Raw genomic sequence first — 288,358 nt, forward strand, 5'->3', positions numbered from 1 at the left:
AAATTTGAGTGGGATGATTAGATCGCAGGCTAAATCATTCACCAGCAGCTTGTAACAGACGGCTGATCGCAATGAATGTTGCGCTCCATGGGACACTTAATGGTCAAATGTGGCCCTTTCTTCTGTACCCTCTGAGGGTGAATGATTTAGCCTGCGATCTAATCATCCCACTCAAATTTCCCCTGCATTTGGAACACTGCTACACCTTGCCCGGCCGGGCGTTGCTCAGTAAGCTGGGGGATCTGCACGGTGGTTTGACATACTCACTTGGTGCCGCACCGAAGGGAACGGTTGTCACCTGAATACACCGCTGACGGATGTCTCACACATGCACAGGGTGATAACAAGCGGCTTCTCAACTACCTATCCCGTGCAGTAAGAGATCACTACGTCTCAGTGAGTAACAGCAATCGGTTGGTTTATTATTCACATTTTGCTCCAAGGAAACAGTATTTAAATCTGGACACCTCTATGGTCATAGACGCTCATTACATCATTTTGCAGGATTTCATTTCCACTTGAACTGTTTGATATGGAATTAATGTGAGAGATGAACCCTATCCTACAGAGACGGGCTCTCCCGTATTTCAGCGTCCCTTTCACATATTAATACACCTTATGTGTGTATTAGAAGCTTATAATACCTCAGTTATATGCTCTGTGTATTGTTGTGGTCTTTTAATGAGTCTGTTATTGTTTTTATGTCAATAAATTGTTTTTATCAACATCATTGGTACTGTGCGCCTACTTGGTGGTTTGCTCTAAGTTGTTTTATTCTTAGGAGGCCGGCTACCTCCTTACCAAGTGGCTGCCATTATCAGTGTTATATTTGCACGACCCTGCTCAGCGCCTACAAACCTTTTTTCTGTTAATATAAATAGATATGCTATTATCAATAAAAAAAAACCCACAAAAAAACATGTTTTTAAATTTTTTTATTAGATTCCGCCAGCAAAGTGAGGCAGAATGAAATTGACGAAATTACTGTCAAAAAGCACTGTTGTCGAATCGACATTCTTCAATTGAATATACTTTTGTCGAAAAGCCGCATTTTTTACCATTGCAGACATGTCGAATTTGACAACTGTCGAAATTTAAAAAGTCGAATCTGAAACGTCCGTTTTTTTGTCGAAAAGTACTGTATTGCATTGTCGAATATTTTTTTTCCGACATTTGCGGCAATTCAACCGCAATTGCATATACCCCTACACGCACACACCTTACATACATGCATGCATGTGTGTATGGCTCAAATGTAGGATGAATCTACATTAGGATGAAACAGTGGTTAGCATTGCTGCCTCACCGCTCCATGGTTTAAATTCCTACCAGGACAAGCCTTATGTTATATTTGTACGTTTGTCCTGTGTTTCAGTGTTTTTCCTCTACTGTACTGTATGTGACACTCAAATAAGGTGTAAAAGAATTATTCAACATATGTACAATTTCCACTTGAAATTTTATTTCTGAATAAAAGTCTGTCAAGTGCAATTATAAATTAGTATAGTATAGCTTCATGTTTCTATACTCAAGCAACAAGTAATGTTCATGCAATCCCTGATTTTACACTAGCAAACATCCCCCCAGTTTGAAACCATCCTTCTACCTAAGACAATACCCATATAATTTGCAACTATGCTGTGACATAGACAAAGTTTTCATATATTTTAGGTCACTCTTGTGGTTGGCCCCACATAACCCCGTGGTCTACCGCAGACAGCAAAGTTCCCACCATTGGATATAATGGAGCACCTATGCGCTACATTGTATCTCCAGTGCGCCAACAGACTGACCGTTCAGGCGCACACAGCCAATCAGGAGAGTGCCATATCGTGGCTGAAGGGACCCTCTTTGACAGCAGGGACGGAGGGTCCCGCCAGTCGGGGAAAGGGGTGTAAACATGGGACCCCTTTCAAAACGTGGTTCGGGTTCTTCGTTTTTTTTTTTTTTTACCAAGTCCCTGGATTACAAACAATAGAACCGATCTACACAGGATTGTTTGAGAGTATAATTTTTATTAACAGGTACCCCATGATTCTACTGGAGAAGAGGACAGACTGCTTCGTGTCAACATAGGTAAGTATGTGTGTATGTAGGTGTGCATGTATGTAATAAAGTTGTACTGTCACGGTGTGTGCGTTGGTTTCTTTTGGGTATTTTTATTGTATTAGAACTACAGGTACCAGCGGGTCCATTTCCCCCCTGCATGCTGGTACTTGTGGTTCTCCAAGTACCAGCTTGCGGGGGAGGCTTGCTGGGACTTGTGGATCTGCTACAAAAAACAATAATTCTTTTTTGTCACAAAAGGCTATCAGCCCCCCATCCGCCGCCCTTGGATTGGGGGGGGGTTGGGGGGAGACAGCCTCGGGCTTCACCCCTGGGTGGCTGGAGGGCGAGGGCCCACTCCTCCAGGGTACCCCGGCCGCAGGGACCTATATTAAAGTGTCCCCCGGCTGTGGCATTATCTCTGACTAGTGGAGCCCGGTGCTGGTGGAAAAAAATAAGAATTTACTCACCGGTAATTCTATTTCTCGTACTCCGTAGTGGATGCTGGGTACTCCGTAAGGACCATGGGGAATAGACGGGCTCCGCAGGAGACTGGGCACTTTTTAAAGAAAGATTAGGTACTACATCTGGTGTGCACTGGCTCCTCCCTCTATGCCCCTCCTCCAGACCTCAGTTAGGGAAACTGTGCCCAGAAGAGCTGACATTACTAGGAAAGGATTTGGAATCCAGGGTAAGACTCATACCAGCCACACCAATCACACCGTACAACTTGTGATAACTATACCCAGTTAACAGTATGAACAATAGCTGAGCCTCATTCAACAGATGGCTCAGAACAATAACCCTATAGTTAAGCAATAACTATATACAAGTATTGCAGAAGTCCGCACTTGGGACGGGCTCCCAGCATCCACTACGGACTACGAGAAATAGAATTACCGGTGAGTAAATTCTTATTTTCTCTGACGTCCTAGTGGATGCTGGGTACTCCGTAAGGACCATGGGGATTATACCAAAGCTCCCAAACGGGCGGGAGAGTGCGGATGACTCTGCAGCACCGAATGAGCAAACTCAAGGTCCTCCTCAGCCAGGGTATCAAACTTGTAGAATTTTGCAAACGTGTTTGACCCCGACCAGGTAGCAGCTCGGCAAAGTTGTAAAGCTGAGACCCCTCGGGCAGCCGCCCAAGAAGAGACCACCTTCCTCGTGGAATGGGCTTTTACTGATTTAGGATGCGGCAGTCCAGCCGCAGAATGTGCAAGTTGAATCGTGCTACAGATCCAGCGAGCAATAGTCTGCTTAGAAGCAGGAGCACCCAGCTTGTTGGGTGCATGCAGGATAAACAGCGAGTCAGTTTTTCTGACTCTAGCCGTCCTGGAAACATAGATTTTCAGGGCCCGGACTACGTCCAGCAACTTGGAATCCTCCAAGTCCCGAGTAGCCGCAGGCACCACAATAGGTTGGTTCAAATGAAACGCTGATACCACCTTAGGGAGAAATTGGGGACGAGTCCTCAACTCTGCCCTGTCCATATGGAAGATCAGATAGGGGCTTTTACATGACAAAGCCGCCAATTCTGACACACGCCTAGCCGAAGCCAAGGCCAAAAGCATGACCACTTTCCACGTGAGATACTTCAACTCCACGGTCTGAAGTGGCTCAAACCAATGTGATTTTAGGAAATCCAACACTACGTTGAGATCCCAAGGTGCCACTGGAGACACAAAAGGGGGCTGAATATGCAGCACTCCCTTAACAAACGTCTGAACTTCAGGCAGTGAAGCCAATTCTTTTTGAAAGAAAATAGACGGGGCCGAAATCTGGACTTTTATGGATCCCAATTTAAGGCCTATAGTCACTCCTGACTGTAGGAAGTGCAGAAATCGACCCAGCTGAAATTCCTCTGTTGGGGCCTTCATAGCCTCACACCAAGCAACATATTTTCGCCATATGCGGTGATAATGTTTTGCTGTCACATCCTTCCTAGCTTTTATCAGCGTAGGAATGACTTCCACCGGAATGCCCTTTTCCATCAGGATCCGGCGTTCAACCGCCCTGCCGTCAAACGCAGCCGCGGTAAGTCTTGGAACAGACAGGGCCCCTGCTGTAGCAGGTCCTGTCGGAGCGGCAGAGGCCAAGGGTCCTCTGAGATCATTTCTTGTAGTTCCGGGTACCAAGTTCTTCTAGGCCAATCCGGAACGATGAGTATAGTTCTTACTCCTCTCTTTCTGATTATCCTCAGTACCTTTGGTATGAGAGGAAGAGGAGGGAACACATAAACCGACTGGTACACCCACGGTGTCACTAGAGCGTCCACAGCTATCGCCTGAGAGTCCCTTGACCTGGCGCAATATCTTTTTAGCTTTTTGTTGAGGCGGGACGCCATCATGTCCACCTGTGGCCTTTCCCAACGATTTACAATCAGCTGGAAGACTTCTGGATGAAGTCCCCGCTCTCCCGGGTGGAGGTCGTGCCTGCTGAGGAAGTCTGCTTCCCAGTTGTCCACTCCCGGAATGAACACTGCTGACAGTGCTATCACGTGATTCTCCGCCCATCGGAGAATCTTTGTGGCTTCTGCCATTGCCATCCTGCTTCTTGTGCTGCCCTGTCTGTTTACATGGGCGACCGCCGTGATGTTGTCTGACTGAATCAGCACCGGCTGGTTTTGAAGCAGGGGTTTTGCCTGACTTAGGGCATTGTGAATGGCCCTTAGATCCAGAATATTTATGTGTAGGGAAGTCTCCTGACTCAACCATTGTCCTTGGAAGTTTCTTCCCTGAGTGACTGCCCCCCAACCTCGGAGGCTTGCATCCGTGGTCACCAGGACCCAGTCCTGAATGCCGAATCTGCGGCCCTCGAGAAGATGAGCATTCTGCAGCCACCACAGCAGAGACACCCTGGCCCTCGGGGACCAGGTGATCAACCGATGCATCTGAAGATGCGATCCGGACCACTTGTCTAACAGATCCCACTGAAAGATCCTTGCATGGAACCTGCCGAAGGGAATCGCTTCGTAAGAAGCTACCACCTTTCCCAGGACTCGCGTGCAGTGATGCACCGACACCTGTTTTGGTTTCAGGAGGTCGCTGACCAGAGATGACAACTCCTTGGCCTTCTCCTCCGGGAGAAACACCTTCTGTTCTGTGTCCAGAATCATACCCAAGAACAGCAGACGCGTCGTAGGAACCAGCTGCGACTTTGGGATATTCAGAATCCAGCCGTGCTGTTGTAGCACTTCCTGAGATAGTGCTACTCCGACCAACAACTGCTCCATTGGCCTCGCCTTTATAAGGAGATCGTCCAAGTACGGGATAATTATAACTCCCTTCTTTCGAAGGAGTATCATCATTTCGGCCATTACCTTGGTAAATACCCTCGGTGCCGTGGACAGACCAAACAGCAACGTCTGGAATTGGTAATGGCAGTCCTGTACCACAAATCGGAGGTACTCCTGGTGAGGTGGGTAAATGGGGACATGTAGGTAAGCATCCTTGATGTCCAGTGATACCATAAAATCCCCCTCTTCCAGGCTTGCAATAACCGCCCTTAGCGATTCCATTTTGAACTTGAACTTACTTATATAAGTGTTCAAGGATTTCAAATTTAGAATGGGTCTCACCGAACCGTCTGGTTTCGGTACCACAAACATTGTGGAATAGTAACCCCGTCCCTGTTGAAGGAGGGGAACTTTGATTATCACCTGCTGGAGGTACAGCTTGTTAATTGCCGCCAGTACTACCTCCCTTTCCTTGGGAGTAGCTGGCAAGGCTGATTTGAGGTAACGGCGAGGGGGAGACGTCTCGAACTCCAGCTTGTATCCCTGAGATACCACTTGTAGAACCCAGAGATCCACCTGTGAGCGAACCCACTGGTCGCTAAAGTTCCGGAGACGGGCCCCCACCGCACCTGGCTCCACCTGTGGAGCCCCAGCGTCATGCGGTGGACTTAGTGGAAGCCGAGGAGGATTTTTGTTCCTGGGAACTGGCTGTCTGGTGCAGCTTTTTCCCTCTACCCCTGCCTCTGGGCAGAAAGGACGCGCCTCTGACTCGCTTGCCTTTCTGGGGCCGAAAGGACTGTAACTTGATAATACGGTGCTTTCTTAGGCTGTGAGGGAACCTGAAGTGAAAAGGTCGACTTCCCAGCTGTTGCTGTGGACACGAGGTCCGAGAGCCCGTTCCCAAACAATTCCTCACCCTTATAAGGCAAAACTTCCATGTGCCTTTTAGAATCAGCATCACCTGTCCACTGCCGAGTCCATAATACTCTCCTGGCAGAAATGGACATTGCATTAATTCTAGATGCCAGCCGGCAAATGTCCCTCTGTGCATCCCTCATATATAAGACTACATCTTTAATATGCTCTATGGTTAGCAAAATAGTATCCCTGTCAAGGGAATCAATGTTATCTGACAGGGAATCAGACCATGCTGCTGCAGCACTACACATCCATGCTGAAGCAATAGCAGGTCGCAGTATAGTACCTGAGTGTGTATACACAGACTTCAGGATAGCCTCCTGCTTTCTATCTGCAGGCTCCTTTAAGGCGGCCGTATCCTGAGACGGCAGTGCCACCTTTTTTGATAAGCGTGAGCGCCTTGTCCACCCTAGGGGATGTCTCCCAGCGTAACCTATCCGTTGGCGGGAAAGGGTACGCCATTAGTAACCGCTAGAAATCACCAGTTTCTTATCTGGGGAACACCACGCTTCTTCACACAATTCATTTAACTCATCAGATGGGGGAAAAGTCACTGGCTGCTTTTTCTCCCCAAACATAATACCCTTTTTTGTGGTAACCGGGTTAATGTCAGAAATGTGCAACACATTTTTCATTGCCGTAATCATGCATCGGATGGCCCTTGTGGATTGTACATTTGTCTCATCCTCGTCGACACTGGAGTCAGACTCCGTGTCGACATCTGTGTCTGCCATCTGAGGTAGCGGGCGTTTTTGAGCCCCTGATGGCCTCTGAGACGCTTGGGCAGGTGCGGGCTGAGATACCGGCTGTCCCAAAGCTGTTACGTCATCGAACCTTTTATGCACGGAGTTGACACTGTCGGTTAATACCTTCCACATATCCATCCACTCTGGTGTCGGCCCCGCAGGGGGCGACATCACACTTATCGGCTCCTGCTCCGCCTCCACGTAAGCGTCCTCATCAAACATGTCGACACAGCCGTACCGACACACCGCACACACACACAGGGAATGCTCTGACTGAGGACAGGACCCCACAAAGTCCTTTGGGGAGACAGAGAGAGAGTATGCCAGCACACACCAGAGCGCTATATAACAGAGGGATTTACACTATATACAAAGTGAATTTTCCCCCAATAGCTGCTTATATCACAATTTGCGCCTAAATTTATGTGCCCCCCCTCTCTTTTTTACCCTTTCCGTAGTGTATACTGCAGGGGAAATCCTGGGGAGCGTCCTTCCAGCGGAGCTGTGAAGAGAAAATGGCGCTGGCTGTGCTGAGGAAGATAGCCCCGCCCCATTCAGCCACGGGCTTCTCCCGCTTTTTTAATAATATTTATGGCAGGGGATTAGGCACGTATACAGTTTAGAACTGTATTATGTGCATTTTGCCACTTAAGGTATACTAATTGCAGCCCAGGGCGCCCCCCCCCCCACCAGTGACCGGAGCGTGTGGTGTGCTGTGGGAGCAATGGCGCACAGCTGCAGTGCTGTGCGCTACCTTATTGAAGACCGGAGTCTTCAGCCGCCGATTTTCTCCAGAATCTTCCGTCTTCTGGCTCTGCAAGGGGGACGGCGGCGCGGCTCCGGGAACGGACGATCGAGGTCGGGCCCTGTGTTCGATCCCTCTGGAGCTAATGGTGTCCAGTAGCCTTAGAAGCACAAGCTAGCTGCAAGCAGGTAGGTTTGCTTCTCTCCCCTAAGTCCCACGTAGCAGTGAGTCTGTTGCCAGCAGATCTCACTGAAAATAAAAAACCTAACAAATACTTTCTTTTTAGTGAACTCAGGAGAGCCCACTAAGTGCATCCAGCTCTGGCCGGGCACAGATTCTAACTGAGGTCTGGAGGAGGGGCATAGAGGGAGGAGCCAGTGCACACCAGATGTAGTACCTAATCTTTCTTTAAAGAGTGCCCAGTCTCCTGCGGAGCCCGTCTATTCCCCATGGTCCTTACGGAGTACCCAGCATCCACTAGGACGTCAGAGAAATACGGGGACCCCTACGTCTTTTGTCTCCCGTATTTTTTGAACCAGGCGCAGAGCCCGGTGCTGGTTGTTTAAATATGGGGGAACCACAGTAAATTTTCCCCCCGTATTTTTACAACCAGGACCGGCTCAAAGAGCCCGAGGCTGGTTATGCTTAGGAGGGGGGACCCCACGCAATTTTTTTCAGGATTTAATGAACACTTTTGTGATGTCCATTAAGTCGAATCCAGGCCGCCCACTCTTCGTCAATTGGTCCGTTGGTCAAATTCGGGTCCCGGCTGGAGGGTTTCGCCTGTCGAATACACGCCGGAATTCGACCGCAATCGAATATACCTAATAGTGCTGCAAATTGCATTGCGCTTTATGAACACATTCCTTATTATACTAGTAAAAGGACCCAGCATGCATCAGGTCACTTTAGTGCCAGCTTGCTGCTGTGCCCCAGCCACTATATCTTATTCCCCGTATCCTTGCCATCTCTATCTGCTGCTTTGTAACACCCGCCTCCCTATCTGTCTCTGCCGTGTTCTCTGTTACTGTCTGCCTCCACACTTAATCATGTTCTCGCAGGCGAGTTGCTTCTACTCTCCTGGCTCCTGTTAGGCTAGGGTTTGTCCCATTTCCCGTTGGAGTATGCACCTAGTCTCCCACTGCACATGCATGTTGGAAACCAGAAGAATTATTGCTTGCACAATAGGCCTCAGCTCCCTCCCCAGGCAGCACCACCGCCTCTCTGCATCCCTCCCCAAAAGGTCCCACACTTACCCAGGCAGCAGACACTCCACACAGAAGTCTGTTCCATCTCCCTTACAGTGGGAGCTGTTGGTACATTCTACAATTACGACATAGATATTTAGATCACTAAAATCTAAAAGAATATTTCCCTCAAATCTACAACTAGTGTACTTCCAGAAATATAGCATTAGACTTTCTTTGATATGCCAGACACATGTATAAATATAATTTATAGGTTGTTTTTTTTTCTCCCTCAAACTATACCCACAAACACATAAAAGTAGGCATAAGAAAGCACAAACACCGACTGAAGTAGGTTGTACTAAATAAAAAGTCACAAGACTTCAATATAAGAGTCACTAAACTAGCTTTACTCTAACTTATATGTACATTTGCATATGTCCTATCATAATAAATAGTTTAACAAATAAGAGTAAAATGTTACTTTTTTAGTGCCCAAGAGGGTGAAGAATGACATTTAAGTAAATCTGACATTTTATCAATTGCTTATTTTTCATCAGAAAAATATAATGTACAATTATTCTGTGAAAAAAATAAAAAAAATCAAGTAACTTACTGAACATGGAAACAGATAAAAATTAAAAATAATACCACAAATAGCAAGCTCTCATTTCCATACTTTTATTTCCAAAAAATTAGACGAGTCATATAAAGGTTTTTTTTATACTTGTATAAAGTAATTTCCATGTAACAATTTTTAATAAAGTCTTTTGCAAGCATTGAAGTATATTAATGTGTAGACATTACACATTAAAGATACAAAGTACAGAGTAGCAGGTGTCCGCATAGTAAATGTAATAGGACGATAACGCAGCAGAAAAACTTGAGTGAGATTCAAAGTTAGTGCCAGTTAGCTGCCAAACTATTGCTAGACAGATACGAATTAAACAATACAAGTATATGAACGGAGAAGTGTATTTTAGATTTCTCAACTTAATAAAAAAAAAAAAAATATAGCAATCCCACAAGTAGCTTAACTGCCAAGGTGAAAAGCTTTTGTGGCAAGAACATAAAAAGGCAACTACAGTGAGCAACAGTTACAATCAAACCAGTGATTAATGAGAAGTAATTTTGGTCCTCAAAACAAACACCATTTCATTGTCCTCAACTGTAAAAAGGCAAAAATTAAATTACCAGCCACTTGAAAAATGACAAAATAGCTCTCAATAAGCAACAGGAAACACAAGGAGATGGGGGGACAAGACAAGACATTATTCTACCCATAAACAGAGTACAGGAGAAATGACAGGCAAACAACACTGCAGAATGTCTGACGTAAGCGGACTCAGAGAGGCTAATGACATAAAAGCTCCAAAGTTCTTCTTATTACCAAACGGTGAGAAATGGTGAAGCCCATAGTTAGGCTCTCTCTGGAAGACCTGAACACAACTGAATACAACTCAGTTAACACTGCTGTCTTTCTATGGACCAAGAATTGCCTTCCATATGCATGTGGAAATATGCAAACTTTTGTGAATGCATGGCTGATCACAGTTCAAATTTGAGATATTCAAGGACATCTTAATAGTGAGATCGACTGGTGTGAAATTTGGTTCAGAGTACATAAAAGGTACAGTGCGAGAACATTACAGTTTAAATCACACTTTTTAGAGCCCTTGCCACAAAGCACCTTGCGATTAAGTGTATTTAATTATTTACTTTCGCAGCAAGTGAACTGGATCCCAGAGTGGAAAGAAAAAGCAACGATTTAAAGTAATAAAGTTGTTAGTATGTTACTTATTACAGCAAAAGGTAACATGCCGACGATATTCATAAAATAATATTTAGAGTCATAAAATTTCACTTATTTTCCAGTGGTTAAGCATGTCTTATTTTGGACGGTGTGTAGCTCTTGTCTATGATTTCATCCTGTAAAAACATGTGAAGGCACCGTTCATTCTGTGCCAAAGGGTGGCCGGCAACCCTGAAAGTGAAAAGAGAGAAAAATTAGAAGCAGCTGGCAGCCAGGCACACAGCCATGATAACTGCTTCGGAGCATTTCAGCAGGATTTCCTTTCTAGTCGGAATTGCCTATTACTGCTAAAAGAAGGTAGCTTTTAATAAGAATTTACTTACCGGTAAATCTATTTCTCGTAGTCCGTAGAGGATGCTGGGACTCCGTAAGGACCATGGGGAATAGACGGGCTCCGCAGGAGATAGGGCACTTTAAGAAAGCTTTGGACTCTGGGTGTGCATTGGCTCCTCCCTCTATGCCCCTCCTCCAGACCTCAGTTAGGGAAATTGTGCCCAGAGGAGATGGACAGTACGAGGAAGGATTTTTGTAAATTTAAGGGCGAGATCCATACCAGCCACACCAATCACACCGTATAACTTGTGATAAACTTACCCAGTTAACAGTATGAACAACAACATAGCCACGGTTCAACCGAAAAACTATAACATAACCGTTATGTAAGCAATAACTATATACAAGTCTTGCAGAAGAAGTCCGCACTTTGGACGGGCGCCCAGCATCCTCTACGGACTACGAGAAATAGATTTACCGGTAAGTAAAATCTTATTTTCTCTAACGTCCTTGAGGATGCTGGGACTCCGTAAGGACCATGGGGATTATACCAAAGCTCCTAAATGGGCGGGAGAGTGCGGATGACTCTGCAGCACCGACTGAGCAAACAGGAGGTCCTCCTCAGCCAGGGTATCAAACTTATAGAACTTTGCAAAGGTGTTTGTCCCCGACCAAGTAGCTGCTCGGCACAAATGTAATGCCGAGACCCCTCGGGCAGCCGCCCAAGAGCAGCCCACTTTCCTAGTGGAGTGGGCCTTAACCGATTTCGGTAAGGGCAATCCTGCCGTAGAATGCGCCTGCTGAATCGTGTTACAGATCCAGCGAGCAATAGTCTGCTTTGAAGCAGGAGCGCCAACCTTGTTGGCCGCATACAGAACGAACAAAGCTTCAGTCTTCCCGATTCTAGCCGTTCTGGTCACATAAATCTTCAAAGCCCTGACTACATCCAGGGACTCTGAATCCTCCAAGTCCCGTGTAGCCACAGGCACGACAATAGGTTGGTTCACATGAAAAGATGAGACCACTTTTGGCAGAAAGTGAGGGCGAGTCCTCAACTCTGCCCTATCCACGTGAAAAGCCAAGTATGGGCTTTTATGTGATAAAGCCGCCAATTCGGAAACACGTCTTGCCGAAGCCAACGCCAACAACATGACCACTTTCCACGTGAGGTATTTCAACTCCACAGTTTTGAGTGGTCCAAACCAAGGTGACTTGAGGAAACGTAACACCACGTTAAGATCCCAAGGCGCCACCGGAGGCACAAAGGGAGGCTGAATATGCAGCACCCCCTTCACAAAGGTCTGTACTTCAGGAATAGAGGCCAATTCTCTTTGAAAGAAAATGGATAAGGCCGAAATCTGGACCTTTATGGACCCTAATTTTAGGCCCAAAGTCACTCCTGTTTGAAGGAAGTGAAGTAGACGGCCCAAATGGAACTCTTCCGTAGGAGCAGCTCTGGCCTCACACCAAGATATTTCCGCCATATACGGTGATAATGTTTTAACGTCACGTCTTTCCTAGCCTTGATCAGGGTAGGAATTACTTCCTCCGGAATCCCTTTTTCCGCTAGGATCCGGCGTTCAACCGCCATGCCGTCAAACGCAGCCGCGGTAAGTCTTGGAATAGACAGGGCCCCTGCCGCAGCAAGTCCTGCCTTAGAGGAAGAGGCCACGGATCCCCTGCGAGCAACTCTTGCAGCTCCGGATACCCAGTCCTCCGTGGCCAATCCGGAACAATGAGTATTGTTCTGACCCTGCTTCTTCGTATTATTCTCAACACCTTGGGTATGAGAGGAAGAGGAGGAAACACAGACCGATCTGAACACCCAAGGTGTCACCAGAGCGTCTACCGCTACCGCCTGAGGGTCCCTTGACCTGGCGCAATACCGCTTTAGATTTTTGTTGAGACGGGATGTCATCATGTCGATTTGAGGCAGTCCCCAACGATCCGTGATCTGTGCGAAGACTTCTTGATGAAGTCCCCACTCTCCCGGATGCAGGTCGTGCCTGCTGAGGAAGTCCGCCTCCCAGTTGTCCCCCCCCCCCCGGATGAAGACCGCTGATAGCGCGCTTACATGGCCTTCCGCCCAGCGTAGAATCCTGGTCGCTTCTGCCATGGCCATTCTGCTCCTTGTTCCGCCTTGGCGGTTTATATGAGCCACTGCCGTGACATTGTCTGACTGAATCAGAACCGGTTTTCTCCGAAGCAATTCCTCCGCTTGACGCAGGGCGTTGTATATGGCCCTCAACTCCAGGACGTTGATGTGGAGACAAGACTCTAGGCTTGACCAGAGACCTTGGAAATTTCTTCCCAGTGTCACTGCTCCCCAGCCTCGGAGGCTTGCGTCCGTGGTCACCAAGACCCAGTCCTGAATGCCGAACCTGCGACCTTCTAGTAGGTGAGCACTGTTCAGCCACCACAGGAGAGATACCCTGGTCCTGGGAGACAGGGTGATCCTTTGATGCATTTGTAAATGGGACCCGGACCAGTTGTCCAAGAGGTCCCATTGAAAAGTCCTCGCATGGAACCTGCCGAAAGGGATGGCCTCGTAGGAAGCCACCATCTTCCCCCGGACCCGCGTGCAATGATGCACTGAAACCTTGTTTGGTTTTAATAGGTTCCTAACCATGGCTATGAGTTCCTGAACCTTTTCGATCGGAAGAAAACCCTTTTTCTGGTCTGTGTCTAGAATCAGCCCCAAAAAGGTCAGACGCGTTGTAGGGACTAGCTGGGACTTCGGTATATTGAGAATCCAGCCGTGTATCTGCAACGTCTTCATGGACAGAGACACGCTGTCCAGCAACCTCTCCCGAGATCTCGCCTTTATGAGGAGATCGTCCAAGTATGGGATAATTGTGACCCCCTGCCTGTGCAGGAGCACCCTCATTTCCGCCATTACCTTGGTGAAATTCTCGGGGCCGTAGAAAGCCCAAACGGCAACGTCTGAAATTGGTAGTGACAGTCCTGCACTGCAAATCTCAGGAACGCCTGATGCGGGGGGAATATCGGAACGTGAAGGTAAGCATCCTTTATGTCCAGGGACACCATCCAATCCCCCCCCCCCTCCAGGCTGGCGATGACCGCCCTGAGTGATTCCATTTTGAACTTGAACCTCTTCAAGTATAGGTTCAGAGATTTCAGGTTTAAAATGGGTCTGACCGAACCGTCCGGTTTCGGGACCACAAACAGGGTTGAGTAATATCCCTCTCCTTGCTGGAGATGAGGAACTGTGACAATCACCTGTTGAATATACAATTTTTGGATTGCTGCCAACACTAGCTCCATCTCTGACGGGGAAGCCGGCAGAACAGATTTGAAAAATCGTCGAGGAGGCAAGTCTTCGAATTCCAGCCTGTATCCCTGAGAAACAATCTCTAATGCCCAGGGATCCACCTGCGAGTGAACTCAGACGTGGCTGAAAAACCGAAGACGAGCCCCCACCAGATCTGCCTCCCCTCGGAAAGCCCCAGCGTCATGCGGTGGACTTTGCAGACGCAGGGGAGGACTTCTGCTCTTGGGAACTAGCTGTGTGCAGCTTTTTTCCCCTGCCTTTCCCTCTGGCAACAAAGGATGATCCACGTACCTTCTTGTTTTTATTGGAACGAAAGGACTGCATTTGATAATGAGGTGCCTTTTTTGTATGCTGCGGGGGGACATAAGGTAAGAAATTTGACTTACCAGCCGTAGCCGTAGAGACAAGATCCGAGAGGCCGTCTCCAAACAACTCCACCCCTTTGTAAGGCAAGGACTCCATATGCCGCTTTGAATCGGCATCTCCCGTCCACTGTCGGGTCCACAAGAGCCGCCTAGCAGAAATAGACATAGCATTTATTCTGGAGCTTAATAAACAAATGTCTCTCTGAGCATCCCACATATACAAGGCAGCATCTCTGATATGCTCTATGGTCATTTGAATGGCGTCCCTATCTAAGGTGTCAATTTCCGTAGATAAGGAATCTGCCCATGCCACAACCGCACTACTAACCCAGGCCGACGCCTTAGCCGGTCGAGCAATAGTACCGGAATGATTGTAAATGTGCTTTAAGGTAATTTCCTGCCTGCGATCAGCAGGTTCCTTGAGGGAAGCCGTATCCTGAGAAGGCAGTGCCACCTTTTTGGACAAACGTGTCAGCGCCTTGTCAACTTTTGGCGAAGATTCCCAGCGTATCCTATCAGTTTGTGGAAAAGGATATGCCATGAGAATCCTTTTGGGAACTTGTGGTCTCCTATCCGGAGATTCCCAAGCCTTTTCGCACAAGTCACTTAATTCAAATGAGGATGGAAAAGTGACTTCAGGCTATTTCCCTTTATACATGTGTACCCTTGTGTCAGGGACAGGGGGTTCCTCAGTAATATGCAAAACCTCTTTAATGGCAATAATCATGTACGGTATACCCTTAGCCACCTTCGGCTGTAATTTTGCATCTTCATAGTCGACACTAGAGTCAGTATCAGTGTCGGTATCTGTGTCATCGATCTGGGATATGGTGCGCTTCTGAGACCCCGAAGTACCTGGCGCCCCAGGGACAGGCATTGACTGGCTACCTGACTGATCCCTAGCTTCTGCCTTGTCTAATCTTTTATGCAATAGATTGACATTTGCATTCAAGACATTCAGCATATCCACCCATTCCGGTGTCGCCGACGGCGACCTGACATTCAAGCACTCCCCCTCCACATTAAGAGAGCCTTCCTCGTCAAACATGTCGACGCTGGTGAGTGCTGAGGGAGAAGCCCCGCCCCCTCGGCGGCGGGCTTCTGTCCCGCTCAAACTTAGTAAAATATGGCGGGGGCTCTTTTATATACATGTACAGAGCCCACCTGTACATGTATATAGTCTTTTTGCCATGCAGAGGTTTATATTGCTGCCCAGGGCGCCCCCCCCCCTGCGCCCTGCACCCTTACAGTGACCGGAGTATGTGAGGTGTATGGGAGAAATGACGCACAGCTGCAGTGCTGTGCGTTACCTCAGTGAAGCTGAAGGCTTCTGCCGCCTGACGACTTCTGTCTTCTGTACTTCTAGCTCTGTGAGAACGGTGGCGCTGCTCCGGGGGTGGACGCCCAGTAAGAACCTGCGTTCACCCCCTCTGGAGCTAATGGTGTCCAGTAGCCGAGGAAGCAGAGCCTATCTTTGACAAGAAGGTCTGCTCCTCTCTCCTCAGTCCCTCGATGCAGGGAGCCTGTTGCCAGCAGTGCTCCCTGTGAAAAAGTAGTAAAAGGTAGAAAAAAAATCCAAACAAAAATGCTTCTAGGCAGAGAACTCTGGAGAGCTCTCTGCAGTGCACCCATCTTGCTCTGGGCACAGTGTAAAACTGAGGTCTGGAGGAGGGGTATAGAGGGAGGAGCCAGTGCACACCCAGAGTCCAAAGCTTTCTTAAAGTGCCCTATCTCCTGCGGAGCCCGTCTATTCCCTTATGGTCCTTACGGAGTCCCAGCATCCTCAAGGACGTTAGAGAAAAACGCGATATTCGAAGGACACTTACATGTTTTGATGTGTAATGTTCCATATACTAGAAAACATTATACAAAAATATTAAGCTCTTTCACATGAAAGCAGCACCTATTCACAGTGAAGTAAAGAATCAAGCGGACTGTTACATAAACTGGGTACACTCGCACCACTTAAGATAATACAATCTGCAATCAAAGCAAATAATCATCCAAGCCTTGTGAGCTGCATTGTTCCAGCAATAGGGCACATATTGCACCGCTAGAACTATGGTATAACATGTAGCTATTTGTTTCAGCACCTTCAATTTCAGAGGCAATCTGCATACATTAACAGTGTAAGGTCAACAATATGGTGCAAGTAGTAAGATGAGCACCTCCACAACACAATCTTTTTATACATTACAGTAGAATATTCTGGTACTACAGCAGACGCAGGGGATCACACTTACTTGTTTATAAATTGTTCAAGCCCTTGCTTTCTTTCCTCTATGAAAGAGTCATCAAAGATTCCTTCATCTCCTCTGAATGGAAGCTGACGAAAGAGAGCCTTCCCAGGTAAAGCTGGCACAACCACCTAGACCAAGCAGACAAAATCCTCAGCAGCATTTTAGACAAAGTTTTCTCAACAGATTGATGTGGTCTAAACATTAAATTGTAGATCGCAAGCAACATTCTATTAGTGTTTGTAATCTACTTCTAGTCTTCTCCATAACAGTGTTGACAATGCCTGTGCTTTTCACAAAGTACAATAATATTGAGTAGCAACACGGACATATCTGTACTGAACGGAGTTTATTCACACTGCCACACAAGTCTAAAAGGTGGCCATACATTAGAACTACTCGCAAATGAGCGATGTCCCAAAGATTCACCTTGAACTTCCTTGCAGCTCCCCGGCACTCCTGAACTCACGATATAGTGCATACACATAAGATAGATCTTAAGAGTGGCCACATCCAGGAGTATGCGGTCATTGACGATAGCTTCAGATCTTGCCTGCAGCAGGGAAGATCTGAAGATACGACAAACAACCCAAAGGAACACAGATTGGATCGTTAGTGTAAACTGCACGATTTGAATGATTACATGCGATTTATCGCTCCAATGTGTCGAAATCGTGTAATCGTCCCTAGAATCATTCTAATGTATGGCCAGCAAGTGGCAATAAACAAATCACAGAATTTTTTTTTTTGTTAAATGAAAAAAATCAAAGTACTTAAATAGTGGTTTCAAACTTTTTTGAATCATGGCGCGCCCTTGAGTATATAATTTCTTTCACGGCACCCCTAGGCCAAAAGTTTCTTATTGAGAAATTTAGAAAGAAATATGAAATTGAGTAAATTATGTTTAAATGTCATCCTTAGGTACAATTGTGCAGTGAAGGACAAGACAAGTTTGTCCACATATTTTTTGATTGACAGCCATAAGCACTAGTTTTGCCTATTACATTGACAAGAAATAGTTTGAATTGGTCCTGGACCACCAAACCAGGGCACCCCTGCAAATGTCCTGCGGTACCCCAGGGTGCCACGGCACACAGTTTGAGAACCACTGGTCTAGAAAGTATCTTATTACACCAACAAAGTGAAAGACGCGGTTAAACATTGTCTGGAATATAGTAATGCTATAACAGGCGATTAGTTTATTTTTACTCAAAGTTTGTTAAATCTGAGAATCTCAACTGAGCAGGGGAAAATACTAGGAGAAATGTGGGATCAATATACTAGGTGGCTCTTTACAGTGCAAAGAATAGTGTGGCCTCAATTTCTGGGTGGGTGACACACAACTTAAATATCTACTGATAATAATACCAGTACAGTGAATATCTCCCTCCTTTATTTGGGTGGACAAGATGTAAGCAAAACAAATTCTGTCAATGTCAAGCACCATATCCCATTCTATTACCCACCTTGGAAAGACGAGAAGCAACTACTCCTTACGAGATCTGTTACAGTGTACAACAACCCACAGTCATAACTCTGCCCAAATAATCTAACAAAGCAGAATGACTGACAAAAAAAAAAATTCACCTCAGTTTATGAAATGGATGCTTCCTCCCACCACCCCCACTCACAAGTAAAATCAATTTCCTGCATCTCAATGTCTTGCAGGATAGCTGTGGCTCTCCTGCAAGACAAGACTAGAACATAAACCATTAGTGTTATGTACAATTTTTACATAACACATGTAACTGTGTGCAAGCATGCTTATGTATAGTTACAAAATCTAAAAGAAAAACTATCACTTCAATAACCGCACCAAATGAAAAATAAGATTTTACTTACCGATAAATCTATTTCTCGTAGTCCGTAGTGGATGCTGGGACTCCGTCAGGACCATGGGGATTAGCGGCTCCGCAGGAGACAGGGCACAAAAATAAAAGCTTTAGGACTAGGTGGTGTGCACTGGCTCCTCCCCCTATGACCCTCCTCCAAGCCTCAGTTAGGATACTGTGCCCGGACGAGCGTACACAATAAGGAAGGATTTTGAATCCCGGGTAAGACTCATACCAGCCACACCAATCACACCGTACAACTTGTGATCTGAACCCAGTTAACAGTATGACAAACGTAGGAGCCTCTGAACAGACGGCTCACAACAATAACAACCCGATTTTTTTGTAACAATAACTATGTACAAGTATTGCAGACAATCCGCACTTGGGATGGGCGCCCAGCATCCACTACGGACTACGAGAAATAGATTTATCGGTAAGTAAAATCTTATTTTCTCTGACGTCCTAGTGGATGCTGGGACTCCGTCAGGACCATGGGGATTATACCCAAGCTCCCAAACGGGCGGGAGAGTGCGGATGACTCTGCAGCACCGAATGAGAGAACTCCAGGTCCTCTTTAGCCAGGGTATCAAATTTGTAGAATTTTACAAACGTGTTCTCCCCCGACCACGTAGCTGCTCGGCAGAGTTGTAATGCCGAGACCCCTCGGGCAGCCGCCCAAGATGAGCCCACCTTCCTTGTGGAATGGGCCTTGATAGATTTAGGCTGTGGCAGGCCTGCCACAGAATGTGCAAGTTGAATTGTGCTACAAATCCAACGAGCAATCGTCTGCTTAGAAGCAGGAGCACCCAGCTTGTTGGGTGCATACAGTATAAACAGCGAGTCAGATTTTCTGACTCCAGCCGTCCTTGAAATATATATTTTCAATGCCCTGACAACGTCCAGCAACTTGGAATCCTCCAAATCGCTAGTAGCCGCAGGCACCACAATAGGCTGGTTCAGGTGAAACGCTGAAACCACCTTAGGCAGAAACTGAGGACGCGTCCGCAGTTCTGCCCTGTCCGAATGGAAAATCAGATATGGGCTTTTATACGATAAAGCCGCCAATTCTGACACTCTCCTGGCTGAAGCCAGGGCCAGTAGCATGGTTACTTTCCATGTAAGATATTTCAAATCCACCGATTTGAGTGGCTCAAACCAATGGGATTTGAGAAAATCCAAAACTACATTAAGATCCCACGGAGCCACTGGGGGCACAACCGGGGGCTGTATATGTAGTACTCCTTTTACAAAAGTCTGGACTTCAGGAACTGAAGCCAATTCTTTCTGGAAGAAAATCGACAGGGCCGAAATTTGAACCTTAATGGACCCTAATTTGAGGCCCATAGACAATCCTGTTTGCAGGAAATGTAGGAATCGACCCAGTTGAAATTCCTCCGTCGGGGCCTTCCTGGCCTCACACCACGCAACATATTTTCTCCAAATGCGGTGATAATGTTGTGCAGTCACCTCCTTCCTGGCTTTTACCAGGGTAGGGATGACCTCTTCCGGAATGCCTTTTTCCCTTAGAATTCGGCGTTCAACCGCCATGCCGTCAAACGCAGCCGCGGTAAGTCTTGGAATAGACACGGTCCCTGCTGAAGCAGGTCCCGTCTTAGAGGTAGAGGCCACGGATCTTCCGTGAGCATCTCCTGAAGTTCCGGGTACCAAGTTCTTCTTGGCCAATCCGGAGCCACGAGTATCGTTCTTACTCCCCTTTGCCGTATAATTCTCAGTACTTTTGGTATGAGAGGCAGAGGAGGAAACACATACACTGACTGGAACACCCACGGTGTTACCAGAGCGTCCACAGCTATTGCCTGAGGGTCTCTTGACCTGGCGCAATACCTGTCCTGTTTTTTGTTGAGGCGGGACGCCATCATATCCACCTTTGGTTTTTCCCAACGGTTCACAATCATGTGGAAGACTTCTGGATGAAGTCCCCACTCTCCCGGGTGTAGATCGTGTCTGCTGAGGAAGTCCGCTTCCCAGTTGTCCACTCCCGGAATGAACACTGCTGACAGTGCTATCACATGATCTTCCGCCCAGCGAAGAATCCTTGCAGCTTCTGCCATTGCCCTCCTGCTTCTTGTGCCGCCCTGTCTGTTTACGTGGGCGACTGCCGTGATGTTGTCCGACTGGATCAACACCGGCTGACCCTGAAGCAGGGGTTTTGCCAGGCTTAGAGCATTGTAAATCGCTCTTGGCTCCAGTATATTTATGTGAAGAGACATCTCCAGGCTTGACCACACTCCCTGGAAGTTTCTTCCCTGTGTGACCGCTCCCCAGCCTCTCAGACTGGCATCCGTGGTCACCAGGACCCAGTCCTGTATGCCGAATCTGCGGCCCTCTAACAGATGAGCACTCTGCAACCACCACAGAAGAGACACCCTTGTCCGTGGAGACAAAGTTATCCGCTGATGCATCTGCAGATGCGATCCGGACCATTTGTCCAGCAGATCCCACTGAAAAGTTCGTGCGTGGAATCTGCCGAATGGAATCGCTTCGTAAGAAGCCACCATTTTTCCCAGGACTCTTGTGCATTGATGCACAGACACTTTTCCTGGTTTTAGGAGGTTCCTGACAAGTTCGGATAACTCCCTGGCTTTCTCCTCCGGAAGAAACACCTTTTTCTGAACCGTGTCCAGAATCATTCCCAGGAACAGCAGACGTGTCGTCGGGGTCAATTGAGATTTTGGAAAATTCAGAATCCACCCGTGCTGTTGCAGCACTACTTGGGTTAGTGCTACTACGTCCCCCAGCTGTTCTCTGGACCTTGCCCTTATCAGGAGATCGTCCAAGTAAGGGATAATTAATACGCCTTTTCTTCGCAGAAGAAACATCATTTCGGCCATTACCTTGGTAAAGACCCGAGGTGCCGTGGACAATCCAAACGGCAGCGTCTGAAACTGATAATGACAGTTTTGCACCACGAACCTGAGGTACCCTTGATGTGAAGGGCAAATTGGGACATGCAGGTAAGCATCCTTGATGTCCAGGGACACCATAAAGTCCCCTTCTTCCAGATTCGCTATCACTGCTCTGAGTGACTCCATCTTGAACTTGAATTTTTGTATGTACAGGTTCAAAGATTTCAGATTTAGAATAGGTCTTACCGAGCCGTCCGGCTTCGGTACCACAAATAGTGTGGAATAATACCCCTTTCCCTGTTGTAGGAGGGGTACCTTGACTATCACCTGCTGAGAATACAGCTTGTGAATGGCTTCCAATACCGTCGCCCTGTCTGAGGGAGACGTTGGCAGAGCAGACTTTAGGAACCGGCGAGGGGGAGACTTCTCGAATTCCAACCTGTAACCCTGAGATACTACCTGCAGGATCCAGGGGTCCACCTGTGAGTGAGCCCACTGTGCGCTGAAATTCTTGAGTCGACCCCCCACCGCCCCTGAGTCCGCTTGTAAAGCCCCAACGTCATGCTGAGGGCTTTGCAGAAGCCGGGGAGGGCTTCTGCTCCTGGGAGGGAGCTGCTTGGTGCACTCTCTTACCCTTTCCTTTGCCTCGGGGCAGATATGACTGTCCTTTTGCCCGCTTGTTCTTATAGGAACGAAAGGACTGCGGCTGAAAAGACGGTGTCTTTTTTTGTTGGGAGGGGACCTGAGGTAAAAAAGGTGGATTTCCCGGCTGTTGCCGTGGCCACCAAATCCGATAGACCGACCCCAAATAATTCCTCCCCTTTATACGGCAATACTTCCATATGCCGTTTGGAATCCGCATCACCTGACCACTGTCGCGTCCATAAACTTCTTCTGGCAGATATGGACATCGCACTTACTCTCGATGCCAGAGTGCAAATATCCCTCTGAGCATCTCGCATATAAAGAAAAGCATCCTTTAATTGCTCTATAGTCAATAAAATACTGTCCCTATCCAGGGTATCAATATTTTCAGTCAGGGAATCCGACCAAACCACCCCAGCACTGCACATCCATGCAGAGGCGATGGCTGGTCGCAGTATAACACCAGTATGAGTGTATATACTTTTCAGGGTAGTTTCCAGCCTCCTATCAGCTGGATCCTTGAGGGCGGCCGTTTCAGGAGACGGTAACGCCACTTGTTTTGATAAGCGTGTGAGTGCCTTATCCACCCTAGGGGGTGTTTCCCAGCGCGCCCTAACCTCTGGCGGGAAAGGATATAATGCCAATAACTTCTTTGAAATTAGCAGTTTTCTATCGGGGTTAACCCACGCTTCATCACACACTTCATTCAATTCCTCTGATTCAGGAAAAACTACAGGTAGTTTTTTCAGACCCCACATAATACCCCTTTTTGTGGTACTTGCAGTATCAGAGATATGCAAAGCCTCCTTCATTGCCGTGATCATATAACGTGTGGCCCTACTGGAAAATACGTTTGTTTCTTCACCGTCGACACTAGATTCGGTGTCTGGGTCTGTGTCGACCGACTGAGGTAAAGGGCGTTTTACAGCCCCTGACGGTGTCTGAGACGCCTGGACAGGTACTAACTGGTTTGCCGGCCGTCTCATGTCGTCAACTGATTTTTGTAACGTGCTGACATTATCACGTAATTCCATAAACAAAGCCATCCATTCCGGTGTCGACTCCCTAGGGGGTGACATCACCATTACCGGCAATTGCTCCGCCTCCACACCAACATCGTCCTCATACATGTCGACACACACGTACCGACACACAGCAGACACACAGGGAATGCTCTTATCGAAGACAGGACCCCACTAGCCCTTTGGGGAGACAGAGGGAGAGTTTGCCAGCACACACCCAAGCGCTATAAATATATAGGAACAACCCTACAGAAGTGTTGTTTCCTTTATAGCAGCTTAATATATCAATATCGCCAAAAAAGTGCCCCCCCTCTCTGTTTTTTTTACCCTGTTTCTGTAGTGCAGTGCAGGGGAGAGTCCTGGGAGCCTTCCTCGCAGCGGAGCTGTGCAGGAAAATGGCGCTGTGTGCTGAGGAGATAGGCCCCGCCCCCTATTTCGGCGGGCTCTTCTCCCGGTGTTTGTGAGACCTGGCAGGGGTTAAATACATCCATATAGCCCCAGGGGCTATATGTGATGTATTTTTAGCCAGAACAAGGTATTATCATTGCTGCCCAGGGCGCCCCCCCCCCCCCAGCGCCCTGCACCCTCAGTGACCGCTGGTGTGAAGTGTGCTGACAACAATGGCGCACAGCTGCAGTGCTGTGCGCTACCTCATGAAGACTGAAAAGTCTTCTGCCGCCGGTTTCTGGACCTCTTCACTTTTCGGCATCTGCAAGGGGGTCGGCGGCGCGGCTCCGGGACCGGACTCCATGGCTGGGCCTGTGTTCGATCCCTCTGGAGCTAATGGTGTCCAGTAGCCTAAGAAGCCAATCCATCCTGCACGCAGGTGAGTTCACTTCTTCTCCCCTAAGTCCCTCGTTGCAGTGAGCCTGTTGCCAGCAGGACTCACTGAAAATAAAAAACCTAATAACTTTTTCTAAGCAGCTCTTTAGGAGAGCCACCTAGATTGCACCCTGCTCGGACGGGCACAAAAACCTAACTGAGGCTTGGAGGAGGGTCATAGGGGGAGGAGCCAGTGCACACCACCTAGTCCTAAAGCTTTTATTTTTGTGCCCTGTCTCCTGCGGAGCCGCTAATCCCCATGGTCCTGACGGAGTCCCAGCATCCACTAGGACGTCAGAGAAATATATATATATATATATATATATATATATATATATATATATATATATATATATATATATATATATATATATATAATAAGAATTTACTTACCGATAATTCTATTTCTCGGAGTCCGTAGTGGATGCTGGGGTTCCTGAAAGGACCATGGGGAATAGCGGCTCCGCAGGAGACAGGGCACAAAAAGTAAAGCTTTCCGATCAGGTGGTGTGCACTGGCTCCTCCCCCTATGACCCTCCTCCAAGCCTCAGTTAGGTACTGTGCCCGGACGAGCGTACACAATAAGGGAGGAATTTTGAATCCCGGGTAAGACTCATACCAGCCACACCAATCACACCGTACAACTTGTGATCTAAACCCAGTTAACAGTATGATAACAGAGGAGCCTCTGAAAGATGGCTCCCTACAACAATAACCCGAATTAGTTAACAATAACTATGTACAATTATTGCAGATAATCCGCACTTGGGATGGGCGCCCAGCATCCACTACGGACTCCGAGAAATAGAATTATCGGTAAGTAAATTCTTATTTTCTCTATCGTCCTAGTGGATGCTGGGGTTCCTGAAAGGACCATGGGGATTATACCAAAGCTCCCAAACGGGCGGGAGAGTGCGGATGACTCTGCAGCACCGAATGAGAGAACTCCAGGTCCTCCTTAGCCAGAGTATCAAATTTGTAAAATTTTACAAACGTGTTCTCCCCTGACCACGTAGCTGCTCGGCAAAGTTGTAATGCCGAGACCCCTCGGGCAGCCGCCCAAGATGAGCCCACCTTCCTTGTGGAGTGGGCCTTTACAGATTTAGGCTGTGGCAGGCCTGCCACAGAATGTGCAAGTTGGATTGTGCTACAGATCCAACGAGCAATCGTCTGCTTAGACGCAGGAGCACCCATCTTGTTGGGTGCATACAATGTAAACAACGAGTCAGATTTTCTGACTCCAGCTGTCCTTGCAATATATATTTTCAATGCTCTGACAACGTCCAGTAACTTGGAGTCCTCCAAGTCACTTGTAGCCGCAGGCACTACAATAGGCTGGTTCAGATGAAATGCTGACACCACCTTAGGGAGAAAATGCGGACGAGTCCGCAGTTCCGCCCTGTCCGAATGGAAAATCAGATATGGGCTTTTGTAAGATAAAGCTGCCAGTTCTGACACTCTCCTGGCCGAAGCCAGGGCTAGTAGCATGGTCACTTTCCATGTGAGATATTTCAAATCCACATTTTTTAGTGGTTCAAACCAATGAGATTTTAGAAAGTCCAAAACCACATTGAGATCCCACGGTGCCACTGGAGGCACCACAGGAGGCTGTATATGCAGCACTCCCTTAACAAAAGTCTGGACTTCAGGGACTGAAGCCAATTCTTTCTGGAAGAAAATCGACAGGGCCGAAATTTGAACCTTAATAGATCCCAATTTGAGACCCATAGACAATCCTGATTGCAGGAAATGTAGGAATCGACCCAGTTGAAATTCCTCCGTCGGAGCACTCCGATCCTCGCACCACGCAACATATTTTCGCCAAATGCGGTGATAATGTTGCACGGTTACTTCCTTCCTTGCTTTAATCAAAGTAGGAATGACTTCTTCCGGCATGCCTTTTTCCTTTAGGATCCGGCGTTCAACCGCCATGCCGTCAAACGCAGCCGCGGTAAGTCTTGAAACAGACAGGGACCCTGCTGAAGCAAGTCCCTCCTTAGAGGTAGAGGCCACGGATCTTCCGTGATCATCTCTTGAGGTTCCGGGTACCAAGACCTTCTTGGCCAATCCGGAACCACTAGTATCGTTCTTACGCCTCTTTGCCGTATAATTCTCAATACTTTTGGTATGAGAGGCAGAGGAGGAAACACATACACCGACTGGTACACCCAAGGCGTTACCAGCGCGTCCACAGCTATTGCCTGCGGATCTCTTGACCTGGCGCAATACCTGTCCAGTTTTTTGTTGAGGCGAGACGCCATCATGTCCACCATTGGTCTTTCCCAACGGGTTACCAGCATGTGGAAGACTTCTGGATGAAGTCCCCACTCTCCCGGGTGAAGGTCGTGTCTGCTGAGGAAGTCTGCTTCCCAGTTGTCCACTCCCGGGATGAACACTGCTGACAGTGCTATCACATGATTCTCTGCCCAGCGAAGAATCCTTGCAGCTTCTGCCATTGCACTCCTGCTTCTTGTGCCGCCCTGTCTGTTCACATGGGCGACTGCCGTGATGTTGTCCGACTGGATCAACACCGGTTTTCCCTGAAGCAGAGGTTCTGCCTGGCTTAGAGCATTGTAGATTGCTCTTAGTTCCAGAATGTTTATGTGAAGAGACGTTTCCAGGCTCGTCCACACTCCCTGGAAGTTTCTTCCTTGTGTGACTGCTCCCCAGCCTCTCAGGCTGGCGTCCGTGGTCACCAGGATCCAATCCTGTATGCCGAATCTGCGGCCCTCCAATAGATGAGCACTCTGCAACCACCACAGAAGAGATACCCTTGTCCTTGGAGACAGGGTTATCCGCTGGTGCATCTGAAGATGCGACCCTGACCATTTGTCCAACAGATCCCTCTGGAAAATTCTTGCGTGGAATCTGCCGAATGGAATTGCTTCGTAAGAAGCCACCATTTTTCCCAGGACTCTTGTGCATTGATGTACAGACACCTTTCCTGGTTTTAGGAGGTTCCTGACAAGCTCGGATAACTCCTTGGCTTTTTCCTCCGGGAGAAAAACCTTTTTCTGAACCGTGTCCAGAATCATCCCTAGGAACAGCAGACGAGTTGTTGGCATTAACTGGGATTTTGGAATATTCAGAATCCACCCGTGCTGTTTTAGCACTTCTTGAGACAGTGCTAATCCCATCTCTAGCTGTTCTCTGGACCTTGCCCTTATCAGGAGATCGTCCAAGTATGGGATAATTAATACGCCTTTTCTTCGAAGAAGAATCATCATCTCGGCCATTACCTTTGTAAAGACCCGAGGTGCCGTGGACAATCCGAACGGCAGCGTCTGAAACTGATAGTGACAGTTTTGTACGACGAACCTGAGGTACCCCTGGTGTGAGGGGTAAATTGGAACGTGGAGGTACGCATCCTTGATGTCCAAGGATACCATAAAGTCCCCTTCTTCCAGGTTCGCTATCACTGCTCTGAGTGACTCCATCTTGAACTTGAACTTCTTTATGTACAGGTTCAAGGACTTCAGATTTAGAATAGGTCTTACCGAGCCATCCGGCTTCGGTACCACAAATAGAGTGGAATAATACCCCTTTCCTTGTTGTAGAAGAGGTACCTTGACTATCACCTGCTGAGAGTACAGCTTGTGAATGGCTTCCAAGACCGTCTCCCTTTCGGAGGGGGACGTTGGTAAAGCAGACTTCAGGAAACGGCGAGGAGGATCTGTCTCTAGTTCCAACCTGTATCCCTGAGATATTATCTGCAGGATCCAGGGATCTACCTGCGAGTGAGCCCACTGCGCGCTGAAATTCTTGAGACGACCGCCCACCGCCCCCGAGTCCGCTTGAGAAGCCCCAGCGTCATGCTGAGGCTTTTGTAGAAGCGGGGGAGGGCTTCTGTTCCTGGGAAGGAGCTGCCTGTTGCTGTCTCTTCCCCCTTCCTCTGCCTCGTGGCAGATATGAATATCCCTTTGCTCTCTTGTTTTTAAAGGAACGAAAGGGCTGCGGTTGAAAAGTCGGTGTCTTTTTCTGTTGGGGAGTAACTTGAGGTAAAAAGGTGGATTTCCCGGCTGTAGCCGTGGCCACCAAATCTGATAGACCGACTCCAAATAACTCCTCCCCTTTATACGGCAAAACTTCCATATGCCGTTTTGAGTCCGCATCGCCTGACCACTGTCGCGTCCATAAACTTCTTCTGGCCGAAATGGACATAGCACTTACCCGTGATGCCAGTGTGCAGATATCCCTCTGTGCATCACGCATATAAAGAAATGCATCCTTTATTTGCTCTAAAGACAGTAAAACATTGTCCCTATCCAGGGTATCAATATTTTCAATCAGGGACTCTGACCAAGCTACTCCAGCACTGCACATCCAGGCTGTCGCTATAGCTGGTCGTAGTATAACACCTGTATGTGTGTATATACTTTTTTGGATATTTTCCATCCTCCTATCTGCTGGATCTTTAAGTGCGGCCGTCTCAGGAGAGGGTAACGCCACTTGTTTAGATAAGCGTGTGAGCGCCTTGTCCACCCTAGGAGGTGTTTCCCAGCGCGCCCTAACCTCTGGCGGGAAAGGGTATAAAGCCAATAACTTCTTTGAAATTAGCATCTTTTTATCGGGGGCAACCCACGCTTCATCACACACCTCATTTAGTTCTTCTGATTCAGGAAAAACTATAGGTAGTTTTTTTTTACACACCCCACATAATACCCTGTTTAGTGGTACCTGTAGTATCAGCTAAATGTAACGCCTCCTTCATTGCCAAAATCATATAACGTGTGGCCCTACTGGAAAATACGGTTGATTCGTCACCGTCGCCACTGGAATCAGTGCCTGTGTCTGGGTCTGTGTCGACCGACTGAGGCAAAGGGCGTTTTACAGCCCCTGACGGTGTTTGAGGCGCCTGGACAGGCACTAATTGATTGTCCGGCCGTCTCATGTCGTCAAACGACTGCTTTAGCGTGTTGACACTATCCCGTAATTCCATAAATAAAGGCATCCATTCTGGTGTCGACCCCCTAGGAGGTGACATCCCCATATTTGGCAATTGCTCCGCCTCCACACCAATATCGTCATCATACATGTCGACACACACGTACCGACACACAGCAGACACACAGGGAATGCTCTTAACGAAGACAGGACCCCACTAGCCCTTTGGGGAGACAGAGGGAGAGTTTGCCAGCACACACCAAAGCGCTATATATGACAGGGATAGCCTTATAATAAGTGCTCCCTGTATAGCTGCTTTTATAATATAATTTTTGCCACTATTTTGCCCCCCCCTCTCTTGTTTTACCCTGTTTCTGTAGTGCAGTGCAGGGGAGAGACCTGGGAGCCGTCCTGACCAGCGGAGCTGTGTAAGGAAAATGGCGCTGTGTGCTGAGGAGATAGGCCCCGCCCCTTTTTCGGCGGGCTCGTCTCCCGCTCTTTAGTGGATTCTGGCAGGGGTTAAATATCTCCATATAGCCCCCGGAGGCTATATGTGAGGTATTTTTTAGCCAAATAGGTTTTCATTTGCCTCCCAGGGCGCTCCCCTCCCAGCGCCCTGCACCCTCAGTGACTGCCGTGTGAAGTGTGCTGAGAGGAAAATGGCGCACAGCTGCAGTGCTGTGCGCTACCTTTAGAAGACTGAGGAGTCTTCTGCCGCCGATTCTGGACCTCTTCTTGTTTCAGCATCTGCAAGGGGGCCGGCGGCGAGGCTCCGGTGACCATCCAGGCTGTACCTGTGATCGTCCCTCTGGAGCTGATGTCCAGTAGCCAAGAAGCCAATCCATCCTGCACGCAGGTGAGTTCACTTCTTCTCCCCTAAGTCCCTCGTTGCAGTGATCCTGTTGCCAGCAGGACTCACTGTAAAATAAAAAACCTAAGCTAAACTTTTCTAAGCAGCTCTTTAGGAGAGCCACCTAGATTGCACCCTTCTCGGCCGGGCACAAAAATCTAACTGAGGCTTGGAGGAGGGTCATAGGGGGAGGAGCCAGTGCACACCACCTGATCGGAAAGCTTTACTTTTTGTGCCCTGTCTCCTGCGGAGCCGCTATTCCCCATGGTCCTTTCAGGAACCCCAGCATCCACTAGGACGATAGAGAAATATATATATATATATATAAAAAAGTGCAGTGCAGGGGGGCGTGGGGGGGGGGGAGGGATATCACATGTGCAGAGAGAGTTAGATTTGGGTGGGGTGTGTTCAAACTGAAATCTAAATTGCAGTGTAAAAATAAGGCAGGCAGTATTTACCCTGCACAGAAACAAAATAACCCACCCAAATCTAACTCTCTCTGCAAATGTTATATCTGCCCCCCTGCAGTGCACATGGTTTTGCCCAACTGCTAACAAATTTGCTGCTGCGATCAACTGTGAATTACCCCCTATATTGGAGTCAGTATAAACAGGAGCACTCAGTCTTCATCACACAGTTTATTGATCAGACCATCAGTAGTGCAACAGTAGTATAAACTTTTCGGTCCAAAACGGAACCTTTGTCAAGATCACAGAACAGTGCACAGAACCCACATATATAAGCAAATAGCACACCCACCTGATTAACAAAAGAACCCTGATCAATAAACTGCGTGATGAAGACTGGTGAGTGCTCCTGTTTATACTCTCCACACATACATACAAATACATACAGTCAGCAGCAAAAGGGTTAAGGGTATTTACATGTGCTGGATTCAGAGCACACTCCGACAGCTGTAGTATGCCAGCCAGGCCAATTGTCTATTATAATTAAGTCATTTTAAAATAACAGGCATAAAAATTAAGTAAATTTATCTTACCTTACTCTCCCTTTCAAGCTCACTTCTTAGCCACTCAAAGTCACTGTATCTTCTGCGGACACAAGACTCTTTCAATTTAAAAATGGGAAGGTTTGTCTACGAAAACAAAAAGTGAGATAACTTGATTGCATAAAATGTATACCATTGAAAGTAAAATACATATAGAAAAACATATTGACAATGTGCTTTACGTTTGATAAGCCATCTAACTAGACAATATAATTTAGCACAGCTACAATCAACACAGAATGACCCCCATTATCTCCACATAGAACTAATTTGTCAACCCTTTTATAAGACCGATATACCACTCTTGGTCTGTCTCACTCAGATATTTGTACAACTTTGGTGGCGAAACGCACACCAAGGCGTGCGTATATCACAGCGCGACTGCACATCCAAGAGTGGTAAAACCATTACATATATGTGTGAGTGAGTGTGTGCAGAGCTTTGTGTGTCTGTTTAACATGTGTAGTTATTCCTAGGTTTATAGGTTTTGCTTGAAACCTCTCACATGCTGATGATGTAATTTTCTGTGCTAAACTTTGGACTTTGTTTCATTTAGGAACATCTCAGGTGACAGTTATGGTGAAATGAACTGTATTAGGATGGATATACATTATCCTTAAGAAAACACCACCTACAGGCTGACCAATAGCTTTCTTAAATAATTTATATCTGGGTGGTGTAATGCCTAAATAACACTGGTCCACAGAAATAAACTCACAAGAAAAAAATAAGCTGAAACTAAACGTATTTTTCGTGTTTAATTCAAATATGCATTCCGATTTTTTCCGTCGGGCAGTGTTTTTTCTAGTGACATACATTTAAGGTTTTATTAAATTAGTACTTAAGTAAGTCTAAGGAGTGTATTCAATAAGTGTCAGAAGCTACCGTCTTGTTGGAAAGACGGCAGCTTCCGGCAGGTTTAGGTCGGAAGGAGTTCTGACCTATTCAATGCCGGCAAACCAAGTGGATTGTCGGAATCCACGTTGGCTGTCGTAAGCGCGGTTTTAGCCCTGTTTCCGACAATGTCAATCTGATTTTTAAATAAAGTCGGATTGCTGTTGTCGGGAACGGACCAAACCTGTCGGGTTTGCCCCGCCATTGAATACTGACCTGTCGGATCCACACGTATTGAATATACCCCTAAGTGGTAAATATACATCTCATTCTGGCTGACATAAAAAGTTATAGATGATTCTGGGCATATTTTGCCTTTGGGATGTCTAACTTCATTGTAAAGCAATAGTCAGCCAGCATACTGGAACTCCTTTTGCCATAGTACATTTTTTTCCACCATCGTAGGCATCTGCTTATGGAAATGCTCACCATACTCATCACTTACGGCCCCAAGGCTTTCTGGGAAGAAGTGTAAGTGGGAGTCCAAGAAGTGAAGATTTAAAGACATGTTGCATTCCATAGATTTGTAAGAATGCACTAGATCACTCACTAGATCACAATAGTTATCTGCTTTATGATTTCCAAGAAAACAAGAACAGAATTTTAAATGATAAACCAGGCTGCTTTTTCCAGTGGATTTAACAGTTCCTGAAAATTTTCATCATCCATTACTGATCTTATTTGTGGCCCTATTTCTTCTTTCAGTTCTACATCACTTACGTTTGGCAGCAGAGTTTTTATCAATTGCTTTTACAAATTGTTTCATCAGTCCTAGTTTGGTAGTGGAGGTAAATATGCACAGGCCATAAAGAACACCAAAATATGGAAAAAAAGGAAAAGGAAAAAAAAGTAACTGTCCCAAACACACTATGCTTGATAGAATCATTCCAACTGCATATTTAAATTCAGAATTTAAAAAGCTGCACTACAGTCACTATTTGGCTTTCTAGTGAAAAAAATAAAAATAAATAAAAAAATAAAAATAAATAAAAAAAAAAAAAAAATCACGTTGACCAGTGTAATCAGCACATACCTACATGGCACTGACCACACCCGTAGCACTAGTCCGTTTCTCTGCTTCTCACAATAGGCCCTTGATCATTTTCAGCCCCAGGCCCATATGATCCCTAACCCCGCCCTGGCTACTGTGGTGTTGGTGGCAAAAGGAGGAGGGTACGTCTATTTCGCCTCCAGGCATCTGGTATGAACTAAAACCACTTACAAGGGGCCTTCCTGAACAGATGCTTCATCTTCAGGAACAGCCTGATCTACACAAATTCAAACCATTTTTTCTCCATTAATTTGTAATGGAATTCACAGTGCAAAGAGGAATATTAAAGTCTTTATCATTTTTTCATTTCTTAAGTATAGCTGATGCCACAAAGAAAAAAACCCAGCCTCTCCCACAAACCCCCCCCCCCCCCCAAAAAAAAACAAAAAAAAACCCAACAACCCCAACAACTTTGCTTTGAATGTTCTCAGAGTTCCATGAGATCTACAAACTAAGTGTGATACTTCAAAATAACCGATTTGTGTCTGCATATAATTGTACCAGTTGAATCAATTATCTGGGGGGAAAAAATGACTAAAAGGCTTAGGGGGGTATTCAAGTCGGAACAATGGCAGTTTCCGGCTTTTTTTTTTTAGGTTGATTAGCCGCGGATCCACGTTTTGTCGGATTCGCGGCCAAATCCGACAGGTTTTAGCCCTGTTTCCGACAATGTCAATCAGACTTTAAAAAGTAGTAATAGAAAGAGGCGATCTCCCAGCGATGCTATATACAAATTCCAGATGTATATATTCCTGTTCCTCAAACAGAGAACACAATATACAGCATGTCCATTAGTTGGTATAAATGTTTCCACAAACTTCCAAGGTCACTGCTCTTTGTGACTGACCTGTGCTAAATGAGATGCACTCCCATAAAGGTTTCTTTCACACTTCATATATAGAAACAGCCTTCTAACCCACAGCTTATCTACACCAGGCTTACCTTTAGGATAAGACCTATATGCGCTGAAAGGTATCTTTTCCAGTCCTTGTTCGTATCCGGACCTTTGTTACCTCCACTCAAATAGATTTGTGGAAACATTTATACCAACTAAGGGACATTCTGTATATTGTGTTCTCTGTTTGAGGAACAGGAATATATACATCTGGAATTTGTATATAGCATCGCTGGGAGATCGCCTCTTTCTATTACTATTGTGTCTGTAAAGGAGTGGTGCTCTTTTTTTTGGGATCTGCCGAGCTGAAGCTAGGGCGCAAGTTACTTTTCATCTATTTTTTATTCTGTAGACTTTAAAAAGAGTCGGACTGACATTGGTTGAGAACGGCTAACTCCTGTCCAATTTGGCCGCTAATTGAATACTTAAATGTCGGATCCTTTCCATCGGAAAGGATCCAACATCAATTGAATACCCCCCTGGTGGTAGAATACCTAATTAAAATCCATTTGAAGTCAATTTAAAAAAAATTACAATTAAAATGAACATTTACTATTTGTACATATTTAATTGTTCTGGGCTAGTATTTAATGAATCCTATGCATAAAAGCGAGCTGACACTGTACTCCATATGTTTAATTTTATAGCAGAAGCAAAGTAAATGGCCTTTAAAATGTTACCCATTATGAATGAGTTATCACATTTCCCAGTTTTTAAGATATGACTGGGGACCAGCACACCTCTTATTAGGGGAGAAGTCAAACTTGCACTTAAGTGAGAGAAATGCTTCATACAGAACTGCTTTAGAGGTCACTCATTCCGCAGAATAATAAATCAGGTATTAAGAATGGTATCAGGTCTATCCTATTACATCTTTACTGGCTTTTTACCCGACTTCAACTCCATACATTCAGTGTTAGGGAAGGGTGGTTTCTGCAGGTGATATTTTGCATTTCAAATTCACTCCTCTCAAATTACTTTACAAGAGGGGATTAGCTGCTCTCTTCTAGTGACCCTGGAAAGATCAAGCTTGTGAAAACTGTTTAGAAGAATTTTCATACACAGGGTACGGAAGTCTATAAAGTTAATCTTTGAAATAACAGATCAAGTTTACATGTACAATACACAGGGAAAAAAGTGCCAATTCATCTCAGTTTACCATGCATTTTCCTCATTCTGAACTTTTGACATAATCATGATGTAAAAAAAAAAATTTTTTTTTTTTTTTTTTTAAATTATGAATTCAAATAAAACCAAAAAGGACCTCAGTGAAATGCTTTGGGTGGTGGGTTTGGGTATAATTGTGCTTTTTAAAGCATGGAAATTCTAAGCTATATGGCCTGACATGTGTGGGGGGGGAGAGATAACAAAGAATACATCTGTATTTAAACGTTACAAAGATTACTTAAATGAGGTCTGCATACTAGGATAATTAGCTGTGCTGTGTTATATCATAATTACACACACCTCCTTATCAGTCTTCCCATGTCATGACCACTGAATGTTTCAGTTAATGACCAAAATATTTTGTACCTCAATAAACAATCTTTCATTAAACTATAACAAGGTAAATAGTTGTGTTCTTAAGGAAATATCAGATAAGTAAATAAAAAATAATAATAAATTATATACTGGTAAACGCAATTTAGCATACTTCCCAACATTGGGAAAATTCAAAGGGGACAGTGGGGCATGAACAATTCCATAGGGGAAAAAAAAAAATTAGGATTTTAAATTACCTAACAGTAAATCCTTTTCTCGTAGTCCGTAGAGGATACTTGGGTCCACATTAGTACCATGGGGTATAGACGGGTCCACTAGGAGCCACTGGCACTTTAAGAGTTTGAGTGTGTGGGCTTACTCCTCCCTCTATGCTCCTCCTACCAGGCTCAGTCTAGAAACTGTGCCCGAGGAGAAGGACAACTTTGAGAGAAGGATTTTACACAGACAGTGGCGAGATTCACACCAGCTCTCACACACAAGGCAAACCAAGTTAACCAGCTTGAAACACCAGCAACCGCTGAACAATATTACTTAACCAAGTAACAAAACAGTACTAAACCAAGAACTAAGCAGTACTGAACTAAGTAACTACTGCAGGAACACGAACTGCTGGGCGGGACTACAGACTACGAGAAAAGGATTTACTAGTAGGTAATTAAAATCCTATTTTCTCTTACGTCCTATAGGATGCTGGGGTCCACATTAGTACCATGGGGATGTACCAAAGCTCCCAGAACGGGAGGTAGAGCATGGAGGCTCCTGCAGAACTGATTGGCCTCTGAGGACCTGAAGTTTGGTCAAAGTATCAAACTTGTAGAACTTTGCAAACGTGTTCAACCCAGACCAAGTAGCCGCTCGGCAAATCTGTAAAGCCGAGACATCCCGGGCAGCCACCCAGGAAGAACCCACCTTACGAGTAGAGTGGGCCTTAACAGCCGTAGAATAAACATGCTGGATAGTGAACCTGATCCAGCGAGAGATTGTCTGCTTAGTAGCAGGACACCCAAGTTTCTTGGGATCATACAGGACAAACAGAGTCCGATTTTCTGTGACGAGCAGACCTCTTCACATAGATTTTCAGAGCCCATACAACATCCAAGGACTTTGATGAAACTGAGGAGTCAGTAGCAACTGGCACCACAATAGGTTGGTTGATATGAAATGCCGACACAACCTTCGGAAGGAACTGCGGACGTGTCCGGAGCTCAGCTCTATCTTCATGGAAGATCAAGTAGGGGCTCTTACAAGACAAAGCCCCTAACTCCGACACACGTCTAGCTGAAGCTAAGGCCAACAAAGTGACAGACTTCCACATGAGAAACTTGACCTCAACCTCCGGTAGAGGTTCGAACCAATCCGATTGGAGGAACTGTAACACCACGTTAAGATCCCAGGGCGCCGTAGGTTGCACAAAGGGAAGCTGGATGTGCAGAACCCCTTTCAAGAAAGTCTGAACCTCAGGGAGGGAAGCCAATAGTTTCTGGAAGAAAATGGATAGGGCCGAAATCTGGACCTTTAAGGATCCCAAATTCAGGCCCATATCCACACCTGCTTGCAGTTAGAGGAGAAACCGTCCCAGTTGAAACTCCACCGTATGAAACTTCTTGGACTCACACCAAGATACATATTTTTTCCAAATACGATGGTAATGTTTAGACGTTACTCCTTTCCTAGCCTGCATCAGGGTAGGAATAACCTTGTTCGGCATGCCCTTCCGAGCCAATATCTGGCGTTCAACCTCTATGCCAGTAATTTTCAACCTTTTTTAACTCACAGCACATTGAACAATATTTTAAAATTGCCAAGGCACACCATCAGTTCCCCACAGAAAAAAAACGACACACACACATTGGCCCTCACAGTAAAAAAAAGAAACCACACATACATTGGCCTATACCAGTGGTTCCCAAACTGTGTGCCGTGGCTCCCTGGGGTGCCTCGGGACACTTGCAGGGGTGCCTTGGATTGGTGGTCCAGGACCAATTCAAATTATTTATGGTCAATATAATAGGCAAAACCAGTGGTGGTGGCTGCCAGTCATAAAATATGGGGACAAACAGAAGCAAATCTTGTCCCTCACCACACAATTGAGCCTAAGGATGACATATAAACACAATCTACTTAATTTAATATTTCTTTCTAAATTTCTCAATAAGAAATTTTTGGCCTAGGGGTGCCGTGAAAAAAATTCTGATACTCTAGGGCGCCGTGATTCAAAAAAGTTTGGAAACCACTGGCCTACACAGAAAATACAATCACATTGCTCCCCACATAAATCATGTTGCTCCCCACATAAATCAATCACATTTCTCCCCACATGAATTATTCACATTGTTCCCCCCATAAATCCATAAATTCTTATTCTCCCCACATAAATACTACTGAAATTATTTGGTTCCCCACAGGAGAAACAAAATAAATATTATTATCAGCTGTCCTCCTCCCTGTCCCTCAGTGGCGGGGGTTGTTCATAGTGGAGTGCTGCGAATACTGAGCAGCGGGCGATCGGGCAGGTGTGGATGTGGGTGGGCAAGGAAAGCTGTGTATGCAGGCAGGAACTGGAAGATGTGTATGCAGGAGGGTGGGCTGGCTGGGTGGTGAGACGCGGCGGCCGTGACCTATGATATCACACCATTTTCAAGGCATAGGTCACAGCCGGAGCATGACTGATCCTCTAAGAAGAGCCCAGGCCAAAAGTTCACTCTGAAGGAGCAGGAAGCTGCTCTGGCTCCGCGGCACACCTTGCAACTGGTCGCGGCACACTAGTGTGCCATGGCACACTGGTTGAAAAAGCCTGCTCTATGCCATCAAAACGTAGCCACGGTAAGTCTTGATAAGCAAACTGCCCCTGTTGCAGTAGGTCCTCACGAAGAGGAAGAGGCCTTGGATCTTCCAGCAGAAGTCCCAGAAGATCTGCGTACCAAGCCCTCCTTGGCCAGTCCGGAGCAATGAGGATTGCCTGAACTCTTGTTCTCCTTATGAGTTTTAGAACTCTTGGAATGAGTAGAAGTGGAGGAAACCCGTACACACTGACTGGTACACCCACGGAGACACCAGGGCGTTCACTGCCACGGCTTGCGGGTCCCTTGACCTGGAACAATACATCCGAAGCTTCTTGTTGAGACGGGAGGCCATCATGTCTATTTGAGGTACCCCCCAAAGATATGTCACCTCCTTAAACACCTCCGGATGGAGGCCCCACTCTCCTGGATGGAGATCGTGTCTGCTGAGGAAGTCCGCTTCCCAGTTGTCTACTCCTGGAATGAAGATTGCGGACAGCGCCAACGCGTGTTTTTCTGCTCAGAGGATGATTCTTGTTACCTCTGACACTGCAGCTCTGCTCTTCGTTCCGCCCTAACACTTTATGTAAGCCACCATTGTTACATTGTCCGACTGCACTTGAATGGCTCGATCTCGCAGAAGATGGGCTGCTTGGAGAAGACCGTTGTAGACGGCTCTTAGTTCCAGAATGTTAATTGGAAGGCTGGATCCCAGGCTTAACCACCTTCCTTGGAAGGTTTCCCCCTGAGTGACTGCGCCCCAGCCCCGTTCCAGAGTGTTAATTGGAAGGCTGGATCCCAGGCTTGACCACCTTCCTTGGAAGGTTTCCCCCTGAGTGACTGCGCCCCAGCCCCGGAGACTTGCATCCGTGTTAGTAGGATCCAGTCCTGAATACCGAACCTGCGGCCCTCCAGAAGGTGAGGCAGTTGCAGCCACCAGAGGAGTGAAATTATTGCTTTCGGCGACAGACGTATTCTCTGGTGCATGTGTAGATGAGATCCCGACCACTTGGAGAGACCCAGTTGGAAGGACCGAGCATGAAACCTTCCATACTGTAGAGCCTCGTAAGAGGCCACCATCTTCCCCAGAAGGCGAATGCACTGATGAACCGATACCCGGGTAGGCTTCAGGACTTCCCCGACTATTGTTTGAAACACCAACGCTTTCTCCTCCAGCAGAAACACCCTCTGCGCTTTCGTGTCGAGGACCATTCCCAGAAAAGACAACCTCCTGGTCGGCTCCAAATGTGATTTTGGAATGTTCAGGATCAAACCGTGTTCCCTGAGCAGATGAGTGGTGAGAACAATGGACAGCAACGTCGTCTCCCTGGACGATGCCTTTATCAGCAGATCGTCCAGATATGGGATTATGTTCATCCCCTGTCTGCGGAGGAGAACCATCATCTCGGCCATCACCTTGGTGAACACCCTCGGTGCTGTGTAGAGGCCGAATGGCAGTGCCTGAAATTGATAGTGACTGTCCAACAGTGCAAATCTGAGATAAGCCTGGTGCGGCAGCCAAATCGGAATGTGGAGGTATGCATCCTTGATATCCAGGGATACCAGAAACTCTCCTTCCTCCAAACCTGAAATCACTGCTCTGAGAGACTCCATTTTGAATTTGAACACCCGCAGGTAAGCGTTCAACGATTTCAAGTTCAAAATTGGTCTGACAAAACCATCCGGTTTCAGTACCACAAAAGGGTTTGAATAATAACCCTTGTTTTGTATATGAGGAGAAACTGGGACAATGACCTGTGTCTTTTCCAATTTTAGGATGGCTTCCTGCAGGATAGCCCTGTCTGTCAGCAAAGCTAGCAAGCCTGATTTGAAGAATCGGTGAGGCAGGAGTTCTTGAAACTCCAGCCTGTACCCCTGGGACACAATATCCTGTACCCAGGGATCCAGGCCGGACGACACCCAGATGTGTCTGAAACGTCTGAGTCTCGCACCCACCAGCCCGTCCTCCAGGCTTTGCGGTGCACCGTCATGCTGAGGATTTTGAGGAACCAAAAGCAGGTTTCTGGTCCTGGGAGCCTGCGGGTGCAGGCTTTTTGGATTTTGCACGACCACCTCTAAAGAAAGTGGTAGGAGGCTTGGACTTTTTTGCCTTAGCGGTCCGAAAGGACTGTGACACAGCTGAAGAAAATGGTTTCTTCGTAGAAAGTGTAGCAGAGGGAAGGAAAGGGGACTTTCCCGCGGTTGCCGTGGAAATCCACGCATCCAACGCTTCCCCAAAAAGAGCCTGACCATTGCAGACCATTGGCGTAGCCAGAGTCCCCTGCGAGCTGAGACCGACCTGGAAGATATCCGTGCAGTCAGCGTACCCAGGTCCTTCATGGATTCCACCATGAACCCCGCAGAATACTGTATGTTACGTAAAAACAATTAATGTCACTTCTATCGGGTGGTCTTCTGTATGCCGAATGTCGGGATCCCGGCGCACAGTATACCGGTGCCGGAATCCCGACACCCGGCATACCGACAACTATTCTCCCTCGTGGGGGTCCACGACCCCCCTGGAGGGAGAATAAAATAGTGTGGCGCGGTCGGGCTCCGGCGCCGGTATGCTGGGTGCCGGGAGCCCGAGCGCCGGCATACCGTACGACACCCCTTCTATCCATTGTATCCAAATCCTCTAGTAATGTGCCTGACTACTGTACTATGGCTTTAGAAATCCATGCACAGGCAATAGTGGGTCTTAACGTCACTCCTGAAGCAGGGTAAATGGATTTGAACGTAGTGTCAATCTTACGATCAGCCGGTTCTTTTAACGCGGTAGATCCAGGGACAGGTAAAAATCCCCTTTTTTGACAGTCTGGAGACAGATGCGTCAACAATGGGTGGGTTTTCCCATTTTTTCCTATCCTCCTCAGGGAAGGGAAAAGCAACCATAACCCTTTTTGGGATCTGGAATGTTTTCTCCGGGTTTTCCCAGGATTTTTCAAATATAGCATTTAATTTTTTAGACGCAGGGAAGGTTAGAGAGGCTCTTATTGTCAGTGAAGTAAGCCTCCTCAACCTGCTCAGGTGGCGTGTCTTTAATGTTTAACACATCTCTAATGGCCTCAATCATGAGTTGCACGCCCTTAGCAAGGGATGATGCCCCCCTCAGCACATCCCCATCACCGTTTGCAGTATCAGAATCGGTATCAGTGTCATCTTGCATAATTTGGGCAAGTGCACGTTTCGGTGGGAACATGCTAGGGGATTTTGCAGGAATAGGAACAGAGCCTGACCAAACTACCATAGACTTGCTCAACACTTGGGTTTCAGTCTCAGTATTAGCTACCCTAGTAGAGATCTGAGAGATCATTCCTTTGATGGAACTTAACCACTCAGGCTCAACAATAAGGATCTGAGACAACGCATTACAATCCTGTGTACATGGAATGGATCCCTCCTGAGAGGAAACATCTTGTGCAGCATAAGACACAGAGTCCCTAGACATGCCTATGTGAGATATTATCCACCGACACACAGGGAAATGTCAGACACAGTGCCGCCCCCCGCCCCCCCCCCCAAGTATGCCACAGAGAGAGACAGAGATTGGAGCCAACCCCCACACACAGCGCTTTCTGAGGTAGAACTAACAAAACTACCAGCGCTATCTGTGACTACACAGATAGACTATAGACTACACAGACTTTACACAGCCTCCTCCCCGTTTCTACAACCCCCTGGTACCGCACAGGATAGCTGTAGTTGCTGGGAGGGACAGCTCTCCCTGTCAGTGTCTGGAAAATGTCGCTGAACGCTGCTGGGTCCGCTCTGAGAAGCTCCCCCCCCCAAACATGGCGCTGCTTCCTGCTCTTCATTTTATTATACTGGCCTGAGGATTTCCGCCGGCAGCGATCCGGGGATCCTGACAGGCTTGCTGGCCAGTGTAGGGTATAGGCGCTGGCTCAGGGCGCCCCTCACAGCGCCGCACTATGTTCCGCTGGGCCCCGGAGCACAGTTAGTACTGCGCTCCCTACCCTGTTGCCGCCATCTTCACACCGGCTCCCCGCTTGCCAGGGGGGCCGGTGACTCACTCACCACCGAAGTCTTCTGGCTCTGTAAGGGGGTGGCGGCATGCTGCGGGAGTGAGCGGTCGCCTGGAGCGGCTAACGATCAGCAACTTCAGGAGTTCAGTGTCCTGTCAGTGGAGATAGTGACTCAGACCCCGTAGGGCAGACAATACTCACCCCCTTAGTCCCACGAAGCAGGGAGGCTGTTGCCAGCAGCCTCCCTGTGCCTAACTAACTCTTAGAAAAAACTAAAACTAAAGAAGCTCTAGGAGCTCCCCCAGCTGTGACCGGCTCCTCCGAGCACATTTTCTAAACTGAGTCTGGTAGGAGGGCCATAGAGGGAGGAGCCAGCCCACACTCTCAAACTCTTAAAGTGCCAGTGGCTCCTAGTGGACCCGTCTATACCCCATGGTAATAATGTGGACCCCATCATCCTCTAGGAAGCCGAACGCAATGGAGACACTGCATGCAACAGTGTAAAACATTCTAAAATGCCTAAAAATGCAAAGGCGATAACAACTAGCAAAACTAGAGTAGCACAGTAATTAGCAATATTGCCAGACAGTACTGAAGTCATGGGTTTGATTCCACCCAGAGTTCTACCTGTGTTTGCGTGATACGCAGATTTCCTCTCACAATTAAAAAACATGTTCGTAGATTTATTGGTTTCTGACATAACACATGTATTCTGTTATATGTTCATCTGTTAGGAAACATGGAAGAGTAGATTGGCCATAGGGCTTTCCAGAAATGTTCATGGTGGCCCGCCTGATGTATTCTGAATTCCACCCGGCCTAAAGGGGCTGCTCCAGCAGTGACGTTTTAACAGAGTGGGTCACGGAGCTCCACTGCTTCCCAACAGGCAGCAGTGATTCTGTTCATGGTGCTGTGTCACAAGGAGGCAATAAGCATGAATGTACTCTGCATATCCTGCTATTAGAATATGGAGGCGGGATAATTGTAAACCACCTGCTTCTCCATCTGCTTGTGCTCAACATCTGGATTTCCTATCTTCTCTGCTTCCTGTTTTGGGGATGTATGCCATAGCTGTCCTCTAATACTATTTGTACCAGCTATTGGAATGTTGGTGATCCAATCTTCTGACAAATCAAATGTATTTGGTGTAGTGTCATTCCCTGTAGCATATCTAGTAAAGAGATCCCTCTCTCTGTGCTCTGCCTCTCAGCTGCTGCCCAGTTCCAATTCTTACCCCATCCTGTCGGCCAGTTCTCCCATCTCCCCAGCAGTTGTTTAGATTGTATGTATTACTACAGTTAGTGAACCATTCTAATAATCTTATTTAATGCTTTAAATCAAATTTCTATGGCCTGAAAGTGTATTCCGATTCAGAATATCTAAATATATCTTTATATGAATCGACGTAAATCTAACAATTTCACTTTAATTTTAAATAATCCTATTTACATTACAAGGAACATCTGCAGATTGTATAATTAGAAAACTAAAAACTCATGAAAATAATAGGATTTTAATACCTACCGGTAAATCCTTTTCTCTTAGTCCGTAGAGGATGCTGGGGTCACATCAAGAACCATGGGGTATAGACGGGATCTGCAGGAGACATGGGCACTTTAAGACTTTGAATGGGTGTGAACTGGCTCCTCCCTCTATGCCCCTCCTCCAGACTCCAGTTATAGGAACGGTGCCCAGGGAGACTGACATATCGAGGAAAGGATTTATTGTTAAACCATGGTGTGCATTGTCAAAGTCAGAAAAATATCACGCTGCACATTGCCATATATGCACCTCATGCGTATGCCCTCTGCACGTGCATGAGCCCTCCCGTGCGTGCGTATACTCGCGGTCGCGTGCACTCGCGGACGCGCGGTATGCGCATTTACGGTAGAGTTTGTGTTCGTCTAGCGGGCGACTCAATCGTAACATATTTTAGTCATATAATGTATTTTGTAGATTATGGTCCCTTTGATAGAATCTGAAAGTTTAGTTAATATAGCATGTTCGAGGACAGAGATTCCTCTTTGTTTGATACGAAGGGTCAGACAGGGGTTATACAGTGGTGTTTAGTATCCATCGGAAGAGAATATAATTAGCAATATTCCGGTGTTGGTTTGAAGCGGATTACTCGCTCGTGCGTATAGTTATGGACATAAGAAGTTTATGGACATTTACTATATTTGCACTTTATTATCCATGCGGCGGGAAACCCAGTTTCCCTCCCACCTGAGCAGTTTGAAATAGTCACAGCCTACCTGTATGAACCAACCTATGACCTTTTGTTATAATGCAGAGACGAATTCCTGTGTCCAATGAACAATAAGAATGTAGGGACCATTGTATTGTACTATGTGTAAGTGTATATAAAGACAAGCCGACCTGGGCCAGCTCTCTACTCTCTTCTCAACGGTTCTCATCACTGATAATCGGGAGCTGGATATCCAGGAAGGCGCATGCGATTGTTCCCCTTGTGCGTAAGTTCTCTGCAACCATATTTATCTCCTATTTTTTTGTAAGCCATTCTCTCTCTCCTTCCCCCTTTTAAATGTAATTGTGTCATTGTTGTATTTTAACGTGTAGTAACTCGGTTAGGTATTTTATGTTAGTTTGGTAGGGTATAACTTGTATTGTGTATTCTTATGCGATTGAACGTTCATTCATTTCCTTAAAAGGTGTTAGACCCTTAGACCGGTATTTGAGTATTTATTATATTGCTAAAGGGTTCTCAGAGCGTAAGAATCGCTCATACAGCTTTTAAACTAACAAGGTTACACTGTGTTGCATTTACACCTTATCACTGCACAAAGGTTTAACTCTGAGCGTCAGCGCCGATCGTGATCTCCTCGTGGTCTCGAGTGTCCGCTACGCTGCTAGCGTATCATTACGTTAGTCGGCAGCCTATAGCGTGCTTGCCTTTACGCTTTAAGCCGTGAGCGAACGTGCTGCTCGTGCGTCTCGTCCACGGCTACGCGTTTGTACGCTACGTGCGTACTCTTACGGTATTCCATACGCCAATTGCGTACTGTGTTCATTAACCTTTTAGCGTGTTTAATATAGGATATATAATAGGCATTTACAGCAGCTTACCAGCTCACACCTCAAGCATGCCGCAGAACGTTGCATTCCACAGAATACAAGCCAACGGCATGAACAATTGCAGAACCTGGCTGACAAGAAACGTAACACAACATGTGTGTAACCACAAATAATCACTGCAGATATAGTACGCACTGGGACGGGCGCCCAGCATCCTCTACGGACTAAGAGAAAAGGATTTACCGGTAGGTATTAAAACCCTATTTTCTCATACGTCCTAGAGGATGCTGGGGTCACATCAAGAACCACGGGGTTATACCAAAGCTCTAGAATGGGCGGGAGAGTGCGGACGACTCTGCAGTACCGAATGACCAAACATGAGGTCAACCTCTGACAAGGTATTAAACTGTATTACTTAGCCAAATTGTTTGCTAAAAGGCTGCTCGGCAAAGTAGCAATGCCGAGACTCCCCGGACAACCGCCCCGGACGAGTCCACCTTTCTAATAGAATGGGCCTTCACCTATTTCGGTAACGGCAATCCTGCCGTGAGATGAGCATGCTGAATCGTACCATAGATCCAGCACGCAACGGTCTGCTTGGAAGCAGGACACCCAATCTTGTTTGAAGCAAACAGGACAAACAGCCTGTGTTCCTACCGTGCTTTGGTCGTCATGGTAACACATTTTGTTTGGGCTGTGACATGGCCAAAAATGGGGGCGGAGTCATGGAGCCTGCATTGCCAGCTCAGTGGAGTGTTGGGGGAGTGGTAGTGTTAAGGTCACATGATTGGCTCTTTGGCCGCGTCACACTGCTGCTGGACCCGGCCGGATGTTGACAAGCGTCACTTCCGGTTACGGACGCGGCGGTGTTGCTGGCTTCTCAGCGTGTCACACTGCTGCTGGATCCGGCCGGATGTTGACATACGTCACTTCCGGTGACGGACGCGGCGGTGATGCCGGACAGACACATGTGTGTTCTATTTTTAATCAGGTTAGCATGTTTTATTCATTTCTGGCAGGTATAAGAGACACACTTTTACATCAGGTTGACTGTCCATGAGGAAGGTGCCTCTGTGAGAACCGAAACAGCTGTTGACCTACCACCTGTCTGTCGCTGGAGGCTTGCACTATTTACAACTTTGGATATGGTGATATGATATAATGCAGTTTTTGACACCCCATGTGCTTTATTCAATGTTTCTTGCCTCTGGTGTTTTAAGATTTCTATATCTTGATAAAGATTTCGTTATGCAATAATTTGGAGGTGCTGGTTTCTATTTCTTTGGGTGTATATTATATATATATATATATATATATATATATATATATATATACATATATACATACATACACACTCTGATATACAAATTTTTTACCCAGTCAGATATTGGTGGTGCCGACATGGCCACCCACACACGTCTGTGTTCCTAATATAATTTTCTCTTGGGAAAAACATTCAACTACCGACGTTGCGACACACATGTACCAAGTACCATCAGGAGCCGGCGGTGCCGACAGGGTCACTCCCACAGTCGTTCCTGGGCTCACACATGCCGACACGTGTACCAAAAACCACCGACACACCGGGCATATAGGGGACAGACCCACAGTAAAGTCTGTCAGAGAGACACAGAGGAAGATTGCCAGACCACAATCCAGCACCTAATCACCAGTTCTGAAACACTAAGGAATGCCCCAGACCTGCAGCGCTTTTATATTATATATGTATACATTGCACCAATATTTCTGCCCCCCCCCCCCCCGTTTTGCACCCTCTTTATTCAGAAGTGTGAGGAAGGACCAGCGTGTTGCATAGAAAATGGCGCTGAGCTGTGTGAGCGGAGAGGACTAAGCCCTGCCCCCTTAATGGCGTGCTTCAGTCCAGCTATTCTCAACTAAATCTTTATACTGGCGGGGGTTAGGACAGTGCCTAGGCACCTATGTCCCCTGTAGCCAGTCTTATTTTTGAGATTTATATGCTGGGGCATCAGTAGATCTGGACGTTGAGGGAGCAGGAGTAGAGCATCTACAGACATTCTCTGCAGATCTGTGTACCAATGCCTTCTGGGCCAAGCCGGAGCTATTAGTATCACGGCACTCTTTCCTTGATTTATCTTTCTCACCACCCTGAGTAATAGGGTGATTGGAGGAAACACATAAGCCAGATGAAAGTCCCATCTCACCAACAGGGCATCCACAAAGATAGCTCTGGGATCCTTTGTTCTTGAGCCGTAAGCGAGAACTTTGTTGTTCTGACAGGACGCCATGAGATCTATCTCTGGCAACCCCCACTTGTCTACTAGGGTCTAGAAGACCTCCGTATGTAGACCCCGTTCGCTTGCCTGAATGGCGTGTCGACTGAGAAAAAATGCTTCCCACTTTAGGACTCCCGGAAAGAACACTGCGGACAAGGCTGGATGATGAAATTCTGCCCACTTTAGTGTGACAATCACTTTTCGGCTGTGATTTCCTCCCTGATGGTTGAGGTACACTACTGCCGTCGCACTGTCGGAGCAGATCTGAACTAGTTTTCCCCGAAGAATCGGCCTAACAAATTTGTTAGCAGTTGGGCAAAACCATGTGCACTGAAGGGGGGGGGGGGGGGGGGGCAAGTATAACATGTGCTGAGAGAGTTCGATTTGGGTGAGGTGTGTTCAAACTGAAATCTAAATTGCAGTGTAAAAATAAGGCAGCCAGTATTTACCCTGCACAGAAACAAAATAACCCACCCTAATCTAACTCACTCTGCACATGTTATATCTGCCACACCTGCAGTGCACATGGTTTTGCGAAACTGCTAACAAATTTGCTGCTGCAATCAACTCTGAATTATACCCAATGTCCTTTGCCTGAATCAGTGCCATGTATATGGCCCGAAGTTCCAATATATTTATTGGCAGGCAACCTTCTTCCTTGGTCCATTGCCCCTGGAAACACAACCTTCCCGACACTGCTCCCCAGCCCTGGAGACTGGCATCAGTCGTCAGAATTTCCCAATCTGCTATCCAAAAGGTTCTCCCCTTGTCCAGATGGGATGTCTGTAGCCACCAGGCTAATGACCTACTTACTTTTATCGTAAGAACCAGTCTGCGTTTTGATCGTCTGATGCAACCCATTCCATTTGGCAAGAATCAGATGCTGCAGAGGCCTAGAGTGGAACTGTGCATACTCCACCATATTGAATGTTGACACCATCAATCCAATCACACGCATTGCTGCGTGAATGGATACCTTTTGACAGTGTAGCAAGTCCTGAATCCTTGACTGAACCTTGGATATCTTGTTCAGAGGTAACATTACTCTGAAGACTTGAATCCAGTAGATCCCCAAAGTGAGTCATCCGCTGTAACGGAACCAGATATGATTTTGCCCAATTTATGAGCCACCCGTGCCTTTGCAGACACGCTACTGTCTGTTGCAGATGACATAAGAGCAATTCCTGCAACTGTACCAGGATTAAAAGATCATCGAGGTATGGAAAAATGAATCCCCTGCTGGCGGAGATAAGATGCCATTACCACCATAATCTTGGTAAATACTCTGGGGGGCTGTGGCTAACCCATAAGGTAGGGCCTGGAACTGAAAATGCTGTTGGAGAATAGCGAACCTGAGATTGCACTGATGGGACAGTGCTATAGGAACATATAGGTAAGCATCCTGTATATCCAAGGATACCATATAATCCCCTGGCTCCATGGCCAAAATGGTGGAACATAAAGTCTCCATATGAAACCGAGGTACCCAAATGTATTTGTTCAGTACTTTGAGATTTGGAATGGGCCTGAATGACCATTTGGTTTGTCAAAGTCGGAAAAATATCATGCTACACGTTGCCATATATTCACCTCATGCGCTTGCCCGCTGCACGTGCACATTCTCTCCCGTGCGTGCAGATACTCGCAGCTGCGTGATGGCGCCTCCTCGGCCATGCGCTCGAGCGCGTGGTATGTGCATTTACGGTAGAGTTTGTATGCGTCTAGCGGGCGACTCAATCGTTAAATAATAAAACCAAATAGTATGTTTTATAGATAATGTTCCCCTTAATAATGACTGTAAGTTTGTTTAATGTAACTGGTCGCTGGACAGAGAAATTCCTCTTTGCATGATACGAAGGGTCAGACAGGGTTTGAGCAGTGGTGTTTGGTACCTAACTAAAGAACATTTTATTAGAAACAATCCGGTGCTGGTTAGGTAAAGATTAATCGCTCCTACGTATAGTTATGTCTATTAGTAGTTTCTGGACATTTACTATATTTGCGGTTCATTATCCATGCGGCAGATTCCGCATGGAATTCTGAGATTCCCTCCCACCTGAGCAGTTTGATATAGTCACAGCCCACCTGTTCAAACTAACCTATGACCTTTTGTTATGATGCGAGGAGACATTCCTGTGTCCAATGAACAATGAGATTGTAGGTCCCTTTGTAGTATACTGTACGCAGTGTATATAAGGACAGCCAGCCTGGCCAGCTCAGTCTTCTCTCCACAAACGGTTTTCATCTTGACTAACTCAAAGCTGGTACCAGGACTGCACAGCGATCATTCCCCAGTGTGTGTAAGTTATTCTCTGTGACCATTCTAAATCTCTGACTGTATTCTGCCACGATCTCGCTCTCTCTCATTGTATGTTATTGTTTGCGATTGTGCCGCTATTGTATATTTGTGTGTAGTTATTCTGCTTAGATATTGATGTTAGCCTGTAGTGTATGAACTGTTAACTGTTTTTCCTTTTTTACATAGCTAGGTATTGTTAGTAAAGGTGTTGGAACCTTAGCAAGGTATTGTGTGTTTATTACATTGCAGAGGGTAATCGGAGCGTCTCAATCGCTCAAGCAGCTTCAGTATTAACAAGGTTAAGCAGCGTTATATCACTACAGTATTTCAGTACTAAGGTTTACAGTACAAACTCAATCTTTCACTGTGTTGCATACAAGGTTTACCGAGTGTCATCCCGTGAGCGTCTGCGCCGCTCGTGTTCCCCCCGTGGTCACGAGCGTACGCTACGCTAGTAGCGTAGCATTACCGTAGTCGGCCGCCTATAGCGTGCTCGTCACCAAGCGTTAAGCTGTGAGCGAGCGTGTCGCATGTGCGTCTCGACCACAGATAAGCGTCTGCTACGCTAAGTACGTACCTTTACGGTGCCCCATACGCCAATTGCGTACTGAGTCTCTTACCCATTTATAGTGAATGTTATAAGATAAATATTTAGCTTTATCAGGTTTCTGAACTAGAAACAGGTTGGAGTAAAAACCCTGTCCTCGTTGTGCAGGAGGAACTGGAATGACTAATCCTGACTGAAGCAATTTCTGAACTGCCTCTTGCAAAGCCCTGGCCTTCGTCTCTACCCGAGATGGGCTGGTAAAAAAAACAAAAAAACTTAAAAGAGGGTGCTTCTTGAAGGCAAAAGCATAACCTAGAGATACCGCTTCTTGCACCCAGGCATCTGTTGTAGACTGCTGCCAGATCTGTGCAAACTGAAGAAGTCGGCCCCCTGATGGTGGAGGCCTGCACCATCAGGCTGAGGGCTTATCGGATTTACCAACCGATCCTCTGGTAGCTCAATGCTCTTTAGTTTTACCAGACTTGTTGTATTGGGACTGCCTGCCATCACTTTTTCCTTTAGGCTTTTCTTGAGACTGAAAGAGCCGAAAAGCTGGAACTTTAGGTTTGAAATTGTATGTGGAAGGAAATTTTACCTTCTTGGAGTCTGCTTCTGACTCCAAATTATCTGTCAATTCTTTACCAAAAAGAATATCTCCAGAAAAAGGCAAAGATTCCAAAACCTTCTTAGATTCTGAATCAGCTTTCCACGTACGTAGCCAAACTGCTCTGCGAGCAGCTATTGATGAAGCGGATGCCCTGGAGGCAATAGTACCCATATCCAATGCTGCTTCTTCCAAGAACATTGCAGCCTGTTTTATATGTGCTATATGGGATTTTTGCTGTCTAGATGCTACTGAAAAATCCCCCTCCAATGCATCAGCCCAGGCAGCCACTGCCTTTGCCATCCAAGCTGAAGCCATGGCTGGCCTTATGACTGCCCCAGACAGGGAAAAATGGTTTTTAAAAAACCATCCACTCTCCTATACGCGACATCATTTAATGATGTTGAAGGCAAAGGTAATGTCGATTTTCACACTAATCGAATCACATGCGTATCTACTTTAGGAGCCACCACCCTTTTTAAACAACCCCCAGCTGGAAGAGGGTAATTGGAATTCAATTTTTTAGGAATTCTAAACTTCTAATTGGGCATAGCCCAAGCCTCTTCCATGATTTCCGTCAGCTGATCTGACCCCGGAAACTCAGTCTTAACTGTTTTGGGACGTTTAAACACAGGTGCCTTGGTTTTTAACACAGGCTCTGCTAAATCCTCTAAAGATAGAATGGTTTTCATTGCTTTAAATTAACTCAGCTATATCCACTGAGCTGAGACCTTCCTCCTCCACTTCGTATGCCGAAGTAGACTTTATTGAGCTTTCATCCTCCGATGAATCCTCATCTGAAACGTGTAGCCTGTGAGGATGAAGATTTTCTTACCACTGGCTTATCAGCCTGTTTCTTTTGAGAGACTGCTGCTGGAAGTGATAAACCACAGGTTGGAAGCTGCATGTAAGGGTTAATCGTGTAACCTATCCCTGGTACAGGAGTTGGAGGAATTATCCATTCAGCTATACTGGATAATGTCTGTGCAAACATGCCCAAGGTGGATCAACCTGCACCTGAATCTACATTGTATTTTTCAAGAGACCCTGGTGAAAGCTAAAACAATTTGCACACAAACCATCCTGAACCAGATCCTGAGAGGTTAACACAGCTTTGCAAGATAAACATGATATGAGTGTTGGTGCCGCTGTGAGTGTGTCTTCCTCACCTTTGCAGTTCTTAGACATGATAAATAATTAACACTTCCACAGTGTACTACACAATTTGCGACTATAACCACTTTAAGCTTTTTAAAGTGACATACAACCCGACCCTACCCATGCACCAGCATTGAGGATCGGAATAGAAAAAAAACTGACAGTATAGTAAAGTCAGCAACGTCAGCAATTACACAAGCAGTCAGTCACGTTACACATTAGTATAATAAGCAATATGAGCACATCAACTACATTTCAAGTATGTAGGAGTACATATAACTGAATCATGTTTAAACAGATCTACCGTATTCAGACGCATAGCGAAAGAAACAACAGTAATAGTATAAAGACTCATATGCAATAGGCACCTAACTATTCGTACTCAAAAAGGTAGCTAGAGACTTAGTGCTGTATTACCCATACTCTGTAGAGTGGGATACAGGGAGACTCGCCCCGCTTCAAGGACTGATCAATACGTTTGCGAATGCTGAGTGGATCCAGACGCTACTAGTGTACACTGCCGCTCCATGAACCTATAGTGAACACAGATGCACCAGTCACACAGCCGCCTATGCTGCGACTGGGTCTCCTTCGTGTACAGCATCTGAGACAGAAGCGGGAAAGCAGTTCATGGCGTGAGACTCGGAGGAAACTGGTCATGAACTGGGGGGACGGGGGGGGGGAGAGAGAGGCGACCAGGAGAGCATCCGACTCCCCACTGCTGACATCAACCCTAGGGATCGCGGCCTCTAAACTATTCCTGGAGCCTATGATCCCTAAGGCCTAGTGCTGGTGCACCCAAGGTGGCAGCCGCGTCAGCGACTGTTTGGTAATCTTCTCCCAAAACAGTGCGGCTTTGTCCGTATTCCCCTTCTAAGTGGAAACTATGCCTTACCTTCTCCCCGTGATCCGGCCACAGCCTGGTAATGTCTGCTGGACCTGCTAGTATATCTGATACAGGCGCCTGCCGAAACAGCACTGTACTCATGGGTAAGCGTTCTCGCTACCCAGCGAAGAGTTGTTGGAGCGACTCTAAGGTACGTATAAGACGCTTTTTAGAAAGATCACTCAAGAAAAAAAATAGTAAGACTATAAGAAAAAAAATAAGAAAGCTTAGGGCTGCTAAAAACCAGCAGCCCTCTGACCATGGTCCGGCTCCTGCCGCACCAAACGAAAAACTGATTTGCCTGAGCAAGGAGGCAGGGATATATGGACGGGCCCGCTGCATGCTGGGAGGCGGAAAAGCTTTGACCGACTGGTGAAAATCCGCTGTCTCTTCATCATATCCCAATGTTATCATGTGGATAACCTGTGGACGCTGCCGGAGAAAAAGATGTAGTCGTCCCCAGGTGCCAGCGCAGCTAGGCTGTGCAGGATGGGGTCGAATACAAATGAATGTGTTTGCAATTAAACTGTGAATGCATCGCAGCGCATCACACATGCTAGGTGGCCCTCAGCTTGTGAGTAGATGGACGTAGATCTTGCTGCGGAAGCAAGTTCTGCATCCATCTCTGAAAAACCCCCTCTAGCTTTCATTAACATCGGTTGGTTCCTACTGTAACAGCAAGAGAGCAGGTATACTCAGTGGCATCTAAATGACAGGGGGTACCTAGCAAATGAGGGGAATTCCTCCACACATCCCAAGCAGCCCTCTTGGGGAATTAACATGGTATCAAAAGAGGGGTAGAACTGAATTTAAGTGGGAACAAAGAACATGGTTGCCGTGACTGACAGTAAGATGACCACAAGCCTGAGTTTATAACAATATTGGGCTAACAGGATGATTTGGTTATTGAGCTAAAGGAATCTTGGGGTGCGGAGTGCCGTCTGTTTAAGTGGCCATTTAGTGCAATATGCTGAATTGTATTGCTACCTTAATATAATAGGATTTTAATACCTACCGGTAAATCCTTTTCTCCTAGTCCGTAGAGGATGCTGGGGACTCCAAAAGGACCATGGGGTATAGACGGGATCCACAGGAGCTTGGGCACACTAAAAAGACTGACTGGGTGTGAACTGGCTCCTCCCTCTATGCCCCTCCCCCAGACCTCAGTTATAGGAACTGTGCCCAGGAGAGACGGACATTTCGAGGAAAAGTATTTTTGTTAACTAAGGGCGATAAACATAACAGCCCACACCACAAACATACCATACAACTGGAGTAGCATGAAACCAGATAACAGTATGAACTAACAGCAGCAACAAGCTGAACATGGTGTAAAGAAATGTTCAGCGCTCCCCCTTCCCCTTTTCTGAGAGTTTACACACACATATATATATATATATATATATATATATATATATATATATATGTATATATATATAAAATGCTATTAAATAATATTCACAATCAATAGAATTCAAAAAAATATTTTATTCAGAGTATAAGGTTTTTAAAAAAAAAATGTATGTAAGAATAAATTAATATCAGGTGAGGCTTAATTGATCAATTAATTAATTAAGATACAATTAAAATTTATGAAATGAAAAACGGACCTATAAAGCTGTAAAAATAAGATTTTACTTACCGATAAATCTATTTCTCGTAGTCCGTAGTGGATGCTGGGACTCCGTAAGGACCATGGGGAATAGCGGCTCCGCAGGAGACAGGGCACAAGAATAAAAGCTTTAGGATCAGGTGGTGTGCACTGGCTCCTCCCCCTATGACCCTCCTCCAAGCCTCAGTTAGGATACTGTGCCCGGACGAGCGTACATAATAAGGAAGGATATTGAATCCCGGGTAAGACTCATACCAGCCACACCAATCACACCGTACAACTTGTGATCTGAACCCAGTTAACAGTATGATAACAACGAAGGAGCCTCTGAAAAGATGGCTCACAACAACAATAACCTGATTTAGTTAACAATAACTATGTACAAGTATTGCAGACAATCCGCACTTGGGATGGGCGCCCAGCATCCACTACGGACTACGAGAAATAGATTTATCGGTAAGTAAAATCTTATTTTCTCTGACGTCCTAGTGGATGCTGGGACTCCGTAAGGACCATGGGGATTATACCAAAGCTCCCAAACGGGCGGGAGAGTGCGGATGACTCTGCAGCACCGAATGAGAGAACTCCAGGTCCTCCTCAGCCAGGGTATCAAATTTGTAGAATTTAGCAAACGTGTTTGCCCCTGACCAAGTAGCTGCTCGGCAAAGTTGTAAAGCCGAGACCCCTCGGGCAGCCGCCCAAGATGAGCCCACTTTCCTTGTGGAATGGGCTTTCACAGATTTTGGCTGTGGCAGGCCTGCCACAGAATGTGCAAGCTGAATTGTTCTACAAATCCAACGAGCAATAGTCTGCTTAGAAGCAGGAGCACCCAGCTTGTTGGGTGCATACAGGATAAACAGCGAGTCAGACTTTCTGACTCCCGCCGTCCTGGAAACATATATTTTCAGGGCCCTGACAACGTCAAGTAACTTGGAGTCCTCCAAGTCCCTAGTAGCCGCAGGCACCACAATAGGTTGGTTCATGTGAAAGGCAGAAACCACCTTAGGGAGAAATTGAGGACGAGTCCTCAATTCTGCCCTGTCAGAATGAAAAATTAAGTAAGGGCTTTTATATGATAAAGCCGCCAATTCTGACACACGCCTGGCTGAAGCCAGGGCTAACAGCATCGTCACCTTCCATGTGAGATATTTTAAGTCCACAGTGGTGAGTGGTTCAAACCAATGTGACTTAAGGAACCTTAAAACAACATTGAGATCCCAAGGTGCCACTGGAGGCACAAAAGGAGGTTGTATATGCAGTACCCCTTTTACAAATGTCTGAACTTCAGGTACTGAAGCCAGTTCTTTTTGGAAGAAAATCGACAGGGCCGAAATTTGAACCTTAATGGACCCTAATTTTAGGCCCATAGACAGTCCTGTTTGCAGGAAATGGAGGAAACGACCCAGTTGAAATTCCTCTGTAGGGGCCTTCTTGGCCTCACACCACGCAACATATTTTCGCCAAATGCGGTGAAAATGTTTTGCGGTTACATCCTTCCTGGCTTTGACCAGGGTAGGGATGACTTCATCTGGAATGCCTTTTTCCTTCAGGATCCGGCGTTCAACCGCCATGCCGTCAAACGCAGCCGCGGTAAGTCTTGGAACAGACAAGGCCCCTGTTGAAGCAGGTCCTTTCTTAGAGGTAGAGGCCACGGGTCTTCCGTGAGCATCTCTTGAAGTTCCGGGTACCAAGTCCTTCTTGGCCAATCCGGAACCACGAGTATCGTTCTTACTCCTCTCCTGCTTATGATTCTCAGTACTTTTGGTATGAGAGGCAGAGGAGGGAACACATACACTGACTGGTACACCTACGGTGTCACCAGAGCGTCCACCGCTATTGCCTGAGGGTCCCTTGACCTGGCGCAATATGTCTAGTTTTTTGTTTAGACGTGACGCCATCATGTCCACCTTTGGTTTTTCCCAACGGCTTACAATCAGGTGGAAGACTTCTGGGTGAAGTCCCCACTCTACCGGGTGAAGGTCGTGTCTGCTGAGGAAGTCTGCTTCCCAGTTGTCCACTCCAGGAATGAACACTGCTGACAGTGCTATCACATGATTTTCCGCCCAGCGAAGAATCCTTGCAGCTTCTGCCATTGCCCTCCTGCTTCTCGTGCCGCCCTGTCTGTTTACGTGGGCGACTGACGTGATGTTGTCCGATTGGATCAATACCGCCTGACCCTGAAGCAGGGGTTTCGCTTGACTTAGGGCATTGTAAATGGCCCTTAGTTCCAGAATGTTTATATGAAGAGATGTTTCCATGCTTGACCACAAGCCCTGGAAATTTTTTCCCTGTGTGACTGCCCCCCAGCCTCTCAGGCTGGCGTCCGTGGTCACCAGGACCCAATCCTGAATGCCAAATCTGCGGCCCTCTAGTAGATGAGCACTCTGCAGCCACCACAGAAGAGACACCCTTGTCCTTGTCGACAGGGTTATCCGCTGATGCATCTGAAGATGCGATCCGGACCATTTGTCCAGTAGATCCCACTGAAACGTTCTTGCATGGAATCTTCCGAATGGAATCGCTTCGTAAGAAGCCACCATTTTTCCCAGGACCCTCGTGCACTGATGCACTGACACCTGGCCTGGTTTTAGGAGGTTCCTGACTAGCTCGGATAACTCCCTGGCTTTCTCTTCCGGGAGAAACACCTTTTTCTGTACTGTGTCCAGAATCATTCCTAGGAACAGTAGACGTGTCGTTGGAATCAGCTGCGATTTTGGAATATTTAGGATCCACCGGTGCTGACGTAACACTACCTGAGATAGTGCTACTCCGACTTCTAACTGTTCCCTGGACCTTGCCCTTATCAGGAGATCGTCCAAGTAAGGGATAATTAAGATGCCTTTTCTTCGAAGAAGAATCATCATTTCGGCCATTACCTTGGTAAAGACCCGAGGTGCCGTGGACAACCCAAACGGCAGCGTCTGAAACTGATAATGACAGTTTTGTACTACAAACCTGAGGTACCCTTGGTGAGACGGGTAGATTGGGACGTGGAGATAAGCATCCTTGATGTCCAGAGACACCATATAGTCCCCTTCTTCCAGGTTTGCTATCACCGCTCTGAGTGATTCCATCTTGAATTTGAACCTCTTTATGTAAGTGTTCAGGGATTTTAGATTTAAAATTGGTCTCACCGAGCCGTCCGGCTTCGGTACCACAAACAGCGTGGAATAATACCCCTTTCCTTGTTGTAGGAGGGGTACCTTGATTATCACCTGCTGGGAATACAGCTTGTGAATGGCTTCCAAAACTGCCTCCCTGTCGGAGGGAGACTTTGGTAGAGCAGACTTCAGGAACCGGCGAGGGGGAAACGCCTAGAATTCCAGTTTGTACCCCTGCGATACCACCTGTAGAATCCAGGGGTCCACTTGCGAGTGAGCCCACTGCGCGTTGAAATTCTTGAGACGGGCCCCCACCATGTCTGAGTCTGCTTGTAAAGCCCCAGCGTCATGCTGAAGACTTGGCAGAAGCAGGGGAGGGCTTCTGCTCCTGGGAAGCGGCTGCATGGTGCAGTCTTTTTCCCCTTCCTCTGCCCCGGGGCAGGAAAGAATGGCCTTTAGCTCGCTTGTACTTATGGGAACGAAAGGACTGAGTTTGAAAAGACGGTGTCTTTTTCTGCTGATGTGAAGTGACCTGGGGTAAAAAGGTGGATTTTCCAGCCGTTGCCGTGGCCACCAGGTCCGATAGACCAGCCCCAAATAACTCCTCCCCTTTATACGGCAATACTTCCATATGTCGTTTGGAATCCGCATCGCCTGACCACTGACGCGTCCATAACGCTCTTCTGGCAGAAATGGACATAGCACTTACTCTTGATGCCAGGGTGCAAATATCCCTCTGTGCATCACACATATATAGTAATGCATCCTTCAAATGCTCTATAGTTAACAGTATATTGTCCCTATCCAGGGTATCAATATTTTCAGTCAGGGAATCCGACCACGCGACGCCAGCACTGCACATCCAGGCTGAAGCGATTGCTGGTCGCAGTATAACACCAGTATGTGTGTATATACTTTTAAGAATATTTTTCCAGCCTTCTATCTGCTGGTTCTTTGAGGGTGGCCGTATCAGGAGACGGTAACGCTACTTGTTTAGATAAACGTGTGAGCGCCTTATCTACCCTAGGGGGTGTTTCCCAACGTGTCCTAACCTCTAACGGGAAAGGATATAGTGCCAATAATTTTTTAGAAATTAGCAGTTTTTTGTCGGGGGAAACCCACGCTTTATCACACACCTCATTTAACTCATCTGACTCAGGGAAAACTATTGGTAGTTTTTTCACACCCCACATAATACCCTTCTTTGTGGTACTTGTAGTGTCAGAAATGTTCAATGCTTCCTTCATTGCCGTGATCATGTAACGTGTGGCCCTACTGGACATTACGTTTGTCTCCTCACTGTCGACACTAGACTCAGTATCTGTGTCTGGGTCGACCCACTGAGGTAACGGGCGTTTTAGGGCCCCTGACGGTGTCTGAGACGCCTGGACAGGCACTAATTGATTTGCCGGCTGTCTCATGTCATCAACCGTTCTTTGCAAAGTGCTGACATTATCACTTAATTCTTTAAATACGATCATCCAGTCAGGTGTCGACTCCCTAGGGGGTGACATCACTAACCCAGGCAATTGCTCCGCCTCCACATCATTTTCCTCCTCATACATGTCGACACACACGTACCGACACACAGCACACACACCGGGAATGCTCTGATAGAGGACAGGACCCCACAAGCCCTTTGGAGAGACAGAGGGAGAGTCTGCCAGCACACACCAAGCGCTATATATATATATATATATATATATATATATATATATATACACAGGGATAACCTTATATAAGTGTTATTCCCTTATAGCTGCTGTTTATATAGTTTTTAGCTGCCAATAGTGCCCCCCCTTCTCTTTTTTACCCTGATTCAGTAGCAAGTCTGCAGGGGAGAGTCAGGGAGCCGTCCTTCCAGCGGAGCTGTGAGGGAAAATGGCGCTTGTGTGCTGAGGAGATAGGCTCCGCCCCTTCACGACGTCCTTATCTCCCGCTTTTTCTGTAAAAAATGGCAGGGGTTAAAATACATCCATATAGCCCCAGAGCTATATGTGATGTATTCTTTAGCCAATCTAAGGTATATCATGTTATATTGCGTCTCAGGGCGCTCCCCCCCAGCGCCCTGCACCCTCAGTGACCGGAGTGTGAAGTGTGCTGAGAGCAATGGCGCACAGCTGCGGTGCTGTGCGCTACCTTAGTCTGAAGACAGGATCGTCTTCTGCCGCCGATTTCACCGGACCTCTTCGCTCTTCTGGCTCTGTAAGGGGGCCGGCGGCGCGGCTCCAGGACCCATCCAGGCTGAACCTGTGATCGTCCCTCTGGAGCTAATGTCCAGTAGCCTAAGAAACCCGATCCACTCTGCACGCAGGTGAGTCCGTTTCTTCTCCCCTTAGTCCCACGATGCAGTGAGCCTGTTGCCAGCAGGACTCACTGAAAATAAAAAACCTAAAATATACTTTTATTCTAAGCAGCTCAGGAGAGCCACCTAGCCTGCACCCTTCTCGTTCGGGCACAAAAATCTAACTGGGGCTTGGAGGAGGGTCATAGGGGGAGGAGCCAGTGCACACCACCTGATCCTAAAGCTTTTATTCTTGTGCCCTGTCTCCTGCGGAGCCGCTATTCCCCATGGTCCTTACGGAGTCCCAGCATCCACTAGGACGTCAGAGAAATACAGTTTACCAAGCCTAATACCAAGTTGATGTTAGATAAAACTGATAGTAAATCAATTAAAAATAAAACTTTGTTGAAATAAATTGACCTAAAAGCTGTATAGATAAATATTTTACAAACCTAATACCGGTATACAAAAAACAGACATGTAACACAAATGTGAACACAAGTAGGGGCTGCAGAAGTTTCACCTGTGGGTACACTTATAGCGTTTTACCACGTAAGGTGCAGAGTCTCTATAGGGTTCAGTCTGAGTTTTTAGTCTAATTCACCTATGGGCAGTCTGTGGTTGTAGCGTAATAGGGTTCACTTGGGTCTTTAAAACAATCAAGGGCTCCTGGAAGGTATTAAATTCCTTGCTTGGAATTAGTCCTGTAGGTACCTTAATCCGTTGGTGGAGTGGTGAGGTTCCCGTGGTCTGCCGGCAGACACCCGCTGCTCCGTGTCTCCGGACTCCGTGCAGGGATCGATTGTTCCGCAATCGACGCGTTTCGCCTTGGTGTAGGCTTCGTCAGGATGGCTGGATAATCGATTCACGGATCCCCTCCGTCTTTATAGCTGCTGCTGAGCGTCGTTTAGTGTCTTCTTTCCTGGCGCCTGGTCTCTGCTTAGGCATTCATCTGCATCTCCATGTTTTGCACCTTCACATGCCGCTCCTGATGTTGGCAGATACTGGATCTCGCTGGTTGTGACCTGAGGGGGTCTGCACCTGAGCCAAAGCATCCTCCATGGACTTTTTCCAATTTGTGTCTGAGAATCAGATTTATCAAGCCTCTTAGACAACAAAGCCACATTAGCATTAAGTGTACTTAACATAGCAACCCAATCAGCAGTCGGCTGTGCCGACAGAGCCATTTCCAGCATCTTTTCTGCGCCCCCAGTAATTTCCTCCGGGGAGGAACACTCAGCCTCAGACATGCCGAAGCACTGACACCCCCACACTCACACTGGCCAAATAAAGGGGACAGCCTACAGGGAAGCCTGGAGAGAGAAAAACAGAGGGAGTATGCCAGCTCACACCCCAGCACCTATATACTACACAAGTATAATATATATCAGTAGCGCTGAAAAAACATCTGTGACGCCGCCCCCCTCCCCCCCCCGTTTTGCTCCCTTTTACTTGTGAGGAGCATGGAGGTCCCGGGCCAGCGTTCTCTGCAACGGCTGTGGAGAGAAGAAAATGGCGCTGGTGAGCTGTGCGGCTAAGCCCCGCCCCTTACCGGCGTGCTTCAGTCCCGCTCAAATTTGAATTATTTATAGTGGCGGGGGTATTAAAAATGGTGTCCGGGCACCGAATATGCCTTTAGCCAGTCCAGAAGACCTCAGTAACTGCTGCCCAGGGTGCTACCCCCCCAGCGCCCTGCAAGTGCCGTTGGTGATGTGTGTGGGAGCATGGAGCGCAGTGCTACAGCTGAGCTGTACCTCCGTTACTGAAGTCTTCTGCCGTCTGAAGTCTTCGGTTCTTCTAATACTCACCCGGCTTCTGGCTTCTGTGAGGGGGGTGACGGCGCGGCTCTGGGAACAAGCAGCTAGACGAACCAAGTGATCGAACCCTCTGGAGCTAATGGTGTCCAGTAGCCTTAGAAGCAGAGCCCTTGAACTAAGCAGAAGTAGGTCTGACTTCTCTCCCCTCACTTCCACGATGCAGGGAGCCTGTAGCCAGCAGGTCTCCCTGAAAATAAAAAACCTAACAAAAAAGTCTTTCTAGAGAAACTCCGTAGAGCTTCACTAGTGTGTGTCCAGTCACTCCTGGGCACAAAGTCTAACTGAGGTCTGGGGGAGGGGCATAGAGGGAGGAGACAGTTCACACCCAGTCAAAGTCTTTTTAGTGTGCCCAAGCTCCTGCGGATCCCGTCTATACCCCATGGTCCTTTTGGAGTCCCCAGCATCCTCTAGGACGTAAGAGGTAAGAGAAATTATATATATATATATATATATATATAACAAAGATACCGTTGTAGCTTCCCTATTGTCTTGTCTGCCCGATCCAGAAGCTGAGCAGGGCTCAGTAGATAATAAAGTATAAACACCAAGGTAAAGATTTCTATAGATAACCAAAACATCAAATTTTGTTTTAAGTTCAGACTCATGAGGTCATCTTGCACACCTACAGTATGTAAATTGTACTTTGTACAATAATAGGGAGTCCAGTATGAAATGCCGGCGCTAGGGATCCCGCAATCATGGCAGTCAGGGGTATTCCATACCCCTCAGTTCCCACACCCTGGTCCTTGGAGACAGGGTTATCAGCCGATGCATCTGAAGATGGGAACCGGACCACTTGTCCAACCGATCCCACTGAAAAATTCTTGCATGGAACCTGCCGAATGGAATTGCTTCGTAGGAAGCTACCATTTTTCCCAGGACTCGCGTGCAGTGATGCACCGAGACCTGTTTTGGTTTCAGGAGATCTCTGACTAGAGACGACAACTCCTTGGCTTTCTCCTCCGGGAGAAACACCCTTTTCTGGTCTGTGTCCAGAACCATCCCCAGAAACAGTAGACGTGTCGTAGGAACCAGCTGTGACTTTGGAATATTCAGAATCCAACCGTGCTGTTGTAGCACCTCCTGAGATAGTGCTACCCCGACCAACAACTGCTCCCTGGACCTCGCCTTTATAAGGAGATCGTCCAAGTCTGGGATAATTAAAACTCCCTTTTTTTGAAGGAGTATCATCATTTCGGCCATTACCTTGGTAAATACCCTCGGTGCCGTGGACAGACCAAACGGCAACGTCTGGAATTGGTAATGACAGTCCTGTACCACAAATCTGAGGTACTCCTGGTGAGGAAGGTAAATGGGGACATGTAGGTAAGCATCCTTGATGTCCAGTGATACCATGTAATCCCCTTCCTCCAGGCTTGAAATAACCGCCCTGAGCGATTCCATCTTGAACTTGAACCTTTTTATATAGGTGTTCAAGGATTTCAAATTTAAAATGGGTCTCACCGAACCGTCCGGTTTCGGTACCACAAACATTGTGGAATAGTAACCCCTTCCTTGTTGAAGGAGGGGTACCTTGACTATCACCTGCTGCGAATACAGCTTGTGAATTGCCTCCAGCACTGCCTCCCTGTCCGGGGGAGCTGTTGGCAAGGCAGATTTGAGGAAACGGCGAGGGGGAGACGTCTCGAATTCCAGCTTGTACCCCTGAGATACTACCTGTAGAATCCAGGGATCCACCCGTGAGCGAGCCCACTGGTTGCTGAAGTTCTTGAGACGGGCCCCCACCGTACCTGGCTCCGCCTGTGGAGCCCCAGCGTCATGCGGTGGACTTAGAGGAAGCGGGGGAGGACTTTTGTTCCTGGGAACTGGCTGTCTGGTGCAGCTTTTTCCCTCTACCTCTGCCTCTGGGCAGAAAGGACGCGCCTCTAACCCGCTTGCCTTTCTGGGGCCGAAAGGACTGTACCTGATAATACGGTGCTTTCTTTTGCTGTGAGGGAACATGGGGTAAAAATGCTGACTTCCCAGCTGTCGCTGTGGAAATGAGGTCCGAGAGACCATCCCCAAACAACTCCTCACCCTTGTAAGGCAAAACTTCCATGTGCCTTTTAGAATCTGCATCCCCTGTCCACTGCCGAGTCCATAAACCCCTCCTGGCAGAAATGGACATTGCACTTATTTTAGATGCTAGCCGGCAAATATCCCTCTGTGCATCTCTCATGTATAAGACTGCGTCTTTAATATGCTCTATGGTAAGCAATATAGTGTCCCTGTCTAAGGTATCAATATTTTCTGACAGGGAATCTGACCACGCAGCTGCAGCACTGCACATCCATGCTGAAGCAATAGCTGGTCTCAGTATAATACCTGAGTGTGTATAAACAGACTTCAGGATAGCCTCCTGCTTCCTATCAGCAGGCTCCTTTAGGGCGGCCGTGTCCGGAGACGGTAGTGCCACCTTCTTTGACAGGCGTGTGAGCGCTTCATCTACCCTAGGGGATGTCTCCCAACGTGACCTATCCTCTGGTGGGAAAGGATACGCCATTAGTAACTTTTTAGAAATTACTAGTTTCTTATCGGGGGAAGCCCACGCTTCTTCACACACTTCATTTAATTCATCAGAAGGGGGAAAAAACCACTGGTAGTTTTTTCTCCCCAAACATAATACCCTTTTTTGTGGTACCTGGGGTAATATCAGAAATGTGCAACACATTTTTAATTGCCGTAATCATGTAACGTGTGGCTCTATTGGAATGTACACTAGTCTCATCATCGTCGACACTGGAGTCAGTATCTGTGTCTGCCATCTGAGGTAGCGGGCATTTTAGAGTCCCTGATGGCTTTTGAGACGTCTGGGCAGGCACGGGCTGAGAAGCCGGCTGTCCCACATCTGATATGTCGTCAAACCTTTTATGTAAGAAGTTGACACTGTCGCGTAATTCCTTTCACATATCCATCCACTCAGGTGTCGACTTCGCAGGGGGTGACATCACATTTATCGGCACCTGCTCCGCCTCCACATAAGCCTCCTCATCAAACATGTCGACACAGCCGTACCGACACACCGCACACACACAGGGAATGCTCTGACTGAGGACAGGACCCCACAAAGCCCTTTGGGGAGACAGAGAGAGAGTATGCCAGCACACACCAGAGCGCTATATAAAACAGGGATACCCGCTACACAGTGATTTTACCCGTTATAGCTGCTTATATATCACAGATTGCGCCTAAATTTAGTGCCCCCCCTCTCTTTTTTACCCTATGTAGTCTGGAACTGCAGGGGAGAGCCTGGGGAGCGATCCTTCCAGCGGAGCTGTGAAGGAAAATGGCGCCCGTGTGCTGAGGGAGATAGCCCCGCCCCTTTTCCGGCGGGCTTCTCCCGCTTTTTTTATACAGTTATGGCAGGGGATTTTACACATATATAGTCTTAAAGGCTATATTATGTGTTAATTTGCCAAGTAAGGTACTTATATTGCAGCCCAGGGCGCCCCCCCCCCCCAGCGCCCTGCACCCATCAGTGACCGGAGTATGTGGTGTGCCTGGGGAGCAATGGCGCACAGCTGCAGTGCTGTGCGCTACCTTAATGAAGACCGAAGTCTTCTGCCGCCGATTTCCAGGAACGTCTTCTTGCTTCTCGCTCTGCTAGGGGGACAGCGGCGCGGCTCCGGGACCGGACGACCGAGGCTGGGCCTGTGTTCGATCCCTCTGGAGCTAATGGTGTCCAGTAGCCTAGAAGCCCAAGCTAGCTGCAAGCAGGTAGGTTCGCTTCTCTCCCCTAGGTCCCTCGTAGCAGTGAGTCTGTTGCCAGCAGATCTCACTGAAAAATAAAAAACCTAAATATTACTTTCTTTCTAAGAGCTCAGGAGAGCCCCTAGTGTGCATCCAGCTCGGCCGGGCACAAAATTCTAACTGAGGTCTGGAGGAGGGTCATAGAGGGAGGAGCCAGTGCACACCAGGTAGTCCTAAAGCTTTCTTTAGTTGTGCCCAGTCTCCTGCGGAGCCGCTATTCCTATGGTCCTTACGGAGTGTTCCCAGCATCCACTTAGGACGTTAGAGAAATAAAAATACATTTTTTTTAAACTTTTTTCCCAATCAATCGGGAACATTGCAACCATTGTGACTTCAGCTTTTAGAGCCCGGACAGCTGCCAGGTACACAGGGGGGAGGGTTTGGGGGTGATGATTTATACTTACAAGTGGCTGCTATTGTCTGCAGCCGCTAGGGGTGGGCGATCCTGCCATGCTGACCGATCAGCAGTGATCGGCAACACTGAGGGGAGGGTGCAGGGAGGCAGAGGGACCTTCCAGTCCCTCTGATAGCAGCAGCGGAGGGAAGTTTCTCTTCCCTGCCGCTGCTAACACTGTATTTCTGACTGGTCGCATCCTGTGTGACCAGGTCAGATAAGGCACTTGCAGGTATGGTCGCATCTGATGCGACCATGCCAGGCATGTGGTTAAAGCTCATTTATTGCATAGACCGTGTGCACTACGGTAGTCACCTCCATTTGTTGAACCAATTTATTATTATTCATTATTGCATAGTCTGCTTAACCTAAAGCGGTGCACAAGTACTACTTACAGTGGCATATGTTGAACAGATTTTTTTAAAGCTCATTTATTTGCACAGACTGTTATACAATTGATTGCTAGAATTGTAGTTACCTGAGTAACTGATACTGTTTCAAATTTGTGACACTTCTCCTTCCTTGGAATTGGATTCTGAAGAAAGACCTGCTTTTAAACAATTCACACCTTTTCCATTTGAACAAATGAAATAGCGTTGTACTTTCACAATTGTGATCATTGTGTCTGCAAAAGGGGGGTCACGAATACACTTGCCTTGCGACAGTGTGCCTTCGCTGATGGAGGCTCAAGAAGAAATCGACAGCCACAAGACCGGGCACACCTGAGCACCTGGACATTGCACAAGCAACAATACTTTAAGGTCAGATTTATCAAAGCATGAAGAGTGATCAAGTCAGCTCCTGTCTGTCATTTTTCAAACACAGGGGCTCATTTATTAACGAGTCATAAAACTTGTTGTTAATGACAAAACTAGGGTATGATAAATGGTGCTCCAGCCAATCAGTTCCTAACTGACATGTGTTTGAAAAAGGACAGTTAAGAGCTGATTCACTAGAGCACCATTTATCATATCCTAGGTTTTATCACTCGTTAATAAATGAGCCCCAGAGCCTATAAAATGATAGCTAGGAGCAGATTGGTTGGTGCTTTATCACTCGCTAAGGCTTAGTACATCTGCCCCTCAGTGTCTAAGAATAATTAAATTGTGTGGCATATGTATTGACATCTGTGCTACAATACCAAAACAACTGAAAGTGGAGCCACTGTTTAGTTCTGCAAAAGATATTATTGATGAAGAATATTCTAACAAGGGGGAGGGGGTTTAAGCTGCTGCCAACTTGTTCAACTGGCCAAATTCACACAACACCTGCCACACTTAACGGCAATGGGATATTGCTCAAGAAGGGTAGCGAGCATTTTGAGCTAAAGGTGTGCAAATCACGCTGCTGTTGCTGGCATTTAAATGCCTTAGCAACGGCAATTTGCCCTCTTCACCCACAACTGAATTGCCCCCCAAGATACTCCATGCATAGCCTATTGCTGTTCACCAGAAATGGTGACTCATAACCTCTTCTACTGTATGTCCTTTCCATTATAGTCTGATGTGAATTTACATTTAGCAGAATTCTACTTTAAGACTAGAAATCACTGAAAAGGGAATGAAAAGAATTACAAAAGTTTATTTATAGTTTTTTGTTTCCAGTGTTTAAGCTTTACAATGTTTTTATTCCCGAGAATCGTTGATCTAAAATATGCATTTTGCCACAGAAATATCATAGCAAATTAACTTGTGCAAAAGAGGACTAGTGTTTAATTTTTGAAATCCGCATAAAGGCAGAATAATATGAAAAAAAAAAAAAAGAATTTACTCACCGGTAATTCTATTTCTCGTAGTCCGTAGTGGATGCTGGGAACTCCGTAAGGACCATGGGGAATAGCGGGCTCCGAAGGAGGCTGGGCACTCTAGAAAGATTTAGGACTACCTGGTGTGCACTGGCTCCTCCCACTATGACTCTCCTCCAAGCCTCAGTTAGGACACCGTGCCCGGACGAGCAGACATAATAAGGAAGGATTTAGAATCCCGGGTAAGACTCTTACCAGCCACACCAATCACACCGTACAACTCGTGATACAATATCCAGTTTGACAGTATGAAAACAACGGAGCCTCTCAACAGATGGCTCAACAATAACCCTTTTGTTAACAATAACTATTTACAAGTATTGCAGACAATCCGCACTTGGGATGGGCGCCCAGCATCCACTACGGACTACGAGAAATAGAATTACCGGTGAGTAAATTCTTATTTTCTCTAACGTCCTAGTGGATGCTGGGAACTCCGTAAGGACCATGGGGATTATACCAAAGCTCCCAAACGGGCGGGAGAGTGCGGATGACTCTGTAGCACCGAATGAGAGAACTCCAGGTCCTCCTCAGCCAGGGTATCAAATTTGTAGAATTTTGCAAACGTATTTGCCCCTGACCAAGTAGCTGCTCGGCAAAGTTGTAAAGCCGAGACCCCTCGGGCAGCCGCCCAAGATGAGCCCACCTTCCTTGTGGAATGGGCCTTTACAGATTTTGGCTGTGGCATGCCTGCCACAGAATGTGCAAGCTGAATTGTACTACAAATCCAGCGAGCAATAGACTGCTTAGAAGCAGGAGCACCCAACTTGTTGGGTGCATACAGGATAAACAGCGAGTCAGATTTTCTGACTCCAGCCGTCCTGGAAACATATTTTCAGGGCCCTGACAACGTCTAGCAACTTGGAGTCCTCCAATTCACTAGTAGCCGCCGACACCACAATAGGCTGGTTCAGGTGAAACGCTGACACCACCTTAGGGAGAAATTTGGGACGAGTCCTCAACTCTGCCCTATCCATATGGAAAATCAGATAAGGGCTTTTACATGATAAAGCCGCCAATTCTGACACTCGCCTGGCTGAAGCCAAGGCTAATAACATGACCACTTTCCACGTGAGATATTTCAGATCCACGGTTTTTAGTGGCTCAAACCAATGTGATTTTAAGAAACTCAACATCATGTTGAGATCCCAAGGTGCCACTGGAGGCACAAACGGGGGCTGAATATGCAGCACTCCTTTTACAAAAGTCTGAAGCTAGTTCTTTTTGAAAGAAAAATCGACAGAGCCGAGATCTGTACTTTAATGGAGCCTAGTTTTAGGCCCATATCCACTCCTGCTTGCAGGAAATGCAGAAATCGACCTAGTTGAAATTCCTCTGTTGGGGCCTTATTGGCCTCGCACCATGCAACATATTTTCGCCATATGCGGTGATAATGCGTTGCCGTGACATCTTTCCTGGCCTTAATAAGCGTAGGAATGACTTCTTCCGGAATACCCTTTTCCTTTAGGATCCGGTGTTCAACCGCCTTGTCAAACGCAGCCGCGGTAAGTCTTGGAACAGACAGGGCCCCTGCTGTAGCAGGTCCTGTCTGAGCGGTAGAGGCCACGGGTCCTCTGAGAGCATCTCTTGAAGTTCCGGGTACCACGCTCGTCTTGGCCAATCCGGAACCACGAGAATTGTGTTTACTCCTCGCTTTCTTATTATTCTCAATACCTTTGGAATGAGAGGCAGAGGAGGGAACACATAAACCGACTGGTACACCCACGGTGTTACTAGAGCGTCCACAGCTATCGCCTGAGGGTCCCTTGACCTGGCGCAATATTTTTTTAACTTTTTGTTGAGACGGGACGCCATCATGTCCACCTGTGGTTTTTCCCAACGGTTTACCAGCATCTGGAAGACTTCTGGGTGAAGTCCCCACTCCCCCGGGTGGAGGTCGTGTCTGCTGAGGAAGTCTGCTTCCCAGTTGTCCACTCCCGGAATGAACACTGCTGACAGTGCTAGTACATGATTCTCCGCCCATCGGAGAATTTTTGTGGCTTCTGCCATCGCCATCCTGTTTCTTGTGCCGCCCTGTCGATTTACATGGGCGACTGCCGTGTTGTTGTCTGACTGGATCAGCACCGGCTGGTGTAGGAGCAGGGATTTTTGGAGACAGGGTTATTAAGCGATGCATCTGAAGATGCGATCCGGACTACTGGTCCAACAGGTCCCACTGAAAGATTCTGGCATGGAACCTGCCGAAGGGAATTGCTTCGTAAGAAGCCACCATCTTTCCCAGGACCCGCATGCAGTGATGCACTGATACCTGTTTTGGTTTCAGGAGGTCTCTGACTAGAGATGACAACTCCCTGGCTTTTTCCTCCAGGAGAAACACTTTTCTCTGGACTGTATCCAGAATCATACCCAGGAACAGTAGCCGTGTCGTCGGAACCAGCTGTGACTTTGGGATATTCAGAATCCAGCCGTGCTGGTGCAGCACTTCCTGGGATAGTGCTACTCCCACCAACAACTGTTCCTTGGACCTCGCTTTTATTAGAAGATCGTCCAAGTACGGGATAATTAAAACTCCCTTTCTTCGAAGGAGTATCATCATTTCCGCCATAACCTTGGTAAATACCCTCGGTGCCGTGGACAGTCCAAACGGCAGCGTCTGGAATTGGTAATGGCAATCCTGTACCACAAATCTGAGGTACTCCTGGTGAGGATGGTAAATGGGGACATGCAAGTAAGCATCCTTGATGTCCAGGGATACCATGTAATCCCCCTCGTCCAGGCTTGCAATAACCGCCCTGAGCGATTCCATCTTGAACTTGAATTTCTTTATGTATGTGTTCAAGGATTTCAAATTTAGAATGGGTCTAACCGAACCGTCCGGTTTCGGTACCACAAATAGTGTGGAATAATAACCACGGCCTTGTTGAAGTAGGGGTACCTTGATTATCACCTGCTGAGAATACAGCTTGTGAATTGCCGTTAGCACCGCCTCCCTGTCTGAGGGAGCAATTGGCAAGGCAGATTTTAGGAACCGGTGGGGTGGGGACGCCTCGAATTCCAGCTTGTACCCCTGAGATACTATTTGCAGGATCCAGGGATCCACCTGTGAGCGAACCCACTGATCGCTGAAATTTTTGAGGCGACCCCCCACCGTACCTGGCTCCGCCTGTGGAGCCCCACCGTCATGCGGCGGACTTGGAAGAGGAAGCGGGGGAGGACTTTTGCTGGACAGAAAAGACCCGCCTTTTCCACGCCTGTTTGTGGAAACTAGGTCCGAGAGACCATCCCCAAATAATTCCTCACCCTTCTATGGCAACACTTACATGTGCTTTTTAGAATCTGCATCTCCTGTCCACTGGCGAGTCCATAAGCCTCTCCTAGCAGAAATGGACAATGCACTTACTTTAGATGCCAGTTGGCAGATTTCCCTCTGTGCATCTCTCATATATAAGACTGAGTCTTTTATATGGTCTATGGTTAACAGGATCGTGTCTCTGTCGAATGTGTCAATATTTTCTGACAGTTTATCTGACCAAGCAGCGGCAGCACTGCACATCCAAGCTGACGCAATAGCTGGCCTAAGTATAATGCCTGTGTGTGTATATACAGACTTCAGGATCGCCTCCTGCTTTCTATCAGCAGGTTCCTTGAGGGCGGCCGTATCCGGAGACGGTAGTGCCACCTTTTTAGACAAACGTGTGAGCGCTTTATCCACTCTAGGGGGTGTTTCCCAACGTGACCTATCCTCTGGCGGGAAAGGGAACGCCATTAGTACCTTCTTAGGAATTACCAATTTTTTATCAGGGAAAGCCCACGCTTCTTCACACACTTCATTTAATTCATCTGATGGGGGAAAAACTACGGGTAGTTTTTTTCTCTCCAAACATAATACTCTTTTTAGTGGTACCAGTAGTTATATCAGAAATGTTTAACACCTCTTTCATTGCCTCAATCATACAGTGAATGGCCTTAGTGGGCATCAGGTTTGACTCATCGTCGTCGACACTGGTGTCAGTATCAGTGTCGACATCTGGGTCTGCTTGAGGTAGCGGGCGTTTTAGAGCCCCTGACGACCCATGCGACGCCTGGGCAGGCACGAGCTGAGAAGTCGGCTGTCCCACATTTGGCATGTCGTCGATTTTCTTATATAAGGAGTCTATACGTGCACTCATTACTTTCCATAAGCCCATCCACTCAGGTGTCTGCCCCGCAGGGGGTGACATCCCTTCTAAAGGCATCTGCTCCGCCTCCACATCATTATCCTCATCAAACATGTCGACACAGCCGTACCGACACACCGCACACACACAAGGAATGCTCCGAATGAGGACAGGACCCACAAAAGCCCTTTGGGGGGACAGAGTGAGAGTATGCCGGCACACACCAGAGCGCTATATAATGCAGGGACTAACTGAGTTATGTCCCCTATAGCTGCTTTTTATATTATATATGTATTGCGCCCAATTTTAGTGCCCCCCCTCTGTTTTTACCTTGTTCTGAAGTGTAGACTGCAGGGGAGAGCCAGGGAGCTTCCTTCAAGCGGATCTGTGAAGGAGAAATGGCGCCAGTGTGTCTGAGGGAGATAGCTCCGCCCCTTTTCCGCGGCCTATTCTCCCGCTTTTTTCTGGATTCTGGCAGGGGAATTTACCACATATATAGCCTCTAGGGCTATATATTGTGGTATTTTTGCCAGCCAAGGTGTTTTTATTGCAGCTCAGGGCGCCCCCCCCCCCGAGCGCCCTGCACCCTCAGTGACCGGAGTGTGAAGTGTGCATGAGGAGCAATGGCGCACAGCTGCAGTGCTGTGCGCTACCTTGGTGAAGACTGATGTCTTCTGCCGCCGTTTTTCCGGACCTCTTCTTGCTTCTGGCTCTGTAAGGGGGACGGCGGCGCGGCTCCGGGACCGAACACCAAGGACTGGGCCTGCAGTCGATCCCTCTGGAGCTAATGGTGTCCAGTAGCCTAAGAAGCCCAATCCGGCTGCAAGCAGGCGAGTTCGCTTCTTCTCCCCTTAGTCCCTCGCTGCAGTGAGCCTGTTGCCAGCAGGTCGCACTGAAAATAAAAAACCTAAAACTATACTTTCTTTCTAAGGGCTCAGGAGAGCCCCTAGTGTGCATCCAACCTCGGCTGCGTCTGACAAGGCGGTTGAACACCGGATCCTAAAGGAAAAGGGTATTCCGGAAGAAGTCATTCCTACGCTTATTAAGGCCAGGAAAGATGTCACGGCAACGCATTATCACCGCATATGGCGAAAATATGTTGCATGGTGCGAGGCCAATAAGGCCCCAACAGAGGAATTTCAACTAGGTCGATTTCTGCATTTCCTGCAAGCAGGAGTGGATATGGGCCTAAAACTAGGCTCCATTAAAGTACAGATCTCGGCTCTGTCGATTTTTCTTTCAAAAAGAACTAGCTTCAGACTTTTGTAAAAGGAGTGCTGCATATTCAGCCCCCGTTTGTGCCTCCAGTGGCACCTTGGGATCTCAACATGATGTTGAGTTTCTTAAAATCACATTGGTTTGAGCCACTAAAAACCGTGGATCTGAAATATCTCACGTGGAAAGTGGTCATGTTATTAGCCTTGGCTTCAGCCAGGCGAGTGTCAGAATTGGCGGCTTTATCATGTAAAAGCCCTTATCTGATTTTCCATATGGATAGGGCAGAGTTGAGGACTCGTCCCAAATTTCTCCCTAAGGTGGTGTCAGCGTTTCACCTGAACCAGCCTATTGTGGTGCCGGCGGCTACTAGTGAATTGGAGGACTCCAAGTTGCTAGACGTTGTCAGGGCCCTGAAAATATATGTTTCCAGGACGGCTGGAGTCAGAAAATCTGACTCGCTGTTTATCCTGTATGCACCCAACAAGTTGGGTGCTCCTGCTTCTAAGCAGTCTATTGCTCGCTGGATTTGTAGTACAATTCAGCTTGCACATTCTGTGGCAGGCATGCCACAGCCAAAATCTGTAAAGGCCCATTCCACAAGGAAGGTGGGCTCATCTTGGGCGGCTGCCCGAGGGGTCTCGGCTTTACAACTTTGCCGAGCAGCTACTTGGTCAGGGGCAAATACGTTTGCAAAATTCTACAAATTTGATACCCTGGCTGAGGAGGACCTGGAGTTCTCTCATTCGGTGCTACAGAGTCATCCGCACTCTCCCGCCCGTTTGGGAGCTTTGGTATAATCCCCATGGTCCTTACGGAGTTCCCAGCATCCACTAGGACGTTAGAGAAAATAAGAATTTACTCACCGGTAATTCTATTTCTCGTAGTCCGTAGTGGATGCTGGGCGCCCATCCCAAATGCGGATTGTCTGCAATACTTGTAAATAGTTATTGTTAACAAAAGGGTTATTGTTGAGCCATCTGTTGAGAGGCTCCGTTGTTTTCATACTGTCAAACTGGATATTGTATCACGAGTTGTACGGTGTGATTGGTGTGGCTGGTAAGAGTCTTACCCGGGATTCTAAATCCTTCCTTATTATGTCTGCTCGTCCGGGCACGGTGTCCTAACTGAGGCTTGGAGGAGGGTCATAGTGGGAGGAGCCAGTGCACACCAGGTAGTCCTAAATCTTTCTAGAGTGCCCAGCCTCCTTCGGAGCCCGCTATTCCCCATGGTCCTTACGGAGTTCCCAGCATCCACTAGGACGTTAGAGAAAATTAGATTTTACTCACCGGTAAATCTATTTCTCGTAGTCCGTAGTGGATGCTGGGAACTCCGTAAGGACCATGGGGAATAGACGGGCTCCGCAGGAGACTGGGCACTCTAAAAGAAAGATTAGGTACCATCTGGTGTGCACTGGCTCCTCCCTCTATGCCCCTCCTCCAGACCTCAGTTAGGATACTGTGCCCGGAAGAGCTGACACAATAAGGAAGGATTTTGAATCCCGGGTAAGACTCATACCAGCCACACCAATCACACCGTATAACTCGTGATACTATACCCAGTTAACAGTATGAAATATAACTGAGCCTCTCAACAGATGGCTCAACAATAACCCTTTAGTTAGGCATTTAGTTAGGCAATAACTATATACAAGTATTGCAGACAATCCGCACTGGGGATGGGCGCCCAGCATCCACTACGGACTACGAGAAATAGATTTACCGGTGAGTAAAATCTTATTTTCTCTGACGTCCTAGTGGATGCTGGGAACTCCGTAAGGACCATGGGGATTATACCAAAGCTCCCAAACGGGCGGGAGAGTGCGGATGACTCTGCAGCACCGAATGAGAGAACTCAAGGTCCTCCTCAGCCAGGGTATCAAATTTGTAGAATTTAGCAAACGTGTTTGCCCCTGACCAAGTTGCAGCTCGGCAAAGTGGTAAAGCAGAGACCCCTCAGGCAGCCGCCCAAGATGAGCCCACTTTCCTCGTGGAATGGGCTGTTACTGATTTAGGATGCGGCAATCCAGCCGCAGAATGCTCCAGCTGAATTGTGCTACAAATTCAGCGAGCAATAGTCTGCTTAGAAGCAGGAGCACCTATTTTGTTGGGTGCCTACAGGATAAAAAACGAGTCAGTTTTCCTGACTCCAGCCGTCCTGGAAATATAAATTTTTAAGGCCCTGACTACGTCCAGTAACTTGGAATCTTCCAAGTCCCTAGTAGCCGCAGGCACTACAATAGGTTGGTTCAAGTGAAAAGCTGATACCACCTTAGGGAGAAACTGGGGACGAGTCCTCAATTCTGCCCTATCCATATGGAAAATCAGATAAGGGCTTTTACATGACAAAGCCGCCAATTCTGACACACGCCTGGCCGAAGCCAAGGACAATAACATGACCACTTTCCACGTGAGATATTTCAAATCCACAGTTTTAAGTGGCTCAAACCAATGCGATTTTAAGAAAATCAACACCACGGTGATATCCCAAGGTGCCACAGAAGGCACAAAAAAGGGGCTGAATATGTAGCACTCCCTTTACAAATGTCTGAACTCCAGGCAGTGAAGCCAGTTCTTTCTGAAAGAAAATCGACAGGGCCGAAATCTGGACCTTAATGGAACCCAAATTTAGGCCCATAGTCACTCCTGACTGTAGGAAGTGCAGAAAACGACCCAGCTGAAATTCCTCTGTTGGGGCCTTCCTGGCCTCACACCACGCAACATATTTTCGCCAAATACGGTGATAATGGTTTGCGGTTACTTCTTTCCTGGCTTTTATCAGCGTAGGAATGACTTCCTCTTGAATGCCCTATTGTTTTAGGATCCGGAATTCAACCGCCATGCCGTCCAACGCAGCCGCGGTAAGTCTTGGAACAGACAGGGCCCCTGCTGTAGCAGATCCTGTCTGAGCGGTAGAGGCCATGGGTCCCCTGATATTATTTCTTGAAGTTCTGGGTACCAAGCTCTTCTTGGCCCATCCGGAACCACGAGTATCGTTCTTACTCCTCGTTTTCTTATTATTCTCAGTACCTTTGGTATGAGAGGCAGAGGAGGGAATACATAAACCGACTGGTACACCCACGGTGTCACTAGAGCGTCCACAGCTATTGCCTGAGGGTCCCTTGACCTGGCGCAATATCTAGTTTTTTGTTTAGGCGGGACGCCATCATGTCCACCTGTGGCCTTTCCCAACGGTTTACCAACAGTTGGAAAACTTCTGGATGAAGTCCCCACTCTCCCGGGTGTCGGTCGTGTCTGCTGAGGAAGTCTGCTTCCCAGTTGTCCACTCCCGGAATGAACACTGCTGACAGTGCTAAGACGTGATTTTCGTGCCCATCGGAGAATCCTTGTGGCTTCTGCCATCGCCATCCTGCTTCTTGTGCCGCCCTGTCGGTTTACATGGGCGACTGCCGTGATGTTGTCTGATTGGATCAGTACCGGCTGGTTTTGAAGCCGAGGCCTTGCCAGACTTAGGGCATTGTAAATGGCCCTCAGTTCCAGAATATTTATGTGTAGGGACGACTCCTGACTTGACCAAAGTCCTTGGAAATTTCTTCCCTGTGTGACTGCCCCCCAGCCCCGAAGGCTGGCATCCGTGGTTACCAGGACCCAGTCCTGTATGCCGAATCTGCGGCCCTCTTGAAGATGAGCACTCTGCAGCCACCACAGTAGAGATACCCTGGTCCTTGGAGACAGGGTTATCAGCCGATGCATCTGAAGATGCGATTCCGACCACTTGTCCAAGAGGTCCCACTGAAAGGTTCTTGCATGGAACCTGCCGAATGGAATTTTGCTTCGTAAGAAGCTACCATTTTTCCCAGGACTCGTGTGCAGTGATGCAGAGATACCTGTTTTGGTTTCAGGAGGTCTCTGACTAGAGATGACAGCTCCTTGGCTTTCTCCTGCGGGAGAAACACTTTTTTCTGTTCTGTGTCCAGAACCATCCCCAGGAACAGCAGGCGTGTGGTAGGAACCAGCTGTGACTTTGGAATGTATAGAATCCATCCGTGCTGTTGTAGCACTTCCCGAGATAGTGCTACTCCGACCAACAACTGCTCCATGGACCTCGCCTTTAAAAGGAGATCGTCCAAGTACGGGATAATTAAAAACTCCCTTTTTTCGAAGGAGTATCATCATTTCTGCCATTACCTTGGTAAACACCCTCGGTGCCGTGGACAGTCCAAACGGCAGTGTTTGGAATTTGTAATGGCAATCCGGTACCACAAATCTGAGGTACTCCTGGTGAGGATGGTAAATGGGGACATGTAGGTAAGCATCCTTGATGTCCAGGGATACCATGTAATCCCCCTCCTCCAGGCTTGCAATAACCGCCCTGAGCGATTCCATCTTGAACTTTTGAATTTTTTTATGTATGTGTTCAAGGACTTCAAATTTAAAATGGGTCTCACCGAACCGTCCGGTTTCGGTACCACAAACAGTGTGGAATAGTAACCCCGTCCTTGTTGAAGTAGGGGCACCTTGACTATCACCTGCTGGGAATACAGCTTGTGAATTGCCTCTAGCACAGCCTCCCTGCCTGAGGGAGTTGTCGGCAAGGCAGATTTGAGGAAACGGCGGGGGGGAGACGCCTCGAATTCCAGCCTGTACCCCTGAGATACTACTTGAAGGATCCAGGGATCCACCTGTGAGCGAGCCCACCGATCGCTGAAATTTTTGAGGCGGCCCGCCACCGTACCTGGCTACGCCTGTGGAGCCCCCGCGTCATGCGGTGGACTCAGAGGAAGCGGGGGAAGAATTTTGATTCTGGGAACTGGCTGACTGGTGCAGCTTTTTCCCTCTTCCCTCGTCTCTGTGCAGAAAGGAAGCGCCTTTGACCCGCTTGCTTTTCTGAAGCCGAAAGGACTGTACCTGATAATACAGTGCTTTCTTAGGCTGTGAGGAAACCGGAGGTAAAAAAATTTCTTCCCAGCTGTTGCTGTGGATACGAGGTCCCAGAGACCATCCCCAAACAATTCCTCACCCTTATAAGGCTCTATGTGCCTTTTAAAGTCAGCATCACCTGTCCAGTGTCGGGTCTCTAATACCTTCCTGACAGAATGGACATTGCATTAATTCTGGATGCTAGCCGGCAAAATATCCCTCTGTGCATCCCTCATATATAAGACGACGTCTTATGTTCGCAAAATAGTATCCCTGTTTGACAGGGTTACAGACCACGCTGCAGCAGCACTATCTGCAGGTCTCAGTCTAGTACCTGAGTGTGTAAATACAGACTTCAGGATAGCCTCCTGCTTTTTATCAGCAGGTACCTTCAAAGTGGCCGTATCCTAAGACGGCAGTGCCACCATTTTTGACAAACGTGTGAGCGCCTTATCCACCCTAGGGGATATCTCCCAGCGTAACTTATCCTCTGGCGGGAAAAGGTACGCCATCAGTAACTTTTTAGAAATTATCAGTTTCTTATCGGGGGAACCCACGCTTTTTCACACTTCATTCACTCATTGGATGGGGGAACAAAACACTGCCTGCTTTTTCTCCCCAAACATAAAACCCTTTTTTAGTGGTACTTGGGTTAATGTCAGAAATGTTTTTTATTGCCGGGATCATGTAACGGATGTTCCTAGTGGATTGTGTATATGTCTCAACCTCGTCGACACTGGAGTCAGACTCCGTGTCGACATCTGTGTCTGCGATCTGAGGGAGCGGGCATTTTTGAGCCCCTGATGGCCTTTGAGACGCCTGGGCAGGCGCGGGCTGAGAAGCCGGCTGTCCCATAGCTGTTACGTCATACAGCCTTTTATGTAAGGAGTTGACACTGTCGGTTAATACCTTCCACCTATCCATCCACTCTGGTGTGGGCCCACAGGGGGCGACATCCCATTTATCGGCATCTGCTCCGCCTCCACATAAGCCTCCTCATCAAACATGTCGACACAGCCGTACCGACACACCGCACACACACAGGGAATGCTCTGACTGAGGACAGGACCCCACACAGCCCTTTGGGGAGACACAGAGAGTTTGCCAGCACACACCAGAGCGCTATATAATGTAGGGATAAACACGATCACTGAGTGAATTTTCCCCAATAGCTGCTTGTATAAACAATATTGCGCCTAAATTTAGTGCCCCCCCTCTCTTTAACCCTTTGAGCCTGAAAACTACAGGGGAGAGCCTGGGGAGCTGTCTTCCAGCTACACTGTGAAGAGAAAATGGCGCCAGTGTGCCGAGGGAGATAGCTCCGCCCCTTTTTCGGACTTTTCTCCCGCTTTTTTATGGATTCTGGCAGGGGTAATTATCACATATATAGCCTCTGGGGCTATATATTGTGATTATTTTGCCAGCCAAGGTGTTTTTATTGCTGCTCGGGCGCCCCCCCCCAGCGCCCTGCACCCTCAGTGACCGGAGTGTGAAGTGTGTATGAGGAGCAATGGCGCACAGCTGCAGTGCTGTGCGCTACCTTGGTGAAGACTGAAGTCTTCTGCCGCCGATTTTCCGGACCATCTTCATGCTTCTGGCTCTGTAAGGGGGACGGCGGCGCGGCTCCGGGAACGAACACCAAGGACGGGTCCTGCGGTCGATCCCTCTGGAGCTAATGGTGTCCAGTAGCCTAAGAAGCCCAAGCTAGCTGCAAGCAGGTAGGTTCGCTTCTTCCCCCCTTAGTCCCTCGTTGCAGTGAGCCTGTTGCCAGCAGGTCTCACTGTAAAATAAAAAACCTAAAATAAACTTTCTTTCTAGGAGCTCAGGAGAGCCCCTAGTGTGCATCCAGCTCGGCCGGGCACAGAAATCTAACTGAGGTCTGGAGGAGGGGCATAGAGGGAGGAGCCAGTGCACACCAGAAAGTACCTAATCTTTCTTTTAGAGTGCCCAGTCTCCTGCGGAGCCCGTCTATTCCCCATGGTCCTTACGGAGTTCCCAGCATCCACTAGGACGTCAGAGAAAATAAGATTTTACTTACCGGTAAATCTATTTCTCGTAGTCCGTAGTGGATGCTGGGGACTCCGTAAGGACCATGGGGAATAGACTGGCTCCGCAGGAGACAGGGCACTTTAAGAAAGAATTTGGATACTGGTGTGCTCTGGCTCCTCCCTCTATGTCCCTCCTCCAGACCTCAGTTAAAGAAACTGTGCCCGGAAGAGCTGACAGTACAAGGAAAGGATTTGAATTCAGGGCAAGACTCATACCAGCCACACCAAATAACTTGTGATAAACTTACCCAGTTAACAGTATTAACAATAGAGCATCAGATCAACCCTGATGCAACTTTAACATAACCCTTATGTAAGCAATAACTATATACAAGCATTGCAGAAGAAGTCCGCACTTGGGACGGGCGCCCAGCATCCACTACGGACTACGAGAAATAGATTTACCGGTAAGTAAAATCTTATTTTCTCTAACGTCCTAGTGGATGCTGGGGACTCCGTAAGGACCATGGGGATTATACCAAAGCTCCCAAACGGGCGGGAAAGTGCGGATGACTCTGCAGCACCGAATGAGCAAACACAAGGTCCTCCTCAGCCAGGGTATCAAACTTGTAGAACTTTGCAAAAGTGTTTGAACTCGACCAAGTAGCTGCTCGGCAAAGCTGTAATGCCGAGACCCCTCGGGCAGCCGCCCAAGAAGAGCCCACCTTCCTTGTGGAAGGAGCTTTTACTGATTTTGGCAGCAGCAATCCAGCCGCAGAATGAGCCTGCTGAATCGTGTTACAGATCCAGCGAGCAATAGTTTGCTTTGAAGCAGGAGCACCCAGCTTGTTGGGTGCATACAGGATAAACAAAGACTCTGTTTTCCCGACCCTAGCCGTTCTGGCTACATAAACCTTCAAAGCCCTGACCACATCTAGTAACTCGGAATCCTCCAAGTCACGAGTAGCCACAGGCACCACAATAGGTTGGTTCATATGAAAAGATGACACCACTTTTGGCAGAAATTGCGGACGGGTCCGCAATTCCGCCCTGTCCATATGGAAAACCAGATAGGGGCTTTTATGTGACAAAGCCGCTAATTCTGGCACACGCCTAGCTGAAGCCAAGGCTAATAGCATGACCACCTTCCACGTGAGAAATTTTAACTCCACGGTTTTAAGTGGCTCAAACCAGTGTGACTTCAGGAAGCTCAACACCACGTTAAGATCCCAAGGTGCCACTGGAGGCACAAAAGGGGGCTGAATATGCAGCACTCCCTTTACAAACGTCTGAACTTCAGGAAGAGAAGCCAGTTCTTTTTGAAAGAAAATGGATAGGGCCGAAATCTGGACCTTAATGGAACCCAATTTTAGGCCCAAAGTCACACCCGACTGTAGGAAGTGAAGGAAACGGCGCAGCTGGAATTCCTCCGTAGGAGCATTCCTGGACTCACACCAAGCAACATATTTTCACCATATACGGTGATAATGTTTAGCAGTCATGTCCTTCCTAGCCTTTATCAGCGTAGGAATAACCTCATCCGGAATGCCTTTTTCTGCTAGGATCCGGCGTTCAACCGCCATGCCATCAAACGCAGCCGCGGTAAGTCTTGGAACAGACAGGGCCCCTGTTGCAACAAGTCCTGTCTTAGAGGTAGAGGCCATGGCTTCTCTATGAGCATTTCTTGCAGCTCTGGATACCAAGTCCTTCTTGGCCAATCCGGAACAATGAGTATTGTTCTCACTCTTCTTCTTATGATTCTCAGCACCTTGGGTATGAGAGGAAGAGGAGGAAATACATAGACCGACTGGAACACCCACGGTGTCACTAGTGCGTCTACAGCTATCGCCTGAGGGTCTCTTGACCTGGCGCAATACCTCTGTAGCTTTTTGTTGAGGCGGGATGCCATCATGTCTACTTGTGGCAGTTCCCACCGACTTGCAATCTGCGTGAAGACTTCTTGATGAAGTCCCCACTCTCCCGGGTGGAGGTCGTGCCTGCTGAGGAAGTCTGCTTCCCAGTTGTCCACTCCCGGAATGAACACTGCTGACAGTGCACTTACGTGATTCTCCGCCCAGCAAAGAATTCTGGTGGCTTCCGCCATCGCCACCCTGCTCCTTGTGCCGCCTTGGCGGTTTACATGAGCCACTGCGGTGATGTTGTCTGACTGAATCAGCACCGATCGGTCGCGAAGCAGGGTCTCCGCTTGACGTAGGGCGTTGTATATTGCCCTTAGTTCCAGGATGTTGATGTGAAGGCAAGTCTCCTGACTTGACCACAGACCTTGGAAGTTTCTTCCCTGTGTGACTGCTCCCCACCCTCGGAGGCTTGCATCCGTGGTCACCAGAACCGAGTCCTGAATGCCGAATCTGCGGCCGTCGAGAAGTTGAGCACTCTGCAGCCACCACAGGAGAGACACCCTGGCCCTGTGGGATAGGGTGATCAGCCGATGCATTTGTAGATGTGATCCGGACCACTTGTCCAACAGATCCCATTGAAAGGTCCTCGCATGGAACCTGCCGAAGGGAATGGCCTCGTATGATGCCACCATCTTTCCCAGGACTCACGTGCAGAGATGCACCGACACCTGTTTTGGTTTTAATAGGTCTCTGACCAGTGTCATGAGCTCCTGAGCCTTCTCCATCGGGAGATAAAGCCTCTTCTGGCCTGTGTCCAGAATCATGCCCAGGAAGGGCAGACGAGTCGTAGGAATCAGCTGCGACTTTGGAATATTTAGAATGCAGCCGTGCTGCTTTAACACTTCCCGAGAGCGTGCCACGCTGATCAGCAACTGCTCTCTGGACCTTGCCTTTATGAGGAGATCGTCCAAGTATGGGATAATTGTGACTCCTTGCCGTCGCAGGAGCACCATCATTTCCGCCATTACCGTGGTAAATATTCTCGGTGCCGAGGAGAGACCAAGCAGCAACGTCTGGAATTGGTAATGACAATCCTGTACCACAAATCTGAGGTACTCCTGATGAGGTGGATAAATGGGGACATGAAGGTAAGCATCCTTTATGTCCAGAGACACCATAAAACCCCCCCCTTCCAGGCTTGCGATGACCGCTCTGAGCGATTCCATCTTGAACTTGAACCTTTTCAGGTATATGTTCAGGGATTTTAAATTCAGTATGGGTCTGACCGAATCGTCCGGTTTCGGTACCACAAACATGGTCGAATAGTAACCCCTTCCCTGTTGAAGGAGGGGAACCTTTACCACCACCTGCTGAAGATACAATTTGTGAATTGCAGCTAACACTATTTCCCTCTCTAAGGGGGAAGCTGGCAGGGCCGATTTGAGGTAACGGTGAGGGGGCATCTCTTCGAATTCCAGCTTGTATCCCTGAGACACAATCTCTATAGCCCAGGGATCCACCTGGGAGTGAACCCACTTGTGGCTGAAATTTCGGAGACGCGCCCCCACCGGGCCTAGCTCCGCCTGTGGAGCCCCAGCGTCATGCGGTGGATTTAGTGGAAGCCAGGGAGGACTTCTGTTCCTGGGAGCTAGCTGTATTGTGCAGCTTCTTTCCTCTACCCCTGCCTCTGGCAAGAAAGGACGCACCTCGGACTTTCTTGCCTTTTTGTGATCGAAAGGACTGCATTTGGTAATACAGTGCTTTCTTAGGTTGTGAGGGAACATATGGCAAAAAATGTGACTTTCCAGTCGTAGCTGTGGAGACCAGGTCCGAGAGACCGTCCCCAAACAACTCCTCACCTTTGTAAGGTAAAACCTCCATGTGCCTTTTTGAGTCGGCATCTCCTGTCCATTGCAGAGTCCACAGGACCCTTCTGGCAGAAATCGACATTGCATTTGTTCTAGAGCCCAGTAGGCTAATGTCTCTTTGAGCATCTCTCATATAAAGGACAGCGTCTTTTATATGCCCCAGGGTCAGTAATATAGTATCCTTGTCCAAGGTATCAAGTTCCTCAGATAAGGTATCTGTCCATGCTGCTACAGCACTACACATCCAGGCCGACGCAATCGCCGGCCTTAGTAAGGTACCTGAATGTGTATAAACAGACTTCAGGATACCCTCCTGCTTTCTATCCGCAGCATCTTTTAGGGTGGCCGTATCCTGTGACGGCAGGGCTACCCTCTTGGATAAGCGTGTTAAAGCTTTGTCTACCCTAGGGGAGGATTCCCAGCGTAACCTGTCCGTTGGCGGGAAAGGATACGCCATAAGCATCCGTTTGGAAATCTGCAGTTTTCTATCTGGAGATTCCCAAGCCTTTTCACATAACTCATTTAACTCATGTGAAGGGGGAAAGGTCACCTCTTGCCTTTTTCCCCCATACATATAAACCCTCTTGTCAGGGACTGGGGTTTCCTCTGATGTGCAACACATCTTTCATTGCTATAATCGTATAACGGATGGCTTTAGCCATTTTAGGCTGTAACTTTGCATCATCGCCATCGACACTGGAGTCAGAATCCGTGTCGATATCTGGGTCAACAATTTGGGATAGTGGGCGCTTCTGAGACCCTGACGGCCTCTGCGACATAGGATCAGGCATGGGCTGAGACCCCGGCTGTCCCAAGGCTTCAGCTTTATCCAACCTTTTATGCAAGGAAGTAACATTATCATTTAAAACCTTCCACATATCCATCCAATCGGGTGTCGGCGCAGTCGGCGGCGACCCCACATTCATTTGCTCCCGCTCTGTTTCCACAAAGCCTTCGTCAAACATGCCAACACAAGCGTACCGACACACCACACACACAGGGGATGCTCTATTTGAAGACAGTTCCCCCACAAGGCCTTTTGGAGACACAGAGAGAGTATGCCAGCACACACCCCAGCGCTATATGTCCCAGGAATCACACAGTAACTTTGTGTTAACCCAGTAGCTGCTGTATATACTGTTTTTGCGCCAAATTTATGTGCCCCCCCTCTCTTTTTACCCTCTTCTACCGTGATTCTGCAGGGGAAAGCCTGAGAAGCTTCCTCTCAGCGGAGCTGTGGAGAGAAAATGGCGATGGTGAGTGCTGAGGAAGAAGCCCCGCCCCCTCAGCGGCGGGCTTCTGTCCCGCGTTTCTGTGTAAAAATATGGCTGGAGCCCATTCATATATACAGTGCCCAACTGTATATATGCCCGCTTTTGCCAAGAGGTTCTCTAATTGCTGCCCAGGGCGCCCCCCCCTGCGCCCTACAGTGACCTATGTGGGTTAAGTGTGGGAGCAATGGCGCACAGCTGCAGTGCTGTGCGCTACCTCATATGAAGACTGGAGTCTTCTGCTGCCGATTTCGAAGTCTTCTTGCTTCTGTCACCGGCTTCTGTCTTCCGGCTATGCGAGGGGGACGGCGGCGCGGCTCCGGGATCGGACGACCAAGGGTGCGATCCTGTGTACGATCCCACTGGAGCTAATGGTGTCCAGTAGCCTAAGAAGCAGGACCTATCTTCAGTGAGTAGGGTTGCTTCTCTCCCCTCAGTCCCACGTAGCAGAGTCTGTTGCCAGCAGATCTCTCTGAAAATAAAAAAAACTAACAAAATACTTTCTTTTTAGCAAGCTCAGGAGAGCTCATTAAGTAGCACCCGGCTCGTCCGGGCACAGATTCAAACTGAGGTCTGGAGGAGGGACATAGAGGGAGGAGCCAGAGCACACCAGTATCCAAATTCTTTCTTAAAGTGCCCTGTCTCCTGCGGAGCCCGTCTATTCCCCATGGTCCTTACGGAGTCCCCAGCATCCACTAGGACGTTAGAGAAAAAGAAACCGCTGCGGTCAGGAAATCCCTAAAATCTAGGATAGAACCTACAAATGCGAGCATACATCATGGGGAGTTAAAATGTTAGATTTGCAATCATTTCATTACTTACTGACCTGGTAAAAGTGGGTCACGTTAAATTTAAAGTGAACTGGTTACTGAAAAATAAACAAACCAACTTTCTGGTAGAATGCTTCAATACTGGCAATGTAATACAAGATTCCGTGTGGGAACAAAAAAAACTGCATAGAAACAATGCAACAAGGATTACAGCTACTTGGTATCAGAGTTTTTCTGAAGCTCTCTTCATAGAAGGTCTGTTAGAACATTCTTTGTTTTGTTAAGGTGCATGACCAACTTACCATCTATTCGACTTCATAAGCTGCTGCTCGATTTAGCTTTAAAGTCAAACATAGTGGCTCATAACATAAACTGTTCTCTCTAGCTTTCATATAGTATTTAGACTTTGTAGCTGTAAATTACATGTATCCAAAATCCTTCCCACCCCTTTACAGAAAGGAAAACAAGGGTAAAAACACTAGAAATTAGAAGAGAGTCAAGTACCACTTTATATTGTCGCTAGCTGCTTTTTAGAAGCCAATGAACATAATGAATAATACTGCAGGACTTCTTTCATCCTGTTTTACTAGTCAGACATAAATATAAAGCTGCCTTGTTGCCATGGTGCCTACTTTTATGCTGCCATTTCAAGTAGGCCAAGGTAGCCTTGATACAGCTGGGTTTACATTTCCATTAAAATAGTTGTTTGAAAGTTTAAAAAGAATCTATTCACTTTGGCTTACTGTTTATTGCTTATGTTAATATCCAATTAACTTTCAAAAGGGCATCTCAATGCTGTGAGCATCAGAAGTGAGCTTGGGAAAACAAACAGAAGAGGTGGAATATATGAAGCAAGAAGCAGTGTTACAGCTGCTCAACCTAAATTCACTGAAAATGCTGTGCAATGAAAACTATTGGACGGTGACACTGCAGGATCCACAGCAAGTATAGTACCAGCACTCTTAATGTTCATGTACTGTAAATGATCAAACATGCAGATAGAAAGGTAAAGAGAGATTGGACCCATGCACTTGAAGCCAGTAACATGGGATAGGTTTTTTTTTCTTTGGTATATAGTACATGCACTTTTTCAAAACCACAAGTGTTGTTCTACAGCATAGGTTCTCAAACTCGGTTCTCAGGACCCCACACAGTGCATGTTTTGCAGGTAACCCAGCAGGTGCACAGGTGTATAAATTGCTCACCGACACATTTTAAAAGGTCTACAGGTGGCGCTAATTATTTCACTTGTGATTCTGTGAGGAGACCTGCAAAACATGCACTGTGTGGGGTCCTGAGGACCGAGTTTGAGAACCTGTGTTCTACAGTAAGCAACGCTACTTTTAAAAGGCGAGGGATGAATTTCTACACACTCTTAAATGTGCTGCAAAGGTCATTAATAAGTAATTAATTGTGTAATGCACAACTTCTAAAGCTAATGTATTATTTAATAACTATTTTAAGTGTATGTGTGTATATAATGTTACTAAAGAGACTAAGGGGTCTATTTACTATGCCTTGGATGGAGATAAAGTCAACAGAGATAAAGCACCAGCCAATCCGCTCCTAACATTTCAGAGGCTGGGTTTGAAAAATGGCAGTTAGCTGATTGGCTGGTACTTTATCTCCGGTGACTATCTCCAGTCAAAGCGTAGTAAATAGACCCCTAAGGGGTATATGTAATAAGCCTTGGAGAGAGATTAAGTGGGTGGAGATAAAGTACCAGCCAATCAGCTCCTGCCATGTCACAGGCTGTGTTTGAAAAATAACAGTAAGGCGCTGGTTGCCTGGTACTTTATCTCCATCCACTTTTATCTCTCTCCAATAGAGCCCAAATATAAAATGCAGTATATAGATACCTTTAATACCTAGAGTTACCTTTGCTCATTCTGTGACAGATTATTGCATGGTCAAGCTGGGACATATAATTACAATTCCTATTTGATGCAATAGCCACTTCTCCAGATTTACATTTTGTATGTTTAAAAAGCAGAGAACTTGTGTAACAAACATACCATAATACAGAGGTTCCCAAATGCAGTCCTCAAGGCACTGTAATGGTCCAGGTTTCAGGCATATCCATGGCTCAGAACACATGGTTAAATCAAATTGAGGGGCAGATGTACGAAGCTTTGGAGAGTGATAAAGCAGAGAGAGATAAACTGCCAACCAATCTGCTCCTAACTCGTTTATTAAATGCAGCCAGTAATACGGCAGCTGGGAGCAAATTGATACTTTATCTTTCTCAGCTTTATCACTCTCCAAGGCCTAGCACATCTCCCGCAGCCAAACATGGATAAACTTCAAACCTGGACAGTTAGGGTGCCTTGCATTTGGGAACCTCTAGCATAACCACACATACTTTCTTATAAACACCAGTCTTAAGTATTTTACCAGCTGCAATTCACTTCCAGTCTGTAATGTTGTTGTTACAGTGTACTACTAGCGACTGCATAGCAAACCAGAAAAAAATTGGAATTTGATAGAGGAATGTCTGCAGAGCTCACCTGCATTGTTACTTTTTCAGAAGTCCATAGTGCATTTACCAAAAAGCTCATTGGAAAATGAGCTTTTTGTGAGCCACGATTGCAGCTTCGCACATCCACCTTCAATAGTGATGCAGCTCTACACTAACACCAGCAGTATGTGGTTGAAATGAATGCCACAGACTGCGCCACTGGCCATGATGCAGACAGAGGACAGTACACAATCTTTGTAAAGGTGTCTGTTAGGAATGAATTGGAAGACATATAGGGGGAGGGAGAGTACTTGGAAATAGGATTATTAAAGATATAATATGAAACACAGATTATGCCAATAGCGATAATAGTTTCTACTAAACCCCCCCCCCCCCCAAAAAAAAAAAAAAACCAACAACCAAAGAATGGTTTAACATAGAAAGATTAAACTGTAAATTAGTTTCAGTGGCCAATAAACTGGGAATGATCTAGCATATAATGCAGCACTAGCTCTGATTTATATATAGCAAAAATCATATGAAATATAAAAAAAAAAATAAAGTAAGAAAATCCTCATGGATTTGATCATTTATTTTTTAAAAATGTAATATTCAGTTCATTACTATAGGTATCGCACCTGGTAAAGGGATAATACAAGCTAAAACGTGCAAAGTAGGCAGTTTGAGCGCCCAAACAGCAAATTCATGTCGCACCCATTACTTTAGACGGGTTTAGCCGCTTTACGTGGATAATGCCAATCTGTTTGGGCGCAACATGTCAAATGAAGTTTAAAATATTTGAATATTGCCCTCGATCTCTGGTCACTTTTGATGGGATCGGGCGAGCAGAAAAAATGTAAATTGTTTAAAATTTTATTAGCAATCTTGCTACCTTGTTCTTATTAGCCAAGGTCAAAATTAATGCAAACCAGGGTTGGAAAAAACCAGTTTATTTAAAAAAATAAAAAGAAAAAGGAAAGCTTTTTTCGTTTAAACCATTTTTATTTTTTTTGCATTAATGTTTTAATGAAGAAAAAAATATGATCCTGTATTAGAAACCTTAATCAATCATTCTTTAATGGTTTCTTAAATGAATAATGTTATTAGGCTTTCATTTGATTTATTTTGTGTCTATCAATAAAACCAATTTTTACAGCTTATTCCTATTACATCTGACTATATGTAGATATACTGAACATATTAATACATACAAAGTACACTCAGATGAAATTGAAAATAAGTACAAGTATTTTAAATAAATCTGTATAGTAAAACAAAATGGAAAATGCAAAAGCAATTTTCAGAGAAACACAAAAAAGGAGTTAGGCATTAGCACTGGACATGCCACTGGCATTAAACATGTTAAATAAAAACACTAATTTTTTTATTAGTATAATGGGCTTTTTTTTTTTTTTTTAAGAAGTCACTGCACCGTGCCAGTAGTCACAGCATAAAAAACACATTTGGTTTAAATCAAGGTGGTTTAAACCATCCAACCTGCTGCAAACAGTAAATATAATCTGAAGAAAATAAGATTTTACTCACCGGTAAATCTATTTCTCGTAGTCCGTAGTGGATGCTGGGGACTCCGTAAGGACCATGGGGAATAGACGGGCTCCGCAGGAGACTGGGCACTCTATAAGAAAGATTTGGTACTATCTGGTGTGCACTGGCTCCTCCCTCTATGCCCCTCCTCCAGACCTCAGTTAGGACACTGTGCCCGGAAGAGCTGACACAATAAGGAAGGATTTTTTGAATCCCGGGTAAGACTCATACCAGCCACACCAATCACACCGTATAACTCGTGATACTATACCCAGTTAACAGTATGAAATATAACTGTGCCTCTCAACAGATGGCTCAATAATAACCCTTTAGTTAGGCAATAACTATATACAAGTATTGCAGACACTCCGCACTTGGGACGGGCGCCCAGCATCCACTACGGACTACGAGAAATAGATTTACCGGTGAGTAAAATCTTATTTTCTCTAACGTCCTAGTGGATGCTGGGGACTCCGTAAGGACCATGGGGATTATACCAAAGCTCCCAAACGGGCCGGAGAGTGCGGATGACTCTGCAGCACCGAATGAGAGAACTCCAGGTCCTCCTCAGCCAGGGTATCAAATTTGTAGAATTTTGCAAACGTGTTTGCCCCTGACCAAGTAGCAGCTCGGCAAAGTTGTAAAGCCGAGACCCCTCGGGCAGCCGCCCAAGATGAGCCCACCTTCCGGGTGGAATGGGCTTTTACAGATTAAGGCTGCGGTAAGCCTACCGCAGAATGCGCCAGCTGAATAGTGCTACAAATCCAGCGCGCAATAGACTGCTTAGAAGCAGGAGCACCTATCTTGTTGGGTGCGTACAGGACAAAAAGCGAGTCAGTCTTTCTGACTCCAGCCGTCCTGGAAACAAAGTTTCAGGGCCCTGACTACATCCAGTAACTTGGAATCCTCCAAGTCCCCAGTAGCCGCAGGCACCACAATAGGTTGGTTCAAGTGAAAAGCAGATACCACCTTAGGGAGAAACTGGGGACGAGACCTCAATTCTGCCCTATCCATATGAAAAATCAGATAAGGGCTTTTACAAGACAAAGCCGCCAATTCTGACACACGCCTGGCCGAAGCCAAGGCCAATAACATGACCACTTTCCACGTGAGATATTTCAGATCCACAGTTTTAAGTGGTTCAAACCAATGTGATTTTAGGAAATTCAACACCACATTGAGATCCCAAGGTGCCACGGGAGGCACAAAAGGGGGCTGAATATGAAGCACTCCCTTTACAAAAGTCTGAACTTCAGGCAGTGAAGCCAGTTCTTTCTGGAAGAAAATCGACAGGGCCGAAATCTGGACTTTAATGGAACCCAATTTTAGGCCCTTCTTGGCCAATCCGGAACCACGAGTATCGTTCTTACTCCTCGCCTTCTTATTATTCTCAGTACCTTTGGTATGAGAGGCAGAGGAGGGAACACAAACCGACTGGTACACCCACGGTGTCACTAGAGCGTCCACAGCTATCGCCTGAGGGTCCCTTGACCTGGCGCAATATCTCTTTAGCTTTTTGTTGAGGCGGGACGCCATCATGTCCACCTGTGGCCTTTCCCAACGGTTTACCAACAGTAGGAAGACTTCTGGATGAAGTCCCCACTCTCCCGGGTGTAGGTCGTGTCTGCTGAGGAAGTCTGCTTCCCAGTTGTCCACTCCCGGAATGAACACTGCTGACAGTGCTAGTACGTGATTTTCCGCCCATCGGAGAATCCTTGTGGCTTCTGCCATTGCCATCCTGCTTCTTGTGCCGCCCTGTCGGTTCACATGGGCGACTGCCGTGATGTTGTCTGACTGGATCTGTACCGGCTGGTTTTGAAGCAGGGGTCTTGCCTGACTTAGGGCATTGTAAATGGCCCTTAGTTCCAGAATATTTATATGTAGGGAAGTCTCCTGACTTGACCATAGTCAAAAAAATGTGTCCAAAATCATCCCCAGGAACAGTAAGCGAGTGGAAGGAACCAGCTGTGACTTTGGAATGTTCAGAATCCAGCCATGCTGTTGTAGCACCTCCTGAGATAGTGCTACTCCGACCAGTAACTGCTCCCTGGACCTCGCCTTTATAAGGAGATCGTCCAAGTATGGGATAATTAAAACTCCCTTTTTTTTCGAAGGAGTATCATCATTTCTGCCATTACCTTGGTAAACACCCTCGGTGCCGTGGACAGTCCAAACGGCAGTGTCTGGAATTGGTAATGGCAATCCTGTACCACAAATCTGAGGTACTCCTGGTTTGGAAGGTAAATAGGGACATGCAGGTAAGCATCCTTGATGTCCAGGGATACCATGTAATCCCCCTCGTCCAGGCTTGCAATAACCGCCCTGAGCGATTCCATCTTGAACTTGAATTTTGTTATGTAAGTGTTCAAGGATTTCAAATTTAAAATGGGTCTCACCGAACCGTCTGGTTTCGGTACCACAAACAGTGTGGAACAGTAGCCCCGGCCTTGTTGAAGTAGGGGTACCTTGACTATCACCTGCTGGGAATACAGCTTGTGAATGGCCTCTAGCACAGCCTCCCTGCCCGATGGAGTCGTCGGTAAGGCTGATTTGAGGAAACGGCGGGGGGGGGGGCGGCGCCTCGAATTCCAGCTTGTACCCCTGAGATACTACTTGAAGGATCCAGGGATCCACCCGTGAGCGAGCCCACTGATCGCTGAAATTTTTGAGGCGGCCCACCACCGTACCTGGCTCCGCCTGTGGAGCCCCACCGTTATGCGGCTGATTTGGAAGAAGCGGGGGAGGACTTTTGGTCCTGGGAACCGGCTGTGTGTTGCAGCTTTTTCCGCCTTCCTCTGCCTCTAGACAGAAAGGACCCGCTTTTTCCGCGCCTGTTTTTCTGGGGTCGAAAGGACTGTACTTGGTAATACGGTGCTTTCTTAGGCTGAGGGGACATGGGGCAAAAATGCAGACTTCCCAGCCGTTGCTGTGGAAACAAGGTCTGAGAGACCGTCCCCGAATAACTCCTCACCCTTATAAGGCAAAACTTCCATGTGCCTTTTAGAATCTGCATCTCCTGTCCACTGCCGAGTCCATAAGCCTCTCCTAGCAGAGATGGACAAAGCACTTATTCTAGATGCCAGCCGGCAGATCTCCCTCTGTGCATCTCTCATGTATAAGACCGAGTCTTTTATATGCTCTATGGTTAGCAATATAGTGTCTCTGTCTAGGGTGTCAATATTTTCCGACAGGGAATCTGACCAAGCAGCAGCAGCACTGCACATCCAGGCTGAGGCAATAGCTGGTCTCAGTATAACACCAGTGTGTGTGTAAATAGATTTTAGGATAGCCTCCTGCTTTCTATCAGCAGGTTCCTTTAGGGCGGCCGTATCCGGAGACGGTAGTGCCACCTTTTTAGACAAACGTGTGAGCGCTTTATCCACCCTAGGGGGAGTTTCCCAACGTGACCTATCCTCTGACGAGAAAGGGAACGCCATTAGTAATTTTTTTGAAATCACCAATTTTTTATCGGGGAAAGCCCACGCTTCTTCACACACCTCATTCAATTCCTCAGATGGGGGAAAAAATAAGAATTTACTTACCGATAATTCTATTTCTCGTAGTCCGTAGTGGATGCTGGGGACTCCGTAAGGACAATGGGGGGATAGCGGCTCCGCAGGAGACTGGGCACAAAAGTAAAGCTTTAGAACTACCTGGTGTGCACTGGCTCCTCCCCCTATGACCCTCCTCCAAGCCTCAGTTAGGATACTGTGCCCGGACGAGCGTACACAATAAGGAAGGATTTTGAATCCCGGGTAAGACTCATACCAGCCACACCAATCACACCGTATAACTCGTGATCTAAACCCAGTTAACAGCATGATAACAGAGGAGCCTCTAGAAAAGATGGCTCACTACAGCAATAACCCGATTTTTTGGTAACAATAACTATGTACCAGTATTTCAGACAATCCGCACTTGGGATGGGCGCCCAGCATCCACTACGGACTACGAGAAATAGAATTATCGGTGAGTAAATTCTTATTTTCTCTAACGTCCTAAGTGGATGCTGGGGACTCCGTAAGGACCATGGGGATTATACCAAAGCTCCCAAACGGGCAGGAGAGTGCGGATGACTCTGCAGCACCAAATGAGAGAACTCCAGGTCCTCCTCAGCCAGGGTATCAATTTTGTAGAATTTTACAAACGTATTTGCTCCTGACCAAGTAGCTGCTCGGCAAAGTTGTAAAGCCGAGACCCCTCGGGCAGCCGCCCAAGATGAGCCCACCTTCCTTGTGGAGTGGGCATTTACAGATTTTTGGCTGTGGCAGGCCTGCCACAGAATGTGCAAGCTGAATTGTACTACAAATCCAACGAGCAATAGTCTGCTTAGAAGCAGGAGCACCCAGCTTGTTGGGTGCATACAGGATAAACAGCGAGTCAGATTTTCTGACTCCAGCCCTCCTGGAAACATATTTTCAGGGCCCTGACAACGTCTAGCAACTTGGAGTCCTCCAAGTCCCTAGTAGCCGCAGGCACCACAATAGGTTGGTTCAGGTGAAACGCTGAAACCACCTTAGGGAGAAACTGAGGACGAGTCCTCAATTCCGCCCTGTCCGAATGGAAAATCAGATAAGGGCTTTTACAGGATAAAGCCGCCAATTCTGACACGCGCCTGGCCCAGGCCAGGGCCAACAGCATGACCACTTTCCATGTGAGATATTTTAACTCCACAGATTTAAGTGGTTCAAACCAATGTGACTGTTGGAACCCAAAAACTACATTGAGATCCCAAAGTGCCACTGGAGGCACAAAAGGAGGCTGTATATGCAGTACCCCTTTTACAAACGTCTGAACTTCAGGGACTGAAGCTAGTTCTTTTTGGAAGAAAATTGACAGGGCCGAAATTTGAACCTTAATGGACCCCAATTTCAGGCCCATAGACACTCCTGTTTGCAGGAAATGTAGGAATCGACCCAGTTGAATTTCCTCCGTCGGGCCTTACTGGCCTCGCACCACGCAACATATTTTCGCCAAATGTGGTGATAATGTTTTGCGGTTACATCCTTCCTGGCTTTGATCAGGATAGGGATGACTTCATCCGGAATGCCTTTTTTCCTTCAGGATCCGGCGTTCAACCGCCATGCCGTCAAACGCAGCCGCGGTAAGTCTTGGAACAGACAAGGTCCTTGCTGGAGCAGGTCCCTTCTTAGAGGTAGAGGCCACGGATCCTCCATGAGCATCTCTTGAAGTTCCGGTTACCAAGTCCTTCTTGGCCAATCCGGAGCCACGAATATAGTGCTTACTCCTCTCTATCTTATCAATCTCAGTACCTTGGGTATGAGAGGCAGAGGAGGGAACACATACACTGACTGGTACACCCACGGTGTTACCAGAGCGTCTACAGCTATTGCCTGAGGGTCCCTTGACCTGGCGCAATACCTGTCGAGTTTTTCCCAACGGTTTATAATCATGTGGAAGACTTCTGGGTGAAGTCTCCACTCTCCCGGGTGGAGGTCGTGTCTGCTGAGGAAGTCTGCTTCCCAGTTGTCCACTCCCGGAATGAATACTGCTGACAGTGCTATCACATGATTTTCCGCCCAGCGAAGAATCCTTGCAGCTTCTGCCATTGCCCTCCTGCTTCTTTTGCCACCCTGTCTGTTTACGTGGGTGACTGACGCGATGTTGTCCGACTGGATCAACACCGGCTGACCTTGAAGCAGAGGTCTTGCTAAGCTTAGAGCATTGTAAATGGCCCTTAGCTTCAGGATATTTATGTGAAGTGATGTCTCCAGGCTTGACCATAAGCCCTGGAAATTCCTTCCCTGTGTGACTGCTCCCCAGCCTCGCAGGCTGGCATCCGTGGTCACCAGGACCCAGTCCTGAATGCCGAATCTGCGGCCCTCTAGAAGATGAGCACTCTGCAACCACCACAGGAGGGACACCCTTGTCCTTGGTGACAGGGTTATCCGCTGATGCATCTGAAGATGCGACCCGGACCATTTGTCCAGCAGGTCCCACTGGAAAGTTCTTGCGTGGAATCTGCCGAATGGGATTGCTTCGTAGGAAGCCACCATTTTACCCAGAACCCTTGTGCATTGATGCACTGAGAGTTGGCTCGGTTTTAGGAGGTTCCTGACTAGCTCGGATAACTACCTGGCTTTATCCTCCGGGAGAAACACCTTTTTCTGGACTGTGTCCAGGATCATCCCTAGGAACAGAAGATGAGTCGTCGGAACCAGCTGCGATTTTGGAATATTGAGAATCCAATCGTGCTGCCGCAACACTACCTGAGATAGTGCTACACCGACCTCCAACTGTTCCCTGGATCTTACCCTTATCAGGGAATCGTCCAAGTAAGGGATAACTAAAATTCCCTTCCTTCGAAGGAATATCATCATTTCGGCCATTACCTTGGTAAAGACCCGGGGTGCCGTGGACCATCTATACGGCAGCGTCTGAACTGATAGTGACAGTTCTGTACCATAAACCTGAGGTACCCTTGGTGAGAAGGGTAAATTGGGACATGAAGGTAAGCATCCTTGATGTCCCGAGACATCATGTAGTCCCCTTCTTCCAGGTTCGCAATCACTGCTCTGAGTGACTCAATCTTGAATTTGAACCTCTGTATGTAAGTGTTCAAAGATTTTAGATTTAGAATCGGTCTCACCGAGCCGTCCGGCTTCGGTACCACAACAGTGTGGAATAATACCCCGTTCCCTGTTGCAGGAGGGGTACCTTGATTATCACCTGCTGGGAATACAGCTTGTGAATGGCTTCCAAAACTGTCTCCCTGTCAGAAGGAGACATCGGTAAAGCCGACTTTAGGAAACGGCGAGGGGGAGACGTCTCGAATTCCAATTTGTACCCCTGAGATATCACCTGAAGGATCCAGTGGTCTACTTGCGAGTGAGCCCACTGCGCGCTGAAATTCATTGAGACGGGCCCCCCACCGTGCCTGATTCTGCTTGTAAAGCCCCAGCGTCATACTGAGGGCTTGGCAGAGGCGGGAGAGGGTTTCTGTTCCTGGGAACTGGCTGATTTCTGCAGCCTTTTTCCTCTCCCTCTGTCACGGGGCAGAAATGAGGAACCTTTTTCCCGCTTGTCCACGAAAAGACTGCGCCTGATAATACGGCGTCTTCTCATGTTGAGAGGCGACCTGGGGTACAAACGTGGATTTCCCAGCTGTTGCCGTGGCCACCAGGTCTGAAAGACCGACCCCAAATAACTCCTCCCCTTAATAAGGCAATACTTCCAAATGCCGTTTGGAATCCGCATCACCTGACCACTGTCGTGTCCATAACCCTCTACTGGTAGAAATGGACAACGCACTTAGACTTGATGCCAGTCGGCAAATATTCCGCTGTGCATCACGCATATATAGAAATGCATCTTTCAAATGCTCTATAGGCAATAATATACTGTCCCTATCTAGGGTATCAATATTTTCAGTCAGGGAATCCGACCACGCCAACCCAGCACTGCACATCCAGGCTGAGGCGATTGCTGGTCGCAGTATAACACCAGTATGTGTGTAAATACATTTTAGGATACCCTCCTGCTTTCTATCAGCAGGATCCTTAAGGGCGGCCATCTCAGGAGAGGGTAGAGCCCCTGTTCTTACAAGCGTGTGAGCGCTTTATCCACCCTAGGGGGTGTTTCCCAACGCACCCTAACCTCTTCTGTCTTCTGGCTCTGTAAGGGGGCCGGCGGCGCGGCTCTGGGACCCATCCATGGCTGGGCCTGTGATCGTCCCTCTGGAGCTAATGTCCAGTAGCCTAAGAAGCCCAATCCACTCTGCACGCAGGTGAGTTCGCTTCTTCTCCCCTTAGCTCGATGCAGTGAGCCTGTTGCCAGCAGGTCTCACTGAAAATAAAAAACCTAAAACTAAACTTTTCACTAAGCAGCTCAGGAGAGCCCCTTAGCCTGCACCCGTCTCGTTCGGGCACAAAAATCTAACTGAGGCTTGGAAGAGGGTCATAGGGGGAGGAGCCAGTGCACACCAGGTAGTTCTAAAGCTTTACTTTTGTGCCCAGTCTCCTGCGGAGCCGCTATCCCCCCATGGTCCTTACGGAGTCCCCAGCATCCACTTAGGACGTTAGAGAAACTATAGGTAGTTTTTTCTCCCCAAACATAATACCCTTCTTTGAGGTACCCGGGTTTATATCAGTAAGGTGTAATACCTCTTTCATTGCCTCAATCATGCCACAAATGGCCCTAGTGGACATTAAATTTGACTCATCGTCGTCGACACTTGCATCAGTATCCGTGTCGACATCTGTGTCTGCCATCTGAGGTAGTGGTCGTTTCAGGGCCCCTGACGGCCTTTGAATCGTCTGGGCAGGCACGAGCTGAGAAGCCGGCTGTCCCGCATTTGGCATGTCGTCAAATTTTTTATGTAAGGAGTCGACACTTGCACGTAATTCCTTCCATAAATCCTTCCACTCAGGTGTCTGCCCCGCAGGGGGTGACATCACATTAATAGGCATCTGCTCCGCCTCCACATAAGTCTCCTCATCAAACATGTCGACACAGCCGTACCGACACACCGCACACACACAGGGAATGCTCTTACAAGGAGACAGGACCCCACAAAAGCCCTTTGGGGAGACAGAGAGAAAGTATGCCAGCACACACCAGAGCGCTATAATAATACAGGGACTAACCGAATTATGACCCTTTATAGCTGCTTATTATATTAAACTGCGCCCAAATTTAGTGCCCCCCTCTTTTTTACCCTTTCCGTAGTGTAGACTGCAGGGGAGAGTCAGGGAGCTTCCTTCCAGCGGAACTGAGAGGGAATAATGGCGCCAGTGTGCTGAGGGAGAAGGCTCCGCCCCTTTTTCGGCGGCCTTTCTCCCGCTTTTTTCTGTAATTCTGGCAGGGGTAATTACCACATATATAGCCTCTGGGACTATATATTGTGGTTATTTTTGCCAGCCAAGGTGATATTATTGCTGCTCAGGGCGCGCGCCCCCCCCCCAGCGCCCTGCACCCTCAGTGACCGGAGTGTGAAGTGTGTATGAGGAGCAATGGCGCACAGCTGCAGTGCTGTGCGCTACCTTGGTCCTTTCCGGACCATCTTCATGCTTCTGGCTCTGTAAGGGGGACGGCGGCGCGGCTCCGGGAACGAACACCAAGGACGAGTCCTGCGGTCGATCCCTCTGGAGCTAATGGTGTCCAGTAGCCTAAGAAGCCCAAGCTAGCTGCAAGCAGGTAGGTTCGCTTCTTCTCCCCTTAGTCCCACGATGCAGTGAGCCTGTTGCCAGCAGGTCTCACTGTAAAATAAAAAGCCTAATTTTAAACTTTCTTTCTAGCAGCTCAGGAGAGCTCCTAGTGTGCAACCAGCTCGGGCCGGGCACAGAAATCTAACTGAGGTCTGGAGGAGGGGCATAGAGGGAGGAGCCAGTGCACACCAGATAGTACCAAATCTTTCTTATAGAGTGCCCAGTCTCCTGCGGAGCCCGTCTATTCCCCATGGTCCTTACGGAGTCCCCAGCATCCACTAGGACGTTAGATTAATATTGTTAGGACGTAAGCTTTTACTACAATTCGGTTGGGAATCACTTTGTGGAACCACTTATCTTGATTGGATAATGTACAAAATTAGTGCAGTGGAGGTCATTGGTTTCTGTCTCATGGTAGGTTTATTTCTTTAGGGATCTGCTTGGTTAATGTTTTTGGCTTACTGCTGTACTAGCTACTGTCATCTAGCTGCCTCATTATCTCAATAACTATTACCTAAACCACATATTGTAACTTTAAAGCTCTTACATGTAATCTAACTCATTGCTAGTTACCTTTACTTTATAATTTTCTCTCTGCATTATATTTCATCTATGTCTCTCACATTACCTCTCCTCTCACTTCTTTCTCGTCACTCTTTGCTTAGTATAAGCTTCCCCTCTCATTTTTTTCTGTAATCTTCTTTACTTGCTAAAATCTTCAGGACCTGAGGAATCTGGTTAAGGATATCAAGGACACTTTCAGAGGACCATAATAATTGAAAGAGTAGCTAGAGAACCATCCAAACTGGGTTGCTATTAACCAGCTCCTAAATAAAGCGTTACCTGGATGATTCAAAACAAGATTGAATAGATCAGATAACTAATCACCGACAATCTTTTGAATGATATTCCTACTGGATTTCCAGGGTAACCTGATCATTCTAAAATACAACTATACACAAAACAAATGTGAAACTACCCGCGATTACTTAGACTAAAGCAGATATTTGAACGACACTTAGGTATCAACAGTGCTGAAGTTATTGCCAACCTCAAAAACCAATTGAGCATAATTGTAGCTGGATAGCAGCCAAAACTGACTGAGGAATTTGTAATCCATATAATAACCTGGTAAGGCCTATCCCATTACCAACATGCACGAGCAGCAGGAGCCACGGCGCACACTACCCATCCAATTGCTGCACGATGGGACATACCTTAGCAGGAGGGTGTCTCTGCACTGAGAAGGGCAAGAATATAGAAGTACGGGGGTAAAGCAGCCGGCAATGCAGGGGGAGGAGTAGCAGATGGACTGAGATGAACAGGCAAATGCCAGGTACCTTTGGTAGTAATTACTGAAATCTCTGGATAAAAATAAAGGGGCATATTAAGAAGCCAAGTTAATGGCTTCATAATCACAAACTAAAGCTTTCAGAAGAGAACAGTTTAACAGACTGAGACAGAGGCATTGGAAATGAGCAAGGAATTTAATTTCAGATAACTCAATATGAGCTTTCAGAAGAGAACAGTTTAACAGACTGAGACAGAGGCATTGGAAATGAGCAAGGAATTTAATTTCAGATAACTCAATATGAGCTTTCAGAAGAGAACAGTTTAACAGACTGAGACAGAGGCATTGGAAATGAGCAAGGAATTTAATTTCAGATAACTCAATATGGTTATGGACAGGTACTACATATAAAAGCACAGTATCCAAACAGATAACAATGGCACAAACCTAAAATACTCTATGGGCTCGATTCAATTTAGAGCGAACTGAACAGGGATGAAGCTCCTGGAACTGTTCAATTCAGCGCGATGTTATGCCAGTCGAGGATTTCTTCTCACACCCCTCCAGGAGGTGCGAGCAGAAATCAGACAAAACTACTGGTGCAATGCTGTTTTCTGCCCTTAGTGCGCCAGAAACAGCATCGTGCCCGGCACTTAGGTCAGAGAATGCTGGTTCTCGAGCCTAAACATCATGCTTAAGGAACAAGAACCGGCATTCTTCGCCATAACAGCGCACTGAATTGAATAGTTCAGGGAGCTCCTTCCTGGAACTGTTCAATTCATGCTGAACTGAATCGAGCCCCATGATTTTAAACCCCAGTCACTATTTCCTGGGTTCATTAGCACAACCATTGCAGACATATTTGGTTCAATTAATTCAATCAGGTCCTTTTATACTAGACTGATCTGGCAGAAAGGAAAACAAAAAACATTAGCAACAAACTCTAAATAAGCTAGCAGCATGTCTGCTGCTGGAGTAGGAACTGGTCTTCCATAGTAGGGAGTCTATCCCCAAAATCCCACACTTAAGCTCTACCTGTATCTTGCTGGGTCTTCTAGAGGTGCAGCAGATACGAGCCACAAATGCAATCTGTGTGCATAGTCACACGCCGATAACAGTTAATGTACGCATATTACTGTATACCTCTTCATAGTCTCTGGTGTCCCATGCTGTCTTTGTTCTGGAATAATCAACACCCAATGTTCTAGATTTACCACTCACATAAGCTATGCCCCACAGGTAGTAGCTCTAGAGATAAAGACAGCGACACAGCACATATTCCATTCCAGACTGTATTGTATTTATGGTCTTCTGAAAACATCATACTCGCCAGTTGTTCAGAGTTAAATCCGGTTTCACTCTGAGGAAGGGTAAGCCACGTGATTGCCATGCACAGATTTGGAAGACCTCTTTATAGAACCTTGATCTCAGTTTATACAAGTTTTGTTTTAGGAATGAATAAGGAACTCTAGCTCCAGAATTTGCTCTCTGTTCAGTGACCATATACGATCTGTATGCGCAGCTCAAGCTGCTAAGTTAGTGGCCCCCTACAAATGCACATGGCTCTTGTAAGGAGGATATATTACAGACAAGTCTAGATAGTATTTTGTCTAGATGTTCAGCAATATCTATATTTAGTTTCACAAACACTGCACTTCAGGATCATTATGTGGCCTCTCCACTGACATAAGAACACCAGGACCAGTCCTACCGATCCTCTGTCTGAGAACATCAGGACTGCCCCTGGCCTACCCCTCAAGCTGAGTAGGGAACTGAGGGAGGTGAGCACCATAACCAGGCTCAGTAGAGACATTTCTATCGGACATTAGAGTCCTCCCCACATTCTCACACCCGCCTTCACTGCTCCCATGAGACAAAGACATTTATAATATTTTCAGATAATGTTATTACAGTTTTCCTCCTACTGTTGGTTACCTGCAAATGTATTCTTACCATGTGGGTTTTCGGTTTTGTTTTTTTAAATACTTGCAGCTTACAACCACCCCACTGTGCGCTATTCCTGTAATGTGTACCTCCACTGATTGCACACTCTGCTAGCAGCAAACTACGCAGTGCACCCCAGATGGTTCCTATACACTTCACGTGGATCTTTCTGTGCAGGGTATCACTACACAAATGTCACTTTTCCCATAAATGCACTGAACCATTGTATGGCTCACCTCACACAGTAACATTCGTAGTGCGCCCAACATGGCTGCCTCATCCGATACACTTGTGGATGGGATGAAACATACATGGATCTGACTGTTTTGTTGGGACCCTACTCTGAGTGTTAAGATGCTGCAACCACCCCTTTTGTGTCAACTGTCATGTGTGTGCAGCTTGTCTGTTGTTGTATTACTTCTGTGTTATGTGCACTGTTTTTGATGTCTGTAAAGTGCCTTGAGGTCTTTTGGAGAAAGGGTGCTATATGAATAAATTATTATTACCCACTGCAATTATTTAAGACAAATACACTGAATACTACTGAGACACATTAACAGTCAAAATTAAGAAGTTGCCTTATAAAGTACTAAAAGATACACATTCAAGCAGAATTTTGAGAAAAAATACGATTTTACTCACCGGTAAATCTATTTCTCGTAGTCCGTAGTGGATGCTGGGGACTCCGTAAGGACCATGGGAAATAGACGGGCTCCGCAGGAGACTAGGCACTCTAAGAAAGAATTAGTACTACTGGTGTGCACTGGCTCCTCCCTCTATGCCCCTCCTCCAGACCTCAGTTAAGGAAACTGTGCCCGGAAGAGCCAACATTACAAGGAAAGAATTTTGGAATCCAGGGTAAGACTCATACCAGCCACACCAATCACACCGTATAACTTGCGATAACTTACCCAGTTAACAGTATGAACAATAACAGAGCATCAGACAACCTGATGCAAACATAACATAACCCTTAGTTAAGCAATAACTATATACAAGTATTGCAGAAGAAGTTCGCACTTGGGACGGGCGCCCAGCATCCACTACGGACAACGAGAAATAGATTTACCGGTAAGTAAAAATAAGATTTTACTTACCGATAAATCTATTTCTCGTAGTCCGTAGTGGATGCTGGGGACTCCGTCAGGACCATGGGGATATAGCGGCTCCGCAGGAGACAGGGCACAATAATAAAAGCTTTAGGATCAGGTGGTGTGCACTGGCTCCTCCCCCTATGACCCTCCTCCAAGCCTCAGTTAGGATACTGTGCCCGGACGAGCGTGCATAATAAGGAAGGATATTGAATCCCGGTTAAGACTCATACCAGCCACACCAATCACACCGTACAACCTGTGATCTGAACCCAGTTAACAGTATGATAACAACGAAGGAGCCTCTGAAAAGATGGCTCACAACAAGAATAACCCGATTTTTGTAACAATAACTATGTACAAGTATTGCAGACAATCCGCACTTGGGATGGGCGCCCAGCATCCACTACGGACTACGAGAAATAGATTTATCGGTAAGTAAAATCTTATTTTCTCTGACGTCCTAGTGGATGCTGGGGACTCCGTCAGGACCATGGGGATTATACCAAAGCTCCCAAACGGGCGGGAGAGTGCGGATGACCCTGCAGCACCGAATGAGAGAACTCCATGTCCTCCTCAGCCAGGGTATCAAATTTGTAGAATTTAGCAAACGTGTTTTCCCCTGACCAAGTAACTGCTCGGCAAAGTTGTAAAGCCGAGACCCCTCGGGCAGTCGCCCAAGATGAGCCCCCTTCCTTTTGGAATGGGCTTTTACCGATTTTGGCTGTGGCAGGCCTGCCACAGAATGTGTAAACTGAATTGTATTACAAATCCAGCGAGCAATCGTCTGCTTAGAAGCAGGAGCACCCATCTTGTTGGGTGCATACAGGCTAAACAGCGAGTCAGATTTTCTGACTCCAGCCTTCCTGGAAACATATTTTTCAGGGCCCTGACAACGTCAAGTAACTTGGAGTCCTCCAAGTCCCTAGTACCCGCAGGTACCACAATAGGTTGGTTCATGTGAAAAACAGAAAACACCTTAAGGAGAAATTGAGGACGAGTCCTCAATTCTGCCCTGTCAGAATGAAAAATTAAGTAAGGGCTTTATATATGATAAAGCCGCCAATTCTGACACACACCTGGCTGAAGCCAGGGCTAATAGCATCGTCACCTTCCATGTGAGATATTTTAAGTCCACAGTGGTGAGTGGTTCAAACCAATGTGACTTTAGGAAACTCAAAACAACATTGAGATCCCAAGGTGCCACTGGGGCACAAAAGGAGGCTGTATATGCAGTACCCCTTTTACAAACATCTGAACGTCAGGCACTAAAGCCAGTTCTTTCTGGAAGAAATTCGACAGGGCCGAAATTTGAACCTTAATGGACCCTAATTTTAGGCCCATAGACAGTCCTGTTTTCAGGAAATGTAGGAAACGACCCAGTTGGAATTCCTCTGTAGGGGCCTTCTTGGCCCCACACCACGCAACATATCTTCGCCAAATGCGGTGAAAATGTTTTGCGGTTACATCCTTCCTGTCTTCGACCAGGGTAGGGATGACTTCATCTGGAATGCCCTTTCAGGATCCGGCGTTCAACCGCCATGCCGTCAAACGCGGCCGCGGTAAGTCTTGGAACAGACAAGGCCCCTGTTGGAGCAGGTCCTTTCTTAAAGGTAGAGGCCACGGGTCTTCCGTGAACATCTCTTGAAGTTTCGGGTACCAAGTCCTTCTTGGCCAATCCGGAACCACGAGTATCATTCTTACTCATCTCCCTCTTATGATTCTCAGTACTTTTTGTATGAGAGGCATAGGAGGGAACACATACTCTGACTGGTACATCCACAGTGTTACCAGAGCGTCCACCGCTATTGCCTGAGGGTCCCTTGACCTGGCGCAATATCTAGTTTTTTGTTCAGGCGGGACGCCATCATGTCCACCTTTGGTTTTTCACAACGGTTTACAATCATGTGGAAGACTTCCCGATGAAGTCCCCACTCTCCCGGGTGGAGGTCATGCCTGCTGAGGAAGTCTGCTTCCCAGTTTTCCACTCCCGGAATGAACACTGCTGAGAGTGTTATCACATGATTTTTCGCCCAGCGAAGAATCCTTGCAGTTTCTGCCATTTCCCTCCTGCTTCTTGTGCCGCCCTGTCTGTTTACGTGGGCGACTGCCGTGATGTTGTCCCACTGGATCAATACCGGCTGACCTTGAAGCAGAGGTCTTGCTAAGCTTAGAGCATTGTAAATTGCCCTTAGCTCCAGTATATTTATGTGGAGAGAAGTCTCCAGACTCGATCACACTCTCTGGAAATTTTTTCCTTGTGTGACTGCTCCCCAGCCACTCAGGCTGGCATCCGTGGTCACCAGGACCCAGTCCTGAATGCCGAATCTGCGGCCCTTTCATAGATGAGCACTCTGCAGCCACCGCAGAAGAAACACCCTTGTCCTTGGAGACAGGGTTATCCGCTGATGCATCTGAAGATGCGATCCGGACCATTTTTCCAGCAGATCCCACGTAAGGTTCTTGCGTGAAATCTACCGAATGGGATCGCTTTGTAAGAAACCACCATTTTTCACAGGATCCTTGTGCAATGATGCACTGATACTTTTCCTGGTTTTAGGAGGTTCCTGACTAGCTCGGATAACTCCCTGGCTTTCTTCTCCGGGAGAAAACATCCTTTTCTGGACTGTGTCCAGAATCATCCCTAGGAACAGTAGACGTGTCGTCGGAAAAAACTGCGATTTTGGAATATTTAGAATCCACTCGTGCTGTCGTAGAACTACTTAAGATAGTGCTACTCCGACCTCCAACTGTTCTCTGGACCTTGCCTTTATCAGGAAAGCGTCCATATTTCTTTTAAGAAGAATCATCATTTCGGCCATTACCTTGGTAAAGACCCGGGGTGCCGTGGACAATCCAAACGGCAGCGTCTGAACTGATAGTGACAGTTCTGTACCACGAACCTGAGGTACCCTTGGTGAGAAGGGCAAATTTGGACATGTAGGTAAGCGTCCCTGATATCCAGTGACACCATATCGTCCCCTTCTTCCTGGTTCGCTATCACTGCTCTGAGTGACTCCATCTTGATTTGAACGCTTGTATGTAAGTGTTCAAATATTTCAGATCTCACCTAGCCGTCTGGCTTCAGTACCACAATATAGTGTGGAATAATACCCCTTCCCTTGTTGTAGAAGGGGTACTTTGATTATCACCTGCTGGGAATACAGCCTGTGAATTGTTCCCAATACTGCCTCCCTGTCGGAGGGAGACGTTGGTAAAGCAGACTTCAGGAACTTGTGAGGGGGAGACGTCTCGAATTTCCAATGTACACCTGGGATACTACGTGTAGGATCCAGGAGTCCACTTGTGAGTGAGCCCACTGCGTGCTGAAACTCTTGAGATGACCCCCTACCGCACCTGAGTCCGCTTGTACGGCCCCAGCGTCATGCTGCGGACTTGGCAGAAGCTGTGGAGGGCTTCTGTTCCTGGGAATGGGCTGCCTGCTGCAGTCTTCTTCCCTTTCCTCTACCCCTGGGCAGATATGACTGGCCCTTTTGCCCGCCTGCCCTTATGGGGACGAAAGGACTGAGACTGAAAAGACTGTGTCCTTTTCTGCTGAGATGTGACTTGGGGTAACAAAAGGTGGATTTTTCAGCTGTTGCCATGGCCACCAGGTCCGATGGACCGCCCCTTTATACGGCAATACTTCCATGTGCCGTCTGGAATCTGCATCACCTGACCACTGTCGTCTGGCAGATATGGACATCACATTTACTCTTGATGCCAGAATGCAAATATCCCTCTGCGCATCTCGCATATATAGAAATGCATCCTTAAAATGCTCTATAGTCAATAAAATCTTGTCCCTGTCAAGGGTATCAATATTTCCAGTCAGGAAATCCGACCAAGCCCCCTCAGCGCTGCACATCCAGGCTGAGGCGATTGCTGGTCGTAGTATAACACCAGTATATGTGTATATACTTTTAGGATATTTTTCAGCTTCCTATCAGCTGGCTCCTTGAGGGCTGCCGTATCTGGAGACGGTAACGCCACTTGTTTTTATAAGCATGTGAGCGCCTTATTCACCCTAAGGTGTGTTTCCCAACTCGCCCTAACTTCTGGCGGGAAAGGGTATACCGCCAATAATTTTCTATCGGAGGAAACCCACGTATCATCACACACTTCATTTAATTTATCGGATTCAGGAAAAACTACAAGTAGTTTATTCACACCCTACATAATACCCTTATTTGTGGTACTTGTAGTATCAGAAATATGTAACACCTCCTTCATTGCCCTTAACATGAAACGTGTGGCCCTAAAGGAAAATACGTTTGTTTCTTCACCGTCGACACTGGTTACAAGCCCCTGACGGTGTCTGAGACGCCTGGACAGGTACTAATTTGTTTGCCGGCCGTCTCATGTCGTCAACCGACCTTGCAGCGTGTTGACATTATCACGTAATTCCTAAATAAGCCATCCATTCCAGTGTCGACTCCCTAGAGAGTGACATCACCAATACAGGCAATTTGCTCCGCCTCCTCACCAACATCGTCCTCCTACATGTCGACACACACGTACCGACACACAGCACACACACAGGGAATGCTCTGACAGAGGACAGGACCCCACTAGCCCTTTGGGGAGACAGAGGGAGAGTTTGCCAGCACACACCAAAAACGCTATAATAATACAGGGACAACCCCTTATACAAGTGTTTTCCCTTATAGCATTTTTATATATGTAATCATATCGCCAAATAAGTGCCCCCCCTCTCTGTTTTAACCCTGTTTCTGTAGTGCAGTGCAGGGGAGAGCCTGGGAGCCTTCCTCACAGCAGAGCTGAGCAGGAAAATGGCGCCGTGTGCTGAGGAAAATAGGCCCCGCCCCCTTTTCGGCGGGCTCTTCTCCCGGAGTTTGTGAGATCTGGCAGGGGTTAAATACATCCATATAGCCTCAAGGGCTATATGTGATGTATTTTAGCCATAAAAAGGTATTATACATTGCTGCCCAGGGCGCCCCCCCCAGCGCCCTGCACCCTCAGTGACAGTTGGTGACTGTTGGTGAAGTGTGCTGACAACAATGGCGCACAGCTGCAGTGCTGTGCGCTACCTTATGAAGACTGAAAGTCTTCTGCCGCCTGTTTCTGGACCTCTGGACCTCTTCAACTTCGGCATCTGCAAGGGGGGTCGGCGGCACGGCTCCGGGACGAACCCCAGGGTGAGACCTGTGTTCCGACTCCCTCTGGAGCTAATGGTGTCCAGTAGCCTAAGAAGCAAATCCATCCTGCACGCAGGTGAGTTTTCTTCTCTCCCCTAAGTCCCTCGTAGCAGTGAGCCTGTTGCCAGCAGGACTCACTGAAAATAAAAAACCTAACTTAAACTTTTATTCTAAGCAGCTCAGGAGAGCCACCTAGATTGCACCCTTCTCGTCGGGCACAAAAATCTAACTGAGGCTTGGAGGAGGGTCATAGGGGGAGGAGCCAGTGCACACCACCTGATCCTAAAGCTTTTATTATTGTGCCCTGTCTCCTGCGGAGCCGCTATATCCCCATGGTCCTGACGGAGTCCCCAGCATCCACTAGGACGTCAGAGAAATCTTATTTTCTCTAACGTCCTAGTGGATGCTGGGGACTCCGTAAGGACCATGGGGATTATACCAAAGCTCCCAAATGGGCGGGAGAGTGCGGATGACTCTGCAGCACCGAATGGGCAAACACAAGGTCCTCCTCAGCCAGGGTATCAAACTTATAGAACTTTGCAAAGGTGTTTGAACCCGACCAAGTAGCTGCTCGGCAAAGTTGTAATGCAGAGACCCCTCGGGCAGCCGCCCAAGAAGAGCCCACTTTCCTTGTGGAATGGGCTTTCACTGATTTTGGATGCGGCAATCCAGCCGCAGAATGAGCCTGCTGAATCGTGTTACAGATCCAGCGAGCAATAGTCTGCTTTGAAGCAGGAGCACCCAGCTTGTTGGATGCATACAGGATAAACAGCGAGTCAGTTTTCCTGACTCCAGCAGTCCTGGCTACATAAATCTTCAAAGCCCTGACTACATCTGTTGGGGCCTTCCTGGCCTCACACCAAGCAACATATTTTCGCCATATACGGTGATAATGTTTTGCTGTCACGTTCTTCCTAGCCTTTATCAGCGTAGGAATAACTTCATCCGGAATGCCTTTCTCCGCTACGATCCGGCGTTCAACCGCCATGCCGTCAAACGCAGCAAGTCTTGGAACAGACAGGGCCCCTGTTGCAACAAGTCCTGTCTGAGAGGCAGAGGCCATGGGTCCTCTGTGAGCATTTCTTGCAGTTCCGGGTAACAAGTCCTTCTTGGCCAATCCGGAACAATGAGTATTGTTCTCACTCCTCTTTTTCTTACGATTCTCAGCACCTTGGGTATGAGAGGAAGAAGAGGAAACGCATAGACCGACTGGAACACCCACGGTGTTACTAGTGCGTCCACAGCTATCGCCTGAGGGTCTCTTGACCTGGTGCAATACCTTTGTAGCTTTTTGTTGAGGCGGGATGCCATCATGTCCACCTGTGGCAGTTCCCATCGATATGTAATCTGTGTGAAGACTTCTTGATGAAGTCCCCACTCTCCCGGGTGGAGGTCGTGCCTGCTGAGGAAGTCTGCTTCCCAGTTGTCCACTCCCGGAATGAACACTGCTGACAGTGCTTGCACGTGATTTTCCGCCCAACGAAGAATCCTGCTGGCTTCCGCCATCGCTACCCTGCTTCTTGTGCTGCCCTGGCGGTTTACATGAGCCACTGCGGTGATGTTGTCTGACTGAATCAGCACCGGTTGGTTGCGAAGCAGAGGCTCCGCTTGACTCAGGGCGTTGTATATGGCCCTTAGTTCCAGGATATTAATGTGCAGACAAGCCTCCTGACTTGACCACAGCCCTTGGAAGTTTCTTCCCTGAGTGACTGCCCCCCACCCTCGGAGGCTTGCATCCGTGGTCACCAGAACCCAGTCCTGTATGCCGAGCCTACGGCCCTCGAGAAGGTGAGCACTCTGCAGCCACCACAGAAGAGACACCCTGGCCCTGGGGGATAGGGTGATCAGCCGATGCATCTGAAGATGCGATCCGGACCACTTGTCCAACAGATCCCACTGAAAGGTCCTCGCATGGAACCTGACGAAGGGAATGGCTTCGTATGACGCCACCATGTTTCCCAGGACTCGCGTGCAGTGATGCACCGACACCTGTTTTGGTTTTAAGAGTTCTCTGACCATAGTCACGAGCTCCTGAGCCTTCTCCGCCGGGAGAAACACCTTTTTCTGGTCCGTGTCCAGAATCATGCCCAGGAAGGGCAGACCAGTCGTAGGGATCAGCTGCGACTTTGGAATATTCAAAATCCAGCCGTGCTGTTACAACACTTCCTGAGAGTGTGCTACACTGATCAGCAACTGCTCTCTGGACCTCGCCTTTATGAGGAGATTGTCCAAGTATGGGATAACTGTGAAACCCTGCTTTCGGAGGAGCACCATCATTTCCGCCATTACCTTGGTAAATATTCTCGGTGCCGTGGAGAGACCAAACAGCAACGTCTGGAATTGGTAATGACAGTCCTGTACCACAAATCTGAGGTACTCCTGATGAGGTGGATAAATGGGGACATGCAGGTAAGCATCCTTTATGTCCAGAGACACCATAAAATCCCCCTCTTCCAGGCTTGCAATGACCGCTCTGAGCGATTCCATCTTGAACTTGAACCTTTTCAGGTAAATGTTCAGGGATTTTAAATTCAATATGGGTCTGACCGAACCGTCCGGTTTCGGAACCAAACACATTGTGGAATAGTACCCCCTTCCCTGTTGAGGGAGGGGAACCTGCACCACCACCTGCTGGAGATATAATTTGTGAATTGCCGCTAACACTACTTCCCTTTCTATGGGGGAAGCAGGCAAGGCTGATTTTAGGTAACGGTGAAGGGGCATCACTTCGAATTCCAGCTTGTATCCCTGAGACACAATCTGTATAGCCCAGGGATCCACCTGTGAGCGAACCCACTGGTGGCTGAATTTTCGGAGACGCGCCCCCACCGCTCCCGGCTCCACCTGTGGTGCCCCAGCGTCATGCGGTGGATTTAGTGGAAGCCGGCGAGGACTTCTGTTCCTGGGAACTAGCTGTATGGTGCAGCTTCTTTCCTCTACCCCTGCCTCTGGCAAGAAAGGACGCACCTCTGACTTTCTTGCCTTTTTGTGATCGAAAGGACTGCATTTGGTAATACGGTGCTTTCTTAGGCTGTGAAGGAATATATGGCAAAAAATCTGACTTCCCAGCTGTAGCTGTGGAAACTAGGTCCGAGAGACCGTCCCCAAACAATTCCTCACCCTTGTAGGGTAAAACCTCCATGTGCTTTTTTGAGTCGGCATCGCCTGTCCATTGCAGAGTCCACAGGACCCTTCTGGCAGAAATCGACATTGCATTTATTCTAGAGCCCAGTAGGCAAATGTCCCTCTGGGCATCCCTCATATATAGGACAGCATCTTTTATATGCCCCAGGGTTAGTAAAATAGTATCCTTGTCCAAGGTATCCAGTTCCTCAGACAGTGTATCTGTCCATGCTGCTACAGCACTACACATCTAGGCCGACGCAATTGCCGGCCGCAGTATGGTACCTGAATGTGTATAAACAGACTTCAGGATACCTTCCTGCTTCCTATCCGCAGGATCCTTTAGGGAGACCGTATCATGTGACGGCAGGGCCACCTTCTTAGATAAGCGTGTCAGAGCTTTGTCTACCCTAGGGGAGGATTCCCAGCGCATCATGTCCGTTGGCGGGAAGGGGTACGCCATAAGTAACCTTTTGGAAATCAGCACTTTCCTATCAGGAGAATCCCAAGCTTTTTCACATAACTCATTTAACTCATGTGAAGGGGGAAAAGTCACCTCTTGCTTTTTCTCCCCAAACATATAAACCCTCTTGTCAGGGACAGGGTTTACCTGGAGTCAGAATCCGTGTCGATATCTGTGTCAACAATATGGGATAGTGGGCGCTTCCGAGACCCTGACGGCCTCTGCGCTGTAGGATCAGGCATGGGCTGAGACCCCGACTGTCCCAAGGCTTCAGCTTTATCCAACCTTTTATGCAAGGAGTTTACATTATCATTTAACACCTTCCACATATCCATCCAATCAGGTGTCGGCGCCGTCGGCGGGGACACCTCATTCATCTGCACCTGCTCTGCCTCCACATAGCCCTCCTCGTCAAACATGTCGACACAAGCGTACCGACACACCACACACAGGGAATGCTCTATATGAGGACAGGACCCCCACAAGGCCTTTTGGAGAGACAGAGAGAGAGTATGCCAGCACACACCCCAGCGCTATATGACCCAGGAATCACACAGTAACTTAGTGTTTACCCAGTAGCTGCTGCTCTTTTTACCCTCTTTCTACCGTGAGTCTGCAGGGGAGAGCCTGGGGAGCTTCCTCTCAGCTGTGGAGAGAAAATGGCGCTGGTGAGTGCTGAGGAAGAAGCCCCGCCCCCATAGCGGCGGGCTTCTGTCCCGCGATTTGGTGTAAAAAATGGCGGGGGCTCATGCATATATACAGTGCCCAGCTGTATATATGCTGCTTTTGCCAGGAGGTACTCAATTGCTGCCCAGGGCGCCCCCCCCCCCTGCACCCTACAGTGACCGGAGTGTGTGGGTTAGTGTGGGCGCAATGGCGCACAGCTGCAGTGCTGTGCGCTGCCTCATGTGAAGACAGGAGTCTTCTTGCTTCATCCGCCGGCTTCTGTCTTCTGGCTCTGCGAGGGGGACGGCGGCGCGGTTTCGGGAACGGACGACCAAGGTTAAGTTCCTGTGTTCGAACCCTCTGGAGCTAATGGTGTCCAGTAGCCTAAGAAGCGCAACCTAGCCGCAGTTAGTAGGTTTGCTTCTCTCCCCTCAGTCCCACGTAGCAGAGAGTGTTGCCAGCAAAAGCGCTCTGCAAATAAAAAAAACCTAACTAAAATACTTTCTTAATAGCAAGCTGAGGAGAGCTCACTAAAATGCAGCCAGCTCCTTCCGGGCACAGATTCTAACTGAGGTCTGGAGGAGAGGCATAGAGGGAGGAGCCAGTGCACACCAGTAGTACTAAATCTTTCTTAGAGAGCCCAGTCTCCTGCGGAGCCCGTCTATTCCCCATGGTCCTTACGGCGTCCCCAGCATCCACTAGGACGTTAGAGAAATAAGGAATGCCATGAATAATCCCCCTATACAGATCCCAAGGAAATGCCTAGGCTGACTTCACCACTAAAACGGCAAGATCTGGGTCATCACACTTGACATTTCACAGCAGATTCTACGATAACAAGCAAGTGATGTGATTATTGAAAGAGAGCTCTTCAGTTGAAACTTCACATGATCTTGCTAGATTCCAAGATGAAGCCACTGGAACTGAAAAAGCTACAGTGAAGTGTACATTACATTGTGACCACTTGTAGCACTTTCAGATGGCTGTTTAGTAGCAACTATGAGGCTGCAGCCATTTACAACTTGCATGCACCACTGGGTGGCACAACTGGACAAAGGAGGATTAAGTTGGAGAACTAGGGTTGTTATGCGCCAGATGCTACATCTTGCCCAAAAAGTAGTGTCTTGTAGCCACAAGTAATAAAGGCAAGGTTGAGAAAGCACACAAAGCAGTACAACCACCATCATGGGAATCTTTAGAAATGTTAACGTTTCATTTCTGCTAAAATAATATTGCAATTTTAATATGTACATATAATTGTTTTCGTGTAATCTAGCTGGTTGAAGACTACCCATATGCAAAATTTACATAGTGCCAATAGTTTGCATCCACTCGTTTATATTCAGAGTTATGTCCATTAAAAAAAACACACACACACACACGATAAAGGTGACGATAAGTGACTTCATAACAGAAATTCTGCAGTGCTATAATTAATAAGCTGGAAACGGTTACTTGCAATATACATATGTTTCAGTTAACTTTTATCTTTGATATGTTAACTGGTGTTCTGCATTTTTGCTCTGATAAAATGTTAAAAGGAAATATACTGTTATTACAGAATGGAGCAAACCAATTACAAATATTAAGGGAAAAGAACATTTAATTAATTATAGTGGGCACAAATATTACTATAGCTATTTCAGGGGCCACATACATTAATATAATTACTACATATACAATTTTCATTAGGAAGGGAGAACATAAACCAGGGTTGGAAAACCAGGTACGGTAATTTTTTTTATTTGCATTAATGTTTTAATGGGGGGGAAAAAATGGAACCACGTATTAGAAACTTTGATCACCATGTTTTCATGCTTTGTAACATTAATGTTATTAGGTTTTCATTTGATTTATTTTAAAACCAATTTTCTACAGCTTATTATTCCTATTATATCGGAATATATGTAGATAAAGTTTAGTCTATTACAATAGTTGCTTGTGACAATTGATGTTCTTCCCTTTGTGTATTCCATTTGATATCTGGAACTTTGTTTCAAAATGTTCTGTAACATCATTATTTCATTGTATGTATTGGTTATTGTGACATTTTTCCAATAAAAATCATTCTTAAAAAAAAAAAAAAAAACCTGTAAAACATTTTTCATTTGTTTTATATTCTGTCTCCTTTTATACCTACCACTCCATTCCATCTGCCACTAAGGGTGACTGCTTATGTGATTTTCCTCCTCTTACTCAAACTATCTTCTACACCAGGGGTGGGGAACCTTTCTTCTACCAAGGGCCATTTGGATATTTATAAAATCCTTCGGGGGCCATACAAAAATTATCAATTTAAAAATTAGCCTGCCCCCAGTCAGTAGTTATGCCCGATTAGATTTGCCCCCAGTCAGTTGTTATGCCCCATTAGATATGCCCACTGTCAGTTGTTTTGGCCCATTAGATATGCCCCGTCAGTTGTTATGCCCTATTAAATATGCCCCCTGTAGTTATGCCCCATTAAATATGCCCCCTAGTAGCGCCGCTTACACACACACACACACACACACACACACACACACACACACACACACACACACACATTAAAAGGAATAAAAAAAACACAATGCTCACCAGCCCTGCTCCTGCTTCCGGACCGCTGCCCTCCCTCTCCTCGTAACTATGCGAGAGGTGTCATGACGTATCTCCCATAGCACCACACAACCACACATGTACACTGCCTGAGCCAGAAGCTGAAGCTCAGGAGTGAGCTCCTGCGTCCGGCTGCTGCTGAGGAGTCGGGCGCCCACTGGTGGTAAAATCTCAGGGGGCGCTCGGCATCTCCTCTCGTTTAGGTGAGCCTGGCCGTGCCGGATCAAGTGGCTTTGAGGGCCTTATATGGCCCTTGGGCCTGAGGTTCCCCACCCCTGTTCTACACCATACTCCCTACATCAGCACCTAGTACTCTGTTTAAGCCACCCTGATGCTTATTTCAGTGTCATACCTACTAATTTAGCAAGGTTTATATACCTTGTGCTTGTCCTATATTGTCTTGTACTGTAAAGGGGGGTACATACGGAGAGATCCATGCTTAATTTCTAAGCAATCTGACTAGTTATACAGTTATAACTTCATGGTCACGGGTATCACTTATAACATACAGACTCACACAGGTTTAAAGTGTTGCACAATCATCTTGCATAAAAAAAAAAACAGATGTAGCCATGTTAATTGTTGCCTCACGGCAAATGTGCCCGCAAACGCATGCGTATGCACGCCAATGAAAGCCTATGGAGCGAATGCCGGCTGTGATCAGTTGCGGCACAGCGCATTCGCACTATGCGTATGCTGTGTGCACTCATCGCAGCATAGATGTGTGGCTCTGTTTGTATACAGCAAATGGGTGAAGTGTTGCTTGTGAAGTGTCCCAAGTGGAATCCTTGAATTGCATCCCGACACACAAATTAATAATTTTCTGCACAGAATTGTTCCACAGTACTAGTGATTGTAACCAAGAGCTTTATCTTGCTTTAAAATACAGTTTTCCAGGCATTCAAGTTGGATTGTCTAAGGTTTGTTCCTTACGACCTACATGGTGTGTTAGTTAGCGTTGCTGCAGAAGGTATGCATTCTGTGTGTGTTTGCGAAACTCACCAAAACATAAAAAAATTATTGGTTGCTGCTCTACCACTAAAGATGGACTACAAAGACCAAACTGAAATCCTTGTTTGTTCTTCAGGTCTCAAAAACTTGTATGCTTCATTGGTGTGATAAATGCCCAGGTCTGGAAGCACTTCAGAAAATAGGTGAAAAACTTTTTCATGATAGTGACATGGATGATAAGGACACAATTGCTTATAAGCACGGGGTCCACACTGACCAAAGTAAATTGGTTACAATCACTACTACTGTGGAACAATTCCGTTTAGAAATTATTTAAAGCAAGATAAAGCTCCTTCAAATTTAATAGGAGTAGTCTTTTCTGTTTGTGAATTTTTTTTTCTCCTGGAACTTTTACAGAAACAGACTTCCTTTCCAGGGCCTATCCGAGAATGTTCATCTCTGTAAAACGGCTGTACCTGATGAACGATTTGTACAGGAAAGGCTTTCCCTCTATATTTTTCAGATTCTGCCAGTATGCCATGGGTTTCTTTTAGGTTTTCTTTATTGTTTTACCATGTATTCTGTGACATTAAATAAGATATGGACTCAAGTTATGTTTAAGTTTTTACATTTTATGGGTTCTTGTGTTAATTATGTATGAGGTACAACAGTAATGGATAGTCAACTTTATGATTTTTTTCTCCCCTATGAAACAGAGTACCATGCTGATTTTGTGTGGTAATAATGTATACCTTTGTTAAGCATGTAAAAAAAATATTGTGATCTCTAATGTTGATTGAAACTAGTGTTTAAGTCTTTTTGAAAAACGTGCGTTTTTACCGTAACGCAAAACGTAAAAGCAGATAAAGTAATTTGGTTTGAGTTTTTAGATTCGGGAGGATGAGCTACCTTAGGGGTCCAAATTTCATGGTGAATCCTTAATAAACACCCGTGATACTTCAAATAAACTGTATAAAGAAGTCGTGATTAGTACATACAGGTTGAGTATCCCTTATCCAAAATACCACATTTTTGGGTCCCCTACTGAGATAATAACATATGTATTTTATTTAGTATCTTTAAATATATATATATATAATATCTCAGTAAGGTACCCAAAAAATGTGGAATTTTGAATAAGGGATACTCAACCTGTAATGTAATTAATTGAAAAATCAATATTTTATAAACTAATTGTCAAGACAGTCGAGATATTTGGCAGAAATAGTTGTTTTGACATCCCCTCTTAACTAAAAAAAAAAAAAAAAAAAAAAAAAAAAAAAATCGCAAAAATCTCACATTTACATTTTTTTTGGGTAGTTTGATGTGAAATTACCCTGGTGAGGAACGCTGCATCTATATTCCTTGCAACTCACAAAAGTTAATTGATCATGCTTAACACATTACATAAGCAGAAAATACGTGTTATGGTAAGAACTTACAATTGATAACGGTATTTCTCCTAAGTCCACAGGATAACAATGGGATATGATGGAGCGACAGCGGATTGGCACCAAACGATCAAAAGCTTTCTGGCCTCCCAGGATGCAACGGGCCTGTCCATATATCCCACTGGCTCAGGCAAATCAGTTGTATTCCAAAGCACAAGGCAGGAGCATCATGTAGAACCCTAATCAGGCGAGAAGAACACACATGCACACCCTTCCATACAAGAAGGAAGAGGTTAGTGAGTAGAAGGATCCTCAAATCAGGTGCGTCAGGGTGGGATCCCTGTGGAACTTGTGGACTTAGGAGAAATACCATTATCAGCGGTAAGTTCTTACCATAACGTATATTTCTCCGGCAGGGTCCACAGGTTATCCACAGGATAACAATGGGATTTCCCAAAGCAATTTAGTGGTCGGGACGCTCCTGATTGGACAGGAGAACCTTACGCCCGAATTCAGCATCATTAGAGGCAAAAGTATCCAAGGCATAATGTCTAATGAATGTGTTAATGGAAGACCATGTGGCTGCCTTACATATCTGTTCTACTGAAGCACCATGTTGTGCTGCCCATGAAGGACCTACCTTATGAGTACAGTGAGCAGAGACATTAGCCGAAACAGGGAGATCAGCTTGAGAATATGCTTCTGAAATAGTCATTCGAAGCCATCTTGCTAGCGTCTGTTTAGTATACAGGCCATCCTCTCTTGTGAAATCCGTAGAGGACGGAGAGAATAGGTCTTTCCGATGGCACTGGTACGATCCACGTAGATCCTTAAATGCCCGGACTACGTCCAGCGACGCATCTCCCGCAGAAAGTCCCGATACCTGAAAAGCCGGAACTACAATTTTTTCATTAAGGTGGAATTTAGACACCGTCTTAGGAAGATACCCAGACCTAGTTCTGAGAACTACTTTATCTGGATAAAAAAATTCAGAAATGGGGAACGACATGACAGCGCTCCTAAATCTGATACTCTTCTAGCTGATGCCATAGTCAGTAGAAAGAGTACTTTTGCTGTCAACCATTTAAGATCCACCTTGTTAAGTGGTTCAAATGGGGCAACTCGAAGGGCTTTCAGGACTAAACATAAGTCCCACGGTACTAAAGGCGGAACAAATGGAGGTTGAATGCGCAGCATTCCCTGGAAAAAAGTATGCACATCCTGTATATTGGCAATTTTCTTTTGGAACCATACAGTCAATGCCAATACGTGCACTCTCAAGGAAGCCACCTTCAAAACTTTATCCATTCCTGCCTGAAGGAATGCTAGGACCTTGGAAATTCTAAAAGATTTCGGGTCCACCTTTCTTTCACTGCACCAATGAATATAGGCCTGCCATATTCTGTGATAAATACGAGCGGAGGAGGGTTTCTTTGCTCTTAGCATTGTTTGAATTACCTGTTTAGAGAATCCTCTTGACTTTAGGATAGAGGTTTCAAGAGCCACGCCGTCAAAAACAGTCGATCCAGATGTCTGTGATAACAGGGACCTTGCGTCAGTAGATTTGGACGTTGAGGGAGCAGAAGTGGAGCATCCATCGACATTGTCTGCAGATCTGTGTACCAATGTCTTATGGGCCAAGCCGGAGCTATTAGAATCACGGCACCCTTTGCTTGCTTTATGTTCCTCACCACGCTGGGTAATAGGGTGATCGGAGAAAAAACAGATAAGCCAGCTGAAAGTCCCATCTCACCGACAAGGCGTCCACAAAGATCATTGCAGGATCCTTTATTCTTGACCCGTATGCGGGCACTTTGTTGTTCAGACAGGATGCCATGAGATCTATTTCGGACAACCCCCATTTGTCTACTAGAGTCTGAAAGACCTCCGGGTGTAGCGCCCATTCGCTTGCTTGAATGGTGCGTCGACTGAGAAAAGTCCGCTTCCCAGTTTTGGACTCCCGAGACGAACACTGCGGACAAGGCTGGAAGATGGAGTTCTGCCCACTTTAGTATGCGACTTACCCCCTTCATTGCTTTTTGGCTGCGAGTTCCTCCCTGATGGTTGAGGTACGCTACTGCCGTTGCATTGTCTGAGCAGATCTGGACTGGTTTTCCTTGAAGAATGTCCATTGCCTGAATCAGTGCCATGTATATGGCCCAAAGTTCTAACAGGTTTATTGGCAGGCAACTCTCTTCTCTGGTCCATTGTACCTGGAATCATAATTTTCCGGACACTGCTCCCTAGCCTTGAAGACTGGCATCTGTTGTCAGGATCTCCCAATTGATATACAAAAGGGTCTCCCCTTGTCTAGATGGGATGTCTGTAGCCACCAGGCTAATGACTTTCTCACTTTTACTGAGAGTACCATAGTCTGTTTCTATATTGTCTGATGTATTCCATTCCATCTGGCCAGAATCAGACGCTGCAGGGGGTCTTGAGTGGAATAGTGCATACTCCACCATGTCGAATGTTGACACCATCAAACCCATCACTCGCACTGCTGCGTGAATGGATACCGTTTGACTGTGTAACAAGTCCTGAATCCTTGACTGTACTCTGAATATTTGTTCTGAAGTAAAAATACTTTCTGCAGACCTGAATCCAGTACAGCCCCCAAGTGAGTCATCCGTTGTGATGGCACCAGAGATGATTTTGCCCAATTTATGAGCCACCCGTGCCTCTGCAGACATGTTATTGTCTATTGGAGATGGCACAGGAGCAATTCCTATGATTGTGCCAGGATTAAAAGGTCATCGAGGTATGGAAAAATTCTTATCCCCTGCTTGCGGAGTTAAGCTGCCATAACCACCATAATCGTAGTAAATACTCTGGGGGCTGTGGCTAACCCAAAGGGTAGGGCCTGGAACTGGAAATGCTGTTGGAGGATAGCGAACCAGAGATAACACTGATGGGACAGTGCGATAGGAACATGTAGATAAGCATCCTGAATATCCAGGGATACCATATAATCCCCTGGTTCCATGGCCAAAACTATGGAGCATAACGTCCCCATGTGGAACCTCGGTACCCAAATATATTTGCTTAACATTTTGAGATAGAGAATGGGCCGAAATGACCCATTTGGCTTCTGAACCAAAAATGGGTTGGAGTAAAAACCCTGTCCCCGTTGTGCAGGGGGTACTGGAATGACTACTCCTGACTGAAGCAATTTCTGAACTGCTTCTTGCAAAGCCCTGGCCTTAGTCTCTACCTGAGAGGGGCTGGTGCAGGAGAAACTTCGAGGAGGATGCTTCTTGAAGGGAAAAACATAACCTAGAGAAACCGCTTCTTGCACCCAGGCATCTGTTGTAGACTGCCGCAAGATCTGTGCAAACTGAAGAAGTCGGCCCCCTAACCTGGGGTCCCCCAGGAGGAAGCCCGCACCATCAGGCTGATGGTTTATCTTCTGGTTTGGAAGCTGGCCCTCTGGTAGCCCAATGCTTTTTTGACTTACCAAACTTATTGTATTGGGGCTACTTACGATCACTTTTTCCCTTTGCTTTTATTCGAGACCGAAAGGGCCGGAAAACCGGACCCCTAGGTTTGGGGTTATATGTGGAAGGAAACTTGACCTTCTTGGAGTCTTCTTCTGATTCCAGAATATCTGTCAATTCTTTACCAAACAGAATATTTCCAGAAAAAGGCAAAGCTTCCAAAACTTTCTTAGATTCTGAATCAGCTTTCCACGTACAAAACCAAAACTGCTCTGTGAGCAGCTATTGTTGAGGCTGATGCCCCAGAAGCAATAGTACCCATATCTAATGCAGCTTCTTCCAAGAATACTGCCGCCTGTTTAATATGGGCTATATAGGATGTTTGCTCTCTAGAGGCCGATGAAAAATCACCTTCCAATGCATCAGCCCAGGCAGCCACTACCTTTGCCATCCAAGCTGAAGCCATGGCCGGCCTTATGACTGCTCCAGACAGGGAAAATATGTTTTTTAGAAAACCATCCACTCTCCTATCCGTGACATCATTTAAAGATGTCGACGGCAAAGGATATATAGATTTTCGCACTAATCGAATCACATGCGTATCTACTTTAGGAGCCACCTCCCTTTTTAAACAGTCCCCGGCTGGAAAAGTATAATTGGAATCCCATTTTTCAGGAAGTCTATATTTTTTATTGGGTGTTGCCCAAGCCTCTTCCATGTTTTCCGTCAGCTGGTCTGACCCTGGAAACTCAGTCCTAACTGTTTTGGGATGTTTAAACGGGTGTGGTATGGAAGGTAGATAGTAACTAGGTCGACAGTGTGTAGGTCGACAGTAACTAGGTCGACAGGTCAAAAGGTCGACATGAGTATTTTTTTGGTGTCTTTTTCTTTGTACAGTGACTGGGAACCCCAATTAGTACACCGTGTCACCTCGCATGGCTCGCCATGCTTCGGGCAAGGTGTCTTGCTTCGCTCAGTACAGATTACCGTTCCAATCGTAGTCCACGCGGATCGTTAATTATGAAAAGGTTCAAAAAAAGAAAAACAATCCTGAAAAACTCATGTCGACCTTTTGATCCGTCGACCTAGAACATGTCGACCTAGAGACCCTTTCAACCAATAGTGGTCGACAAAGACACTGTCGACCTAGAGACCGGATCCCCATTTAAACACAGGTGCCTTGGTTTTTAAACACAGGCTCTGCTGAATCTTCTAAGGATAGAATGGCCTTCATTGCTCTAATTAATTCAGCTATATCTACTGAGCTGAGACCTTCTTCCTCCTCTTCATATGTCGAAGTAGAGTAAACTCTGATGAATCATCATGTGTAGCCTGTGAAGGTGAAGATTTACTTACCATCAGTTTGTCATCTTGTTTCATTTAAGAAGCTGCTGGGGGAAATGATATACCGTAGGTAGGGAGCTGCATGTATGGGTACCCCATTCCTGGTACAGAAGCTGTAGGAATTATCCGTTCAGCTATACTGGATAAAGTCTGTGCAAACATAGCCCAAGGTGGATACATCTGTACCTGATGTTGTACAGGGATCTGCCTTGTGTTCTGCTGAAAAGCAAAACAATTTACACAAACTATCCTGAACCAGATCCTGAGAGGATAACACAGTTTTGCAAGACAAACCTGATTTGAGTTTTGCTGTAAGTGTACCTTCGTCACCTTTTCCGCTCTTAGACATGATAAATAATCAGCACTTTCAAAGTGTACTACACAATTTGTGACTAATCACTTTAACCTTCTAAAGTGATATCAATCTGACCCTACCCATGCACCAGCATTGAGGATCAGAAGAAACAACTGCAAACCTATATTAAAGTCAGCAATCACACTAGCAGTCAGCCACAGGTTATATATTAGTCATATGAGCACATCATCAGCTACAAACACTAAGTATGTAGGCGAACATTTACTGAATCCTGTATAAACAGATCTAACGTATTCAGACGCAATGCGAAGAAAACCACAGTAAATGTACACAGACTCATATGCAATAGGCACTTAACTATTCATACTGACATAGTGGATAGAAATTTAGTGCTGTATAGCCCATACTCAGAGTGGGATACAGGGAGACTCACCTCGCTTCCAGTGATCGGTCAATACATTAGCAAACGCTGAGTGGATCCAGACGCTACTAGTGTACACTGCCGCTCCAGGAACCTATAGTGAACACAGATGCACCGGTCACACAGCCGCCTATGCTGCGACCGGATCTCTCGTGCTAGCGCTCAGTGAACACCGACGCAGTGGCCTATGCTGTGACCGAGTCTCCTCCGGTAGCGTCCGAGACAGAAGCAAGGAATCAGTTCATGGCGGGAGAGTCGGAGGAAACTGGTCATGAACCAGGGGGAGGGGCGACCAGGAGAGCGTCTGACTCCCCCTGCTGACATCAACCCTAGGGATCGTGGCCTCATGCTATACCTGGTACCTAAAGATCCCTAAGGCCTAGCGCTGGTGCACCCACTGTGGCAGCCGCGTCAGCTACTGTTTGGTAGTCTCCTCCCAATACAGTGCGGCTGTGTCCGTATTCCATCTACTAAATGGAACCGATGCTTTAACTTCTCTCCGTGCTGCGGCCACAGCCTGGTAACGTCTGCTGGACCTGCTAGTATATCCGACACAGACGCCCGCCAAAACAGCACTGTACTCGTGGGTAAGCGTTGTCGCGACCCGGCAGAGAGTTGTTGGAGCGACTCTTTCCAAGCGTATAAGACACTTTTTAGAAAGATCACTCAAAAAAAAACTAGTAAGACTATAAAAATAACATAAGAAAGCTTAGGGCTGCTAAAAAAAAAAAAAAAAAAAAAACCCACAGCAGCCCTCTGAGCATAGTCTGGCTCCTGCCGCACCAAACAAAAAACTGATTTGCCTGAGCCAGTGGGCGGGATATATGGACAGGCCCGTTCCATCCTGGGAGGCCAGAAAGCTTTTGATAGTTTGGTGCCAATCCGCTGTCGCTCCATCATATCACATTGTTATCCTGTGGATAACCTGTGGACCCTGCCGGAGAAAAATAGGATTTTAATTACCTAGCGGTAAATCCTATTCCCGTAGTCCGTAAAGGATGCTGGGGTTCCATTTAGTACCATGGGGTATAGACGGGTCCACTAGGAGCCAAGGGCACTTTAAAAAGTTGATAGTGTGGGCTGGCTCCTCCCTCTATGCCCCTCCCACCAGACTCAGTCTAGGAAACTGTGCACGAGGAGATGGACATACTTTGAGAGAAGGATAGTGGTGAGATTCCGAACCAGCGCACACAGAGGAAAGCTATGCTAACCCAACTTTAAACAGGAACAGCAAGAGCTGAACCAATAATACTTAACCAAGTAACAGTGCAGGAAGAACGAAGCACCGGGCGGGCGTCCAGTATTCTCTACTGACTACGAGAATAGGATTTACCGGTAGGTAATTAAAATCCTATTTTATCTTACATCCTAGATACTGGAGTTCCATTTAGTACCATGGGGATGTACCAAAGCTCCCAAATCGGGTGGGAGAATGCTGAGGTTCCTGCAGAACTGACTGACCAAACTGAAGAAGGTCCTCATAGGCAAAAGTATCGAACTTGTGGAACTTAGCAAACGTGTTCGAACTAGACCAAATAGCCGCTCGGCAGAGCTGTAAAGCCAAGACAACCCGGGCAGCAGCCCAGGAAGAACCCACCGACCTAGTAGAGTGGGCGAGTGGGCCTGTACAGATTTTGGAACCAGCAAACCTGCTGTGGAATAAGCATGCTGGATAGTGAGCCTGATCCAGTGTGCAATTGTCTGCTTTGAAGCAGGACACCCAATTTTATTGGGATCATATAGAACAAACAACGAGTCGGATTTCCTGTGAGGAGCTGTCTCTTTACGTATACCTTCAAAGCCCTCACAAGACCCAAAGACTTTGAAGTAGTGGAAGTGTCAGTGATAACCGGAACCACAATAGGTTGGTTGATGTGAAACGCAGACACCACTTTCGGAAGAAATTGCTGACGAGTTCTGAGATCAGCTCTGTCTTCATGGAAAATTAAATAGGGGCTCTTGTGAGACAAAGCCCCCAGCTCCGACACACGTCTTGCTGAAGCCAAGGCCAACAATGCGACGGTCTTCCACGTAAGATATTTTACGTCCACCTACTGTAATGGTTCAAACCAATCCGATTGGAAGAACTGCAGCACCAAATTGAGATCCCAAGGTGCCGTGGGAGGCACAAAGGGAGGTTGGATGCGCAGAACACCTTTCAAAAACATCTGGACCTCAGGGAGAGAAGCCAATTTTTTCTGAAAGAAAACGGACAAGGCCGAAATCTGGACTTTTAAGGAGCCCAGACGTAGGCCCACCTCCACACCTGCCAGCAGAAAAAGGAGGAAACGTCCCAGGTGAAATTCCATCGCAGAATAAGTTCTGCTCTCACACCAAGAGACATATTTCTTCCAAATACGGTGGTAATGTTTAGACGTTACCCACTTCCTGGCTTGGATCATAGTTGGGATAACCTTGTTAGGGATCCCTCTTCTGGCAAGAATCAGCCGTTCAACTTCCATGCCGTCAAACGTAGCCGCGGTATGTCCTGATAAGACGAATGGGCCCTGTTGCAGAAGATCCTCGCGAAGAGGTAGAGGCCACGGATCTTCGAGGAGCATCTCCAGAAGGTCAGCGTACCAGGCCCTTCTTGGCCAGTCCGGAGCAATGAGTATTGCTTGAACCTTTTCCCTTTTTATTCTTTTGAGAATTCTTGGGATCAGAGGAAGTGGAGGAAACACGTACACCATCTGATAGACCCATGGAGTCGCCAGAGCGTCTACCGCCACTGCCTGTGGGTCTCTCAACCTGGAATAATACAGATTGTGCTTCTTCTTGAGACGAGAGGCCATCATGTCGATCTGTGGATATCCCCACCGATGTGTCAAGCACCTGAACAATTCCGGGTGAAGTCCCCACTCCCCCAGGTGCAGGTCGTGCCTGCTGAGGTAGTCTGCTTCCCAGTTGTCTACTCCCGGAATGAAGACAGCTGACAATGCCACAGCGTTTTTATCTGCCCAGAGAAATCTTGACACCTGACATTGCGGCTCTGCTTTTCGTTCCACCATGTCAGTTTATATACGTCACATTGTCCGACTGGACTTGAATGGCACGATCCTGAAGATAACAGGCCCGCAGAAGGGCGTTGTATATGGCCCCGAGTTCCAGAATGTTGATTGGAAGGACAACTTCCTGATTGACAATCTTTCTTATAACTGCACCCCCTGGGTGACTGCTCGCCAACCTCGCAGGCTTGTGTCCGTGGTAAACAGGATCCAGTCCTGAACTCCGAACCTCCGACCCTCAACGAGGTGTGAGGTCTGTAGCCACCACAGAAGCGAGATTGTGGCTTTTGGTGACAGACGAATGTCCAACAGATTGAGCTGGAAGGGTCTTGCATGAAACCTTCCGTTCTGAAGCGCCTCATATTGAAGCAACATCCGTATTGAAGCACCATTTTCCCCAGAAGGCGAATGCATAGATGCAAAAATATCCGGGTTGGCTTCAGGACATCCTGAAGCATCGACTGGATTACCAATGCCTTTTACAACGGAAGGAACACTTTCTGCGACTCCGTGTCCAGTATCATTCCCAGGAATGGGAGCCTCCGTGTTGGCTATAGGTGAGAATTCGGAAGGTTCAGAATCCACCCATGGATCCTGGAAAAGTTTGGTTGAGAGGCCAATGCTGTCCAGCAACCTCTCCCTGGATGGCACCTTTATCAGAAGATCGTCCAGGTACGGAATTATGTTCACGCCCTGCTTACGAAGTATAAACATAATCTCTGCCATCACTTTGGTGAACACCCTCGGTGCCGTGGAGACACCAAATGGCAGGGCCTGGAACTGGTAGTGACAGTCCTGTAGTGCAAACCGTAGATAAGCCTGGTGAGGCAGCAAGATCGGAATGTGAAGGTACGCATCCTTGATATCCAGAGACAAAAGGAATTCCCCTTCCTCCAGACCAGAAATCACCGCTCTCCAGAGACTCCATCTTGAACTAGCACACTCTTAAGAACGGGTTTCAAGGACTTTAGGTTCAGAATTGGACGTACTGAACCGTCCGGTTTCGGTACTACAAACAAGTTGGAATAGCAACCCCTTGTTGTGCAGATGAGGTGGAACTGGAACAATGACTTGAGTCTGTACCAGTTTTTGGATGGCCTGCTGCAAAGTTATACTTGCCTCTTGTGACGCTGGTAAGCCTGATTTGAAGAATCTGTGAGATGAGAGCTATCTAAACTCCAGTCTGTAGCACTGGGAAATAAGATCTATGACCCAGGGATTCCGGCACAAACTTAAAACAGATGTGACTGAAGAATTGTAGTCGGGCTCCCACCAGACAGACCTCCAGGCCTCACGGTCCACCGTCATGCTGAAGGCTTTGAGGAAGCAGAGCCTGAGCTCTGTTGCTGAACACCTGCAGTTGCTGGTTTGCCTCTTGCGCCTCTGGAGGCAGTAGAAGCACTTCTGAATTTTCCCTTAAAACATGGCTGTCTGAAAGGACTGTAAATTTGAAGCTGAATAAGCTTTCCTGGCTGGGGGAGCTGCGTAAGGAAGATACGTAGACTTATTCGCAGTAGCTTTGGAGATCCATCTGTCTAGTTAGTCTCCAAACAAGGCCTCTCATGTGAATGGTAGGCCTTCCCCGCCTTTCCTGGAGTCCGCAGGACACTGGCGTAGCCACAAACCCCTGCGTGCTGACACTGCCATAGCGGTGGTGCGTGCATTAAGCAAACCAATCTCTTTTATGGCTTCCACCATATAGTTTGCAGAGTCCTGTTTATGCAGCAGGAGTAAAACATCCCTTCTAGACAAGGAATCTAACCCCTCAATTAGGTTACCTGACCATTTAGCAATGGCTTTTGTGATCCACGCACATGCAATAGTGGGTCTTTTGGCCACCCCAGACGCTGTGTACAATGATTTGAGTGTAGTCTCAATTTTACGATCAGCCGTATCCTTTAGGGAGGCTGCACCAGGGACAGGCAATCTATCGATGGATTTTCCCATTTATTCCTATCCTCCAGAGGAAAAGGAGAAAATGAGAGCAACCTTTTAGGGATTTGAAATTTCTTATCAGGATTAACAAACGTTCTTCAAAACAGGGTATTCAATTCCTTTGACCCAGGACTTCTTTTTTACATTAAAATAAGATTCCTCACACTCCTCTGACACCTTATCAGGAATTTGCATAACATCTCTGATAGCCTCTATAGGAGCTTCTATTCCCTGTGACAGAGTGGCATCCCCCCCCCTCCAAATCTACCTCGGTATCCGGACTCCAGGTAGACAACAAAAAGGTCGACACCCCTTAGGTCGACACACCTTAGGTCGACATGGACACATGGTCGACATGGACACAAGGTCCGTCGGCGCTCTCAAATTACGTCATCACCCATGGCCAGTAGCTATGGCAACAGCAATAAACAGGGAATACAAGCATATTGAATATACATCACAGGCAGCAACAGCATGGGAACCAACATGTAAAGAATACATCTGAGGAAACTTATTCAGGTATAAACACCAATCAGTACAAACTGACATATAGTCAAAATAAACCAGCATGGACCAGCGTGGTAATAGCATATACAACAGCATCTATAAGCAGCATGAAAACCAATGCATGATGTAAACAAAGCCTGGTGCAAACAGTTGTTGTATACAAAAAGCACACATAATAGATCTTAATGAACCTTAACCCTGCAGCAGTAGGCACCATGGTCCCTACATAACAGGTACCCTGCATGTATATTACAACACTACACCTGCGACTATATAATACCATATACCAACAGGGCTTATAGAAATACATTAAGCCCTAAGTGCTCATTCAAGCCTTTAGGGTGCAATGTCCCCAGGCAGTGGATCCACCTGGTTTCAAGCCGAAGGAGTTTAAGGCATCTGTCACCACCCCGGGTGAGGGGGGAAGACATGATCGATCATGCGGTAACGTAGGGCCACTAGCGGGTGTCGTGCTACCGCAAAGTGTCGGGCGACCGGCTGGTCGCTCAAACCTTTAGCAATAGCCGCTTTGATTGCCGACCGGTGGGCTGCCATACGTTCTTTGAACATTCTTTCTGTTTTGCCTATTTATGACAGCCCACACGGACACAATAGCTGGTAAACTACAAACTTGGATGAACAAGTGAGTGTATAATTAATGGTCAGGACTCTGCCCGTAAGTGGATGTGGAAAACTTTTACCACTAATAATGAACTGACATGTGGTACATGTACATCTAATGCACCCTCTGGAGTTGGCCTGCAATAACCCGTGGGTTTGGAGAGATATCTGCTTTGACAAGCAGATCCCTGATGTTACGCCGTCTAGTGTAACATGACAATAATTTGGTCTGACCTAAATTCAATTCCTTATCAGATTGTACTATGTGCCACATTCTCTTCGATATCTGATTGATACCGCTACTAGCAGGGCTAAATTGGCCCACCCATGGCAAGATAGTATTGGACTCAGTCATTTTTGGTTTGGCCTGTAGTAGTTTAGACCGATCAACGGCCAAAGCCTTCAATTTGGCTTGCTCATGTAATGCTAGTGGGTAACCTCTAGCTAGAAATTTGCTAATCATGCTGTTCATTTGGGTCTCAGCTAACGCACGGTCAGACGTTATCCGGCGGACCCTTAGTAGCTGAGAGTAAGGCAGACCCCGCTTGAGTGGTGTAGGATGAAAACTAGAAAAATGCAAAAGGTTATTCCTATCCGTAGGTTTATTAAAAATGGATGTATGAATGTATCCATCTCTAATCGAAATCTCCACATTAAAGTAGTTCACAGAGTGTGTACTCATATTGTATGTGAACTTAACTGGGTGGTTGCAGCTATTGTGTGTCTCTAAGAGCTGGACTAATCGTTCCTGAGTACCCTTCCATAGGATTAGTAAATCGTCGATGTAGCGGCAGTACATAATAATGTCAGACGCTACTTGTGGATCCTCAAAAAATATCTCCTGTTCAACCTTGAACATAGAGGTTTGAGTACGATGGGGCCACCGGGGACCCCATCGCACAGCCAGTCTGTTACAAATAAATCTTACCATCGAACAGGAAGTAATTTTTAGTAAGCGTCATGTATAGAAGATCCAAACAGAATTGTAGCTCTGGCCCTTTAAATTCAGGATGCCCATGCAAAAACTCTCGAGCTGCCTCTATACCCGTATCATGGGGGATTATCGTGTACAGACTCTGCACGTCAATACTACTGGAGGGTAACTTCATTGTTAAATTTACTCAACATCTGTAGCTTGCGTAGACGTTGGATCCTCAGATAACCTGTAAACAGAAGCATCATTAAGCTGTGATATAATTTCCGCTCTATAGTCAGCTAGGTCCTGCAGTACCAAGGCACCGCCTTTATCGGCAGGCCTAAATATGATATTCGAACAGGTGGACAGGCGATCAACAGCCAATCTCTCAGTTCTGGTTAAGTTACTCCTCAAATGCGGTAGAGAAGAGATATGTTGGTCAGTCTCAAGTTCAAGGAGACGCATAAACGTTCGAACAGATGCATTGTCTGCGGTTCAAAAGCAGACTTTGGCAATATTTTGCGTAGTTTAGCCGGTATTTCCATGGTCTCAACTGCCGGAGTAGAGCTCTTAGCAAAATGTTCTTTGAGCTTTAACGGTCGATGTAGCCGATATTTATCAACTTTCCATTGTAGTGGATCTTGTGGGCAAGATGGTATATAAGACAAACCTTTAGATAATACTGATTTCTCAACATCACTGAGCTCATAGCTAGAAAGATTGATAACGAAGTTTTCTGGTATCGCGGATTCTAGGGCAGACGCCCCACTCTTCCCCTTCCTCTGCCATTGGTGCCCCCGTCTGGTGTACCGACGTTGCCTCTTACACCAGGGATCTTGGCCCTGGTGGCTACCCCTAAAGGGTGGTCACTACGGGTTGTTTGTGATGTGAACTCCGAGTCGCTAGTAGTGGAGGTATGTTCATTAGAGGACTCAAGGTCACGAGTGCGATGGATTCTTCGACTAAAAAAAAAGGTCGCTTAAAGTCACGTTTGGTGGCCCCATCCACCCACCTATATACATTGTGTTGCTCATAGTCAATATCAACTTTATGTCGCTTAGATGCTTTAAATTTAATGAGTTCCCGTTTGTGGAGCTGTAATTGGTCATTCAATTTGGAAAGCCAGTCGACTGCAGTGTCGGCTTGTAAGTTAGCTTTATGCTTCAACTCAAACTCGGCGGCTTTAGACTTATACGCATTCATCTCTTTTGTTGACTGCTCAATAATGAGCAGCATTAAGTCCATTGAACAGCGGTTTAAAATGCCGACCCACTTACGGCAAAAGTTGGGGTCATTGTGTCCAATTGTAGGGGAGTTTCGTACTAGCAACCCACGAGGTATCTTTTTGGCTCTATAATAATCAGATAGAGACAGGCAATGATAAAAGTAATCTATTTCTTTGCGCTTGATTTTTAATAATGCATGGTAAAGGTCTTCCGATGAGCGTGCCTCCTGTTGGTCACTCAGTAATGCTGAATATAAGATGGCATCTGCTTCAGCTTCCGTATAACCATGTAGCTCCCCGATAGGGTACTGGACCAGGAGCATACCTGGGATGTGTGTATCTGCAGCCTCTTCAGCCATATTGTACAGCAGAAACCAGCAAGGTCAAATAAACACTGGGTGAGGGACTAGAGTGACCTTACAGATCCACTCAAAGTAAAAGGATGTCACCACAACGTCCAGCGATGGGTAATAAAGTGCAAGTGAGAGTCCAACCATCAGTGCAAATGGAATAAAAAGTACTTAAAGTGCAAGCCAAAAGTGCTAGGCAATAACCAGTGTGGTCAGTCCAAATACCATGGTAAAGTGCAGCAGTGCGTGAAGCAGACACTGGAGGAAATTCAAACAGCATTCATGGATGGGGAGCCCTAACGAAAAGAGACAACTACAGCGTTGTGGTCACAGGTATCTAGACAACATGCGGGTCCGGCTCTCCCATTAGTCAGTACAATAGCGCTGGGTGCCTCCACATGATCGATCATGTCCCCCCCCCCCCCCCCCCTCACCCGGGGTGGTAACAGATGCCTTAAACTCCTTCGGATTGAAACCAGGTGGTTCCACCTTGAATGGCTTGAATGAGCACTTAGGGCTTAATATAATAAGAATTTACTTACCGATAATTCTATTTCTCGGAGTCCGTAGTGGATGCTGGGGTTCCTGAAAGGACCATGGGGAATAGCGGCTCCGCAGGAGACAGGGCACAAAAAGTAAAGCTTTAGGATCAGGTGGTGTGCACTGGCTCCTCCCCCTATGACCCTCCTCCAAGCCTCAGTTAGGTACTGTGCCCGGACGAGCGTACACAATAAGGAAGGATTTATGAATCCCGGGTAAGACTCATACCAGCCACACCAATCACACTGTACAACCTGTGATCTGAACCCAGTTAACAGTATGATAACAGCGGAGCCTCTGAAAGGATGGCTCACAACAATAATAACCCGATTTTTGTAACTATGTACAAGTAATGCAGATAATCCGCACTTGGGATGGGCGCCCAGCATCCACTACGGACTCCGAGAAATAGAATTATCGGTAAGTAAATTCTTATTTTCTCTATCGTCCTAGTGGATGCTGGGGTTCCTGAAAGGACCATGGGGATTATACCAAAGCTCCCAAACGGGCGGGAGAGTGCGGATGACTCTGCAGCACCGAATGAGAGAACTCCAGGTCCTCCTTAGCCAGGGTATCAAATTTGTAGGATTTTACAAACGTGTTTGCCCCTGACTAAATAGCCGCTCGGCAAAGTTGTAAAGCCGAGACCCCTCGGGCAGCCGCCCAAGATGAGCCCACCTTCCTTGTGGAATGGGCATTTACATATTTTGGCTGTGGCAGGCCTGCCACAGAATGTGCAAGCTGAATTGTATTACACATCCAACTAGCAAAAGTCTGCTTAAAAGCAAGAGCACCCAGTTTGTTGGGTGCATACAGGATAACAGCAAGTCAGTTTTCCGGACTCCAGCCGTCCTGGAACCTATATTTTCAGGGCCCTGACCACATCTAGCAACTTGGAGTCCTCCAAGTCCCTAGTAGGCGCAAGACACCACAATAAGCTGGTTCAGGTGAAACACTGACACCACCTTAGGGAGAGAACTGGGGACGAGTCCGCAGCTCTGCCCTGTCCGAATGGACAAACAGATATGGGCTTTTTTGAGAAAAAAAACACCAATTTGACACTCGCCTGGTCCAGGCCAGGTCCAAGAGCATGTTCACTTTTCATGTGAGATGCTTCAAATCCACAGATTTGACTGGTTTTAAACCAATGTGTTTTGAGGAATCCCAGAACTACGTTGAGATCCCACAGTGCCACTGGAGGCACAAAAGGGGGTTGTATATGCAATACTCCCTTAACAAACTTCTGGACTTCAGGAACTGAAGCCAATTCTTTCTGGAAGAAAAATCGACAGGGCCGAAATTTGAACCTTAATGGACCCCAATTTGAGGCCCATAGACACTCCTGTTTGCAAGAAATGCAGGAATCGACCGAGTTGAAATTTCTTCGTGGGGCCTTCCTGGCCTCCCACCACGCAACATATTTTCGCCACATGTGGTGATAATGTTGTGCGGTCACCTCCTTTCTGGCTTTGACCAGGGTAGGAATGACCTCTTCCTGAATGCCTTTTCCCTTAGGATCCGGCGTTCCACCGCCATGCCGTCAAACGCAGCTGCGGTAAGTCTTGGAACAGACACGGTACTTGCTGAAACAAGTCCCTTCTTAGCGGCAGAGGCCATAAGTCCTCTGTGAGCATCTCTTGAAGTTCCGGGTACCAAGTCCTACTTGGCCAATCCGGAGCCATGAGTATAGTTCTTACTCCTCTACGTCTTATAATTCTCAGTACCTTAGGTATGAAAAGCAGAGGATGGAACACATACACCGACTGGTACACCCACGGTGTTACCAGAACGTCCACTGCTATTGCCTGAGGGTCTCTTAACCTGGCGCAATACCTGTCCCGTTTTTTGTTCAGACGGGACGCCATCATGTCCACCTTTGGTAATTCCCAACGGTTTACAATTATGTGGAAAACTTCCCCATGAAGTTCCCACTCTGCCGGGTGGAGGTCGTGCCTACTGAGGAAGTCTGCTTCCCAGTTTCCATTCCCGGAATGAAACACTGCTGACAGTGCTATCACATGATTTTCCGCCCAGCGAAAAGTCCTTGCAGTTTTTGCCACTGCCCTCCTGCTTCTTGTGCCGCCCTGTCTATTTACGTGGGCGACTGCCGTGATGTTTTATCCCACTGGATCAATACCGGCTGACCTTGAAGCAGAGGTCTTGCTAAGCTTAGAGCATTATAAATTTACCCTTAGCTATATTTATGTGGAGAAAAATCTCCAGACTTGATCACACTCCCTGGAATTTTTATTCCTTGTGTGACTGTTCCCCAGCCTCTCGGGCTGGCCTCCGTGGTCACCAACATCCAAAACTGAATGCCGAATCTGCGGCCCTCTAGAAGATGAGCACTCTGTAACCACCACAGGAGAGACACCCTTGTCCTTGGATATAGGGTTATCCGCTGATGCATCTGAAGATGCGATCCGGACCATTTGTCCAGCAGATCCCACTGAAAAGTTCTTGCATGAAATCTGCCGACTGGAATTGCTTCGAAGGAAGTCACCATTTTTTTTACCATGGCCCTTGTGCAATGATGCACTGATTTTAGGAGGTTCCTGACTAGCTCGGATAACTCCCTGGCTTTCTCTTCCGGGAGAAACACCTTTTTCTGGACTGTGTCCAGAATCATCCCTAAGCACAGGAGACTTGTTGTCGGGATCAGCTGCGATTTTGGAATATTTAGAATCCACTCCTGCTGTTGTAACAGTATCCGAGATAGTGCTACTCCGACCTCCAACTGTTCCCTGGACTTTGCCCTTATCAGGAGATCGTCCAAGTAAGGGATAATTAAGACGCCTTTTCTTCGAAGAAGAACCATCATTTCGGCCATTACCTTGGTAAAGACCCGGGGTGCCGTAGACAATCCAAACGGCAGCGTCTGAAACTGATAGTGACAGTTCTGTACCACGAACCTGAGGTACCCTTAGTGATAAGGGCAAATTTGGGACATGGAGGTAAGCATCCCTGATGTCTCGGGACACCAGATAGTCCCCTTCTTCCCGGTTCGTTATCACTGCTCTGAGTGACTCCATCTTGATTTGAACCTTTGTAAGTGTTCAAATTTTTTTAGATTTAGAATAGGTCTCACCTAGCCTTCTGGCTTCAGTACCACAATATAGTGTGGAATAATACCCCTTTTCTTGTTGTAGGAGGGGTAATTTAATTATCACCTGCTGGGAATACAGCTCGTGAATTTTTTCCCATACTGCCTCCTTGTCGGAAGGAGACCTTGGTAAAGCAGACTTCAGGAGCCTGCGCAGGGGAAACGTCTCGACATTCCAAACTGTACCCCTGGGATACTACTTGTAGGATCCAGGGGTCCTGTACGGTCTCAGCGTCATGCTGAGAGCTTGTCAGAAGCGGTGGAACGCTTCTGTTCCTGGGAATGGGCTGCCTGCTGCAGTCTTCTTCCCTTTCCTCTATCCCTGGGCAGATATGACTCTTATAGGGACGAAAGGACTGAAGCTGAAAAGACGGTGTCTTTTTCTGCAGAGATGTGACTTAGGGTAAAAACGGTGGATTTTCCAGCAGTTGCCGTGGCCACCAGGTCCGATGGACCGACCCCAAATAACTCCTCTTCCTTTATACGGCAATACACCTTTGTGCCGTTTGGAATCTGCATCACCTGACCACTGTCGTGTCCATAAACATCTTCTGGCAGATATGGACATCGCACTTACTCTTGATGCCAGAGTGCAAATATCCCTCTGTGCATCTCGCATATATAGAAATACATCCTTTAAATGCTCTATATTTTTAGTCAGGGAATCCGACCAAGCCACCCCAGCTCTGCACATCCAGGCTGAGGCGATCGCTGGTCGCAGTATAACACCAGTATGTGTGTATATACTTTTTATGATATTTTTCCAGCCTCCTGTCAGCTGGCTCCTTGAGGACGGCCCTATCTATAGACGGTACCGCCACTTGTTCTGATAAGCGTGTGAGCGCCTTATCCACCCTAAGGGGTGTTTCCCAACGCGCCCTAACTTCTGGCGGGAAAGGGTATACCGCCCATATTTTCTATCGGGGGGAACCCACGCATCATCACACACTTCATTTAATTTATCTGATTCAGGAAAAACTACGGTAGTTTTTTCACATCCCACATAATACCCTCTTTTGTGGTACTTGTAGTATCAGAAATATGTAACACCTCCTTCATTGCCCTTAACGTGTGGCCCTAATAAGGAATACGTTTGTTTATTCACCGTCGACACTGGATTCAGTGTCCCTGTCTGTGTCTGTGTCGACCGACTAAAGTAAACGGGCGTTTTAAAACCCCTGACGGTGTTTTTGAGACGTCTGGACCGGTACTAATTGTTTGTCGGCCGTCTCATGTCGTCAACCGACCTTGGCGCGTGTTGACATTATCACGTAATTCCCTAAATAAGCCATCCATTCCGGTGTCGACTCCCTAGAGAGTGACATCACCATTACAGGCAATTGCTCCGCCTCCTCACCAACATCGTCCTCATACATGTCGACACACACGTACCGACACACAGCACACACACAGGGAATGCTCTGATAGAGGACAGGACCCACTAGCCCTTTGGAGAGACAGAGGGAGAGTTTGCCAGCACACACCAAAAACGCTATAATTATATAGGGACAACCTTATATAAGTGTTTTCCCTTATAGCATCTTTTTTATATATTTCTAACGCCAAATTAGTGCCCCCCCTCTCTGTTTTAACCCTGTTTCTGTAGTGCAGTGGAGAGCCTGGGAGCCTTCCCTCCAGCCTTTCTGTGAGGGAAAATGGCGCTGTGTGCTGAGGAGATAGGCCCCGCCCCTTTTTCGGCGGCCTCGTCTCCCGCTCTTAACGGATTCTGGCAGGGGTTAAATATCTCCATATAGCCCCCGGAGGCTATATGTGAGGTATTTTTAGCCAAAAAAGGTTTTAATTTGCCTCCCAGGGCGCCCCCCTCCCAGCGCCCTGCACCCTCAGTGACTGCCGTGTGAAGTGTGCTGAGAGGAAAATGGCGCACAGCTGCAGTGCTGTGCGCTACCTTAAGAAGACTGAGGAGTCTTCTGCCGCCGATTCTGGACCTCTTCTCGTTTCAGCATCTGCAAGGGGGCCGGCGGCGAGGCTCCGGTGACCATCCAGGCTGTACCTGTGATCGTCCCTCTGGAGCTAATGTCCAGTAGCCAAGAAGCCAATCCATCCTGCACGCAGGTGAGTTCACTTCTTCTCCCCTAAGTCCCTCGTTGCAGTGATCCTGTTGCCAGCAGGACTCACTGTAAAATAAAAAACCTAAGCTAAACTTTTCTAAGCAGCTCTTTAGGAGAGCCACCTAGATTGCACCCTTCTCGGCCGGGCACAAAAATCTAACTGAGGCTTGGAGGAGGGTCATAGGGGGAGGAGCCAGTGCACACCACCTGATCCTAAAGCTTTACTTTTTGTGCCCTGTCTCCTGCGGAGCCGCTATTCCCCATGGTCCTTTCAGGAACCCCAGCATCCACTAGGACGATAGAGAAATTTCTATAAGCCCTGTTGGTATATGGTATTATATAGTCGCAGGAGTCGTGTTGTAATATACATGCACGGTACCTGTTATGTAGGGACCATGGTGCCTACTGCTGCAGGGTTAAGGTTCATTAAGATCTATTATGTGTGCTTTTTGTATACAACAACTGTTTGCACCAGGCTTTGTTTACATCATGCATTGGTTTTCATGCTGCTTATAGATGCTGTTGTATATGCTATTACCACGCTGGTCCATGCTGGTTTATTTTGTCTATATGTCAGTTTGTACGGATTGGTGTTTATACCTGAATAAGTTTCCTCAGATGTATTCTTTACATGTTGGTTCCCATGCTGTTGCTGCCTGTGATGCTGTTGCTGCCTGTGATGTATATTCAATATGCTTGTATTCCCTGTTGTTTATTGCTGTTGCCATAGCTACTGGCCATGGGTGATGACTTAATTTGAGAGCGCCGACGGACCAGGCGTGTGCTTGTGATCCGGAAGCGCAGTGATGGCGTCTGCACACACTATTTAGGTAAGCACTTTTGTTCTCTCGCACTTGACCTGATGAAAATGCACAAGTAAAACGCATTGAAACGTCTTCACTTTGGATGCAAGTGTACTTTTGTTCCCACCGCTTGGAGTGCCGCACCTGACGTAGCTTGTATCCCATTATTGTGGAGGCACCCAGCGCTATTGTACTGACTAACGGGGGAGCCGGACATGCATGCATGCATATTATATATATATATATATATATATATATATATATATATGTGTGAGTGTGCAGAGTTTGTATATTCTCCCTGTACTTGCATGGGTTTCCTCAGGTTACCTCGCACAATCCCAAAAATATACTGGCAGGTTAATTGGCTCCCAACAAAATTTAACCCTAGCGTGACTGTGTCTGTGTGTACATGTGATAGGGAATATAGATTGCAAGCTCCACTGGGGTAGGGACAGATGTGAATGGCCAAATGTTCTCTGTAAAGGTGCAGCGGAATATGTGTGCGCTGTATAAATAACTGGAGATAGATATATAGAATGGGGGGGGGAGATAAGGGTACCGGCGACTTGTGTTGTTTAAAATGCAATTGCTAAAATTTTTAGATTTAAAAGCCAAAAAATATAATAATCCAAACGAGCTTTAATATCACATAAAAGTGGATCACAACATAAAAAGTACTTTAAAGTATTGATAAAAATATATAAACATAAAAAGGTCTTTGTAAAAGGTAAGGAGTTCTGACTTATCTTTAAAAATAGGCAAGGGAGTCACTACAGGGAGTCACTACAGGGAGTCCAACGCGTTTCATCACACCAAAGTACTTTTTATATTTTTTGGCTTTTAAATCTAAAAATTTTAGCAATTGCATTTTAAACAACACAAGTCGCCGGTACCCTTATACCCCCATTCTATACTCTTCCTAGCAGTACTGTACCAGTAGTGCACTCTTAAGGGTTAGCAGACACCTTTTAACAAGGCTTCGTGTGTTTTTCTTTTAGCAATCTTATTTTTCATGTTTTACTGAGAACCCACCTCACAAGTGGCGCTGTATAATTTCTTGAAAATATATATATCTCTATCTATAGATATATATCTATATATATATATATATATATATATATAGAGATATAGAGATATAGATATATATAGATAATTATAATATATATCTATATATATCTATATATCACTAACAAACAATTCCTGAGTGCGCTGTATTGATTGTATAGATATAACAGAAGTCCATCCAAATGGTTGTATCTTATACAGTAGGAGATGAATTTCCTGGGTTCCTGCAGTGGATAACCCCTCACCAAAAAGTCACCCAAACAAATGGCCCAAGGCCAGTTAGAATAAAATATTTAATAAAAAATTAACATATTTATAAAAAAGCCTTTTACATAAGGTCTTACAATAATATTGTACATAAAATGTTTTCGATAGTACAATCAATGAAAAAGTGTCCAGTAAGTGATGTAGGTATGCAGACTCCCTCACCTTAATAAGGTGTGAGCTCAACAAGGGGAGTGTTTTCACGGACTAGATCACTGACTCATGGCTGATAAACAATAATTTTTGTTTAAAACTATAATTAGCATTTGGTTATAATTTTGCCCGCCAGGGGAGTATTTTCATTTGTATATTTCTATGTGTATGTGCAGATTTCCAATTACACATAGTGGAGTATTCAATTAGCTGCAATAACCCGTTTTTTGCATGAAAAACTGTGCTGTTACTGCAAATCGTGAAAGACCCCTGTTTAATTAGCCACAATAATTTATAATCGACAATTTAACCATGAATTTCACTTCACCCACAATTTCCCCCCACCCAATGACTAAGTAGCCACTTTAAATTATTTTTAACTGGCAAATCATGTAATTTTTGTGGTGAAAAAGTACAAAGTGATGGAGGTTGGGGTTCAAAGTATGTGACAGGTATATTAGGGTGTTTTATGAGTGGGACAATTGTTTTTATGCTTTGGAGTCATAAGTCTTTTGACACTTTCTCCCCCAACCCCCCCCCCCCCCCCCCCAAGTCTCCTAAAATGACCCAAATATATACTTGCGCCCATTTCTATGTAACGTATGCAAATGTACAACCAAACAAATGATACGACTGCTGTGACATAACAAGACTGAACCACTGCGCACAGTGCTACAGGGGCAGCTAGCACCAAGGTGGTGTCCATAATCCATATATAGAAAAATAAGAATTTACTTACCGATAATTCTATTTCTCGTAGTCCGTAGTGGATGCTGGGGACTCCGTAAGGACCATGGGGGATAGCGGCTCCGCAGGAGACTGGGCACAAAAGTAAAGCTTTAGAACTACCTGGTGTGCACTGGCTCCTCCCCCTATGACCCTCCTCCAAGCCTCAGTTAGGATACTGTGCCCGGACGAGCGTACACAATAAGGAAGGATTTTGAATCCCGGGTAAGACTCATACCAGCCACACCATATAACTTGTGATCTAAACCCAGTTAACAGCATGATAACAGAGGAGCCTCTAGAAAAGATGGCTCACTACAGCAATAACCCGAATTTTTTGGTAACAATAATTATGTACCAGTATTGCAGACAATCCGCACTTGGGATGGGCGCCCAGCATCCACTACGGACTACGAGAAATAGAATTATCGGTAAGTAAATTCTTATTTTCTCTAACGTCCTAAGTGGATGCTGGGGACTCCGTAAGGACCATGGGGATTATACCAAAGCTCCCAAACGGGCGGGAGAGTGCGGATGACTCTGCAGCACCAAATGAGAGAACTCCAGGTCCTCCTCAGCCAGGGTATCAAATTTGTAGAATTTTACAAACGTATTTGCTCCTGACCAAGTAGCTGCTCGGCAAAGTGTAAAGCCGAGACCCCTCGGGCAGCCGCCCAAGATGAGCCCACCTTCCTTGTGGAATGGGCTTTTACAGATTTTGGCTGTGGCAGGCCTGCCACAGAATGTGCAAGCTGAATTGTACTACAAATCCAACGAGCAATAGTCTGCTTAGAAGCAGGAGCACCCAGCTTGTTGGGTGCATACAGAATAAACAACGAGTCAGATTTTCTGACTCCAGCCGTCCTGGAAACCTATATTTCCAGGGCTATGACAACGTCTAGAACTTGGAATCCTCCAAGTCCCTAGTAGCCGCAGGCACCACAATAGGTTTATTCAGGTGAAACGCTGAAAACCACCTTAGGGAGAAACGGAGGACAAGTCCTCAATTCCGCCCTGTCCGAATGGAAAATCAGATGAGGGCTTTTACAGGATAAAGCCGCCAGTTCTGACACGCACCTGGCCCAGGCCAGGGCCAACAGCATGACCACTTTCCATGTGAGATATTTTAACTCCACATATTTAAGTGGTTCAAACCAATGTGACTTTTGGAACCCAAAAACTACATTTAGATCCCAAGTTGCCACTGGAGGCACAAAAGGAGGCTGTATATACAGTACCCCTTTCACAAACGTCTGAACTTCAGGGACTGAAGCTAGTTCTTTTTGGAAGAAAATTGACAGGGCCGAAATTTGAACCTTAATGGACCCCAATTTCAGGCCCATAGACACTCCTGTTTGCAGGAAATGTAGGAATCGACCTAGTTGACAAATTCCTCCGTCGGGGCCTTACTGGCCTCGCACCACGCAACATATTTTCGCCAAATGCGGTGATAATGTTTTGCGGTTATATCTTTCCTGGCTTTGATCAGGATAGGAATGACTTCATCCGGAATGCCTTTCTCCTTCAGGATCCGGCGTTCAACCGCCATGCCGTCAAACGCAGCCGCGGTAAGTCTTGGAACAGACAGGGTCCTTGCTGGAGCAGGTCCCTTCTTAGAGGTAGAGGCCACGGATCCTCCGTGAGCATCTCTTGAAGTTCCGGTTACCAAGTCCTTCTTGGCCAATCCGGAGCCACGAATATAGTGCTTACTCCTCTCCATCTTATAATTCTCAGTACCTTGGGTATGAGAGGCAGAGGAGGGAACACATACACTGACTGGTACACCCACTGTGTTACCAAAGCGTCCACAGCTATTGCCTGAGGGTCCCTTGACCTGGCGCAATACTTGTCGAGTTTTATAAACATGTGGAAGACTTCTGGGTGAAGTCCCCACTCTCCCGGGTGGAGGTCGTGTCTGCTGAGGAAGTCTGCTTCCCAGTTGTCTACTCCCGGAATGAATACTGCCGACAGTGCTATCACATGATTTTCCGCCCAGCGAAGAATCCTTGCAGCTTCTGCCATTGCCCCCCTGCTTCTTGTGTCACCCTGTCTGTTTACGTGGGTGACTGCCGTGATGTTGTCCGAATGGATCAACTCCGGGTGACCTTGAAGCAGAGGTCTTGCTGAGCTTAGAGCATTGTAAATGGCCCTTAGCTTCAGGATATTTATGTGAAGTGATGTCTCCAGGCTTGACCATAAGCTCTGGAAATTCCTTCCCTGTGTGACTGCTCCCCAGCCTCGCAGGCTGGCATCCGTGGTCACCAGGATCCAGTCCTGAATATGCGGCCCTCTAGAAGATGAGCACTCTGCAACCACCACAGGAGAGACACCCTTGTGCTTGGTGACAGGGTTATCCGCTGATGCATCTGAAGATGCGACCCGGACCATTTGTCCAGCAGGTCCCACTGGAAAGTTCTCGCGTGGAATCTGCCGAATGGGATTGCTTCGTAGGAAGCCACCATTTTTCCCAGAACCATTTCATTGATGTACTGAGACTTGTCTCGGTTATAGGAGGTTCCCGACTAGCTCGGATAACTCCCTGACTTTCTCCTCCGGGAGAAACACCTGTTTCTGGACTGTGTCCAGGATCATCCCTAGGAACAGAAGACGAGTCGTCGGAATCAGCTGCGATTTTGGAATATTGAGAATCCAATCGTGCTGCCGCAACACTACCTGAGATAGTGCTACACCGACCTCCAACTGTTCCCTGGATCTTACCCTTATCAGGGAATCGTCCAAGTAAGGGATAACTAAAATTCCCTTCCTTCGAAGGAGTATCATCATTTCGGCCATTACCTTGGTGAAGACCCGGGGTGCCGTGGACCATCCATACGGCAGCGTCTGAAACTGATAGTGACAGTTCTGTACCATAAACCTGAGGTACCCTTGGTGAGAAGGGTAAATTGGGACATGAAGGTAAGCATCCTTGATGTCCCGAAACATCATGTAGTCCCCTTCTTCCAGGTTCGCAATCACTGCTCTGAGTGACTCAATCTTGAATTTGAACCTCCGTATGTAAGTGTTCAAGATTTTAGATTTAGAATCGGTCTCACCGAGCCGTCCGGCTTCGGTACCACAACAGTGTGGAATAATACCCCGTTCCCTGTTGCAGGAGGGGTACACCTTGATTATCACCTGCTGGGAATACAGCTTGTGAACGGCTTCCAAAACTGCCTCCCTGTCAGAAGGAGACATCGGTAAAGCCGACTTTAGGAAACGGCGAGGGGGAGACGTCTCGAATTCCAATTTGTACCCCTGAGATATCACCTGAAGGATCCAGGGGTCTACTTGCGAGTGAGCCCACTGCGCGCTGAAATTCATTGAGACGGGCCCCCACCGTGCCTGATTCTGCTTGTAAAGCCCCAGCGTCATACTGAGGGCTTGGCAGAGGCGGGAGAGGGCTTCTGTTCCTGGGAACTGGCTGATTTCTGCAGCCTTTATCCTCTCCCTCTGTCACGGGGCAGAAATGAGGAACCTTTTGCCCGCTTGCCCACGAAAAGACTGCGCCTGATAATACGGCGTCTTCTTATGTTGAGAGGCGACCTGGGGTACAAACGTGGATTTCCCAGCTGTTGCCGTGGCCACCAGGTCTGAAAGACCGACCCCAAATAACTCCTCCCCTTAATAAGGCAATACTTCCAAATGCCGTTTGGAATCCGCATCACCTGACCACTGTCGTGTCCATAACCCTCTACTGGTAGAAATGGACAACGCACTTAGACTTGATGCCAGTCGGCAAATATTCCGCTGTGCATCACGCATATATAGAAATGCATCTTTTAAATGCTCTATAGGCAATAATATACTGTCCCTATCTAGGATATCAATATTTTCAGTCAGGGAATCCGACCACGCCAACCCAGCACTGCACATCCAGGCTGAGGCGATTGCTGGTCGCAGTATAACACCAGTATGTGTGTAAATACATTTTAGGATACCCTCCTGCTTTCTATCAGCAGGATCCTTAAGGGCGGCCATCTCAGGAGAGGGTAGAGCCCTTGTTCTTACAAGCGTGTGAGCGCTTTATCCACCCTAGGGGGTGTTTCCCAAAGCACCCTAACCTCTGGCGGGAAAGGATATAATGCCAATAACATTTTAGAAATTATCAGTTGTTATCGGGGGAAACCCACGCATCATCACACACCTCATTTAATTTCTCAGATTCAGGAAAACTACAGGTAGTTTTTCCTCACCGAACATAATACCCCTTTTTGGTGGTACTCGTATTATCAGAAATGTGTAAAACATTTTTCATTGCCTCAATCATGTAACGTGTGGCCCTACTGGAAGTCACATTTGTCTCTTCACCGTCGACACTGGAGTCAGTATCCGTGTCGGCGTCTATATCTGCCATCTGAGGTAACGGGCGCTTTAGAGCCTATGAGACGTCTGGACAGGCACAAGCTGAGTAGCCGGCTGTCTCATGTCAACCACTGTCTTTTATACAGAGCTGACACTGTCACGTAATTCCTTCCAACAGTTCATCCACTCAGGTGTCGACCCCCTAGGGGGTGACATCACTATTACAGGCAATCTGCTCAGTCTCCACATCATTTTTCTCCTCATACATGTCGACACAAACGTACCGACACAGCACACACACAGGGAATGCTCTGATAGAGGACAGGACCCCACTAGCCCTTTGGGGAGACAGAGGGAGAGTTTGCCAGCACACACCAGAGCGCTATATATATATATATATATATATATATATATATATATATATATATATATATATATATATATATATATATATATATATAGGGATAACCTTATATAAGTGTTTTTCCCCTTATAGCTGCTGTATTGTTAATACTGCGCCTAATTAGTGCCCCCCTCTCTTTTTTAACCCTTTCTGTAGTGTAGTGACTGCAGGGGAGAGCCAGGGAGCTTCCCTCCAACGGAGCTGTGAGGGAAAATGGCGCCAGTGTGCTGAGGAGATAAGGCCGCCGAGAAGGGGGCGGAGCCTATCCCGTTTTTCTGTGTATTCTGGCAGGGGTTAAATTCATCCATATAGCCCAGGAGCTATATGTGATGCATTTTTTTTTGCCATCCAAGGTGTTTTTATTGCGTCTCAGGGCGCCCCCCCCCAGCGCCCTGCACCCTCAGTGACCGGAGTGTGAAGTGTGCTGAGAGCAATGGCGCACAGCTGCAGTGCTGTGCGCTACCTTGTTGAAGACAGGACGTCTTCTGCCGCCGATTTTCCGGACCTCTTCTGTCTTCTGGCTCTGTAAGGGGGCCGGCGGCGCGGCTCTGGGACCTATCCATGGCTGGGCCTGTGATCGGTCCCTCTGGAGCTAATGTCCAGTAGCCTAAGAAGCCCAATCCACTCTGCACGCAGGTGAGTTCGCTTCTTCTCCCCTTAGTCCCTCGATGCAGTGAGCCTGTTGCCAGCAGGTCTCACTGAACATAAAAAACCTAAAACTAAACTTTTCACTAAGCAGCTCAGGAGAGCCACCTAGTGTGCACCCTTCTCGTTCGGGCACAAAAATCTAACTGAGGCTTGGAGGAGGGTCATAGGGGGGAGGAGCCAGTGCACACCAGGTAGTTCTAAAGCTTTACTTTTGTGCCCAGTCTCCTGCGGAGCCGCTATCCCCCATGGTCCTTACGGAGTCCCCAGCATCCACTTAGGACGTTAGAGAAAGAAAGAATAAGTCTCTGTGTATCCTTTGAATAGGGTTCACTATGGTATGCCGGCGGTCGGGCTCCCGGCGACCAGCATAACGGCGCCGGGAGCCCGACCGCCGGCTTACCAACAGTGTGGTGAGCGCAAATGAGCCCCTTGCGGGCTCGCTGCGCTCGCCACGGGCACGGTGGCGCGCCACGCTATTTTATTCACCCTCCAGGGGGGTCGTGGACCCCCACGAGGGAGAATAAGTGTCGGTATGCCGGCTGTCGGGATCCCGGCGCCGGTATACTGTGCGCCGGGATCCTTACAGCCGGCATACTGAAGACCACCCCTTTGAATACTCCATAGTACAGCCGTGGCCAAAAGTTTTCAGAATTATACAAGTATTGGTTTTCACAAAGTTTGCTGCTTCAGTGATTTTAGACCTTTCTCTAACGTCCTAGTGGATGCTGGGAACTCCGTAAGGACCATGGGGAATAGCGGGCTCCGAAGGAGGCTGGGCACTCTAGAAAGATCTTAGACTACCTGGTGTGCACTGGCTCCTCCCACTATGACCCTCCTCCAAGCCTCAGTTAGATTTCGTGCCCGGCCGAGGTTGGATGCACACTAGGGGCTCTCCTGAGCTCTTAGAAAGTTATAGTCTTAGAATTTGTTATTTTCAGTGAGACCTGCTGGCAACGGGCTCACTGCAGCGAGGGACTAAGGGGAGAAGAAGCGAACTCGCCTGCTTGCAGCCGGATTGGGCTTCTTAGGCTACTGGACACCATTAGCTCCAGAGGGATCGACCGCAGGCCCAGCCTTGATGTTCGGTCCCGAAGCCGCGCCGTCGTCCTTCTTACAGAGCCAGAAGCAAGAAGATGGTCCGGAAAATCGGCGGCATGAAGACATCCCGTCTTCACCAAGGTAGCGCACAGCACTGCAGCTGTGCGCCATTGCTCCTCATACACACTTCACACTCCGGTCACTGAGGGTGCAGGGCGCTGGGGGGGGGGCGCCCTGAGGCAGCAATAAAAACACCTTGGCTGGCTAAAATACCTCAATATATAGCCCCTGGGGCTATATATGAGGTAAATACCCCTGCCAGAATCCCATAAAAAGCGGGAGAATAGGCCGCGAAAAAGGGGCGGAGCCTATCTCCTCAGCACACTGGCGCCATTTTTCCCTCACAGCTCGGCTGGAAGGAAGCTCCCTGGCTCTTCCCTGCAATTCTACAGTACAGTAAGAGGGGGGGCATTAAAATTGGCACTGTATACAGTATATTATATAAAAAGCAGCTATTAGGGACATAACTCAGTTAGTCCCTGTATATATATAGCGCTCTGGTGTGTGCTGGCATACTCTTACTCTGTCCCCCCAAAGGGCTTTTGTGGGTCCTGTCCTCTATTTGAGCATTCCCTGTGTGTGTGGAGTGTGTCGGTACGGCTGTGTCGACATGTTTGAGGAGGATAATGATGTGGAGGGGGAGCAGATGCCTTTAGCAGGGATGTCACCCCCTGGGGGTCAGACACCTGAGTGGATGGTATTATGGCAGGAAATGAGTGCACGTATAGACTCCTTACATAAAAAATTTGGCGACATGCCGACTGTGGGACAGCCGAGTCTTCAGCTCGTGCCTGTCCAGGTGTCTCAAAAGTCATCAGGGGCTCTGAAACGCCCGTTATCTCAGGTGGCACAAGTAGATGTCGACACGGATACTGACACCAGTGTCGACGACGATGAGTCAAATTTAATGCCCGTTAAGGCCATTCACTGCATGATTGAGGCAATGAAAGAGGTGTTAAATATTTCTGATTTACATCCAGGTACCACAAAAAAGGGTATTATGTTTGGGGAGAAAAAACTACCTGTAGTTTTTCCCCCGTCAGATGAATTAAATGAAGTGTGTGAAGAAGCGTGGGCTTCCCCTGATAAGAAATTGGTAATTCCTAAGAAGCTACTAATGGCGTTCCCTTTCCCGCCAGAGGATAGGTTACGTTGGGAAACACCCCCGAGGGTGGATAAAGCGCTCACACGTTTGTCTAAAAAGGTGGCACTACCGTCCCAGGATACGGCCGCCCTTAAGGAACCTGCTGATAGAAAGCAGGAGGCGATCCTGAAGTCTGTATATACACACTCAGGCATTATACTCAGACCAGCTATTGCGTCAGCATGGATGTGCAGTGCTGCCGCTGCGTGGTCAGATAAACTGTCAGAAAATATTGACACGTTAGACAGAGACACGATCCTGCTAACAATTGACCATATAAAAGACTCAGTCTTATACATGAGAGATGCACAGAGGGAAATCTGCCGGCTGGCATCTAAAATAAGTGCATTATCTATCTCTGCTAGGAGATGCTTATGGACTCGCCAGTGGACTGGAGATGCAGATTCCAAAAGGCACATGGAAGTCTTGCCTTATAAGGGGGAGGAATTATTTGGGGATGGTCTCTCCGACCTAGTTTCCACAGCAACGTCTGGGAAGTCAGCATTTTTACCCCATGTCCCCTCACAGCCTAAGAAGGCGCCATTTTATCAGGTTCAGTCCTTTCGGTCCCAGAAAAACAAGCGGGGAAAAGGAGGGTCTTTTCTGTCAAGAGGCAGAGGCAGGGGAAAAAGGCTGCAGCAAACAGCAGGTTCCCAGGAACAAAAGTCCTCCCCCGCTTCCTCTTCCAAGTCCGCCGCATGACGGTGGGGCTTCACAGGCGGAGCCAGGTACGGTGGGGGCCCGCCTCAGGAATTTCAGCGATCAGTGGGACCGCTCACAGGTGGATCCCTGGATCCTTCAAATAGTATCTCAGGGATACAGGCTGGAATTCGAGGCGACTTCACCCCGCCGTTTCCTAAAATCCGCCTTGCCGATTGCTCCCTCAGACAGGGAGGCGGTGCTAGCAGCGATTCACAAGCTGTATTCCCAGCAGGTGATAATCAAGGTACCCCTACTTCAACAAGGCCGGGGTTACTATTCCACACTATTTGTGGTGCCGAAACCGGACGGTTCGGTGAGACCCATTTTAAATTTGAAATCCTTGAACACATACATAAAAAAATTCAAGTTCAAGATGGAATCGCTCAGGGCGGTTATTGCAAGCCTGGACGATGGGGATTATATGGTATCCCTGGACATCAAGGATGCTTACCTGCATGTCCCCATTTACAATTCTCACCAGGAGTACCTCAGATTTGTGGTACAGGACTGCCATTACCAATTCCAGACGCTGCCGTTTGGACTCTCCACGGCACCGAGGGTATTTACCAAGGTTATGGCGGAAATGATGATACTCCTTCGAAAAAAGGGAGTTTTAATTATCCCATACTTGGACGATCTCCTAATAAAGGCACGATCCAAGGAACAGTTGTTAGTGGGAGTAGCACTATCTCAGGAAGTGCTGAGCCAGCACGGCTGGATTCTGAATATCCCAAAGTCACAGCTGGTCCCCACGACACGTCTAATGTTCCTGGGAATGATTCTGGACACGGCCCAGAAAAAAGTGTTTCTCCCGGAGGAGAAAGCCAGGGAGTTGTCTTCTCTAGTCAGAGACCTCCTAAAACCAAAACAGGTATCGGTGCATCACTGCACGCGGGTCCTGGGAAAGATGGTAGTTTCTTACGAAGCAATTCCATTCGGCAGGTTCCATGCCAGGATTTTTCAGTGGGACCTGTTGGACAAGTGGTCCGGATCGCATCTTCAGATGCATCGTTTAATAACCCTGTCTCCACGAACCAGGGTGTCTCTTCTGTGGTGGCTGCACAGTGCTCATCTTCTGGAGGGCCGCAGATTCGGCATACAGGACTGGGTCCTGGTGACCACGGATGCCAGCCTACGAGGCTGGGGGGCAGTCACAAAGGGAAGAAATTTCCAAGGACTATGGTCAAGTCAGGAGACTGCCCTTCACATAAATATTCTGGAACTAAGGGCCATTTACAATGCCCTAAGTCAAGCAAAATCCCTGCTCCTACACCAGCCGCTGCTGATCCAGTCATACAACATCACGGCAGTCGCCCATGTGAATCGACAGGGCGGCACAAGAAGCAGGACGGCGATGGCAGAAGCCACAAAAATTCTCCGATGGGCGGAGAATCATGTACTAGCACTGTCAGCAGTGTTCATCCCGGGAGTGGACAACTGGGAAGCAGACTCTCTCAGCAGGCACGACCTCCACCCGGGAGAGTGGGGACTTCATCCAGAAGTCTTCCAAATGATTGTAAATCAATGGGGTCGTCCACAGGTGGACATGATGGCGTCCCGCCTAAACAAAAAACTAGAGAAGTATTGCGCCAGGTCAAGAGACCCTCAGGCGATAGCTGTGGACGCTCTAGTGACACCGTGGGTGTACCGGTCAGTTTATGTGTTCCCTCCTCTACCTCTCATACCAAAGGTATTGAGAATAATAAGAAAGCGAGGAGTAAACACAATTCTCGTGGTTCCGGATTGGCCGAGAAGAGCGTGGTACCCGGAACTTCAAGAGATGATCTCAGAGGACCCGTGGTCTCTGCCGCTCAGACAGGACCTGCTGCAGCAGGGCCCCTGTCTGTTCCAAGACTTACCGCGGCTGCGTTTGACGGCATGGCGGTTGAACGCCGGATCCTGAAGGAAAAGGGCATTCCGGAGGAAGTCATTCCTACGCTTATTAAAGCCAGGAAAGATGTTACGGCAAAGCATTATCACCGCATATGGCGGAAATATGTTGCATGGTGCGAGGCCAAAAAGGCCCCAACAGAGGAATTTCAACTAGGTCGATTTCTGCATTTCCTGCAAGCAGGAGTGAATATGGGCCTAAAACTGGGCTCCATTAAGGTACAGATCTCGGCTCTGTCGATTTTCTTTCAAAAAGAACTAGCTTCAGTACCTGAAGTTCAGACATTTGTGAAAGGAGTGCTGCATATTCAGCCCCCATTTGTGCCTCCTGTGGCACCTTGGGATCTCAACGTGATGTTGAGTTTCTTAAAATCACATTGGTTTGAGCCACTAAAAACCGTGGATCTGAAATATCTCACGTGGAAAGTGGTCATGTTATTGGCCTTGGCTTCAGCCAGGCGAGTGTCAGAGTTGGCGGCTTTATCATGTAAAAGCCCTTATCTGATTTTCCATATGGATAGGGCAGAGTTGAGGACTCGTCCCCAGTTTCTCCCTAAGGTGGTGTCAGCGTTTCACCTGAACCAGCCTATTGTGGTGCCTGCGGCTACCAAGGATTTGGAGGACTCCAAGTTGCTAGACGTTGTCAGGGCCCTGAAAATATATGTTTCCAGGACGGCTGGAGTCAGAAAATCTGACTCGCTGTTTATCCTGTATGCACCCAACAAGCTGGGTGCTCCTGCTTCTAAGCAGACTATTGCTCGTTGGATTTGTAGTACAATTCAGCTTGCACATACTGTGGCAGGCCTGCCACAGCCAAAATCTGTCAATGCCAATTCCACAAGGAAGGTGGGCTCATCTTGGGCGGCTGCCCGAGGGGTCTCGGCTTTACAACTTTGCCGAGCAGCTACTTGGTCAGGGGCAAACACGTTTGCAAAATTCTACAAATTTGATACCCTGGCTGAGGAGGACCTGGAGTTCTCTCATTCGGTGCTGCAGAGTCATCCGCACTCTCCCGCCCGTTTGGGAGCTTTGGTATAATCCCCATGGTCCTTACGGAGTTCCCAGCATCCACTAGGACGTTAGAGAAAATAAGAATTTACTCACCGGTAATTCTATTTCTCGTAGTCCGTAGTGGATGCTGGGCGCCCATCCCAAGTGCGGTTTATCTGCAATACTTGTACATAGTTATTGTTAACTAAATCGGGTTATTGTTGAGCCATCTGTTGAGAGGCTCTATTGTTTCATACTGTTAACTGTGTTTCATATCACGAGTTGTACGGTGTGATTGGTGTGGCTGGTATGAGTCTTACCCGGGATTCAAAATCCTTCCTTATTGTGTACGCTCGTCCGGGCACAGTACCTAACTGAGGCTTGGAGGAGGGTCATAGTGGGAGGAGCCAGTGCACACCAGGTAGTCTAAGATCTTTCTAGAGTGCCCAGCCTCCTTCGGAGCCCGCTATTCCCCATGGTCCTTACGGAGTTCCCAGCATCCACTACAGACTACGAGAAATAGAATTACCGGTGAGTAAATTCTTATTTTTTGTCAGATGTTACTGTTGTATACTGAAGTAAAGTTACAACCATTTCATAAGTGTCAAAGGCTTTTATTGACAATTACATTAAGTTTATGCAAAGAGTCAATATTTGCAGCGTTGACCCTTTTTCAAGACCTCTGCTATTCACCCTGGCATGCGGTCAATCAACTTCTGGCCCACATACTGACCACCACTCATTCATGCCTAATCAATACTTGGGAGTTTGTCAGAACTGGTGGGTTTTTGTTTGCACACCTGCCTCTTGAGGGTTGACCACAAGTTCTGAATGGGATTATAAGGTCTATGGAGTTTCCTGGCCATGGACCCAAAATGTTTTAGTTTCCCGAGCCATTTAGTTATCACTTTTTGCCTTATGGCAAGGTGCTCCATCATGCTGGAAAAGGCATTGTTCATCACCAAACTGTTCTTCGATGTTTGTGAGAAGTTGTTCTTGGAGACTCTGAAGTCTTCTGTTCTTCCTTTACTCACCCGGCTTCTTTCTTCTGGCTCTGTGAGGAGGTGACGGCGCGGCTCCGGGAACGAGCAGCTAGGCGAACCAAGTGATCAGACCCTCTGGAGCTAATGGTGTCCAGTAGCCAAAGAAGCAGTGCCTTGAAACTCACAGAAGTAGATCTGCTTCTCTCCCCTCAGTCCCACGATGCAGGGAGCCTGTTGCCAGCAGGTCTCCCTGAAAATAACAAACCTAACAAAGGGGTCGATTCTATTCGGCAACTTAAGAATAGCGCCGGGAATTTGCTCCCGACGCTATTCAATTCAGCTCCAGTTAAGTCGGCAATGTCCCGTTCTCGCCGACTTAACAGGTAGTTTTGTCGGGAGAACGGGCATTCTCCGACTTAACTACCCGCGGCGATGCTGATTCCCGACAGAATCAGCCTCGCGCCGGCCGCGAGGCAGCACTTTTGTCGGGTTTCTTCTCTCATCCCCCGGGGATGAGAGAAGAATTCCCGACAATTGCGGGTCACTAGCAGCTGAATTGAATAGCGTCGGGAGCTAATTCCCTGCGCTATTCTTAAGTTGCCTTATAGAATCGACCCCAAAGTCTTTTAAGAGAAACTCAGGAGAGCTCCCCTAGTGTGTGTCCAGTCTCTCTGGGCACAGAGACTAACTGAGGTCTGGGGGAGGGGCATAGTGGGAGGAGCCAGTTCACACCCATTCAAAGTCTTATAGTGTGCCCATGTCTCCTGCGGATCCCGTCTATACCCCACGGTCCTTTTGGATTCCCCAGCATCCTCTAGGACGTAGGAGAAATAATAAGAATTTACTTATCGATAATTCTATTTCTCGGAGTCCGTAGTGGATGCTGGGGTTCCTGAAAGGACCATGGGGGATAGCGGCTCCGCAGGAGACAGGGCACAAAAGTAAAGCTTTCCGATCAGGTGGTGTGCACTGGCTCCTCCCCCTATGACCCTCCTCCAGACTCCAGTTAGATACTGTGCCCGGACGAGCGTACACAATAAGGGAGGAATTTTGAATCCCGGGTAAGACTCATACCAGCCACACCAATCACACTGTACAACCTGTGATCTGAACCCAGTTAACAGTATGATAACAGGGGAGCCTCTGAAAAGATGGCTCACAATAACACTAACCCGATTTAGTTAGCAATAACTATGTACAAGTATTGCAGATAATCCGCACTTGGGATGGGCGCCCAGCATCCACTACGGACTCCGAGAAATAGAATTATCGGTAAGTAAATTCTTATTTTCTCTATCGTCCTAGTGGATGCTGGGGTTCCTGAAAGGACCATGGGGATTATACCAAAGCTCCCAAACGGGCGGGAGAGTGCGGATGACTCTGCAGCACCGAATGAGAGAACTCCAGGTCCTCTTTTGCCAGGGTATCAAATTTGTAGAATTTTACAAACGTGTTCTCCCCTGACCACGTAGCTGCTCGGCAGAGTTGTAATGCCGAGACCCCTCGGGCAGCCGCCCAAGATGAGCCCACCTTCCTTGTGGAATGGGCATTTACATATTTTTTGCTGTGGCAAGCCTGCCACAGAATGTGCAAGCTGAATTGTACTACAAATCCAACGAGCAATAGTCTGCTTAGAAGCAGGAGCACCCAGCTTGTTGGGTGCACACAGGATAAACAGTAAGTCAGATTTCCTGACTCCAGCCGACCTGGAAACTATATTTTCAGGGCCCTGACAACATCCAGCAACTTGGAGTCCTCCAAGTCCCTAGTAGCCGCAGGTACCACAATAAGCTGGTTCAGGTGAAACGCTGACACCACCTTAGGGAGAAACTGGGGACGAGTCCACAGCTTTGCTCTGTCCGAATGGACAATCAGATATGGCTTTATAAGATAAAGCCGCCAATTCTGACACTCGCCTGGCCGAGGCCAGGACCAACAGCATGGTCACTTTCCATGTGAGATATATCAAATCCACAGATTTGAGTTGTTTAAACCAATGTGATTTTAGGAATTCCAAACTACGTTGAGATCGCCCAGTGCCACTGGAGACATCAAAAGGGGGTTGTATATGCAGTACTCCCTTAACAACTTCTGGACTTCAGGAACTGAAGCCAATTTCTTTCTGGAAGAAAATCGACCGGTCGAAATTTGAACCTTAATGGACCCCAATTTGAGACCCATATACACTCCTGTTTGCAGGAAATGTAGGAATTAACCTAGTTGAAATTCTTCCGTGGAGCCTTCCTGGCCTCACACCATGGAACATATTTTCACCTAAGCGGTGATAATGTTGTGCGGTCACCTCCTTCCTGGCTCTGACCAGGGTAGGGATGACCTCTTCCGGAATGCCTTTTTCCCTTAGGATCCGGCGTTCACCGCCCTGGCGTCAACGCAGCTGCGGTAAGTCATGGAACAGACATGATTCTTGCTGAATCAAGATCCTTTCTAGTATCTCTTGAAGTTCCGGGTACCAAGTTCTTCTTGGCCAAACCGGAGCCACGAGTATAGTTCTTACTCCTCTCCTTCCTATCATTCTCCATACACTGGGTATGAAAGGCAGAGGAGGGAACACATACACCGACTGGTACACCCACGGTGTTACCAGAGCGTCCCAGCTATTGCCTGAGGGTCTCTAGACCTGGCGCTTTATGTGAGACGCCATCATAACCACCTTTGGTCTTTCCCAACGGTTTACAAACATGTGGAAACTTCCAGATGAAGTTCCCACTTTTCCGGGTGGAATTCATTCATGCTGAGGAAATCTTCCTAGTTGTCCACTCCCGGAATGAACACTGCTGACAGTGTTATCACATGATCTTTCGCCCAGCGAAGAATCCTTGCTGTCATTGCCCTCCTGCTTCTTGTGCCGCCCCGTCTGTTTACGTGGGCGACTGCCATGATGATGTCCTACTGGATCAGCACCGGTTGACTTTGAAGCAGAGTTCTTCCTAGGCTCAGAGCATCGTAAATTGCACTTAGCTCCAGTATATTCATGTGGAGAGAAATCTCCAGACTTGACCACACTTCCTTGGAAATTTCTTCCCTGTGTGACTGTTCCCCAGCCTCTCAGGCTGGCATCCGTGGTCACCAGAACACAGTCCTGAATGCTGAATGTGCTGCCCTCTAGAAGATGAGCACTCTGCAGCCCCCACAGAAGAAACACCCTTGTCCTTGGAGACAGGGTTATCCGCTGATGCATCTGAAGATGCGATCCGGACCATTCGTCCAGCAAATCCCCCTGAAAAGTTTTTGCGTGAGATCTGCCGAATGGAATCGCTTCGTAAGAAGCCACCATTTTTCCCAGGACTCCTGTGCATTGATGCACTGATACTTGGCCTGGTTTTAGGAGGTTTCTGACTAGGTCGGATAACTCCCTGGCTTTCCCCTCCAGGAGAAATACCTCTTTCTGGACTATGCCCAGAATCATTCCTAGGAACAGCAAACGTATCATCGGAAAACAGCTGCGATTTTTGGAATATTTAGAATCCACTCGTGCTGTCGTAGAACTACTTTAGATAGTTCTTTTTCGACCTCCAACTGTTCTCTGGAAACTTGCCCCTTTCAGGATATCGTCCAAGTAAGGGATAATTAAGATGCCTTTCTTCTTTTAAGAATCATCTTTTCGGCCATTACCTTGGTAAAGGCCCGGGGTGCCGTGGATAATTCAACGGCAGCGTCTGAAACTGATATTGACAGTTCTGTATCACGAACCAGAGGTACCCTTGTTGAGAAGGGCAAATTTGGACATGGAGGTAATCCTTGATGTCCAGGGACACCATATAGTCCCCTTTTTTCCGGTTCTCTATCACTGCTTTGAGTGACTCCATCTTGATTTGAACCTTTTTATGTAAGTGTTCAAAGATTTCAGATTTAGACTATGTCTCACCAAGCCGTCTGGCTTCAGTACCACAATATAGTGTGGAAGACTAATACCCTTTTCCTTGTTGTAGGAGGGGTACTTTGATTATCACCTGCTGGAAATACAGCTTGTGAATTTTTTCCAATACTGCCTCCCTGTCGGAGGAAGCCGTTGGTAAAGCAGGCTTCAGGAACCTGCGAGGAAAAAATGTCTCGACTCTCCAATCTGTACCCCTGGGATAATACTTGTACGATCTAGGGGTCAACTTGCGAGTGATCCCACTGCGCGCTGAGACTCTTGAGACTACCCCCCCACTGGTGGAGGGCTTCTTTTCCTGGGAAGGGGCTGCCTGCTGCAGTCTACTTCCCTTTCCTCTATGTCTGGGCAGATATGACTGGCCTTTTGCCCGCTTGCCCACATGGGAACGGAAGGATTGAGGCTGAAAAGACAGTGTCTTTTTCTGCTGAGATGTAACTTGGGGTAAAAAGGTTGGATTTCCCAGCTGTAGCCGTGGCCCCCAGGTCCGATGGACCGACCCCAAATAACTCCTTCCCTTTATACGGCAATACTTCCACGTGCCGTATGGGATCTGTATCACCTGACCACTGTCGTGTCCATGACATCTTCTGGGAGATATGGACAACGCACTTATCTTGATGCCAGAGTGCAAATATCCCTCTGTGCATCTCGCATACATATATATAGAATGCATCCTATTAAATGCTCTATATCAATAAAATATTTTTAGTCAGGGAATTCGACCAAGCCAACCCAGCACTGCATCTCCAGGCTGATGGCGATCGCTGGTCGCAGTATAACCACCGTATGTGTGTATATACTTTTCAGGATATTTTTCCAGCTGCCTATCAGCTGGCTCCTTGAGGGCGGCCGTATCTGGAGACGGTAACGCCCCTTGATAAGCGTGTGAGCGCCTTTTCCACCCTAAGGGGTGTTTCCCAACGCGCCCTAACTTCTGGCGGGAAAGGGTATAACGCCAATATTTGCTATCGGGGTAAACCCACGCATCATCACACACTTCATTTTATTTTATCTGATTCAGGAAAAACTACAGGTAGTTTTTTCACTCCCACATAATACCCTTTTTTGTGGTACTTGTAGTATCAGAAATATGTAACACCTCCTTCATTGCCCTTAACGTGTGGCCCTAATGAGGAATACGTTTGTTTATTCACCGTCGACACTGGATTCAGTGTCCGTGTCTGTGTCGACCGACTGAGGTAAATAGGCGTTTTTTTAAAAACCCCTGACGGTGTTTCTGAGACGCCTGGACCGGTACTAATTGTTTGTCGGCCGTCTCATGTCGTCAACCGACCTTGCAGCGTGTTGACATTCTCACGTAATTCCCTAAATAAGCCATCCATTCCGGTGTCGACTCCCTAGAGAGTGACATCACCCTTACAGGCAATTTCTCCGCCTCCTCCAACATCGTCCTCATACATGACACACACGTACCGACACACAGCACACACACCTGGAATGCTCTGACAGAGGACAGGACCCCACTAGCCCTTTGGAGAGACAGAGGGAGAGTTTGCCAGCACACACCAAAAAAACGCTATAATTACATAGGGACAACCTTATATAAGTGTTTCTCCCTAATAGCATCTTTATATATATATTTATATCGCCAATTAGTGCCCCCCCTCTCTGTTTAAACCCTGTTTCTGTAGTGCAGTGCAGGGGAGAGCCTGGGAGCCTTCTCTCCAGCCTTTCTGTGAGAGAAAATGGCGCTGTGTGCTGAGGATAGGCCCCGCCCCTTTTCCGGCGGGCTCGTCTCCCGCTCTTTAGTGAAGTTTGGCAGGGGTTAAATATCTCAATATAGCCTCTGGGGGCTATATGTGAGGTATTTTTAGCCAGTATATAGGTTTACATTTGCCTCCCAGGGCGCCCCCCCCCAGCGCCCTGCACCCTCAGTGACTGCGTGTGAAGTGTGCTGAGAGGAAAATGGCGCACAGCTGCAGTGCTGTGCGCTACCTTTAGAAGACTGCAAGGGTCTTCAGCCGCCGATTCTGGACCTCTTCTTACTTCAGCATCTGCAAGGGGGCCGGCGGCGCGGCTCCGGTGACCATCCAGGCTGTACCTGTGATCGTCCCTCTGGAGCTGATGTCCAGTAGCCAAGAAGCCAATCCATCCTGCACGCAGGTGAGTTCACTTCTTCTCCCCTCTGTCCCTCGTTGCAGTGATCCTGTTGCCAGCAGGACTCACTGTAAAATAACAAACCTAAGCTAAACTTTCTCTAAGCAGCTCTTTAGGAGAGCCACCTAGAATTGCACCCTTCTCGGCCGGGCACAAAAATCTAACTGGAGTCTGGAGGAGGGTCATAGGGGGAGGAGCCAGTGCACACCACCTGATCGGAAAGCTTTACTTTTGTGCCCAGTCTCCTGCGGAGCCGCTATCCCCCATGGTCCTTTCAGGAACCCCAGCATCCACTAGGACGATAGAGAAATAATATATATATATATATATATATATATATATATATATATATATATATATATATATATATATATATATATATATATATACACATATACACATATACATACACACACATATATATACACACACACACATATACATACACACACACACACACATATATACATATCTCATTTATTTGACACCTTTTAAAAGCATCCAGTACTTTCCTCACACCCACTAACAGCTTTCTATAGGTTCCTGCTAACAAAGTTGTCCTTTTTTGGGGGTCCAGGAAGGACTCCCCACTCTTTCCCCATTTTGCTTTTTGGACAAAATTTACGCAACCTCGCTGTGAGTAGTGCAAATTGACATTTCTAATTGAATTGTGCGTTTCGCGGGTGTGCACATGACGGCGAAATGTGTGCGAGTTTAATGATGCAATTATACCTTTTGCAAACTCACACCTAACTGAATCCCCCATTTTATCATACTCCTTTCAGACAGAACATGAAATTACCAGGTGAAGCAGTTCCACCCGGGGGTGGTATTCATGTGACCGCCGGTCAGCAGACCGACAGTCACATGACCTCCTCCACCAGCCCGACGGGTTACTATCCTGATGGTCGGCATGCCAACCAAAAGGGACTATTTCCACTCGTGGGTGTCCAAGACACCCATAGAGTGGGAATAGGACCCCCACCGAGCCCGCAGCGTGGCGAGCCCGCAAGGGGTTTGCTGCACTCGCCTCTCCCCGCCGGGATCCCGGCGTCGGTAAGCTGACCGGCGGTCTCCTGACCGCCGGTCAGACATATTACACCCCCACCCGGTAATTTCATGAAACACATGGGTCCGTTTTCTGTGTGAAAGGGTCAACCCGTGTTGTAATTCCCGGGACTTCGACCCTGGAATTTACCAGGGTCGACCCTTTCACACAGACAAAATACCCGTGTTGCACCGAATGAGCAAACTCTAGGTCCTCCTCAGCCAGGGTATCAAACTTGTAGACTCTTACAAAAATGTTTTAACCCGACCAAGTAACAGCTCGGCAAAGTTGTAAAGCCGAGACCCCTCGGGCAGCCGCCCAAGAAGAGCCCACTTTTCTCGTGGAATGGGCTTTTACAGAATTAGGGTGCGGCAGTCCAGCCGCAGAATGTGCAAGTTGAATCGTGCTACAGATCCAGCGAGCAATCGTCTGCTTAGAAGCAGGAGCACCCAGCTTGTTGGGTGCATACAAAAGAAATAGCGAGTCAGTTTTCCTGACTCCAGCTGTCCTGGAAACATATACTTTTCAGGGCCCTGACTACATCCAGTAACTTGGAATCCTCCAAGTTCCAAGTAGCCGCAGGCACCACAATAGGTTGGTTCACATTAAAAAATTATACCACCTTAGGAAGGAATTGGGAACGAGTCCTCAAATCCGCCTTATCCATATAAAATACAGATAAGGGCTTTTGTATGACAAAGCCGACAATTCTGATACACGCCTGGCCGACGCCAAGGCCCACAGAATGACCACTTTCCACGTGAGGTATTATAGCTCCACGGATTTAAGTGGCTCAACCCAATGCGACTTCAGGAAATCCAACACCATGTTGAGATCCCACGGTGCCACTGGAGGCACAAACGGGGGTTGACTATGCAGCACTCCCTTAACAAAAGTCTGAACTTCAGGCAGTGAAGCCAGTTCAATTTTGGAAGAAAATCGATAGAGCCGAAATCTGGACCTTAATGGAACCCAATTTTAGGCCCATAGTCACCTCTGACTGTAGGAAGTGCAGAAATCGACCTAGCTGAAATATCTCCTTTGGGGCCTTCCTGGCCTCACAGTACGCAACATATTTCCGCCATATGCGGTGATAATGGTTTGCGTTCACTTCTTTCCTAGCTTCAAATAGCGTAGGGATAACTTCCTCCGGAATTCCCTTTTCCTTCAGGATCCGGCATTCAACCGCCATGCCGTCAACGCAGCCGCGGTACGTCTTGGAACAGACAGGCCCCCTGCTGCAGCAGGTCCTGTCTGAGCGGCAGAGGCCATGGGTCCTCTGAGATCATTTCTTGGAGTTCTGGTTACCAAGCTCTTCTTGGCCAACCCAGAACAATGAGTATAGTTCTTACTCCTCTCCTTCTTATTATTCTCATTACCCTGGGTAAGAGAGGCAGAGAAGGGAACACATACACCGACTGGTACACCCACGGTGTTACCAGAGCGTCCACAGCTATCGCCTGAGGGTCCTTGACCTGGCGCAATATCTTTGTAACTTTTAGTTGAGTCGGGACGCCATCATGTCCACCTGTGGCCTTTCCCAACGGTGTACAATGATTTGGAAGACTTCTGGATGAAGTCCCCACTCTCCCGGGTGGAGGTTTCTTAGTTGTCCACTCCGGGAATGAACACTGCTGACAGTGCTAACACATGATTTTCCGCCCATCGGAGAATCCTTGTGGCTTCTGCCATCGCCATCCTGCTTCTGGTGCCGCCCTGTCGGTTTACATGAGCGACCGCCGTGATGTTGTCTGACTGGATCAGCACCGGCCGGTGTTGAAGCAGGGGTCTAGCCTGACTTAGGGCATTGTAAATAGCCCTCAGTTCCAGAATATTTATGTGTAGGGAAGTCTCCTGACTTTTCCATAGCCTTGGAAGTTCCTTCCCTGTGTGACTGCCCCCCAGCCTCGAAGGCTGGCATCCATGGTCACCAGGACCCAGTCCTGTATGCCGAATCTGCGGCCCCCTAGAAGATGAGCACTCTGCAGCCACCACAACAGCGACACCCTGACCCTTGGAGACAGGGTTATCCGCCGATGCATCTGAAGATGCGACCCGGACCACTTGTCCAACAGATCCCACTGGAAAATCCTTGCATGGGACCTGGCGAATGGAATTTCTTCGTAAGAAGCTACCATCTTTCCCAGGCCTCGCGTGCATTGATGCACCGACACCTGTATACGTATTAGGAGGTCTCTGTCTAGAGGCAACAACTCCTTGGACTTCTCCTCCGGGAGAAACCCTTTTTATCCTGTTCTGTGTCCAGAACCATACCCAGGAACAGTAGACGCGTCGTAGGAACCAGCTGCGACTTTGGAATATTCAGAATCCAGCCGTGCTGTTGTAGCACTTCCCGAGATAGTGCTACTCCGACGAACAACTGCTCCCTGGACCTCGCCTTTATAAGGAGATCGTCCAAGTACGTGATAATTATTTCGGCCATTACCTTGGTAAATACCTCGGTGCCGGGGACAGACCAACGGCAACGTCTGGAATTGGTAATGACAATCCTGTACCACAATATTGAGGTACTCCTGGTGAAGAGGGTAAATAGGGACATGCAGGTAATCATCCTTGATGTCCAGTGATACCATGAAATTCTCCAGGCTTGCAATAATCGCCCTGAGCGATTCCATTTTGAACTTGAACCTTCGTATATAAGTGTTCAAGGCTTTCAATTTTAGAATGGGTCTCACCGAACCGTCTGGTTTCGGTACCACAACATTTTGGAATAGTAACCCCGGCCTTGTTGAAGGAGGGGTACCTTGCTTTCACCTGCTGGAAGTACAGCTTGTGAATTGCCGCCAGTACTACCTTTCTCCGAGGGCAGCCGGCAAGGCTGATGTGAGGTAACGGCGAGGGGGAGTCGCCTCGAACTCCAGCCTGTATCCCTGTGATACTATTTGCAGAACCTAGAGATCCACCTGTGGGCAAGCCCACTGGTCCCTGAAGTTCCCGAGACGCGCCCCTACCGCACCTGTCTCCACCTGTGGAGCCCCAGCGTCATGCGGTGGACTCAGAGGAAGCGGGAGAAGATTTTTGATCCTGGGAACTGGCTGCTGGTGCAGCTTTTTTCCTTCTTCCCTTGTCTCTGTGCAGAAAGGAAGCGCCTTTGACCCGCTTGCTTTTCGGAAGCCGAAAGGACTGTACCTGAAAATACGGTGCTTTCTTAGGCTGTGAGGAAACCTGAGGTAAAAAATTTTCTTCCCAGCTGTTGCTGTGGATACGAGGTCCCAGAGACCATCCCCAAACAATTCCTCACCCTTATAAGGCAGAATCTCCATGTGCCTTTTACAGGCAGCATCACCTGTCCACTGCCGGGTTTCTAATACCCTCCTGGCAGAATGGACATTGCATTAAGTCTGGATGCCAGCCGGCAAATATCCCTCTGTGCATCCTTTATATATAAGACAACGTCTTAAATATGCTCAATGTTAGCAAAATATTATCCCTGTCTTAGCGTATTAATATTATCTGACAAGGTATCAGACCACGCTGCAGCAGCCCTATTTATGCTGAGGCAATTGCAGGTCTCAGTATATAACCTCAGTATAAGACTTCAGGATCGCCTCCTGCTTTTTATCAGCAGGTTCCTTCAAGGTGGCCGTATCCTAAGACGGCAGTGCCACCTTTTGACAAACGTGTGAGCGCCTTATCCACCCTAAGGGATATCTCCCAACGTGACCTATCCTCTGGCGGGAAAGGGTATGCCATCAGTAACTTTTTAGAAATTACCAGTTTCTTATCGGGGGAAACCACGCTTCTTTACACACTTCATTCATTCATCTGATGGGGGAACAAAACACTGGCTGCTTTTTCTCCCCAAAAATAAAACCCCTTTTATGTGGTACTTGGGTTCATGTCAGAAAATGCGTAACACATTTTTAATTGCCGAGATCATGTAACGGATGTTCCTAGTGGATTGTGTATATGTCTCAACCTCGTCGCCACTGGAGTCAGACTCCGTGTCGACATCTGTGTCTGCCATCTGAGGTAACGGGCGTTTTTTGAGCCCCTGATGGCCTTTGAGACGCATGGGCAGGCGCGGGCTGAGAAGCCGGCTGTCCCACAGCTGTTACGTCATCCAGCCTTTTATGTAAGGAGTTGACACTGTCGGTTAATACCTTCCACCTATCCATCCACTCTGGTGTCGGCCCCACAGGGGGCGACATCCCATTTATCGGCCTCTGCTCCGCCTCCACGTAACATTCCTCATCCAACATGTCGACACAGCCGTAACGACACACCGCACACACACAGGGAATGCTCTGACCGAGGACAGGACCCCACAAAGTCCTTTGGGGAGACAGAGTATGCCAGCACACACCAGAGCGCTATATAATGCAGGGATTAACACTATAACTGAGTGATTTTTCCCCAAATAACTGCTTGTATACATATATTGCGCCTAAATTTAGTGCCCCCCCTCTCTTTTTAACCGTTTGAGCCTGAAAACTACAGGGGAGAGCCTGGGGAGCTGTCTTCCAGCTGCACTGTGAAGAGAAAATGGCGCCAGTGTGCTGAGGGAGAAGCCCCGCCCCTTTTTCAACTGACTTTCTCCCGCTTTTTCTGGAATACTGGCAGGGGTAATTTTACATCTATATAGCCTCTAGGACTATATATGATGTAGATTTGCCAGCCAAGGTGTCATATTGCCCTCAGGGCGCCCCCCCCAGCGCCCTGCACCCATCAGTGACCGGAGTGTGAGGTGTACATGAGGAGCAATGGCGCACAGCTGCAGTGCTGTGCGCTACCTTGGTGAAGACCGAAGTCTTCTGCCGCCGATTTTCCGGACTCTTCATGCTTCTGGCTCTGTAAGGGGGACGGCGGCGCGGCTCCGGGAACGAACACCAAGGTCGTGTCCTGCGGTCCATCCCTCTGGAGCTAATGGTGTCCAGTAGCCTAAGAAGCCCAAACTACCACCTGTTAGGTAGGTTCGCTTCTTCTCCCCTTAGTCCCTCGCTGCAGTGAGTCTGTTGCCAGCAGATCTCACTGTAATATAAAAAACCTAAATATACTTTCTTTCTAGGAGCTCAGGAGAGCCCCTAGTGTGCATCCAGCTCAGCCGGGCACAAGAATCTAACTGAGGTCTGGAGGAGGGTCTTAGTGGGAGGAGCCAGTGCACACCAGGTAGTCCTAAAGCTTTCTTTAGTTGTGCCCAGTCTCCTGCGGAGCCGCTAATCCCCATGGTCCTTACGGAGTCCCAGCATCCACTTAGGACGTCAGAGAAATAAAATAAAATAAAAAAACATTGTATGTATGAAACGAACATTTGCTACTCGAAGGTAAGTGGACTATAGTGCCACGAATTGTGCCGCTATAGCTCTTCCTGCTACACCTCTTTACCGAGGCAAAGCAGAAAGTAGTAGATGTATTACCATCTCTGTTGCCGGAGAAGGGGAGTGAAAACTCCCCCCTCCGGCGATCTGTCAGACCTCAACAGTGCATCAGCCTATTGCTGTTGTTCTGTGTGTCACTGTAGCGTCTAGTTTACCTTCATGGAGAGGACCTTTCCCATAACCCCCTGGGTCCATGTAACAATCTATTTGGAATAGTAAAGTGTGGCGAGCGAAGCGGAGCGAGACACCGAGCCCGAAGCGTGGTGAGCGAAGCGAGCCCGCGAGGGTACAATGCAGCATAGAAAAAAAAAATTCCCCCAAACGAACGGAGAAGACATTTAAGTGCTGTAAGGGCGGAAGTTCTCTCCTGCCCTCTCGTTTTGTCACATCCAGGTCCTTAGCACGAAGGCAACATAGACACAACCTGTGTCTCACCGCCCAGCCAGCTCCAGGGTGCATGCGCGAGCTCTCGCTACTATTGCAAGATCTCCCATGCAGCCCAGAGTCGGCAGCCACCTGTTGAAAAATAAGAATTTACTTACCGATAATTCTATTTCTCGGAGTCCGTAGTGGATGCTGGGGTTCCTGAAAGGACCATGGGGAATAGCGGCTCCGCAGGAGACAGGGCACAAAAAGAAAAGCTTTAGGATCAGGTGGTGTGCACTGGCTCCTCCCCCTATGACCCTCCTCCAAGCCTCAGTTAGGTACTGTGCCCGGACGAGCGTACACAATAAGGAAGGATTTATGAATCCCGGGTAAGACTCATACCAGCCACACCAATCACACTGTACAACCTGTGATCTGAACCCAGTTAACAGTATGATAACAGCGGAGCCTCTGAAAGGATGGCTCACAACAATAATAACCCGATTTTTGTAACTATGTACAAGTAATGCAGATAATCCGCACTTGGGATGGGCGCCCAGCATCCACTACGGACTCCGAGAAATAGAATTATCGGTAAGTAAATTCTTATTTTCTCTATCGTCCTAGTGGATGCTGGGGTTCCTGAAAGGACCATGGGGATTATACCAAAGCTCCCAAACGGGCGGGAGAGTGCGGATGACTCTGCAGCACCGAATGAGAGAACTCCAGGTCCTCCTTAGCCAGGGTATCAAATTTGTAGGATTTTACAAACGTGTTTGCCCCTGACTAAATAGCCGCTCGGCAAAGTTGTAAAGCCGAGACCCCTCGGGCAGCCGCCCAAGATGAGCCCACCTTCCTTGTGGAATGGGCATTTACATATTTTGGCTGTGGCAGGCCTGCCACAGAATGTGCAAGCTGAATTGTATTACACATCCAACTAGCAAAAGTCTGCTTAAAAGCAAGAGCACCCAGTTTGTTGGGTGCATACAGGATAACAGCAAGTCAGTTTTCCGGACTCCAGCCGTCCTGGAACCTATATTTTCAGGGCCCTGACCACATCTAGCAACTTGGAGTCCTCCAAGTCCCTAGTAGGCGCAAGACACCCCAATAAGCTGGTTCAGGTGAAACACTGACACCACCTTAGGGAGAGAACTGGGGACGAGTCCGCAGCTCTGCCCTGTCCGAATGGACAAACAGATATGGGCTTTTTTGAGAAAAAAACCACCAATTTGACACTCGCCTGGTCCAGGCCAGGTCCAAGAGCATGTTCACTTTTCATGTGAGATGCTTCAAATCCACAGATTTGACTGGTTTTAAACCAATGTGTTTTGAGGAATCCCAGAACTACGTCGAGATCCCACAGTGCCACTGGAGGCACAAAAGGGGGTTGTATATGCAATACTCCCTTGACAAACTTCTGGACTTCAGGAACTGAAGCCAATTCTTTCTGGAAGAAAAATCGACAGGGCCGAAATTTGAACCTTAATGGACCCCAATTTGAGGCCCATAGACACTCCTGTTTGCAAGAAATGCAGGAATCGACAGAGTTGAAATTTCTTCGTGGGGCCTTCCTGGCCTCACACCACGCAACATATTTTCGCCACATGTGGTGATAATGTTGTGCGGTCACCTCCTTTCTGGCTTTGACCAGGGTAGGAATGACCTCTTCCTGAATGCCTTTTCCCTTAGGATCCGGCGTTCCACCGCCATGCCGTCAAACGCAGCTGCGGTAAGTCTTGGAACAGACATGGTACTTGCTGAAACAAGTCCCTTCTTAGCGGCAGAGGCCATAAGTCCTCTGTGAGCATCTCTTGAAGTTCCGGGTACCAAGTCCTTCTTGGCCAATCCGGAGCCATGAGTATAGTTCTCACTCCTCTACGTCTTATAATTCTCAGTACCTTAGGTATGAAAAGCAGAGGATGGAACACATACACCGACTGGTACACCCACGGTGTTACCAGAACGTCCACAGCTATTGCCTGAGGGTCTCTTAACCTGGCGCAATACCTGTCCCGTTTTTTGTTCAGACGGGACGCCATCATGTCCACCTTTGGTAATTCCCAACGGTTTACAATTATGTGGAAAACTTCCCCATGAAGTTCCCACTCTGCCGGGTGGAGGTCGTGCCTACTGAGGAAGTCTGCTTCCCAGTTTCCATTCCCGGAATGAAACACTGCTGACAGTGCTATCACATGATTTTCCGCCCAGCGAAAAGTCCTTGCAGTTTTTGCCACTGCCCTCCTGCTTCTTGTGCCGCCCTGTCTATTTACGTGGGCGACTGCCGTGATGTTTTATCCCACTGGATCAATACCGGCTGACCTTGAAGCAGAGGTCTTGCTAAGCTTAGAGCATTATAATTTTACCCTTAGCTATATTTATGTGGAGAAAAATCTCCAGACTTGATCACACTCCCTGGAAATTTTTTCCTTGTGTGACTGCTCCCCAGCCTCTCGGGCTGGCCTCCGTGGTCACCAACATCCAAAACTGAATGCCGAATCTGCGGCCCTCTAGAAGATGAGCACTCTGTAACCACCACAGGAGAGACACCCTTGTCCTTGGATATAGGGTTATCCGCTGATGCATCTGAAGATGCGATCCGGACCATTTGTCCAGCAGATCCCACTGAAAAGTTCTTGCATGAAATCTGCCGACTGGAATTGCTTCGAAGGAAGTCACCATTTTTTTACCATGGCCCTTGTGCAATGATGCACTGATTTTAGGAGGTTCCTGACTAGCTTGGATAACTCCCTGGCTTTCTCTTCCGGGAGAAACACCTTTTTCTGGACTGTGTCCAGAATCATCCCTAAGCACAGGAGACTTGTTGTCGGGATCAGCTGCGATTTTGGAATATTTAGAATCCACCCCTGCTGTTGTAACAGTATCCGAGATAGTGCTACTCCGACCTCCAACTGTTCCCTGGACTTTGCCCTTATCAGGAGATCGTCCAAGTAAGGGATAATTAAGACGCCTTTTCTTCGAAGAAGAACCATCATTTCGGCCATTACCTTGGTAAAGACCCGGGGTGCCGTAGACAATCCAAACGGCAGCGTCTGAAACTGATAGTGACAGTTCTGTACCACGTACCTGAGGTACCCTTAGTGATAAGAGCAAATTTGGGACATGGAGGTAAGCATCCCTGATGTCTCGGGACACCAGATAGTCCCCTTCTTCCCGGTTCGTTATCACTGCTCTGAGTGACTCCATCTTGATTTGAACCTTTGTAAGTGTTCAAATTTTTTTAGATTTAGAATAGGTCTCACCTAGCCTTCTGGCTTCAGTACCACAATATAGTGTGGAATAATACCCCTTTTCTTGTTGTAGGAGGGGTAATTTAATTATCACCTGCTGGGAATACAGCTCGTGAATTTTTTCCCATACTGCCTCCTTGTCGGAGGGAGACCTTGGTAAAGCAGACTTCAGGAGCCTGCGCAGGGGAAACGTCTCGACATTCCAAACTGTACCCCTGGGATACTACTTGTAGGATCCAGGGGTCCTGTACGGTCTCAGCGTCATGCTGAGAGCTTGTCAGAAGCGGTGGAACGCTTCTGTTCCTGGGAATGGGCTGCCTGCTGCAGTCTTCTTCCCTTTCCTCTATCCCTGGGCAGATATGACTCTTATAGGGACGAAAGGACTGAAGCTGAAAAGACGGTGTCTTTTTCTGCAGAGATGTGACTTAGGGTAAAAACGGTGGATTTTCCAGCAGTTGCCGTGGCCACCAGGTCCGATGGACCGACCCCAAATAACTCCTCTTCCTTTATACGGCAATACACCTTTGTGCCGTTTGGAATCTGCATCACCTGACCACTGTCGTGTCCATAAACATCTTCTGGCAGATATGGACATCGCACTTACTCTTGATGCCAGAGTGCAAATATCCCTCTGTGCATCTCGCATATATAGAAATACATCCTTTAAATGCTCTATAGTCAATAAAATACTGTCCCTGTCAAGGGTATCAATATTTTTAGTCAGGGAATCCGACCAAGCCACCCCAGCTCTGCACATCCAGGCTGAGGCGATCGCTGGTCGCAGTATAACACCAGTATGTGTGTATATACTTTTTATGATATTTTTCCAGCCTCCTGTCAGCTGGCTCCTTGAGGACGGCCCTATCTATAGACGGTACCGCCACTTGTTCTGATAAGCGTGTGAGCGCCTTATCCACCCTAAGGGGTGTTTCCCAACGCGCCCTAACTTCTGGCGGGAAAGGGTATACCGCCCATATTTTCTATCGGGGGGAACCCACGCATCATCACACACTTCATTTAATTTATCTGATTCAGGAAAAACTACGGTAGTTTTTTCACATCCCACATAATACCCTCTTTTGTGGTACTTGTAGTATCAGAAATATGTAACACCTCCTTCATTGCCCTTAACGTGTGGCCCTAATAAGGAATACGTTTGTTTATTCACCGTCGACACTGGATTCAGTGTCCCTGTCTGTGTCTGTGTCGACCGACTAAAGTAAACGGGCGTTTTAAAACCCCTGACGGTGTTTTTGAGACGTCTGGACCGGTACTAATTGTTTGTCGGCCGTCTCATGTCGTCAACCGACCTTGGCGCGTGTTGACATTATCACGTAATTCCCTAAATAAGCCATCCATTCCGGTGTCGACTCCCTAGAGAGTGACATCACCATTACAGGCAATTGCTCCGCCTCCTCACCAACATCGTCCTCATACACGTCGACACACACGTACCGACACACAGCACACACACAGGGAATGCTCTGATAGAGGACAGGACCCACTAGCCCTTTGGAGAGACAGAGGGAGAGTTTGCCAGCACACACCAAAAACGCTATAATTATATAGGGACAACCTTATATAAGTGTTTTCCCTTATAGCATCTTTTTTATATATTTCTAACGCCAAATTAGTGCCCCCCCTCTCTGTTTTAACCCTGTTTCTGTAGTGCAGTGCAGGGGAGAGCCTGGGAGCCTTCCCTCCAGCCTTTCTGTGAGGGAAAATGGCGCTGTGTGCTGAGGAGATAGGCCCCGCCCCTTTTTCGGCGGCCTCGTCTCCCGCTCTTAACGGATTCTGGCAGGGGTTAAATATCTCCATATAGCCCCCGGAGGCTATATGTGAGGTATTTTTAGCCAAAAAAGGTTTTCATTTGCCTCCCAGGGCGCCCCCCTCCCAGCGCCCTGCACCCTCAGTGACTGCCGTGTGAAGTGTGCTGAGAGGAAAATGGCGCACAGCTGCAGTGCTGTGCGCTACCTTAAGAAGACTGAGGAGTCTTCTGCCGCCGATTCTGGACCTCTTCTCGTTTCAGCATCTGCAAGGGGGCCGGCGGCGAGGCTCCGGTGACCATCCAGGCTGTACCTGTGATCGTCCCTCTGGAGCTAATGTCCAGTAGCCAAAGAAGCCAATCCATCCTGCACGCAGGTGAGTTCACTTATTCTCCCCTAAGTCCCTCGTTGCAGTGATCCTGTTGCCAGCAGGACTCACTGTAAAATAAAAAACCTAAGCTAAACTTTTCTAAGCAGCTCTTTAGGAGAGCCACCTAGATTGCACCCTTCTCGGCCGGGCACAAAAATCTAACTGAGGCTTGGAGGAGGGTCATAGGGGGAGGAGCCAGTGCACACCACCTGATCCTAAAGCTTTACTTTTTGTGCCCTGTCTCCTGCGGAGCCGCTATTCCCCATGGTCCTTTCAGGAACCCCAGCATCCACTAGGACGATAGAGAAAATATAGCTACAGATGTTGGAACGATCAGTGCAACTGACCATTCCTATATACTGCCCATCATATCGGCACCTTATCTTTTGGATAACAGTGCTGATAAAGAGGGGCACCCCTGTCATTGAGCACACATCACCACAGTTATACATGGTGGAGAAGCAGTATCCGTGCACATAACGTGTGCAGATACCGATCCCACCGCCATACATCTACCCCATGCTCCTATAAGAAACTGTAGATTCCAGAAGTATTGCCCTTAGAAACATAGATACCTTAAGTGTGAACAAGTGATACTATCAATATGCAATGAGAAAAAAAGAAAAAGAAATGTGCAACAATTAGAACTAATTTTCTTTTAGCGTAATCTGTTTACCATGTTAGTTTTCCCCCTTCCATTGGGTTAAGATATAACCAGCAGTATAAATCTCCCAGAGAGGAAGAGCAACCTGTAAGGTAAGCCTGTCCTAGGTGACTACCATCTAGGTGTGTCCCTGATTTCTCACTTTCTAGAAGCCTCCAGATCTTGTTTTTGTGCGATTTAAATGTTTCAGAATAAATCAACCTCCTCATCACTGCTGCAACTGTTTAGTCTAATTATTTTATATTATATATTCATATTCTAAAACCTCGATATATCACTTGATACAAAAAAAAAAAAAAAAACTTGTCGATACAAGTTAAGGGCCCTACACATATGGCGATGTGCCGCCGAGGTAACCGACGGCAGATACAGCAGGGGGGGGTGAACTTTCTTCACTCCCTGGTCACCCGGCTCCATAGCACTGCACGCTGATATGGACGAGATTGTCCATATTGGCCTGCATGCATAAGCGACGGGGCACCAACGATGAACGAGCAAGGCCGTGCGCCGTTGCTGCCTCCACACTGAATAATATGAACAAGAACGTTCATATCGTTCAGTGAAATCTGCCAGTGTGTAGGGCCCATTAGGGGTATATTTTATTAGACTCGCCCAACACGCCATAGGGCTGCATGCCAAAACCTACAAGTCTGGAGAGAGATTTGGCCACGCGAGATGAGGTGGCGCTTCCATGCTATTGCAACAACTCTTCTCATGCTTTATGAATCAATCGCTAATATTTTTACCAATTGTAGGTGCATTCCCCACCTGTATTAAGACACATCCATGCACTCCGTATACACAGTTCAATGTCCCCATTCATTCTATGTCCTCTACCTGTGCTAAAGAGTGGAAGCACAGAGCAGAAAAGAACTTAAATGAAGGTCTAATATATCTGGACAGCTGGATTAAAATTCACAAGGAGAAAATATTCAGCTCTTGAACACAAACTTATATGAAGCCATAGAGTACTATCAGAATTTGGAGCAGAGAACATCGAGAAAATGAAGATACACTTTTACTCTAACATACTCATCTAAAGTTATACTGATACCTGGCACATGACAGCTATATCAGTGCTGCTCTCTCACATGACTGTGCTATAATGTATATGCTACAGGGAGAGCAGCTCCAGCTGATGTGTCAGCACCTATTGCATTTGCTTTTCTCAGCAATGCTTTGCTTGTGAGCGTCCGTGCAGGGGCCATACTGAGTGCTGCCGCCTACACACACACTGCGCACATCGAGTGGGTAAGAACCAGCAGGCACAGGGGGACAAGACATGAGTCCAAACACATCAGCAGCCAGAACATCTATGTACTACACATGCTGCAGTCGCTATGCAGCCTCCCCTGGCTCTGACAGATTATTACAGCCCCAGCCATGGGGGCGCCCAGCAGGGGCACTCTACACACCCCAGGTTTCTGGAGGAAACTCACCTTCAGACGCACCTCGTAGGTAGTATACCGGTTCCGGCCCACTCCCACCGTGTGAGGGCTGCACACCTCGATCTCCAGGAAATTGCTGGGCGGCCCGTAAGCGTCGTTCAGGTTCTGCGGCTTACTATGCAGCCGGCGCGTGTCCACCACCGTCTCTGCCATATCTCGCGGAGGAGAACTAAGCGACCAACGGCCCAGGCGGAACGAGTCCCGTTCTGGCCCGCGACTGCCGGAAGTGGCGCCTGTGGTCAGTCAGGTGACACGGCAGGAAGGAGCGCTCGCGAAGCGAAACCGAGGCCGCGCGTGCTCGCCACAGACAGGCTGAAGGCGCGCGCGCGTGAGAAAAAGAGATCACGTGTTCCTTATGAGCTGAGCAGTCGTGCGGGCTTGTGTACCGCTCACTGTAGTGTGCTGTACATTTAGGAATAAGGAAGGTTCTGTACTGTAGGGATGCCCCCATCCGTAGTTGCTGTGTGTAGTGTACACAGTGTGTAATGGTGCTCACAGACAGGGTGACATATAGCGAATGCATGGGAGGTACAATAGCTGCATACAGTAATACCCCTTTCACACAGGCCAAAACTTCCCGGGTTAAAACTAGAGATGAGCGCCTGAAATTTTTCGGGTTTTGGTTTTGGGTTCGGTTCCGCGGCCGTGTTTTGGGTTCGAACGCGTTTTGGCAAAACCTCACCGAATTATTTTTGTCGGATTCGGGTGTGTTTTGGATTCGGGTGTTTTTTTCCAAAAACACTAAAAAACAGCTTAAATCATAGAATTTGGGGGTCATTTTGATCCCAAAGTATTATTAACCTCAAAAACCATAATTTACACTCATTTTCAGTCTATTCTGAATACCTCACACCTCACAATATTATTTTTAGTCCTAAAATTTGCACCGAGGTCGCTGTGTGAGTAAGATAAGCGACCCTAGTGGCCGACACAAACACCGGGCCCATCTAGGAGTGGCACTGCAGTGTCACGCAGGATGTCCCTTCCAAAAAACCCTCCCCAAACAGCACATGACGCAAAGAAAAAAAGAGGCGCAATGAGGTAGCTGTGTGAGTAAGATTAGCGACCCTAGTGGCCGACACAAACACCGGGCCCATCTAGGAGTGGCACTGCAGTGTCACGCAGGATGGCCCTTCCAAAAAACCCTCCCCAAACAGCACATGACGCAAAGAAAAAAAGAGGCGCAATGAGGTAGCTGACTGTGTGAGTAAGATTAGCGACCCTAGTGGCCGACACAAACACCGGGCCCATCTAGGAGTGGCACTGCAGTGTCACGCAGGATGGCCCTTCCAAAAAACCCTCCCCAAACAGCACATGACGCAAAGAAAAAAAGAGGCGCAATGAGGTAGCTGACTGTGTGAGTAAGATTAGCGACCCTAGTGGCCGACACAAACACCGGGCCCATCTAGGAGTGGCACTGCAGTGTCACGCAGGATGTCCCTTCCAAAAAACCCTCCCCAAACAGCACATGACGCAAAGAAAAAAAGAGGCGCAATGAGGTAGCTGTGTGAGTAAGATTAGCGACCCTAGTGGCCGACACAAACACCGGGCCCATCTAGGAGTGGCACTGCAGTGTCACGCAGGATGTCCCTTCCAAAAAACCCTCCCCAAACAGCACATGACGCAAAGAAAAAAAGAGGCGCAATGAGGTAGCTGTGTGAGTAAGATTAGCGACCCTAGTGGCCGACACAAACACCGGGCCCATCTAGGAGTGGCACTGCAGTGTCACGCAGGATGTCCCTTCCAAAAAACCCTCCCCAAACAGCACATGACGCAAAGAAAAAAAGAGGCGCAATGAGGTAGCTGACTGTGTAAGATTAGCGACCCTAGTGGCCGACACAAACACCGGGCCCATTTAGGAGTGGCACTGCAGTGTCACGCAGGATGTCCCTTCAAAAAAAACCTCCCCAATCAGCACATGATGCAAAGAAAAAGAAAAGAAAAAAGAGGTGCAAGATGGAATTATCCTTGGGCCCTCCCACCCACCCTTATGTTGTATAAACAAAACAGGACATGCACACTTTAACCAACCCATCATTTCAGTGACAGGGTCTGCCACACGACTGTGACTGATATGACGGGTTGGTTTGGACCCCCCCCAAAAAAGAAGCAATTAATCTCTCCTTGCACAAACTGGCTCTACAGAGGCAAGATGTCCACCTCATCTTCACCCTCCGATATATCACCGTGTACATCCCCCTCCTCACAGATTATCAATTTGTCCCCACTGGAATCCACCATCTCAGCTCCCTGTGTACTTTGTGGAGGCAATTGCTGCTGGTCAATGTCTCCGCGGAGGAATTGATTATAATTCATTTTAATGAACATCATCTTCTCCACATTTTCTGGATGTAACCTCGTACGCCGATTGCTGACAAGGTGAGCGGCGGCACTAAACACTCTTTCGGAGTACACACTTGTGGGAGGGCAACTTAGGTAGAATAAAGCCAGTTTGTGCAAGGGCCTCCAAATTGCCTCTTTTTCCTGCCAGTATAAGTACGGACTGTGTGACGTGCCTACTTGGATGCGGTCACTCATATAATCCTCCACCATTCTATCAATGTTGAGAGAATCATATGCAGTGACAGTAGACGACATGTCCGTAATCGTTGTCAGGTCCTTCAGTCCGGACCAGATGTCAGCATCAGCAGTCGCTCCAGACTGCCCTGCATCACCGCCAGCGGGTGGGCTCGGAATTCTGAGCCTTTTCCTCGCACCCCCAGTTGCGGGAGAATGTGAAGGAGGAGATGTTGACAGGTCGCGTTCCGCTTGACTTGACAATTTTGTCACCAGCAGGTCTTTCAACCCCAGCAGACCTGTGTCTGCCGGAAAGAGAGATCCAAGGTAGGCTTTAAATCTAGGATCGAGCACGGTGGCCAAAATGTAGTGCTCTGATTTCAACAGATTGACCACCCGTGAATCCTTGTTAAGCGAATTAAGGGCTGCATCCACAAGTCCCACATGCCTAGCGGAATCGCTCCCTTTTAGCTCCTTCTTCAATGCCTCCAGCTTCTTCTGCAAAAGCCTGATGAGGGGAATGACCTGACTCAGGCTGGCAGTGTCTGAACTGACTTCACGTGTGGCAAGTTCAAAGGGCATCAGAACCTTGCACAACGTTGAAATCATTCTCCACTGCACTTGAGACAGGTGCATTCCATCTCCTATATCGTGCTCAATTGTATAGGCTTGAATGGCCTTTTGCTGCTCCTCCAACCTCTGAAGCATATAGAGGGTTGAATTCCACCTCGTTACCACTTCTTGCTTCAGATGATGGCAGGGCAGGTTCAGTAGTTTTTGGTGGTGCTCCAGTCTTCTGTACGTGGTGCCTGTACGCCGAAAGTGTCCCGCAATTTTTCTGGCCACCGACAGCATCTCTTGCACGCCCCTGTCGTTTTTTAAAAAATTCTGCACCACCAAATTCAAGGTATGTGCAAAACATGGGACGTGCTGGAATTTGCCCATATTTAATGCACACACAATATTGCTGGCGTTGTCCGATGCCACAAATCCACAGGAGAGTCCAATTGGGGTAAGCCATTCCGCGATGATCTTCCTCAGTTGCCGTAAGAGGTTTTCAGCTGTGTGCGTATTCTGGAAAGCGGTGATACAAAGCGTAGCCTGCCTAGGAAAGAGTTGGCGTTTGCGAGATGCTGCTACTGGTGCCGCCGCTGCTGTTCTTGCGGCGGGAGTCCATATATCTACCCAGTGGGCTGTCACAGTCATATAGTCCTGACCCTGCCCTGCTCCACTTGTCCACATGTCCGTGGTTAAGTGGACATTGGGTACAACTGCATTTTTTAGGAGACTGGTGAGTCTTTTTCTGACGTCCGTGTACATTCTCGGTATCGCCTGCCTAGAGAAGTGGAACCTAGATGGTATTTGGTAACGGGGGCACACTGCCTCAATAAATTGTCTAGTTCCCTGTGAACTAACGGCGGATACCGGACGCACGTCTAACACCAACATAGTTGTCAAGGACTCAGTTATCCGCTTTGCAGTAGGATGACTGCTGTGATATTTCATCTTCCTCGCAAAGGACTGTTGAACAGTCAATTGCTTACTGGAAGTAGTACAAGTGGGCTTACGACTTCCCCTCTGGGATGACCATCGACTCCCAGCGGCAACAACAGCAGCGCCAGCAGCAGTAGGCGTTACACGCAAGGATGCATCGGAGGAATCCCAGGCAGGAGAGGACTCGTCAGACTTGCCAGTGACATGGCCTGCAGGACTATTGGCATTCCTGGGGAAGGAGGAAATTGACACTGAGGGAGTTGGTGGGGTGGTTTGCGTGAGCTTGGTTACAAGAGGAAGGGATTTACTGGTCAGTGGACTGCTTCCGCTGTCACCCAAAGTTTTTGAACTTGTCACTGACTTATTATGAATGCGCTGCAGGTGACGTATAAGGGAGGATGTTCCGAGGTGGTTAACGTCCTTACCCCTACTTATTACAGCTTGACAAAGGGAACACACGGCTTGACACCTGTTGTCCGCATTTCTGGTGAAATACCTCCACACCGAAGAGCTGATTTTTTTGGTATTTTCACCTGGCATGTCAACGGCCATATTCCTCCCACGGACAACAAGTGTCTCCCCGGGTGCCTGACTTAAACAAACCACCTCACCATCAGAATCCTCCTGGTCAATTTCCTCCCCAGCGCCAGCAACACCCATATCCTCCTCATCCTGGTGTACTTCAACACTGACATCTTCAATCTGACTATCAGGAACTGGACTGCGGGTGCTCCTTCCAGCACTTGCAGGGGGCGTGCAAATGGTGGAAGGCGCATGCTCTTCACGTCCAGTGTTGGGAAGGTCAGGCATCGCAACCGACACAATTGGACTCTCCTTGTGGATTTGGGATTTCAAAGAACGCACAGTTCTTTGCGGTGCTTTTGCCAGCTTGAGTCTTTTCAGTTTTCTAGCGAGAGGCTGAGTGCTTCCATCCTCATGTGAAGCTGAACCACTAGCCATGAACATAGGCCAGGGCCTCAGCCGTTCCTTGCCACTCCGTGTGGTAAATGGCATATTGGCAAGTTTACGCTTCTCCTCCGACAATTTTATTTTAGGTTTTGGAGTCCTTTTTTTACTGATATTTGGTGTTTTGGTTTTGACATGCTCTGTACTATGCCATTGGGCATCGGCCTTGGCAGATGACGTTGCTGGCATTTCATCGTCTCGGCCATGACTAGTGGCAGCAGCTTCAGCACGAGGTGGAAGTGGATCTTGATCTTTCCCTAATTTTGGAACCTCAACATTTTTGTTCTCCATATTTTAATAGGCACAACTAAAAGGCACCTCAGGTAAACAATGCAGATGGATGGATTGGATACTAGTATACAATTATGGACGGGCTGCCGAGTGCCGACACAGAGGTAGCCACAGCCGTGAACTACCGCACTGTACTGTGTCTGCTGCTAATATATAGACTGGTTGATAAAGAGATAGTATACTCGTAACTAGTATGTATGTATAAAGAAAGAAAAAAAAACCACGGTTAGGTCACTGGTATATACAATTATGGACGGGCTGCCGAGTGCCGACACAGAGGTAGCCACAGCCGTGAACTACCGCACTGTACTGTGTCTGCTGCTAATATATAGACTGGTTGATAAAGAGATAGTATACTCGTAACTAGTATGTATGTATAAAGAAAGAAAAAAAAACCACGGTTAGGTGGTATATACAATTATGGACGGGCTGCCGAGTGCCGACACAGAGGTAGCCACAGCCGTGAACTACCGCACTGTACTGTGTCTGCTGCTAATATATAGACTGGTTGATAAAGAGATAGTATACTCGTAACTAGTATGTATGTATAAAGAAAGAAAAAAAAACCACGGTTAGGTCACTGGTATATACAATTATGGACGGGCTGCCGAGTGCCGACACAGAGGTAGCCACAGCCGTGAACTACCGCACTGTACTGTGTCTGCTGCTAATATATAGACTGGTTGATAAAGAGATAGTATACTCGTAACTAGTATGTATGTATAAAGAAAGAAAAAAAAACCACGGTTAGGTGGTATATACAATTATGGACGGGCTGCCGAGTGCCGACACAGAGGTAGCCACAGCCGTGAACTACCGCACTGTACTGTGTCTGCTGCTAATATATAGACTGGTTGATAAAGAGATAGTATACTCGTAACTAGTATGTATGTATAAAGAAAGAAAAAAAAACCACGGTTAGGTCACTGGTATATACAATTATGGACGGGCTGCCGAGTGCCGACACAGAGGTAGCCACAGCCGTGAACTACCGCACTGTACTGTGTCTGCTGCTAATATATAGACTGGTTGATAAAGAGATAGTATACTCGTAACTAGTATGTATGTATAAAGAAAGAAAAAAAAACCACGGTTAGGTGGTATATACAATTATGGACGGGCTGCCGAGTGCCGACACAGAGGTAGCCACAGCCGTGAACTACCGCACTGTACTGTGTCTGCTGCTAATATATAGACTGGTTGATAAAGAGATAGTATACTCGTAACTAGTATGTATGTATAAAGAAAGAAAAAAAAACCACGGTTAGGTCACTGGTATATACAATTATGGACGGGCTGCCGAGTGCCGACACAGAGGTAGCCACAGCCGTGAACTACCGCACTGTACACTGGTTGATAAAGAGATAGTAGTATACTCGTAACAACTAGTATGACGACGGTATAAAGAATGAAAAAAAAACCACGGTTAGGTGGTATATAATACAATTATGGTTGGACGGACTGCCTGCCGAGTGCCGACACAGAGGTAGCCACAGCCGTGAACTACCGCACTGTACACTGGTTGATAAAGAGATAGTAGTATACTCGTAACAACTAGTATGACGACGGTATAAAGAATGGAAAAAAAACCACGGTTAGGTGGTATATAATACAATTATGGTTGGACGGACTGCCTGCCGAGTGCCGACACAGAGGTAGCCACAGCCGTGAACTACCGCACTGTACACTGGTTGATAAAGAGATAGTAGTATACTCGTAACAACTAGTATGACGACGGTATAAAGAACGAAAAAAAAACCACGGTTAGGTGGTATATATTATAATACAATTATGGATGGACGGACTGCCTGCCGAGTTCCGACACAGAGGTAGCCACAGCCGTGAACTACCGCACTGTACACTGGTTGATAAAGAGATAGTAGTATACTCGTAACAACTAGTATGACGACGGTATAAAGAACGAAAAAAAAACCACGGTTAGGTGGTATATATTATAATACAATTATGGATGGACGGACTGCCTGCCGAGTGCCGACACAGAGGTAGCCACAGCCGTGAACTACCGCACTGTACTGTGTCTGCTGCTAATATAGACTGGTTGATAAAGAGATAGTATACAATACTACTAATATACTGGTGGTCAGGCACTGGTCACCACTAGTCACACTGGCAGTGGCACTCCTGCAGCAAAAGTGTGCACTGTTTAATTTTAATATAATATTATTTATCATGTACTCCTGGCTCCTGCTATAACAACCTGCAGTGCTCCCCAGTCTCCCCCACAATTATAAGCTTTATATACAATACATTGATGTGCAGCACACTGGGCTGAGCAGTGCACACAGACTGAGTCACTGTGTGACTGTGTATCGTTTTTTTCAGGCAGAGAACGGATATATTAAATAAAACAAACAACTGCACTGTCTCTGGTGGTCACTGGTCACTGTGGTCGTCAGTCACTAAACTCTGTCTGCACTCTGCACTCTCTTCTAATCTACAGTATCACAGCAATCTCTCTCTTCTAAATCTAATCTAAATGGAGAGGACGCCAGCCACGTCCTCTCCCTATCAATCTCAATGCACGTGTGAAAATGGCGGCGACGCGCGGCTCCTTATATAGAATCCGAGTCTCGCGAGAATCCGACAGCGTCATGATGACGTTCGGGCGCGCTCGGGTTAACCGAGCAAGGCGGGAAGATCCGAGTCGCTCGGACCCGTGAAAAAAAAAGTGAAGTTCGTGCGGGTTCGGATTCAAAGAAACCGAACCCGCTCATCTCTAGTTAAAACACATGAACGTGCATCAACCCGGGAAATTTCTCAGTGTGAAAGGGTACAGGGACATAATCCCGGGATTTCTGTCCACGCATTTCAACCCTGCAATCGACCAGGGTTGGTCCCGGGATCTTCCCTGGAACCTGGACAGTGTGAATGGTGCAGGGGCATGTTACACCTTCCCGGGTTGCCTCTGCTGATGCTGATTGGCTATTCTGGGCACTTCCTGGTCTTGTGTTTTCTTCTGAGACGCCCATTCTCAGAAAATGCAGGGCCATCCCGGGTTCAGTATGAAAGGTGCCGACCCGGGATGTCCCGGCTCCAAATGCTGGTATAAACGGGCCCAACCCGGGAATGTCCCTGCATGATCCCATGGCAGAATTCCCGGGTTTTGCCCCTGCATTTCTGGTGTGAAAGGCGTATAACTTATACCCCTTTCCTTTTACACTGACAATTTTATCCCGGGATTTTGCACGTGAACGCGCATCATCCTGGGATTTTTGACAGTGTGAAAGGGTACAGGGACAATTTCCCGGGACAAGCATCCCAGCATTTCAACCCAGTTCTCGACCTGGGTTGAATCCGGGACCGTCCCGGGAAGCTGTGCAGTGTGAACGGGTATACCGGGTCAAGGCGACTCGGCACCCGTTCTCTGCATAGGAGGAGGCGGTGCTTGGAGAAGATTTTCTCCAATCACCGCCTCCGGTAGAGTCAGTAGTGACATCACCGACCCGGCAATATGCCGGGTCGGGCCGCTAGTGTAAAAGGGTCATTCCCGGGAAATATACCGGGACACATTCCCGGGAATGACCAGAGCCTGCGAGTGTAAAAGGGGTATAATTACCATATGTGCAGTAATAAGCTTTGATAATGTTTAAGTAGCTTTCTCTTACGTCCTAGAGGATGCTGGGGTCCACATTAGTACCATGGGGTATAGACGGGTCCACTAGGAGCCACTGGCTCTTTAAGAGTTTGAGAGTGTGTGCTGTCTCCTCCCTCTATGCCCCTCCTACCAGACTCAGTTTAGAAAATGTGCCCAGAGGAGCTGGTCACTGCTAGGGGAGCTCTCCAGAGTTTCTCTAGTAAAGTTATTTTTTAGAGTTTATTATTTTCCAGGGAGGCTGCTGGCAACAGCCTCCCCGCTTCAAGGGACTAAGGGGGGGAGTAGTGTCCGCCCTGCGGGGTCTGAGCCACTATCTCTGCTGATAGGACACTGAGCTCCTGAGGGGATCGAACATTCCCCGCGCTTCGGGAGGTGGTAAGTGGGTCTTTATCGCGATCCGGCGCGGTCAGTGGGAGGCGGGCTGCGCGCGCTGGCGGTGGACACTGTGGATACAGGCGATCCCACTAGATCACCAGGGCATGGGCGCAGGTCAGGTTTTCTCTTAAAACCGATTTTAATATCGCCCACAGTACCCGGTGGTTTTGCCAGCAAGGAGGATAAGGCTTAGACCTGAAGCCCCTCCCCCAGCCCCAGGGCGCCATTTCCAGCAAGTGTTCCCGCCCTGGTGCTGCATCTCTGTCTTTTCCTCACTCCCTGTCAGTGTCTGCGGCGCCATTACTCCTCAGCTCACTGTTCCTGGGACTGCTTGGGCAAATCCTCCTATGTAAAGCCGCCTGGTTGTCAGCACTGTGCCTTTACATGACACTTAAGTATTCTACCTGCCTTTTTAGTCAGTGTTAGTAAGAAAGAGTGCATTTAGTCAGGGGTTTATAGTACAATTACCCTGTGATACACATCCTGTTTCTTACTGTGTAGTGTTATATCTATTGACTATATAGCTGTGTAAGCTAGTCCAGTGCAGTATTATTGTCTGTAATAACCTCTGCATTGTACAAACTGTGACTATTTGTGTGTGCATTGATAGCTGAGTGGTGTCCATCTTGTGTCTTTCACTCAACTTGCTATCCCTATATTCTATAACCTGAGGGGGCTTGGTTTACGGATTATCCCGAGCCATCGGTTCCTCCTAAGAAACCAGATAGGTTCAAGCATCAGAAGGTGATTAAACAAGTTTTACCTCACTCTGACCACCTAGTGGATATACGTCAGGAACCCTGGCAAAGCCCGGGTACGAAGTTTGTGCCTCAAAAGAAGATGCTGGCTCGCTATCCCCTCGCGCCAGAGCTGTCTAAGAATTGGGAAACGCCTCCTCCAGTAGACTCACATGTGGCTAGGATGGTGGTTTCCTCAGCTCTACCTGTCACTACCGTCACGTCTCTAAAAGAGCCTACGGATAAACGTGTCGAGGGTTGTCTAAAAGCGATTTACACCCTCACGGGTGCTGCACAAAGGCCCACTATTGCAGCTACATGGGCGGCAGAGGCTATGGAAGCATGGGCTTTGGAGTTAGAAGCTGAAATCTCCTCTGACCATGCTAGACAATGCTTATCATATATTGTCACAGCTTCTCGCTATATTAAAGAGGCGGCTTCTGATGCCGGTATCCTAGCAGCCAAGGCCTCTACTACGTCAGTCCTGGCTCGCAGGATATTTTGGCTGAGATCCTGGTCTGTGGATCTGGACTCTAGAAAAACCCTGGAGGTACTCCCTTTCAAGGGGGATATTCTGTTTGGGGAGGACTTAAATAAGATAGTGGCTGACTTGGCTACTGCCAAAACTGCCTGTCTGCCTAATACAGCTCCTTCTGTGTCGAAGGCCCAAGGCACGTCCTTTCGTCCTTCATGTAAAGCAAAAGGTCAGGCGTACCATAAGCAGGCCCACACTTCCAAACCTGGTAAGCCGAAGCCCAAAAGAGCCTGGGCTGCCCGTCAGCCAGCAGCCAAGACCGATAAGCCTGCCGCATGACGGGCGGGCCTCCCCCTGGGGGATCCCAGGGTGGGGGACCGGCTTCTAGGGTATACCCAGGAATGGTTAAAGACCACTTCAGATGCCTGGGTACGGGAAGTCGTCACTCGAGGTTACGCCATAGCCTTCAAAAAGCGACCCCCTCATCGATTTTGCCAGACAGACGTCCCGTCGGACCAGACAAAGGCAAACACTCTGCATTCAGTGGTACAGACCCTCCAGGATACAGGTGTCGTAGTACAGGTGCCTCTTGCTCAGAGGGACCGGGGGTACTATTCTCCGCTGTTTCTAGTCCCGAAACCGAATGGGTCCTCTCGGCCCGTTCTCAACCTCAAGGCACTGAACAAGTTTGTGAAGGTTTCCAAGTTCCGTATGGAAACCCTTCGCTCTATAGTTCTGGCCTTGGAACCTAGGGACTACGTGGTCTCCCTGGACATACAGGATGCTTACCTGCATATTCCTATAGCAGTGTCACATCAACAATACCTGAGGTTCGTGATTGGCAACCTCCATTACCAGTTTCGGGCGTTACCTTTTGGTTTAACAACGGCTCCGCGAGTCTTCAATAAAGTTATGGCGGTGATGACGGTGGTACTCCACCGTCAAGGGGTCAGAATACTGCCGTATCTGGACGACTTGTTAATCCTGGCAAATTCCCCAGATTTTCTCCTGCATCATCTGGATATGACGGCCCGGTTTCTACAAGCCCACGGGTGGCTCATCAACTGGAAGAAATCCTCCCTGGTCCCTGCTCAGAGCATGGTGCATCTGGGAGCGCTGTTGGACACTCACAACCAGAGGTTGTTCTTGTCTCAGGAGAAAGTCCTGAAACTTCAGGACAGGATTCGTTGCTTCCTTTCTCATCCACAAGTGTCGATACATTCGGCGATGCAGGTGCTGGACCTCATGGTGTCAGCATTCGACCTGGTGGAGTATGCTCAATTCCATTCTCGCCCCCTCCAGAAGCTGATTCTAGCCAAGTGGGACGGCCTGCCTCACCGGATCAGGTCTCAAATGATCTCTTTGACTCTGGAGGTCCGTCTGTCGCTGCTCTGGTAGCTCCAGGACCGACAGTTGTGCAGAGGCCGTCCCTTCTGGATATCCAACTGAGTCCTGTTGACGACAGATACCAGTCTAAGAGGTTGGGGCGCGGTGCTGGAGGAGCACTCCTTGCAGGGTCGGTGGACCAAGGAGGAATCTCTCCTCTCGATCAACATTCTGGAATTGCGGGAGGTCTTCAATGCGTTGAACCTAGCCCAGCATTTGATTCAGAACCGTCCTTTTCAAGTACAGTCAGACAACGCCACCACAGTGGCTTACATAAATCATCAAGGCGGCGCTCGAAGCCGTTTGGCAATGAAGGAAGCCTCACGGATTCTACGTTGGGCAGAACGCCATCTATCGGCAATATTCATTCCGGGAGTCCTGAATTGAGAATCGGACTTTCTCAGTCGTCAGGACGTGCATGCCAGCGAGTGGGGCCTCCATCCAGAAGTGTTTCAACTCCTCGTGGAATGGTGGGGTCTTCCAGATGTGGATCTGATGGCGTCTCGACACAATCACAAGGTTCCGGTCTTCGGAGCAAGGACAAGGGATCATCAAGCAGCATTCGTGGATGTGCTGGCAGTGCCGTGGAGGTTTCGGCTGCCATACGTGTTCCCTCCGGTGTCACTCCTGCCCAGGGTAATTTGGAAGTTCAAGCAAGAAAAAGGAAATCTGCTTCTCATATCTCTGGCGTGGCCCAGACGGCACTGGTTCTCAGACCTGCAAGGCCTATCGTCAGAGCGTCCACTTCTACTTCCACAACGCCCAGACCTCCTCGTTCAGGGCCCCTGTGTCTACCAGGACCTAGCCCGGCTGTATTTGACGGTGTGGCTCTTGAAGCTTCCGTCTTAAGAGCTAAGGGTTTTTCTGAAGAGGTCATTAAAACTATGTTGCGGGCCCGGAAACCGGCCTCTGCTCGGATTTACCATCAGGTCTGGCATTCCTACTTTGGTGCGCATCTAACCATTATGACGCTTCCAAGTTTAGTACAGCCAAACTTTTGGCTTTTCTACAGCAGTGCCTAGACTTAGGCCTGCGTCTGGCCTCCCTCAAGGTTCATATTTCTGCCTTGTCGGTGTGGTTTCAGAGAAAAATTGCGACTTTACCAGATGTTCATACTTTCACTCAGGGTGTGTTGCGTATCCAACCTCCCTATGTCCCGCCTGTGGCTCCTTGGGACTTGTCGGTGGTTTTGGAGGCGTTGCAGGAGCCTCCATTTGAACCTCTTGGTTCAGCTGACCTTAAGTGGCTTTCCCTTAAGGTGGTGTTCTTGCTGGCTATTGCCTCTGCTAGAAGAGTGTCGGATTTGGGTGCCTTGTCTTGTAGTTCCCCATATCTGATTTTTCACCGTGACCGGGCGGTTCTTAGAACTCGTCCCGGATATTTACCTAAGGTGGTTTCTTCGTTCCACCTTAATCAGGAGATTGTGGTTCCAGCTTTTGTCTCTCCTGATTTGTCTCCCAAAGAGCGGTCTTTGTATGTGGTACGGGCTCTCCGTATCTATGTGAAGAGAACTGCTTCTATTCGAAAGTCTGATTCTCTCTTTGTTTTGTTTGGATTTCACAAACGTGGCTGGCCTGCTCACAAGCAGACCCTGGCCAGGTGGATAAGAATGGTGATTGCGCATGCTTATGTGAAGGCTGGTCTGTCAGCTCCTGTTCACATTACGGCCCATTCTACTCGGTCTGTTGGACCTTCTTGGGTGGCCCAACGTGGTGCGACCCTTGATCAATTGTGCAAGGCGGCTACGTGGTCCTCCGGGAACACGTTCATAAGGTTCTATGCCTTCGATACTGCCGCTTCCCAGGATGCTTCCTTTGGACGCCGGGTTCTTGTGCCCGCTACAGTGCGTCCCCTCCCATAAGTAACTGCTTTAGGACATCCCCATTGTCCAGACTTGTGGAGCCCAGTGTACCCCGCAGCAGAAAACGAGTTTTATGGTAAGAACTTACCCTTGTTAAAACTCTTTCTGCGAGGTACACTGGGCTCCACAAGGCGCCCACCCTGACGCACTTAGCTTCTTTGGGTTGATATGGCATTAGCCGCTGACACTTCTCTTGTCGTGAGAGTGTGGTGTATGTGGCAACTAACCGTTGTCGTCTCTTTTCCTGCTACTGCATTGGGCTGGTTAACTAAACTGAGCTCCTGTGCCGGGAGGCGGGGTGATATAGGAGGCGGCGCTGTGCATTCTGGGAACAGTCAAAGCTTTGAGCCTGTTGGTGCCTCGGATCAAGATCCTACTCTACACCCCATTGTCCAGACTTGTGGAGCCTGTTATGCACACCAGTGCCAGCAGGAATGTACTGGTGTCTGAACGGAGAGGGATGCAAAACAAATTAACTCACAGACAGACTGGGGAATATGACATTACATACATAGAAGGTGATAGGGTAACAAAATAAACACAAAGTGAACAGAGAAGCCCAAAGGCTAAGAAACTGGGTGTCTCCCTAGTATTAGGAATCCTCAGATGGAAAGAAGCGAGATGTTGTGATTTAATACGTAGAGAACCCGAAATGCTGTTGCTAAGGGCAACAGCAAAACCCTAAAGGGTTACCAACGGGTGTGGCAGTAAACTCCTTGGTCAGAGATGGAATAATAGACACAAGGAGAGTCTCCACAATCCTAGTCCTCACTTGCAGTGCACTGGTTCAGCGTACTGCCACTAAACTGACACCTGAACACCTTGCACAGTGAGAAAGGATTTTGGCAGGCAAGTCTGAGAATACAGCCGCAAACTTGCTAGGTTCACAGAGTAGCAAAAGAACCCCAGCAGGTTAAACGACTGACTCCAGTCTTACTGCTAGGTCTGGATTGGCAGAGTGTAATACCAAATCCCAAGGCCTATTTGCAGTAAGCAACAAACAAATACAAAGTTTACACAGTACTAGCTAGCTTTCAGGAACTGACTAACCAACAAAGATTTAGCAGCATCTGCCTAACCTGAGAAGAGGGTTTATATAGCAGGTGCTGTCCACGCCCCACTCAGACCTCACAGACTGTGAGCACAAAAACCAGCACCGGATCCCCTGCCGTGCACAGAGCCTGTAACCACTGCACAGCAAAAGACCCGAACCGGAGTATCAGCTACGCTCAGGTTACTCCGCTAGCACTTGTCTCCCGGTTGCCATGACGACGTGGCAGCACAGAGCAGGAGACCCTAACAGAGCCAAGTGTACCTTGCAGAAAGAGTTTTAACAAGGGTAAGTTCTTACCATAAAACTCGTTTTCTTCACCTGCATCTCAGTCCTTTCGGGTTTCTAAACCAAGAAAGAACAAACCGGCCAACACCTTCATTAGAGGAGGCCGACCAAAATCCAAGAAACTTGTTGCGGCAGGTTCCCAATAACAGAAGCCTGCTTCAGGTGCGCCAAGGTCCTCCGCATGACGGTGGACAGCGAAGCCTGGAAGTAGGGCCGGTGGGGGCGAGACTCAGACATTTCAGTCACGTCTGGGTGTCGTCCGGCCTGGACCCCTGGGTTCTAGATAGTGTGTCCCAGTGGTACCGGCTGGAATTTCAAGATCTCCCTCCTCATCGGTTCTTCACATCGGGCTTGCCAGCTTTGCCGGCAGACAGGGCTACCCTGCAGAGAACTATACAGAAGTTGGGGGAGGCACGGGTCATTGTGCCAGTCCCTCCTTAAATGCAGAACACAGGTTACTATTCGAACCTTTTCGTGGTACCGAAACCGTTTGGTTCGGTCAGGCCCATTCTGAACTTATAATCTCTAAACCCCTTTATTGAGGGAGTTAAAGTTCAAAATGGAGTCTCTAAGGGCAGTGATATCAGGTCTGGAAGAGGGGGAATTCCTGGTATCCCTGGATATCAAGGATGCGTACCTCCACATTCCGATTTTGCCGCTGCATCAGGCTTATCTCCGATTCGCTCTGTTGGACTGTCATTTTCAGTTCCAGGCCCTACCATTCGGCCTCTCCACAGCACCAAGGGTTTTCCCCAAGGTGATGGCGGAAATGATGGTTCTCCTCCGCAGGCAGGAGGTGAACATAATTCCGTATCTGGACGATCTGCTGATAAAGGCATCGTCCGAGGAGAAGCTGTTTCAGTTAATAGCTCTCACGACCCAGCTTCTCAAGGAACAGGGTTGGATCCTGAATATCCCAAAATCTCATTTGGAACCAACCAGGAGGTTGTCCTTTATGGGAATGATCCTCGACACGGAGGTGCAGAGGGTGTTTCTTCCAGAGGAAAAAGCGTTGGTGATACAAACAATGGTCCAGGATGTCCTGAAGCCAGCCCGGGTGTCGGTTCATCAGTGCATTCGCCTTCTGGGTAAGATGGTGCCCTCTTCCGAGGCCATGCAGTATGGGAGGTTTTACGCTCGGTCCTTCCAACTGGATCTCCTGGACAAGTGGTCGGGATCCCATCTTCACATGCACCAGAGAATATGTCTGTCGCCATAGGCCAGGATTTCACTCCTCTGGTGGCTACAATTACCTCACCTTCTGGAGGGCCGCAGGTTTGGGATTCAGGACTGGATCTTTCTAACCACGGATGCAAGTCTCCGGGGCTGGGGCGCAGTCACTCAAGGGGGAACCTTCCAAGGAAGGTGGTCAAGTTTGGAAGCTGGCCTGCCGATAAACATTCTGGAACTTAGAGTCGTCTACAACGGTCTTCTCCAAGCGGCACATCTTCTGAGAAATCGGGCCATTCAAGTACATTCGGACAACATAATGACAGTGGTTTACATAAACCGACAAGGCGGAACGAAGAGCAGAGCTGCAATGTCAGAGGTAACAAGAACAGGAGTTCAGGCAATCCTCATTGCTCCAAACTGTCCAAGAAGGGTTTGGTACGCAGATCTTCTGGATCTACTGCTAGAAGAGCCGAGGCCTCTTCCTCTTCGGGAGGACCTACTGCAGCAGGGGCCGTTCGCCTATCAAGACTTACCACGGCTACGTTTGAAGGCATGGAGGTTGAACGCCAGATACTCGCTTGGAAGGGCATTCCGAACAACGTTATTCCTACCCTGATACAGGCTAGGAAAGGAGTAACGTCTAAACATTACCATCGTATTTGGAAAAAATAGGTGTCTTGGAGTCCAAGCAATTTCCTGCGGTGGAGTTTCTACTGGGACGGTTTCTCCTCTTCCTGCAAGCGGGTGTGGATATGGGCCTGAGGTTGGGATCCATATAGATCCAGATTTCGGCCCTATCAATTTTCTTCCAGAAACAGTTGGCTTCCCTCCCTGAGGTTCAGACTTCTTTGAAGGGAGTTCTGCACATCCAACCTCCCTTTGTGCCACCTACGGCGCCCTGGGATCTTAACGTGGTGTTGCAGTTCCTCCAGTCGGACTGGTTTGAACCTCTACAGGAGGTTAAGGTCAAGTTTCTTATGTGGAAGGCGGTCACTTTATTGGCCTTAGCTTCTGCTAGACGTGTGTCGGAGTTGGGGGCTTTGTCATGTAAAAGCCCATACTTGATCTTGAATGAGGATAGAGCTGAGCTTCGGACACGTCAGCAGTTTCTTCCAAAGGTTGTGTCGGCATTTAATATCAACCAACCTATTGTGGTGCCAGTTGCGACTGACTCCTCAATTTCATCAAAGTCCTTAGATGTTGTAAGGGCTCTAAAAATCTATGTGAGGAGAACTACTCGTCACAGAAAATCGGACTCTCTATTTGTCCTGTATGATCCCAAGAAAATTGGGTGTTCTGCTTCTAAGCAGACGATCTCTCGCTGGATCAGGTTCACTATCCAGCATGCGTATTCTACGGCTGTTATGAACCACAAGCAGTGGTTCATTCCTGTTCACTTTCTGTTCATGTATTTTATGTTATAGTTCTGTTGCAGGCCAGGATTTCCATTGTATGGGTTTAGAAGACTCTTGTTGGCCGCCGGTGGTGAGTCTGTGTAATTGCAGCCTGTTTCTGTGTGTTAAGCCTCACCTGTCTGATATTTGATCATTATGTGGTGAGTCTCTGTACTGCAATCTGGCTCTTGTCTGTGTTACTCTCACCTGCAGATATTTGGCCATTACAGTGTGCCTGGCCTCCAGCCATCCTGATTGGGGCGTGTTCCCTTATTACCCATCTAGCTCTGCAGTTCTGAGCTGGTGATAGACGTTCTGTTAACATACCTGTATGTTCCTGTGGAGTTTGTATCCAATGTCCGGAGTATTCCAGATTGCAGCCAGTCTGTTCCTGAGTCCTGTGTCACGGTTTCTGGAGCTTGGTCCTGGGAATCTGTTCCAGCCTTCTGGTCCAGTGATCCTGAACCTTCAGCCTTAGGGTCCTGTTCCTTCAGCGTGCACCTTTACCGGTGTTGTGAGTAGCGGCTTTGCCGCACTGTTTGGCTGAAGTTTTATATTCTTTATTTGTGTTTGCTTTCGACGAGATACAACAGATGTCGTGTTTGGCGTCCGGACAGCGTCACCTTTGTTACTGTTTGTCTTGGCGGCCTTGCCGCACACGCATTTGTTACTGTTTGTTTTGGCGGCCATACCGCACATACCTTACTGGTAGTTTTCAGTAGCCTTCCCCTACCTCCTGTGTTTCCATTTAGTTAGAGGTTCCCCTTGTTCTCGCCATGTCTCGGTTTACGCCTTGTCTCAAACTAAGACCGGGGCATCGGAGTTGGGCAGACCTAATCCGCCCTTCAAACGCGGCTGCCGTGGGCCCAAGCAAACATAGTCTCGCAGGCGTAGACTGGCCACGTAGGTGAGACAACGGAGTCAGGGTTCTGTAGGGGTTGCTGCTGAACTCCTGTTCCTACCGCAGCATCACGTTCCTGTACTTGGGGCTCATCTGCCCAGTCTCTGGAGTACCAAGTACAGGGAACGTAACAATGGCAGGCTTGCGGTGTCCTATGTCTGTTAAGACCCACTCTACTCGTAAGGTGGGTTCTTCCTGGGCAGCTGCCCGGGGTGTCTCGGCATTACAACTCTGCCGTGCAGCTACTTGGTCAGGGTCGAACACGTTCGCAAAGTTCTACACGTTCGATACTTTGGCCTCTGAGGACCTTAAGTTTGGTCAGTTGGTTCTGCAGGAGCCTCCGCGCTCTCCCTCCTGTTCTGGGAGCTTTGGTACATCCCCATGGTACTACTGTGGACCCCAGCATCCTCTAGGACGTAAGAGAAAATAGGATTTTAATTACCTACCGGTAAATCCTTTTCTCGTAGTCCCTAGAGGATGCTGGGCGTCCACCCAGCGCTTCGTTATCCTGCAGTGGTTATTTAGTTCAGTACTTGTTACTTGGTAAGTACTCCTGTTCAGCCGTTGCTGAGGTTTCAAGCTAGTTAGCTTGGGTTGTCTTGTGTGTGAGCTGGTGTGAATCTCGCCACTATCTGTGTATAATTCTTCTCTTGAAGATGTCCGTCTCCTCGGGCACAGTTTCTAGGCTGAGTCTGGTAGGAGCGGAATTGAGGGAGGAGCCAGCCCACACTCTCAAACTCTTAAAGTGCCAGTGGCTCCTAGTGGACCCGTCTATACCCCATGGTACTAATGTGGACCCCAGCATCCTCTACAGACTACGAGAAAAGGATTTACCGGCAGGTAATTAAAATCCTATTTTTAGTCGTCAGTTTAGTGGTAAAATATCATAGACTTTTTATACTACATTGCTGAGTTGCACCCGGGATTTGTGCACAGACCTTTTCGGGTGCGACGTGAGACAACTTTCAGACAGGTGGCCTGATCCGGCAATATGATCTCAAAATGCAGTCACTTCTCTTTTCTATGCAGTGAATGGGTCTTGGGTTGCATTGGCCTGGCTTAACCGTTTACACTGCACTGCGGAGCTGAGTGTTCAATCCTGCTTGCTACCCGGGTTGAAATGCTGGGTTACTCCCTCCGGGTAATTTCAACAGGGTGCTTTTACACTGCATAATGGGCCTAATTCAGACCTGATCGCTGCTGTGCGTTGTCGCACAGCAGCTAATCATGTCTGAACTGCACCGGCGCATGCCAGACAGCCGACGGCCATCTCAGCCCTGCGATCGCCTCTGCCTGATTGACAGGCAGAGGCAGGAGGGGGCTGGCCGTCAGCGTTAGTCCGCCGTTTTAGGGGCATGCAGCCGCTGCGACCCGGACAGCGACGAGTAGCTCCCTCTCAGAGCGCAGGAGCTGCGCTGGTAGGGAGCTACTCGTCAAGTACAAAAGCATCGCAGCAAGGCAGAGCCAGACATGCGGGGCGGACTAGCCCTGTGCTGGACGTTCCCCCACATATCTGAATAATTGATCGTAGCTGCACGGTTGCTGCTCGTTCACAAGCAAAAATGTGGGATATTTATTGAGGTGTAAATGGGCTCCTTTAGAAGTGGACTACAGTACATGCAGCTCCTGGGTTTTAACATCAAGAGCTATTCTATTAGCGCCCTATTTTATTGCACGGTAACCCATAGATTTTGAGCTATGGGTTAGCCGTTCGCTAACAGCTACAGTGAGCCATGAAAGCCTTACTGTGGATTTCTGTCTCAGGAGTGTGCAAACAGAAATCTGCGTTCCAAAATTGTGTAAAGTTAGAATTGGAACCTTTTGCACGACCCTAAAAAAGAGGGCATGTCCTCGCTGTAAGGTGTGTGGTCTTGTACTCGTACCTGTGAGTCACATCCGCCAGTTTTGTCATGCTGGGGACATGCCCAGCATCTCTTTACGGCATCTATTCATCGCTTGCTCTGCTAAGCAGAGTGGCAGGTGAGTGGATGCCTCCCAACCTTATCCCCCTGCAGGCCACTGGAGCCCGCGGGTGGAATGGTGGGACAGTGCCTAAAAAGCAGGATGGTCCCACCAAAATCGGGACAGTAGGGAGGTATGGTTAAATAAAGCCAGCCTAACTGAATAGCCACAAGCACTTAACCCTGGAACTTTAAGTGCCGCAGATAATTCAGTAAGGCCCATATATACTCTCAGAAAGTCTCCAGGGAAAAGTCTCATGCTAAAGAATTTACTTACAGATGTGTCCACATATACCTTTCCTATATCCTACCATGTATGGCATGGCTTAGCATACCATAGACTCAGATTGATTTATCTTCATTTGCTTCTTTAATATGCTACTATACCTATTCTATTATGGCAAACAAAAATGTTAAAATCCATCCACTTGCTACTCTCCCTCAAGGGTCAGTATTCATTCTCTATGGGGATTCAGCTATGCTGGAAATGAATCAATAAGCTCAATTGTGCAGTCTCCACATCAGAATCCTATATTTTGTGTGGAAATTTAGGCTTCTGAATTATTATATCCTGTTTATTTCTCTGAGATTTATGTACTGTATTTCTGGTTATAGTTTTATAATCATATTTTTGTTATAATCTTACCTTGGATTATTTAGTTTGAATTAAAAGATAAGTAATTCTAGCGTATTCTCTGTCTCTTGGTGACTCTACGAGCCTGTGCGGTCCAAGCTACATTCCGAGGTGTAAGTGAGTGTGCAATTTATAATTCTGTATGAAGGTAAGAACAAGATCTTACAGTTATGGAAGCCCAGCAATCCTCTAGTCTCCTGCGTGCTAAAGCTTTGCCTTTAGCAGCCGCCTTTCCCATGTGCATTAGGTCCACCCAGTACTCAGATGCCCCCAGGTCTTAATATGGACAAGGAAACTATTGGAGACTGGGCAAGGAAAATATGCTACAGTAGGCACCCACCTTACACGGAGTGGGATGAGGCTAGACAAATGGTCACACACTGGACAAGGACTAGACAAAACTGGACTGGCAGATACTGGAGAATAACAGAAGTATGCACACACAACAGAACCAGGACTGGATAAGGTAGCACTGACAAGGGCAATAACACAAATCCAGGGACTACTTCTGGAAGCTGATGAGCAATAACTGAAGGACTGGAAGTAATACTATGGACAAACACATGCAGGCCAAAACTAGACAAGACTGGAGGGACAGCGTTTATACTTAGAGGTGGTCATTCCAAGTTGATTGCTAGCTACATTTGTTCACAGTGCAGCGATCAGGCTAAAAAACGTCAGTTCTGCGCATGCGTATGCGGTGCAATACGCACGCGCGATGTACGGGCACAACGAACGATGCAGTTTTGCACAGGGTCTAGCAATGCATTTCAGTCGCACTGGTTGCCGCAGAGTGATTGACATTTAGTGGGCGTTTCTGGGTGGCAACTGACCGTTTTCAGGGAGTGTTCAGAAAAACGCAGGCGTGCCAGGGAAAACGCAGGCGTGGCTGGGCGGGTGTGTGACGTCAAATCCGGAACTGAATAGTCTGAAGTGATCGCAAGCGCTGAGTAGGTTTTGAGCTACTCTGAAACTACACAATAATTTTTTGCAGGCGCTCTGCGATAAAAAAACGTTCGCACTTTGGCTAAGCTAAAATACACTCCCAGTGGGCGGCGGCATAGCGTTTGCACGACTGCTAAAAACTGCTAGCGAGCGATCAACTCGGAATGACCCCCAGAGACCAGACGCTGTATTTTTGGAGCAGCTCACTTATAGATAGAAAACCTGGAGCTTGTGAAAACACTGCAGGTAGGATTTGCAGGTAGCTGTTCAGAGGGTAAGCTCCAGGTGCTGCTATGGAAGCAGCTGAAACTACAGGCTGAGGCTCTAAACACACTGCTTGGGGGTATTTTGCAGGTAGCTCTTCATAGGGGAAGCTCTGGATACTGCATGTAATGACAGGATAAAAGTCAGGAAACTTGGCGTAAACTAACAGACAAGGGGGGTGATTCAGATCTGATAGTAGATGTGCTAAACTCAGACATGTGGTGGAACGCCCAGCACAGGGCTAGCTGGCCCTGCCCCCCCTCCCCCCCGCACGGGTGCAAAAGTATCTCACAGCGGCGATGCTTTTGCACCCATCGAGTAGCTCCCTACCTGCGCAGTCTAGGTGGCTACCCGCCGTGTCCCGGGTCGCAGCGGCTGCATGTGAAGTCACACAGCCGCCGCGGCCCGCAACGGTCCAGACACTCCTGACTTGTCCAGACCGCGCCCCACCAACAGCATTCTAATGCTGTTGGCACGCCCCCTCTGCCCCAAGACCGCCTCTGTCAATCAGGCAGATGCAATCGCAGCCCTGAGATGCTTTTAGAATATCACTGGGCCTCCCGGGGTGCGCGTGTGCACTCCCCAAAGGGCTTCAGACTGTGATCGCTGCAGTGATCCAGTCTGAATTAGGCCCAAGGTATCCTCAGGTTTCAAGACAAGATTTGGGACAGGGTTAATACACAAGAAACTATAACCAACATAAGATTTAGGGCAGGCTGGTTAATATTAGGAGTAAGTGGGTTCATGTCCCCTTTTGTATACTCCTAAATATAAAAAATCAACTTTTTTCAAACTCTTGGAAGCAGAGAGTAACATCCCTTTCACACCGCACAAATAACCCAGTATCGACCAGGCATATTGCCGGGTCGACACGGGTCAGCGTGCGGTGTGAAAGGGGCATAGCCGAAATCGCAGGTCGCCTGACCCGGAAATTAAACACGGGAATAAAGCAGTGTTATACCCGGGTTGAACACCGGGCCAGTGGCTGTGTAAACGGGCTCCCGGGTCGATGCGTCCCGGGACCCGTTTACTACAGCAGGGAGAGACAGCGCGGAGATTATCTCATCTCCCAGCACCGCCTCCAACCCTACCGCTGGCTCCATCCCCCGCTGCTATGGCAACCCGCCCGGCATATTGCTGGGTCGGGGAAGCCTGCAGCAGCTGTCAATGCCTGATCCCACCTGAGAAGGACCAGTTTCCAATTCCTGGGTGGGATCCGGCATTAGCAGTGTGAAAGGGGTATAACTAGGACCAAAGTAACTGCTACATGACTGTAACTACACATTGATATGTGAGTATGGTACATTTATGATGGTGATATCTTGGTCCATTCACATGGTGACAGCGTTAAAAGATATCTTTATGAACCTAAGGCACTGGTTGCAGTGTGAGTTTCGGTACGCTGTACCTATTTTTGGGATTATCCAAATTACTGGTTTCTCCATTTAGGGGTGTGTTTCTGTTTAAAGAACCTACTACACTATATATCCTTGTTCTTCCCTTTTCTCTCACGTCCTAGAGGATGCTGGGGTCTCCATAAGGACCATGGGGATAGACGGGCTCCGCAGGAGACATGGACACTTTAAGAAAGACTTAAGGATTTGGGTGTGCACTGGCTCCTCCCTCTATGCCCCTCCTCCAGACCTCAGTTGATTACTGTGCCCAGAGGAGACTGGGTGCTTTTCAGAGGCTCTCCTGAGTTTCTGACAGAAAGTATTTTGTTAGGTTTTTTATTTTCAGGGAGCCTGCTGGCAACAGACTCCCGGCATCGAGGGACTGAGGGGAGAGAAGCAGACCTACTTCTGTGAGTTGAAAGGCTCTGCTTCTTAGGCTACTGGACACCATTAGCTCCAGAGGGATCGGTACGCAGGTCTCATCCTCGCCGTCCGTCAGAGAGCCGAAGGTAGAAGCCACGTGAGTATGAGAAGTTAGAAGACAACAGAGGAGGCAGAAGACTTCAATGTTCTTCACTGAGGTAACGCACAGCACTGCAGCTGTGCGCCATTGCTCCCATTCACCTCACATACTGTGTCACTGTAAGGGTGCAGGGCGCGGGGGGGGCACCCTGGGCAGCAAATAAACCTCTCCTGGCAAAAGATGGGTATATACAGCCGGCCACTGTATATACCTACGAGCCCCCGCCAAAGTTTTGTATTTTAGAGCGGGACAGAAGCCCGCCGCTGAGGGGGCGGGGCTTCTCCCTCAGCACTCACCAGCACCATTTTTTCTCCGCAGCACCGCTGAGAGGAAGCTCCCCGGACTCTCCCCTGCTTAGATCACAGTGACCAGGGCCGGCTCCAGGCCTACTAGCACCCTGAGCGAGAAAATTTAAAAGTGCCCCCCCCCCCCCTCCCCCATGCGCGCGCCGAAGGCGCGCGCTCCTGAAAAAGTGGGTGTGGCCTCCTGAAAAAGTGGGCGTGGTCTCGCCCCCCAGCAGTGCCAGCTACACATGACATGCCCTCCGGCAGTGCCAGCTACACGTGACATGACTCCCAGCAGTGCCAGCTACACATGATAGTGTTCACTTTTTAGGGCAGGTTGCTGATCACAGGGAGGGCACATTTTTAAGTTAGGTGGGCAAAATGATGTACATATTGTAATGCTTGTTGTACCCATTTCCACACGCTAAAGCATGGACAGTGCGCGCCGAAGGCGCGCAGCAAAAATTTAGGGGAGTTACTTCGTGGGGAAGGTGCGTAGCCACATTATAGTGGCAATTCACATTACACCACACAGTAGTGCAGCTAATACACATTGCACCAGGTAGAACCTCCTATAAGAGCACGTTAGACACATTGCGCCAGGTAGAGCACTGAGACACACTGCCCAGCCACAGACGCCTAGCGGGAACACTACATGATATGCCCCCCAGCAGTGCCAGCTACACATGACATGCCCCCCAGCAGTGGCAGCTACACGTGACATGCCCCCCATCAGTGCCAGCTACATAAATGGCCACACAGTTCCAGATGGATAAATGCCCCCACAGCGCAGATATGCCCCCACAGTGCCAGATACATTAATGCCCTCACAGTGCAAGATATGCCCCCACAGTGCAAGAAATGCCCCCACAGTGCAAGAAATGCCCCCACAGTGCCAGATACATAAATGCCCCCACGGTGCCAGATACATAATTGCCCCCACGGTGCCAGATACATAAATGCCCCCACGGTGCCAGATACATAAATGCCCCCACGGTGCCAGATACATAAATGCCCCCACGGTGCCAGATACATAAATGCCCCCACGGTGCCAGATACATAAATGCCCCCACAGTGCCTGATACATAAATGCCCCCACAGAGCCAGATATGCCCCCACAGAGCCAGATAAATGCCCCCACAGAGCCAGATAAATGCCCCCACAGTGCCAGATAAATGCCCCCACAGTGCCAGATAAATACCCCCACAGTGCCAGATATGCCCCCACAGTGCCAGAAATGCCCCCACAGTGCCAGATATGCCCCCCACAGTGCCAGATATGCCACCCACAGTGCCAGATATGCCCCCACAGTGCCAGAAATGCCCCCCACAGTGCCAGATATGCCACCCACAGTGCCAGATATGCCACCCACAGTGCCAGATATGCCCCCACAGAACCAGATATGCCCCCACAGTGCCAGATATGCCCCCACAGTGCCAGAAATGCCCCCCACAGTGCCAGATATGCCACCCACAGAGCCAGATATGCCCCCACAGTGCCAGATATGCCCGCACAGTGCCAGAAATGCCCCCCACAGTGCCAGATATGCCACCCACAGTGCCAGATATGCTCCCACAGAACCAGATATGCCCCCACAGAGCCAGATATGCAATGCCCCCCACAGTGCCAGAAATGCCCCCCCCATAGCCAGAAATGCCCCCACAGTGCGGATCCCCCCAATACCTGCGGCGCTGCTGGGGAGGAGTACTGCTGCTGTCCGCCTGTCCGAGTGTGCTGGCGAGCGGGCGGGAGTGCTGGCGGGCGGGCGGGCGGCCGGCGAGTCAGAGTGAGCCTGGGTCCGGGTGGCCACTTGTGTGCACTATGGCGCCGGCGTCTGACGTCAGACACCGGCGCCGCGCAGCGCGCATAGCGCACAGTGCACACGGGCCAATGCTGCACACACAGGGCCGGCTCCAGCATCGAATATGGCGGCGCCAGCGCGCGGCGCCCATTAAGGGTGGCGCCCTGTGCGGCCGCTCTATTCGAACATGCCTAGAGCCGGCCCTGCAGTGACAAGAGGGTTTTAAAGTAGAGGGGGGGGGGGGCACATAATTGGCGAATTGAGAATAAAAGCGCTATCTGGGTAAACATAAATATTGTGTTTTTGTCCTGGGTTATTATAGCGCTGGGTGTGTGCTGGCATACTCTCTCTCTGTCTCTCCTAAGGGCCTTGTGGGGGTACTGTCCTCAGATAAGAGGGTTCGCTGAGTGTGTGGTGTGTCGGTACGTGTGTGTCGACATGTCTGAGGTAGAAGGCTTTTCGAGGGAGGAGGAGGAGCAAATGAATGTGGTGTCGCCGTCGACAGCGCCGACACCTGACTGGATGGATATGTGGAATGTAAATTTATTGCACAAAAGATTGGATAAAGCTGAAGCTAGGGAACAGTCAGGGAGTCAACCCATGCCTGTACCTATGTCGCAGGGACCTTCGGAGTCCCAAAAGCGCCCACTATCCCAAATAGTTGACACGGATACCGACACGAATTCTGACTCCAGTGTCGATTATGATGATGCAAAATTACAGCCAAAGGTGGCTAAATGTATTCGATATATGATTATTGCAATCAAGATGTTTTGCATATCACATATCATACCCTGACACGCGGGTACACATGTATAAGGGAAAAAAAACTGAGATAAATTTTCCCCCCTCACATGAGCTGAACGAGTTATGTGAAAAGCTTGGGAATCTCCAGACAAGAAACTGCAGATTCCCAAAAGGATTCTTATGGCGTATCCTTTCCCGCCAACGGACAGGATACGGTGGGAATCATCCCCTAGGGTGGACAAAGCTTTGACACGCTTATCCAAAAAGGTAGCGCTGCCTTCCCAAGATACGGCTACCCTCAGGGATCCAGCTGATCGCAAGCAGGAGGTTACCCTGAAGTCCATTTATACACATTCAGGTACCTTACTCAGACCGGCTATTGCGTCGGCATGGGTGTGTAGTGCTGTAGCAGCATGGACAGATACCTTATCAGCGGAATTTGATACCCTGGATAAGGATACCATCCTATTGACCCTAGGACATATAAAAGATGCTGTCTTATATATGAGAGATGCACAAAGAGACATTGGTCTATTGGGTTCGAGAATCAACGCTATGTCGATCTCGGCTAGAAGAGTCCTTTGGACAATGGACAGGTGATGCCGACTCAAAAAGGCATATGGAGGTTTTACCTTACAAGGGTGAGGAATTGTTTGGGGAAGGTCTCTCGGACCTGGTCTCCACTGCTACGGCAGGCAAATCTAATTTTTGCCTTATATTCCCTCACAACCTAAAAAAGCACCGCATTATCAAATGCAGTCCTTTCGATCAAATAGAAACAAAGGCCGTGGATCGTCCTTTCTTACCAGAGGTAAGGGCAGAGGGAAAAAGCTGCACAACACAGCTAGTTCCCAGGAACAGAAGTCCTCCCCGGCCTCTGCAAAATCCACTGCATGACGCTGGGGCTCCGCTAAGGGAGTCCGCCCCAGGGGGGGCACGTCTTCGAATTTTCAGCCACATCTGGGCCCACTCACAGGTGGATCCCTGGGCAATAGAAATTGTTTCCCTAGGTTACAAACTGGAATTCGAAGAGGTTTTTCAAATCGGCTCTGCCAACGTCTCCTCAAGAACGGGAGATAGTGTTAAATGCAATCGACAAATTGTATATTCAACAGGTGGTGGTCAAGGTTCCCCCGCTTCAACAGGGCAGGGGATATTACTCAACCCTGTTTGTGGTCCTGAAACCGGACGGTTCAGTCAGACCTATTTTAAATTTAAAATCCCTGAACCTATACTTGAAAAGGTTCAAATTCAAGATGGAATCGCTCAGGGCAGTCATCGCCAGCCTGGAAGGGGGGGGGGGGGTTTATGGTATCTCTGGACATAAAGGATGCATACCTTCATGTTCCCATATATCCACCTCAACAGGCGTACCTGAGATTTGCGGTACAGGATTGTCATTACCAATTTCAGACGCTGCCGTTTGGGCTTTCCACGGCCCCGAGAATTTTCACCAAGGTAATGGCCGAAAAGATGGTGCTCCTGCGCAAGCAAGGTGTCACAATTATCCCGTACTTGGACGATCTCCTCATAAAAGCGAGATCAAGAGAACAATTACTGAACAGCATGTCACTTTCACTGAAGGTGTTACAGCAACACGGCTGGATTCTCAATATCCCGAAGTCGCAGCTGGTTCCTACGACTCGTCTACCCTTCTTGGGCATGATTCTGGATACGGACCAGAAAAGGGTGTATCTGCCGATAGAAAAGGCTCAAGAACTCGTGACTTTGGTCAGGAACCTATTGAAACCAAAACAGGTGTCAGTGCATCACTGCACACGAGTCCTGGGAAAGATGGTGGCATCTTACGAGGCCATTCCATTCGGCAGGTTCCATGCACGGACCTTCCAATGGGACCTACTGGACAAATGGTCCGGGTCGCATCTACAAATGTATCGGTTGATCAACCTGTCCCCCAGGGCCAGGGTGTCTCTCCTGTGGTGGCTGCAGAGTGCTCATCTTCTAGAGGGCCGCAGATTCGGCATTCAGGACTGGGTCCTGGTGACCTCGGACGCGAGCCTCTGAGGTTGGGGTGCAGTCACACAAGGAAGAAATTTCCAGGGTCTTTGGTCAAGTCAGGAGACTTGTCTTCACATCAAGGCCTGGAGCTAAGGGCCATATTCAACGCCCTTCGTCAAGCGGAGACTTTGCTTCGCGACTTACCAGCTCTGATCCAGTCAGACAACATCACCACAGTAGCTCATGTAAACCGCCAGGGCGGCACAAAGAGCAGAGTGGCAATGGCAGAAGCCACAAAGATTCTACGCTGGGCGGAAAACCATGTAAGCGCCCTATCAGCAGTGTTCATTCCGGGAGTGGACAACTGGGAAGCAGACTTCCTCAGCAGGCACGACCTGCATCCGGGAGAGTGGGGACTTCATCAGCAAGTCTTCACACAGATTGCAAGCCAGTGGGGCCTGCCCCAGATAGACAGGATGGCATCCCGCCTAAACAAAAAACTGCAAAGGTATTGCGCCAGGTCAAGAGACCCTCAGGCGGTAGCGGTGACGCACTAGTGACACCGTGGGTGTTCCACTCAGTATATGTTTTTCCTCCTCTTCCTCTCATCCCAAAGGTGTTGAGAATAATAAGAAAAGGAGGAGTTCGGACAATTCTCATTGTTCCAGATTGGCCACGAAGGGACTGGTACCCGGAATTGCAGGAGATGCTCACAGAAGATCCGTGGCCTCTTCCTCTAAGACAGGACCTGTTGCAACAGGGGCCCTGTCTGTTCCAAGACTTACCGCGGCTGCGTTTGATGGCATGGCGGTTGAACACCGGATCCTAGCGGAAAAGGGCATTTAGGATGAGGTCATTCCTACTCTGATAAAGGCTAGGAAGGATGTGACAGCTAAACATTATCACCGTATATGGCGTAAATATGTTGCTTGGTGTGAGGCCAGGAATGCTCCTACGGAAGAATTCCATCTGGGCCGTTTCCTTCACTTTCTACAAACTGGAGTGAATTTGGGCCTAAAATTAGGCTCCATTAAGGTTCAGATTTTCGGCATTGTCCATTTTCTTTCAAAAAGAATTGGCTTCACTTCCAGAAATACAAACTTTTGTAAAGGGAGTGCTTCATATTCAGCCTCCTTTTGTACCTCCGGTGGCGCCTTGGGACCTTAACATGGTTTTGAGTTTCCTTAAGTCACACTGGTTTGAACCACTTCAGACAGTAGAGTTAAAATATCTCACTTGGAAGGTGGTCATGTTGTTGGCCTTAGCTTCGGCTAGGCGAGTGTCAGAATTGGCGGCTTTGTCTCACAAAAGCCCCTATCTAGTTTTCCATATGGATAGGGCGGAATTGCGGACCCGTCCTCAATTCTTGCCTAAGGTGGTGTCATCCTTTCATATGAACCAACCTATTGTGGTGCCGGTGGCTACACGAGACTTGGAGGATTCCGAGTATCTGGATGTAGTCAGGGCTTTGAAAATTTACGTGGCCAGGACGGCCAAAGTCAGGAAAACTGAAGCGCTGTTTATCCTGTATGCAGCCAACAAGGTTGGCGCTCCTGCGTCAAAGCAGACTATTGCTCGCTGGATCTGTACCACGATTCAGCAGGCGCATACGACAGCTAGATTGCCGTTACCTAAATCAGTCAAGGCCCATTCCACTAGGAAAGTGGGCTCTTCTTGGGCGGCTGCCCGAGGGGTCTCGGCACTACAGCTGTGCCGAGCGGCTACTTGGTCAGGGGCAAACACGTTTGCGAAATTCTACAAATTTGATACCCTGGCTGAGGAGGACCTCCTGTTTGCTCAATCGGTGCTGCAGAGTCATCCGCACTCTCCCGCCTGTTTGGGAGCTTTGGTATAATCCCCATGGTCCTTACGGAGTCCCCAGCATCCTCTAGGACGTAAGAGAAAATAAGATTTTAAACCTACCGGTAAATCTTTTTCTCGTAGTCCGTAGAGGATGCTGGGCGCCTGTCCCAAGTGCGGACTACTTCTGCAAGACTTGTATATAGTTTTGCTTACATAAGGGTTATGTTATGGTTGCTTTCAGTTTCCGACTGAAGCTATGTTGAATTTCATACTGTTAACTGGTTAGTTTATCACAAGTTATACGGTGTGATTGGTGTGGGCTGGTATGAATCTTGCCCTTGGTTTAACAAAAATCCTTTTCTTGTACTGTCCGTCTCCTCTGGGCACAGTTTCTCTAACTGAGGTCTGGAGGAGGGGCATAGAGGGAGGAGCCAGTGCACACCCAAATCCTAAAGTCTTTCTTAAAGTGCCCATGTCTCCTGCGGAGCCCGTCTATCCCCATGGTCCTTACGGAGTCTCCAGCATCCTCTACAGACTACGAGAAAAAGATTTACCGGTAGGTTTAAAATCTTATTTTTTTTAGCCTACTTGCCCTCAAATCTTTGGGAATAAGGAGTTAATAAAGAATAAAAGAAACCGCTACATGATTTGAACCACACACTTTCATGTTAGTACGGTATGTGTGTATCCTGGATGTTTCTTGTATCCATTCCAGGTGGTGATGGAGTAAAAGATACCTTGATGAGCTTATAACACCTGGTTGCAGTGTGAGTTTTGCTACGCAGCACCTGTTCGTTTTGGGTTCAACAGAAACGTTACTTAGTTGCACTATTTGAGTGTGTTCCTATGTGTTAAACATATTACACTATATTTTCTATCTCATTTACTTGTTTCTGGGGAACTCCATACTGACAGATGTTGGATATGCGAACAAAGAAATGTAGAAGAAAAATCAAGCATTCATCTTTTGAGGGATTGAGGACGGCGTATTGACATATGCTTATTGGAATAGGATTGTGCGCTATTTCCTGTTATTTGTACTGCAGGGGGGCAGATGTAACATGTGCAGAGAGAGATAGATTTGGGTGGGTTATTTTGTTTCTGTGCAGGGTAAATACTGGCTGCTTTATTTTTACACTGCAATTTAGATTGCAGATTGAACACACCACACCCAAATCTAACTCTCTCTGCACATGTTATATCTGCCTCCCCTGCAGTGCACATGGTTTTGCCCAACTGCTAAAAAAATTCCTGCTGCGATCAACTTGGAATTACCCCCATGGTTTTGCTCAACTGCTAACAAATTTACTGCTACGATTAGGTCTGAATTACCCCCCAGGTAGAGAGTTTCAGGGAGAGAGGCCGGTGATATGCACCAATAGTAACTTCATTACACACAAGTTTTTTTTTCTGCAAAAAACATTTTTTCTCAAAGAAGATACAAAATATGCTGCAAATCCTAACTTTAAAAATCTACAAATTATAACATCCTTAAAAAACTGTGAAAACTACCTTAAAAACTATATCTTTTGCAGTGTAAAGCTAGTGTGGAAGGAGACTGCAAGCACAGATAAGCTTATTATGCTGCTATTTAATTTGCAACATGTTATGGCATGTTTAAAAGATACGTTCAAATGTAATTAGTATAGTAACATTGCATACAGTATTTCTGGGCCCATATAACAAGCACAGTGAAGATTACAACTTTTTATAGCAGAAGGCAGTTCGCAAACAGTACAGCAAGGTGCATGACCATAACTGGAATAAATGTGTTCTTATACCGTATCTGTTGCAGCGTAAAGCTAGTGTGCAAGTTGAAGGAGACTGCGAGCACAGATCAACTTATTGCGCTGCTATTTAATTTCCTGTATGTTATGGCATGTTCAGAAGATACATTCAATTGTAATTAAACACAAATATTGCTCAAATACTTTCTCCAGCCAAACTAACTTAACATCCTGTGTGCACAGTGGGTGAAGAAAATGTAGCAGCAAGTTTTAAACAAACTTTAGTAAATAAAATCCAAGATGGAGCTTGCTATAAGAGCCATGACAATTATACTTTGTGAGCAGCTACGTGAAATGGATGCAGCAATTCAGGCCCTAGAAGATGCAGGCTGCAACAATTTTATGACCATCAGTGAAGATCATGAGAGTGTCTGTCAATCGTGAATTTCTGGGGTCAACTTTTTTTCTGGGTTTTTAATCACCACATTTCAAAGCTCCACTCCACAGCTGGAAGAACATCTGGCACCCCTTCCTCAGTATACACAGCATCCTCAAAGTCGCCCTAATTATGCAGTGAGTGATTATAGGGATGTGTGTAGAACTAAAAACAATTTTTGGTCCAGCTTCACCTAGTACAACAGAACACACTGGCCCAAATCAAAATCCTGTTTCTCTTTATAGGATTTTGTAAAAAGTGCTGTCTGTATTACATATTATACAAAGTTTTAGTTATTTTTATTAAAAGTGTAGCCTTTGTTTTAGGCACATTATATAATGTAATAAGGGGGGGGGGGACTGGACTGCACACCCTATTTTTAAATATATTAAGATGCCCTACCATACAGAGGCTTCTAATACCATGCAGGAGAAAAAAAAAATGCTGATGCACACTCTAAGCACTAACAACACGGACAGTAAAAATAGTTATCATGAACTCTTACAATTAACATTGAGTATAAGTGAAGTACTTAGCACACATTTGCGCAAATATGTGGGCCCATCCACCAATACCAGGTAATTCATTAGATGGGTCCCTAACATCTCTAATACTAAAACATTATATAAATGTATCTATGTCTTACCTCCAAATAAAGCCCATATTATTAATATGTAGTCAGCAAAGTAGGAACCTGTGCTGATTAAAACACCTAATTGCAGATGGAAGGGGTGCTAGTACCAGAGTGAAGAAGCCTTAGGGTGTGTACACACGGGGAGATTTTTTCTTTCGATTTTGACTATATAGGCAAAATTGCAAGAAAAGTTAGTGCAAATCGCAAGGTGTTATGCCACTTGCGATCCCGATTCGATCCCGATGCGCGGTCCCGCCAGGTCGGCATCGCAAGAGATAGACTGTGCAGGCAAGTCAATCCTTGCTAGATCGGTGTACTATCTAGTTCATCTCAGATGTCAATGACATCTCACATAAGCCAAAATCTCACATAAGCCAAAATCGTAAGCACACATAGTCCATATCTCAAGAAAAGTTAGTCAAAATCAGTAGTGCTGGGCTCCGGGGATTTCAAGGGAAATCTAAAGTGAAAATCGGGCATAGCAAGGATCTCAACGTGTGTACACACCCTTACCTTCAAGTCCGTAGCGGATCTTGCCATGGGCAAGCAGGACTTTTGCCCGGGGCGCCGCCTTCCGGAGGGCGCCGTCGCCGTCCGGAGGGCGCCGCACCATGGCAAGATCCACTACTGTGTCCCCCGCTGTGAAGGGAACTAGACGCTACCCGTCTAGTTTCCCTTCGTGGAAAGGACCTTTGCTGTGTGGTGCGCGATGACGTCATCGCGTACAGCATTGTGGGACTGGCACAGACGCCATCCGGAGGGCGCCGCACCATGGCAAGATCCGCTACTGTGCCCCCCGCTGCCGCTGTGTCCCCCGCTGTGAAGGGAACTAGACGCTACTCGTCTAGTTTCCCTTCGTGGAGAGGACCTTAGCTGTGCGGTGCGCGATGACGTAATCGCGTACAGCATTGTGGGACTGGCACAGACGCTAGGGGTCATAATTGACCTCTAGTGTCTATGCTGTGCTATGGGAGAGACGTCATGGCATCTCTCCCATATATCCGAGGAGAGGAGCAGCGCCGGCGGAGGACTGCAGCGGTCGGGAATCAGGAGCGAGGATAGTAAGTATTAATTAATTTATTTATTTTTTCTTTCAGCGGCGCTACTCTACAGGGGGCACAAATGGGGGTGTAACTGACCATGTCCCCGCAGGAAGCCACGGCCCTATTTTTTTGCCCAGGGCGCCACAAGGGCTAGAACCAGCCCTGCTTCAAGTGTACAATATATACACAAATATAGAGGAATAAGGGGGGGGGGACGAGGGACTGGACTGCACAACCTATTTTTAAACATATTAAGAGGTGCTACCATGCTAAGGCTTCTAGTACCATGCAGGAGAAAGAAAAATGCTGATGCACACTCTAAGAACTAAGTACACTGATAGTAAAAAATATTTTTTTTTTTATAAACTCTTCCAGGATTCCAGGAAATACAGATGATAGTCCTGGGCAGGATTCCAGGATTAGTTGATAGCAGCGCTGTGCAGGACACACGGATGGCTAGAGACAGTGTTGAAGCAGGGCACATTGAAGTGCTGGACAGGACACATGGATGATCTGAAGGTAGGAACACGGTGACACTGGAGAGGGGCAGCGATATAGCACTAGCAGCATTCAGATAAAGACCTGTGATCAGGAACTACCCCAGGTAAGATGTTGTTCTGACTAGGAACAGTTGCCTTTTTAATTTAAATGGATTAAATGAATTCCATTGGTAAATGAAGTCAGATGACAGCTGCATCACAGAGGTTGGCTGAATGAATTTATTACTGAATGCCAGCCAGATTCCAAAATGGCTACAGAGAGCATGCAGGATGTTACAGGAGGTTAATAACAGATCAGGAGTTCAGAATCACTACTGTAGACAAAGGAGTGTATTAAACAGGAACTAGTAACACTTGTGCAATCAGTAACAGCAGTTTAGGAATCATAGGTGCACAGAGGATTACTGAAACAGTTTGATCACAAAGAAAGGGGTATCCCAAGGAAAGGGGCTTGGGATAAAGAAGTTTACCTCTTTGTGGGGGCACTCATTTGAAATATTTCATATTTATTGCTTAAAATTTAACTTTTAATAAATAATTTAAGATTGTGTATAGATAATTTCAAATCACCCTTAAGAAAGAACTGTATAATACAACATATGGTGAGAAAAAATGTATTCATCAATAATTTAGTGAGAATATTCCTATAATGTTATATTACCTAGGGTGAAAATATCAAAAAGATCAAAACATACCCGGTATATAATCATTGATCGTATGTGGTTGTGTCCCGTGAACTCCTGTAAGGAAAATGTTAACCTAGAAGGAGAGAGAGGTAACACATCCCAGAAGGCGCTTGGATTGCAGTTCTCCTGGTTTGAACAGTTCCTATCGCAATTTATAATATAATTATGCGTTTAGTCATAGCAACTCAGAGCCGGCCTTAGGTATAGGCAAACTAGGCAATTGCCTAGGGCATTTGGTATGCTTAGGGGCACCAGCAGCTTCTGCTGATTAAAATGATATGCGGCATGCCTATATTCTGTGTGTATTCCTGGAAATCACTGTAATGTAGCATTTCGTATGCAGATACAGCCGCAGTCGCACACAGAATATAGGCATGCTGCATATCATTTTAATCAGCAGGAGCTGCTTGTTTATCCTAGCCACATAGTAATGCAAATAAGATGCATTTCTATAAACAAAAGACGCCCAATGTTAGCAAAGCTGCCAGCTGATTCAAAAGAGGCATCTCTTGCAAAACTGGCGGCGGTGCTAGGGGGCACCAGCCAAAATCTTGCCTAGGGCATCATATTGGTTAGGGCCGGCTCTGTAGCAACTGTAATTATTCTATCACCACATACATCAATTGCTATAGAAGGGAAATCCGAATAATTTAAATAAACAATTTTGAGATAACAGATATTCGCCTTCAAGATCAGTCGGTCATACCAACAATTTGATGGACGCCCCATAATTTCTACTCTCAAATAATTGGAACCGCATAGTTAGTCAAAAGATGATACTAACTACTTCAAAAACAGAACTATGTATAACAAATAAAAGACAACCATAAATTGCAACAACAGGGTACCCTAGATCACAAGCAACCGTTGCTGAATTAGTTCACACTATAGCGTTATGGGATCTAGGTCAATTTAAAGTGCAACTTATAAGTGGGAGAAATCCTAGGTAGTGAATATAACCTAATTTATGGATATCACAGTTCTGAGAAAAAATTGACAATCAAAACAAGTTAATACAGAGTAAAGGCCCCGTTCCGTTACTCCTGGTAACATCTGCTGCCTTCCCATGTGCGCATTAAAGCACAGTGAATGGGAGGTGAGAGTATTAACCTGGACGGTACCGGGTAGAAGAAAGAAAGGGTGTTTCTGCTTTCGTGCGCTCTCGTGCTCTGGAGCCCTGATGACAATTATATCATTGCAGGGCTACAGGCACAGTCGCGACACGATGAGAGGACACTGAAATACCTTAATAATTCTCAATGTGGTTCCAATGTGTAGCAGATCTGTGTATCGAACTGGTATTGTATACCGGGCAGCGTCTCTGCATATACCGGGTGTCTGGCTCTGACTACCACACGTTCATAGGGCAAACGCCCTGTATAGGAGTCTTAATGAGGTAAAGTTAATACTAGTGCTGCAGCAGTCAGCGTCTCCCCATGTGCACTTGCATCTACTGGAGCAGCATATATGCTGGGGCTCCAGCGGGCTGTATGTCCCCGCGTATCGGGTCTCCGACTTCTGCTCTGCTTAATTCTTTATAGTGGGTGGCCGGTAGTGTAGTGTAGATATATAGTATTCTCCACAAAAAATTGATTAAATTTAAACAGAGCAGTGTCCGTGCTGCGGCTGCAGCAGTCTCCCACGTATCGGGTCTCCGTGTGTCTATGACCAATACCCGTTAATTACGTGTGGTGACGAAATAGCTGGTATATAAATAATCAAACAGAGCAGTGTCCGCGCTACGGCTGCAGCGAGTAGCGTTTCCCACGTATCGGGTCTCCGTGTGGTTATGACAGGTAGCCGGTAATTAAATGAAGTGACGAGGTTGCTAGGCTGCAAAGAATTGGAAGGAACAATGTCTATGCTGCGGCTCCAGCAGGCAGCGTCTCCCTCATATCGGGTATCCGTGTGTCTGTAGCAGATAGCCAGTAATTATGTCTAGTGACAAAATAGCTTAGTCTGAACGTACGTTTCACCCTCCTAGGGGCTTGATCACCAAATGCCTGCTTGGTGTAAAGGTACGTCCGCTTTTAAACCTGGGCCAACCAATCCTGCATGAGATTTATGATGAATGACATGTCAAACGACCAATGGGGAATGGTAGCTGAGCCAGGTGTAATAGACAGGTTTTAATAGCATTGATAGTCACCAGGTGAATAACAATTAAGCAATTATTTACAATCCTAATTGATTGCCTGATAAGGATATCCTGGTGCTACACTGGTGCAGAAACCCCCCCAGAAATGAGCATAAATAAATTAGAGCTAATTAGTTCATAGAAAAAACAGGGACTATATTCCTAAAATAAAAAGCACTTAAATAATTTTGAAAAGATATTTATATATATATATATATATATATATATATAAAAAAGAGACCTTCTACTTTCAGTATGATAATTAATTACGTGCAGAAGGATATTATAGATATAAGTGTCGCCAAAATTAAGATTAACAAATTATTATGTAATGTGGGTCACAGGTAGATTTACAATATAAGGAGATTGTTGGGAGTAAGTGGTATAGAAGCATGAATTTAACAAGTGTACTCAAAGGGAGAATAAGAAAGGGGGAAGGAAAAATAGTTAATATCCAAATTAATTTAAATAGTGTGAAATCAGTGTACTTTAAGTTATGTAATCGAAATGAAGGTTATCCTAGTTGGGAACCAAGGTATTATCAATGGTAGCATGTAAATTCCCATAGTACTACTGAATGGTGTTATGAAGGGAATAAGTAAGAGTGTCACTTAAAACCATTTGATCTAAGGGGAAGAAAAATATCATGCTGGTACTGATAAGATAAAAGAGGAAAGATTCAAGAAGTTAGGAAAGCCGTGTAATTGATATTTTCATTTAGCCCTTTGGGTGAAATAGTGCCAAGTTTAAAGATCCATTGGCTTTCTCTCCTAAGGAGTTCTTTCTGTATATCACCACCCCTGATCCCTAGACGGACCTGTTCCAATCCAAAGACTCGCAGGCATTCCGCAGAGTCCTGGTGCACCATAGAAAAATGTCTAGCCACAGTTGAGAGTGGCTTGAATGCTTTCCGGTCCCGGTCAGCATTTCTGATCGTACCTATGTGTTCCAGGATGCGTTGCTTAAGCATCCTGGAGGTCATGCCCACATAGTAGATCTTGCATGTACATGTGATGCAATAAATAACGTTCTTGGTCCTGCAATTGAAGAAGTCTGTGAAGGGGTGCTCCACTCCATATTTATCCTTTATCGTTATTTGTTGTTGAATATGTTTGCAGGCCTTGCAGGTACCACAAGGAATACTACCACGTGCAGATGGTTTTCTTGGGGGTCTGTCCTCAAAGTGGCTCTTCACCAGTTTGTCCTTCAAACTCGGTGAGCGCCTCCAACTCATGGAAACTTTATCCTTGAGAGTTTTTCCTAGATCGTCATCTAGAACAAGTATCCCCCAGTGGCTCTGGATGATATTCTTAATTTCTCGCCACTCGGCACAGAAATTGCCCACAAATCTGATTTCCGTATCACTCTGTTTTGTCTTCTTATCCCTAAAAATAAGCGTATCTCTATCCGTTTGTTCAACTTCTCTCCTCGCTTTTTTTATCTGTCTGTGGCTATATCCTCTATTCCTAAGTCTTGAAGTGAGTTCCTCACCTTGGTTATGGAAGACCTTATCGTCAGAGCAGTTCCTCTTTAGTCTGAGGAACTCACCTTTTGGGATATTGTTCACAGTGGGTGGAAAGTGGGAACTAGACTGATGTAATAGCGAGTTTGTGGATGTAGGTTTGCGAAAAAGCTCTGTGGCTAGATGACTATCTTCTGTGCGATATATGGATAGGTCCAGAAAGGAGACTCTGTCTATACTTGCCACATAAGTGAATCTGAGATTCAGGTTGTTGGTATGTAATACCTGAATGAATTCTTCAAAAGATTCCACATTTCCATCCCAAATGAGGAGGATATCATCTATATAGCGCAGCCGCATTAAAATATGTGTGGTATGATGATCATTTTTTTCATGGAAAACAAACTCACGTTCCCACCACCCCATTAAGAGGTTTGCGTACGTGGGGGCACAAGCCGCCCCCATTGCAGTTCCCCTTGTTTGCAAGAAAAATCTATTGCTGAAGGTAAAATAATTATTGTAAAGTACAAAATGGAGAAGATCAAGTAAAAATAGATGGAAGTCACTGGTCCCTTCTATGTCAAGGAAATATTTGACAGCTGTAATACCGTTCTCATGATCTATCGATGTGTAAAGAGACTCCACATCCATGCTAATCAGCAACTGAGTATTTTCTAATTTGATGTCATGAATCTTTTTTAACACATCGGTAGTGTCCTGAATATAGGAAGGTAAGGTGACCACATGGTGCCTAAGATGTATGTCAATAAAGACACTCGCTTGCTCTAGGAGGCCACCAATGCCGGAGACAATAGGTTTACCCGGTGGTTGAGTGAGATGTTTGTGTGTTTTCGGCAACAGATAAAAGGTCGGTACTCTAGGATTTGTCACTTGAAGGTATTCATATTCAGATTTTGTGATAGCACTCCCTTTGAGTGCTCTCTCTAACAATCTGGTATATACAATCAGGAAATCGTTAGTGGGGTTAAAGATCATTCTCTTATAACAGGTTGTGTCATTCAACTGTCTCATTGCTTCCTTTACATAAAGCTCCTTACTCCAAATAACAATATTGCCACCCTTGTTGGATGGCTTAATCTCCACGTCATCCCAGGATTCGATATCTGTGATGGCCTGCCTCTCCCTGTAACTAAGTTTGTGGTAAACAGAACCTTTATGTCTCCGATGTAATTTGTCGAGATCTTGGGATACCAGACGCATAAAGACCCTTACTTCTGGACAAATGTTGTCCTGTGGGAAGAAAGTACTTCTTTTTCTACACATGGGTCTGTGGGAGCCATGACCAGCTGATGGTTTGTTATCATCTTATAGTTCCTCCAATATAGTAAGGGCCATGTGGTCCTCCTCTGATGTTAGGTCTGGCGAAAGTCTGACGTGTGTCTCTGGGCTTAATACCTGGTCGGTGTCGGTGTTCTGTTGTACCTGTAAGGGGGAGAGGTTGGACCTGTTCTTGTTGGCAAAAAATTTGTTCAAAAGGAGTTTCCTACCAAAGAGGTTAAGATCTTTCTCCCACTGGAATCGATCAAATTTCCTAGAGGGTGCGAATGTTAAACCTTTTGAAAGGACATTATTGTCGTCTTCTGTGAGATAATGTTGTGATAAATTGATAATCCGCAAGCTGTTTTGGTTGTCTAGTAGCTCCGTCGATTGCGAATGGGGTAATGGGATGGGGGTGGGGAATCCCATCTTTGCTCGCCTTTTCTTCTTCCTCCCGCCCCTCCTCTGCTTCCTCTTGGACGTCCTCTTCTTGGTCTGCGAGTCTCTAAAAAAGAAGAAGAATGATGGGGAACTAAAGTGCCAACCGTTTCGTTTCTATGATCGGGATAGTTATCTCTCAAGTCCTCGCCAGTCCCTGATGAGTCAATCTCCGATGATGACGGATAGTCCTGTGTGTATTGTGGTCTATCTCTTCTTGCGGGTCTATTCCATTTGAAGATCTTACCAGATGCAAAATCTTGTTTATCGCGCAAGAATTTGGATTTCTTGCGGTCAGTAATCACCTGCTCATATTCCACCAGGGCTTTTTTATCCTGTTCAAATCTAGTTTGAAATGATATTTCTTTCTCAAAAATTTCTAATTTCTTACCAATGTTATCAATCTCTTTGCTAACTTCCTCCAGCACTAAATTATTGTGTTTAATCAGAATCAAAATGAGATCATTTGAGCATTTTAATAAGCATGTCTCCCAATCCTTTTTCAGATTATCAGTAACCAGGGAAAAGGTAGGGAAGATCTTGGGTCTTAGGCCTCGGGGAACTATCTTATGTTTAACATAGCTCTCGAGGCTGATCAAATCCCGGTTTACTCTAGTCTGTTTTTGTCTTAAAAATTTGAGTTTATGAATATTATCTTCCCAACCTGTAGGTGTGACTGTTGAAGTTGTGGGATCCGAAAAGATCCCTTCTAAGTCCTCTGTTCTCCTTCTATTAATTAGTTCATTACGTAAATTGAAGCTGGACATAACTTCTGAAAGGTAATGATGTTATGAATTAATAGTAACGATAGGCAGGCAATGACTTAAGGGAAATTAAGAATAGGCCCATTTACGTATGAAGGCAGAAGTATCGGTGTGCTAGGACAGAAGCTGAGAATACTCAGTATAAATGCGATACAGATAAAGAGAAGTCGTCCTGCACTGCCGTGGACAGTATGTAAATAAGTGTCAAGATGTATGTATAGAAACCAACAATAAAGAATTAATTAAGTGGAAAAGATCCTTTATATTAAAAAATAACGCTGTTGGCGGTGCACCCCAGAGGAAAATATGACAATTTGATCACAAAGAAAGGGGTATCCCAAGGAAAGGGGCTTGGGATAAAGAAGTTTACCTCTTTTTGGGGGCACTCATTTGAAATATTTCATATTTATTGCTTAAAATTTAACTTTTAATAAATCATTTAAGATTGTGTATAGATAATTTCAAATCACCCTTAAGAAAGAACTGTATAATACAACATATGGTGAGAAAAAATGTATTCATCAATAATTTAGTGAGAATATTCCTATAATGTTATATTACCTAGGGTGAAAATATCAAAAAGATCAAAACATACCCGGTATATAATCATTGATCGTATGTGGTTGTGTCCCGTGAACTCCTGTAAGGAAAATGTTAACCTAGAAGGAGAGAGAGGTAACACATCCCAGAAGGCGCTTGGATTGCAGTTCTCCTGGTTTGAACAGTTCCTATCGCAATTTATAACATAATTATGCGTTTAGTCATAGCAACTGTAATTATTCTATCACCACATACATCAATTGCTATAGAAGGGAAATCCGAATAATTTAAATAAACAATTTTGAGATAACAGATATTCGCCTTCAAGATCAGTCGGTCATACCAACAATTTGATGGACGCCCCATAATTTCTACTCTCAAATAATTGGAACCGCATAGTTAGTCAAAAGATGATACTAACTACTTCAAAAACAGAACTATGTATAACAAATAAAAGACAACCATAAATTGCAACAACAGGGTACCCTAGATCACAAGCAATCGTTGCTGAATTAGTTCACACTATAGCGTTATGGGATCTAGGTCAATTTAAAGTGCAACTTATAAGTGGGAGAAATCCTAGGTAGTGAATATAACCTAATTTATGGATATCACAGTTCTGAGAAAAAATTGACAATCAAAACAAGTTAATACAGAGTAAAGGCCCCGTTCCGTTACTCCTGGTAACATCTGCTGCCTTCCCATGTGCGCATTAAAGCACAGTGAATGGGAGGTGAGAGTATTAACCTGGACGGTACCGGGTAGAAGAAAGAAAGGGTGTTTCTGCTTTCGTGGAGCTTAAAAAGGTACAGAGGAGGGCGACCAAACTAATTAAGGGCATGGAGACGATGGAATACAAGGAAAGGCTTGAAAGACTAGGCATGTTTACATTGGAAAAGCGGAGACTAAGAGGGGATATGATCAACATCTACAAATATATAAGGGGACAATACACAGAGCTTGCGCGGGACCTGTTTTTGGTTAGATCAACACAGAGGACTCGTGGACACTCGCTCAGGTTAGAGGAGAGGAGATTCCGCACAATACGGCGTAAAGGCTTTTTCACGGTAAGGACAATACGTGTTTGGAATTCCCTGCCCGAGGGAGTTGTAATGGCGGAATCTGTCAACACCTTTAAGAATGGGTTAGATAAATTCCTATTGGATAAGGATATCCAGAGGTATGGTGCATAGTCATGCATTATAGTTACTATAAATAGGGATAAAATGCAATGGCTGACAGCAGCATCAGTCAGAAATTTTAGTCAAATCATCATGCATAGGAGACCACAAACAGGTTGAACTCGATGGACAATTGTCTTTTTTCAACCTCAGATACTATGTTACTATGTTACTATGTTACTATGTTGCTGAATTAGTTCACACTATAGCGTTATGGGATCTAGGTCAATTTAAAGTGCAACTTATAAGTGGGAGAAATCCTAGGTAGTGAATATAACCTAATTTATGGATATCACAGTTCTGAGAAAAAATTGACAATCAAAACAAGTTAATACAGAGTAAAGGCCCCGTTCCGTTACTCCTGGTAACATCTGCTGCCTTCCCATGTGCGCATTAAAGCACAGTGAATGGGAGGTTAGATTATTAACCTGGACGGTACCGGGTAGAAGAAAGAAAGGGTGTTTCTGCTTTCGTGCGCTCTCGTGCTCTGGAGCCCTGATGACAATTATATCATTGCAGGGCTATAGGCACAATCGCGACACGATGAGAGGACACTGAAATACCTTAATAATTCTCAATGTGGTTCCAATGTGTAGCAGATCTGTGTATCGAACTGGTAATGTATACCGGGCAGCGTCTCTGCATATACCGGGTGTCTGGCTCTGACTACCACACGTTCATAGGGCAAACGCCCTGTATAGGAGTCTTAATGAGGTAAAGTTAATATTAGTGCTGCAGCAGTCAGCGTCTTCCCATGTGCTGCAGCAGTCTCCCACGTATCGGGTCTCCGTGTGTCTATGACCAATACCCGTTAATTACGTGTGGTGACGAAATAGCTGGTATATAAATAATCAAACAGAGCAGTGTCCGCGCTGCGGCTGCAGCGAGTAGCGTCTCCCACGTATCGGGTCTCCGTGTGGTTATGACAGGTAGCCGTTAATTACATGAAGTGACGAGGTTGCTAGGCTGCAAAGAATTGGAAGGAACAATGTCTATGCTGTGGCTGCAGCAGGCAGCGTCTCCCTCGTATCGGGTATCCGTGTGTCTGTAGCAGATAGCCAGTAATTATGTCTAGTGACAAAATAGCTTAGTCTGAACGTACGTTTCACCCTCCTAGGGGCTTGATCACCAAATGCCTGCTTGGTGTAAAGGTACGTCCGCTTTTAAACCTGGGCCAACCAATCCTGCATGAGATTTATGATGAATGACATGTCAAACGACCAATGGGGAATGGTAGCTGAGCCAGGTGTAATAGACAGGTTTTAATAGCATTGATAGTCACCAGGTGAATAACAATTAAGCAATTATTTACAATCCTAATTGATTGCATGATAAGGATATTCTGGTGTGTGAAACAGCACAGAGTCTGACTAGAGCAGTGGTTCTCAAACTTGGTCCTCAGGACCCCAAACAGTTCACATTTCTGCAGCTGGTTACACTGTGTTCCACAAGAAAACATTGGGGTGTAGAGTGACTCTTGATCCAGAGGCACCAACAGGCAAAAGCTTTAGGCTGTCCCAGGATGCATTGGTGCCTCCTCTGTAACCCCGCCTTTTTCTGACAGAAAATTTCTTCAAAACTGGGCTGTCAGCGCTGTATGTCATTTTGACACTTCAGTGCTGCAGCCGTCTCCCAAGCGGCGTCGCATACCCCCGTGGCTCAGTTCCCAGGTACTTGTGGCGGAGACGCTACAGCTTTAGGCACACGGTCGCAGACGCTCTCCTGGTTCGTGTGGCTGCTACGGGGAGGAGGTAAGATGGTACCCCAGGAGGGACCCACCGCTAAATCGTGTTCCTGATCACAGTCTAGGGAGATGGACTGCGATGCTAGCGTGGACACTGTCACCAAGCAGGGACCCCACTATATCCGCCAGGGCATAGGAGTACAGGTTGTGTGTACTAATAACGCCCCTATTGATAAGGCTCCGTAGTACCGGTGGTGAGGTCCAGCATAGGGGTAGTCGGCGCTTGACCTGTAGCCTCTCCCCGGCCCAGTGCGACATCTAATGCTAATTTTCCCGCCCTCGAGCTTTCTCACATTCTCCCGCACTCCCTGACTGAGATGCTGGGCGCCATTTTAGGAATACAGCTGCGGCTAGTCTCTGGGACTGCAGGGTAAGGTCTCCCTTGTAAAGCCGCCTGTATACAGCGCTGTGTCTTTACAAACACTTGAGTATTCTACATGTCTCTATACAGACAGCGTTAGTTAAGAAAAAGTGTACCAAATACAAAATGTATTGTACGAGTATTCTGATATATACCTCTGGTCTAGGACCGCGCTGTGTTTTATTTATATATATATATATATATATATATATATAAAATCATACAAATTCAGCACTCACCTAATATTAACACTTCAAACTGTAATTCATCTGAATTCAGGGAATGTTAGTTCCAAAATATTGCAATAGTTTGTTAAGCTGCGCAGCCACTTCACGGCCATTCCCATTTGGTCATTCCCTACACTGACTTTCAAAAATCTGAGCATTGCTCTCAGACATCTTTTGGATTTTAAATACACAGTATGCTTCTATCATGGGTTTAGGCCCTGTCTCACTCTTTTAAAGAGACAGGAACCACACCCAAGCATATCGGTTAATAAACACCTGGGGAATTTCTTAACATTTAATTTACATATGGACAATAGGGGTGCAAGAAAATGTGCGACCACAAAAATGTGATATAAACAATAGGCTAGAACCCACAGCACTCATACATCTGCTGTGCCAGTGGTATTTGTGACCACACCATTTAAATAAAAAAAATCATACAGATTCAGCACTCACCTAATATTAATACTTCAAACTGTATTCTACATGTTAAGAAAAAGTGTACCAAATACAGAATATATTGTACGAGTATTCTGATATATAGCTCCGGTCTAGGACCGCGCTGTGTTATATATATACACAGTTGTGCTTATAAGTTTACATACCCTAGCAGCATTTGTGATTTTCTGGCCATTTGTCAGAGAATATGAATGATAACTCACAAACTTTTCTTTCACTCATGGTTAGTGGTTGGGTGAAGCCATTTATTGTCAAACAACTGTGTTTACTCTTTTTAAATCATAGTGACGACAACAGAAACTACCCAAATGACCCTGATCAAAAGTTTACATACCCCAGTTCTTAATACCGTGTATTGCCCCCTTTAACATCAATGACAGTTTGAAGTCTTTTGTGGTAGTTGGGAATGAGGCTCTTTATTTTCTCAGATGGTAAAGCTGCCCATTCTTCTTGGCAAAAAGCCTCCAGTTCCTGTAAATTCTTAGGCTGTCTTGCATGAACTGCACATTTGAGACCTCCCCAAAGTGGCTCAATGATATTGAGGTCAGGAGACTGTCAAAGTCGAAAAAATATTCCAGTACACACATCACGTACAAACCACACACACATGCCCGCTGCGCATGCACTTGTTCCGCCATGCGTGCACATATTCGCAAATTGCGTGTGGTCGCACCCACGGTCCTGCGCGGGTTGAGCGTGGTATGAGTAATTACAGTGGAGTTTGTACTCTCCTGGAAAAGCCACAAAGACATATCATAAATCTAATATATATATATTGTATAAATCCCACACTGTCTGCGTTAACCTTTAAAAAGCATGAAAATCAGTCACACATAAATTAAAACTCCCAGAGACTAAAATACAATGGCCTTATTTACACTAAGCTTTGAAATTCTATAAAGAAGGCATACACCTTTGTTTACTAAAATAGCCAAGTTTCTATTTAAAACAATGAGTACTGAATTGTCATTGTCTCACCTGAAAGTAAAAACAAACGAAGTGACAATACCCAGGAACCGATTCTGTTTAGAAAATCAGAAACAATAGCTAACCACAACAAGACCAGACAGATAGAAATTTAACATTCATAGTCTAAAACCCATGGAAATGTAGGTGTTCATATATATATATATATATATATATATGTATATATATATATATATATATATGAATGAATAAATATATAATTCCTAACAAATTGTAATAGCAGGAGTATGTGTGTACGTTTGTATATATATATATATATATATATATATATATATATGAATATGTGGATATATGTATATCTTGAAGATTGAAATAGATAATCATATCATGTGTGGGATCATATTGTTCAGAGACACGTAAACATGAATCTGGTGGGAATAAGAACATTATTAAATATTACCTCATTAAGTTATTAATAATACCAGATTTATGATTAATGTGATGGGTTTAACTGATCATGGGGCGGGAACTCAGATGTAAACAACAGAAACCACATCTCAAGTCCTAGCCATCGCACACTTCTTGAACTGACCAATGGTCCCCAGTGCACAGGATATGTCCCACCCCTGAACCAATGGAAGAAGAGCACACAGTGTCTATTGTATTATGTTTTGATCTACTGAATAAAGAGCAAGCTGCAGGCCAGGTCACTATCACAGACTCTTAACACTTTCAACCTGATTAGCGGAGGACCGGGACCGGGAAGCGCTTGCGAACATTCTCACGTATGTACATTGACTGTAGCCATTATTCTGTTGTAGATTTATCTTGTTAGCCTGTAGTGTATAATTTGTACTGTTTTACATTTTGAAATAATCCACGGTGGCCTTAGAACCCTGTGGTTCAACTACATATCGGTGTTGTGTCCTCATTTCCCTGCTAGGGTTTAAAGCGTATTTAACTGTATAAGGTTTATAAGTATTGATAAGGTGTACGCACTGCGGGTACTTTATACCGTCAGCGCTACTTAAGGTTTAAGGTATAACATCATTGCAGTGCTTTGCTGCATAAAGGTTTAAAGTGTAACCATATTTCTCTAACGTCCTAAGTGGATGCTGGGGACTCCGTAAGGACCATGGGGATTAGCGGCTCCGCAGGAGACTGGGCACAACTATAAAGAAAGCTTTTAGACTACTGGTGTGCACTGGCTCCTCCCACTAAGACCCTCCTCCAGACCTCAGTTAGATTCTTGTGCCCGGCCGAGCTGGATGCACACTAGGGGCTCTCCTGAGCACCAAGAAAGAAAGTATATTTAGGTTTTTTATTTTCAGTGAGATCTGCTGGCAACAGACTCACTGCAGCGAGGGACTAAGGGGAGAAGAAGCGAACCTACCTAACAGGTGGTAGTTTGGGCTTCTTAGGCTACTGGACACCATTAGCTCCAGAGGGATCGACCGCAGGACCCGACCTTGGTGTTCGTTCCCGGAGCCGCGCCGCCATCCCCCTTACAGAGCCAGAAGCACGAAGAAGGTCCGGAAAATCGGCGGCAGAAGACTTCAGTCTTCACCAAGGTAGCGCACAGCACTGCAGCTGTGCGCCATTGCTCCTCATGTACACCTCATACTTTGGTCACTGATGGGTGCAGGGCGCTGGGGGGGGGGCGCCCTGAGGGCAATAAATAACACCTTGGCTGGCAAAATATACATCATATATAGTCCCAGAGGCTATATAGATGTAAAATTACCCCTGCCAGTATCACAGAAAAAGCGGGAGAAAGTCCGCCGAAAAGGGGGCGGGGCTTCTCCCTCAGCACACTGGCGCCATTTTTTCCTCACAGTTCCGCTGGAAGGAAGCTCCCTGGCTCTCCCCTGCAGTCTGAGAATACTACAGAAGGGTAAAAAAGAGAGGGGGGCACTAAATTTAGGCGCAGTATAGATATATATATATATGTAATATATATAAAAAAGCAGCTATAGGGAAAACACTCATTGATAGTGGGATCCCAGTGTTATATAGCGCTCTGGTGTGTGCTGGCATACTCTCTCTCTGTCTCCCCAAAGGGCTTTGTGGGGTCCTGTCCTCTGTCAGAGCATTCCCTGTGTGTTTGCGGTGTGTCGGTACGGCTGTGTCGACATGTTTGATGAGGAGGCTTATGTGGAGGCGGAGCAGATGCCTGTAAATGTGATGTCACCCCCTGCGGGGTCGACACCTGAGTGGATGGTGCTGTGGTAGGAATTACGTGATAGTGTCGACTCCTTACATAAAAGGTTTGACGACATACCTAATGTGGGACAGCCGGCTTCTCAGCCTGTGCCTGCCCAGGCGTCTCAAAAACCATCAGGGGCTCTAAAACGCCCGCTACCTCAGATGGTTGACACAGATGTCGACACGGATACTGACTCCAGTGTCGACGACGAAGAGACTAATGTAACTTCCAGTAGGGCCACACGTTACATGATTGAGGAAATGAAAAATGTGTTGCACATTTCTGATGTTACCCCCGGTACCACAAAAAAGGGTATAATGTTTGGAGAGAAAAAACTACCAGTAGCTTTTCCTCCATCTGAAGAGTTAAATGAAGTGTGTGAAGAAGCGTGGGCTTCCCCTGATAAAAAGATGGTAATTTCTAAGAGGTTACTAATAGCGTACCCTTTCCCGCCAGAGGATAGGTCACGCTGGGAAACATCCCCTAGGGTGGATAAAGCGCTCACACGCTTGTCAAAAAAGGTGGCACTACCGTCTCCGGATACGGCCGCCCTGAAGGAATCTGCTGATAGAAAGCAGGAGGCTATCCTGAAATCTATATATACACACACAGGTGTGATACTGAGACCGGCTATAGCTTCAGCCTGGATGTGTGGTCAGATTTCCTGTCAGAAAATATAGATACCCTAGACAGGGACACTATTTTGCTGAACGTAGAGCATATAAAAGACGCACTTTTATACATGAGGGATGCACAGAGGGATATTTGCCGGCTGGCATCCAAAATTAGTGCAATGTCCATTTCTGCTAGGAGAGGGTTATGGACTCGGCAGTGGACAGGTGATGCAGATTCCAAACGACACATGGAAGTTCTGCCTTATAAGGGTGAGGAATTGTTCGGGGATGGTCTCTCGGACCTCGTTTCCACAGCAACAGCTGGGAAGTCTACGTTTTTGCCCCATGTTCCCTCACAACCAAAGAAAGCACCGTATTATCAGGTACAGTCCTTTCGGCCCAATAGGGGCAAGCGGGTTAAAGGCGCGTTCTTTCTGCCCAGAGGCAGAGGTAGAGGGAAAAAGCTGCAGCATACAGCCAGTTCCCAGGAGCAAAAGTCCTCCCCCGCTTCCTCTAAGTCCACAGCATGACGCTGGGGCTCCACAGGCAGAGCCAGGTACGGTGGGGGCCCGTCTCAAGCATTTCAGCAATCAGTGGGCTCGCTCACGGGTGGATCCCTGGATCCTTCAAATAGTATCTCAGGGGTACAAACTGGAATTCGAGACGTCTCCCCCCCGCCGTTTCCTCAAATCTGCCTTGCTAACCACTCCCTCAGGCAGGGAGGCAGTGTTACAGGTAATTCAAAAGCTGTATTCACAACAAGTGATAGTAAAGGTGCCCCTACTTCAACAAGGAAGGGGTTACTATTCCACAATGTTTGTGGTACCGAAACCGGACGGTTATTTTAAAATTGAAATCCTTGAACACATATATCAAAAAATTCAAGTTCAAGATGGAATCGCTCAGGGCGGTTATTGCAAGCCTGGACGAGGGAGATTACATGGTATCGCTGGACATGAAGGATGCTTACCTACATGTCCCCATTTACCATCCTCACCAGGAGTACCTCAGGTTTGTGGTACAAGATTGTCATTACCAATTCCAGACGTTGCCGTTCGGTCTCTCCACGGCTCCGAGGGTCTTTACCAAGGTAATGGCGGAAATTATGATACTCCTTCGAAGGAAGGGAGTTTTAATTATCCCATACTTGGACGATCTCCTGATAAAGGCGAGGTCCAGAGAGCAGTTGTTGGTAGGGGTAGCACTATCTCGGGAAGTGCTACAATAGCACGGCTGGATTCTAAACATTCCAAAGTCACAGCTGGTCCCTACGACATGCCTGCTGTTCCTAAGGATGGTTCTGGACACAGAACAGAGAAAAGTGTTTCTCCCGGAGGAGAAGGCCAAGGAGCTGTCATCTCTAGTCAGAGGCCTCCTAAAACCAAAACAGGTGTCGGTGCATCACTGCACGCGGATCCTGGGAAAAATGGTAGCTTCCTACGAAGCGATTCCATTCGGCAGGTTTCATGCAAGAACCTTTCAGTGGGACCTGTTGGACAAGTGGTCCGGATCGCATCTTCAGATGCATCGTCTGATAACCCTATCTCCAAGGACAAGGGTGTCTCTGCTGTGGTGGCTGCAGAGTGCTCATCTTCAAGAGGGCCGCAGATTCGGCATACAGGACTGGGTCCTGGTGACCACGGATGCCAGCCTTCGAGGCTGGGGAGCAGTCACTCAGCGAAGAAACTTCCAAGGACTATGGTCAAGTCAGGAGACTTCCCTGCACATAAATATTCTGGAACTAAGGGCCATTTACAATGCCCTAAGTCAGGCAAAACCCCTGCTTCAAAACCAGCCGGTACTGATCCAGTCAGACAACATCACGGCAGTCGCCCATGTAAATCGACAGGGCAGCACAAGAAGCAGGACGGCAATGGCAGAAGCCACAAGGATTCTCCGATGGGCGGAAAATCACGTGTTAGCACTGTCAGCAGTGTTCATTCCGGGAGTGGACAACTGGGAAGCAGACTTCCTCAGCAGGCACGACCTCCACCCGGGAGAGTGGGGACTTCATCCAGAAGTCTTTCAAATGATTGTAAACCAGTGGGAAAAACCACAGGTGGACATGATGGCGTCCCGCCTAAACAAAAAGCTAGAAAAATATTGCGCCAGGTCAAGAGACCCTCAGGCGATAGCTGTGGACGCTCTGGTAACACCGTGGGTGTACCGATCGATTTATGTGTTCCCTCCTCTTCCTCTCATACCAAAGGTACTGAGGATAATAAGGAGAAGAGGAGTAAGAACTATACTCATTGTTCCGGATTGGCCAAGAAGAGCGTGGTATCCGGAACTTCAAGAAATGATGTCAGAGGACCCATGGCCTCTACCGCTCAGACAGGACCTGCTGCAGCAGGGGCCCTGTCTGTTCCAAGACTTACCGCGGCTGCGTTTGAGGGCATGGCGGTTGAACACCGGATCCTGAAGGAAAAGGGCATTCCGGAGGAAGTCATTCCTACGCTGATAAAAGCTAGGAAAGAAGTAACCGCGAACCATTATCACCGCATATGGCGAAAATATGTTGCGTGGTGTGAGGCCAGGAAGGCCCCAACGGAAGAATTTCAGCTGGGCCGGTTCCTGCACTTCCTACAGTCAGGGGTGACTATGGGCCTTAAATTGGGTTCCATTAAGGTCCAGATTTCGGCTCTATCGATTTTCTTCCAGAGAGAATTGGCTTCACTACCTGAAGTTCAGACTTTTGTTAAGGGAGTGCTGCATATTCAGCCCCCTTTTGTGCCTCCAGTGGCACCTTGGGATCTCAACGTGGTGTTGGATTTCCTAAAGTCACATTGGTTTGAGCCACTGAAAACCGTGGATTTAAAATATCTCACGTGGAAAGTGGTCATGTTGTTGGCCTTGGCTTCGGCCAGGCGTGTTTCAGAATTGGCGGCTTTGTCATGTAAAAGCCCTTATCTGATTTTCCATATGGATAGGGCAGAATTGAGGACTCGTCCCCAGTTTCTCCCCAAAGTGGTATCAGCTTTTCATCTGAACCAACCTATCGTGGTGCCTGCGGCTACGAATGACTTGGAGGCTTCCAAGTTGATGGATGTAGTCAGGGCCCTAAAAATTTATGTTTCCAGGACAGCTGGAGTCAGGAAGACTGACTCGCTTTTTATCCTGTATGCGCCCAACAAGTTGGGTGCACCTGCTTCTAAGCAGACTATTGCTCGTTGGATCTGTAGTACGATTCAGCTTGCACATTCTGCGGCTGGACTGCCGCATCCTAAATTAGTAAAAGCCCATTCCACGAGGAAAGTGGGCTCTTCTTGGGCGGCTGCCCGAGGGGTCTCGGCTCTTCAACTTTGCCGAGCTGCTACTTGGTCAGGGGCAAACACGTTTGCTAAATTCTACAAATTTGATACCCTGGCTGAGGAGGACCTTGAGTTCTCTCATTCGGTGCTGCAGAGTCATCCGCACTCTCCCGCCCGTTTGGGAGCTTTGGTATAATCCCCATGGTCCTTACGGAGTCCCCAGCATCCACTTAGGACGTTAGAGAAAATAAGAATTTACTCACCGGTAATTCTATTTCTCATAGTCCGTAGTGGATGCTGGGCGCCCATCCCAAGTGCAGATTGTCTGCAATACTTGTATATAGTTATTGCTTAACTAAAGGGTTATTGTTGAGCTATCTGTTGAGAGGCTCACTTGTTATCATGCTGTTAACTGGGTATTGTATCACGAGTTATACGGTGTGATTGGTGTGGCTGGTATGAGTCTTACCCGGGATTCAAAATCCTTCCTACTTGTGTCAGCTCTTCCGGGCACAGTATCCTAACTGAGGTCTGGAGGAAGGTCTTAGTGGGAGGAGCCAGTGCACACCAGTAGTCTAAAAGCTTTCTTTATAGTTGTGCCCAGTCTCCTGCGGAGCCGCTAATCCCCATGGTCCTTACGGAGTCCCCAGCATCCACTACGGACTATGAGAAATAGAATTACCGGTGAGTAAATTCTTATTTATTACATTGTATTACTAATAAGGTTTAAAGCTTATCAATTGTGTGTGCGCGCGCTGTGCGTACTCTGTACACTCAGCGCGGTGTGTGTACGCCAAGTACATACCACGTACGGGACTCTGTACGCAAATAGCGTACAAAGTGCGTAGCGCGTTGTCAAAGTCAGAAAAATGTCTCTATGCACGTTGCCATATTTGCACCGCACACTGGTCCGTGCTGCGCATGCGTACGCTCTCCCGTGAAGGCGCATACCCGCAATAGCGTGCACTCGCAGGCGCGGTATGCGTATTTACGGTAGAGTTTATGTAGTCGTAGCGTGCGACTCATTCGTTACATATTTTCACAATTAATGTAGTTTATAGATCATGATCCCTTTGATAGTTTCTGAAAGTTTGGTTAATATAGAAGGTCCCTGAGCTAAGGAATCCCTCTTTATATCGTACGAAGGGTCTAACAGGAATCATACAGCAGTGTTTGGTACCCATCGGAAGAGTATTTAATTAGCAATATTCCGGTGTTGGTTTGGAGCGTATTAATCGCTCGTGCGAATAGTTATGGACATAAGAAGTTTATGTCCATTTCTACTATTTACTCATACTCAGGTATGCGGCGGGAAACCTAGTTCCCCACCCACCTGAGCTGTTTGAAATCGTCACAGCCCACCTGTATGAATCAACCTATGACCTTTTGTTGTGATACAGGGTCGAATTCCTTCATCCAATGGACAATGGGATTGTAGGGACTATGAGATTGCATTGTGTGTGGGGCATAAATAGGCAGGCCGACCACATCCAGCTCTCACTCTTCAACGGTTCTCATTGCTGAAAATCGGGTGCTGGATGTCCAGGCGCATGCGATCGTTTACCCTTGTGCGTAAGTTTCTCTCCGTTATCATTGTCTTTCTGTGAGCCAATTTCTCTCATCTCTCTCCGTCTCTCTCTCTCTCTTTCCCTTCTCTCTCTCTCTCGTATCTCCCCTAGACTAGTATTGTATTGTATTAGATAGTATTGTTTAGTTCTGTGGTTAGGAAGTCTCTGTTATATTGTAGTGTATCATTTGTACTGTTATCCCCTTTTTTTACAAGTATACTAGATATAATACAGTTAATAGGCTTTGGAACCTAAACCAGTATCTGTGTATTTCCTATAGTGTTAAGTGTTCACTTGAGCGTCGGTGACGCTCAAGCAGCTTTGTAGTTAGTCAGGTTACACAAGGTTGCACTTACACCCTGTATTCACATTAAGGTATTCTGTGTATTTCTTTGGTATAAGGTTTAGACATAAAGGTATAGCGTTGTGAGCGTCTGCGCCGCTGGTGATCTCCTCGTGGTCTCGAGCGTCCGCTACGCCATAGCGAATCATTACTCTAGTCATAGCCAATAACGTGTCCTGTGATCACTGGGCCGTGAGCGAACGTGACGCTTGAGCGTCTCGCCTACGGCTGAGCGATCGTTACGCAACTAGCGTACCATTACGGTACTTCTTAAGTAAACAGCGTACAGTGTTCTTAGCTTCATAAAGGGTTGTTTATACGACAAGGGAATTTAGCATTGTCAATTGGGGACTCGTCCTATCCTTCTCATATCTGCACTAGGTAGATCAGCAGACATTATCCCCCCAGCAAAGGGTGGGAGGTTGTCTCGCAGCGCTGACGGGATAAGCGTCTGCTTCGCTTAGATAAAGAGTGCTGAAGGAATCCGGGAACCGGAAGTAAGAACAAAACGCTTGTGTCTTTTAAAACTGTTTTATTTCTCTTCTGTCTTGCGTATACACGCACGCATACATTTATCTGCATTTCTTTTTCAAATTTCGTATATCACTATTCCTGTTTGCCAAGTTTTATAGTTGATAGAAAGTGCAAAAAGAGATTTGCTGTTATTTCATAGTAGAGGTAATAGTTAAAGTATAGACCAACACACGGCTTGTCTGGGAGATAAGACAGTCAGTGTGGTGTGCGGTAGATGATCAGGGATCATCTACATTGATAAAGGTAGAAATTGTGTTACGGTGGATCTTTGTTTTGCGTACACGTGTCCCTAACAAAAGACTTGCGTACGCAATCCAAACGGCAGACGCACGCAGCGTACATTACGCAACGTAGCGTCTGGTTACGCAACGTAGCTCAAGTCACGAAAAGTTGAATTAGCGCAAAGCGATAATTAGCGCAAAGGCGATAAGTAACGCGACGCGGTAAATAACGCAAATCTATTTTTGGAAAAATCTGAAATTTAGTTTAACAGATCCTGCTCCTAATTAGTAACACTGTTGGACTGAAGACAATTTCTGCGCAGAAATAGATATAGAAACAAAGTGTACATGTGTTGAGTGAGTGTGTTTTTATTACATAAGTTTATATAACTTACGAGGTTGAACCAAAAGGAAAGTCGGGTACTCGTCAAGGGACATACGTGTAAGTGACATATACGGTGGCTAGGGAGGCATCCCTGGTTAAATAATATTTGAGCATTAGAGTATAGCGGACCATAAGGTAACAGACCAGGAGGTCATAAGGTAACAGACCAGGAGGTCATAAGGTAACAGACCAGGAGGTCATAAGGTAACAGGTAAAATAGACAAAGAGGTCCGCTATAAAAGTCCAGTGGCACAACGCCTGGGGTGTTGGTGCAGAACCCATATAGGCCATAAGCTCTTGCTGAAGGAATCGCGGCCGGAAACATCGATTCCATTGATCTTTCAGTACATGACAAGTAGTGCTTATGTACTGAACGATTGGACCGCACGTAATTGTGTGCAGTAGTTAGTAATCTGACCTAATACCATTAGAGTAAAGTGGTCACAAACGCTATCTGTACATTCTGACGTGATTTGTGTAATTTTTTATTTTTGGAAGGGAAGTTCGCTGGTCACTCAGGAACTATCCAACAACCGATACTTGCTGGGGAACGCGCCCCAGTAAATAAAGGTTCACAGGGGCCCTGGGTTGGGTACAGCAGCTCTGGTTACAGTGATTGCAGTACTGGCCAACGTGGGCGAGAAGTAAGTGGGGTACTTGGCAAACCGCCACCGCCGGCCTGCCCAGGACATCTTGGTTTGTTTGTAAGGGTTCGCTGAAAACCTTGAGATAAAGATCCAAGGAGGAATAAGCAACACCTGCAGAATTATGGGGGCCATTTGTTCAGGTAGGGGGCGATCAACCTCGGTTCGGGTTGATTCAGAGAACCGACCCGTTGGGTCGGCAAGGTACATCATGTGTGAAAAATACGGAAGTCACACAGAATCTTTATGTGATGAATGGGAGAGAATGACTGTACAAGACAGGGACAAATTCCCAAGAATAGGTAGCTTCAGTCCAGACGTGTTACAAAATTTAAGGAGGAGGATATGTCTCATTGAACCAACAAAGAGACGAAGTAAACATTATGATTATTTGCAGTTATGGCAACAGGAAGGTGAATTACAAAGAGATTCAATTGACTTTTCTGAATCTTATCTTGAGAGGAGAGACATGGCATCAGGGAGGATTATGGTTGCGGAGAAAAGCACAAGGTTGAACAATAAAAACGCTCTTAGCAACTGTAGTATAGATTATAAGAATAAGTGTAATAACTGTAACAATGATTATTGTAATACTGTTGAATGTACAACTATTAACCTATGCAAGTTGCACCCCATGTCAAACTTCCCTCAGGAATACAAACAAGAAAGTGAGCCCAGAATGATGTCAGCACCTCTTCCAGCAACCATCACAAAAGCCATCCAGGTGGACGCGACCAAATTGGTAAAGGCAATAATCGAACCCCCTAACGGAGGGTCAGGTGAGGTCGTGTCCACAGGTACGTACAATGTTTCATATCACGCACAAACAGATGTACCCCATATTGTAAGACCAACACAAGATGATGTAACTGAGCTCGATCTGGCCAGGGTGATCTCAGTCCCCAATGGGAAGACTGACAATCAGGGAATCATTCCCGTCAAGGACAGTGCAATGCGCTGTCTCTTGTCCCGGACCGAATTGAGATCAATTATGTCTGAATTTCCTGATCCTAGGAAAAATCTAGCCAAATGTCAAAGGTTTATTAAAGAACTAGGAAACGCCACAGAACCCACCAACAAAGAATGGCGGACAGTGCTGAGGGCATGTTTGCCCTCCAGTGTTGACCCTGAAAAGTTCATTGCTGATTGTAAATTAAACACGGAGGTACCTTGTATGGAAGAACACAATCAGGAATGTATTAGGCAGATTAACCGACAGTTAGGAATATATTTCCCAGCTGCTGTCAAGTGGAATGAAATTTTCTCCATAAGGCAAAACGAAAAGGAAAATGTTTCTAATTATTTCAATCGAGCACTGCAAGTAATGGCTAGAAACACTGGGATCGCAGACATCAAGACAAATGCACAACATAAAGGAATAGCGGTTAAGGTATTAATGAATGGTTTAAAGGATGAATTAAAAACAAAGGTACAGACCACCAACCCAAACTGGAGAGAGATCTCGGTGGCCGCACTAAGAGAGGCCGTCATTAATCATGATCAGAATATCACCAGGTACAGAGAGTCACTAAGAGATAAGTTAATGGCAGCAAATATACAGGCCCAAACCACAAGACCACCCCAACAAAAGCCACACACCCCTGCGAGAAATCCAGATATGGAAATCTGTTACAATTGTCATAAAAAGGGACACATTGCAAGAGATTGTAGATCAAGAGAAAGACAACACCATAATCATAAAATCCAAGAAATCAGGGAAGTACAGGGGAAACGATTGATGATGATGAGCATCCGAGCGTTTGAGGAGGCATCAAATCAACCAAAACCTCAGGTCATTGACACGTGGAGGAAGCCCAGGATTTGTTATCATTGTAGGAGAGAAGGGCATTATGCTAGCAACTGTAACAGCCTACATAAAGTTAGACCCCCTAGACCAAGAAATGAGCAAAGTAAGGACACACCAAATTATAATCAGAGATCCGACAGGAAGAATTTTGGCACACACGCATGATATGTAGTCAGGAAAGGTGATCATTAGGACTGATGGTAAGCCTGAGGTAACGGTTAATAAATTGGGAGGTCATTTCCTGAAGACACAGGAATGACCAGGTGAAAAGTTGTAAATGTATTTGTGAAAAATGTTTTTTTTTTTTTTTCTTCTCTCTCTCTCTCTATCCCCATCTCTGACTAGTATTGGTAAGAATTCACACATTGCATATCCACTTGGTCCTTGCAGAAGTCTACCAAACCCCAGCATGACCTCCGCCACAATGTATTTCTGGCCAGATACAGACAGTGGAGTAATGCAGGTGCTGGTGGGGAGGGACTGCTCAAGGAGACCAGTAGACACATAGATATGACAGCCTAATAAGTCTGACAATGTTTTTCTAATGCTAACAATGTTTTCTTAATGTTGACAATGTTTAAAAATGTTTTGTTTCTCTTTTCTCATTGGTGGTTATTGTCGAGTTATGTAATGTATATATGCACATGAATTGTTCTCTATCTCTTTTGTTTTTTATTTTCTCTCTCTTCCCACTCATGTTTCCATGGTTTAAAGATGCTATGTCACCCCTCAGTTGGACCAATGGTAATGCCAGATTTTTTCTCCTTACAGAAAGATCGCCGGTTAGGAAGGAATATTGCATCACCAGAATGTTCGTTTGGAAGACTGAGAGACAGCACCTTTGAGAAGACAGCAGAACAAGAAGAACAACAAGACGAGAGAACTTATTATCGTAACAAGTTCTCTCCCCCTCAAACTGTTTTCTTATACCCCCTTTACAAATTTCTTCTTTTCTCCTCCTGTAAGATGGACTTGCCCCAAGAGACTGTGATCCGGATTTTGATGTTAACCATGATGTTGACCAGAGCAGTCTGTTCCGGCGAGAGTACCATAGAGGTCGAGAGAGGTTCTGGAATGGGTTCCGATTATGATGATGGAGGCGTAGTTTTCCAAGATCAACCAAACCAACAAGCAAAGGCGAGTATCAGAAAACGATCCGATAGAAGAAATTGTGATGGATTGTTAGCTGAAGAAAATTGTATCTGTAGGCTCTGTGATAATCTGGTTGAAGATGGATGCATAAAGAAATGCCAATCCAGTTTTAATATCCATATAGACCGGCATCCATTGAGTGACTATCACTCTTTAGTGGGTAATGTGTTAAACCAAACAGATTGTTGGGTATGCTCTCAAGTACCTCAGGGTCATAGCAAATCAGGGCTAGTACCATTTCCTTTAACGTTAGGGGAGGTACTTGAGCTAAGTGGTGGGAGACCGGTGGACCGGAGGTTTAATATCTCCAGCCCTCCTAGTTTGAAGCTCCACCAATACCATGTGGATAGGTCCCTCTTATGTTTCAATATCTCCAATCCCAGAAAACCGGGAAATTGGGAAGTGTCATGGAGCAACCTTACCATGACCTTTTCACACAGAGCAGATAGAATGCCTACAGATACAGAGCTGGTACGCCACATAGCCAGTAGAGGAAAATCTTTTCGGTATCGATATACCTTAGGAAATAGGATTACTAGAGTTGGAGAGGTATCACCAGGATACTGTGCACATATCGTACAAACTGATACGTGCATTAGGCAGATGGAAGAATTAGGGTCAGGAGATTTCACCTGGAAGGTTTGTAACATGGTCATGTCCTTCTCCGTCCCATATGTTCTCCCCGATGATGCATATTTCATATGCGGGAGAAAGGCGTACAAGTGGCTTGCCCCAAACTCTGAAGGATTGTGTTATATTGGAAAAGTATTGCCTGAAGTGATGACTGTAACACATGACAAAATGAAGGACATACACCGTGGTGCCCAAGCTCCTTATACTCACACTCATTACGAGCACCGAGTTAAAAGACAACTGTCAGAAAGGTTAGAGCATCCGGCCTCCGATCTTATCCATGAATCCACCGGGATTCAGGTTCTGGTAGCGTTAGATTTCACTCGCACCGCTCGAGGAGTGATGAATTATAGATACATTTCCGCACTCGCCAATTTGTTAGATAATATCACTGAAATGTATGATGACACGTTTAGATACACTGGAAGAGAACTTCAAGCTTATAAAACAGAACTAGTTCAGCATAGGATGGTTCTTAATTATCTTACAGCAGTAACAGGCGGATATTGTGTTACATTGGCAACACAGTACGGCATAAAGTGTTGCACTTATATCACGAATAGCACCGAGGATCCGGTAGAGGTCATAGACCAAAAGATGGACGATATTCTCCAATTGAAGTGGGAATTTCGTCGAAAACACAATCTCACCCTTGCTGCTGTAGGTAATGAGCTGACTGGTTGGGTGTCATGGTTGAACCCGCGAAATTGGTTCTCCGGTTTAGGAGACTGGGCTCAAAGAGTCATAATGGATGTTGGAAAGTTTCTACTATGTATCTTGGGTGTCGTTATATCGATTGGATTGATATTTAGATGCGGGCAGGCTTTAATGAGGTGCAAACAAAGTACAAGAGTGATGAGCTTGAGGAGCGAGGAAACTGTAATTAACCTGGATTTGATTTATGACCCAATGATAGAAACCAGGATGTGATGAAAATGCGATTATACGGTCCGTTTCTTTCACCTGTTTTTCTGCTTTTCTCCAAGATACAAAGACCCCCTTGGACGAGGAAGTTGACGAGACGCTATACAGACAACAGACAAGCACCAAAGATGAAGTTTTGACCACTTGAGAAATGGACACTTGATGAACTTTGCCATGGATCCCCAGTTTCCCTAGTACTTTTAAACTCACGCTAGCCCAACATTTTTTGTAAATCTGATGGCTCAGACAAAGCTATTTGCTCATGCCCAAGGAGCAATACAGCGCAAAGAAGACGACTCTCAACAGATACCGAACACAACTTCGACGACAGATGTACATTTCCCTGACATAGAATATCATTGCATTTTCCATAAGTGTTCTTTATCTTCATCTCTACAACCCTCAGGTAATGACACACATAGACGATAGGGAATACAGGCACAGATATCAGCAACCACATACCTCCCCCATTCATGTATCATCAACTAAAATGTGCTCCCCATTTTGTTCAAAATCCGAAAAGAGCTCGGTAAAGTTTGACAGCCCATCCACAGACCTGTACCACAGGATAAGAAGGAATTCAAATGTATACTTCGCAATACCTCGAAGCTTGATGTACAACACGTACGGCACGATGATACATGACCCCCCAAACATGGATTCATACACACATGCTTCTGCTATCTCACTAGGTCATACCCTCTTCACACCTTCTCCTCTCTCCTCCCTTACCCAACCATGGAAATCAATTAACCCCTGACTTGCATTTTTCTCCTTAAATGTTTTGTGGCAGTTATTATTGACTGCCAAAGGGTGGACTGTCAAAGTCAGAAAAATGTCTCTATGCACGTTGCCATATTTGCACCGCACACTGGTCCGTGCTGCGCATGCGTACGCTCTCCCGTGAAGGCGCATACCCGCAATAGCGTGCACTCGCAGGCGCGGTATGCGTATTTACGGTAGAGTTTATGTAGTCGTAGCGTGCGACTCATTCGTTACATATTTTCACAATTAATGTAGTTTATAGATCATGATCCCTTTGATAGTTTCTGAAAGTTTGGTTAATATAGAAGGTCCCTGAGCTAAGGAATCCCTCTTTGTATCGTACGAAGGGTCTAACAGGAATCATACAGCAGTGTTTGGTACCCATCGGAAGAGTATTTAATTAGCAATATTCCGGTGTTGGTTTGGAGCGTATTAATCGCTCGTGCGAATAGTTATGGACATAAGAAGTTTATGTCCATTTCTACTATTTACTCATACTCAGGTATGCGGCGGGAAACCTAGTTCCCCACCCACCTGAGCTGTTTGAAATCGTCACAGCCCACCTGTATGAATCAACCTATGACCTTTTGTTGTGATACAGGGTCGAATTCCTTCATCCAATGGACAATGGGATTGTAGGGACTATGAGATTGCATTGTGTGTGGGGCATAAATAGGCAGGCCGACCACATCCAGCTCTCACTCTTCAACGGTTCTCATTGCTGAAAATCGGGTGCTGGATGTCCAGGCGCATGCGATCGTTTACCCTTGTGCGTAAGTTTCTCTCCGTTATCATTGTCTTTCTGTGAGCCAATTTCTCTCATCTCTCTCCGTCTCTCTCTCTCTCTTTCCCTTCTCTCTCTCTCTCGTATCTCCCCTAGACTAGTATTGTATTGTATTAGATAGTATTGTTTAGTTCTGTGGTTAGGAAGTCTCTGTTATATTGTAGTGTATCATTTGTACTGTTATCCCCTTTTTTTACAAGTATACTAGATATAATACAGTTAATAGGCTTTGGAACCTAAACCAGTATCTGTGTATTTCCTATAGTGTTAAGTGTTCACTTGAGCGTCGGTGACGCTCAAGCAGCTTTGTAGTTAGTCAGGTTACACAAGGTTGCACTTACACCCTGTATTCACATTAAGGTATTCTGTGTATTTCTTTGGTATAAGGTTTAGACATAAAGGTATAGCGTTGTGAGCGTCTGCGCCGCTGGTGATCTCCTCGTGGTCTCGAGCGTCCGCTACGCCATAGCGAATCATTACTCTAGTCATAGCCAATAACGTGTCCTGTGATCACTGGGCCGTGAGCGAACGTGACGCTTGAGCGTCTCGCCTACGGCTGAGCGATCGTTACGCAACTAGCGTACCATTACGGTACTTCTTAAGTAAACAGCGTACAGTGTTCTTAGCTTCATAAAGGGTTGTTTATACGACAAGGGAATTTAGCATTGTCAGCGTGTATTCAGGTAAAAGTGTATCTAGAGGTATAGCTTTATGGTTTAAGATAATATCGACATTATCAATTGGAGGCATCGTCCTGTTTTTCCTCATACCCACAGCCTAGCAGGGTACAGCAGACTTTATCTATCAGCAAAAGGGCGGACAGGTACCCTGCGTGAACCCTTTCCTGGTCGCAGGATACACTGGAAACTCTATTTGTATGCTGATTAGATGGCGTCTGCTCCTCATGGTTTGTAGGGATGCTGGTGGGACCCGTAAAGTGAATAAGCAAAGCTATTTAAAAAGTCTGTGAATTTCTGTTTGGCGCCAAATGCGCACACAATACAAGCATACACCTGTACTCTGCATATCTGATCATATTGTTGCAAAACAAGGTTCAAATGAGTCATATTGTGTTTGATTCAGATTGGATTGCTTATCTGTTAAGTAGGGTAAAAGTACATTTAAAAGTTGCTGCAAAAGCCTTGATATAGTGTTTTTTTTAACTCAGGCCTAAAATAACTTCAGGGCTTGCATGGTGTGTGATTTCTTTGTGGAAGCCGCATGGTCTGTCCTCCATTTTGGACTAACCACATGGCTTGACCACCATTTTGTGTAACCCTCATGGATGTGGAAGGGGGAGGAGCAGCGGCCATGTTGGGAAGGTCATTTTTCTAAATGGCTGATTTTCACTGCCCGGAATAATCAGCCCTCCTTGGTCAAAAAGAAATCACCATTTATGAGTTACCAATGCATTTATTTAACCCATGCCATAGTCAATTACAAATAGTTTCAGATGGGGCTTAATGAAAGTTAATAGTAAGATGAATACTTGATGTAAGAAGTACACACAGATAAAGAAAAAAAAAGTTTTTTTTTCTCTAAGATTCAGTTAACTCTGCTTGCTATAAGATAGCCATTGAAATGCAAATTAACCTGTGTAACTGCTTTTTCCTAGCAGTGAAAAAAAAACACCTTTACAGGCAGCCAATAGCACAAATTGTTCAGTGTCCAAGATTTAGTTTAAATTAAACCTTCTCTACTGTATTACCTCTGGGGAAAGCTATCAGTTAACAGGAAAATATATTTCTCTGATCAGAAAACTATAGAGTGTTAGTGTGGGCTGAATAAGGTGTGAATGTATTGAACCCAGCTTGGTGAACTTGGTGAACTCGGTGAACTTGGTGAAACTTGGTGAAACTTGGTGAACACGGTCTAGGTGAATACGTGGTGAGCACGGTCTAGGTGAATACGTGCAACGGAGTGTGATAAAGTTTTCGTGGTATTACACTCCGGCTGTTTTGGAGCACAGTGTGAAGACTCCAGTGATCCTACCACTTATAGATAGCAAGTGTCTATGAGTGGTACGATTGGACCGCACGGTTGTGTGGGCAATACGTGGCGCAACGTGATACGAAGTTTTGCATATTTGTGTGTAAATCTCGTCATCATACGCGTTGTGTAAAGCACATGCAAGTGTGATTTGTGTAAAGTAAAGGTTTAGGGAGTTTTCGCTGGTCCCTCCAGAGGCAGATATTCACTGGGTACCTAAAGGCCCAGGGGATATAGGCCGAAGTAGGGCCTGCAACGGCTACACGTGTCTGCTAAAAAAAAAAGGCAGATCCGTGATACTCGGAGCAGAAGAAGTTAGTGGAAGAACTTTGAGGACTTCCACCGGTAGACTACTGTGTTTGGTGCATTTTAGGAAGTTTTCCCGTGTTAAAAAGGTCCACAATGGGAGCCAAGTGCACAACACAGGGACGTTCCTCAGTCAGGGTTCAGACAGCAGAATTGAGACCCAGGGGGTCAGCTCGGTTAGTAATGTGGGGGAAGTATGGTCCCCACACTGAGACCTTTTGTGATGAATGGACACGAATGACTGTGGGGGATTAAGCATCATTTCCTGGGATAGGTAGTTTTGAACCAGAGGTATTGCAGAATTTAAGGGTTAGGATATGTCTGATAAAATCCCAAAAGCAAAGGGTCAGACACACAAACTGTTTAAATTTATGGCAGCAAGAGGGCGATATGCAAGAGAAATTAACATATGCAATCGGTTCCAAACCTAGCGGGAATGAGAACACAAACACACCATTGTCGACACAGGTCGAAGGGGAACAGAAGGCTACAGTCAATGATACATCCGTAAATGATAGTAATATGAAAGAGCAATGTATTAACCCTAACTTTTGCAAAATGTATCCTGTTTTGAAGTCTCTCCAAGGTTTTAGGTCACAGGAAGATGAAGGAGTCAGCCAAATCGCAGCTCTCCTCCAAGCAGTCACGTTGCAGGAAACTCAGGTGGGACCTGTCCAACCAGGTAGTGCAGTAACAGTATTCCCCAATGAAAGAACGGGTGAGGTCACAGCTACCGGTAAGTATGAGACAGTTCATTGCACAGAAACAACACCACACAGTAAACAGATTAGGAACGGAATGGTAGGATTACACCCTGTCTTGGAAATAGTAACTCCCAATGGGGGAACCGATAGTCAGGGAGTAGTCCTCACCGAGAATAATGCAATGTATTGCCTGTGGCCCAGAGATGAGCTGCGATCAATCATTTCAGAATTCCCTGACCCTTGGAAGCATTTAGCCAGATGTCAGAAATTTATCAGAGATCTGGGTAATGTGTATGAACCAACAAACCAACATTGGCGGACATTTTTGAAAGCATGCCTACCCCCTAATATTGACACCCAAAAATTCATCACTGATTGTAGATTAGAGTTGGATAGTCCTATGACTGACAGAAACAATCAGGAAAATATAGAACGAATTAATAGGCAAATAGAGTTTTGTTTCCCCACTGAGTGGAGAAGAATTTTCTCCATAAAACAGAGGGAAAATGAAATGGCATCTGAATATTTCCACCGAGCACTGGAGGAAATGGACAGATACATGGGGGTATTTATGCAGGGAACGATGAAAATTACAGAAAGGTAGCTGTGTCTGTGCTAATGGACGGACTCGATCAGACAGTGAGGGACAAAGTACAAACATCTTTGCCTGGTTGGAGAGGGGTCACAGTAGCTTGCCTTAGAGAGTGCGCAATTGAACATCATAGGAATATTGCTAGGCGTAGAAAACTGCGAGAGGAGAGGTTGAGGATTGAAAGTATGCAGGCTCTTACACCAAAGTCTCATCAGCCCAAACCCCAAAACCCTAGTAGTAACAAAAGACCTAAGATATGTTACATTTGTAAAAAATGAAGGACATTTTGCTAGAAATTGTAGGAGTAGTGGAGCACACAGCCAATATAGACCCCTAGACAGAATAAATAAGCCACGTTATTAAACACATAGACAGGATCAAGGGACATATAGTAAGGAATCACGATACAGTATAGAAAAACACAGATTCGGTTAATGGGAAGAACAGAATAAATGCAACTTTACCCTTTTGACAGAACATACGGAGATTAGGAGGAGGCTTCTAAACTTCTGCTTCTCTCTCTCTAGCAGAAGTGACCTCTAAGTAATTTAACAGGAGTTTTGTTAGAGATGGTATACATATAGAGTGCTCCCACCCAGGAAGCACAAAATATGTTAAATACCCACGGAGACTAATATTGCATTTCACTGTTTTAGAAGCATGTCCATAACAGGTAGAGGAAATTATCTCAAAGACACCGGGTTCCCTATGAACTTAGAATGGACAAGACACTGGATTGATGGCTGGGATAGTCCCAGTAGAGATATAACACACATAGAATTTTTTTTTAAGGGAACAGCCTGATTAGGGAATCATTCCCCGTAGTGCCCAATTCAGATGTCAAACTTTGTAAAATCTTCTTTGTTACTAAACTCTGTGAGTTGCCTTCAAAGTTTCCTCTTCATCTCTGACGTTCACCGACAGAATTACAGCTCAAACGTCACATGTCTACTCAGTCTTTTCAGAGGTCTGCCCAAACCCAGTATATCTCACCAGCATCACTGTGCGTGGCCATGCACAAAGGGTGAAGAGTGGAAATACTGGTGAAGGGAGACTGTGCATAGATACCGATAGACATGATGGTGTGACAGCCTGATGGTGAATGCAAACCTGACAAATTTTCTTTTTATTATTTTCTCTCTCTCTTTCACTTTCCACGGATGGTTTACTTCACACAACTGATCATACACAACAGTTAAACACATTGTAATGCAAGATTCATGTTCCCTATAGAAAGGTCGCTGACTCGGAGAGAACATCGTATCACTGGAGTGTCTGTTCCGGGAAGGTTAAGAGGCAGGACTATTGTCACGGCACCTGAGCGCGGAGAACAACAAGATCAGAGGCGGTTGTCGCACCAGTTTTCTTTTTCCCTTATTATTATTTTCTCCATCTCCCATTACCCTCCTTTCCTCCCCCTTCTTGTTCCCTTTCTCTCCCCTTAACAAGATGGACTTACCCCAAGAGACTGCATTCCGGGTTTTCCTGTTGACCCTGTTGTTGACCAGAACAGTCTGTTTCTGTGAGAGTACCAGAGAGGTCGAGAAAGGATCTGGAATGGGTTCTGATGGCAAGGACGGATTTGTAGAATTCCAAGAGCAACACATCACTCGAGCAAAGGCGAGTATCAGAAAACGATCTGGTAGTCTAGAAGCTAGGAGGCACTGTGAAGGGTTATTGGCTGATGAATATTGCATTTGTAGGAATTGTGAAAACATAGTTGAGGATGGGTGCATCCAGAGATGTCAGTCGAGCCTTAATATCAACATGGACCGTCATCCATTGAGTGATTACCGCTCACTAGTGGGTAAGGTCTTAAACCAGACAGAATGCTGGGTGTGCTCACAAGTACCTCAAGGTCAGAGCAAGTCAGGATTAGTACCATACCCGTTAACGATAGATGAGGTACTCGAATTACGGGGTGGGAGACCGGTGGACAAGAAATTTAATATTTCTAGGACCCCTAGTTTGAAGCTCCACCAATACCATGTGGATAGATCCTTAGTGTATTTTAACATTTCCAATTTCCGAAAGCCGGGAAATTGGGAGGTGACATGGAATAACCAAACCATGGCATTCTCGCACAGAGCTGATAGGATACCCGTAGATTCTGAACTTATACGCCAAATAGCCAACAGTGGAAGGTATTTTCGGTACAGGTATACTCAAGGAAGTAAGACTATGCGGGTTGGAGAAGTATCACCAGGGTACTGTGCGCATATCATACAGCCTGATACGTGTACTGAACAGATGAGAGAGATAGGGATAGGATTTTTCACTTGGAAAGTTTGCAATATGGTAATGTCATATTCTGTCCCATATGTTCTCCCCGATGATGCATATTTCATATGCGGGAGGAAGGCGTATAAATGGCTTGCCCCAAACTCAGAGGGATTGTGTTACATTGGAAGAGTGTTGCCAGAAGTTATGACCATAACTCATAATAAGATGAAAGACGTTCACCGCAATGCTCAAGCTCCTTATACTCATACTCACTATGAACACATCGTTAAGAGACACCTTATAGATAGGACAGAGCACGCAGCCTCTGATTTGATCCACGAATCCACCGGGATTCAATTCCTTCTCGCGTTAAACATCACCCGTACCGTCAGAGGAATTATAAATTATAGGTATATCCATGCGCTAGCGAACCTGATAGATAATATCACCGAGATGTATGATGACACCTTCAGGTATACAGGGAGGGAGTTGCAAGCTTACAAAACGGAACTGATCCAGCACAGGATGGTCCTCAATTATATCACAGCCGTGACGGGAGGGTACTGTGTCACATTGGCAACTCAATATGGTGTGAAGTGCTGCATGTATATATTACAAACAGCACTGACGACCCAACTGAGATCATTGATCAAAAGATGGACGATATCTTGCAGTTGAAGTGGGAGTTCCGACGGAGACACAACCTTACCCTGACTGCTGTGAGTAATGAACTGACCGGCTGGGTCTCATGGTTGAACCCACGCAATTGGTTCTCAGGTTTAGGAGAATGGGCTCAAAATGTTATTATGAGTGTAGGAAAGTTTCTCCTTTGTATCCTGGGAGTCGTCATAATTATTGGCTTGATATTTAGATGTGTTCGAATTTTAACGCGGTGCAAACGCAGTACAAAAGTGATGAGTTTAAGGAGCAGGGGCATTGCTACAGCAGCAGATTTAATTTTTGGATCCATCTATAGAAACGATGTTGTGATAAAGATTGCAAAAGAATTCCACGGCCCGTTTCTTTCACCCGTTTTTCCTGTGTTTCAGCAAAAATACACCCATCCGGGAGAAGACTTCAATCAACACCCAAGAATGATTACGCAAATGTTATGTGAATGTATTTTTGATATGTTTCTTATCTTCATCTCTACAACCTTCAGGTAGTGACACACATAGTCGACAGGTGATATCCACATATTAGCATTCACATATGTTCCCCCTCCATGTATCATCAACTAAATGTGCACCCTATTTGTTGGAACAAGAAGCCGAAAAGAGCTCGGTAGTGTTTGTTGGCCCACTTACAGACCCTTAATACGGGATAAGAAGGATTTAATGTATACTTCGCAATACCTCAAAGCTTATCTAGAACATATACAGCACGATGATACATGCCCCTCAGACATGGATTCATACATACATGCTTTTTACTGTCCCACTAGGTCATGCATTTCCTACCTACCCCTCTCTCCCGATTACCCAAACTTCTGTAGATATTGTATTGATATTTTTCTGTTTAGTGATTAGATAGTGGCAGTTATTGTTGACTGCCAAAGGGTAGACTGTCAAAGTCGAAAAAATATTCCAGTACACACATCACGTACAAACCACACACACATGCCCGCTGCGCATGCACTTGTTCCGCCATGCGTGCACATATTCGCAAATTGCGTGTGGTCGCACCCACGGTCCTGCGCGGGTTGAGCGTGGTATGAGTAATTACAGTGGAGTTTGTACTCTCATGGAAAAGCCACAGAGACATATCATAAATCTAATATATATGTATTGTATAAATCCCACACTGTCTGCGTTAAACTTTAAATAGCATGAAAATCAGTCACACATAAATTAAAACTCCCAGAGACTAAAATACAATGGCCTTATTTTACACTAAGCTTTGAAATTCTATAAAGAAGGCATACACCTTTGTTTACTAAAATAGCCAAGTTTCTATTTAAAACAATGAGTACTGAATTGTCATTGTCTCACCTGAAAGTAAAAACAAACGAAGTGACAATACCCAGGAACCGATTCTGTTTAGAAAATCAGAAACAATAGCTAACCACAACAAGACCAGACAGATAGAAATGTAACATTCATAGTCTAAAACCCATGGAAATGTAGGTGTTCATATATATATATATAATATATATATATATATATATATATATATATGAATGAATAAATATATAATTCCTAACAAATTGTAATAGCAGGAGTATGTGTGTACGTGTGTGTATATATATATATATATATATATATATAAATATGTGGATCTATGTATATCTTGAAGATTGAAATAGATAATCATATCATGTGTGGGATCATATTGTTCAGAGACACGTAAACATTAATCTGGTGGGAATAAGAACATTATTAAATATTACCTCATTAAGTTATTAATAATACCAGATTTATGATTAATGTGATGGGTTTAACTGATCATGGGGCAGGAACTCAGATGTAAACAACAGAAACCACATCTCAAGTCCTAGCCATCGCCCACTTCTTGAACTGACCAATGGTCCCCGGTGCACAGGATATGTCCCACCCCCGAACCAATGGAAGAAGAGCACACAGTGTCTATTGTATTATGTTTTGATCTACTGAATAAAGAGCGAGCTGCAGACCAGGTCACTATCACAGACTCTTAACGCTTTCAACCTGATTAGCGGAGGACCGGGACCGGGAAGCGCTTGCGAACATTCTCACGAATGTACATTGACTGTAGCCATTATTCTGTTGTAGATTTATCTTGTTAGCCTGTAGTGTATAATTTGTACTGTTTTACCTTTTGAAATAATCCACGGTGGCCTTAGAACCCTGTGGTTCAACTACATATCGGTGTTGTGTCCTCATTTCCCTGCTAGGGTTTAAAGCGTATTTAACTGTATAATGTTTATAAGTATTGATAAGGTGTACGCACTGCGGGTACTTTATACCGTCAGCGCTACTTAAGGTTTAAGGTATAACATCATTGCAGTGCTTTGCTGCATAAAGGTTTAAAGTGTAAACATATTATTACATTGTATTACTAATAAGGTTTAAAGGTTATCAATTGTGTGTGCGCGCGCTGTGCGTACTCTGTACACTCAGTGCGGCGTGTGTACGCCAAGTACGTACCACATACGGGACTCTGTACGCAAATAGCGTACAAAGTGCGTAGCGCATGTATTCAGGTAAAAGTGTATGTAGAGGTATAGCTTTATGGTTTAAGATAATATCGACATTATCAAGACTGAGATGGCCACTCCAGAACCTTCACTTTATTCTGCTGTAGCCAATGACAGGTCGACTTGGCCTTGTGTTTTGGATCATTGTCATGTTGGAATATCCAGGTACGTCCCATGCGTAGCTTCCGGGCTGATGAGTGCAAATTTTCCTCCAGTATTTTCTGATAACATGCTGCATTCATCTTGCCATCAATTTTGACCAAGTTTCCAGTGCCTTTGTAGCTTACACATCCACAAAACATCATTGATCCACCTCCGTGTTTCACAGTAGGAATGGTGTACCTTTCATCATAGGCCGTGTTGACTCTACCTGACCGTGATTTGGTTTCCACAGAATCCCTCATTTTCCACTTCTTAATTAGAGTTTAAACACTGCTGATTGGCATTCTCAATTGCTTGGATATCTTTTATATCCCTTTCCTGTTTTATACAGTTCAATTACCTTTTCCCGCAGATCCTTTGACAATTCTTTTGCTTTCCCCATGACTCAGAATCCAGACACGTCCGTGCATCACTGGATGAAAGATGCAAGGGTCTTTCAGGAGTCCAGAAACTCACTGACCTTTTATACACACAGATTACAAGCAAACAGATCACAGGTGAGGATGGTTACCTTTAGTTGCCATTCAAACCCGTTTGTGTCAACTTGTGTGCATGTTATCAGGCCAAAATCTCCAGGGTATGTAAACTTTTGATCAGGGTCATTTGGGTAGTTTCTGTTGTCATTAGGATTTAAAAAAAAATAAACACAGTTGTTTGACAATAAATGGCTTCACCCAACCACTAACCATGAGTGAAAGAAAAGTTTGTGAGTTATCATTCATATTCTCTGACAAACGGACAGAAAATCACAAATTCTGCTAGGGTATGTAAACTTATGAGCACAACTGTATATTCCAATTTAGAGTTGGTGAGTGCCCCAACAAAGAGAGTACTTTTCTTTCTCTTTCTTACTTTGAATACCAGAAATATATTGAGCCTGTGGAGTTTAGAAGATATACTGTACATAAAATGTATGGAGTTTATAAAACGCAAATCAGTATATGCTCCCTCACTATGGGCCTTTTGGCTACGGAATTGCAAATGTGACCAAGTAAAGCTGCCACTCTGAAATGCAAAGAGATGTCCACCGAAGCGATGGCAAACTCATTTGCAGCTGTGTACACTAGGGTGGGTCAAAAATATTTCTAATATTAGAAGAAATAACTAATAGCACTATAAAGCTGCCTAAAAAAATTCAGCTTGATCGGCAATTGTCTTCTGTTGGAAGCAGAAACTTGAATTTTGGAAATTTTCTTTAAAAAAACCACGAAAATTGCAATGTTGTATAATGCACTTGATTTTGCCATTTCTGTCTTCAGTAGGGTTATTTGTACGCTAAATGAGAGGCAAAACCACTCTCAGCTGATTTTCTGGGCTAGACAGTTTGATTTATGAGATAAGATTGCCATGTGTGCAGCTCCTCACCCACTTTTTGATGTAACAAAGTGGCCCAGAACGCACCACGCAGAGGTGGCTGCATGTTTAGTTCAATTTGTTACTTTTTTTTTCTTTTTAGATTTTTGACATATTTAATATTAAAAAAAAATTAACCATAGCTCTAATTATCGCCATACCATCTAGTGCTAACGGCCACTCTTACAGAAGATTCTTGCTCTTGTTGTTAAACTTTGGGACTATTTGGGATAATAAAGAGCAACGGATGATGCCATTCCTTGCAGCACTGTTCAAGGCTTCAGCAGACGCTTCTGTTACGAGCGTGACTAAATGTTCCACTGCAACACTGTGACAGGGATAGCGTCACGATCCGGGTAACTGGATGCCATTATTTACCTTTCAAGTGTCTCATGAGGCTGGCTCAGCGTTCCAGGGCCGGATCCCAGCTGCGTTACGAATGTCCTCACTTCACATCTCCTTCCTGTGATCCTGCAGCGCTGTCTCCGCAGCTTCATAAGTTTCATGGTTTAATCCTAAAATGGCATCTCCAGCCCTCCGCGGCCTCCGCCGCCATCCCTGTGGTTCCAGTGTGTAAATAGTCAAGTGTGGCGTCTCTTGTCCTCTGCGGCCACCGCCGCCATTACTGTCATTTCTACACATGGTTTCAACAAACTGACTTTCCCTCCAAAAGCTAACATGGGCGCAGCCATGTTTTTCCCAGTCACATGCTATCATTTCACCTATCCGTTGTGCTGCTGGAATCTGCATAATTGACCAGCCAATGCCTGCCTCCCAGCAGGTATAAATATCCTGTTCCTGAACTAGGAAATCGTCAGTGCTTTGGTTGTCAAACCCAGTGTTACCAGTCTCTCCTCATTGTGGACGTTTTATTACAGCTCCAGGTATTTCCAGCTTCTGTCTTCAACTCCACTAGAGACCCGCACCAGTTACCACCTTGCGGTGCAGCCTGACTCTCTGCAGTGTCCTATCATTGCACCCTGCGACTGGCAGTGTTCTAACACCGGCTTCCAGCATTACGCTTCCAGCGGTGTCCTGTCTCCTGATACCATCGGTGCTGCGCCATCGACTTCCAGATACCATCGGTGCTCCGCCATCGATCTCCAGATTTCATCAGTGTTCCGCCATCGACCTCCAACAACCACCGATCCCCAGCATCACCAGTGTCGCTTCTCTGTTCTTCTGCTACATTGGTGCACCCGCACTTTCTCACAGTTCATCACCTGGTCCGGTTCCACCCGGCATACCCGGCAGTTCACTGGTGCTCACCCGGAGCCAGTGATCCAACAGTACTCTCAGCTTCCAGTATAACATCAGCTGGTCAGTTCCTATTTCTCATTTCATTACTCAGCGGATGGGTGCTGGTTAAGGACTTACCATCTCCTGGTCTCTTAGACTGTCTTACTATATTACCGCACCCAGAGGCATCCTCACCACTGCTGCATTTCTAGGAACTGTGTACTGCTTCTATTCATTGATTATACTTGCATACTGTAACTGCCAATGTACCATCTGAACTGTGCTTAATAAAACTCATAAACGTTCCTTCTGTTGTCGTGGTCACGCCTTCGGGCATTGGTACTGCAAGCTCATCTGCATGTCAAAGAACCCCATATTACCTCCCAGGTTCACGCACACCTCAGCCCCTACAACTGAGTTTTCCCCTGGTTGGCACCAGCCCTCAGTTGTGACAGATAGGAGAATTCACAGTTTCCGTACTCATGGTTACCAGACAACTTTTCTTTCAGTTCCTGGTTTAGTACATTCTTGAGAACTGGCGTGTCAAAATTTGAACGGAGGACAAATCAATCATTTTGTGGTAGTCATCAGAATATTTATTTATTTTCAACAGAGCACGGCTTGGTACATTTCTGCCAGTTCCAGTGGGTGTCCCTGGGGATTCCAGAATTTTACATAATACTTCTAAATGAAGTTCGAGACTTTCCTCTGTCATCATGACTAAAACCAAATTTTCCAGGAGAGTGAAGAAGGCATTTTGGGCAGTTCTAGTGTCAACAACATGTAAGTAATTGCTCAGAGCTGCAGAAGAAATATCAGGTAAGCTACAAGCAATTGCTTCATAACAGACTACTAGGAGAGATTCACAACCCTTTAGTTTTGAACAGACAGGCCCAGTGTATGACTTTGGCCCAGATGTGACTTCATAGAGACTGCCAAACAAAAGTTTATTGAGGTGGAGGAGACATATTATCCACTAAAATTGTCGACCAAGCTTGTCTTCCAGGTATTGGATGACACCCCCTTCCCTCCCATGTCGACAACTGTGCCATCACAACCTACAACTAAAAGCTCCTCTGTACCTCTTTCTTGAGTCAAAACTTAATGGATGGTGTCGCAAATGTGACGTGCATTCCCTGATTTAGCTGCTACAGTACATGACTTCTGAATTTGAATGTTGGCTCAGATAAAATGGAAATATGCTCCTTTTTGATAGAGCATTGGTAAAATGTTGCTCCTTGTTTCATTTGAGCAAGGGTGTGATCCTATCAACTGTCAAAGTATAAGGCTTTGAGTGGAACACTATTTTGTTCTGCCTGCAGTTTAATAAACTCTTATCGTACCTTTAGTTTCTCTCATCTAATTGTATTTTTATTTGTTATGAGGCTGGGAGAATCCGTGGATATTAGACCGACATCTTTAAGCACAGAAGTAGCTATCATAGCTGTTGCTCTCACACTCACCACAAATCTTTGGCATCTAAGTGCAATTTCCTTCAACTACCCTCGCATTTGAGTCGTGGAAGACTTCCCCTTAAGACTTAATGATGGGGAGTACGGCTTGTCACTATCGGCCAATTCACTATCGTTCCATTGATAAAGATTTGGAGCATGAAGCTTCAAACACTCACCCTGCAACCTTGACCTCTCTCTGGAGTATTGATGGATCTTTTAAGAAGTTTCTCAGTTTCAGAAACATCAACACCTCTTATGCGAATAACGCAGTCGACCTTCTGGTCCAGGTGGACAGCCTGGTCCTTCGAAGGAATTTTCCGATCCTTCGTACAAAAGTAAGACTGAAAATCTTTGCATTGTAGTCCGCAATGTTAAACAGTTGCATGCATTTGCCTTAAAGTCATCAGCATGTTTTTGAAGAGCTAGGCTTCTATGCACTATGTATAATCCCCTTTTTACTATTCTGTATTTATTGTGGTACAATAATTTGTACAACGCATGTGAGAGACAGAAGGAACAGATTTTTTTTCATAAATACTAATCAGTTTCTTTGCTACTCTGTCGGCAAACAATTTTGGTTCCTTCTTTCCACTACTCTCAATACCTAGACTTCATCTTTCATGGAAACAACATCTAAGGACATCCTCATAAGTGGGAAGATGAGAGGACACTAAATCTTTTGGACTGCCAAATTTGGGGCAATTAAATGTTTGGGGTAATGAAACTCTGACCAGAGCCATGGCTATTTGCAATAACACACAAGTACGCAGTAAGCAGTGGCGAGCAGGACAAAACCTTTCTATCCCCAAGAACACTTGATTGCTATTGCCACAGAATCACGATTCCGCAACATAGTGACAAAGAGGCTGATGTGTGCTGGCAGTCACAAGTGGCAAACACAAGTCGCAAACGCGGGTCCGAACACATCTAGTGCAGCCGGGTTTCAGCCTCTCTACAGCCACTGCAGGGCCTATTGGCTGGTGGGGGGGAGTTACATAGTTACATAGTTGGTGTGGTTGAAAAAAGACAAAAAGTCCACTGAGTTCGACCTGTATTATATTATGTAGATGCTGTAACCTTAGATATTTCTATCAGTTAGGAATTTATCTAAACCATTGTTAAACTTATTTAGTGAGTCCACCATTACTACCTTCTCTGGTAGAGAATTCCAAATCTTTACTGCTCGTACTGTGAAGAACCCTTTCCTCCAATGTGTATGACATTTTTTTTCTTCTAACCACAGGGGGTGTCCTCATGTCCTGTGTAGCTTTTTTTTAATAAACAGATCGTCTGATAAGTCCTTGTATTGTCCCTTAATGTATTTATAAATATTAATAATGTCCCCTCTCAGCCGCCTCTTTTCCAGTGTAAACATCTCTAACCTTGTGAAGGTGTGTACACACGGTAAGATATTTTCTTACGTTTTTTGACTACATAGTCAAAATCGTAAGGAAAGTTAGTGCAGATTGCAAGGTGAAAGTCACCTTGCGATCCCAATGCGATACCGATGCGCAGATCCCGCGAGGTCGGTATCGCAAGCCTAGATAGACTGTGTAGGCAAGTCAATTTTGACTATCTCGTAGAAAAGATAGTCAAAATTGACAGGCAAAATCGTACATAGTCAGTATCGCAATGCCAAAGTCGGAAAATATTACAGTACACACATCACGTACAAACTCCACACAGATGGCCTCCGTGCGCGTACTTGTTCTGCCGTGCGTGCACATATCGCAAGTTGCGTATGACCGCTCACGCGGTCCTGCGTATTAGCGCGTGGTATGAGTAATTACGGTAGCATTTGTACTCGCATGGAAAAGCCACAAAGACATATCACATATTTAATCCACATAGTGCACAATGAACACACAGCCCACATGCACCACACCAGCAAGTTATACTTGTTTAAAAAGGTACAACAACAAAGGGATTCACCTTTACAGGATATGAGGGGACAGCATTAGGTTATAAGGTGGTGTTTGGTATCCAGCTGTAGGGTATTTTAAGGGCAACATTCCGGTAGCAGTTTGCAGAAGATAGCACGCTCCTGAGCATAGTTATGTGCAGGAACAGGATATTAATATTATACTGTGTTTACTGTACTTTGATATTCGGCGGGAACCCAGTGGAGACCAACTGCAAGCACACCTGGAACAGACATCGCCCACCTATTCAAACCAACCTATGACCCCTCCTGTACTGTAAATGACCAGCCCTTTGACTTATGGATGAAGAGGTTACAGTTTCCATTGTATTGTGTTTTTACAAACTATATAAAAGCTAAGCTGCCTAGTCGGTCACTCTCTCTCTCTCTCTGAAGGTCATCTTGCTTGATTGATATGAGCACCGGACCATGTGGCGCTGGCGAAACCAAACATATGTACCATTGTATTGTAGCCTCTTTTCTGTTATTTTAATTGTATATTTGTTGTAACCCCCTTTTATCAATTATATGTTGGCGGGTCGGATCCCAACTTCTTAAACACAATTGGTGTCTTGTCTCTTTTCCTGCTAAGGTATTAAGTGTAATTCAGCCACACGTGAAGCTTCATTGTGCTCTCAGCGTGTTGGTGTGTGTGTATGCACCGGCTGTACTTTGTATGTCCATCGCGGCATGTGTACGCAAAGTGCGTACACGGTACGGGGCTTTGTACGCTGAGTAAAAAGTACATGGGTTAAGGATTGAATACAGCGGCCGCAGCTGCTCAATTTTAAAGTGTCTTGAGTGTATTAAAGTATTGCTTTTAGTCCTGTAAGTAAATCAGCATTTACAGCAAGCACAGTCATCTATGCTTGCGATACCGACCTAGTCCCTATCGCATAGTGAGAATCGGGGTTTAGCCCGAACCTCACCATGTGTACACACCTTAAGTCTTTCCTCATAATTCAGTGCCACTAACCCCTTACCCAGTTTGGTGGCTCGCTTCTGAACCCTTTTGAGTTCCAAGATATCTTTTTTATAGTGCGGTGCCCAGAACTGTACACAATATTCCAGGTGCGGCCGTACCAATGATTTATACAGTGGCGGGATTACACTCTCATCCCCTGTCTCCATTCCCCGTTTTATGCATGCTAACACCTTATTTGCTTTTGTTGCTGTATTTTGACATTGCGTACTGCTACTAAGTTTATTATCAATGAGCACACCCAAATCTTTTTCAACTACTGTTATCCCTACATTTACCCATTTAGTTTATATCCTGCTCGCTTGTTCTTAGTCCCAGAGTGCATAAATTTACATTTGTCTATATTGAACCTCATTCTCTATTTGTCTGCCCAGACCTCCAGTCTGGCTAAATCTTTCCGTAGAGACTCAATATCCTTGTCTGAAGTAATTACTCGACTCAGTTTAGTATTGTCTGTGAAAATTTATACTGTGCTTTCTAGGCACACTCCTAGGTCATTAATGAATATGTTAAACAGCAATGGCCCGAGTACTGAACCCTGCGGCATTCCACTAAGCACTGAGGCCAATTCAGAGCACATCCCATTAATCACCACTCACTGTTTTCTGTTGTGCAGCCAATTACTTACCCAAGTACAAATAGTGTTTCCCATGCCAAGCTCTTTCAATTTGAAAATTAGTCTCTTATGTGGGACTGTCAAAGGCCTTAGCAAAGTCCAAAAAGACCACATACACTGCTTTACCCTGATCAATATTATCGCTTACTTTCTCGAAGAAGCTTATTAAGTTAGTTTGACATCACCTGTCCTTCACAAAACCATGTTGGTTCCTATTAATAACCTTGGAGGTATCTAAGTAGTCTAGTATACTATCTCTTAATATACCTTCCAGTATTTTACCCACTGTAGATGTCAAACTTACCGGTGTATAGTTGCTGGGATGAGTTTTAATTCCCTTTTTAAATATTGGGACTACCTCTGCTATACACCAGTCCTTTGGTATCATTCCTGATGTAATTGACTCTCTGAAAATCAAATATAGGGGCCTCAATAGCTCTAAGTTAAGTTCCATAAGAACCCTGGGGCGTAGTCCGGCTCAGGAGATTTATTTATTTTAATTTTACTTAGTCACTCCCGGACTACTTCACCGTTTAACCAAGTACTTAGCAATGGGTCGTTTTTATCGCTTATGTTGTGCACTTCTTCCGTCAACCGGTTCTCTCTCGTGAATACTGATGAAAAGAATTTAATAAATAAATCTGCTTTTTCCCTATCATCATTAATCAAGACATCCAACTCGCCTTTTAGTGGTCCAATATTCTCCTTTTGTAACCTGATGAGTGACTGATGATAGTCACAAGCGCAAGTCCCAACATGTCTCAAGCCTAGCGAGTTGTGTGTTGGTGTTTCATTCATTCTCACAGGGCCAATTGGCTGGTGGTGGGAGTGACTGACATTAGTCACAAGCACAGATCCCAAAACATTTCTAGCCCACCCTGAATTGCGGCAGCATCCCAGCAATTGCTATTTTTGTGGCTTTTTTTTTTTAAATTTCCAAAATTCAGACCTCATCTTCCCACAGAAGATATTAACCAATCGAAATGACATTATTTACATGCTTTATTGGCCCAAAGAGGAAAGTTTTTCACACTATCAGAATTCGATCCTTGAAAAAAAAAGTTTTTCTCGGCTTACCCTTGAATACATATTTATAGCCTACATGCCGAAGGAGGAACATAGGGACTAAGGGTTGCCCTATGGCTTCTCAGACTAGCATCAGCAATAGCAATGCTGGTGCCATGTTTCTCTGTGTATGTTATTACAGCTGAATGCAGATACATACCTCGAAAATGGCCATGACACACCTGTGTTTTTGCCGCCACTCCCTGCAAACTCCCCCAAATAATCCTTTCCTCTCAATTACTCTGCGACTGAGGGGGGTTATTCAGAGTTGTTAGAAAACCAAAAAAGTTAGCAATTGAGCAAAACCATATTGCACAGTAAGTGGGGCAGATGTAACCTGTGCAGAGATTTAGATTTGGGTGGTGTTTGTTCAAACTGAAATCTAAATTGCAGTGTAGAAATTAAGCAGCCATTATTTACCCTGCACAGAAACAATATAACCCACCCAAATCTAAATCTTTCTACACATTACTTCTGCCCCACCTGCAGTGCAACATAGTTTTGCCCAATTGCTAACTTTTTTTGTTTGCTAACAACTCTGAACAACTCCCTAAGTCCTCACTGTGAGTGCAAAGGCCCCTTGGTCATACGTCCCAACTGTCCTGATTTTCGCGGGACAGTCCCATTTTTTTGGGAGGGTCCCGCTGTCCCACTCGTGGGCCGCATTGTCCCGCAGTGGGGGGCTCCTGGGCGGTTGGGTGGCTCCTGTCACTCTGCTCTGCCTACCAAAGCAGTGGTGAATAGATACTGTGCGCATGCGCACAGCGGATATTCACAGGAGACAGAGGGGCTGGGGGCATGCCAGCAGCTCACAGAGCACTGGCCATGCCCCCCAAGTGACAAAGACATGGCTTGCGGATGCATCATGTCCGCTAACGCATGTCCCCTTTTCCCGAGTCCATGCTCCCTTTTGGGACGCGGGCGCGGCTACGCCGCTCCTGAGTCCCACTAACACCTTCCCCAGTGTTGGGAGGTATGCCTTGGTGTGTGTGCAATGCGATGGCGGCACATGTGCTGCTGATGATTGCTCTGTTGCATGAACATCGGCCACTGCATACAAACATGAATTAGGCCCCATGTGCACTGAAATGAAGACATATAATCTCACATATACAAAGATGTACACTTCTTGCTAAACATCTGCCCCCTGAAGGCATGTTGTAATACATTTTTAAGTTTATTTTGCTGTAAATAAAGTGATTGTGGTGGAATGCAAGCACAAATAGAAAAAAAAATGAATTAATATATATTTCACATATATACATACATACAGGACTGTCTGATGAGGTATGGGGGTCTACAGCAAAAATGTCATCAGAGCCCTTTGACACACTCAGTGCCCCATCTGGCAAAAGTATAATGCTGTGTCTTTAGATACATTATATATATTCTGCCATCTATTGCTTCTTCTCAGTATTGCATTTATTAAGATTTGTTATATTACAAAATGGTTTACTGAAACACGATGAGTTTTACATTATTTCTTAACTAGTACTAGCATTCACAACCTAGACTGATAAATCTGAAAACCCAGAGGGTTGATCGCATGTAGCAACTTTTTGCTGCCCGTCCGATCAACTAGATGCTGCCTATGGGGGGAGTGTATTTCTGAATAGCAGGGCTGCGAACGCTTGTGCAGCCCTGCTATGCAAAAAAAGTTTCCTGTAAAAGAAGACCAGGGTAAGAGTTACTTACCCTGTGCGATCGTTCCAGCGATGCAGGTCCCGGAATTGACGTCAGACATCCGCCCTCCAAACGGCTGGACACGCCTGCGTTGGACTTGCCACTCCCCGAAAACGGTGAGTTGCAGCCCGGATCCACCTTCCTCCTGTCAATCGTCTTGCGGCCGCTTCCTTCGTTAGTGGTGTCGCTGCGTGGCGACAGCCGTCTCCGGGCAACGACACGCCTATGCAATGCGGCCGTCGCGCATGCGCTGTTCCGAACCGAACGCACGGCTGCGAAGTAGCGCAGCATGCGATCGGGTCGGAATGACCCCCCAAGTTACTACCAGCACTAGGATTTGGCGGGCATGGTCTGGGATATTACAGCAGGTAGATTACAGAGTGGGATCCCCTTTAGCTTTTCAGCACTGGGAACTGTTTCCTTGGGGAATAGGGGTAATATTAGAAAAAAAAAATAGCCAAGTGCTGATAGTACTATGGCTCTTCACACACTCATATTGAGGAGTAGAGTAGGGAGTAGGACTCTTTGAAAGAGCTCTGATGCAGAACGACAGGCTCTAAGCATTGGCGTAGCCAGCTTTTGACATGAAGGGGAACAAAGATGGAAAAATAGGCCCAGGTGTGTTACCTGATATCCCCCCCACACACACACATTAAAGAATCAGTTTAAAGCAAGCCATTGGCAGTAGTGTTGCACATTTTTCCAGGTTTTGCAGCAGACAACTTCTGCTTGCACTTCCATAGGGTATCTGCCTCCAGAAATTAACTCACAGAAGCATACCAGCTGCTTCCGCTGCTAATTTAGTCAGCCTCTTAGCCGACATGTTATAATAATATATGCAATATTTAAACTATTTCCCATTCAACCCCCTACATGATATGAGATCATACACAGATTTTGCATGCAGGTAGGGCAAATGTAACATGTGCAGAGAGATTTAGACTTGGGTCAGGACCGGTTCTAGACCTTGTGGCGCCCAGAGCGAAAGTTTCCTTTGCCCCCCCCCCCCCCCCCGGCAGGTAATACAGGGTTAGTGTGCCAAGAAGGCGTGCGTCAAAAATACGGGTGTGGCATCATTGGGAAGGGGCGTAGCCACAGTTATGCCCCCTGTAGCTATGCCGCCTGTAGATGTGCCTCCAGTAGATTTGACCCCAGTAGTTGTGCCCCCAGTAGATTTGCCCCCAGTAGTTGTGCCCCAGTAGATTTGCCCCAGTAGTTGTGCACCCTGTAGATGTGCCCCTGTAGTTATGCCCCCTAGTAGCGCCGCTTACAGAAAAAAAAAAAAATACTCACCAGCCCCGCTCTTGCTTCCCAACCGCTGCTGCTCCATCTCTGGCCGCCCGCTTCTCTCTATGGGAGAGACGTCATGACGCACAATTATGACCTCTAGCATCTGACAATGCGCCAGGTGCAGCGGGCACCCACACAGCCCACGGCGCCTGCTGCAGCCGGAGTATGGGACGTGGGGTGCGGGTGGGTGGCGGGCACCTGCGGCCGCGCCTGTAGGCCGCAGCGCCCCAGGCACCCGCCTTGCTTGCCCGTGTCTAGATCTGCTCCTGATTTGGGTGGGTTATGTTCAATCTGAAATCTAAATGACACCATAAAAATAAAGCAGCCAGTATTTACAATGTACAGAAAAAATATAACCAACCCAAATCTAAAGCTCTCTGCACATGTTACATCTGCCCCACCTGCAGTGCAACATGGTTTTGCCCAGCTGACTGATAATTTGCTTTACTTTTACAATGTAGAGAAACACTCCTCCTAGTGGGACACAGCCCTTTCTTGTTACTCACCCTACCTATCTAATCGTTCTTTCAGTGTTCACTTCTCTGATTCCACCTCGGCTTCGCTAACTCTATTAGTTGAAGTACCGCAAGGCTCAGTCTTAGGCCCTCTGTTTTACTCAATCTGTACCACATCTCTTGGCAAACTGATCATTTATTTTGGATTTATGTATCATCTGTAAACAGATGATACTTAAATCTACCTATCCACCCCAGATTTGTCACCATCAGACTGGTTCACGTCACTGAATGCCTTTCTGCCATTTTGTTTTGGATATCTTCTCGCCACCTCAAGCTTAATATTTCCAAAACAGCATTAATTATATTTCGACCGGTCTAATAGTAGTTACAAACCTGATATATCTATCACTGTTGTTAATTTGACAATCAACCCTACCCCACAAACTCGCTGCCTAGGTGTCATCTTTGACTCCGATCTTTCCTTTGCTCCCCATATTCAATCAGTCTCTAAATCATGTTGCATACATATTCAAAATACAACCTCATCTTACACAAGAAACTGCAAAAACTCTAATCCATGCACTCATCATCTCTCGCATTGATTATTGCAATAGTCTCCTTATTGGTCTTACCAAAAAAGAATCTTACTGCTAAAATCCACTTTAAATGCAGTTGCATGGCTAATTTTCCTCACTAGACATTTATCATCTGCGGATCCACTCTGTCAGTCCCTCAATTGGCTGCCTGTATTTTACCGTATTCAATATAACATACTTTTACTTACTTATAAGGCTATAAACCAAACTACACCAACATACATCTCTTCACTTATCTAAAAATATATCCCAACTTGACCTCTCCGCTCTGCACACAATCTGCGTCTCTCATCCACACGCATTACTCGCTCCCATTCATGATTGCAGTGCTTCCTTCAGGCTGCACCTACTCTGTGGAATGTCCTCCCACTCACAATTGGACTCTCCTCTAGTCTTTAGACCTTCAAGCCTTCCCTGAAAACTCACATCTTTAGGCAAGCTTATCAAATTCCATAACCGCCTACATAACCTTCATAAATATTTATATGTAATTACATCCCCTCTGTACAGTCCACACATCCTAGCATACAGTATTTTCTTTTTCTTCAATTTGACATTCTCTTGACCTCTGGTCAACTGTCATGACTGAGGTTTTGTGAACCCGGTGTTAGTGAAGTCTGTGCGGGCGACTGGAGAGTTATATGAATACTACCACTGACCTGGTTTGGGAGTGTTGTGGACTCGGGGCTTCTTCCGGTGACTGGGAAGAGGAACCGCAGCAGAGATGGCCGAATCTAGGTTCTCCCCATGCAGGATTAGGTGATGCTGAGAGTCTCAGGCTGGCAGAGGATTGGACAACTCTGGGTCAGGTGAACAGTCACTGTCATGTGACTACTCTAGCCTAGGCTGTGATGTAGAATGAGGCCTAGCAGGCCGAGAGAACACTGAAGCCTGAACTTCTGCAAAACATAGGATGCTGGCTTTTAGGCCCAAACTTCAGATTACTGAATTCAGCCTCACACAGGAGGAGATCACCACAGGTGGAGCTAATTAACTATTACCTTTCAGGCAGAGAACACAGGAAAACTCATAGTGCTGACAAGCTGTTTAACTCAGTGAGAAAAAGACACAGGATCCGGGACAGATGGCAGGGGTAAGTCACCAAATATGAAACCTACAGTCAGGATTGTGACAGTATCCCCTCTTCAAGGGTGGACTCCGGACACCCATCTTGAATCTTAGAGGAACTTGAGAAATTCATACAGAAGAATTTAGGACCTTCGTTGATGCCTCTTCTTCTTACGGGAACATTTGGTTTTGACAAGGGAGAGCGGAATCTCCTGTAAAGAAAAAACTTCCTTAGAAAACATGGGACCTCCCCTGAAAGAAGTAGCATCATGAACTGGATCAAATTCAGAGTCTGAGTCCAAGTCTATTGGAAGATACCAGTCTTCTTTGGGAGTAACTACATCCGTTTTGTAAGCTGCATTAACTAGTTCAGAACAACACAAGGAACTTGGAGTAGAATCAATGGAAACATAACCAACACTTAAATCAACAGGCTGTTGTCTTTGTACTGTTTTCCAATTCTTGGCATTCCTGAAATTCCTAATGTATTGGTTCATCAAGGCATTATCTTGCTCAGAAAGTGATGGGTCAGAAAACGGAGCATCGGCTGAATGTTCTGAAGACTAAGTGGAGGATGAAATTGGACTCAAGGAAACAGATGCCACTGAAACAAAATTTGACTGAGGTACACATTCAGACATTAGGTCAATAGCCTTGGTATTTTTCTTGACTTTAGATGATAGAGCAGAATTATCCAGACATCGAGGAGAAGAGGTATTAGAATTCCCCGCGGAAGCTGTGGACTCAGTGCTAGAAGACAAGGAAACAGAATCAGAGACAGACTGAAGTCTAATTTTAGAACTAGATGGTGGAAGTCCTTTACTGGGACCAACTGACAAAAGTTCTTTACTCGGACCAATGCTTGGAATCTGTTTGAGTCCAGATGAGCTTGAACAGACTGAAACTGGAGAAATCTTTGGCTGGACGAGTAGGACTGGATTGGATCCGAGGATACTTGAATTGGCTGGAACCAAAGGAGACTGACCAGGCTGGTCCTGGAGTATCACTGGACCGGCTGGAACCGGGACGAACTGACCAGGCGGAGCCTGGAGTATTGCTGGACCGGCTGGAACCGGGACGGACTGACCAAGCTGGGCCTGGAGTATTGCTGGACCGGCTGGAACCGGGACGGACTGACCAGGCGGAGCCTGGAGTATTGCTGGACCGGCTGGAACCGGGACGGACTGACCAAGCGGAGCCTGGAGTATTGCTGGATGCACGGAGATGCTGGAGGCACGAGGTGCTGAGGCACGGAGGTGCTGGGAGGCACGGAGGTGCTGAGACACGGAGGTACTGAGGCACGGAGGTACTGAGGCACGGAGATGCTGAGGCACGGAGATACTGAGGCACGGAGATACTGAGGCACGGAGATGCTGCAGGGATACGGGAGCTCTGGAGATCACAACTACAACAGCAGTAAAGATGAACCACGGCAGCTGTGGTTTTCAGTTGAGACTATGGAATATAATACTATGCCTTTAAGAAGAACCACTGCAGCTGTGCCTTTACTTTGAGACTCGTGGAAATAGTGATCATCAGTGGCAACACAAAAGTAAACCAAACAGGGTAACAAGGAACAGAGTTTTCACAGGAACTAGAGTATAAAGGTTACCTTTAGGGAGCTCAGCTTGAAGACTCACACATAGCTGTGAGTGTGACACAAGGAACTGGCACAGTTTCCAACTCAGTCTCCCAACTTATACTTCCTGGTCCTTGGTGATTGGTGAGCAGGATTAGGTGATGCTGAGAGTCTCAGGCTGGCAGAGGATTGGACAACTCTGGGTCAGGTGAACAGTCACTGTCATGTGACTACTCTAGCCTAGGCTGTGATGTAGAATGAGGCCTAGCAGGCCGAGAGAACACTGAAGCCTGAACTTCTGCAAAACATAGGATGCTGGCTTTTAGGCCCAAACTTCAGATTACTGAATTCAGCCTCACACAGGAGGAGATCACCACAGGTGGAGCTAATTAACTATTACCTTTCAGGCAGAGAACACAGGAAAACTCATAGTGCTGACAAGCTGTTTAACTCAGTGAGAAAAAGACACAGGATCCGGGACAGATGGCAGGGGTAAGTCACCAAATATGAAACCTACAGTCAGGATTGTGACATCAACATTGCTGTGAGACTATATCATACAGTCCACCAAGAAACTCTGCAATCTGGCTGAATCACTTGGCCCATCTCGGGGGTAATTCTGAGTTGATCGTAGCAGCAAGTTTGTTAGCAGTTGGGCAAAACCATGTGCACTGCAGGGGGGGGCATATATAACATTTGCAGAGAAAGTTAGATTTGGGTGGGGTATTTTGTTTCTGTGCAGGGTAAATACTGGCTGCTTTATTTTTACACTGCAATTTAGATTTCAGTTTCAATACACCCCACCCAAATCTAACTCTCCCTGCACATGTTATATCTGTTCCCCCTGCAGTGCACATGGTTTTGCCCAACTGCTAACAAATTTGCTGCTGTGATCAACTCAGAATTAGGCCCCAAGTCTGCCCCTTTTTTGTAACCATATTTTTTTTTATCTCAAACCTTATTTGAGCCCTATTTCTTTGTAAGGATATCCTTATGTCTATCCCAGAGGTTCTCAAACTCGGTCCTCGGGAGCCCACACAGTGCATGTTTTGTTTTTTGTGTATTAATTACTCACTGACACATTTTAAAAGGTCCACAGGTGGAGCTAATTATTTCACTTGCGATTCTGTGAGGAGACCTGCAAAACATGCACTGTGTGGGCACACGAGGACCGAGTTTGAGAACCTCTGGTCTATCCCATGCATGTTTAAATTGCTCTACTGTCTTAGCCTCTACCACCTCTGATGGGAGGCTATTCCACTTGAACACTACCCTTTCTGTGAAGCATTTTTCCTCAAATTTCCCCTGATATCCCCCCCACCCCCCTCCAGTCTCTGTGCATGTCCTCGTGTCCTATTGCTTCTCTTCATTTGGAGAATGTTTCCCTGCTGGACATTGGTAAAACGGTTGATATATTTGAGAGTTTCTATCATGTCCCCTCTTTCCCTTCTCTGTTCCAAACTATACATATTGAGATTATTTTAGTCTTTCTGTGTATGTTTTGTGATGTAGACCATGCACCATTTTAGTTGCCCTTCTTTGTATAGTCTCTAATGTATTAATATCCTCTTGAAGATATGGCCTCCAGAATTGAACACAGTATTATAGATGAGGCCGTACCAATGACCTATACAGTGGCATTATTACTTCTTTATTTCTGCTGCTGATTCCTCTCCCAATGCAGCCGAGCATCTGACTTGCCTTCCTCATTGCTTTGTTACATTGCTTATCTGTCATTAAGTCACCTGAAATAGTGACTCCTAGATCCCTTTCCTCCTCAGTAGTTTCCATTAATACTATATGTAGCCTTTGGATTTTTGAGACCCAAGTGCATGATTTTGCATTTTTTGGCATTAGCCTGTAATTGCCACACTCTTGACCATTCCTCTAGTCTACCTAGATCCTCAATAATTTATTTTACCCTCCTGGTGTGTCTACCCTGTTGCATACCTTTGTATCATCTGCAGAGAGGCATACTTTCCCTTTAATGATTTGCAATGTCACCAATAAAGATATTAAAAAGCACTGGTCCAAGAACAGATCCCTGGGGTACTCCACTGGTAACATTTCCCTCCTGTGAATGCACTCCATTTACCACAACTTTCACAACTAACACAAAAGTTTTCTATCCTGCTTCAAGATCTTATCCATTCAATAATCCTGGTATCCAATCCCAAACTTTCAAGTGTATTTAGCAGTCTGTGATGTGGAACAGTGTCAAAAGCCTTACTAAAGTCTAGATAACCTATATCCACGGCTCCACCTTTATCCACCACTTTAGTCACAGTCAAAAAAGTCAATAAGATTTGTTTGACATGATCTCCCCCCAGTGAATCCATGCTGTTTGGGATCCTGTAAATTGCTAGATTTGAGATAATCTACAACTCTTTCTTTTAAGAGTGTTTCCATCAATGTCCCTACTACTGATGTAAGACCAACTGGTCTGTAGTTGTTTGCCTTTTCCTTGCTTCCACTTATGTGCAGTAGACTAGGGCCCTCATTCCGAGTTGTTCGCTCGGTATTTTTCATCGCATCGCAGTGAAAATCCGCTTAGTACGCATGCGCAATGTTCGCACTGCGACTGCGCCAAGTAACTTTACTATGAAGAAAGTAATTTTACTCACGGCTTTTTCTTCGCTCCGGCGATCGTAATGTGATTGACAGGAAATGGGTGTTACTGGGCGGAAACACGGCGTTTCAGGGGCGTGTGGCTGAAAACGCTACCGTTTCCGGGAAAAACGCAGGAGTGGCCGGGGAAACGGTGGGAGTGCCTGGGCGAACGCTGGGTGTGTTTGTGACGTCAACCAGGAACGACAAGCACTGAACTGATCGCACAGGCAGAGTAAGTCTGGAGCTACTCTGAAACTGCTAAGTAGTTAGTAATCGCAATATTGCGAATACATCGGTCGCAATTTTAAGAAGCTAAGATTCACTCCCAGTAGGCGGCGGCTTAGCGTGTGTAACTCTGCTAAATTCGCCTTGCGACCGATCAACTCGGAATGAGGGCCTATGTTCGCTCTTTTCCAGTCCTCTGGAATTGCTCCTGTAGCTAATGACTGGTTGAATAATTCTGTCAATGGTGCTACCAGCACCTGTTTAAGTTCTTTTAGTATCCTTGGATGTATCCCATCTGGCTCCATATATTTGTCTACTTTTAGCTTTGAGAGTTCTGTTAGGACCTTCCCCTCTGTAAATGTACTTGTTTCATTTTCCTGAATATTCCTGCAACTTAACTGTGGTCCCTTCCCCTCTCTTTCAGTAGTGAATACTGAGCAAAAATAATTATTATGATGATCTGCTATTACATTGCCTCCTTGAACAAGACTCCCAGTTTCTGTCTTTAGTTTTATTATTCCGCCTTTTGTTTTTCTCCTTTCGCTTATATACCTAAAAAAAAGTTTTGCCTCCTTTACCCACTGACTGGGCCATTTTCTCCTCAGCTTGTGCCTTTGCACATCTGATTACCTTCTTAGGGGTATATGCAATTGCGGTCGAATTCCGGCTGGAATTCGACCGTTTTTAAATTCAACACAATTCGACAGTCACATACCCTCCCGCCGGGGACCCGAATTCGACATATTCAATAAAAAACGGATTCGACAGTCCCGCTGTCGAAAAATGGACCAATTGACGGTTATGTGCGTCCTGGATTCGACTTTTTGTACGGCACAAAAAATAAGAATTTACTTACCGATAATTCTATTTCTCGTAGTCCGTAGTGGATGCTGGGAACTCCGTAAGGACCATGGGGAATAGCGGCTCCGCAGGAGACTGGGCACAAAAGTAAAAGCTTTAGGACTACCTGGTGTGCACTGGCTCCTCCCCCTATGACCCTCCTCCAAGCCTCAGTTAGGATACTGTGCCCGGACGAGCGTACACAATAAGGAAGGATTTTGAATCCCGGGTAAGACTCATACCAGCCACACCAATCACACCGTACAACCTGTGATCTGAACCCAGTTAACAGCATGATAACAGAGGAGCCTCTGAAAAGATGGCTCACAACAATAATAACCCGATTTTTGTATCAATAACTATGTACAAGTATTGCAGACAATCCGCACTTGGGATGGGCGCCCAGCATCCACTACGGACTACGAGAAATAGAATTATCGGTAAGTAAATTCTTATTTTCTCTGACGACCTAGTGGATGCTGGGAACTCCGTAAGGACCATGGGGATTATACCAAAGCTCCCAAACAGGCGGGAGAGTGCGGATGACTCTGCAGCACCGAATGAGAGAACTCCAGGTCCTCCTCAGCCAGGGTATCAAATTTGTAGAATTTAGCAAACGTGTTTGCCCCTGACCAAGTAGCTGCTCGGCAAAGTTGTAAAGCCGAGACCCCTCGGGCAGCCGCCCAAGATGAGCCCACTTTCCTTGTGGAATGGGCTTTTACAGATTTTGACTGTGGCAGGCCTGCCACAGAATGTGCAAGCTGAATTGTACTACAAATCCAACGAGCAACAGTCTGCTTAGAAGCAGGAGCACCCAGCTTGTTGGGTGCATACAGGATTAACAGCGAGTCAGATTTCCTGACTCCAGCCGTCCTGGAAACATATATTTTCAGGGCCCTGACTACGTCCAGCAACTTGGAGTCCTCCAAGTCCCTAGTAGCCGCAGGTACCACAATAGGCTGGTTCAAGTGAAATGCTGAAACCACCTTAGGGAGAAATTGAGGACGAGTCCTCAATTCTGCCCTGTCCGTATGAAAAATTAGGTAAGGGCTTTTATAGGATAAAGCCGCCAATTCTGAGACACGCCTGGCTGACGCCAGGGCTAACAGCATTACCACTTTCCATGTGAGATATTTTAAGTCCACAGTGGTGAGTGGTTAAAACCAATGTGATTTTAGGAACCCCAAAACTACATTGAGATCCCAAGGTGCCACTGGAGGCACAAAAGGAGGCTGTATATGCAGTACCCCCTTGACAAACGTCTGAACTTCAGGAACTGAAGCCAGTTCTTTCTGGAAGAAAATCGACAGGGCCGAAATTTGAACCTTAATGGACCCTAATTTTAGGCCCATAGACAGTCCTATTTGCAGGAAATGCAGGAAACGACCCAGTTGAAATTCCTCTGTAGGGGCCTTCCTGGCCTCACACCACGCAACATATTTACGCCAAATACGGTGATAATGTTGCACGGTTACATCCTTCCTGGCTTTGATCAGGGTAGGGATGACTTCATCCGGAATGCCTTTTTCCTTCAGGATCCGGCGTTCAACCGCCATGCCGTCAAACGCAGCCGCGGCAAGTCTTGGAACAGACAGGGTCCCTGCTGGAGCAGGTCCTTTCTTAGAGGTAGAGGCCACGGGTCCTCCGTGAGCATCTCTTGAAGTTCCGGGTACCAAGTCCTTCTTGGCCAATCCGGAGCCACGAGTATAGTCCTTACTCCTCTCCTTCTTATGATTCTCAGTACCTTGGGTATGAGAGGCAGAGGAGGGAACACATACACTGACTGGTACACCCACGGTGTTACCAGAGCGTCCACAGCTATTGCCTGAGGGTCCCTTGACCTGGCGCAATATCTGTCTAGTTTTTTGTTGAGGCGGGACGCCATCATGTCCACCTTTGGTTTTTCCCAACGGTTCACAATCATGTGGAAGACTTCTGGGTGAAGTCCCCACTCCCCCGGGTGGAGGTCGTGTCTGCTGAGGAAGTCTGCTTCCCAGTTGTCCACTCCCGGAATGAACACTGCTGACAGTGCTATCACATGATTTTCCGTCCAGCGAAGAATCATTGCAACTTCTGCCATTGCCCTCCTGCTTCTTGTGCCGCCCTGTCTGTTTACGTGGGCGACCGCCGTGATGTTGTCCGACTGGATCAACACCGGCTGACCCTGAAGCAGAGGCCTTGCTTGACTTAGAGCATTGTAAATGGCCCTTAGTTCCAGGATATTTATGTGAAATGACGTTTCCATGCTTGACCACAAGCCCTGGAATTTTTTTTCCCTGTGTGACTGCTCCCCAGCCTCTCAGGCTGGCATCCGTGGTCACCAGGACCCAGTCCTGAATGCCGAATCTGCGGCCCTCTAGAAGATGAGCACTCTGCAACCACCACAGGAGAGACACCCTTGTCCTTGGAGACAGGGTTATCCGCTGATGCATCTGAAGATGCGATCCGGACCATTTGTCCAGCAGATCCCACTGAAAAGTTCTTGCGTGGAATCTGCCGAATGGAATCGCTTCGTAAGAAGCCACCATTTTTCCCAGGACCCTTGTGCATTGATGCACTGACACTTGGCCTGGTTTTAGGAGGTTCCTGACTAGCTCGGATAACTCCCTGGCTTTCTCCTCCGGGAGAAACACCTTTTTCTGGACTGTGTCCAGAATCATCCCTAGGAACAGCAGACGTGTCGTCGGAATCAGCTGCGATTTTGGAATATTTAGAATCCACCCGTGCTGTCGTAGTACTACTTGAGATAGTGCTACTCCGACCTCTAACTGTTCCCTGGACCTTGCCCTTATCAGGAGATCGTCCAAGTAAGGGATAATTAAGACGCCTTTTCTTCGAAGAAGAATCATCATTTCGGCCATTACCTTGGTAAAGACCCGGGGTGCCGTGGACAATCCAAACGGCAGCGTCTGAAACGGATAGTGACAGTTCTGTACCACAAACCTGAAGTACCCTTGGTGAGAAGGGCAAATTGGGACATGGAGGTAAGCATCCTTGATGTCCAGAGACACCATATAGTCCCCTTCTTCCAGGTTCGCTATCACTGCTCTGAGTGACTCCATCTTGAATTTGAACCTTTGTATGTAAGTGTTCAATGATTTCAGATTTAAAATAGGTCTTACCGAGCCGTCCGGCTTAGGTACCACAAACAGCGTGGAATAATACCCCTTTCCCTGTTGTAGGAGGGGTACCTTGATTATCACCTGCTGGGAATACAGCTTGTGAATGGCTTCCAATACCGCCTCCCTGTCGGAGGGAGACGTTGGTAAAGCAGACTTCAGGAACCGGCGAGGGGGAGAGGTCTCGAATTCCAATTTGTACCCCTGAGATACTACCTGCAGGATCCAGGGGTCCACTTGCGAGTGAGCCCACTGCGCGCTGAAATTCTTGAGACGACCCCCCACCGTACCTGAGTCCGCTTGTAAGGCCCCAGCGTCATGCTGAGGACTTGGCAGAAGCGGGGGAGGGCTTCTGTTCCTGGGAAGAGGCTGCCTGCTGCAGTCTTTTTCCCCTTCCTCTGCCCCGGGGCAGATATGAGTGACCTTTTGCCCGCTTGCCCTTATGGGGACGAAAGGACTGAGCCTGAAAAGACGGTGTCTTTTTCTGCTGAGAGGTGACCTGGGGTAAAAAGGTGGATTTCCCAGCCGTTGCCGTGGCCACCAGGTCCGATAAACCGACCCCAAATAACTCCTCCCCTTTATACGGCAATACTTCCATATGCCGTTTGGAATCCGCATCACCTGACCACTGTCGCGTCCATAACCCTCTTCTGGCAGAAATGGACAGCGCACTTACTCTTAATGCTAGAGTGCAAATATCCCTCTGTGCATCTCGCATATATAGAAATGCATCCTTTAAATGCTCTATAGTCAATAATATACTGTCCCTGTTAATTCATCTGATTCAGGAAAAACTACGGGTAGTTTTTTCACACCCCACATAATACCCTTTTTTGTGGTACTTGTAGTATCAGAAATGTTCAAAGCCTCCTTCATTGCCGTGATCATGTAACGTGTGGCCCTACTGGAAAATACGTTTGTTTCCTCACCGTCGACACTGGAGTCAGTGTCCGTGTCTGGGTCTGTGTCGACCATCTGAGGTAACGGGCGCTTTAGAGCCCCTGACGGTGTTTGAGACGCCTGGACAGGTATTAACTGTTTTTCCGGCTGTCTCATGTCGTTTGTAAAGTGCTGACGCTATCTTCCATAAGACCATCCAGTCAGGTGTCGACTCCCTAGGGGGTGACATCACTATTACAGGCAATTGCTCCGCCTCCATACCATTTTCCTCCTCATACATGTCGACACAACGTACCGACACACAGCACACACACAGGGAATGCTCTGATAGAGGACAGGACCCCACTAGCCCTTTGGGGAGACAGAGGGAGAGTTTGCTAGCACACACCAGAGCGCTATATATATACAGGGATAACCTTATAAAAGTGTTTTTCCCTTATATAGCTGCTGTATTTATTAATCTGCCAAATTAGTGCCCCCCCTCTCTTGTTTTACCCTGTTTCTGTAGTGCAGGACTGCAGGGGAGAGCCAGGGAGCTTCCCTCCAACGGAGCTGTGAGGGAAAATGGCGCTTGTGTGCTGAGGAGATAGGCTCCGCACCCTTCTCGGCGGCCTTTCTCCCGCTTTTTTAAGGAAAAACTGGCAGGGGTTAAATGCATCCATATAGCCCAGGAGCAATATGTGATGTATTTTTAGCCATCTAAGGTGTTTTTATTGCGTCTCAGGGCGCCCCCCCCCCCCCCCAGCGCCCTGCACCCTCAGTGACCGGAGTGTGAAGTGTGCTGAGAGCAATGGCGCACAGCTGCGGTGCTGTGCGCTACCTTATTGAAGACAGGACGTCTTCTGCCGCCGATTTCCCGGACCTCTTCTGTCTTCTGGCTCTGTAAGGGGGCCGGCGGCGCGGCTCTGGGACCCATCCATGGCTGGGCCTGTGATCGTCCCTCTGGAGCTAATGTCCAGTAGCCTAAGAAGCCCAATCCACTCTGCACGCAGGTGAGTTCGCTTCTTCTCCCCTTAGTCCCTCGGTGCTGTGAGCCTGTTGCCAGCAGGACTCACTGAAAATAAAAAACCTAATTTAAACTTTTACTCTAAGCAGCTCAGGAGAGCCACCTAGTATGCACCCTTCTCGTTCGGGCACAAAAATCTAACTGAGGCTTGGAGGAGGGTCATAGGGGGAGGAGCCAGTGCACACCAGGTAGTCCTAAAGCTTTTACTTTTGTGCCCAGTCTCCTGCGGAGCCGCTATTCCCCATGGTCCTTACGGAGTTCCCAGCATCCACTAGGACGTCAGAGAAATGTGTAAAAAACCCAGAAAAAAATTGCGTGGGGTCCCCCCTCCTAAGCATAACCAGCCTCGGGCTCTTTGAGCCGGTCCTGGTTGTAAAAATACGGGGGGGAAATTGACAGGGGATCCCCCGTATTTTCACAACCAGCACCGGGCTCTGCGTCCGGTCCTGGTGCAAAAAATACGGGGGACATAAAGCGTAGGGGTCCCCCGTATTTTTAACACCAGCACCGGGCTCCACTAGTCAGAGAGATAATGCCACATCCGGGGGACACTTTTATATCGGTCCCTGCGGCCGTGGCATTAAATCACTAACTAGTCACCCCTGGCTGGGGTACCCGAGAGGAGTGGGGACCCCTTAAATCAAGGGGTCCCCCCCTCCAGCCACCCAAGGGCCAGGGGTGAAGCCCGAGGCTGTCCCCCCATCCAAGGGCTGCGGATAGGGGGCTGATAGCCAAGTGACAAAATAAAGAGTATTGTTTTTTGTAGCAGAACTACAAGTCCCAGCAAGCCTCCCCCGCAAGCTGGTACTTGGAGAACCACAAGTACCAGCATGCGGGGGGGAACGGGCCCGGTGGTACCTGTAGTTCTACTACAAAAAAAATACCCAAATAAAAACAGTACACGCACACCATGAAAGTAAAACTTTATTACATACATGCCGACACACACATACTTACCTATGTTGACACGAGGTTCGGTCCACTTCTCCAAGTAGAATCCACGGTGTACCTGAAAATAAAATTATACTCACCAAAATCCAGTGTAGATCTGTCCTCTTCTGTTTTGTAATTCACGCACTCGGCAAAAAAACAAACCGAATTTACCCGGACCACGCACTGAAAGGGGTCCCATGTTTACACATGGGACCCCTTTCGCCGAATGCCAGGACCCCACGTGACTCCTGTCACAGAGGGTCTCTTCAGCCAATCAGGGAGCACCACGTCGTGGCACTCTCCTGATTGGCTGTGCGCGTCTGAGCTGTCAGACGCGCATAGCACATACCGCTCCATTATCTTCAATGGTGGGAACTTTGCGGTCAGCGGTGAGGTCACTCGCGGTCAGCCGTGTCGAAAATGCCCCGTTTTTCGACATTTGCGGCAATTCGACCGCAATTGCATATACCCCTTAGTCTCCTTCTGTCTAATAAGATATATCTCTTTGTCTTCATTTTTCTGCTTATGTGTCTGCTTATATTTCCTAAAAGCCATCTAGGTAACACCTTTTTTGCAATAAATGTTTATTGCTAACCAAACCAAAGTACACATGAACAATCATAAATATGATCCCAGAAATGGATTTTTTTTTATGAATGAATTAAGTGTAGAACATGTATTTAATATTATCCTTTTTTTTAATTTATATTTGTAAAAAAAAATGTTGTTTAAAAAAAAAAAAAACATTTTGAAGTAGATGCTAAGGAGAAGACTCCTTAATATTGGGGGGAGACTTTAATATGGTGGAAGACCCTTCCCTGTACAAATCCCCCCCCCTTGCCTCTGTGACATGTGGACACACTATACCACCACCTTTAGACACGACTTAAACCTATCAGACCCATGGCGGTTATTGAACCCTACTGACAAAACCCATACTCACTTATCACTGGCCCACGGCTCTCTCTCCCGTTTAGATAAAATTTGCATCTCTGATGACCTGATGACGGCCATTCAACAGGTTGATTGATATACATGATACTGTTATATCGGACCATGCACCAGTGTGTCTGGCCCTCAGATGCAACTGACTGACCGCATTTGGCGGTTCCCCCATTATCTGGCCCAATCTGAGGATTTTAAAGCTTATCTCATTCACCACTGGATCAACTATGTTGACGACAACCTAGAATATTGGGACTGCCCAGCTCTTTTCTGGGATGCCTCCAAAGCGGGGTGATGAGGGGACACATCATTAGCTATGTTTCCTGTAAAAAAAGAGGCAAAAACTGAATATGATAATCTCAAACGACAGTACAAGACTCATTTGCACAGTACACAATGAACCCCTCTGAGGAGACATTGACCATATATAAACAAACTAGACAACTACTTGAAACATACTTGGCAACTCAAGCTCAACATTCCTTAGATAGAATACATGAAACACAAATTTTATTGCTGGAGTAAAAAGTGGGTAAACTTCTAGACTCTTTTTCCAAACCGTCTAAACCTTGCTCCATAATCACTTCTTTGAAACACCCCTCTACAGAGACTGTACTCACTAGATCCAAAGATATAATCTCACATTTCCTAACACACTTTGAATCTTTATTACGTTCTTCCCCTGTAGATACTACATTACAGGACTCTTTCCTCACTGAAGCAACTTTACCAAAATTAACTTCGGAACAAAGGAATCTCTGGTGGGGAGACCGCCGGTCAGGATCCCGGCGGGGAGGGGTGAGTGCAGCAAGCCCCTTGCGGGCTCGCTGCGCTCGCATCGCTGCGGGCTCGGTCCCACTCTATGGGTGTCGTGGACACCCACGAGTGGAAATAGTCCCTGTTGGTCGGCATGCCGACCATCGGGATAGTGAGGGGGCGGGATGTCGGTGGAGGTCATGTGACCGTCGGTCACCCGACCGCCGGTCACATGAATACCACCCCTGGTGGGAGATATCACCATGGAGGAACTTAACTCTGTCATTTCTAACCTCCCCTACGGTAAAACCCCTGGCCCCGATGGCTTCTCTGGGGAATACTACCGTATATTGAAACCTCACCTGACCCCCACTTTATTGGAATTATTCAGAGGCATTCAAGAACACAAAATATCCTATCCTACCTTCAATGCCGCTCACGTGATCCTTCTACCCAAACCCAATAAAGACCCTACTTTGATAACATCCTATAGACCAATAAGCTTGTTAAATGTTGACTATAAGCTTTGGCAAGATTATTGGCCACACGTCTCCAAGCCATCCTTCCCCACCTATTGACAGATCACCAAATGGGATTTGTTCAGGGTCGCCTCGCAATAAAAGCGATCAGAACGACAATAGCAGCGGTCGCCATGGCGAATAATGTGCCCAGTAAAACAAATATGTTTTTGAGTCTTGATATTCACAAACCCTTTCATATGGTTCTATGGCCGCATCTATTTGCGGTACTGGAGGGGAGGGCTTTTGACACTAGATTCATCAACTTAATTCACTACCTTTATCAAAGTCCCTCAGCTCAATGGCATTGTGAGACCTCAATTTACTTTAGAAAGGGACACATGCTAAGATTGCCCACTATCCCCCTTACTATTTAATCTGGCCTTAGATCCCCTACTACGATCCCTTCAAAATAACCAGACCTTTTAAGGCATAAAATGGGGCCATCAAGAAATAAAAATCTCTACATTTGCCGATGACATTCTCCTCTACAAAGGCAACTCAAAATTGTCCCTCCCATCTATTTTACGCAAGATTAACCTTTTTAGCTCAATATCAAGCCTATATATTAACATGAACAAATCTACTGCAATGTTGTTGGGAGGCTTCATTGGGCACCCCCATTGGGCCCAGCAATTCCCATTTATATGAGCAATGCACTATATCCCATATTTGGGAATTGTGTTACCTCGTAATTTGCATTCACATATAGAGTGACTGTTAAAAAGGCAATTTCTGTATTCACCGAGGACGTAAAGTCATGGGATCGCCTACCACTATCGTTTTTGGGTAGGGCTAGCCTTCTTAAAATGATAGCATCCCGCGTCTATTATATCCCAAGCAATCATTTCCAATACTTTGAACAAGAACTGACTCTCTCCTCATCAACTCAATAATTCGTAGATTTATTTGGAAAGGTACCCGAGCTAGAATCGCCTGGTGAAAACTCCACCAGCCAAAACAATGGATGCATAAACCTTCCAGGTGTCATGACCCATAATCATGCATCTCTTTTGCGTCACTTGTGAGATTGGATTTCTAAAACATCACTATATACCTACACGCCCATAGAACAAAACTTTTTAACAAATTGTGACCTGACCTGCTTCCTTCATTTACATTATCAACAAATATCGGAGTCATTACAGTTGAATCCACTATTGTGGTCCACCAGACCGCTAACACATATATTACAACACAAAAAGGCCTTAATGCATTTCATTCCCTTCACTTACCCCTTCTCTGAAACCCCAACTTCCTTGATGGCATGGCTGCTCACCCTTTCACTACATGGAGTCTGGCAGACTTACACACCCTACGGTCATTAGTTTCCACAACTCAAGAACGTCTCTTAACATTCAGGGAATTATCGGCTAACCACTCTGTGGTGAACCCTTATCCACTGGCATTTTTGCAATTATGGTTTTATGCAACCCATGTATTGAAACATTTCTCTAATAGGGATTGGAACAATCCCCTGGACACCCTCTCGACATGCCCGCTGCCTCAATGCAAGGCCTTATCAATTCACTATAATTTCTTGAGGGATATTCTGGACAATGCTGAGATACCGGGGGGCATGTCGAAATGGTTACTCAATTTCCCAACTCTAACGACCTTAGAGAAAGCTTTAGTGTTTTTAAAAAAAACCCTATCGGCCTGCATGTATATAGAATTGTTCTTAAACACATACCACAACACATACTTATCTCCACTGAAATGTTATCATATGGACACATCTGAAAGCTACGCCTGCTTGCGCTGCCACCAAGAAGAGGCGGACACTTTCCACTGTTTATGGGCTTGCCCCATATTACAGTACTTCTGGCATCTAATCCGCAGATATGCGGAAGCTAAACTTATCAACCATGTCCCATTCACTCCGGAATGGGCAATCCTGGGAGTATTTGATCCTAACCATGAATAACTCCAGAAAGCAAAAAACTCCTGCTTGCCCTTAGTGCAGCAGGAAGGAAAGCTATACTACAAGGCTGGTTGGATAACACACCTCGGCAAATACCCTTATTCTTGACTAAGCTTAACTTTATCGTTAAAATGGATTGGATGGAAACATTATTGCATAAGGACAAAAAGGTGGAATGGTTCTTTCTAATGTGGGAATCGTATATAGACACGTTACCTCTTTCCACTAGAATGCAACTCCATCATAGCTTAAAAAATACTGTATGGTATCTTACAAGAACTGCGCTTAGTGATCCGGTGATTGCTTTACTTTAGTTTCTCCCGGGCTCCAAACATAAACTTTAATGTAAACCTTACCTTGTTTTTTGCTGAATATTTCCTCCTATTATGTTTTACATACATAATTCTTGACCCTAAACCGGACTATTAATGATAATGACAAGTTTGTGCATCATTTTCTTTATTTGTTTAAATTCTCTCAACCTATTGACTGTTATCAATATTTGTGTGTATTGGCTGATATTACTTGTCGATTCATTGCTTATACTTTGCTCTTCTATTCCTGTAACTCTTTCACAACACCTCAATAAAAAACAAAACAAAATAAAACATTAGATCATCGGGTGCAGCATCGGAAACATCAGAAACATAGCGACCATCACAACTTTTATTTTAACTGCCGTGACAGCCACCAGGTACACAGGGTGTTTTTTTTGTTTTTTTTTTGGGGGGGGGGTTTACTTTACACTTCCCCAAAGGCTGCTATTGTCTGCAGCCACTGAGTGGGAGATCCTGCAAACACTGGGGGAGGATGCGGGCAGGCAGAAGGCCCTTCCAGTCCCTCTGACAGCGGCAGCAGAGGAAAGTTTCTCTTCTCTGCAGCCGCACGTGCTGTCTATCTGACCGGTCGCATCCTGTGCAACCAGGACAGATAAAGCACTTGCTGGTCTGATTGCATCTGCTGCGACCATACCAGGTAAGTTGTTAAGTAGATTACATAAGTAGCTTAAATAACTATTGTAGAAAACGAGAAGGATGGGAGAAGAAAGAAAAAGAAGGGGAAGGGGAGAAGAGAGCCTCATTAGCAGAGGGCAGTGTGTCACGATCCGGGTATCTGGACGCCATTTCTTACCCATCAGATGCCTCCTAAGGCTGGCTCAGCGCTCCAGGACCGGATCCCATCTGTTATCCTAATGTTCACATTCCTGCATCCTCTCCTGTCTCTCTGAGACGCTGTCACAGTAACGCCTTATTACATCTGGCATGGCGTCTCCCGCGGCCTCCGCCGCCGTCCCTGAGCTTCTGCATGCAGAGTGTCAGAGTGGCGATTACGTCAGCCGCGGCCTCCGCTGTGTCCGCGTGGTTGGATGTGCACTTGTCAGCCTGGCGTCTCCTGTCTCCAGTGGCCGGCGCCGCCATTACTGTTTTCATTACCACATGGATTACAAACCAAACCTCCCTCCAAGTGTCTGCATGGGCGCAGCCATCTTGGATTCTGTCAGCTGATCATTTCCTCCAATCTGTTGTCAGTATTGTTAATCTGCATAATTGCCTAGCCAATCCCTTCCTTGCTGCAGGTATAAATACACTGTGCCTGAGCAAGGAAGGCGTCAGTGCTTTGGTTGTCAAACCTAGTTCCTGTTTGTCTCTCTCCTGTGATTGTCTTCCAGGTTCCAGCTCCTGTCTCAAGACTTCCACCATAGAGACCCGCACCAGCATTCCACCTGCGGTGTAGCCTGACTCTCCAATCCATTGTGGATTCATCTGTTTCCAGCTACAACATTACCTGCTTCCAGCTCAGCTTCCAGCAGAGTACAGCTTCCCTTAAAGGGCCGGTGTCCTTTCTACACTTTACCACTCTCCACCGGTATTATTATTTCTCCGCTCTCAAGTTCTACATTTCAGTTCATATTTCATCGCTCCCAAGTTCATTTATTATTTAACTGGTTCCAGCCAGTATCCACTCCGTGCTAACAACAGTCTGGTTCCAGCCAGTATCCACAGCAGCTGTTTTATCTTCAGCAACCCAGCTTTTCCTGGAACACCAGCTGGCACAATCCTGGGTTATCTCCATTGCTACAGTCGGGCCTGGTAAGGACTTTCCATCTAGAAGATCATAAGAACTATCTCACACTACCAGTGCCCTGTGGCTCCTGCCATCCTGTAGTACCCAGGAACTGTATTTATTCTTTGCTGACTTTTACGTTTTCTTTTACTGCTGCTGTGTTGCGGAGTTGTCATAATAAACATCATTGACTTTTATCCAAGTTGTCGTGGTCACGCCTTCGGGCAGTTATTATTCATGTTACTTACATGTCCAGGGGTCTGATACAACCTCCCAGGTTCCGGTACATCTCAGCCCCTACAACTGAGGCTGCCTCCCGTCAGCTCAGGCCCTCAGTTGTGACAGTAAGCACTGACCTAATGAATCCAGCCGGAGACCAGGATCAAGCGGCCAGGCCGATGCAAGAACTGGCAGCCCGACTAGAACATCAGGAGGCTGCACAGGGCCACATCATCCGCTGTCTCCAGGATCTCTCTACTCGGCTGGATGGGATTCAGACAACTCTACGTGGATCAGGCGCGTCTGGTGCGTCAACCACAGTGACTCCAGCTATAACCCCACCCACCTTACCCATTTCTGCTCCACGTCTTCATCTTCCAACGCCAGCAAAATTTGACGGATCTCCAAGATTCTGCAGGGGATTTCTCAACCAGTGTGAGATTCAGTTTGAGCTACAACCTGGCAATTTTCCCAGTGACCGTACAAAAATTGCCTACATTATTTCTCTTCTCAGTGGCTCAGCCCTTGATTGGGCATCACCGTTATGGGAGAGGTCCGACACCCTAGTATCTTCCTACACTGCCTTCGTGTCAACATTCAGGCGCATCTTCGACGAGCCAGGCCGGGTAACCTCAGCTTCATCCGAGATTCTCCGTTTACGCCAGGGGTCACGTACTGTAGGACAATATCTGATACAGTTCCAGATCCTGGCATCCGAACTGGCATGGAACGACGAAGCCCTGTATGCTGCATTCTGGCATGGCTTATCTGAGCGTATTAAAGATGAGTTAGCTACCAGAGACTTACCTTCTAAGTTAGATGAGCTAATCTCACTCTGCACGAAAGTTGATTTACGTTTCAGAGAGAGAGCAACTGAGCGTGGAAGATCATCTGCTCCAAAATCTTCTGCTCCTCCTCCTCGTCAACTGTCACCATCTAAAGATGAGCCCATGCAACTTGGCCGTTCCCGTTTAACTCCTGCTGAGCGCCGAAGACGTCTCTCCGAGTTTCTCTGTCTCTATTGTGCAGCTCCGTCTCACACCATTAATGCCTGTCCCAAACGTCCGGGAAACTCCAAATCCTAGCTCGCCAAGGAGAGGGCCGGCTAGGAGTAATGATCTCCTCTCCATCTCCTCAAGATTGTAATCTCCCAGTCTCGCTTCAAGTTGCTCAACGTTATCGGAACGTCATTGCCCTCCTTGATTCCGGAGCAGCTGGGAACTTTATTACCGAAGCCTATGTTAAACGGTGGTCCCTACCCACCGAGAGACTTCCTTCGTCCATTTCTTTAACTGCCGTGGATGGCAGCAAAATTTTTGATGCAGTCATTTCTTTAAGGACTCTACCAGTTCGTCTGAGAGTGGGAGTTCTTCATTCCGAACTTATTTCTTTTTTAGTGATTCCAAGAGCCACACATCCTGTGGTCCTGGGCCTTCCATGGCTCCGTCTTCACAATCCTACAATTGATTGGACGACTACGCAAATCCTGGCATGGGGTTCCTCCTGTGCTGAGACATGTTTGTTTAAAGTATTGCCTGTCTGTTCTTCCTCCCCCAGGTCGTCTGATGTTCCACCTCCTCCATATCAAGATTTCACGGATGTGTTCAGTAAAGCTTCTGCTGATATCCTTCCTCCTCATAGAGAATGGGACTGTCCGATTGATCTCGTTCCAGGGAAGGTTCCACCTCGAGGCCGAACTTATCCGTTGTCTCTGCCTGAGACGCATTCTATGGAGGAATATATTAAAGAGAACCTAGCAAAGGGGTTCATTCGACCTTCTTCTTCTCCAGCCGGCGCAGGCTTCTTTTTTGTAAAAAAGAAAGATGGTGGTCTGCGGCCGTGCATCGACTACAGAGGTTTGAACGACATTACCATCAAGAACCGTTATCCTTTACCCCTGATTACTGAGCTCTTTGACAGAGTTAGCGGAGCTACCATCTTTACAAAGCTGGACTTGCGAGGTGCATACAATCTCATCCGGATCCGTGAGGGTGACGAGTGGAAGACCGCCTTTAACACCCGTGACGGACATTATGAGTACCTCGTCATGCCCTTCGGATTGAGCAATGCTCCAGCTGTCTTCCAGCATTTTGTCAATGAGATCTTCAGAGACATTCTATACCGTCATGTCGTGGTCTATCTAGACGATATCCTCATTTTTGCCAACGATTTAGAGGAACATCGTTTTTGGGTTAAAGAGGTTCTGTCCCGTCTCCGTGTCAATCATCTCTATTGCAAATTAGAAAAATGCGTCTTTGAAGTCAAGTCCATTCCGTTTCTAGGGTACATTGTGTCCGGTTCCGGACTAGAGATGGATCCTGAGAAACTACAAGCAATCCAAAATTGGCCGGTACCCTTAACCCTCAAAGGGGTCCAGAGGTTCTTAGGGTTCGCCAACTATTACCGAAAGTTTATACGAGACTTTTCCACCATTGTGGCGCCTATTACTGCTTTCACTAAGAAGGGTGCTAACCCGTCCAAGTGGTCTGAAGAAGCCATGCAAGCATTTCATCTTTTAAAACAAAGGTTCATCTCTGCGCCTGTTCTGAAACAGCCTGACATCGACTCTCCTTTCATCTTAGAGGTGGATGCCTCCTCCGTTGGAGTAGGAGCGGTGTTATCTCAGAGGGCTAAAGATGGCCATTTACACCCTTGCAGTTTCTTCTCCCGGAAGTTCTCCCCAGCTGAGCGCAACTATGCCATTGGCGACCAGGAGTTGCTAGCCATCAAGCTCGCTCTAGAAGAGTGGAGGTATCTGTTGGAGGGAGCTTCTCATTCAATCACCATACTTACAGACCACAAGAACCTTTTATACCTGAAGGGCGCACAATGTCTCAACCCTCGTCAGGCCAGATGGGCACTTTTCTTTTCCAGGTTCGACTTTAAACTCCAGTTCTGTCCGGGCTCTCAGAATCGCAAGGCCGATGCCCTTTCCCGCTCACGGGAGCAAGAAAATGAGTCAGAGTCTTCAGACAAGCATCCTATTATAAATCCGTTGGCATTCTCCACGGTAGGGATGGACTCTACGCCCCCATCAGGGAAAAGTTTTGTGAAGCCGATGCTAAGGAAGAAGCTCATGCATTGGGCCCATGCTTCCCGTTTTGCCGGACATACAGGTATCCAAAAAACCCTGGAGTTTATCTCTAGGTCCTATTGGTGGCCAACTCTGAAAAAGGACGTCTTGGAGTTTATTGCATCTTGCCCAAAGTGTGCCCAACATAAAGTATCCCGCCAGTCGCCTGCGGGGCAACTGGTTCCACTATCCGTTCCCCGTCGACCATGGACCCACTTGTCGATGGATTTCATTACAGACTTACCCATGTGCAACAAGTTCAATACCATCTGGGTGGTAGTTGACCGGTTCACCAAGATGGCACACTTCATTCCTCTCACCGGTCTTCCGTCAGCTTCCAAGTTGGCTCAAGTATTCATACAAGAGATCTTCCGACTCCACGGTCTTCCTGAAGAAATTATCTCAGATCGAGGAGTTCAATTCACAGCCAAATTCTGGCGAAGTTTATGTCAAGTCCTCCAAGTCAAGCTAAAGTTTTCCACGGCTTACCATCCTCAGACCAATGGTCAAACCGAGAGGGTGAATCAGGACTTGGAGGCCTTCCTCCGCATCTATGTGTCCTCCTCTCAAGATGACTGGGTTCAATTACTTCCCTGGGCCGAGTTCTGTCATAACAACCAGTATCATTCTTCATCTGCTTCAACACCATTCTTCACTAACTTTGGATTCCACCCTAAAGTTCCTGAGTTCCAACTGCTTCCAGCAACTTCTGTTCCCGCAGTGGATATCACTTTGCATCAGTTTGCCAATATCTGGAAGAGCGTACGATCAGCTCTGCTCAAGGCATCGTTCAGGTACAAGAAGTTTGCGGATAAGAAGCGTCGAGCAGTTCCTGCTCTCAAGGTGGGTGATCGGGTATGGTTATCCACGAAGAATTTGAGGTTAAGAGTTCCCAGTATGAAGTTTGCACCTCACTATATCGGTCCTTTCAAGATTGAACAAGTCATCAATCCTGTTGCTTACAGACTCCAGTTGCCTCCCTTCTTAAAAATACCCAGGACATTCCATGTTTCCCTGTTGAAACCGCTGATCTTGAATCGGTTTCATTCCTCACTTCCTCCAACTCCGAAAGTCCAAACTCAACGAGGCATTGAGTATGAAGTGGCCAAGATCCTGGACTCACGTCACCGTTACGGTCAACTACAGTATCTTATTGACTGGAAGGGTTACGGCCCTGAGGAACGTTCATGGACCAATGCTTCTGATGTCCATGCTCCTGCCTTGGTCCGGAGATTCCATTCCAAGTTTCCTCAAAAGCCAAAGAAGTGTCCTGGGGCCACTCCTAAAGGGGGGGGTGCTGTCACGATCCGGGTATCTGGACGCCATTTCTTACCCATCAGATGCCTCCTAAGGCTGGCTCAGCGCTCCAGGACCGGATCCCATCTGTTATCCTAATGTTCACATTCCTGCATCCTCTCCTGTCTCTCTGAGACGCTGTCACAGTAACGCCTTATTACATCTGGCATGGCGTCTCCCGCGGCCTCCGCCGCCGTCCCTGAGCTTCTGCATGCAGAGTGTCAGAGTGGCGATTACGTCAGCCGCGGCCTCCGCTGTGTCCGCGTGGTTGGATGTGCACTTGTCAGCCTGGCGTCTCCTGTCTCCAGTGGCCGGCGCCGCCATTACTGTTTTCATTACCACATGGATTACAAACCAAACTTCCCTCCAAGTGTCTGCATGGGCGCAGCCATCTTGGATTCTGTCAGCTGATCATTTCCTCCAATCTGTTGTCAGTATTGTTAATCTGCATAATTGCCTAGCCAATCCCTTCCTTGCTGCAGGTATAAATACACTGTGCCTGAGCAAGGAAGGCGTCAGTGCTTTGGTTGTCAAACCTAGTTCCTGTTTGTCTCTCTCCTGTGATTGTCTTCCAGGTTCCAGCTCCTGTCTCAAGACTTCCACCATAGAGACCCGCACCAGCATTCCACCTGCGGTGTAGCCTGACTCTCCAATCCATTGTGGATTCATCTGTTTCCAGCTACAACATTACCTGCTTCCAGCTCAGCTTCCAGCAGAGTACAGCTTCCCTTAAAGGGCCGGTGTCCTTTCTACACTTTACCACTCTCCACCGGTATTATTATTTCTCCGCTCTCAAGTTCTACATTTCAGTTCATATTTCATCGCTCCCAAGTTCATTTATTATTTAACTGGTTCCAGCCAGTATCCACTCCGTGCTAACAACAGTCTGGTTCCAGCCAGTATCCACAGCAGCTGTTTTATCTTCAGCAACCCAGCTTTTCCTGGAACACCAGCTGGCACAATCCTGGGTTATCTCCATTGCTACAGTCGGGCCTGGTAAGGACTTTCCATCTAGAAGATCATAAGAACTATCTCACACTACCAGTGCCCTGTGGCTCCTGCCATCCTGTAGTACCCAGGAACTGTATTTATTCTTTGCTGACTTTTACGTTTTCTTTTACTGCTGCTGTGTTGCGGAGTTGTCATAATAAACATCATTGACTTTTATCCAAGTTGTCGTGGTCACGCCTTCGGGCAGTTATTATTCATGTTACTTACATGTCCAGGGGTCTGATACAACCTCCCAGGTTCCGGTACATCTCAGCCCCTACAACTGAGGCTGCCTCCCGTCAGCTCAGGCCCTCAGTTGTGACACAGTGCAACATACCAGATTAGAAAGGGAGGGTGCAAGTCAGTCTTCTCTAATTATAAATGGAGTAATGAGTCAAACATGCACCACTATTTCTAATCTTAGACACTACAGAGCGCTTTACAGTGGTCTGAGATCTTGTAGTGCCACAATGGATATCAGATCACTGTGAAGTTCTAGAAATTACTCGTAAGAGACTGAATTAAATCGTCCATAGACATATAATAGTTTAGACATACACACCATTCAGTCATAGAAGGGACAGAAGTAGATCTCTAATGTACTGGTATTACTGCCTGTAATGAAGACTTTTTATAGTGCGCCTAAGGATTCCTTACAAGGTTTAATAACCAAAAACTAGGGCAAGAAGGCAGGTCTTCTTGAAGGATGTGGCTAGCTGTCTCAATTACCTTATCCCAATACATCCAAAGGAGAAAACACTACCATCAAATCTGCAAAGGTGTGCCTACCACATCCTTACATCTTCAGCAAGTATTAGAGACTCCTGGATACATTTTGGCTAATAAGCTGGCATAGCGATACCAACAAGAAAGTACTTTATAATGTGTTTTCATTACTAGCATATTTGACAAACTGATGATAGTATTCTTAAAAATCTCTGGCCAGTCGTCTGTGTAAATCGGCTTCCCAGTCATATGTAAATGCGGGCCTATTAAAAAAGAGATGGTCAATCAATATAGAATAGACGAGGGACAGCGTATATGCTGGGGGCTTTTGTGATATGCACATATTCTCGAACGGAGCAGTTCCTCAACCATATGCATTAGTAGGGCCTAAGGTCTGGAGGAAGTGTATTATCTGAAGGTACTTTAACATCTCACAATTAGGCAAATCCCACTTGTCTTGAATAGAGTGAGAGTATCCTTGTGTATCAATGCCTATTTCTCTATAGATTGTAAGCTTGTGAGCAGGGACTTCTTTCCTCTATATCTGTCTGTTATTTCCCAGTTTTGTGTTATCACTGTTGTTCCAGTGGTAAAGCACAACGGAATATGCAGCGCTATATAAGAAACTGTTAATGAATAAAAAAATAAATATATAAATAATAGTCATTCTCTTTAACAGATATTCCAGGTCAACCTTGGTACTATGCAAGCAAAAATGGAAGAGATTAAAGTACTCTGGGTTCTGATCAGTCGCTGAGAATATACTGCTGTTGTGAATGGAGCTCTGACCCAAGGAATAAATTGGATCAAACAGTAAATAGTGGCATCCTGGGCACGGACAGAGGTCAGATGAGTTGATCTCATGCAGAGCAGAAAGGGAGTTTTTAAAAACCGAGATGCCATCTGTTAGGGGAAGGTGTCCTAGCATGTGTTCCCTCCCTTTCTCTGCAGTGGTGGCGCCGGTGGAGTTATGTACCAATGATCAATCCATAGGCTCTCAATCTGTATCGGCCCCCCATTAATCTGGCACTGGAAAATCCTCCCTTGATAGGCAGTATTTATAAGATTAATGCAAGAGAGGCTGCACCCCCTTGGCGTGTGATGCAGAGGCTGAACATTGTAAGGCTTTGGTGAATAGATGAGCTTTAAGACAAGTGAAGGCTGGAAAGCTGAGACAGTGTCTAACAGAACATGTGTGCGCATTCCAGAGGATAGGAGTGCCATGTGGGTGCCAGAGAACTCTTTCATTAAGAGATTGAATTCCAGTGTCACAATAATATGGCAACAAGCATATTAAAGTAACTGTGTGTCTCACCTCCTGAGAAGGCTTCAGGGTAGCTACCGTAGACTGGAGTGAAGGCAACTGATAGACATCCTCATATGCAGGAGTTTATATACAATCTAGAAATAAGCAGCAGATCTCCAGAGAGGGTGAGGTTGAACAGAGTGGAAAATAAGATTACTTCAGTTTTGAAGAGATTGAGGTTTAGGGCATGGTGGCACATCCAAGAGGATATGTCAGCAATATAGGGGTGACATTGTAGACCAAAATAGCTGATAAGCCCAATAGGGGAAAAAGTGTATAGGGAGGGAGAATAGAAGGGGCATACAAGTATGGGCTATACAGATGTATGTTGATCACCTCTGCACTTATGATGGAAGAGGCAGAACTGAACTTTAATCAGTGCCGGTGCGAGGATTCGTGTCACCCTAGGCAAAACTTCAGCCTACTCCCCCCCCCCACACACAGGTGGCATCTTATAAGTACACCTGCCGCTTGCTTGCATGGAATACATCAATACCCTTTTTTTATTGCATTATTTTTATTACCTAAATATAAATAAATTAGGGCAGTCAGGAAACATATTTTTTATGTGTGTAAATTGTGTCCAGTTCTATGAGTCCCACTTAGGGGTTAATCCAATTAGCCACGATGATATCGCAGGAGCAAATCATCACGGCAGCGGACGCACTTTACAGCGGACCGAACACGGTAATGAGCAATTTTGTGCGAATCCAGACTGGGTATTGTTGCTGGAGTTTAAACGCCGTGGCAACGGCACTTCGCAGCTAACTGGATTTACCCCAATGTCTGTTCTTATAGCTGCACAAAGAATGTATTTTACAATATTCTCCTTAAGAATTAGTGATTTAATGCCTAATTCAGCAGTTTTTACTGTGTGATTTATACTGAATTAGACAACATATATGCCTTAAATTTGATAATTTATGTGAGCATATTCGATTGGGTGTGCAAATTTTGCGTTACAAATTACCACGGCTATTGCAACCTTTTTTTCATTGCCGCAGGTATGGAAAACCTTGATACCTGTGGTATCCAATTGAAAAAAAACTTCTGGTAATATTTACAGCAAAAATCCATGGGGGAATATTATTTTTTCTTAAATCTGGCTGTACTTTCCCCACCCCAAAATAAATGAATAAAGAAAACATTGCTGCTCTCTCCTTGCTGACCCAGCTCCGTTTGATCCAATAATCAGATGCAGCACTGCCGGACCTGGAGAGGACCGATGCTGAATCCACCTGCGAGAGGAGGAATAGGGGAAGACAGTTGAGAGGGAGAGCAGGAATAGGGGGAGACGGGAGAGAGAAAGGAAAAATAGGGGGAGACAGGAAAAAGAGGAGGAATAGGGTGAGACGGGAAAGAGAGGAGGATTAGGGAAATAGGAGGAACAGGGGGAGAAGGGAAAAAGAGGAGGATGGGGAAATAAGAAAGAGAGGAGGAATAGGGGGAGAAGGGAAAGAGAGGAGGAATAGGGGGAGATGGGAAAGAGAGGAGAAACAGGGAGAAGAGAGAGGAGAAATAGGGGGAGAAAGGAAAGAGAGGAGGAATAGGGGGAGACGGGAAAGAGAGGAGGAATAGGGGGAGACGGGAAAGAGAGGAGGAATAGGGGGAGATGGGAAAGAGAGGAGGAATAGGGGGAAAATAGAAAAGAGATGAGGAATAGGGGGAGATGGGAGAGAAGTACAAGGAGGAGATGGCAGAGAGAGATACCCAGTCAGAGTAGAATACAGGAAGGTATTTCTGTACCTTCCTGTCTTCTGTCTGTAGTGTATTTCTGTTTAAGTGTAATGCACAGATAATGAAGTTATGAAAGGTACTTATAGTACAGAGATGAGTCCATAGGTAGCAGATGCTGTCTGGAATCCAAAACTCTCCTCCCTGCAGCTGCAGCCCCATCACTGCTGGGTGGCAATGTCCAGAAATCTGTGGAGCATCGATGGCTGTAACTGACGCCTCGGCAGCCATGTTTCAATGGACATTCTGCTCTGCCATAGGGGGTGTTCGATAGTTGGACTGATGGTACGTTGATACTGCAATTTGCATTGCGGGTTGGTCTCACAGTAGGAAACTATATATTGTGTCATTGGCATAATGTTGAGGTGTATACATATGTACAGTACATATATGTACATAAGGCCATAGTATGTAAATTGTCTTTTTTTTTTTCCCTATAACATCACGAGAAGGCCGGTCAATGAATATATATAGTATATATATATATATATATATATATATAATATATCTCTATCTATCTATCTAGATAGATATACAGATGCACACAGCATTAGCAGCTAACCTCCTTTACTGCCCCCCCCCCCTTCAATACATATGAGCGGCGGGAACCCCCATTTTCCCATCCACAACGGTGGCAAGAGACACACCACATTACACAGGAGTGGCGGCAACCCTCCCCCTTCCAGCAGCGGAAGTGGCTGGTGAATCTCCCTTGTCCCACCACACATGGGACATGAGCATCAATGCCCAGTCACGCCCTCTCTCCACAGCTGCAGCGGCGGTGGCCAGCGCATTCCCCGTACCTGACAATACACGAGTACCCAGTGCCGGCACACTCCTCCGTCCCCAGGGACACACTCAGCGGCATCTCTCTCCTACCCCGTTCTACAAGAAACACAGCAGACGGATTTCCCCTTATTCTCCTGCCCCGCAGCACACACTTACTTTAGCAGTCATCAGTAACCCCGCCTCCGGAGAAGTAGCTGGCCTCTCCCACCTCCAGAGGAGAGCAGCGGTAGGTGAGCAGACACCCGCCGTCGCTCCCTCCTCCCTCCATCTCACTCCGCGGTAGCAGCCATCAGTAACCCCCCCCCCCCCGCAACACTTCCCACAAGCAGGGATCTAGTGACAGCGTGGCTGGCAAGTGCAATCTGTGAAAGAAAGATGAATTTTTCAGTATGAAAGTTGTAGTGGCGCCCTCAAGTGGCTGGCGCCCATAGGCAGCTGCCTAAAGCTGCCTAGTGGTGGCGCCGGCCCTGACTTTAATGGTACAAGCTAACATTTGCCAGCTAGGCAGTACAATTGATTTGTACGGAAGGTACAAATGATTTTCTATTATCGGTACTGTATTCATGGCTGTTGAAACACACAGCGAGCGCCTTGATGATACCGAGGAGTCCAGACAAATGTGGTTGGCATGGCCAAGCCCACTACAATAAAAAATAAAAAATAATACTATGCACGCTGCTGCAAAGTGGCAGTGTGCCCAACAAAAGGAGCATTTGTCCTCAACAGCTGGTACAGGTCCCTCTAACAAGCCCCGGCACATGTAAATAGTACTCCCCCTCTCAGCTCTCCAGCCTATATTAACCTTTATTGTTTCTGGGTTCTTTCGTTTTCACTAACTTTAAAATGTTTATTAAATAATGCTGCCTATTTATTGTAGCATAAAAAGACACACACAAATGGTGATGATATAAACCTTCAAAATACAATATAGCGCTGATTAAAATTAAGCTGTATTTTCTACAGTAAACAATGTGTCTTGGAAAAAGTTGATCTTACATTATAGACTCTTTGAAACCTAGCAATCAGTTATATTGCTCCATTTTTCTTTTGCTTTCTTTATGCCGACATTTATATTGTTATTTGTATTTTGTGTTGGTACTTGTGTGTTGTTGTTTTTGCGTCTTAGAATGTGTTAAGATTAAGTCACAAAGCATGTATTTAATAGCCTAAGTTACAATGCATCTGGAAAGTATTCACAGCACTTCACTTTTTCCACATTTTGTTATGTTACAGCCTTATTCGAAACTGGAATATAGTAAATACAGCAGTGTAAAAATAAAGCAGCCAGTATTTACCCTGCACAGAAACAAAATAACCCAGCCAAATCTAACTCTCTCTGCAAATGTTATATCTGCCATACCTGCAGTGCACATGGTTTTGCCCAACTGCTAACAAATTTGCTGCTGCTATCAACTCTGAATTACCCCCAATACCCCATAATGACAACGTGAAAAAAGTGTTTTTGAGATTTTTGCAAATTTATAAAAAAATAAAAAATCACATGTACATAAGTATTCACAGCCTTTGCTCAATACTTTGTTGGTGCACCTTTGGCAGCAATTACAGCCTCAAGTCTTTTTGAATATGATGCCACAAGCTTGGCACACCTATCTTTGGCTCGCCATTTTTCGGAGTCCTGCGCATGCGCTGTAGACTCTGGCACTGTGTCAGAGTCTCTAGTGCTCAGTGCGCTAGCAGCAGTGGTGCCGGATACGGGAGAGTAGGGGGCCCACACGCGGTCACCGATGGACGCCAGAAAGGTAACTATAGAAGAAATGGGTGCAGTGTGTGCGGTGTAGGCCCCCTCTGGACCCAGGGGCCCGTGTACACCGCTCACACTGCACCAATTATAGATACGCCACTGATGGCAGATATAAGTATTTTTGTAATAAGGTCACTCACAAGGGCCTCCAAGAAAAGGTCCAGGCGATGGGCTGTATTTATAGGATGCAGCAGCCAGTGGAGGGACTGAGGCAGTCGGAGGTTACAGCAGCACAACAGCACAAGTGCACACCACACAAGTGCACAACCCGCGATTCATGTGTCTTTGTTGAAGGGGGGACTTAAATAGCGGCCTACGGCTCCGGCTTTTTTACCTAAAAAAAGATCATAAACCCCCATGCGTGCAGTGCAGCGCTGCAGAGGAGGGTGACGGGGCTGCCATCAAAAATTGTGGGGCCCGGGACTGTCAAAATATGTAGCCCCCCTCCTTGTGTTGGGCAGGCAGGGG

The 288,358-nt window shown here is 46.7% G+C and overlaps 1 protein-coding gene across 2 annotated transcripts; it reads right to left on the bottom strand.

Annotated features, from left to right (window-relative positions):
* Window positions 1–9,584: 9,584 nt before the first annotated feature.
* On the bottom strand, window positions 9,585–172,808 carry SNX3 (sorting nexin 3). 2 transcript variants are annotated; one of them, XM_063917078.1, is made up of 5 exons: window positions 172,477–172,808; window positions 30,786–30,881; window positions 16,867–16,991; window positions 14,645–14,772; window positions 9,585–10,864 (listed from the first exon to the last, which is right to left on the bottom strand). In XM_063917078.1, exons 1-5 carry the CDS (start codon window positions 172,636–172,638, stop codon window positions 10,797–10,799), a joined length of 579 nt encoding a protein of 192 aa, XP_063773148.1. In that variant the 5' UTR covers window positions 172,639–172,808; the 3' UTR covers window positions 9,585–10,796. The 2 variants fall into 2 exon arrangements, with proteins under 2 accessions (XP_063773148.1, XP_063773149.1); XM_063917079.1 differs by lacking the exon at window positions 14,645–14,772 and having other exon boundaries at window positions 172,477–172,805.
* Between the last annotated feature and the right edge of the window lie 115,550 nt (window positions 172,809–288,358).

Source organism: Pseudophryne corroboree, chromosome 4 (assembly GCF_028390025.1).
Source record: "Pseudophryne corroboree isolate aPseCor3 chromosome 4, aPseCor3.hap2, whole genome shotgun sequence".
In the NCBI taxonomy this organism is placed as follows: domain Eukaryota; kingdom Metazoa; phylum Chordata; class Amphibia; order Anura; family Myobatrachidae; genus Pseudophryne; species Pseudophryne corroboree.

What these genes read in the sequence shown, in the direction of transcription:
- SNX3 (XM_063917078.1), bottom strand. Translation starts at nt 172,638, where the DNA reads ATGGCAGAGACGGTGGTGGACACGCGCCGGCTGCATAGTAAGCCGCAG. An exon ending in CCTACGAGGTGCGTCTGAAG is followed by an intron (nt 30,882 to 172,476) that starts GTGAGTTTCCTC and finishes TTGTTTTCGTAG; the next exon opens with ACAAACCTTCCCATTTTTAA. An exon ending in AGCTTGAAAGGGAGAGTAAG is followed by an intron (nt 16,992 to 30,785) that starts GTAAGATAAATT and finishes TGCTTGGTCTAG; the next exon opens with GTGGTTGTGCCAGCTTTACC.